This window comes from Colius striatus, chromosome 8 (assembly GCF_028858725.1).
Source record: "Colius striatus isolate bColStr4 chromosome 8, bColStr4.1.hap1, whole genome shotgun sequence".
NCBI lineage: Eukaryota > Metazoa > Chordata > Aves > Coliiformes > Coliidae > Colius > Colius striatus.
The window spans coordinates 11,372,211-11,660,568 of NC_084766.1; the positions used below are offsets into that span (position 1 = coordinate 11,372,211).

The 288,358-nt window shown below is 42.3% G+C and overlaps 3 protein-coding genes across 5 annotated transcripts in view; 2 read left to right on the forward strand and 1 right to left on the reverse strand.

Moving 5' to 3' along the window:
- Positions 1 to 76,624: 76,624 nt before the first annotated feature.
- On the forward strand, positions 76,625 to 196,590 carry ARID5B (AT-rich interaction domain 5B). Of its 3 annotated transcripts, none has more exons than XM_062001575.1 (10): positions 76,625 to 76,692; positions 76,901 to 77,164; positions 90,311 to 90,536; positions 125,027 to 125,257; positions 159,625 to 159,737; positions 165,763 to 165,967; positions 168,330 to 168,382; positions 176,032 to 176,129; positions 188,850 to 189,048; positions 193,358 to 196,590. In XM_062001575.1, exons 1-10 carry the CDS (start codon positions 76,672 to 76,674, stop codon positions 195,482 to 195,484), a joined length of 3,537 nt encoding a protein of 1,178 aa, XP_061857559.1. In that variant the 5' UTR covers positions 76,625 to 76,671; the 3' UTR covers positions 195,485 to 196,590. The 3 variants fall into 3 exon arrangements, with proteins under 3 accessions (XP_061857559.1, XP_061857560.1, XP_061857558.1); XM_062001576.1 differs by having other exon boundaries at positions 76,901 to 77,161; XM_062001574.1 differs by lacking the exon at positions 76,625 to 76,692 and having other exon boundaries at positions 76,871 to 77,161.
- A 25,084-nt stretch (positions 196,591 to 221,674) lies between these two features.
- Positions 221,675 to 249,396, reverse strand: RTKN2 (rhotekin 2). Its single transcript, XM_010210436.2, has 11 exons — positions 249,206 to 249,396; positions 247,091 to 247,149; positions 242,940 to 242,993; positions 241,927 to 242,044; positions 240,177 to 240,377; positions 235,120 to 235,214; positions 233,479 to 233,585; positions 232,317 to 232,448; positions 225,715 to 225,880; positions 223,697 to 223,804; positions 221,675 to 222,228 (listed from the first exon to the last, which is right to left on the reverse strand). Exons 1-11 carry the CDS (start codon positions 249,361 to 249,363, stop codon positions 221,675 to 221,677), a joined length of 1,752 nt encoding a protein of 583 aa, XP_010208738.1. The 5' UTR covers positions 249,364 to 249,396.
- A 20,843-nt stretch (positions 249,397 to 270,239) lies between these two features.
- ZNF365 (zinc finger protein 365) overlaps positions 270,240 to 288,358 on the forward strand; it is an 18,979-nt gene continuing 860 nt past the window's right edge. Inside the window, exons 1-4 of the mRNA XM_010201490.2 lie at positions 270,240 to 271,364; positions 281,291 to 281,471; positions 283,464 to 283,501; positions 286,793 to 288,358. The exon at positions 286,793 to 288,358 is cut by the window's right edge and continues 860 nt beyond it. Of these exons, the coding sequence (XP_010199792.2) occupies positions 270,643 to 271,364; positions 281,291 to 281,471; positions 283,464 to 283,501; positions 286,793 to 287,039 (1,188 nt within the window). The 5' untranslated portion in view covers positions 270,240 to 270,642 and the 3' untranslated portion in view covers positions 287,040 to 288,358. The remainder of the gene's footprint in view (positions 271,365 to 281,290; positions 281,472 to 283,463; positions 283,502 to 286,792) is intronic.

Here is a 288,358-nt window from a genome sequence, read left to right on the forward strand (position 1 = left end):
ACTTGCGATGAAATCACAGAGCTGGCTTTTAAATCTTATGTCAAAATGACATGACAGAAAGCCAGGAGTTCTGTATCATGATTTTAACAGAACAAATGATTGTAACAGATGGACTGTGACAAACCAAACCTTTGATTAAACAAATGCCATTCATCATGAGGAAAGGGGACAAGGAAAATTATTTAAAATGTGAAAAAGAAAGCCATATATGTTTTAAGGAAGATGAGTATTTTAGGTGATTGAGAAAGTCTGCTTAAAGTTGCTTTTGTTCCAATGCTCAAAACTCCAGTGTGTCATTCTATATTTTTGTTGGTTTTTTTAGTTTTTCTTTGAGGAAATACTGTGCTGATTTTGCAACATGACCTTGAGAGAATAAATGTTTCTATTCTTTATTGTTCTGGTGTTCCAAGATCAAACTTGTTCCCTGGACTGGCAGCTCATCCCAGAATCTGAAAGTTGATTTGACTTTGTTTCCTTCTTTTCCACTATTGCTGATATTAAAGGCATAAGTATCCTGGTGATAAGTGTTTCAGGAATTACGTTTTTCAGAGTAGAACTTTGAAATTGAACTCTGAGAAGACATAATGACAAAGTGGATGTATTTTTAAGTATCATATTTTACTCTCTATGGCCATCTGATAGTAAATACAGTAATTGAAATATTCTGCAGATTGTACCTGGAATTAAACAACCTTTTTAAAATTCAGGGTGTTACCATGCTGGAGAGTAACTCTTAGTTTAACAGAAATTTTAGTATTGTTACCTTTCCAAAGACTTTCAGCTGTAATAGTTTTTTCTTGTTTTCCAGCTTATTTAAACACTATAAACTATATGAATACCTCTTCCACAATCCGAGAGAAGAATTTGTGATAAGTGATGAGGTAAGTCATTTATATAGCTGGAACTCATTATGCAGAGTTATTTAATGAATGCACCATGGCATATGTTTTATATCGCTCAAAGCAACTTCACGTCAACATTATTGCATTACTAACGTAAAATGTCTGATTAAAGAATACAAGTTAGATGTTTTGATCCTCGTGTTCAAAATTAATTTTGGATTTCAAAAAAGTGTAAATGCACTGCCTGGTTGAGAGGTTAGTTGCATTAAATCAGGAATACTTTTGCGTGTGTCTTTGGAAATTGATGCATGTAATTTGAATTAGCAATGCATGAGGCTGACTCTATTTTAAAATCAGCAATCAAAATCAGAAAAAGTTGCATACCAATCTTAGCCTGACCACAGTCCTGATATTTATGTATCTGTATGTATTTACTGTAGCCACCAACAGTTAATTACACTGGCTGCTTAGAAACAAGCCACCTAGAAATTCAGTGTTTTGAAAGTATTCAGTTAATAATAGTGAACAGTGAAACTTTGCCATCCATTCTAGCTTCCATGTGAAAAAAATACATAGGAAAATGCATTGATGCAGGATATGGCCTTTAATCAAGTGGACAGATTCAATTTATCAAATAGACCTTCCTTTAGCCTGACTGTGCATTTTGAGGATATATGTTACAATACAGTGGGAAGAATTTACATTTATAATTTACATTGGGAGACAACTGATTACTCAGAGAAGCACAGTGGAATTTTTTTGATGGCACTTACATTTTTGTTGGTATACAGTGAAGTTAAAACTAACACACTGGAGGATTTTCTGTGTGCTTCAAACTGGTGGTTTGACTCTGTAAATGATAAGGAATAATTTCTTTCCATGTTACTTTTAAATAGCCACATTATTAAAAAGGACTTTACATGGTTGCCAATATTTGGAAACAATTCTCAACATTTTTAAGGTGGGTTAAAGTTCCAACTATGATGCGATCAATGACAAAATAAGTAGAGCAAGACTTCAGCTTTACTGTGTTAGGACTGGTTTTTTATGTTAGCTAATCAGATCAATGGTTGATTATTACTTTCTAATTGGTAAAATTATTTTTAATGAGGATTTGATTAAGTAGATCCTTGTGGACATTTGGGTATTATATCTTATCAGTTGTAGACTAGCTTAAAAGGAGTACCTGTATTTTCTTAAAACCCGTTTTGGGATGGCTGAGGTCAGTGTACCCTGTCTCAGCCATGGAAGAGTGGTTGATTTTCACAGTCTGTCTGCTGGGGAGTACCACATCTGTTGAAGGTACCACCTCCACTAGGGAGTGGCAGAAATGTGTTTCTGTGAATTACTTTGGCAACGATCCATCAAAGGAGCAAATACAATCTACAATTATAACTGTCACAAAAATCTTCATGACAATTTTTACCCATAACTTTTACCTGCGTGCCGGCTCAGCTTAAACCATCTGCTTTGTATTCTGAGTTCCATGGCAGAGTCCTTAATTTGTGTAACCACAATGAAATGGCAAAAAAAAAAAAAATCAATATTTATACTCCTGTAGAGTTTATTGTGATAAGGTGATACATTGTTCTTCAATAGGTAACAGTTTAAAGCATCAAAGCTACACATAAGAATTTATGGCATTATTTGCGTTTGCTTGGTGTGTTAAAATGTGAGGAGAGGTCAGCCGAACACAGACATTTTAGTTCTTTTGCTACAACTTTGTTACACTTATAAATGCTTATCTATTAAGGAGAGTTTTTACTTCTATGTCCATAGTTCCTTAGATGAACAGTTCAGACCTTGACAAGGTATTGGGGTTGGTGTGGTTTGGTATATATGGCTATGGCAGGAGCACCCCTGGAGTCATATGCTCTGCAGTGCAGCTGTTCGGGGAACAGAATAGGGTGGGAGATCGACTGTGAAATCTGTGTGCTGAAGGTAGGTAATAAATCTGTGCTGAAAGGCTGACTGCTATCTTGCCATGTAGATCAATCTCTTACCAAAAACAAACAAACAAAAAGCCTGCGCAGACACACCACAGCCCACAGCTGGATGCGATCCTGACCCTAAGCTGAGTGTTGCTAATATCTAAAAAGTTTTCTTTTAGCCTCCGTGGTAAAAATCAGTTCTTTGGGAATGGGGAACTGTAAACTGTAATGGCCAGATTTGCCCAAATAACAAGAACCCTGGTGTTTCAAGAGCTTAAATATAGTATTATCTCCTTTTGCAAATGAAAACTGAGACCAGTCCATGAAAGAACTTGCTTCAAGTGAAATTATTTGCTTTGACTGAAATAGCTTGAATGACTTTAGCTCACTGAGTAAATTTGTGCCCCACATTTGCCCAAACTCCAATAGCCTAATGAGAAGACCTGCTTCTTTAAAAGAGATGCAGCTACAACAAATGAAAGCAGTGCAGAGTGTTGTAATGGATATCCTGTTAGAGAAACCGCAGGATGTGTTTTCCAGAGAAATCTTATAGCAGTGGATTGTAAACTCATTGGATTTTATTTTTTTCTCTAGCACAGGCAATTATACAGCATTTTCAATCAGGTTTCCTTTTTGATCTTTCACTGCAGTTATTTCCAAATAACCCTGTCATTTCCTGTGTAGAATAAAATCAGACAAGAAAAGGGAAATGACTCAAAACTCAGTTAGATTATGCAGACAATATCTTTGGCCATGCCACTTACCAAAATTTAAGATATTTAACTGAGGCAGATAATGAGTGGAGCTTCATAGTCTGCTTAATATTCTGCATTTCATGCAGCTAGCATAATAGAACCACCTTTGTAACATACAGACAGTGTTTACATCTTAAAAAAAAAAAAAGAGTAACAAATGCCTGGCTAATATAAATATATTTTTATGTCGGCTAAAGCCTTTAAACTAAACTGCCTGAGGTGATCATATTGCCTAGGAAAAAAACAAGGTTAAAACTGAAAGACATGAATGCTTGGTTAGATGATAAAACACACATCACACATCTAACCTACTTTGGCAGCATTTAAAATTTAAAACTTGCCTTTCCAGCTATCAAGTTCCTTACTTCTCCTTCATTCCAGATCTACAAAGACCTATATATTATGTATGCATGAATACCTGTTAGAAAACATGACGCTACAAGGAGTTACTGAGAAGTGCTAAGATTGCCAAGTAAATTCATTGCTTTTTTTCTGTTACTATTACAAGCAGTTCTGCACATTTAGAATGATTACAGAAGAAGCAGTGCTTTAGCTATTCTGTGGCTCTGATCCAAAATAAAATGCATGTAGCACTAACGTACCAGAGTTCTTCAGGAGTATTGTTGTTAAAGATGCCGTTTTTGCCTTTGCTTGTTCCTGAGGCTTTGCTCTCTAGCTGTGATTTAGTACACCTATATTAGCCTGCTATTTCAAAGAAAGCAAAAGGAGTACAGACTAAATCTTGATGTGCAAGGATTCAGTGGAGCAATTGCTATTAACACGTCAGATCTTATAACAAAGGTTTAGATTGTTAATACATGAATTGTGTAGAATTTTTTATTCTTTTCTATGTTCACTTCATTTATTTTGCTTTGATAGAGTGATGTATTACAGCATATCTGGCAATTTTTTTTCTCACATTTACAAATTGTACCTTATACTGCAGTTCATGTTTTTGCTGCTCTCTGTTGTGTATTTTTGGATGGAATGAGGCTAAGGTCTTTTGGGATTATGTCTGCTTTGAAACATTTCCTAATAAAAATAATGTGGTTGGTAAATCTAGTTTTATTCCTAGTTGCTTTAGCCAGCCTGATGGAGTAATCTGCTATTTTATGGCCCAGATGACTAGCTAAGTTTGACTTCTTGAAATAGTAGCGTACAATGTAATTTTCTTTAGAGATGTCAGAGTGGGTCAGGTTGCAATAAAAATATCGAAGATTAAGTTTAATGGCAGTGCAGATTCAGTATTATAGCAGTCACTAGATATCATCCTCTGTAGTTAGAGTTCCAAAACAGTTTCCATTAGTGCCTTCTTTCCATGTACTCTTTACTTGCTGAAACATCAGGCTTTCGGACTATGTCTGGTCTTTATCCAATTGTGAGCTGGGTTTTTTTTGTTTTAAACTTTGAACAAAATTCTTTCTGTGTTTGAAGTTAAGGGGGTGGATAGGAAGAATATATTATTCAAAAGCTAATAAAGCTTTTTTTCTTATGGCAAAAGACCTGAAGTCTGGGACTTGACCTTCATATGTAATCCTCATTAGGTGTTGCATATTTAGATTGGTTTATTTAAACAAATTTGCTCAATGATTCCTTGAGAACTGCATTTTAAAGATGTATGAAACCAGAACATTTCCATAAGCATATCAGTTCACACTAGAGAGACTCATTCCCTGGGTAATGGAGTGCATGCTTTTCAAAGCTCGGAGATTTCAGATTTTTGTAATGTTTAAAAACCACTGAGTTGATTTTCTGTGGCTTTGTTTTGTAACTATCACCATGGTAAAGATGTCAAGACTACTTTGAAGGAATAGAGAGCATAGGACTGGAAGGGACCTCTTCAATTTTCAGCTCCAACGCCACTTTCTCATAGGAAAACACACATAATCCTCTTCAGAAACTTGTCAAGCTCTGGCTTAAAGATTAATTTTTTTTGTCTTCCAGTTAGAAAGCTGCCCTGGTGCGTGGTTTGTGTAATGGTTATAAAGCTTCAATTTCCAGTCTAAGTGTATTCATGGCAAGCTTACCTGCTTTTGTCCTTGTGCCAATTTGTGCCAGTATTGACCTTTAGTTTTTTGTTCCATCCCCAGTGTTTATTTTTCTCGCGTATAAAGAGACAGCAATCTTATTGTCAGCCTTCATTTGGCTAAACTAGAAAAGCCAGCCCTCTCTAATCTTTGCTTTTGAGGTAGTTTTTTGATGCATGAATTCTCACACACGTACCAGCCTCTAGTCATCCTGTTGGCCTTTTTCTATAATTGTTTTACTTTAAATCAGTTTTGTTTGAACTTAAGTGACTAAAAACTGACACAATACTGTTGCTGAGATGAAAGCAAGGCCTTGTACAATATCAATAGTGCTCTCCTCTGCTGAGAATAGCCTACATGATAGGTCCTGGAATCACATTTTAGACCTATATCATGTGGCTATCTCATCGTAGGTCTGCTATTTTGGTTCTCCTTTATTACTGTATTTTCCAGCTGAGGTACTCCCAGTGCACAGAAGGTTTTTAAAAAATTATGTCCCTACAATGTCACCTCACAATTTGTCATTGAATACAAGAGTGAATTTCAAGGTCATTCAGTCCCATCTGTATGATATTCCTGCCATCTCATGAATTGATCATGTACCTCTGATTTCTCTTGTCTAGAAAATGAGTTATCTGATTAAACAAACTATGAAATTAGTCTGGTATCATGTATCTTTCATAAATTGATATTGTATGATATCCCATTTTTCTTTAATTTCCATGTCCTTATTTATTTCTTTCTTCAAAACATGTTCCTCAACCTTTACAGCTATGAAGATCAAACCTACAGCTTCAGGAGTAGGTTCATTATTTTACGATTCTGAATGTTTGTAACTAGCAAACTGGTACTTGGTCTTTTGATGTCTGAGGGGAAATTTTTGATGTCTGTTACAGAAATGTGTAGTACCCAAGACCAGATTACTGCAGTGAGCAGCTGGAGAGCCAGTGGGTTTTGTGACAAAAAAATCACTGGTATTCAGTCCTTTGATCTTGAAGCTTGCTGTAGCTATAACCAGAGAGATCTTGAAGGGCTTGTGATTAATCTGAATGAAAAGTGGAGTCTATTGGAATTGTATTACTCAGAATATTTCAAGCATATCTTGCACAGTAGAAACCACCTGTGTTTTTCTGAGATTGTCTTTGATATATTCAGTTGACAATAGTGGACATATAGGTTTTCCATAACCTTCAGTTATGGAAACAGTTATGTTTCCATGTAGGTCTCATGCTGCTGGTCTTCTACAGCAATTTTAACATTCTTGAGTTTTGGTAGCTGAACTGGACTTCTCTGAAAGCCAGTGAGAGCTCCAGAGAGTTAGTGGGAATCGTAAGCTGGGGCTGACTACTTTTCCAAATTTCACTTTAGAGGATGATTGACCAAAATTTTTTTAAACAAAATTTTCTTAGAAAACATCAAATACAAAACAAACCTGCTTTTGAATTCAGTAACATGTGTGAAGTCATGAAAGTAAAAGTTCAGTTGGGAAAAAAGCCAAAGAGCTGACATAGGGTGTGCCTTCAGTATGCTAAGCACCATGGTTCTGACCATAGCATTTATATAAGTGCCTCTTTTTAAGCACTTGGGAACTTTTATTTCAATGAAACTATTCACATACATAGAGTTAAACAAGGAGTGAGTAGAGTCACACTGCTCTGCACCCTGGAGGACAAAAAGCTAAAGACACTAAAGCAAAAAAAAAAATTGAAGCTCATGATAACTTTTAATTTCAGTTGTGCAGTTCACAAAGCACCACGTTTTTTGACTCTTTGATGTTAAATAATAAAGAAAAGGAAAAAAATCCTTGAATGGCTGGCAGTAAAACATCTCTGAAACTGTGCAGGAGTTAATGTATATACAGATGTGGTCTCTAAGGTTTTTTTCATTATTTAATTAGAAAGCAGCTTGATTTTTGTATGATATATGTAAATATACATAGTTCTGATAACAGCAGGAATGGGTTATTGATTTGCTGGAATGCAGGTCAACTAGGAATTGTAGGCTTTGACTGGAAGAACAGACAGTATATTAATGACAGCCTGTTTCTGCTATTAATCAGGGTGCTGTAAGATCCAAATGACTGAGTGCCATATTAGAAGACTCTAGCACACATTTTAAAGTATTTATCAGTCGATATGTAAATTTTCATGGAAGACAATGTGATTGGCAGAAATGTATTGACTTGGGGAAATTTTGAAGCCATTCAGCAAAGTACCTGAAGGTACTATTAGGATATGAATTTAGTTTTATTTTTCTAGTATTCCTGACTGGCTTAAACTGTTAATGACCTTTGGGAGTTCTTGTTTTACTTGACCAGCATAAAACAAAATAATTGGAGCTGAGTAAAGATCAATAATTTTGTTTCACAGAAGATTCAGAGATTTTTGCAGTTTGATTTCGTTCCAGCTAAAACCAAAAATAACCATTTTCAACAGAATCGCTGTTCTTGCGTGTTTCTCTTCAGACTTCTCACACCAAAGCAGTGCTCCTGAAGACCATTACAGAGCCCAGGCTCCATCCTAGCATATACAGCATAGCTGGCTCTGCTGGAGCAAGGTCCACATGATTCTAGGCTCTGCAGTGTGCCCTCAGCTGTCCCCAAGGCATGTTGTTGGGGAGCCAGGAATCTAGGAAGTAGGTTGGTAGGTCAGCCAAGGGAGCAAACTGTGTCGAAGGAGCTTCGTACATAAGCTGGTGAAAGCCAAGTAGGCTGCTTGCTGCTAAGTTGGTAGTAAGTAATTTGCAAAAACTCCATCTTAATGTTTTAGGTAGTTAAAATGACAACATTTATAAGGAATCTTCACAAAAACCCCCACCAACCACATATTATTTGAATTAACCCAGTGCATTAAGTCTGCTGCAGAACAATACTATTTTCAGTGTTAAACTCTTGCATGTAACATTGCATGGATGAAGAAGTTATTCAAGAAGATGCTGTGTTTTATGTACATTTTACTGTTCTAATTCAGCTGCTTTTGTTTGTTTTTTTGTTTTCATTGTTTGCAAGCACATACCATTTTGGAATTTGCTGGTCCACTGGGACTTACTGGAGGCTGGTTTGCAAAATTTCCAGCATCATTTTTATTAATTGGCAGGCAGAAATCTGTGAACTTATAGTACGGTGGACAACTATTTTTGTACCCCCTACCTTTATCTGCAGTCTTTCATCATCTTGAAGGTTAAATTGTATTCATAAAAGTATTTGTGGAATGGACAAGCGAGGTGATATTTCATGGGAATGTATCCCCATGGGTGAATATTTATGTATCAAATTCATACATCTTGTGACCTTATGTTATGAATAACATGTTGACCTTATTCATATAAATAGACAGCATGGCATTTCTTTGCCCTGATAATTTATAATCAATATACATTTTAATACGTATTTATCCTTTTAGTTGGTGTTATGAGGACAAATGTATTCAAAGTCTAGATAACAGACAAGTTTTGCAGTCCTTTCAAGTTTCTTTTTAAAATGCACGAGAAAGTTTGTGTGTTTTCTACTTTCACCTTGAATTTTACGACTTGTCATAAGATACAACGTAAAGTACTTTTACTGAACATTGAATCTGATGTATTTGAATATTTAATTCATAAAACGTTATTTTGATTTCCTATGAATATGCTAAGCTCAGCAAAATGTCATGTTACTAATTAGAAAGCTGAGTTATATGGAATGTCTGCTTGGTATCTGAGGTATTATATTGCTACTTAGGCTTACATTTAGTAAACCTTAGCTAGGAAAATTGTTTAAATTTCAAAGAAAGGATAATAAATAAAATGAGGGCATAGAATATTAATGTGAACTGTGTCTTTATTTTGTTAAAGCACTCAAAGTTAAATAGTGGTGGTCTGTTAACAATCTAGGGCGATTTGGCAAGTCTTTAAACTTACTCAATAATCAAAACATAAAAGGACAATGGAAACTTTTCACAATAAAAGAAAAAGGAGTTGAGTACAGAAACCAAACAAATTATTCTCTGCTTTTTCTTGGTAAGGAGGTGAACTTTATAGGAAGGGCAGCAAGCTCTGAGTTAGGGTTGCCTTTTCCTGTCTTTGTTATAAATTACATCTGTCTGTGAAGAATCTTCTCCAGTTACTTCGTGGTTCATGGCTACGGGGGAGGTGTGCATGTCTAGCTGGAATGGAGTGCAGAAAGACAAATTAGGGGGGAGCCTTCTTATAATGTTACTGTTTGTTGTTTTTTTAACTTAGGAAATGGCAACTATTCGCATGAATTTACCTTGTTTCCTAAATAGACGGATAAAATTCCAGAGATCCCAGCTGTGTAAATAGAATATTAACAAAACAACTGTTTTCTTCAGCATTTCTATTATTTGTTCTTTGTAGCTTGCTAGACTTTTGGAAGACTTTGACACCATTTAGGTTCAGTGTAATCATCCAAAATGTTTTCATTACAGCTTGAATGGGGAAAATATTTGGCAAAGGGGTGAACTTTATCCAGAGCATAATGCTTGATTCATTCACGAATGTCCAAATGCACTGCAACAGTATTATGAGGCAGCAGAAATGTGGGAAGAAGCTGCCACATGTTACTGGAAAGAGAGCCATGTACTTGGGCTTAGTGTGTAATTCATGTCCTCCTTTCCCTATACTAGTAAGCACCTGAAGAAAACAAGCTGACGTAGGCCATGTGCAGCTACGCAGACAGGAGAGAAAGGGGCCATGACCAAATTCCTGTACTGTTTCTTTCACCATTTGATCCTGAAGCAGGGGTCATTTACAGGTTGGTAGCGACAGAGCAGAGGGGGAAATTTTATCCCTCCAATCCTCTTCCTCAATGGGAGCTCATGGCCAGCTCCCACCATCTCCAGTCAAATGGGCTTGACTCTCTCTTGTTGCTCTGTTTTGGGAAATAGGTTCCTATCTGCAATGTTTTCATCAGCCTTAACTGACCTCACACGTTGTGAGTCTTGTTCAAATCCAATTTGCTGCTTATAGAAGCTAAGACTTCATTACGTATTTCCAGCTATTGCACTCAAATAGGAAGACTATATCTCTTCAGGGAGGGCTTGAAAAGATGTCAGCTTGAGTTTAGACTGTTTTGTGATTAAGACTATTGTCTGAAGTATTTTATGGTTTGGTTTCCATTGCACTGTTGAAAATTTGTAGAGGAGTCATCCAAAGTCGCCTCTTGACCAACTGAAAACAGCTGAGGAGAACTACTTGATGTTTTATATCTAATGTTTGCTTTTTCTTAGTTGTAAGATAATCTTTGGCTGACTTTAACATGCTAAGGTGGTGAGTATTGGTATGAACTTTATTTGCCTTTTTTTTTTTATCTCAGGCTGATTTCACCCTCAAATTTTGTCAGATTTTGTCTCAGATTGCAAAGGATATGCCAGAACCTCCACAGGTTCTGCAGTTACACTGCGAATGCCGCTGTCTCCAGGATAAAAGCCAAACAAACAAGAATGTTTTCAGCTGAAATACGTTAATGTTGTACCAATTCTTATGATGAGTGGTCCTTCTGATCCTTTTGGTTTGTCTACAAGAATCCAAGAAAATAATAGAAAATATTGTTACTGCTCTTACAGCACAGAACATTTTTTGCATGAATTACATGCTAATATGTGTATTACTCTATTTTCTTAGTGTTAGAATTGATGTTTTCTCTGTTCAAATAATGCTATGCATGGAACAATATCTTCTGTGCAGTTGTCCTTTAGTTTATTTTGTCTGTGCATATCAAATGTGACTTGTGAATACAGTCTAAGGAAATGGCGTAGATTCTGAGTGATAAAGATGAATGTTGCATGCTTCATTTATAGCAAGGCCATCCAAATATGGTCTCAGTGTTTTGAAAACATCCCATGCTTGAGAAATTTTGAATTTTGGATTGTTCAAGGCTGTGGGCAATTTGGAGGCACTAACAGGCTGGAATTCAGGCCTACGTTTTTAGATTCACTGAATGTTGTGCGTTGTGAATAGATTTGCTGTACATTGCAGCCGTCGACAATGCGTGTTGTACTCGTGTTCAATAAAATGGAGGAGTGATAGGAATGTTCGTTAGAGCTTATTCTACTTGGAATATCTGCCTAATATTCTCTCAGCGTTTTTCTTAGCATTCATTTTATATTCATGACATCCATTTATCATTTTCATCTCTGTCTGTTATACATTTAGGATTCTTGATGATTTTCTTTTGTTCTAAGGAAGATACTTTGCCAGATTTTTTTATTCTTCAGGAGTTAGGATGTCGTTGAAGATTTACATTTGGAGAAAAGTTAAATTACCTGTAATGATTATATTTCAAATGAAGTATTTAAAGGTTTTACCCTCAGACTTGTAGTGGGAGACTATTTTCAATTTTTAGCATTACAATTGTCCCTGCAGGCCTAGATGAAAGAAAGTGAGGACTAGAGGCTAGATTGATGATTTTTTTATTCTTTTTCTTTAAAGTCCTACCAGTGGTGCCCTCCGGTGGGATTTCTAAGATCATTACATTTCTGTCCATTTTGAGATTGACCCCTTGAGTCTATTCATAGGTACATGCATGCTGGTATGTAACTCACTACCGAACCATTCATTTCTGTTTAACAATCCCATCTTGTTTGAGAAATCAAGAAGCTGCCAAGGCGGAAGTAAGGAGCCAAACATTATTCATTTTGCCATGACAGATTTTATCTTTTGTCCCTCCCTCCTTGCTGTGCTTGCAAATACACATCTCTGAATTACTGACTGTGAAAATAATATCATTTTCTTTGCAACCCTGGCACAGCAAAACACAATAGCAGAACTTAAAGACAGGATTTCAGTCTTATCTCTGTGTTTCCTAACTACTGCTGGTTTAACTTCAGTTCCTACTCTTTTTATTCATGCTGTTTTTATTGCAACGTATGTAATTGTCTCTCTGTTCTGATCAATCCCCGGTTAAATAGGTAAATACTAAAAGAAAGAGGGTATGTAATGGAATTATCAGAAGTAATTGGTCAGTCCAAGCATTACTGGAACTTTGTAATGTGCAGAAAGAACAGGGCTTTGGAATCAGAATCATAAAGGCCAAGCCTTTAAAACCGACAATATTAACACATTGCTACATTGGCACGTTTTTTGTGAATTTAAATTACAAATTATTGTGTGTGTAATCAGAATCGGAGCAACTGAAAAATCATACAGCATGGATAGACTATTAATTTTGGATACAAATGACAGACATTAGACAAGCTTAGAAGTCTGACAGACTAGGAGAATCTTAATATTTGACAAGTGCAAGATAAAATAAGAACTTATCATGTGGAATTTTTTTTTTGTTCATAAAGGCAGGAATATTGCACAAACTCATAAGCAGAAAACTATGCATTAGAAGAAAATGTAAGAGAACTTATTTAGGAAAGTTTCAAGACTGTATATTAAACGTCCAACAGGACGTGGTATATTAAGGTTTAATTAAATATATTAATTACATATTTAATTAAATATCAAACTGTGAGTTGCTCTGGGAATTGAGAATAAGATACTAAAGTTTTGCAGTGCTTGATTGCCATTTTAATACATTTACCACTTTGCAGGCTACAACATGAGTTGTTCGTGTTCCACTTTGTAGTGAACAAATACGATTAAAAAGACAACCTGCTTTCTTCCTGAGCACTCCTCTGTTAATGCACTATGTATTTTAGAAGTACAGTCAATTCTTTGATCAGATAGATGTCAATAACTCTTAACTCTAGAGAAATAAATAATTTGGAGGTTTAATTTTTATTTTTCATTTTTGCTTTCTGCCAAATCGACTGGGGAAGAATGGATGAAGAGTGAAGAGAAGATAGCATGACTGTTAATAAACTATGTTGCGTGGAATTCAGTTATATAAAAGGCAATTTTTATAGCTTTGTGCCACTTCCAAAATTCTGTGTTTCAAGTCCATTAAGACCAATGTGGCAGGGGGAATAAATAAAGGTTTTCTTTAAAAAAAGTACTCTAAACTTCCCAATGCTGCAATAAATAGTAGTGATGTGGTGGGGTAGTACAGCTTCATTTTCACCTGGCGGTCAGCTTGACTCTGTCAACTAGTTCCCTGTTAGGATCTAATTTACTTGGGCTGCATAAAAACTTCAATGGGATACTAATATTCCATTGAATTGTGTCTTCAGGGAACATGAATTTGTACTCATCAATGACATCTTGAGCTTGAAAATTAAATAAATTGTTGAGATTGAGACTCTAGAACAAATTCACTGTGGAGTAACTCACGAGAGGCTTTTAATGTTAGTGTTTCTTTTACTGCAATTGGGTATAAATTTGGCATGTGCAGTTAGGTTTTACAATCCAATTCAGGTATCCTCAATCCACTGTACCCCAAGTAATTTCAGAGGATCTACTAGGATTATATCTAAAATAGACAGTACATAACTGTGGTATGTAAGAGTAGCAAAATTGAGCCATGAACTGAAACTATCCAAAAATACTCTTGCAGAAATGCAAACATCCCATATTTACAGCTGTATAAAATACTGCTATAGCTTTATGATGTGTTTGTGTGTATGTAAGCAGAGTAGAAAGTGCTGTATTAGTTCATCCTGCAGATCATCCCCAAGTAAGACTTCATATTCAAAATGTTATAACCAACTTTGCTTTGTATTTTCTGTAGTAAATTAAGAACCCTAGTTAGTTTTCATCATTAAGAGAAAGTGGTGCAGTGTTTCTGCAATATAACAGGAATTATATTTCTTAATATAGTTTAGGATCATTTAAATTCTAATCACACAGACTAAAGGAAATTTCAAGTAATGGCAAGTAAATTTAAATTACACAACAGTAAAGACTTTCATACCTTTGAAAATATTTCAGCACTGGCTTTTTTTTCAATTGCTTTGATTATCCATGATCACAGCAGCAGAATTCTATTGCTGTTGCCATAATTTCTAAAGCATAACTGTGCTAACATGAAATATGTATATATAGGTCCATTTGCCAACTTATTTTAATTTTATCATTCTCTTTCCACCTCATGTACTGGGAGGGGCTGCTGTTGAGCACACTGGATGAAGGAAAATTGCAGAATTGTTGCAGTAGAAAATGGAGATATGCAAGCAGCATTTGCAGGAAAAGTCGGCTTTTTTTCCTGTGGTTTCAGAGTGAAGAAAATTAGGTTTCTGTCCCATAAAACCTGCCTCTTAGACCCCTGGGATCCGTTACTATGCTAGCCAGCATTTGCTGGCCATGTGCTTGCAAGTGAGGGCATTTTTATGCCACATAAACTTGCCAGCTTTGCACCCATTGAACATTACTGTGGATGAGGCCTCACCAGCCGTGTATATCTAGTTATCTAATTCCTATAACCTGTCTATTCCTGCAAGCAGAGTCTTGGCTAAAACAGCAAGAATGCAATACAAGACACTTAGTGACTGTGGAAGAGGGAAAGATTCTGTCCAAGGAAGCATTTTCCTACCCTTCTCCAGCTTGATGCCCTCCTGCCATGAGACTTTCCACCTCTTCAGCAGCGCCTGCCTCTTGTAAAAATGAGAAGGGAAAACTAAGCACTACTGTGACCAAAAATAAAATTCCCCAATTTTTTTATTGCTCTGTTTAACCTCTGCTCTTCTAATCATATGCACAGCAGGAGAAAGAGGATGTACTTTAACAACTTGTCAGGTATTAAGCAGTGCAAATTTTTAGCTAGAAATCATGCTGTCAGTTCGAAGTAAACAATAAGGCCACATATATTTAATTTTTAATACATTTTTGAGTTATGCTATTCTTTTAATTACATTAATCAGGCAGGCTCCAACACTGCAAGCCTTAGGGCTTGAAGTGCAATTTCAGTGCTTTGTAATAAATTTGGAAACTTTGGAAAAAGATGAAATGGCTTAATATTAAACATTTGCTTGATTTAAATTTTACTAACCTATGCACTTTATAATTCATATTTTTTCAGTGCAATCTACTGCCACAGCAGAACGATCATAATAGTGCTTGTGAGTAAGCGTTCCTTTTGCACACAGGTTTTGCTTATAAACTAGATGAATAAAGGGGCCTGGAGTATCGAGGGAATGCTAAAGATCTACAGAGCCTTTCACTTCAAGGTCATTGGTTCAAGCACACATCATTAAAGACAGAAAGTTAACATCTGACTGCTGCTGCATTATACGTGTGAAATGAGTTAGTGGTGTCAGTGGAGACAAGGAAAGGATACAACCAGTTTAATAACAAGAAGTAAGACTAAGGCATAAGTCCAAAAAAAAAAAGGAGGAGGAATCTTCTTCTTCATCCATTCCTAAGGGCCGTATTCATTCTTCAGTCTGGAAAGGTGAGAAAGGTTGTAGCAACCCTACTTGGTCTCATTTGATGTCCTAAGTTTAACTGAGTTGAGCTGGGTAAATGCTAGGTTGGAAAAGATCCAAGGAAAACTCAGGTAAAGGTGGTTTGATGATGAAGTAATAGTCAGCCTGGTTTGATGCTTGCTAGGGCACTGCACAACAGGCTCTTTGAAGGAAGCTGCAAAACTGTTATCTTGACCACCTGTCTATTCCTCAAGCATATAAATCACCAGCAGAAAACTGTTGGTCATGTATCCTCATGACTGCCTTCCAAGTGAGTAATTACAGCCTGCCAATGTTAATTCCCCAGTAAAGTTAATTGAATGAGGTACTCTCTCTTTTGATCAGTTGAGTGGTGTCATTGTTGCTTAAAGCTTTTTAAAGAAGTAGTTGTTTTTCAGTGATGTGATCCCTTTATGTGAGACCTCTAAGAAGATTAGGTGTGCTCAGAAGGAGTGTGTGTAATGTGGCAGTGGTTTTTATTAGCCATTTCATATTTGGTTGTCAAAATGAAGTAAATTGCTTCTGCCTGTTGTTGTAAAAAGTGTATTATTTTTTTCCCTTTTGTTCTGTGAACACTGAGATTTTAAAAGGTACTGTTCTGCAGCTATCTTTTCTCTTCCTTTGGTTTTGTTGTTGTCATTGTTTGTTTTGAAATCTGAGCTGAGGTGGGACCCAGGGTGCCTTTGCTCAATGTACATGGTTTTTAGTGAAGGAAATTATTTCAACCATTGTAAAAGAGCCCTGTGACTTCTCCTCCTTTCCATAGTGGCTTTAGTTATGAACATACACAAAAGCTTAAAAAAAGAAAAGAAAAAGTTTCATGGAAGTAGTTACTTTTAAATAAGCTCTTTTGAAAACTTATATGAAGAGAAATAAGGTGAGAAAGACCAGAGAAGGAAAAACTCAGCCTTCGAGACAAGGGGAGACACAAAGGAGTTTGCGGGGGAAAAAATATAGAGATGTGCAACCCTGGCTTGGCTTGGCTTGTTTCTATTGCCCTTTAGCTATTTTTGTTCATATACTTGAAGTTTTTTTACCTTTAGAAGAAGTTTTAATCACAAGGGTTTTTTAATAGTTTTAGTATGTATGTATGTTGAAAATACTTAGTCATAAATTATATTTAATGTGGGATTTTCTATTTATTCTTAACACTTGCCTGGAACAGAAAGCATTTTTTTTAAGAACTCCTTCCCTTCTGAGCCATTGAATTAGTGTAATGTAGCAGTAGTTAATTTATAGGTGGTGTTTCACTTAACTGTAATGGGGAAACACCACTGGAAGATTTTTGTAAGGAAATGAATGAAATTGTGGTTTACTTGTAAATAAGTGTATGATGCTCAATGAAAGGCTTTTTGGAACTCTCCTGAATTTTTAATTCAATAACCTTAGCCCGTGTTTGTTTGTATGAGGAAAGTGAAGTTCCATGTATTTCATTGAAGAGGTTAGATGTCTTTTTGAGTTAGTCTGTCAAAAGCTTTTGTATAAAAAATACTAACCTCCAGGTATTTACACATTAGAAGAGTATTATTTCATTTGGTGAAAGATTCCATATAAATTCACATCACAACTTTATTTTTGGCAATGACAGTTTAAAACCATGTCAGGGTCAAAAAAAAAAAGGAGGCAAAGGTCGAAAATTAGATATTTTAGCAGTAGTCTTGGGGGAAACGTGCATATGTCAGTCCTCTTCCTGAAAGAAAACATCATATCCCTCACTTTGCACCCTGGGGGTTTTGCCTCCAAATCTGAATATAAAACTTTTTTGACATAAAAATCAATTACGATTTTAAATTGTTGTCATCTCTGTAAGAAAATGGCACAGACTTACTCTTCAATCACAATTTATGGCAACCTGTGATATTTGGTTGGAGGATATTTAGAGTTTGAAGAGAAAAAATGGAACTTCTACATTTCATAATATTAGTGCATCAGCTTTATTGGAAAAAGCTGAAATTGTTTAAATGACCTCAGTAAAACAATTTGGACTACGATTCCCGGAATGCTCGTGAAGCTGACATGTCTACATGTTCTTAAAAAGTCATAATCCATCATTCTGATGCTAGATCGATGGATTATGACTTTCTGATGTCAGATCCGTGAATTAAGGCTTTTTTGAGTACAGCCTGCTATCCAATTATTGCCCCTATTCATATATTATAAATCATTATTCCTTCACCAGGTAGTCAGCAGTTTCTATTTCCTAAAGTTTCAGAGCCTTCTTTTTTTAGCCATTGTGGCACTTCCATTGAGCAATCAAAAACAAAGAGTGCTGACCTGAAAAATAAAGCTTCTATCACAGCAGATTGTTGAGGGAACAACATTTGTTTCTAATTCTTGTAGTTTCTCTTGAAATAAGGGGAATTAGATTGAAACAAATCTCATCCCCTTCCTGCACAAACAAGCAATATAATAAATTAGCACAAAAGTTGTTGGTGTCTATTGACTTCATCCTTAAACACTCATGCCTGGGTTTCTTAAAAGTGCATTTTTTCTGAAAGTTGCTTTTTTTATGTATATAAAGACTGATTGGCTTCTGATTTAAACTTGAAATTTGCCAGCGTGCTGCCTTAAGTGACTGTGTCTATTAGGTGCTGTTAAACTGAAGTTCCTTTGAATGGATTGTTTAGAGAGTAATAAACTTGCTTCTAATTCAATGGAGTATAAGATGCAAGTACAAAGTGCTTTATTATAACCACTTGAGGTGTGTCAAATCAAAATGCATCTTAAACAACTTTATTAAAAGATGTTCAGAAAAAAAAGAAGAGCTATTTTAGGACATGTCATGTATCCAGAGAAGTCATTAAATGAAATGCAATCATGCTATGTTGGAGAGCTATCTCGACAGATTTCTGAAGCTAAAGGAATTTAGATCTAGTCCACGTGTGGACAGAAAAAATCAATAGTATGATCTTGTTGGTTTTTATTTCATTTTGCTGTACTAATACTTCTTCATTAGGATGCAGTTTTCACTCTAGACGGCTCTGTATAAAATATGTCCAGTCAGTACATTGCCAGCGGAGCCGCTGTCAAAAAGGATGGCAATCGATGAAAGGGAGGTCGGCATAATGAATGTGGTAGAGTTTGTCTTTTATTAACTGTTTGTTCTAGTGTCTGTCTGTCATGAGAGAACTGTCACAGCGCTGGCTTTCTCCTTTGGGTGGCCACGTGGATTCTAAAATTTGTGTCCCGAGGACAGTTTCTGTGGCACTTTCCTGAAAAAACAGATTTATATATCATGTTACCCCCGTTGCTATTCAGTCAAGGACGTCATCTGAAACCACGTGAGAAAGTTAACGTAGTATTTTGCATGTCCTATCAACCTGGGGGTAATATGCTGTAGTTTAATTCTTCTTAAAGGAAGACATTGTTTTGGCATATTCATCTAATTCCTTATTATTTCAGGCACTCTGGACATTAATAGCACTGTTGCTCTCACTTTCCTTTTCCCATTTTCTCTTTCATGTTTTCAAATTTTGTCCATTGAGACTTCCAGGATGCTGCAGAGTGTTAGAGCTAGTTTGTTGGGAGAGCACAGAAGTGAGTATTCCATGAATGCTTCTGGAGAAGACATGATTTCAAGGGCAAGTGCCAGCACGGGGATGGAAGTGCCGGCAGGGCTTCAAAGCCTCTCATGTTTTAGATAAGCTTGCCAATGTGATACAGCATCAGAGCCCAGTTCTGCTGAGGGGAGTCTAGCAAAGCTCTTTCTGCCATCCACGGAAGTAGGCTCCAGCCCATTTTCAAATTTCCTGTTAAATGTGGTTGCCCACTAGATGGAGGCACTCTTATTTTCTAGAAGAGTGGATATACAGATGGTAATCAAACCCACCAGCTGCTGCCTCCTCTTCCTGGGCACCTTGCCAATTTACTGGCAGTATGTTGACTAGGAAGCAGACAGTGACACACTTTGATCGAAAAGCTTGTATGATGATTTTTTTTTGTTGTAATATTATTGTTTAAAAAAAAAATGATAAAAGAGATCAAGATGTGTATCTTGATCAAAGGGTACTGCTGTCTGCTTCCCCATCAGCAACTTCTAATTTATAGAAATCAGATTGCGTGGAAAGCAATCAGCAAAGGTTTGAGATCTTTCTTGTTCTCACTGCCAAGACATGCTGACAAGTGAGAAAATTAAAATCAGAGAAGGTAGAGAGAGAACTAGTAAAACACTGGTTGAAATATAATTATTTAAAGTTCACAATTTTAATAATCTTAAGACTGTAAAAAAAAAAAGTAAAAAGAGTTGAAATGCTCAAATTGACTATCACTTGTATTATAGAAGTACCTTAAGATCTTTCTCTGATGGAAGATGTTGCTTTGAGACTAATTTACCATTAAGAGACAAATATATCTGTTAAGTTACTTGTCACGGAGAAATAACCTGTCTCTGGTTTCAGGGCCAGGTTTCTCAAAGGTGTCTCCTATCAGCTCTATGTCTTCCGCACAGAGCTATACATCCAGTATGATTTATTAGGGTGTACATTTGATATAATGAACACCTGCAAAGAACACTTAAACCTATAAATGGAAGGATAATGTGTGCAGAGGGACTATACTGAAAACTTTGAAAATAGCCTGATGTAGACAAGGAAGAGAGTAGGGCCCACTTCCAGAAGTCTTTAGAGTGCCATCTTTGAGGTGATCATTGGGTTGTGAACCTCACGTAAAAGGAAGTTAAGATGTTGGTTCATTGACGAGAGATCTGTTGACGCCGGACGTTCAGCTACTCCATGCAGTCTGGCATACTTGGCATTTGGGGCCAAAGGAGAGTTTGAAACTAGAATAATAAGTGTGCAGTTCAGCACTGCCCTCTGCTACTGGAGTGGTGAAGGTGAATCTGTTCAGCCTCACTGTCTCCCCTCCATGTGTGAGACATTCAGCTCTGTTGTTAGCTACTTACCATCGCTCCTGCTCTCTTCATCTGCATATTGACCCATGCTTTTCGCTGAGCTGATGAATAACTCTTTCCTCCTCCAGGACCAATTTCATTCCTGTGGCCCCATCCACCCTGCCTTTCTATTGCCAGCTGAGTTTTCCAGCCATTAGTTTTTCTACCCTCTCCTCAAAGTCTCTGCTTGGCAATCTAGACACATCGATGTTCCACATAGGTGTTTACTTCTGAGGGTTAGATTGAAAGACAGCAGCCTCAGAGTAGGCAATGTCATGTTTCTGAGTATAGCTGTGCATTCTAGAAGAAGGTGCTGCTGTTTGGCGTTTACTATCTCTACGTACTTAAGATGTTGCTATTCACAAAAGCTGTCAGGGAAAGATGCTGCTAAAAGGAATAAATCAAATCAAAACCCTTTGACATCATTGCCTCATTTTATTCAATCAAAAGCTGACACGTTGTCTTTATCTCATCAGGCAAACTTTATGACCACATTGTCTTTGCCTGTTCTTGTAGATGAGAGTTTCTCAAAAAGACAAAACACAAGGGGAGGAGAGGGAAGCCTATAGTGTACAATTTAACCTTCACATTCACTTCTTCTACGGCCGACTCAAGATTTTCACTTCAAAATTTAAAACATTTGCTGATTTTTGTTAAAATTCTGTATGATTGTGGAAACCTTTGAGCAAGAGTCAGATTTTTGATGGTTTTGTTGCTTGTGTGTCGTAATTTTCTAAAAGATTAAGTTAACTTAAGAGTTTCTAAGGGATAAAGAGTTATGTGAGTGATGGTTTGTTGGGTATGGAATTTTTTTCTTTTTATTTGGGGAAAAGTTATTTGGTAGAAATGCTTGTTTCTTCTCATGCTTTTTTTTAAACAAATTTTGAAATATCCACATTGGATTATGTGATTTGTCATGAGCTTCCTAGCAAGTCAAAGCAGAATGAGATTTATGCACTTGTTCACTAGAAACCATTTCATGCCCCAACAGAAATGGGAATGACTTTTCTCAGAAACCTTCCAAGTCAAAGTGGGAGGAGATAATCTGTAAGGAGATGTTACCTTCTCAAAAACAACCTCACATCATCCAAGGTGTGGTTGGCTTTGGCAATTTACCAAGAGGAAGCTTACTTGTTTTGAAGTCACCCACCAAGCCAAGCTATGCTGAAACAAAGCTTTGTTTAACTTTCGCATTCACCAGACTAGTCCTGCCCCATCCACAACTGCATTTTTATTTAATGTGAATGACAGTATTTATAAGACAGAGTTAAAACTAACCCCAGCAGTCAAGCTGAGATCCAGTATAAACAGATTTATGAACATGTACTGTAATAAGGAGAGCCTGTTTACAGTGGGGTATGAAATTCAAGTGTCATATAAGGAAGCGGTGGTTTCTTTTTTGACTAACAGGCTATGGTTAGAGTACTGCAGATGTGAGTTATATAGAAATGCAGTTGTAAAGAAGTACTGGTATCTTAGACTTACGTGGGTTTTTGTGTGTACTGATCAAATATTCTGCTGTTAAAATAGACTAGTTTCACATAGAGAGGTGGTTGAATGCTGTAAGTTTGAAATTTGAGAGAAAAATTGGCTTACTTCTGCTTTCCCAAATTGGGAAATGGATGTTAATAACCTAATTTCGATGATAAAAACATGAAAAATAAGTCCCTGGAATAGTGGCGAGTCAATTTTCTGATAAAATAAATTTGTTTTCCTATTTGTGATTAAAATGACCTACAGTAAGATGACTTTTTTTTTAACTAGGTGTTAATTAAAAATATGGAAATGGATTTAAAAGACATTGCAGTTCACAGTGGAAGAATTACCATAACTGATTTGTTCTCAGAGCCATGCCTGTTTTGAGATGTTTTTCAGATGTCTAAGTTACCCGTTGTTTTTCTGCATGGTTGTTTCCAAAGCAAAATGTGATTCCAATAAAAACAGTAATTGAATTTACAGTCCACAGGACAAATTGTTGTTTTAACAGAAACTTACACACTCGGGCAAAGACTTTATGCTTTAGGTCTAATAACAAAGAACACAAGCTCCTCATTTTTATGTGACCATATATCCTGAAAAGTTTTCTTATGTAGCATATCTTTGTAAAAAATCTATATTGTCGTTTTTAAATTGTGTAAGTAATTTTTTTTCCCTCTTAGTTCAGAATCAATATTCTTTAGGTTGTTTTGAGTTGAGTTTTTTTTACTGCAACCTTTTAAATGTTACAGCAGCTTTTTTTCTGTAGCATCAGCTAGGAATGAATCAATATAGACAAGCCTAGTCCCATCTAATGCACCTGGTGACTGAGAAGGTTGTTGCTCTGTCATTTGGTGGTGCAAGAGTGTACAGAGTGTGGGGCAGTTTTGTGAGGGGTTTGTGCATAACCAATCATAAATGGAGAAAATGCTGTTTTTGGAGAAAATGCTGGTTTCAGAGGAAGTGGATGAGAAGGGAAGGCTCTTCAAGAGCGGTGGCAGATAAAGGCAGGAGATGGGGCCTCTATCCATCTTGAGGCAGTGATTACACAGTACTGTATCAACAGCAAACGATGATTTTTCAGCTATCAGACTTTCTCAGCAGGAGCTCCCAATCACTTCTTGAACCCTTTCTGTTTTGACAATTTCAAGTTTTCCCAGTTTTGAGGGAAACTTCTTGGTGCTTGTCTTTCATGTACATTGTACTCCTAGTTAGACAAAGCCTGAAGACTCTGCTTACTGAACTAAGAGAAATCTGGTAGGGTGAGACGCAGCTCCTTAGCCATGTGCCTGCTCTAGCTGGTGTGTACACAGCATGAGCCGTACCAGAGATAGACACACATGCTGCAGACAGGCATTTCTGCACCAGAAGGGATTTTTGCAGTCTTAGGGCTAACCTAAAGCCCTGTGGAACAGTAACAGTCAGAGAGACATTGCTGCATCTCAATGTAACACCTGGAAGAAACAGCCCGGGATAGTGCCAAAGGCCATCTGACTTGTACTATACACAGGCAGGGCTGCAGGAGGAGCGTGTAGCGCCCTTAGTCCCCACAGTGTTTCTAATGTGGTCCACTGAATAAAAAAAAAGGATTGTTTCATATTCCCCAGCATCAAATCAGGGAGCTCAAGTGAGGAACGCAGCTTTCCTATGTTCCCTGTGTAGTCAATGGGAGAGGTAACAGGCTGTGGGCCAGGGCAGGCGCATTAAACATTTGTTAGGTTCTTAGTTTATCTTAGTTGTGCTGACTGTCTCTCAGGAGATGCAGTCTTCTTTGTGCTTACTACAAGGAGGGGTTTAGGGGGTTGACAAAGCCCCTAAAGCAGGTGTGATGAATACCATCCCCCTAAGCAATTTACTTCGTATAGGCCATTTTGTTGCCAAAGGCACCGGCTCTCATGCAAATTGACTTTCTGAGAGTATGAAGCCTCCTCCCAGAAAGAGGTACCAAAATGCACCTGGCCAAGTGTGCTTTCACATTTTTATCATAATGTTTTCAGCATTCATGTCAGATCTTTCCTGATTAAATGACTTGGAAAAAGAGATGTACAACCAGGAAATGTAAAGCTCTGGCCTGATAAAGTGGTTTGCCACCAAAATATTACACTGCTGGTCACGCATTAGGTTCATCAGAATATACTTTTATGGTTTTCTAATGTGATTGCATAACTAATTAAAAAAGCCTTATTTTTTTAATATGCATAGATCTAGCTAGGTGGTTACTGTGGAAAAGGTTATTGTGTTTTGAGTTTGGTATTTTTTTAATGTCTTGAGATCCCTGTTCAGTATAACTGTACAGCCAGAACAGGAGCTGCCTGCTGTTTGCTTGTTTCATGGGTGCCCTTGAAGTGGAGGGGTAGAGGGGTGGCACTGTGAAGAGTCCTGATATGCCAGAGCTGCGCTTTCAAATACTAAATACCTTCAACCCTCTTAAAATCTGTATGCATTGTTTTTGAAGGGGTTTCATTAACTTCAGGCCTTTAAGATGGTGAGACAGATCTCCAAAAATCATGAGAGCTGCTTAAAAAGAATTGTTTGGTCCCTTTTGCTTGCAGTCTACTTTTTGAGCTTTCAAGATTTATGTTTTCAATCTTTCCCCTGCAACCATAAGAGCTAGACACTAACTTTATTTTTAAATGAAAGCCGAGATTCTCTTGTAATCCCATAACTCTAGGAGATTTGGCAATGCTAAATACAATGAGAATTTCGAGTGACCATTCCAAGGTGAATCATTTCATGATGTGTCCTCAGCATGAAAGCCAACTGGGGAAATTTTTTTGGATGTCTCCTATTTTGCCTTTCTAAATAATCTGTGAATTGGCAGTAATAATTGGAAGCTTGGTAAAGCAGAAATAGACGACTGCAGCCCAGTAAAATCAGTTGGGGTTTCTTTGTTGGTTTGGGGTTTTTTTTTCTGGTATATTTGGGTATTCTTACAGAATCAAGGTATTAAGGGCATTCTGCATTAAGATGTCTCTAGAGAGGAAGGCTTTGATTGTTTTTGTAGAAGCACCCTTTTCTACTCAGTCGAGCATTAAAATTGGCAGTTATTCCTGGAGTAGCGAGAAAATCCTAGTTGTTGTACTCATATAGTTACTGAAAACAGTAAGAGGATATGTAAAAGCTTTAACTCCAAGGAAAAATATTTATAACTGTGACAGTGTGTTTCCTTAAAATAATTTATGGGAAAATGTAGGAAAGGAGGAACACAAGCTATAAATAATATTCCGTATGTAAACATAATGGCAGTAGCAAATTCTTTTTATTTAAAAATTAATATTGATGTTCATTAATATAAATTACCACATTTCAGATGACTCTGATGTCCTTGAGGCCAGATGTCACTGACTGATTTACAGCTTCCTGGGGGGAGGAGCAGATCCTGTTTTGTCAATGTAGGCACCAAATTGCTTCAGATAGCTATTTTGGACTAGATTAATTACTGATGTATTGTCAAGAAAGTTGGTTCACATCTCAGCTCAGAAACATGGAAAAGTCTCTTTAAAACGTATTAGCTTCAGTTCTGAAATGCAGCAAAAAAAAAAGCATTGAGTACACTGTTGACTTACCAAACTTTGTCTCATTTAAGGAATAGCAGTTTGAAAACTCCTGCCCAGGAACATGCACACAGAATTTCCATGTGCATCATTTAGCAACTGGGCAACATACTTCTGAGGCCAAGTTTAGTCCCTCATTGATCTTAATTCTATTTTAAATATTAACACAAACGTGTACAGGGAAGGCGTTCAGAAGGAAGCTCTGCCATCTTAGTCACACTGAACAGATCATGTGTCTGGATTAAGTTTTTGAGTACTTCATAACATCCTTCAGTCCTTTGGACTTTGTGTATAACATTGCTGCAAAATAGAATGGCAATTGTATTTGTAGAGCTATCAGCAGCCTCGCAGAAATGTCCTGTGGGAATGCTGGTGGGCGATGCCTCAGAAGACAGGTAGGGTGGATTTGTTGTGTTTGCATATGCTGGCAGGTTAAAGAGGGGAGTTTAAAAAAAAGGCAGACTGGTGTGAGACGCTGCATCTCTTGTCCATTAGTTATTCATTCAAATTCAACCACATGAAATACAGGCAGTTAACGAACCATATCTTGTAAATGCCTTTTATTCCAGCAACTGAAATGCAGCACATTTGTGGGTGTGCAGCTGGGTGTGCTTAGCATGAATGGCAAACTAATGTAAATCCTGTATTACATATTTTGCTTCATAGTAAATCTCATATATATGAGAAGGAAGTCTGTGCAGGTCCTACAGCATACACTTAGAAACTACATCGATGATACAGATACAGAGAATAACACAGAAAGAACACCCTTGTTAAATGCATCTGTCTTTCATACCAAATCAAATCCATATCCATTGAAAGGCTTTGAAAGATATTACAAGGCTTTAGGAGTGGCCCATGCTGACTGTGGGATATTTCTTCCAATCCGTATAAATAATTATTTTCCTGTGTTTGGTAAGATTAGCTACAGAGTTTATGTTAAGACTCTGTGGAGAGGAGTACAGAATTTCAGATAATATTAAGCTGAAAAGGTGATTTTTAAAATGTTTCTATGATACAAAATCCTTGTATCAAAGAGGAGAATACATCACCCCCTTAGTGTCTTTTCTCATTTATGAAATAAGTAAGCATAAACTATAAATTCTACTTTTCAGCAGATGTGTTAGTAAATCCAAACTGATCTTGACCTTATCTTTGCTAATTTCCAAACTCTGATATTTATTCTGGGAGTGCATTGTTTCCCTTCATGCCACGTACATAAATACTGCAAACCTTTCCAATGCCTTGAATTAGGGTGTAAGTAAATAGCTGGTTTTAATCTACATAATATTTTGAGAGCAGACATTCTGTGCTATGACTATTAAGATATCCCCAGCAGCCATTTGTATAATACTAAAACCTCTTACATATATTATTAAAAATAATGCTATCAGCCAGGGCTTATTTTATGCCACAGAAACTTAAATAATAAAATAGAGTGTGGATAAAATCTGCGATAATAGTAACTTCAGCAAAATTAATTTAAGTAACAGATAACATCTGGGGGAAAATGTAATGGTATATTGGTAAGTTATGCAAAGCTAATTTCGTAATAACTACCACATCTGTGGAACTCGTTTATTAGAATGCTTTACCAATCTTCTTTCCTGCCATTATTCTGTTTTAGAAATGTTCCTGTGTACTATTTTATTGTCTTTGCTCTGCCTACGTTTGTAGAAAGGTCATTTGCTAACCTTTTAACAAGAAAAGTATGTATGTTTACATACAGAACAATATGGCACTTTTTGTACTTACCTCTCTTTGTGCACACTTTTGCTGGAATGAATTCCAGAGAAAAACTGTGGCATGGGGCTATACCTTGAGAACAATGGTTGAACACTGGCTACAGTTCTCAGCTGTGACTACACTGAGACTTGATGCAACTAGGGTGGGAATGTAAAGGTGACGCTGAACTTCATTTCCCATATAAACCTCTGCTGAATGTTCGAGCAGCCTCTAGCCTGCTCTAACTTGCTCAGATTCAAGTGGCCTTTTGGCACTCCACCACACCTAGGAATTAGTAAGAATATTACATTTAACTTCTGCTCCCTCCAGTCTCTTTCTGAGCATCCTTTCATCTGCAGCTGACACTGATATGCCCTCTACATCTGCCTTATGATTTCTTTATGTGTGAATTCTCATGGACCCATTGGACTGCAATGTGCAGGAAAATATTGCCAATTAATTTTAAGGCATTATCATCATGCCAAGCTGTTTCTCACATTTCAATAGTTATATTGATTCAAGAGGACACTTTGAGTAATACATCTTTGTCGTAGTGAATAATGCTCACATAATGATAAATCTTGAGAAATTAAGAAAGGGAGGATGAATTTTTTAATGTAGGTCAGTGGAAGTAATTCACCATAAATTTACTCAGACTTCAGAAACTAGCAACATTTTTTAAAGCCAATGTAACTGTATAAAACTTACTGTGTCTCCTTCTCTATTTTTAAATAGATTTTACTACAGAGCCATTGGTGCTATTAAACATGAGTTTTTGTTCAAAGGAAATAGAAAGACTTAATTGTATTTTTTCAAGGAAAGTATTGCATCAGAAGGATTCATTTAAATACGTTTGTTGGCTTCAGGCTCTCCCCACAATTCATTCGTTCTAATTTTCCCGTGGACTTGTTAAGGACACAATGTATAGGAAAGAGCAATGCAGAATGGCATTTTTAGGTCACTATATTTTGGCTGTAAACTGTAGTACTGCTCATAAACTTATTATTACTAAACAAAATACTTCATATTCTACACTGAAGTTTCACAGTCCTTAAAAAACCACTTTTGGCTAAATGTTGAGACTATTATGACTCATTAAAGAGACCAGTTTTGCTGTAATTTAGTTATTTCTAAATGATCCAAGGGTTATTATTAGACATGGAACAGATGAGTAAAGAATGGCTCTCTTTAAAAGGATGCAGTGAAGTAAAAATATTATTCTAAAATAGAACCTCTGAGAATCTTATCCATGCTAAAAAAAATTGTATTTGATCAGCCAGGAACTGATTTTAAAAACCCAGACTAGATTTTTACATTATTTCATTGGTTGCAATTTAGACTGGAGTGAAAAAATGCAATAATGATTTAATCTAAATAAAGAAAATATTTCAAAGGAACAGTTAACTAACTAACAAAAACAGTGTTATTTTAAGGAAGCAAAAAGTAGTTGTGAGTTCTCATCTACTTCAGGTAATATTTTTAAAGAAGAAAATACAAGGTAATAAATCAGAGAAAATGGAAATATTTTCTAAATCACAAGATCTCTAGCTTTAAAACAAATCAGAATTTTAAAACAAAGATTCTTTTTGCTTTAGAAAGAATAACGTTTATATCAACTTCAGGCTTTTTCCTTTTGATACAAAACCTAAACTTTCTGACTTCTTTTGTGAGTCTGTAGGCACTAGCACAGTGCTGTAAAAGTTGAGTCAAGTGACACAGGAAAATGATTCTGTAAAATGAGTTTATTCTCACTTAAATTCTGGAAATCTTTCTGTCAGCCTTCTGGATTCTTATAAACATGGGTTAATGTAAAGAACTTTTAACATTTTCAGCATGTTTAGCAAGAAACTGAATAAACCTAATATCAACCTTGTGATGATTTCAAAGATATGAGGAAATTAATTTATGGGAGTTGCAATTACCCTGATGTGAATTAATGTAGTTGACTTACACCAGCCAAGCAAAATCGTGTTTGTAATAGCTGACTCAGAACTGGAACATCTGCCTGGTATTCTCGGTGGGCACTTCCCGTTGTGTAGGCCCCAAACATACCATTTTAGTATTATACCCTGTTTCTTGCAGAAATACTATTTGCCACCCTATTTGACATGTATGTTTTGTAATCTGTGTTTCAAGAAAACAAAACACAACCTTCTCCCTTCAGAAGACACAGGGCTGCCTTCTGCATCACTTGCAAGAGCCTGAACAGGGCCTAAGTGCTGCGTCCAGCTATTCAGTTTGGAAGGGGGGTGGTGTGTACCATTTCCTTATCAGAGCATTCCCAGAGCCCCAGTTCCCACAGTGAAATGAATACCAGTGAGGTTCCTATGTTCACAGGAAAGAGAAATAGGAGCAAGATGATGAAGCAGCAAAATTTGGACCGTTAATGACTCTGAAATTATAGTCACCCATTAAATGTTTTTCTTAGGGCCTTATTTGATGCAATGTCACTACAACTTTACTCCGTCTGACTCCTTTGACTGAATACCCTAGTGGGTATAGCTGAGCCCTTTAATTCCAAAATGCAACCAAATTCCTATTCAGAAGTGACAAATTTGCATTGGGAAGACTGCATATTACCTAAGCACTGTGTTTTCTAAACTTAATTACCCACATGAGTAAGAAGCTGTAGTGTTACGAAATTATGAAAATCATTTGCTCTTTCCAAGTATTATGAAGAGGGCCCCTTGAGATGCAGCTAGAAATTAAAGCTGATCTATAATCATTTTCAGTATGCTTTCCAGTTCTCAGCACCTGGATAGTAACAAAAAAGGTATAGTTTTTTTGTTGCTTGCCAGTCATTTAATTTCTATTTAAAAATACTTGCAATAAACCTCTGAGCAATAATTAAACTTGGATTATATTTTTCTGGTTTTCTTTTTTCTTTTTTTCTGTTTTTTTCATTCTTTTTTTCTATTTTTCTTTTTTCTTCTGTTTTTCTCTTTTTTTCCTCTTTTTTCCTCTTTTTCTTTTTTCTTCTGTTTTTCTCTTTTTTTCCTCTTTTTTCCTCTTTTTTTCTCTCTTCTCTCTCTTTTTTTCTCCCTCTTTCTCTTTTTTTTTCCTCTTTCTCTCTCTTTCAATACTGACAGCATGTGACTGAACTTGCCCAGCCTGAAGTTCTCCCCTTACCTGCTCTGCTGGAAGAAGGCATAGCTTTGGATATCTATTCATCATTCATAACATCACCAACAGCTGCAGAGACTGAATCCAAGGTATTGAGTTTTGTTCCTTTTTTAAAAAAAAGGGTATTTTTCTAGGAGTCTCTTACTTCATTTATTCCCATTGGAGCCCAGACACTAATGACATTTATTCTCCAATATAGCATGCATTCTCTTCTAAGATCGAATTAAAGCACTTTTAATGCATTATTCGAGTGCACCTCTGGGCTCTCACCCCATGCAATTTCATAAACTCAGAATCTGCCTGGCCTGTGCAGTGAAAGAGACATTGACGGTCTGTGTCAGAGCAGTTCTAAAAGCAGGCTTCATGTATTGTTGCATGTCTGTGGGCCAATGCTGTTTGGTCTTTAGAGAGCCAGAGGATGTTCAACTCACACATTTTTTTTGGTTGCTTGCTGCTAGGGGTCTGATCAAGAGGGTTACCTGGAAGAGCCCTTTCCAGAGGCAGAGTCCTTTGAGCCAGACACTGTGGCTGATGTCACTGCTGATGATCAGAAGTCCGCAGTGGGTGAAATCCCAAATGAAATTATTGGCAACCTTGAGGTACTGTTACTAAAAAGCTATTCACTAATTCTGTCTATGGTTAATTAGCTAGCTCAGCCATAATGAATATAAACTGTATTCATGCTAAAGCTGGCAAAAAGCACATCCATATGCTGTAAAAATGTGAATTAGCCTCTATAAATAACTCCCGTTTAGTCAGCTTATATGTGATAAGATAAAAAATATTCAGTAACATAACAACATACATCTTCAGCATTACTATGTGTTAAGAAACATGGGCCAAATCCTGCTCTCAGTGCTGTTAGTGGTTTAAAATTCCTTTTCAAGGGTCCAGGATCAGCTGCTGTGTTATGGAGCATATGCAATCTGTGCTTAATATAGATTGTTAGATGCATCTATATTACACATCCCTCAATCTATGTAAGAAATAACACATTTATATCAATTCTAAACTTTGTTTGGTAGGTGCACCATACAAAAGCTGCCTTAATGGAACAGATCAGGTTCCAGTACGTGGTCTGCAAACTCTGAGGAGTCCATGAGTTCTTTCTATGGGGTTCATGAAAGGGAAGGAAGCTATTGTCAGTGGACACTTCAATTTGTCATAGGGTGATCTGCGTCTCTACAGGGAGGTCTGTAAATTGAAACATGTGGAAACCCATCACAGTAGATCATTGTTATTTTGTAAACTGCTCCCTCAAGCATAAGAAATTATTGAAAGCGAATCAGCTAGAACTCAGTTCCACCGAGGAACTCGTGGAACTTGATCTTGTTTGCAACAACCAGGTGGCCTTAGGCACTTTAAACTTTAGATACAGCTCATTGGACACTGTTGATGAAGCAGTCATTCATTAAATATCTAATACTATCTGAAAATGATATGAATAAATTTCTTTACTTGGATTATGTATGAATGGGGAATATAAATTAGAATAATAATGCCATCATTAGATCTACCTATTTGATTTCATGCTCCTTTTCAACACATCTTCAGAAACAGGAGGAAACCTGGACTCTGTTGTATTATTCCTGTCCCTAGCTTCCAACAAAACGAAATGCTTGTCACTTGACCCTGATTTCATTAGCATCAGTGCTAAGAGCTTTTTCTTTTTAAAAAACTGTGCAGATGAGAAAAAAGTGTGTTTTTTTCCTTCTTTTGCAAGGCAGGTTATATATACAGAAAACAATTCCCTCTTAGTTTTAAAAAGTCTTCCACCAGTGTATATTTCTCACTTAATTTCTCAGTTTCTTGACCTCTGATGTGATCTTATCATTAGACTTTTATCTGATACATGGTCAGACTCATACCATTTTGTTTTTATGTATGTACTATGATTTCACAATCTGCATTATGGCTCCAGGGAACATAAGGCAGCTGTTGCTCTAGTTGAGTCTGGAAAATAACGTTTAGTCTGAAATCAGGGCGCTGACACACAGTGATCACGATGGCAGCCATCGTGATGTATGATGGCAGCTGATTTTCACTGAAGGTGGAATTGGAGACAGGGGGATATAAAAATCGGAGAGGAAAAGGCAGCTGGGGTGGCTGGGAGAGGATTAGCCTGGAGGATCAGCGTCCCACAGCAAAGCAACTATCTATACATATAACGTAAAGGGATAGGGACATGTTTGTTGATAATTGGGGATGGATTGAATATGGTGAAGGCCATCTCCAAGGATACAAAGTTGAACTAGAAATCCCATCTTTTTTATGCTAATCTGAGATACTGAGAACTTTGTAGAATTTTGGAAACATTTTAGCTGTGGTTACCCATTGATAGTTGCTGTGTAGCACTAGTAGGGATTCTAGGACCAGCAAGCTAAAAAGTTCCTAAAAGGGCAAGTTATTGCAAGCTTTACTGAACCAAATCATTTTATCAAAATTACATGAAGTCCATTAAGAATGTAACTCTAAGTTTTTTAACAGTTTTTGTGGTGTCGTTCGAGCCTGTTCTGTTGTTTGAACAAAACTTTGTTAGTCTTGAAAAGAATGTCATTGTAGTCCTTCCATTTCTCATGTATTTTTGCAGTAATGGATGCTGATATTGAGAAATATACATAAATTCCCCTTAAAACCCCAGTAATTGTGGCCTTTTAACCAGTGATCCCACATTTCCAAATGCTATAGATTTGACATTATCAGTTTCAAAGATTTCCCTAAAACATGTCACAACCCTTTTCCCTCCACCACAACAAATGTTACATTGTAAATGAAACACTCAACCTCTACAGCAGTCTGGATTTCCAGAATGAGATACACATTCATAATTGTGTTCGTAATTAAGAAAGACGAGCAACATCAGAAATATGAGGTTTTATTGTTCATTTTCAGTAATGCTTTCTAATTCCAGCAGTGTTTCAATAACACGTATTACGCTAGAGAACAAACATCTGCAGCAAAGGAAAGCAGTGGCAACAACCAAATCCCAAAGCAATTTTTCTGATTTGGTGTTTATTGGTAAAGGCTGTCTGAGAATACAGGCAAATTAGCCTATCTCCCAGGACAAGGCAACGTGAGAAATGGCTGCCCAAGATCACTTCCTGTTCGTGGCAGTCATACCATCCATCGGGATCGTGCACAGTAACATGATAAAGTGTTATCATGTAAGTACAGGCTGAAACACCGTTATGTCTGCAAAACAGGAAGGTGTGTAGGATAATGTCTGTCTTGCTGCACTACAGTGTGTCAAAACCACAAAGACAATGTGCAGCCTCAGATAGCTCCGTCATAACTACTTTTTTCTTATTATTTTCTTTACAGGCAGAGATAAACGAAAATCTACAAATGTAGGAAGAAGCTTATACTATGAAGACAGAAAATGAACAAGTCCTAAATAGCCAGATAAGAAAGGTGATGCTGAATTTTACAGAAATTGGTCAGTAGGGGATGGTGCACTCAGAAGACTGGCTTCCTGCCTGAACATAGTTCTTTTTGTATAAAGGAAAATGGTTCTGTTAACATTTACCTAGAAGCAGTTCATCCCAGTTCCTCAAATTTACTGTGTTCTGCCAGTTGTTGTTTAGTTTAGACTTAAGTAGAAGATTATAAACAGGATATGTAATTAAAACATGTCAAAGTTCAGTTTATTTCTGAACAGAAAACCTAATTAAAAAAAAATAAAGACTGTAGTTTCATTTTCTTTCCTTTTTCAGTTGTGAAATATTTAACAATTTCTGCTTTACACCTGTGGGGTTTTTTTCAGGAACTTTTGCCAGGAGGAAAATATGTAGAGAAAAAACATCATTTTGAGGCACTGCAGATATAATGAGAGAATTTAATTGACGTGTAATTACACATTTTTCACTGTAGTTATTAATAATATGTATGCTATTTCATTTTAAATTGCTTCCTAAGCTTTAAAAAATATTAATATCTTACACTTCTTTATTTCCACCATATTAAAATCACATCAGTGAAGAGTTTGCCCTTCTACTGTATTCCCAAGTGAGTTCCTTTTGATTACAGTGGAAATTTTTCTGGAATGCAGGCGACCTTTCCTCTGAGAATCTTTCCATATTCTGACATGCATTATAGACATGTTTCAGACTCAAAAGGAATAAGAACAAATACATTACCTCAAAAGAACAGGTTTAACATCTATGTTTCAAAATCGTGGCCTGTGTTAATTGTGGTGCCACAGAAGGCCGTGCCCTAGAGAGCACGTGAACAACAGGTGATGCGTTCAAACACAAAGGCTGCATGTGACTGCGTGTTTAGTGGAGTAGTGGAGACATAGAACGTCTTCTTCATTACAATTCCATATTTTGTCCCCACTAAGTTAAAAATTTGTATTTATTTCGTTTCATCCCCACTTTTCATGGTGATAATGGAGAAAGTTTGCAAGCCTGTGTCAGCTCAGCCAACAAAGAAAATGGCCGCAGGGGGCGCTGCCCGCCCGCTGCAGGGCGCGGAGGCGGGTTCCCCTGCCAGCAGGGGGCGCTGGCGGCAGGCCGACGAGCGGGACGCTGAGCCGGGGGCTGCGGCCGCGGGTCGGGCGGGTGGAAGACCGGGGCTGGGCGCCTCTGAGCCCGGGGGTGCTTGCCTCAGAGCCCCAGAGCACTCGCCTCAGGCCTGGGGTGCTCGCCCCAGAGCCCCGGGGTGCTCGCCTCAGAGCCTCGGGGTGCTTGCCCCAGAGCCCCGGGGTGCTCGCCTCAGAGCCTCGGGATGCTCGCCCCAGAGCCCCAGGGGACTCACCTCAGGCCTGGGGTGCTCGCCCCAGAGCCCCAGGGGACTCACCTCAGGCCTGGGGTGCTCACCCCAGAGCCCCGGGGTGCTCGCCTCAGAGCCTCGGGGTGCTCTCCCCAGAGCCCTGGGGTGCTCGCCTCAGAGCCTCGGGGTGCTCTCCCCAGAGCCCCGGGGTGCTCGCCTCAGAGCCTCGGGGTGCTCGCCTCAGAGCCTCAGGGTGCTTGCCTCAGAGCCCCAGGAGACTCACCTCAGAGCCTCGGGGTGCTCTCCCCAGAGCCTTGGGGTGCTTGCCTCAGAGCCCCGGGGGTGCTCGTCTCAGGTGTGGGTGCAGGGCTTGTGGAAAGCAGCGGGTTGAGAGCTTCAATAGACAATGTGTTTTAGAAGAAGAAATGTTTAGAAGCAGAAGTTCTCCCTCCGGTCTGTGATGAGAAGTAAGCTCCATAAGGATTCACCTCCAAGTTTTCTTCATTGCTGCCACTGGCCAGCACGTTAGTGAGAGCTTGCTTTCAGCTGTTAAAAGCTAGTCGTTCTCCTTTGAACGCTGAAGAGGTACTAGTTTTACCTTTTAAAAATTCTTTGAAAACATTTTACTCTTTTAAAATCTCTTAAAAATTAAGATTCCTAGTTACGTTATTTGTTGTTTTCTTGCTCTGAAATGGGATTTTGTTGTTGTTATAGAACTTTCTGAAATCAAAATGCCCTTCAATTTGATAGATAAATTCCTCTCCCAACACATTATGCTAATGTCACAAGTTTCCCAGGTTTTGAACTCAAAGGTGAGAACAGAACTTCGGAAGAGAGCTGTCCGTATGGAAAAAACAAAAAAGACTATTTAAAATACTTTTTAGTGAAAATGTGTTCTTGGCAATTTAGCATTGTTTAGCACTTCAGACTTAAATCTGAAGACTACAACATTCCTGCTACAGTGCTAAGCAGAAAGGGACTGATTTATGTTAAGACCAGTGCTAAACAAAGGCTCTTGCCCGTATCTCTTCCTCTCTCTCCCGGATTTTGTAGAACCTCTGGGAAATTTTAAAGTGCTTTGAAGATGAGAAATTGTATACGAATATGAAGTATTACTGCAGTGATTTGTTAGCATTCAGGTTTAGTGCATATGTATAACAGCTGAGGTATTGCAGAAATCCAAAGCGAAGTTCAAATCGCACAAACCACGTTTGTAACGTATCTTCCTCCTGAACTCAACACTGCTACCAATAAAAATACCCCCAGGTTTTTTTGGTGAGTGGGAGGGAGGATAGTTACGAGGCTGAAGGGGGAAGATGAGTAAAAGGTAGACATAACATCTCTCTAAGCAGTCGGAGTGCGTGTTCTGACACAGCATATGAACATCAAATTGAAAAATCCTTTAATGTCTTCAGAATGTTAATATGAAATGCAAAACGTCATGCTTTGGATAGATGGGTAGGAACAAAATGTTCAGATGCAATATGGTGCATTAAGAACAGTCTCCATTCTGCATTCCTGGCTTTTCCATTGGTTTAAATCAGACTTGCTGTTTCTCAGGTCTCTCGTGTCATGTTGAGTTACTGCTATAGTCATTTCTAAAAATAATTATACTGTCATTCCTGGAACTTACAGTTGAGGCTTTGGTATAACAATCTTGGATTTTGGGTTTTTTTCAACATTGTTGATTTAATTTAGTTCTTTACAATACACATACTTAACATAGTTCCTAACAGGTTCCCACCCTACAGAGCTTTCAATTTAAATCAGATCTTGTAAAAGGGAATGAAAGAGGTGTTCTACCTTCCCTGCCAGAGAGGTTTTGGATTTCCAGGGGACAGAAGACAGAAGAAACAGTATAGTTTTTCCTAAATAAGGTATATTATCAATGATTATTATCATCTTCATGTGAAACCCTGGTCTTCACTAGGACTTTGTAATGAGATAGTGAACAACTAGTAATTATCCTCCAGTAAAAGAAAAGCTCTATTTTCAGGCAGTGCTTTCCTGCATTATACTGACAGTGATGGAAGTTTAGAAGAGATGGAAAGCAGCTTTTCTAGTAAGAAGCTGTCTTGAAAAATATGGGAAAGAAGACAAACTCTCCCAAATTTTTTACCTGTTTTATAGTCTTCTGCCATGACCTTTTCTTCTCAAGCCTTGCTTCTCTTCATCTGCACCAAAACTAGATTTGAATTTGAAAGCTACCACATTGTTTCCTTCCTAAAATTGTAACTGGCATTCCTAGAAAATTTGCTTTCCCAGAAAAGCCACTGTGCGTGGGCTTCAAATTCAGCTTCTCACAAGTGAGAAAAAGACATTTTTCTTCTATAACCTACACTGCCAACCTGTCCACAAAATGTATGCAGTGTCAGCGCTGGTCCATTTACAGCAGACTTCTAACACGTGATTCAGTTGACCACCAAAACACATTCATCCAGGATGTATGTACTGTACTCCCCTGAGAAGCCTCCGGAGCATGAGTTTGATCCTGGGCTAGCTTAGGAGTGTGTAGAAGGGAGCTGCTGTGAGGAGAGGATGCTAACATGGGCTGGACTCTCTCATCCACAGCTTGCACCTGTTTATGGCAGAGCATGGGTGTGACGGGTGAGCTTTAACATGGAGTGCATTGGTAGCAAGGCTGATAAAGACCTCATAGCTAGCACTTATAGATTTGCTGAGGTGTGAGGCATGTTTGTAATCTCAGCAGCACCAGCTGGTCATGCAGCAGCAAGAGATAATGCAGGTAACTGGACAATTGATCCTCTTTCCCTCCCCTTTAGGATGGTGTTAAACCTGCCCATGCTATGATGTGCAGCCACATAGTTCTCCTGTGCACTGACAGTCTAGGGAGGGCTTATGTCCAAGGTGAAATCACCTCTGCATCTCTGGCATGGTTCACAAGCAAGTGGCAGCAGTGACAAAACATGCAGGCAGCATTACTTTCCTTGAGCAACTTCAAGCTGAATGGAACATTTCCGCCTGTTTCAGTGTGGCACTTGGAGCGTGGAGAGCAAACTTCAGGCTGCAGCAGTTGTGGATTCAGGTTACACCTACGTGACGAAAAGAAAAGAGAATAAAAATCAAAGGATAGTTGCAGTGACTCATGTAATTGAGAGTCCCATTCAGATGCAGAGCATTAAACAGAGCTTGGAATTAGTAATACTGCAGAAAGAACAGAATGTAAAATATTTCCAGAGTAGAAAGAGCCTGACTTTTTGCTTTGTAGACTGCTTTAAAGCATAGTAGCACTGCTTCAAAGCCTGCCCTGTCACTGACGCCGCAAAGCCTGCGTTAAACGTCAGGTTGGTGTTTGTGCAGGATTCTGCACGCACAGGGTTGCCAAGGCCTGCAGGTAGCTGTAGGTATTTTGCATGTTTGTGCAGCTGATTCAAAGAACAGAAAAGGAGAAGGTGAGTTGCTACAAGCACCTCGGCCAGACAGGGTCAGGGGAGCAAGAAGGGGCCTGACAGGACACCATTTAGAGGCTATGAGGAAGAATGATCCATAAAAGTCATTCACCTAAAATGAGTACAGTACTTTTGTGTTCCTGGAAGAAGGCTACTGGAGCTGTATTGCACACACACGTGGTCCTGCCTGAACAGAAAGATACAAACGGAGCAAAAATGACCATCTTTGGTCTGTCAGGCAGACAGTGAATATTTTGCTATCCTAATCATCGGAGTAGCGAGATTTTTTGGAGCATATAAGTCATGAATTACCATGTAACTCCAAAAGGAAAACTTTGCCCTTTGATTGTTTTCCAAAGAAATGTTCTCAATTTCTTTTCTGCCAAATTCATATTACAGATCATGCTAACAAATTTTCCCAAGCCTACTTGACCTTCTCCCTTCTTCACAGCGGTAAAAGAAATTGTGTTCATTGCAGAGAGATGTTGAAGATTGCAAAATTTTGCTGATTTAGGAACTGAGTGAATGAAACAAGCTCACAAAAATGTAGATACCACAGGCAGAATGCAGCTAGCTCCACTAGTAAGAAAAACGGAGCTTGGGCTGTTCCTGCTAATTGGCAGCACATTGGTGAATTGCCTGCTAATGCATTATTAGGTTGGGGGTCTGCAGGCATTCCCTTGTGCCAAGGCTAGAAGTGTATATGTGCTGATGGGGAGCCCTGGTTTGGAAGGATTCTTTTTCCCTCCCCCTTTCCCCCAGCAGATCTGTGCCTGATCTTAACCAAAGCAAGACCAGGGAGCAGCAACGGTCTCTGCATTGGTTTGTAGGATGTTTTATTTTGATTGCAATTTGGAGTTCTCAGTGTTTCATAGCACCAGTTCCTCCGCTACTGAGTCATTTCTGGACAGCAGAGTGAGCCTGCCAAGCTCTCAGCCTGAGTAAGAACTTTGAGGTGGGTTTTCTGAATGAGTAAGATGAGGGAAAGCCACCTCTTTACTTCCCTGCTATCCACAATTACAGTCAAGGGCAGTTGTTACAGGAGAATTTTGCCACTATCACTGATTTTTCACTGGAGTTTTTTTACCAGGTGGCTGTTGGGGTAAAAGCAGTATTCAGATTTTGTGTTGGTTTTGCTCTGAGATCATTCCAGCCTTTGTTTTGAAAAGTCACATTTCAACTTAACAAATTGCTAGTTCATGTAACTCTGATGCCCCAGAAACCGTTTCCAATGGCATACTATAAAAGCAGGACTGACACAGATCTCTTGCCTACATTTCAAAGACATACTTTTGGATTAGAGGGTTGCAGAGGAGACTTTAATTCTGCAGAACTCAGTGGAGAGATGTTCCTTTGCTACCAAAGACTCTCACTTGATTTTTTTATTCTTTCTGTGAGTAACATAGATATGGGGGCTGATCTTCTATTGAAGTAGTTGAATTAATTATTCCATTGAATTCAGTTGCTATTAATGCCAATATTTCTGTGAAATTATTATTGTGTAGGGCCACATGAAGGTATGTCTTTGTTATATGTGACAGGTTTCGATATCGTCTCCCAAAGAGAAATTATGGGTCTGATTTTTAAGCCCTCAATCTCAGTCAGACTAACTCCCTACTCAGGAAAAATGCTTCTTGATCTCAGTAGGCATATTTACCTCAGCGTGACCTAGAGGCATGCTTGGGCTACTAGGGGCTGTCAGCCTTGGACAGTAGTAGCAGCAGCAGCCTGAGATGAGCCAGGAGTAGCTCAGCAGGAGCCAGCCCCAGGCTGAGCCCTGGGCTCCCCCTGTACACCATCACCTGCACCCACCATGCATTGTGAGGCAGGAGCAGGTGCTCCCACGCCATAGGGGAGTCTCGCATCCACTGGGGGCTTTGTCTGAGTAAATACAGACCTTTAAGCACAACTCCATCAGGCTCAAAGCAGGAGTTAGAATCTATCTGCACATCTCTGCACCGTGCTCCTAACAGGTTAAACATGTATGTGTGTGAGGTTGTTGAGAAACAGTGATTTAGATGGATGCACATTATTCCTCGGCTCTATGTCAACAATCAAAAATGAGCTTTTGGATTTATTAGTTCCCAATCTTGCACCTATCTTAAATCATTACCCTATAATAAGGACTCTATATGGTGCATTGTCAATAAAACCTAATATTGAGAAGATTACTGATCGTCTAGTGCAAATGGAGAGCACTGTAAATGATTTAGAGAATACGTGTCAAACGTTAAAGCTATCTAATACCTTCTAAAGTAGGATGATGCTCATAAATCTAAGATAAACGACCTGTAAAACCACTTAAGAAGAAATAATACTCATTTAATCAGGCTTCTAGTGGAAAGACTAGGTAGGAGAGAAATTCATAAGGAATTATGCAATCTCTTCTAATTCAATACTTTGTTGATAGAGAATGCAAACCTACGTTTGATAAGCCATTTTAGTTACCTACAACTGTTGTTGTAATAGCACTGAATTACGACCTCACGGGAAAAAAGAAAACACCAAAAGGCATCTCTGTTATAGTTTATTGAGCTCTGATTTATCAAGATTCAGCACTATGTGTATCAGATGGAGATGCAAAGAGTATTTATTGGAATGAGTGTTTTGGGGGATCCAGGGATGGAGTGTTGGATTTGGCTTCTGTCAGTGAGACTGTTCCTGTTCATGTAGGTTTGTTTAGTGCATTCCCCTGGGAGGAGCAAGGCATCATTACTGGGGCTAAACCTGGTTAAAATTATAGTGAAACAAACAAACTTGGTCTATTGAGTTTAGTGGCATTTTCTGAACTTTGATCCAGAAGAAAATTCCATTTCCTTTTCTCTTCCCCAGGCTCACGTGAGAGATGCCAGAACGTGGGTGGCGGAACAATTAGGTTGTGATTTTCACTACCAAAGTTCTGATACTTCAGTTCCTGTGAAAACAAAACTTCCTTTCTCCTCAGTAGTTTTTTTAAGCCACTTGTTAATTCCTGTTCATCCTTTTGGCCTTCTGACTGCTCAGAGCTCAGCATCATTGCCAGCATTTATTAGAACTTGACGCTGAGCTTTTCTTGAAGCGACTGTAATAGTATATTTAGCCGTGGAGAAATCTTTCCGTAGAGCAGTGTGCTGTGACTCATGTGACTCCGCTGCAGCTCTGTTGACCCTAGCAGACTTATCGTCGTTTACATAGTAGCAAACAAGATCAGATTCTGGCTTGATGCCTTATTTCACTTGATCCAGAAGTGTGCAACTTGCAAATGCATTTGACTGCATTTTTAAAGATAAAGTAAGTGTCCAACTTCTTTCCTCTTGTTATGAGAAATGAGGATTCTTAAATGCTGCTCTGAGTGGAACTAGTGAATGAAATGCAAATGAGTCTGATCCATGTGTAACTCATTTATACTCGCAAAAATAACCAGGGGATGACATGGTGGTTGTAAAAATGCTTTATCACTTGTTTTATTCTTGCTTGCCCTCACAGAGGGCATAACATGCATGCAAGCATGCACATGCTTCCTGTGCAACGGCTGCAGTCACACCGAGGTGAAGCAGTGGGGTTGGAATCGGTTGGTTTTGCAACAGGGGTGCAATCTTGGTAGCAAATTCCCATTGGCTGTGAATTTTTGAGATATTCAAGTCTATAAAAAAAAAAAAAGCTTGTCGATTTTGTTGATTTACTTTCTACTTTCTCATCAGCTATCATGACACTAGAGTTATTTTACTAAAATACCAGTTAAACTGAGGATACATTAAAGAAAGGTCAGTTCAGAAATCCACCAGCCCTGGGAACATTGTTTTTCCATTTCCTGGAAATACCTGGCAGTAATCGGGTGTGCTACTCTGAGCAGCTATTGCATGGCTGTGTTGTGTGTGCATTGTGTGTGTGGTGTATTTGTTATTAGTTTTTAAAAAACCATAAAAATCAGTGGCAACAGCTTGGCTGACTTACCTGGTGGCTGGTGAATACAGGAACTGTAGTGTCTGTCTGTCTGTGGACAGAGAGCAGGGAAAAATTCGCACGTGACTGGGAACTAGAGAAGCCTCTGAGAACTGGAAGCCGAAGCCTTCAGTCATGAAAAATGGCATGTGAAGGGCAGAATTGCTTGGAGCTGACAGATTTTTATTTTGATGTCAGTGTTTGTTTAAAAAACAACCCCAAAACATCGATTTTAAAAAGCACTAAGGGATGAGGGAAAGAGGATAGTGTCAGGTAACTAGTCATTACTCATTTTATGGCAGTCAGGTAACAATTATTTTATGGTAGTCAGGTAACTAGTTCACTAGTTATTTTATGGTAGTTAATTTGTTGACAGATCTGTGAGGTGTAGGTGGTTCAGACCAGTTTGAAACGGAGGGCCGCTGGGATTTGATTAGGTATCAAGAGTAAATGTTGTTGAACCATAAAGGGCAGCTAAACAAGCAAACGGGGCTGCAGGGCAGACACATCCTCAATTTACGTCAGCTACAGAAGCAGCATCAGAGGGGCCTTAGCAAAGTTTATGCCAGCTGAGGGCCTGGCGCCTCCTCTCCCACCCTACCCATGGGAGAGACCCTCATGCCTCGCTTATAAGCAGGCAAATCACACATGCACGCACACTCGGTTATAATTACATTAAAATCTTGCTAATTTGGAAGCATACCTATCACGTTCTCTTCTAGGAGGAAACTATTATTTCTCCTTTTATTCTTTTCTGCTTGAATCCCAAACTATCAATAGCTTTCAAAGAAAAAGGAGTTTTTCTTTAGGAAAAAAAAGTCTATTCAAATTATTCATGATTTATATCAAGAAGGGACCTTTCCTCTTTCAACTAGCAAAAAAGGGGGAGTTTGATCTTCCTCGAAATCATTTGAGAACCTTGTACGCTTCTTTCCAGAACTAAAACTTTCTTACAAAGCTTCGGATATTCAGCAGAATAATGGCTAGTACATAATTGAAGCTCAATACAATACCATGGGGCTAATAAATGGTCTCCTGCTTCTATAGAAAATGTAACAAATCATAATAGCACTTACTGGGACTAGGCCAGGCACAAATGACAAAGCTGCTTTTGAAAGTGAGTTGTGGCCAGAAATACTCTTGGACCAAAATCATTCTCTTGACGGTCAGGAGGACATTTACTCCCTTTAATTTTCAGCCTAGATTTTATGTTGATCCTGCAAGACTGAATAAAATCAAGCCCGACAGAGCTGCTACTGCAGCTGTTACAGATGTAAATGGGAAAGGATCCATTTAAGGTGACTTTGTTTCCCTGAATATGTTATTTGGAAAGCGTGCAGATTATGTTAAAAAGGGCTCGATATGTCCTTATTATGTGTTTTCTAGAGCATTAAAAAGATGCTACATTATTAAGTGGTTTTTGAACATTTCTGATCACAGCTCTTTTAGCTGGAAAATAATTGTTCTATTGTGTGCTGCAAAGCTGCCTGTAAACAACTGGCAAAAGGGTATACTGCTTTGTATTCTCCATGGAGAAAATATCCAATTCAACTGATTAATCAAAAGGGATATTCTTTGACTGAAGGGAACCTTTTCAAACTTTATTAAAAATATTGAATAAACCATGAGCAATCAAAGTTCATAATCTGAACTCCTGCTCTGCTTTCTCGGATACAGTAAACCTTCAAAATAACTCATAAAGCAAGAGATGAGATGTCTGTAATAAAAAAAAAACACCCTCAGAGTGGCATATTCCGAACTCTATATCTTGATCTGGATCTCAGCTACACCACTGCAGCTCTGCTGATTTTACTGGGGTGACTCTTGTGTTTCCACTGGAGAGACTGATAATAAGACTTGAGCCTTGGACCTTTTTTCAGTGACTAATTCAGATGCATCCTTGCACCCTCTATCTTTTCATGGAGAGTTTTTCCCTTATTCCAAAAGAAGAAATGAGATTGCTATCGGCAAAGCTGCCTAGTGATTAAAGATAATCTAAGTATGACCTGCAGGCTGAATGACTGTCCCCTCTGTTGCAGGGAGGAAAGCAATCATATGACCAGATGCAGGATGGCTGGTAGGAAGGAAGACAAGTGAAATGGAAGCTGCCAGAGCTGAGGAGAAAACAGAACTCAAACAGGTGAGACTAGCACGTCAGCACTGAAATCACGGCTCTTACGTGAAATATTACGTGCAAAGCCATCATGCTGCTCAAGATCAAATTCAAGTGGATGTTAGCAAATAAAATGCTCCTATTTAGCAGCAGGGAAAAATCTATTGGAATGATTCCAGGTATTTTGATGGGAAGAAAAAACAATCAAGGAAAAGAATGATTGGAGGTATACAGACAAAGAGTGAATGAGAGGAAGTGAACAGGCTGATCACAGCTGATGCCGTTTTTAGTTAGGCCACAAGATAGAGAAAGCTCAGAGTAAGAAGCATCAAGACAGCACAGACAGAAAGGTGTCCTATGTGGCCACAGGGGCTCAAATGTACAAACCTGAGAGGGACCTCTGGCAAACAGTTAGCCAAGGTGACTATCTAAAACAGCAGCCACAAGAAATGTGGGGATTTTATGGGCATCCTCTGCAATTTTGGGGTTTTTTAGCAGTGCCTTCCTATATTGTCCGCTCCCTGCCCATATTCCAAGCAGAGGAGGAAGGGCAGAGCTGAGTGCTATGCCTCAGTCAACACACAGGCTGAAGCTCACAGGGGAGATTTTGACACCCACACTGGACAGGGAGGTAAGAGTGCGTAAGGTGCTACCTGCAGTTCAGCAAAACCTCCAGCTAGAGGGCAGGGGAGGGGAGGACATCTGATGGTGCCCATCAGAGCCTGTCAAAGAGCTTTGCTCTGAAGGGAGCGATTTGTAATTTCCTTAGAGCAGCACTCCTGACCCAATGGGGAAAACCACAAAAACGAAATAAAAACCCAACAAACAAAAACAGCAACAAAACACAAAACAGCCAAACCACTCTGAGAGCTGCTGGGCCAGCACCCTTCACTGAAAGAAGTGTTGGGAATCTGTTAGCAAAGCCTCTGTTTCCGATTGAGCCCTGCTTCACTTCAGGAATGAAAACTGTCTTTGGGAGCAGAGAGATTTGGAGTGAAGACCCTTGCCAATCCTCAGCCAGGGTAAATACAACACCTCTAAATCTCTGATTAGTTGTTTGGGTCAAAAGAGATGATAGTAAATAAAAAGCAGCTTTCCTACATGTCATCCCACCCTGTGCAGTACTGCTGTTGAAAGGGCTTATCCTAAATACTCCATTCTGATACAGCAACACATTAAAAAGAAAAAAAAAAAGTGCTTTATTAAAAAAGAAGCCCTTTCACAGAGTGACAGATGAATGCAGTGACAGATTAATATCAATTTAAAAACCTGTGCATTATTCTTCAAGGGGAAAAGGCTCCTAAATACACATGCAAAATATAAACAGCAGAGAAAAATCTGTGACTGTGTATTGCATAGAATCATTTAGTGATCATTTGTGAAACTTGCATTTAATCCAGTATTCGACCATCCTCTTTTATCTCCTGGCTGCATGTGTTTAGAGGAGACAGTGGTCCCCAATCTCCCTTTCTGTACCAGGCTGTTTTGGGGGTTTTTTTTTGGAGTATATGTGCAGGGGGTACATAGGGCAGAGAAGTGATTTTGAATACCCCAGTCTCAAACTCTTCTCTCTTTCTAAGTCTGGCTTAGACCGAAAGAGGAAAATGACCACCTCTGCTTTAGAGATGAGCAAGTTCCATCAAAAACAAAACAACTTCACTTGTCCTCTTGGCAGAACAGCCCTTTTGGATTAAAGCACAGGGAACGGTCTGTAAGCTATTATGTGGTCTAGGGTGCACAGAAATATTAGCTTTGTTGCACTGCACAGATGTACCCTTCCTGAGACGTTAGCCCAAAACATGTGGGCTAACTACAGAAATTATTTACTGAAGCACCCAAGAAAAGTATTTCCAAAGTAGCCCTGTGGATCCGTGGGTGTAACAGTCACTGGAGTTGTTGCACTGTTAGCTCAGCTTAATACCTTGGATTTCTGCTTAAAGTTGTTGCACACCTGAGTTGAGATATAAAGCCATCTCCTTGACCTGCTCTGAGGAGTATCTTGCCCATAAAAGTAGGCATGCTGTGAAACTGTCTCCCCTCTCACAGGAGCATGGCTCACTGCTTCTGTAGGCCATGTTGATGCCTCTTGACAAATGTGGATTGATGGCATGGGTATAATATGCACTGTGGAGACCTCAAAAAATCCGAAAGCTTCTTTCCATATATATCCCCTTGTGGTGCATGCCCAGCTGCCCTGCTAGTCATCTACCACTGATTTCAATGAGTGACAACCAAAGGCATTTCAAACGGAAAGGAAATATTTAAATACTGTCAGGAACAACAGATAAAATGACCTGAAACAATCTCACATAAAGGCCTTTGTTATTTTCAAAGTGCTTCCCCAGTTTGACACTTTTGATTTTTATATCCAATATAAAATTCCAAGTATTTTATTCCAATGCAGCACACGAATATAAAATTGAACTTCACACTGTCTTTTTTGTGCTACTGCTTTGAGAAGGGACTTGAAGTAAACTCAGATCAAAGATTGAGAAAATTATCAAGAAAATTTGACTTCTCGAATTTTTGTTCCCCATTGTATGTATTTAGAGCAGCTTTTCTCAAGCAAGCGTGCTTACAGCCTGGATGTGGATGTCTCTGTGGGAAACAGCTCAGGGCTGCTTGGGAATGAGCACACTAAGCTATTTCAGGTATCCCTTGCACTGGGTTCCCACACAGTCAGACTGGCAGTCTACTACCTCCCCTAAAACTCCATCCCCCCTACACCTGCTCTGCTCCTCCCCATGCCCATGGCTGCATTCCTTTACACATTTTCCTGTTGCCATACACCGGTTGTTCCCAACCTCTTAACAAAGCCAGAGGTTGCCTTTATGCAGCTCCTGAAGGAGCAGAACCTGTTTTCCTTCTCCTTTACATCCTCCTGGGTACTAGATTGCTCCAACGTGACCCTCACCCCTGCCTCTCTTCTCTCTTAGTTGTTACCGCTACCCGTGTTACTGATATTACTGGAGAATTTAGCTCTGTACCACTGCAGCCCTCATTTCTGGTGAGCGTGGCACCTTGCTGCTGCTCACTGTCTGACAAGGTTTCTTCTCTCCCACTCCATGCACAGGTGGGTGCAAGAAGCAACACAGTGACCTTCGTGCTTCACACAGTTCAGCACAAGTTGGTCCAGCTGATCAGGAGCAGGGTAGAGAGCTGAGTCGCATCTTTCGAGTGACAGTGAAGACCAACGCAAAGATGCAGAGGCTGGCAGCCCCTCCTGATTTCCTGATACCTTTTCTCTGAGATGCAAAAGGTCGGTAGAAATGGTCTGCTGTGATACTATGCCCAAAAGGTTAATATCTGGTTTCTGCTTTCTCTTCTGCTAGTTGCTGTTATTAAACAGCTTTGAAATTACCTTAGAGTAACTAGGTACAGGTTTGGCACCTGCATGTACACAGAAACTGAAGTCAGTGAGTTCAGAGATGTTTGGAATAGGCATAGCTGACAGCAGTCAGAAAAGCAAATAATTGGGTGAATTTGCATCTTATTTAGTACATTTTAAAAAGTTTTAAGCTGTGACTTGGAGAAGTCAAGCCAGGAACAATAAAGTTGTCTGGAGAATTCTGGTATTAGAAACTTAAGGATATGAAACTGTGTCCAAGGTAAATATTGACGTGACTCGAGATGAACTAGTAAAACGTTTAATGAAGCTGAAAATAAGGCATCTGGGATAGATGTTTATTGTTAAAAATGAAACATTTGAGAAAAAGTAGCATAGTGATGATGGAGGTTATTCATAGGGAAGCCAAGCTGGGGAAACAGCATCATCTGAAAGAAACTTACTCCAGCTATTTGTGAAACATGGAAAAAATTAGAATTATAACAGAGCTAAAAATGTAAGTGAGTAGCAAAGAGTCGTTATGGACATTCAGAGTGGATTTTGGACACTGAATCACACCAAGGGACAAATTACTCAGGTGTCCAGAATAACTCTATTGACTTTGATGGATTTCTCTGTATTTGGCTTTGTGTAATTGAGAGTTTACTCCCTTATGCGATATGAGGACTGAACATTAAGAAACTTTGAGGAAAAAATGTTTAATTCATTCCACTGTCATTCCCTCAATGACAGAGAAGTAGTGATGTTAACTTCACAGGGCATTTCAGCTTTTCCCTTTTGTGAGGTAGGGGAAAAATACCCAACCAAACCTTGCACAATGCTGTGAAAATAATCAGAAAGGCTCTATTAAACTGGAAATGGGAATAAATTGTGCCACTATATTCAAAGCCTTACTCACATGTATCTGTACAGTCTTATCAGAATGCTCTGTTCTAAAATCCATTGAGCCAGGCTGTGGGCAGCCAACATTACATTCACATGTTCACGAGTGGTGGAGATACTGGGGAAGATGTGCCTGCTTTCAATTGCCTGCTTAAGTGTGATCTATAAACCAGCTTTTTTCTACATCAGAAGTGCAACACTAATGCATAAGGACCAATTACGTGCAAAAAGTGCACTTGATCAGTTCCCATCTGGGATCACTGTAGTTGTAGTGGCATTGCTGTGTTCTATTTCTATATATTGCATATCACTAAACTAGCTGGTAAGCATGAACAGGCAGCTGCAGTCCCCTAGATGGCTGTAGTGCAATCCAAGGGCTCCCATTCTCCCAGCCCCAAGGCATGGGGTAATCCCTACAGCTGACCATGTAGCAGGAGAAATAGAGGCAAGGCAAGAGGAGAAGCAGGGAGGGGAACACAGTGATGAGGAGAGCTTGCCATGCTGAGCCAGTGCAGCCACCCTTGCTCCATGGCTGCTTCCGTTGGGTTTGAGAAAAGAGCAATTGTAGTGTTTGGCTCTGCTCCATCTCTCAAAGCCTTTATCTTAGGAAGAGGTGAATGCTACAATCTCTCTTTGTCCTCCAAGAAATCTTTTGGAAAGCTGGGATCCAACATAATTTAAGACTTTAAGCATAACTATCAGCTGCTTGGACTAGATTTAGAAAATTCACAGACGATTCATCCGCTTCCTTCATCTCCTATTTACTGAGAAGGTTTCCTTTGGCTAGCCTTCTTGTTAAGGCCACAATCAAATCATAGTTACCCGTAGATTTTATTACTAACATAAACAAATAGCAAGTTATTTTGTTATTGTTCTGAGCTTCAAAGCTGGAGCTGGTCTTAACATCAGTAGGTTCTACCGGTACTGACATGCAATTGGAATACAGAGGAGACGTTGATAATTCAAAACATATGTTGCTTGTGTAGATCATTGGGCATCACTTAAGTGCTCTCTGCAAAGCACCTCGATGTGTTGATCAACCAGCAACCTCAGCCAAAATAACACTAGAGCTGCAAATTCTTTGAGCCACCGCAGAGTGGCATCCCAAAGGTCACCCTTCCCAGCGCCGCTCACCCCAGAGGGGGTGGGACACAAGCGGCAGATACGTGGGATCACTGATGGCATTGCTCTCTGAAACTCATGTGCTGCAAAGGTCTTCTCTAGGCATAGCAAGAAGGATTTAGTGAATATAAAAATACATCAAAAGCAAATAAAGGCTTCCTGTTGCCATTTCCCCCCTTCACACACACTATTTTATTGGTTTTGTACTCATAAAAGCATTAACTGATTAACTCACTATCAGAAATGCAAAGCTGCTAACTAAAAGATGTGTGCAAAACCAGATACATGTAATGCTCTGACAGTGGTAGGGGAGGATTTTTCTTTTTCCCACTTCCTTGCTTTTAAGACCCAGGTAATACAACTTTTTCTCTCATTGTGACATTTGGCACTATTCTCATATGTACAGACTGCAACATCTGCAAGTTTTAAAAATTAATATAAAGCTCCGTGATTGTATAAGCCTTGCTCACTTTAATGGCTCTGAATAAGCAGCACAGCTTTGAGGTAAACCAAGACACAGTCAGTAGATGAAGCGCTCTACTTGTACAAAGCATGCTGCTCTAATGGGGCTGGTATGTTCATGCAGGTGATGTTCATGTGGATAGCGGTCACAGTATAAGATCATACTGTTCATAGAGTCATAGAACGGTAGGGGTTGGAGGAGACCTTTAGAGATCATCTAGTCCAACCCCCCTGCCAAAGCAGGTCTACCTAGATCAGGTCCCACAGGAATGTGTTAAGGCAGGTTTTGAAAACCTCCAGAGAAGGAGACTCCACACTCTCCCTGGGCAGCCTGTGCCAGGGCTCCCTCACAGTAAAATAGTTTTTCCTAACGTTTAAATGGAACTTTTTGTGTTCCAGCTTCTTTCCATTACCCCTTGTCCTGTCAGTAGATGCAATAGAAAAAAGTGATGCCCCAATCTCCTGACACCCACCATTTAGACATTTGTAAATATTAATGAGGTTCTCCCCTCAGTCTCCTCCAGGCCAAACAGCCCCAGGTCCCACAGCCTTTCCTCATATGGAAGATGTTCCAGTCCCTTGATCATCTTGGTGGCCCTGCGCTGGACTCTCTCCAGCAGTTCTCTGTCCCTCTTGAGCTGGGGAGCTCAAAACTGGACACAGGACTCCAGATGAGGCCTCACCAGGGCAGAGTAGAGGGGAAGCAGAACCTCCCTCAACCTGCTGGCCACACTCTTCTTGATGCATCCCAGGATGCCATTGGCCTTCTTGGCCAGGAGGGCACATTGCTGGCTCGTGTTTAGTTTATTATCAACCAGGATTCCCAGGTCTCTCTCTGCAGAGCTGCTCTCCAGTAGGTTACCCTTAGCCTGTCCTGGTTCCTTCCCAGATGTAGGACTCTGTTCTGTTGAGGAACAGAATGTGGGCTTCTGTTGCTGGCACGCAGAACTTGGTAGGTTATCAGTGAGCAGAATCATGGGTGATAAATTGCAAAGCAATTGCATTTACTAGAGTTCATTTCTGTCACCTGCTGTCCACAGAGATCTGACAGGAAAATGTTCACAAGTAGAGGGTGACCTGTCTTCTTCCTCACTGCTAGAGATTTTGTCGTCATTATGCCGTGATCATAAGGTGTTGCATGAGCAACAGAAGGCTTTACTGGGGAAAGAGTCACGCGGGAGGTGAAGGAGCAGGTTGCAAGTGCACTGAGCAGTGTTGTGCTGATTACAGAGGAGCCTGGCCAACACGAAGGGAGAGAAACCTCATCATCTTCCCATTTACAAGTTATCATTTATTATCTGTGCCTCTTTTTGCCATATGGCTGTCGTGTCAAAAAGTGAAAGTTTTTAACTTCTTTTGATTGTGTCTAAAAATACAGCGGCCAGAAGTTTCCACAAAAGAAATACTCCTGGAGCTGCCTGTTTATCTTTGGCTGTGGCCAGTTAGCATCCTACACTGGGCAGCTTGCTCTTACCATGATGCATGCTCTGGAAGCAAGCAGACTGCAATGTAAGACTCTGCAAGAGCACCTGCCCCTGAAATTACAGCTCTAGCATTAGTTCTTTGTACTGTAGTCCTTGTACTTTCCTCCAGGGGTATCCTGTGAAGAGGGGGTATAGCATCAATGTGACTGATGTTAGGGTCCAAATATTTAAAAAGTTAAATCTAAGAAGAGCGTAAATTGTGGGCAGGTGAGACACAGCACAAGCAATCGCTGCTGATGTGTTCCAAGGAGCAGGTCACCCATCTGTTGGCTTCTTTTCTTTTCCTTTAATTCCAGTATTTCTGGGTTTGATGTGTGAGGTTTATGGGCCTGAAAAGCACATTGTACATGGATGTGTACTTGACTCTGCATGTGTCATATTGAAAGCTGTAAAATCACCTAGTCATTACAGATTCAGAGATGTTGGAAGTATGGTTCAGTATTTCCAGGTTCATTGAAATAGTGGTCCTTTGTTTATTTTCCTAGAGGCAGGCAAAGTAGAAACATAGCTGTGAACAATAACGTAAACCTTGCCATTACCAAGCAGTTGGCAAGCAGTTTTAGGAATGCTTTTGCATTTCCTACGTGTATATAAAGCCTCAGAGAACTCTCTGACTGCATCATATTTCAGTGTAAGGGAAGCAGAAATAAAATCAGGGCCTATATTTCATGTGTTCAGTAATGGAGGACCGAAGCAGGAAGAGACAGGTGCTTTTTTGAAAAGAATGACTGAGCAGCTGATTCATGGTGAAGTAATATGCTTTTAGCTGAGAGGGTTTATCGTAGCTGAACCTCATGCCATCCCTCTAGCCGATATATTAGATGAATCAGCAGCTTGCTATTTTTATCTCAACTGTACCAATAGAGTTTATTATATTGTTCTGTCAGTGCTATTTATGCATCATCACATGCCTGACTACTCCAGGCTGTGCTTTTTTTCCACAGTCTTGGATGATGTCATCGTGAAGAAGGCAGTTGTACCGAACAAAGCCTTTCTTCAGAGCTGCAACAATTAAAGCTTATGGCAGAGTACAACACTAGATGCTGTTGAAATACAGACATTAGCTCCCTAGTTTTAAGGTAGCTCTAGATAAGGCTTTTGATGCTTCAGTAGCCACTCCCCCTGGGAAATGGTGAAGAGAAGTCCTACAGCTGTCAGTGTCACACCTGGCCTTGCAGATGTGTAGGGAGCAGAGGGCTCTGAAGCCAGGGACTGCTCTGCACAGAGGGCATGCTAACAGTGTTATGATTCAGGTAAAAAGAACTCCAGGAAGAGAGATTTTTCTACTGTGAACACGTTCCACATCTTCTCCTCAGTTATCCACAAACAGAGAGACAGGGTTTCTCTTCTGCCTGAAGATATTCATCCACCTTAAATGTTTTTGCTGTATTAGGAGGTTTTGAGGACACCTTTGCTGCCTGCCCAGCCTGGAAGCCTGCAGCCTTGCCATGTACATCTTCCCAAAGCCAAGGGACTGTAGCCCATTGTAATATGAAGTGGTGAAAGATCTACAGTTGATCTGCAATGGAAGAATTCAGCGTCCTCAGTTCATCATCTTTTCGTTTGTGATGTTCCAGCAAGCCTGAAATGCTACGCTCTGTCCCTATTCCCCCATGTATCACGTGCTTTTCCAGCTGTTCATCATTGTTCCATAAGGCCAGCAACATGTCAACATCAACAGCTGTGTTCTTCTCATCTGCTACTTGAATTTGAGCTTGGAGCTTTAACTACTGAAACTGTCAGTCAGCACTGCTCAGACATGGCTTGTCTAGCATTTGCCTAGGAACTGTTTCTCAGGAGCTCCAGATGTCCTTCAGCCATACTATGAGAAGCACGTCACTGGGTCATAAATGGAGAAAAAGAAAAGAAAGGGTTAAAGTGTTCCCCCCCCGCCTATGCTTTGCAGTATAAGCACAATAACTAAGCACTTATTTCAGAAGTACTCATCAGTTGTATGCTAGATACCCCAGAGACGGAGCTGGGACATGATTCTGCTGTAGTTTTGAACCTTTCTTGACTTGCAGACCTCTACCTCCATTTTCCAATGAAGGTTCAGACCCAGGTGTGGGAAGCACTGTCAACAAGGTTAGTTTTTCCTATTAGCCTTGATAGAGTCTCCAGTATGTTCCACATACCCTTGAGGATCTGCCTCTCTCAGGCAGGACAGCAGTGGCCTAGCCCTGAGCAAAACTGGCCCAATTGTGTTTCCACAGTTACAGTGGTCACCCCTTACCTGGGAATAGCCCTTCCCAGTGCTCTGATGTTTTTAGGCCCCCCATTAAATTACTTCTTTCCAAAGACTCCTTCCAAAGTTTGGCTCTTCACAAAACACGTTAGGATCTAATAAAGGCTCAAAACAGAAACGGAATGGTATAAATAGGAATTAAGTAGATTAGGAGGAGAAGCCAAAGCAGCAAAACCCTAGTGATAGCTGTGGCTGTGTGTGCATGTGCAGTGCAGCTTCCAGCACATGCCAGAGTGCCAGACTGCCCCACACTAGTCTTAAAAACACGTGCCTCTGCTTTGTCACTGGCACTGCCCACTCAGCCTTGGGCAGGCTCTTGCATTTTCTCACAGACTCTTTAGAAAGCTTGACTTCGTGCAGAGATTTGGTGCCAGCGTCCCAACCAAGCAGCCTCTCTGTGGCTGCAGGGTTTTTTCCACACTCGGTAAACTGTGCTTGTGCCATCTGGTCAGTGTAAATTACCTTACCCTCCTCCAGCAGATCTTGTGGAAATTGTGGTCTACCTGCGTAGTTGACTCAGCCATGATACTGTATGGTTTATTTCCCTCATGAACCAGATGAAACCTGGGGCCACATTCCCAGCTGGTAAAAATCAACATGAATAAGGTGAAGTAATTTGTACCACCTGATGGTCTTAGTATAGCTAGGGCTGAAAAGATAGAGCACATTATTTGCTACTTATTCATTATTGATGCTGTTTTTCCATTGGGCCATTGATCACAAGTGAACAGGAGATAAATGGGTGAGAGCCATTCCCTGTAAGCAGTCTGTGAGTTCTGTGTTGAGATCCTTTCAGAAATGGTAAGCAGTTTTAAAACCATGTGTGTTGTGCTGGGTCTGTTCAGGTAGCCCTGAGCCCCTTAGCTAGCCTTCTACTATTTTTTTTGCTTTCCCAGGGAGGGCAGCTTGCAGTTTGGCCTCTCCAGTGCTAAGCTGGGGGTCACACACCCCAGCCTTTTTTTTTTGTCAGCCTCATTTTTCATCCACAGTTCTCTTTATTCTGCAAAATAGGACATTATTAGTTTGAAAATGCAATTGAGGTTTCAGAACGCTTTTGGCACGAAAATATGGAGTCAGGAGAAGAGGGAGGGAGCAATGTGCTCTTGGGCTGCTTAACCTATGTGTGTATTTTCACTTTAGCATATCTTGATCTGAGGACCCATGCTTTTGAGGGAGGAAAACTAGAAAGAGAGGTTTATCAGGTCTTTATGTGATGCTGCCTGGCTTGAATTTATGCTGGTACAGGTAACTTTGTGCTGTGTCTTTCTTGCCTTTCCCCATGTCCTGATGCCCCTCCTTGCCTGCTTGGCTTGCAGGTATGTAGAGGAAGGACTCTGGGGCAAGAGAGATATTTGTTCTTCTGTGAAGAGCTGCTGGTCTCCTGAAGCTCAGGGGAAGTGCCAAGTACAAGCACAGGCAAACTGTTGGTCTTCTATGCGACAAAACAAGTGGTGAACCCCTAAAGTGGTGTCTTAGGGAAAGGTAACATTGCCTGTTAGACTAACTGATACACTCAGGAAAAAGTGGACAAGGCTTTAGGCATGTGGTTCTGTGTAATTAAAAGAAGTACACTGAATGAATGGGCCTGGAGTAATAGAGGCAAAAATAGAAACAGCCATCTGTCAATACGCTACTGGATGGCTAATTGGGAAGCCTCAGGTCTCAATTGCTAAATGTCCTGTTGCATTTCCTTACAAGACAGCAATAGCAATCCCTCCTCGGGGACTGGGCACAGCTCGGTGCAAGGGGGTGCCTGGTCCAGCTCCCTAATGCGCTTCTGCGGCAGGTAGGATGTTTCTGCATGTGTCAGGACACATTCCTGTCCAGATCACTACTGTCTTCTGGTGGCCAGGCAACAGGAGAAGCCCTTGTGGCAGAAAAGGTAGGGAAAGGACTTGAGACAAGCTCGTATCTGTTTTCTCTGCCTGCTTGGGCAGGAGCATTTCCTTCACAGCAGCCAGCCCAGCTGCAAAGCCTGAACCAGAGAGGAGGCAGCCGGGCTGGGGCTGTTAGATTTATCAAGATGAAATCCTCCCGTTACCTTGAGACGCTACTTCTACAAATGACTCTTGAACATTATAAATATATATATAATGTCTACATAATGACTGATTTCATAGTCACCACACACATTGGAAACATTGTTAATGCAATGCTATAGACAGGAGTTAGACCAAATTAAAGGCAGGAAATGCCAAGGTATTGTTCTTATGGAAACTGTGACAGATGAATTATATGGGCTTGTTAAGGAACTAAAGATAACCCCATTCAGAGTAGATAAAAACATTATGTATGAGCAAGGAAACTGAATTACAATTGCAGTGGGAGCCATAAGTCTGAATATCTTGACTGTTGTGTGCAGTAAATGGAAACTCCACTATGCTGTTATATTAATTTGATACTTTTTATTTAGGGATAAATCTTCAAAGTCTTCACCTTATAACTCCAATGGAGGTAATATGGAGTTTTAAATCCAGAAGGATTCATACATGGGGGTTCAACACCTGGTCTGTGCAGGCAGGGTGTACTTACATCTCGATTCTTTCTTTTGCCGTGGTTTGGTGGTGGGCTGTAACTGTGAAAAGCATCCTGAGTTGTCTTTAGACTGCAGAAGTCATAAACAAGCACTGGAATTCATTTCTTGCTGGTCACATCCATGGCACCCCCCAAGGGCCTGGTTCCCCTCCCCAGCACAGCACAAGTCTTCTCACAGATGGGCACTCATAGGCTGTGTTCAGCGCACCAGCAGCTCTCAGGATGGCCACTGGGATGAAGGACTCAGTATATCTGGCTGCCATCAGCCACACTGCACCTTTGCAGTTGGCTTGGCAGAGTATCTCAAGGGAGCACTGTGGGCTTTTAGAAGAATATCCTCAGTCAGGTTTACCTTTACCTTTGTTTAGGGTCCACTGAAAGAGGCCGTGGGCTTTGATACCTGCTGCCCCTGCCAAGCGCCCATCCCGAGGGAGCGTCCTGGCAGCAGCCAGCCCCTGCACCAGGCAGGCAAAGGGAAAGGATGCCTCTGCCAGCAGATTTGGGAAGGGATGCTCTCCTTTTAACATCAAGTCAGAATTTTACTGTATGAAAATCTCATTTTAAAAAAATGCATTTCAGCTGATTGTTCTTTCTCCAGTGTTTGAAACCTGGCATCCATGCACTGGCTGCACTTCTGAGACCCAGGGGAGCAGCCAGTCTGTTGGGCTTTCTCTCTGGGCTGAGGCTGGGCTTGGGCTGTGCCCCAGCTCTGGCAGAAATGATGGCTAGCCTTTCCAGGGTGGCTACAGGAGTCGTTATTCTGTGATTTTATTGCAACACCTCTACTTTGCCACTAGGTTTCCTGCTCTGAGACAGTCTTAACTTTTGTTGCCATAACGTTACACACGTGGAATTTGAGACATTTTGCTTCTGCTTTGCTTTGTTTTAATCAGGCTTGCTTGAAATGTCATATTTAAATGAGAAAACCAGCAAGGCTGGAGAAGTCTCAGCTGTAGCCTGTGAGGCAGTTACTGTACAGAACTTGGCATGGGGCACTGGGACTACCTGAGATCTCTAATTGACACCTATAAATATCAAGCATCAGTGTGTGTAGAGGTGAGTGCAGAGGACAGAAAATAGTTTTCCTCTGTGCTGTAGTATGATTCATGCTTTTAAGATCAAGATTAAAAGTCTCTGTTAGGTTCCAGACTATGATTTTATTTTCATTTACATCAAAGGATTTAAGAGCCTTCAAACCCCAGCATTTTTAAAAATAACTTAAAACATACTGTCTGGCAATGTGAGTCCCAGTTAGCGCAGAAGAAGCCAAGCTCTCCTCATACAAAGCAAATAACTGAAAAATCAAAATTAAAATGAAATACCGTGTCCTCAACTTCACTCTCACAGCTTGTATTGTATTTTTGTTTGAGGAAAGAGACTTTATGCAAAGTGGGCCGTCGTAGCCAGGACACAGCCCTGGGTGACAAACCCTACAGATGGGCAAAAGCCATGCGCTACAAAAGCTCGTGCAAAGGTTCGGAGCCTTGACTGGGATTTTTGGGCTTGTTTGTATTTCAAAAGCAAAGCTGTCGAAATGCATCCTCAAAAACTATATTCCAGTGCAGGTGTCCTCAAAACACAGCCCAGGTTTGATCAAAAGGTTCTCAAGTCTGCAAACCTTTTGACAAACCCAATGAATGTTTACCCTTTCTAAGCAAACCCCAGACCAAGTGCATTTCCACGGGCTGGCATCTTGCTCTGGGGAATTTTTTGTTATTCTTTTTTTCCCCCTAGTTCTTGCCTAAATCCCAGCCATGCACTGGAACTGGGCTTTCGAGGCTGGCACGCTAGTATTTTTATTGATAAGCACTCCAGCTGTATTCTTAAGACCTCAAATAAAAGGCAACTTTGTATTTCTGTTTAATTTAATGTCTGTTCACATGGATCGGATTGCACAGTGTTCGCTTGTCCAAACCACTAATGTAATCCTTACTGCATATAGAAATACATTTTAATTACGGAGCAATAAATATTGTGTCCTTCTTTTTTTTTGCTGTATGCAGTTTTTTTATCAGCAGACAAAAGCTGACATTTATTTTACTGATAGCCCTATATTTCCCCTCCCGCTACCACTGCAGCAGAATTTCCCTTGCCCAAGGAAATTGAGAGGATCAGAGCACATCTGATGTTCCATTAATTTAAAACGGCTGCCAGGACTTGCATATTGTAGCAGCTTTAAAGTGATTGAATTTGGATTATTTCAAACTCTGGAAAGTCCTGCCTTGCCCGACAGAGGCATATCAAGTGACAAAATAAAACACGGCCCCGGTACAAGACTATCTGTGGGCCCATCCGTTCTCTCCTTCGTGCACACAGCCTCCCAACAGGCAGATTAGAAGCAGTGGAAAGAATAACCCTAATATTTTTTTCCTTTCTTTTTTTTGGTAGCAGGCCCCTTTTTTAAGCTGTAGCCCAGCTAAGTGGAGACACCTGGTGTTTCTTGCAGCAAATTCACTAAAAACGTGCGAGGGGGAGGAGGAGAAGAGGGAGGTGGTCAGGATGCTCTGGCCGGGGTGCAGGGCTGAGCCAGGCAGCCAAAAATTTCCCCTGCCCTGGCCGGGTGTGCAGGTAGGCTGTTGCCTCCTCTGCTCCCCCCTGCGCAGCCAGCCGTGCCCCGGAACGGCCAGCAGCCGCGCTGGGTGTGTTTGTGGGGAAGCTTCACCCTCTCAGGTGCTCAACCAAAGCACTAACTTCTGGGTAATAGCCGTGTGGTAACGCTTAGCAAGGAGCTTGTGTAACGTAGTTCCAAAAGCAGAAGAAGTTTACACACGGCCAAAGGAATATTAAAGTTTCACTACGAAAGAAATATTGTGGCTGCCAAATCCTGATTACTCATAAAATCCACAGCATTATCACCATCCATCACTGCCGTTCTTTTAATGACCAGACTAAAAAGAGAGACATCAAAGTTGGGGGAGGGGGGATGTTGTTGCTTTTCGAGGGTAAGGTTCCCTAAATATAGGACGAATACTAGAGCTCGGCATATTTTTTAACCAAAAAAAAATTGAAAAATCATTTGAATGAATCACAAAACATATGTTATGTTTTGCTGTAAAAGCCATGAAGTTTATGCAGTGCTCTATTATGGTGACTGCTTGGCTTTTCATGCATTCCTAAATTACCATGTAATCTAAAACCTTGTTTTCAGCTGCTCTATATTGGAAAGTCCCTTGCAATAATCAGGATGATTACAGGCCAGTGTGGAGAACAAAACTTGTTTGTATTATTGCAAATAAAAAGGTAGTTTATCACAAATTTTACCTTTTGAGCAAAAAATAACAATAATAATAAACAACAACTTTCTCTTTTCCCTCACTGGAGATATTTTAAGCATGGAATTAATTTTGGCCACTCTATGACTTAAAAGCACATGGATACTCGGTGTAAAAATATGTTTCTTTCCTGCAGGGACTTGACTCTAATTGGTGTGCCAAAACTATCTCACAGAGATTTCATTGTCTTATCTACTTACATCATCTTAATGCGATTTTATTTTACTTTGTCAAAGTCATATTAATGTAAATGTGTTCTTGATAGCAAACAGAGTTCTTTTTTATGCTAAACAGGATTCAGCTGACTCTAATAAAACAGCTTGCAATCCATTAGGCTATAACTGTAATATAGTTATTTTGTTTCCCAAATAAAGACTGTGTCAGAAAGCTGTATAAGGATTTTTGTCTTGTTTTTCCACAATAATTGCTTGGGTGGGGTTACATTCTGATCTTTAAATGAATAGTATCGCTTGGAACAAACACTTCATATATCTTTTATCTTCCCCTTGCAATACAGTTCTGAGTTTTCTTTGAAAATGCAAAGCTACTTTTCCAGATAAGTCATCAAAATGTTTCCAAAGTATTTTAACTGCCAGATTAACTATATCTTGAATACAAAGATAGATGGCTTACATTCTTTATGCAGAAATCCTGCCAATGCATAGCAACTAGTAACAAATTAATTTCTTTTGCAACAGTGGGGAGAGGGAAAAAGAAAGAAAAAAAGAGAAAACTCTACTTTGCTATGCAAAGCTCAAAAAGGTAAATAGATATTTTAAAAGAAAATAAGATTGCTTGTTCTGAAAGGGTAATCTGTGAGCAAGGAACGGAGGATTAAACATACATTTGCTCTCTTTACAGGATCTGTGTTCTAGCCTTCTCTTAATGTATTCAGCTAATTAAGGCCTGCAGTGACCTTGTGGCAGATTTTGAAATCTAGGAATTTCTATTTTTTTATTTTTATTTCTTTTAATGCTGCCTCCCCCACAGAGCTTAATACAATCTGTTTCAGGTCAAAGTCTGTTTATGTCAGCAATGTTCGTACTACACAACTGAAATGTTTTAATGCATTTATCAACTGGAAAATATTGCAAACATTTCATTTCCTTTGATACAGACACAAAAAACCCTCTGCCTTCATTGCAAATTCTTGTTCATATGAATCACTCTGAGTAATATTTGCTTTAACTTTCGTGTGGTTCTACAAACAGCCTTTATATGGCTGGACTTCAAAGCTGGTAGAAATAAAGGTTAGAAATGTGATAGGAGTAATCTATTATTAGGCATGAAACATTAAACCACTTTAAGTTATAAGCCTTAAAACCTGAATAATCTGGGTTTTTAACTTGCTGCATATTTATTGTGTTTTCAGTTACTTAAGTCATTTAGCGTGGAGGGGCTATTTTGAACAGAAACGTTTTCCATAGGAATAAGAACCACAATTGGGTTTAATTCTCCTTAATATTTCATTTAGAAAAAACTGCAATATTATAACAGACGTCTTGTACGTCAGAGCTGAAATACTCTGCTCAGTGTTTCTTCCCGTGTAAAATTAATCTCTTAACCAGCACGCTGACCCGAAAGGCGGGTTTTAGTGAAGCAGGCACGGGGTGACGGGAGGGGGGTGGGAAGGGAAGATAAAATCTCATTCTTCAAATAGCGGGGGGGCGGGGGGGGAGGGGGCGGAAATAACACAGGAATGTCACAGCCCACCAGTGACAGCAAATGACAAAATCCGACCCAAACGTGTGTGCCTGAAAAATTCCTTTGACCAAAGGAATTGGACCCGGGCTGCCCCCGTGAAAGGGCTGGTGGTGGTTGGAGCGGCACGGGGACAGTGCTGGGGAGGGAGCACGTTGTGGCTCTTCCCTCCCCTGGGTGTACTTACAGTGCGAAGGACATGCTGGTGGTCCGAGAGGAGCCGGCTATGGTGGAATGGATTGCAGTGGGCTTGGGGGACTTCAAACTATGCAGCTGATTGAAGCATAGGAGCAACACTCTGTGTTGGTAACATCTAGTTTGTGGCTAAGTTTGTGTACTAATGCAGTCAATTAAAATAAGCCCATTGGATGAAAACACATTGTTATGTGTTCAAGCCAAACAGGTCAGCCAGAAATAAGCCATCATTTGAAGTTCAGAATGTTTAATCCTCAAGAGTCTGGGAAGGCACAGGGGTGCAGCCAGGGACCGATCCTGGCCCCACTAGCACCCGTGGGAATTTTCCCATTGGAGACACAAGCCCCATTTCCTTTTTATGTTGATTTCAAGCTTAAACATTTCTTTTTGTTTTCTTAGGTCCCATTGTGCCAAATGACTATGGCTGCTGGCTTTCTGACTGCCCTGTATAGGATGAGACAGAAGGATTTGCTTGCCTCTTCCTGCAGAGGTGCAGTGGGCTCAAGTGCTGCCACTCGCCCCTGGGGACATCAGCTGCCTCGGGTCACATTGCCAGGGCCACCTCGGCAATGTGGAAAACAGACCCAAAACATCACACAGAGCAGGTAATACTCAGATTTACAGTGTTTCCCACTGTAGGGGAAGGCAGCATCTTTGGGCTACCCTACTCTCCCTTGGATATCACAGGGGGTTGAGAAATTTGGTGGCTTCCCTCACAGCTGCCTGCAGGATGGTCCCATGGTGGGTGCAGGGGCAGAGCCCAGGGTCCCACCTGGGCCAGATCTGAAGGAGGGAGCAGTCTTGAGACCTTTAGACTGACTGAGGGAAGCCACCATGTGTGAAACCTGGAGAAGCCAAATGAGTCCCCTCCAGCATGGTGTTGGGAACAGCTCACGCAGCAGAGGTTGCCCATTGGGGAGTGGAAAACTCTGGCTATTTATATTTTGGTCGGCGGAAGAAAAGAGTCACACCCACATACCTCCTTGGTATGAAACAGGCACCTTTCCTTCTCCCAAGCTCCTCTCATGCGCCTGGTCCTGAGCCAGCTTGGTTTAATAGGTTACCCTGCAAAGGCTGGCACTGTGCAAGGGTGCACATTCACAGGAAGCGTATGTGCACAGAGCCGTAACGGTTGCAGAGTAAGGAGCAATTGCTCTGGCTGGCAGCGGCAGCCAGAGATGGGAATTTTGCTGGGGAAGGAGAAAACATAATTGAAACCGTTGATTTGGGGGAGGGCATGTGGGATTGAATGAGACGATAGCAACAAATATCTGTAATTCACTTGTCCTGGTCTTACAGACTTTTAGTTTGCTCTACAAAATTGGTTAGTTGGAGAACATGTAAACACCAAGAATGTGCAGGGAGATCCATTAAACATTAACTTACTGTAGACGTAAAAAAACCCTCACTCTTGTGATATTAAAAACATAAGGTGAAAGAGATGCCAGGCTAGTGAATGAAGCCAGCTGACTGCTGAGAAGAGGCTATGGTTTTGCTCCATAGCTTTGCCGTTTTCAGGAATCTGACTCACTGAGATATTTTTAGACACAGTAACAACTTTCATTGTTAAGTGATTTTTCATTTGAATTTTCCATGAATTTTGCTGTCCTCTTGGCCCCCAAATTCCTTTCTTCAGCAAGGCAGTGCTGCCCTCCATGCCCCAAGGAGGAAGGGGAGCTGTGGAAGACTCTGATGATTCAGACCACATGGTGGAACAAGATAGATCTCAGCATCAAGTTGGCAGGATATTTCTCTTTCTTCAAAGGTCTCTAAACCTAGCAAGCTTTTCTTTGATATCTTGCCAAATGGATTTATCAGCATTGGGGCATACATTTGTTTAGATTGTTCCTGTAGGGTGGGACTTTCAAAAGAGCTGAAGAGTGCCAAGTGCCAAATTCTCACCAAGTTCTCCCTGAAGGTTTCCCGAGCTTCCATTGAAACTCCTAGCTATGCTCCCCCTGGTGCTGCACATCCCTGCTGGAAAGGTGCCCATGGTGCCCTTACAATGTGGGCACAAGGCACACCGGAAAGACTGTGACATTTCAAAGAACAAGCGGAGGAAGAGCTGGCTCTAGACAGAGGAAATGCACGAAAATGTGGAGGCTTGGGAGGAAACAAAGAGAGAAATGGAAACCAAATTCCCTAGAGCCATCACCTTTTTTTTTAATCCTTCCTCTCTGTTTAGTATTTCTGTCAGGTTTTCCCCCATGTGTCTTAGTTGAAAAAGAGGTATTTGAAAGCACGGGCAGAACTTGGGATCCACTGGGGAGGACTTGCGCTCTGGGCTTGAGACATGTTGGAACAGACGCAGGTGACCCGATGACACCAGGTTGATCCTCCTCCAGGCCCCTAAAGAAAGAGCAGAGGCCGCTGCCCAAGGACAGAGGCCACAGGGAAGTTAGAGGTTTGACAGCTAGTCCTCTTAGGTACTTTTCATAAAGCAGTAGCTAAGACCTCCCCAGTTGTAATGCACTACCTCAGAAGTAAGCAAGAGATCTACAGGGAGTAATGTAGAAACAGCCAGGCTAGTAGCTACCGAATAACAAATGCACTGATAGCCAAGCAAGGACTGCCAGAGCTATTTGTTCTCCTGCTTGGGGAAAAGGGCCTGATGAGGGCTGTTTGGAAAGGATGTCAGGGAAGGAATTTTTATTTTATGAGTCAGGAGATACAGAGGCTATTTCTGATCTGTTATAGGTGCATTAATGATTTGTGAGCTGCAGCATGGTTTGTGCGTCCTCTGGTTCTTTCGCAGACAGGAGATCCTTACAAGTTCTCTAATACTGTCTTTGTAGCCATGTACCTGGCTGGATTTTTAAATGGCAAGTACCTAGACGTTGATGAGAACTACACATGCCTTAAACCTAATTTGTCCTTACCACCTCTTGCTTTCTAGGTAGAATTTAAGATGTCCATTTTGGCCCCAAACCCCCATGGCTTGGTCTTGGTGACAAGCTAAGTAAGCCTCAGCACATCCTTTCTTGTCCCAGGTGGATCCAATGATTAGATATGAGCTCCCTAATTCAGCACTGTCAGTCATAGACCTGCTGCAGCAGCTTCTGGTGCTTCTGAGGGTGGGCATGGGCTTTGGGGTGCTGCAGCAGGAAGGGTGCAGAGGAGCTTGGGTCTGCGTCGCTCACAGAGACCCGTGAGGGCTGAAGAGAGGCAGCTCCTGTAGACACTCCCCAGTTTGTCGCTGGGGCAATGGACAGGGCCAGCATCTGGCCTGAGAGGTCCTCGTGTCTCAGCACAGGAGCTGGTTTTTGAAAGGAGCTTGGTTACGCACTCCTGCCCGTAAGCTTGGGGAAATCAGAGTTTCCCTTTGATTTATTTCAACTGCTCAGCTACCAAGAATAAGACAGACACCTTTCTTATATGTTTTGGAAATCTAATAAAACATACAAGTCTGCAAAAGTCCTTTGCATTTGCAATCAAATCAGCATTGCAAATCTATCCGAACGTGGTGCTCCAGCATCAGCCTCCAGATGACATGTAACGCACTCGTGGTTTGATGGTCTTCACTCAGAATGCTGGCTAACATATTTCTGTCTTTAGATTTATTTTTAGGGTTTATGGATGAAAGATTTCAGCTCTGGGCAGCCCTTCCCATGGCTTTTAGCAGCAACACTTGCAGTTGTGTTTCACATAATTAAACAGCCAACAATACTTAATGAAGAAATAAATAACATCAATAACGTAGTAAATAATTATATGCAGGCAAACACCAAAGACATTATCCATCAGGCAACAGCTGTGAGCATTAGTTTTGATTAATCAATAATGTTGTACAATAGGAGCTGGAATGCTGGCCAGGCCTCTGGGGGAATCACCTACGCTTTTCTAAGCAGCAAGCTTTGTGAGTTTAAGCAGAACTTTCAGCAGAATTCATAATTAAATGTAACAGCCAGGAGCTCCTCCATCAGCAAATGCCCAGCTTCTCACAGCAGAGCAAGTGGCAGGGCTTTAACCGAGGCGGGTGGAAGGCCTCCACTGTAGCTGGGAAGGGCTGTCGGTGCACTGGTGTCAGGGGGAAGTGGAGGGGGTACTAAGGGCACCAGCCAAGGCACCATTGGCAGGGTTTAGGTAAATGTCCCGGCAAGGGGCTGGCAGGGCCTGGCAGGTGCTGCCTGGGAGATACGAGCCAGTGCTTTTTTGTCTCTGCCCATGGCCAGGCAAGAGTGGGACACGGCTGCCCAGCCGGCAGCGGGCGGTGGGAGCCTCAGCCCAGGCCGGGCAGCAGTCAGAGCAAACACCTCTTCTCCATTTTGTTTCAAAAGGTAAACACAGTTGAGACGTCACATATGTGCTGCAGCTCCTCTGGAGCCCGGTATGGCCGAGTTCCTGGCAAAGTCAGAGAGGCCTGGTTCGTCTTTAACCTCACCTCCTGGATGGAGGAGCCTTAAGGAAGCTTTCAGGAGAAATGGATCTCCTCCTGAGCTCATCCCTCTTCCTGAGCACTCCTGCCACCAGCCCATTGATTTCTGCGGCCCCGCCGCCTCCTTGGGCAGCAGCCCTGGATTGTGCTGAGAGGTTCCTCTCTCGTCGGTCACACGGACTGTGGGCTTCTTCCTTCTCGTTTCATTATTTCCCCTTCTTTAAAATAAAGAGCTTGAAAGAATGCAAACCTGTCAGAAAGACGGATCACAGCGCTAGATCCAAGCCTAGATAACAGGCACGAGGTTTTATAGACCTTGCCCCATTAAAAGAGAAAGAGAGTAGGAAGGGTTTCTGGCATGTCAGGGACAGGTTTCCAGAAACTGTGCTCACATCTCCATGGCTTGTTCCTCATGAAGCCAATTGCTGACTTCCTGAATAAACATCAGCACCACAAACTTCCACCATAAATCCAATACCAGTGGTACCTCCCCAGCAGCAGAGATGGGAGCACAAGGAGAAAGAGTAAAGCACTGTAGCTTGGCTTGAAAGGCATGAACAAAACAGACGTGCAGACCCACATCTGAAGGGATCTGAAGGGTTCTTCTAAATCTGTGTGATGGCAGATGCACACAGGAATTGTGCAAGTGTGAGGCACGTGGATTGGTTGAGCGACAAATGGTAGTGCCTCTGAGAGGTATGGACAAGGACAGCCCTCAGCTCTTGAGAAACAAAGATTTGCAGAAGGCAATGGAGGAAACATCCACACTGCTTAAAAACACAAACGCTTCCCAAGGAGCAGCCTTGGAGCCTTTTTTCCAAACCCTATCAGAGGAGAGACCAGGAACAGAAATCTTCTTGCATGATAATTGCTGATAGCACTACAAAGCCCAGAGGGTTTTCTTACCCACTTCTCAACACACAGGCACTAATAAACTTCTATGATAACATTAAGATTCCTGATAGTCTCTGTGGGCTCCTTCTCCTGAACGTGAATCTCATTAGTGTCTGTGAACCTGAAGTACATTTGTGGATGTTTACAGGTGTAGCCTGTAAATTGTGGCATTGCTGCCTGTTCACAGGCCCTCAAACAATCCATTCTCAAAGCACCTGCAGCCAGGTACACCAGTGCTGACCCCACTCCTGGACTCTGGCATGGCAAATGGGTGTTGCCAAATCTTTGTGCATCCGGTTCTGTCCCAGACAAGCAATACCAAGAGAAATCAAATGAAAAGCACTCACGGTTCCTCTTCAAGATCAGAAAATTGGATTACACGTCTCCACCTGTGAAGTTTTTTTGGCTTGCTTATCCCAGCACTGTGCAGAGCCAATGTTTGGCTCATCATCCTCCGTGATATCTGTTGTGTGTCCAGAGACACAGGGTACACACAGAGGTTCCTCTGGGGGACTGTAAGGCTGGTGAGGGTAAATCAAATCTGTTTCCTGCAAAACAAAATCTCAGTTGCATGTTTTCAAATCACAAATACAATGTAGGTAACCTGTAAAGCTCACGGCTCTTCCTTTCCCTAGAAGAGAGGAAAACATATCAATAAGCCTAAGAGCAGGGTTTGGGGGTTTTTTTTGAGTTCTTGGTCAATTTTTTTCACAGGGTACCCCCCCGGCTTCAGGGACAGTACTCAGGCAGGTCTTAATTTGTTCAATGAGAAAAATTAAGTACAGAGAAGAAACAAGCTCTTGGTAAGATATAGATCTCTCTCCAGAAAAGCAGTGTCTTAATAATAGATGACATATTGACATGACTTCAAAGTAAATCCTTATCCCAGGTCCAATTATAAATTACCTTAAATCATATTTTTCCTTAACTGGAAGAAGGTTTCTGCAGACCTTTTTTTCCCAAGCAGACAATATTTGGCATCTTGTGCACTTCATCAGATAAGAGAAGTGGATGATATTCAGGTATTTCTCTGCAGTCCTGTTATTCCTGCTTTGTTTTATTGAGATGAAGTCCCGTATTTCTAAAGCCGGGAAGGGCAGATCTCAGCAGGCTGCCTCCTTTCTCGCTCTCCTGGGCCTGCGGTTCCCATTGCCTCTGCTCAAAACAGGTTTCCCCTTAGGTTACTGCCTTCTGGTTATTTTTGTTCAGGGTGGAAGCGGTTCCCCCCAGGTGCTCAGTGCCAGGCAGCCAGCTCTCACCTCGCCCTCGGCAGTGGACCCTGGGGCTGCCACCGTGGCCCTAACTGTCCTCTGATTTCACCTGAATTCAGGGGTTGGGCCTGAGAACTTCTTGGAGGAGTGCAATTTTCAGAGCCCACATTCCTGCAAAGCTAGGTAAAGCACCTCTCGAAATCATTATTCAAATGTGGCATATGTTTTGCTGAGAATTTTCAGCAGAACGCTTTCCAGTGATTTCCAAAATAAATGAGACTTTGCATAGTACTTTTTCCGTATTTAACGTTGCCTTCCCAGCGCCGCAGCCAAGGCTTCCTTTTAAAGGCATGTGCATGAGATTATGCAATCGTAGTATTCCGGATACGCAGAGCAATTAAAATAAATCAGGCTAGGTATAATGAGGATGAGCCAAAGCATCTGCTTCTCAAGAGGACTTTTTTTTAAAACCCACCAACTCTGTCATCTCCAGAGGCTCGGATCCACGGTCGTTGGACCTCAGAGATTCTTGCACTTTGCAAAGGTGTCTATGGCACACTTGGGTAAGCAAAGGAGACACCAGACGAGTCTCATATTTATAACCTGCAGTTATTTGAGCCCAACTATAAGGCTGGTTCAGCAGGAGGCGCCGAAATGGCTGAAATGGCCGTATCCCTGACACCAGCACTAGGGACCACAGCGACTCAGGGCAGAGGGGCACTTGCTTATTGTCCTGCCAGTTGTCCTGCCAGGCAAGAAGCAGCCTTCAGGACACAAGATGATGAAGGGAGTGGAGCACCCCCCTTATGAGGAAAGGCTGAGGGAGCTGGGGCTTTTTAGCTTGGAGGAGACTAGGGGGTGTTCTCAGTAATGTTTACAAATACGTAAAGGGTGGATGTCAGGAGGATGGAGTCAGGCTGTTCTCAGTGACATCCCATGATAGGACAAGCAGCAATGGGTATAAGCTGGAACAGAAGAGGTTCCAAAGAAACATAAGGAAAAACTTCACTGTGAGGGTGAGGGAGCACTGGAACAGGCTGCCCAGATGGGTTGTGGAGTTCCTCCTCTGGAGACGTTCGAAACCCACCTGGACAAGTTCCTGTGTGACCTTCTCTAGGACGTCCTGATTTGGCAGGGGAGTTGGACTAGATGATCTCTCAAGGTCCCTTCCAGTCCTTAAGATTCTGTGATTCTGTGACACCAGGAGATATTTTGTGTTGTTTCTCCTCTACTGCCACTTGGCACCAAAAGCCTTTTTCTGGCAAAATTCAGGAGGATGCAAGTTTTAGGGCAGTGCCCAGAAGACTGATTGCTGAGCTGCCTCAAGTATGTATTAGGTAGGAACATCTGGAGGACAGCTTAGCCAAAGGTTAAATGTTGCTAAACCGTGCTAGGCGATTGACTCATCAGTTTTGTCACATTTGTAACTCAGGTAAAGGATGAAGACATGGGAATAAATGTGTGGCAGTGACTGCTCAAGATTACAGGGAAAAATTCTGCATGGGAAGGGAAGAGCGAGGTCGTGGTGGTGGACGTGCCAGCCCTGTGTCCTCTGGCCAGCAGCCCTGTGACTACTTGGAGGACTTGAGGAGCCCTTTTCCAGTGTCATGGCACCTCATCCTAGTGCTGTTAAAAAAGATCTCGATAGCTGAGAGGTCAAATGTCCATGCACAAACCAAACTGGGAAAAATGGAAAAAGTCCCAAAACAGGAGAGCAAGAGCTGCCATAAGCACTCAGCCATGAGCGAGGCACGCAAAGTCAGTGAGGAGGTGATATTCCCGGCTTTCAAATGGAGGCAGGGCAGAAAAAGGCAAATTTTGAGTTTGGCTGGTGCCAAAGATGCCAAGGCTGGGAAACCTGCCCTGCCCCCCCGGCCTGCTCCCAGCAGCACTGGCTGCTCCCTCTGAGATTAGCTGCTCACCCTCCTTGGGGCCCACCAAATTTATTACGTTAAAAAAAAAGAGTTTTCTCAGGAAAAAAAAAGCCATGCCAGCTTCGAGCTGCTAAGTGGAAAGAGGTCAGCTTGTTTACTTAAACCGATTTAAATCTGGCACACTGAGAATAGCAACTTGCTTTGACCACTGACTTGGGTAAATATGGCCTGGCATTCTTAAGACAGTATTTCCAGCTCCAGCCATCCCCATCGGGCAGGGATATATATACATACGTATATTTTCACTAAAAACAGTTGAGGTAAATTATTTGACAGGAGCTGGATGTGAAATGACTGGTGTGCGTGTTTCCTGTGCACCGTGTGCAAACTGGAGCCCACCTCAAGCCTCACCAGGTGACAACCCCTTCCCAGCTTTGGGATTAAAAAAGACACAGTTTGGTCGTGTTTAGGATCATTTGCAGTGGAGAGATTTTGTTCGGGATTTTGTGAGAAGGCAGCTATTTTTAGCCGATAAATTAGCATGTTTTCTGAAGGGATATAGGCAAGGAAGGATAGCCAGGGATAGCTCACTGGACAGTGACAGTGTCTCAGCTTTGAAATGACAATTCAGCCCTTCCGACTCGAGATGAAATGATCTCTGTGGCCTCGGCTCCCACTTTCTTTCGCAGCCGTTCGCACTACCACCACACATAACAAGGCATAATTTTACATAAGTAGAAGTCTGTGCTCTGAGCCAATGTACAAGTCATACCTGATTGAATATTGCCATTTCAGGCCCTCCATCTAATCACATTTTTCAGGCTGTGTGAACAAAATAATGTTGCTATAATTACACACACTCTTTGTGTGTGCGTGTGTGTGTGTATTATATATGTAAAATGACATTAGGATGATAATATAGCTGTTTCTATTAGCTCTGTGGTATTAATAAGGTATGACAGAAAGTTATTTGATACCATTTGAAATCCCACTTGCATTTTCATATTGCTCTCAGATGTAAGTCAGGGACTTGATTTTTATGAGTTATGGCTCTGATGTCACTTGTGTTTTTGCCTGTAATAGGTCCCACTAGAGCGAAATTCATCAGACTCAATTAACAGCATCTGAAAAGTGTGTCTTGGTTAGCAACCAATCAGGCAGAAACGGCGTGGGCTCTGTTTGAGCTGACCCACCGGCCTCTGCCACTCCTTGAAACCAGCTTCTCAGGCAGCAGGTAGCAGCCACCTCAGCCTGGCAAATATTTCTAGGGCTACCAAACCTCCGGCTCTTCCCAACACGCAGCTTTGCATCCATCCTTACGAGTCTCGTGATGCTCTGCAACAGTCTGTACACCTTCATCATTTCTTCATTTGCTGGTGTTCCGTCCCACCACAGTTACTTTTTTACCGGTCAATCGCTTGATACTCAGTGATGATTACTTTTCTTAACCATCCTGGTCTCGGAGCCCTTGAGGCAGTGAGGTGCTTGTTCCAGGCAGGCTGCTAGCAGTCCTACAGGGGAGCTTAAAAACATGATGCCAGGATGACAAAGAGAAAGACAAGTTAAATAAAAATAACTCAAAATGCACACATGAATTGAAGGCTGGGATTCGAAAGCTGATCTCACGTGGGCTTTAGGTCACTGATTGCGTCTCGTGGATTGTTTGGAGAGAAGAGAAACGCTCTGCCGCCTGGTATTTTTCATGCTTCGAGCTGGTGATTCGAATGCCTGATCTAAAGGGCTCTTGAAGCCAAAGTTTGATCTCAAAACCTGCTGAAGTGAACACGGGGCCTCCTGCAACCTCACCGGGCTTTGCATGCAGCCCCATACGCTGTGCAGGAGCAGGGGCCAGCATTGCCCTCACAGCTCCATCGGGGCTCCATCTCCCACCCCAGGTGCTCCCCGAGTCTCCTCCATGCCTTAACAGCCTGGAAGAGAACAGCTCCAGCTCCAAGCAGAAATCAGCAAGGGAAGCGAAGCTCCCTGAAGCGCCGCCGGCTCGCTCCCCCCACGCAGGCACAGCCCGCCTCGCGCACTGGGTCAGCCTGGGTTTCCTCCCAAGCATAAAACCGGGCTGCAAGACTCCAATTGCTTCCTGTCTCCCAACATGCCTGACCACAACTATTTTTAATTGTAAGGCATGAAAGTGAAGTTATTTAATAAATTAACGCTTTGAATGCTTTTTGGTTTAACTTTGGCTCTTTATTAGGACGAGTCTTATTTTGGCTTCTACGCATTCATTTCCAGCCTCCGCTCTGGCTGATCCCCATCTTATTTCCTTTGTAATCTAGTGATTTTCTGTTGTTATCATTGCTGTGTTTTATGGGTTTGCATTGCTTTATTGACTCGGCAGACTGTAGGATGCTTTTTATTTTTTTTCTCCCTCCACTGAAAATAGCCTTTATGAGAAGCTTGAGCAAAAGCCTGGAATGTCCAAAGGAAAGCACAGAAACATTACAACATTTTGCACATTTCTTTTGGCCAAAGCAAGCTACAAAATATTCCTACGAAGAAACTTACCCAGTGCCTGCAGGACAAAATCCAACTTTTGATTAGATGTGGAATTTCAATTTCTGCTATAAACAGGCTGTGTGTTTTTCTTAAATAATTACTAGTTTGAAGTATAAAGGCTTTGTGGGGGGAGAAGGCTCCCATACAACTGATGTCAGAGCAATGATGCACACGCACAGCCTTGCTGCTGGGAACATGTACTCTTCTGCACTGCCGTGGCCTCGATTGCTACCTCATTCAAAGAGAATGTAGGGAAGGAGCTCACAGGGAATGGCTGGATGGCCACATACCCCTCATCCTCTCCTGATGACTCTGTGCACCTTTGCTTTGAGTGAAACAACTCTAGACCTGCAGGAGATGAGGTGTCCCCTGCAAGAGGCCACTAGCCCTCAGAAACTGCCTTTTGCTGGGCCAGCAGCTTGCACTGGGCACCAAACCTTCGGATAACCAAAGTTCAGTGAGAAGAAACCTAACTACTCGGGGAACCTTTCAGACTGCAGAGATCTGGGGCTTGAAGTGAACATCAGATCATCCCACCATTTGAATCCTGGCTTTAAATGTCACTCTCATGGATGTAAGCTCAAGTGTGGACTGTGGAGTTGAGCTCCCCAGAATCTGGAGGTGAGACAGAGCCCTGTGGGTCATCATGCACACCTGCTGCCTTCTGCACGGAGAAGCAACTCCATGCCCTCACATGGTTATCTGTCCTCATCAACTTCTGGATAGTAGCTGTAACACCATGGCTGGGAGGGATGCTCACTTCCTGAGAAGCAAGACTGTGGCAGGTGGGAAGGATGGGGCTCTGCAACTACCAGAGCCCTGAGTGATGTCCCATGCAGAGGGCAGGAGCTCAGGGCCAGCACTGAGGCTGCCAGCAATGGCCAGGCCCTGGCTGTTGGGGCAGAAGCAGAGAGATTCAGGCACAAACAGTGATAGGGTTCTCTTTGCTGCTGGATTATATATTGTGGGAAAGGAGCAGTCCTACCTGCCTGAGATAACGAAAATGAATAAACAAATAAAACCTGTTTGTGCCCAATATATTGTAACAGTCGTTTGAGGACGGTTTTATCTGTGTGAGAATATAACCCTGATTAAACACGCCAAGGTCAGTGAAAACAAAGGTGAATTACTGAAGAAATGCGAGTTATTCCGGCCGGGAGTTTGCTGGGGGTGAAACGGAGCAGCACTTCCCGTTCTGTGGGGATATGTCGAGGTGTGGGTCTCACTTGCATCACCTCTCATACCTACCCAGCCCCTGGAAAGCATCCTCCCCCTGGGGGACTGAGCTCCTGAGCACAAACTGTCAGACTCCAGTGGCTGAAAGAGCTGCTCTCCACATGTCTCCCGAGCTGTTGCGCTGGTTTTGCTCACCCCAAATGCGCATGAGGCGCTGGTGCCAGGTGAAAGCGTGAGCACTGCTGGCTTCCAGCCTGCCCCATGCAGCATCCCAGGCTGCCGCCGTGCTCACAGCCCAGCGACAGCACACCAGCTTCCCCACAGCCCCAGCGCCAGTGTCTTCACCTCAGGCATGCCAAACACTGGAAGCTGATTCCCCTTCCCTGGCGCTGAAGACGTTTTCCATTTCACCATAATAGGAGCTGAGAGGCTGTGGGGCCACAGACTGGGCAGATTCTTAGGGTGGCTTAGAAGGATGTGGGGAGGGAAAGGTGAAATCTTTGACAAACTGGAAGGAAGAATTTGGCATTTCCTCCAGAGGAACCAAAAGAAAAGCAGCCTCCCCCTGGAGAAGCACCCAAAGGTACAAGGGAGTCTGGTGCAGCCACCCAGCCAGATGCGAGCGCCAAGGACGCCGGGTTCAAGTCCCTCACCTTCAGCCGTCATTGTGAGGGCTGCCCAAATTCCCCCGCCTGGCGCAGGGCTCGCTCCTCGTTCCCAGTCAGTGCCCAGCAGCCACCCCGCACGGCTGCCCGCACAGTGGCCCCTCACGCCCGGCGGAGCGCCCGGAGCACCGGGGCTGCCGTCACTCGTCGCATCTTTACGCTCCACTTCCTCAAAGCCGTTTTGGCCACATGCACGAGGAACGTGACGTGGAACGCGCGTGTCTTGTACCGAGGGCGCCGGAACGCGCCGCGCTCCCCGGGCCGCGGTGCCCGCGCTATAGCCGGGGCGGCGGCGGCCCCGCGGTACGGCGGGCGGCCGCCAGGGGTCGCCCGGGCAGCGGCGCCGCCGCCCGCACTTGTTGCTGCCGCGCTGTGTCGTGATGCACGCGCGCTGACGTCACCGCCGCGTCATTATTAACGAGAGTCCATCCATCCATCCATCCGTTCTGTCCCCGCCGTGTCGCGGCGGCACGGCCGGACCTGCCCCGCCGCGGAGGGAGCTTGGGGGAAATAAGCTAAAAACGGGAGGGAAAGTGCCAGTGTCGGGGAATGCGAGGTGGGGGCGCGCAGTGCCCGTGCAGCCCATTCGCACCGCTCCCCCCCGCCCCGCGGAGCCAGGCAGCGCTCGCGGAAAATGGGCGGAAAACACACGCAATCCCCCCTCAAAGTGACCCGCCCGTCACTGCCTGGTGCGGGAGGCACCTCTGCGGGTGCGGTACTGCCGCCGGTCTCAGCGGCATCTACCTGCGGGGCTGCAGCTCACGGGGCCCCGATGGAAACTTTCGGTGCCCGGCGCTGCAGGCGGCTCTTGCGCGGGTGCGGTGCGGGGAGCGGCTCCCCTGCGCGGCCGCTTGAGCCGGCGGCGGCCCGCCGCCCCTCCGCCTCCCTAGCCGGGGCTCTCCGCGGCTGCGGCTCCGCGGCCGTACCCCACGTTAGCGCGGAGGCTCCGCGGGATGCGCGTAGCCTGCGGCTCTCCCAGACGTGCGGTGCCACCGAGGGGTTTGGGGGGCGCCGGTGAGAAGTAGCACCCCTCCGCGGAGCCGCCCCTCCGCGCCCGCGGAGCCCTCCCGCCCCCGCGGCGGCGGCTCTGGTGGCTCCCGGCGGATCAGCAGTGCCGGCACGTCGCGTTGCGCGTGTGCGGAGAGAGCGCGCCCATCCTCGCCGCCACCGCGGGACGCGCCTCCCCGCGCCGCCGCTGTTTTGGTGTGGCCGAGCCGCGTCTCCCCGCGCAGCGCGGCGGCGCATGAATATTGATGTGTTTATATAATCGATAACCCACTTTCCTCCTTTCCCGAGGAAAAAAAAATAAATCGACAAAACCAAACCAAAACCTCACAATAAATAAACTGAGCACGAGTCGCCCGCGCTGCGGGGGCCGCCGGGGCGGCCGGCCGGGCCCGCCGAGTGGGGAGCGGGCGTGCGGCCCCCGGCGCTCCGCAGCACCCCGCGGTGGGACGCGCGGCGGCCCCGCCGGGCGCGCGCGGGGACGAGCAGCGCCCCTCGCGCTGCAGGAAATGGTCTTTATATTAGACATATACGGGCAGGTCCTGTCAGATCCGCAGCGCTCCCGCCCGCCCTTTCGGCCCCCCAAAAATCGCCGCGAGCCGCGGGAGCCCCGGCCGCCGCCCCGCCGGCCCCGCGCCGGCCCCCCGCGGCCCGCCGCCGCCCCCCGGCATTTTTGCCGGGCCGGGTCGGGCGTCGGGGGGCCGGCCGGCGTCGGGCGCCGGCGTCGGCGAGGCGCGGCGGGGTGGCGGCGGGGCGGCGGGGCGGGGGACGGGCTGCGAGGGGGGGCGTCGCCGCGCGCGGCGGGGCGGGGGGCGGCGGCGGCGGCGAGGCGGCGCGGGGGCGGCGGCGGCGGGGGGCGGCGGGCGGCGGGGCCGGCTTTGCCCTGCCAGGACCTGCCGGGCTCCATTCACGCCAACAAGTTTGGGAGAATGTTGAGTTCAATCACGCCGGAGCCGCGATGGAGCGCAGCGCACTGCAGGTACCGCGCCGCCCCGCGCCGCGCGCCCCGCCCCGCGCCCGCCGCCGCGGAGCCTCCGCGCCGCTGCGCGCCCTCTCCCCTCCCCACCGCCCCCCCCCCCTTGCCCGCCCGCCCGCCCCCCCCCCTCCTCCGCCCTCCTCCTGCGCGTTGCTGCGCGGCGCGGCGCGGACCGGCGCTGATGCCGCTGCCGTGTTGTTGTTCCCCGCAGTGGGTCGGCGCCCCGTGCGGCTCGCACGGCCCCTACGTCTTCTACAGGGCGTTCCGCTTCCAGCGCCGCGGCGGCGGCCGGGCGCGGGTCCTCTCCCTCGGCGACTTCTTCTTCGTGCGGTGCCGAGCGGAGGAGCCCGCCTGCATCGCGGAGCTGCAGCTGCTCTGGGAGGAGCGCACCAGCCGGCAACTTCTCTCCAGCGCCAAACTTTATTTTCTCCCCGAGGACACCCCCCAGGGCAGGACCAGTGACCATGGCGAGGTGGTAAACGCAGCGCCGGCTCCCCACTCCTTTCCCCCCCACCCCCCCCCCAGTTCCCTCCCGCGCCCGTCCCCACCTGCATGCCCGGGCTCGGCTATCCCGCTCGGCTCTCCTCCCCACCCGCGTCCCCCTCCCCACTCTGCGTGGCGGGGCAGCGCGGAGGGGCCGCGCCGTCGGGGCGCTCCGGTGCGCGCTGCCCGGGAACTTGTGCGGCCGTGGGAAAGGGGGGGCCGGGGGAGGTTGTCGGGGTGCGGGCGCCCCCGGCCCGGCGGGCAGTGGACTGTGTGCAGGGCTCGCCCTCCCTGTCCTTCTCCGGCTTCGTTAACAAAAAAACCGTTAAAACATACAGAAAAAGAGAAAAAAAAAATCCAAATCTTGGGGAGGGGGAGTCGATATTGTTCGGGGCTTTTTTTTAGTATTCGATATGTTTAAGAGGGCGGAAATTACGAAATGGAGGCTGAGGGAGATCAAAAGCTATTGAGCTGGCAGGGACGTGTTGAATAAAGTGATAAATGACAGGTACGGGAATAATACATTCAAATAACTTGCAGATACGCCTGGGCGTATTTCGGAGCTGCCGCGCAGCCGGCGCAAAACCACGCAGCGCGCCGGCAGCCGCCGCCGGCACCGCGCAGCCCCGCACCGCCCCGCACCGCCCGGGATGGGGCCGTCGGGCCGCGCAGGTTGCGTCCCGTCCCCCTTCCCGCCCCCCCCCGCCCCCTCACCACTCCCTCCCTGGATTTGCCTTTCGCGGTTATTGCTTCAGCACGGGCCGTGGGCTGGGGAGGGGGAAGGACGAGATACCCAGAGCGGGCTGCAGGGATGGAGAGGGTCCCCAGCAGGGGCTGGAAACCAGGCGAGGAGGGGGACACGAGCTGTTTTGGGGGAACTTCTGTTGGAGATGCGAGGGGGGTGCAGGTACACGGAGGGCGGCTGTCCGCAGGGGCTGTTTTCGGATGCACGGTGACCGCGGGTGCCGGCGGAGCCGTGTACTCGCGCACAGGCGTACGCAGTCAGAACGCCTTTCCGAGCCACCTTCGCTCGCTACCACCTCTTCACTTTAATTTTCTCTGCGTGCCACTGAGATAAGGGAGCCTTTTCCTAAGAATCAGGGAGATGACAGTGAGCAATGGATGCTCTGAAATTGCCCGTGGTGACTATTTAAAACTGTGCCTCTCTTGTGTCTCGTGTGTATGCATGTGTGTGTGTGTGTGTATAAAATGAAAGATATTTGGAAGGGAGGGGGGTGGGGAAAGGGACACAAATCATTTTAATACGCCTTAATGATCAGCTCATGTTACTGTGGTAGGAACATCAGAGAAAATTAATCCTACCATTACAAGTAAAACGCTGCTCCGGTACGAGAGTTCTCAGCTGCGTGTACCTTCCTAATAATATGCACAATTTTATTTATTTTTACATGCAAACACCGCTAGTAATTAGCCGTGTGATTATACTTGTGCATTTCATTGGGGCTTTAACTGATGTCATTCTGCATTATTCAACCATATGAAAACAATTTTCAATTAAGATAATGGCACGCCTTGAAATTATGCAAATGCCGGTCGTATTGTGTGGAATAATTATGACAAATGTAAAGCAGGTAAAAAGTTTCCTAATGCAGTTGTGTTTTACACCCCGGTGATGTCATTTCCCCTCTGGCCTAAGTTAGTCATTCATTAGCAGAGTAGCAGCAGCAGCAGCAGCAACAGCAACAGCTCTGAGTGATACTTCTCTGGCAGGGAGCCTACAGAAACCGGCACTGAGAGCCAGGGCCTAGAGAGGGCAACATAACACTCCCATTAAGAAATGTACTTTGTTTTCACTTACTCCATTAACTTGTTTATAGACATCGGAATGATTTTTTATTATCGATTTTTGATGGTTTGGCACGATCCGAGTTGCACGGGGGGGACGCGCCGGCAGCCGAGGGACAAAGGGCTGGGTGCTGGCTGCCGCTTGGCATGGGGCCGCGAGTGGGGGGCACCGGCTCCATGCCTCACCTTGCACCCCGCAGTTGGGGTTCCTGGCACTAATGACATCCCTGTCTGTCCCCAAAGTGGCAGCAGGGCCCCCTCTGGGGCCTTGACCCCGGACTGGGCTCCTTCTGCAGGATGAGATGCGACTTATAGCCATCAGGGGAGACCTTATGCGTGGCATGGGACTACTGTCGGGGTGCTGTGGGACTTTTTCTTGCACTCAGGGAGCGGGGATGAAGCGAGCCAGTGCTTGAACATGTCCTGCAAATCCACGGGGTCCGAGGCAAGGGGTGAGAGGAGTTCTTGCTGTCAGTGAAGTCATTGGTGAGGGGAGCGCACAGTGGGAGCACAGGCTCGCGATGGAGCCCGCCGGAGATGCCGGCACAGTCGCCAGCAGCTACCTGCACTAGCAGCATGATTAATAGAAGCAGCTTGCTGCCTGTTTTCAGTAATAGCAGCATTGACACTATGACAATATTCAGCTAGTGGCTGTGAGGAGGGAGGGGAGGGAAGGGGAGGCGAGGAGGTACGTAATGCTTCTGTTACTCAGAAATTTCTGATGGCGTATTTTATCTGATTGCCAAATGTTTGAGCTAATCAGCGATAAGTGTAAATATAAGTCTTTTTATAGCTAGCTGAATTCATCATCCAGATTTAAATATAACCCCGGCTGCTGCTAAAACCGGATGTTTCCATACGCTGGGCTCCGGCCCAGCAAAGGGTTCAAGCCCAAGCGGGCTTCTGCCGAGATACCTCTCGCTCCGCCTGAGGCTCAGCATCCCCCTTAGCATGGCAGAGAAACTCCCCTCCAGCCCCAGGAGCCAGCTGGAGGTTGCTTCGCAGGGAGGCTCAGTGGACGGCAGACGCGGGATGGGGCTGCTCACGTGCTGCAGGTACGAGCGCCTCTGACCCTGATGCTCATCGCGTCCAGGAGCGACATGTAGGGAGAGGCTGTGAGCGATGCCAGCATCACGCTTGGGCTGGGGGTCCTGCTGCGCAGGAGCAACAGACACAACTGAGTGCCTGAGAGCGATGGTGCCTTTAGGGGTGCCGTTAGGTGGACTGGAAGAGTTTCTCTCCACTGAAAACTTTGTTGATGCTTTTAAAACACAGGGGCCCAGCCCTGCTGCCTCTGACCTTGCTGTCAAGCCCAAACGCTGCAGCAGGTGCAGCGCTGGTCGGAGAGTGGGAGCAGCCTTCTCTCCCATCCCTCTAATGAGGAAGAAGTCATTGTCCTCCATTGCTGGGAAAGCCACCACCGAAATGGAGAAAGCGCCTGTTTTGCTGGAGGAAGACAGCACCTTGCCCTGGTTTTCTCAGTTGCTCCTGGGCCAGCACGTTCCCACGTGTCACCTCCTGCATGGGGTGTAGAGACCTCTGCGGGGGCAGGTGCCTTGTGCAGGGCTCAGAGCAGACCACTCAGGCGGCTGCAAAGGTCCGGAGAGAGCAGCTGTAAGATCACGCTGTTGTACTTGAAATGGTTTCGTGGGGTGTGTGTGGAAATCAGCCCCCCAGCATTTCTGGGGCCCGACCGTGAGTAGATGTCAGCCATCTGCAGGCAGAAAGCCCCTTGCCCAGTCCCCTTGCGCAGTGCCCTGGATGGAGCTGTGGCACTCAGGGTGCAAGGTGGGCTCAGCCTCTGAGCCCTCCAGCCCCTGTGGTCCCGGGCAAACCCTCCTCTGGCTCATTTACTCCTTTCTGCTGCAAGGATGAGCGTGGGGCTGTGGAACGACTGACCTTTGCAGAAGCAGTTCTAGAGCAAAATGCTTGTTAGCGCCTTGTATTTTCAGGTTTTTAAAGGTGTTGGCATTAATTAGACTGGGCTTAAAAACCCATATCAAAGCCAGTGCTTATTAAATCGAGGGATGGCATTTGATGTGACGTGTACAATTCCTAAAACTCCCCAAACAAGCAAGGAATTCATTTAGCACGGTACGACGTTGCTGCGTTGCCCCACGCCGCCGCTTCCGCTGGGGCCGGCCTGCCAGTGGGGATCTGCCTTTGGTTCATTCATCAGCGCCGGAGTTTACTACGAACTCGTGTTGATTTCATCTCTTCTCCCAAACTGGGGATCTGATGCAATGCTTTTCGCCTTGCAAATAATCCTTACTCATGCAAGTAATTTACATGAGTAAGCGTTGCTCATACAGAGCAGAGGAGAGAGCTGGTTTCCTGTAATTATTTCCCTAGAAGTATTTTGCATTTTCAGACTAATTGAGGGAGGAGATAAAAAAAAAGTCACTCCATAAATGTATGACATTTATAACTGCAGAAGAGATTCTTCCAGAAAGTTAAGGAAGGCAGTGGGTTCGTGCTCTCTTCATTTCGGGACGGATGCTCACAGGGTCCCTCCAAAGCCTGGTTAGTTTCCGAGGGGCTGTCGGAGGTCCTGCCTCGGTGTGTACAGGTAGTGTGGGGTGGCTTCAGCGCTGTGCCCGCACCACTACTGCTTGGTTGCCAACCCCCTTGAAGAACGTGCTACTCCCTTTGTACAGCCATAGATTTTTTTGAGAGACGTAGGAATCTGCACGCTCTTCTTTGAAACGAGAACGGCCCCGTTTTAGTCTCCACGGTGTGTGCCTTATGCTGCTCGTATCTGTCAACACTGGTAATGACAACACGTTTCAAACATGCAGATTATGATTATTAAAGAGTGCTTTAAAAATCATGCTAATAGCATCAATCTCCAATGTACACTTGCTCAAATTAATTCAGCTTTGGAAATCAGGCGCACTGTAATAGCAGTGTTAAAGAAATGGCATTTGTCATAAAATATCATGGTTTTGGTAATTGCATATCCACTCTGTATTTTTATCTCTCGCCACCAGTAGCATATGCTGGCAAAGGAAGGAGAGGGCAATGGTATTACTCAGAGAAGCCACATGTTGCTAGCCATTCCATTAGCCAGCAATCTGGTGGATCTGGTCACTTAAGGCAGATTCCCCTTTTTTTTTTTAAATATTTTTAATGGTTTGCCCCCCACCCCCCCACTCCCCCCGCTTCCCAGTGCATCCAGACTGTAAAATACACCCACTGCTCCCCAGAGTTGCTGTTCCCAGTCTGATCGGTGGCACTAAACATTAAACTCTTGTCTTTGGAGAATAATAGGCCTCACATGGTACACCCTCAAGCGTGTTGAGATACTGTGCAGGCTGGAAAATAAAAATGTTCTAATTGTGTCTTTTAAATAAGCATAGGAGTGAATTAATTAGACTATATTTTGTCTTTAGTTGCTTAGTTACACAATAGTATTCCTAAGCACAAGTAAGATAAATTGGCTCTTTTTGTGCTGCTTGTCCCTTAATCATAATTACTGTATTGCTCAGGAGAGTAACGCATACATAGATTTTGCATTTTTAATAATATTCAAACAATATGCGAATGATACAGAAAGTATGTTCTGATTCAAGCTCTTATATGCTTTTATTCGGGAAGAAGTTCTACTGCTGTGGGAGCAATATTTGCATTAGTTGCTCAGAGATGTAGTTCTGGGAAATACATAATTGAAATATTCTTGCAATGCTTGTTCTGGCCCTTTCATTCGCATTCAAAATAACAATGCCTTAACTCTCCCAACAGTCATCCACTTTTGATTTAAGAGCTTTTTTGCTTTGTGTGTGTGTGTGTGTGTGTGTGTGTGTGTGTGTGCAGTGTGGGTTCACACCCAGCATTAACCCTGCAGAGCCAAGATGCTCGCCTGATTCATGTTGTCGTATCAAGTTGAGCTTTTTATTTTGTAGCTAAAATGCAGTCAGAAGGTCAGATGAACATCGGCGTTTTATGGCATTAATCCAATGACCTTAATGCTTGGCAGGCATCCATGTTTCTATGCGAAGGTGCCAGGGTTATAGATAATAAAAAGAGTTTGTTTTCATTTTCTGGGTATTTTAATCTTTCTTTGCAAAGCATAGCCTTGGGTTTGGGGGGGACTTAGGGGCTGCTCCCGGGGGCCCAAACTTTTAATGTCTTCCTGGGTTGTTGAATGTTTAGCTGCTAATGATGGGCAGATTGATACAGATACTGAACAATGGAAGGTTCTGGCAAGAAACCCCCTAGACATGCTCAGTGGATGTATGTGAAAATTGGCTCCATTGTTCTGCTGTATGAAAAGCAAGTAAATTATTTACAGATATTTGCTAATTAAAGCACATATTGTTTTACCAGCACAATAGAACACAATGTAACAAAAGACAAAAGAATAAGCTTGCATAATTTAAACCTGCTAATGCAATGTATTCCTTGTTAAGAAAAATATAATTATGTAATCTACGAGGAAAGCTTTTCGTACTGTAACTGTAGTAGGCAAAATTAGGAATGAATTGCTTGTCAACTTGCCTAAACTAAAACAGCTCTTCAAGATCCGCGAGCTATCTGACGGGAAAACATTTTGACTGAAGCCTATTTTCTCTTTGGTCAGAACTTCTATCTGCAGTGACAGATAGAAATTCAATTTGAACCTCAGCTCAGGAGTGGGAGGGAGGAAAAAAAAACACCCCAGAAACTAAGGAGAAGACTCGCAGTAGAAGCGTCAAGTCAGACTGCTCACGGCCATCCCTCTGTGTTCTCCACCCCTCCACCCCACCTGGGGCCCAGAGGTACAGGCATCACACAAAGCATCCCAGAAACGCACAGCGCGGCTCCGCCCCAGGACGTTTTGCACGTCTCGCTTTGGAAATCCTGAGTCACCCAGATAGAGCCGCTGGCCAGCGTAGGGGAAAGCGAATACCGTAGGATGTCGCGTGCTTCACCTGTCTCCTTTGGCTTGCTCTCTTCTTTTGGGTTTTGGACCCCAGCAGATGGGGTGAACACGTCAGGACATCGCGTACTCTGTCAGCATTGAGTTTCAGACAGCGGTGTGTGGCTACGCTTAGGCTGTCACCCAAATTTGAGATCATTAGAGCCCTTTAAAGTAATGAGCAGAGGATTAACAGATGAAAAGTTCTGCCTTGGCCTCCTGAAAGTTCTCCCGTGTGCCAGAAAAGTTCCTGGGCTGTGCGTGTTTCTGTTCTCGAGGCTCTCCCGATAGTTTCATGGGTAGAGAGCTGCGGTCTCTGCAGCTCCCTGCCCACTGGCAGCTCTGGGAGCATTGCAAGCCCAGACCTCAGCAATCAGTCGGGCTCCACACATCCTTCGGGACACTTCTGTCTGCCCTGGGCTGGGGGATGCGTGAGGAGACAGTACCAAATGAGGCACTCAGGGCAGGGAAAGGGGAAAAGGAAGCTACCCGTTGTCTGTCCCAAGCGCAGGAGCCTCTCCTGAGGCATCTCCATCACTCAAGGATCCCATCTGTAGAACAGGAGCAGTGGTTCCTGACTGGCAGAGCTGTGCCCTGGCTTCCGAGGTCTGCAGCCTGCTTAGAAAAGTTGTACTGGAAGGGCAGCGTGTAATAAGGGAGTGGATGGCAGGAGAGTCCTTCGTGTGCCTTGTATGGAAACTAAGTAGGGCATTTCCCAGAGACAGAACTTTTCCATCACACAGGCACGGGTTTTTGGCTGGTTTGTGGTCCAGCAGTCTTAAAAAACTTCCCACGTATATACCAGGCCACAGCAGGTAGCAGCGAGACGGGACCTCCTTACTCTGGAGAAAGTCTCTGAGAGCAAAGCAGTTCTGTACAAATGTTCTCTGCCCCTTTAGGGCTGAATGTGGTCCCTGGAGAAAAGCTTGGGTGAAGTGCTGCTGGTAAGAGATGACTCTGGAGACCTGGCTTCAGAGTCCTGAGTGACTCTTGGCAAAGGGTTTAGGGCTGAACTGAGAACACCTGGTTTCCACCGCTGTCCCAAAGTCCTAGTAGCACCTGTGTGGCAGAGGAGAGCCCTGGACTCTGCTAACAGGGCATTTTGATTTGACTGTGGTCTTGGGTAAGGGTGGCAGTGCTTTCCTCAATTGCCCAGGTAAATGCTTTGCTACGGGAGAGGCACTTATTGGAAATAAGCTCCCTAATCCTTTTCTCTACCTCCACAACACGACCTTCTGCTCCTCGAAGGGATCTAGAGCAGGGAAGCGGGTTCCCAGGATGAGAACTGCGTTGTGGCACAGGGAAGGTCCTTTTCACCTAAATTGCACAAAAAATATCGATACATGGGATGTAAAAAAAAAGCCTGAAAAAATAGAGGTCTTTATGCCCAAATGAAATACGCAGTTCTATTATCCTCAGTCAATGCAGTCCATAAGAGTCACACTGTATTTTTTGCTCCCATGGATGAATGTGTTTTCATTGGTAATGTACTGGGTTGTAAAATATGCATCCCCAGCTATCTACTGTGCTAAAGGTTTCAGTAAAAAGGCTTGAAGATGTTTTCTAATGCAAATCGCACTGATCAGATAAATGACACGCGGTGTCTCCTGTAATTATCGGCAAGAGTTTTTACAGTACATCTCCTGTTCCTCTCTAGGCCACATATTTGATGTTAGGAGACAGCCAAGCAGGTGTTTGACTCACTCGTGCCCTCCAGAATTCCTTAAATGACCTCTGGAAGCACTGGAGTGAAAACAGTCTCAGCACGTCAAAATTTTGAGATATCTCAGTCGCCGTAATTCTTTTAAGGCTGCCTCGACGTCTGTGAAGTATAAATCTTCCCTAGTTATTGGCAATGAGTGAGGAGTTGTGACATACCGTATGCGGGTGCGCAATCAAGATGTACGACCTCCCGGTGCTGCCCTGTGACTCCCTGCCTTGTAAGAGTTAATATTTCTTCTAAAAAATAATTATCTGCTTTAAACTATTATAACTACCTGACCTCTTTCCCTGAATGTAAGTATTTCAACCATCTGCTGAGTCAGGCAATATAGCATTCTGTGCTTTCGGGAGGCTGTGATGGTTGCTTAGACAACAGTGACATAATATTTAAGCATAATGGCTCTCGAGAAGATGCTGTCCCCTTCTTCCCAGAGGAGTTCTCTGAAAATGCAAATCCCATACATTCTTAAAAACCCAAGAGAGGGGTGAGAAGGGTTTGCATCACCCACCGTCCTTCTTAACATTCTCCCCGTTTCCCAGTCGATAGATGAAAGTGTTGTACTTTGCTCAGGAGTCTTGTAAGATGTGCTAAAATTATAGACTGACTAGATACCCGCTTTTATAGAAACAGAAGAAAAAGTGCCTCTTTTTACAGTTAGTGCTTGTTTGGAGATTTAGATAACTTTGTGTCTGGGAAAAGTGTTGCCATTGGTCGGTCAGAGTCCAAAAAGGCCCATGCGAGATAAATCTCATTCCTGAGGTGAGCTGAAATCAGCATTGGCAGTTTCCTCCTGCAAACTTCATCTTTCTGGAGCAGAAAAAATCTACAATTAAAAGACCAAACCATGCAAAGGAGTCCTCATAAACATACCACTTCAGAGCATAACTAATACACAATGATTTGATTTTTGTGGAGAGAGAGATATATATATGTGCACTGTATGCGACGTGGGTGGTTTTTCATGTTTACACAGAGATATAATTATGAATGACATGAAGATTATACAGCAGATTTCTTTAATCTTCTAAAGGTTTGTTAGTCATGTGTCACAGTGTACCTGTTTCTTATTTATTCAACATCTGTATTGTCACTTCATTGAAAGAGTTTCTCTAGACGAGCTTCAGCAGTAGGTGTGCAGCAGTTGATGTCGAATGGCTATGAAGGACTCCTTTGGCTGGCAGAACCTTGCAGGTTGCAAAGGAACTTCTGTTGTGACACAGGGCTGCAAGACATTTTTGTGTAACAAAAAGCAGGAGAGGGATCCTTTTGTCACCTGCTGCTCAAAAGACATAATAAAAATACCCTACGACTCATAGTTTGGATCTGAGTTCTTGGAAGGGTTGCTTAAGAATGTATGAAAACTTGGCAAGGTCCATCAAGATCCCAGAGGTGATTTAATAGTTGGGTGACCTCTGTTTGGGTGGCATGGGGGAAGATGACCTCTTCTGTTAGCAAGCTGCCAAGATGTGGGGAAGACAATCTCTCTGGAAGCTGTCCTTGGCTTGGGCTCTTCAGAAAGAAGGGGCTGAGGCTACCCGTTGTGTGTTGCTGAGTGACGGTGTTTGTATGATGAGGTGCTGGTATGAAAATCTCTCTGGAGATGCGGTATCTCACTGACGAGATTGGCGCTGGCAGCAGCACCAGAAGGACGACCGTGGTCTGACCCATGACTGCTGTGGTGTGTGTGCGGTTGGGGAGAGCGTGGCCAGTTGTGTCTGAATTGGGCCCAAAATGAGCAAGACCTCAAAAAATGAGCAATGAGTGACAACATCAGTCCCACTGTGTGTAGAGTAGTGCAATTCAAGGCAGGCCTTGAAATACAGAGGGTGATTTTTCCATTTTCTGGCTAAAAATGAACTCATCCATGTGTCCCTGGCTGCAGCCGTGGTGGTTATTCACAGCACAAGGGGAGGATGCAGGGCTGGTGGTGGTGTTGAAGACAGCTGAGTGCTCCTAACCCCGCACAATCTCTCTCATGAGGGAACTCAGCCCTGCTTCCTCCCAGGAGACCCAAAAGCCCCCACAGTGTTGTCTTCAACATTAGGAACAGCTCTGGCCTTTATGGAGGTTGACAGCTACAGCAGGTGTGAGATGGGCCCTCCTGGTGCAACAGCCATGAGGTGGGTGCTGCCATTGCTTGGTGGTGGCACAAGGCCCAGCCTAAGAGCCATGAGCATGAAGCCTGCAGTCAGCTGCCCTCGTCAGGTGCTCACAGACTATTTGGGGGACAGCCTGGTGCTCTCAGGGTCAGCCCCAGCAATAGCCTATCACCTAGCACCACCTCTGAGGGGGGTTCAGCCCACCTCTGTCACGACACAGAGCCTGATTTCTTTTATAATCATGCACTCCATTTGCGTCCTCAGCCGCTCTGTGGTGCCGCTGTGGGCATCCCATTGCACCACAGCAACTGTATTTAGAGTCCCAGTGCCATTTTGTGAAGGGCTGAGGTGCATGCATGATGGTCTTTTCCTGGTGCTTCACATCGGTGTGGGGATGCCAAACACCACAGAAAGCATATGGCTGGGGTGTGCTCTCCCCTGCACCCCAAAAACTGCTTCTCCCTCTGCTCCTGCCTCTCTGGTTCCCTCTCCACGGCAGCCTGGGCAGAGATGGCAATTGTGCTGGCATTGCTTTACCCTTGTTACAGTAGAGTTTCTTTTTTTGTTTTTTTTTCCCTGTGTACACATCATGTGCGTGTGTGCGAAGGTTGTATTCTCGAAAACAAGTTTATTCATTGATGATGTAATAGTGATTGTACTTTTCTTTTGGTTAATAAATTGTCTGCTCAGCTTACTTTGTATCCCAGCCAAAATTAGTCATAGCAGTTCTTGGAAAGGATATGAAGAAACTAGTAATTGAAATCATAATCATTTGATCATGGCAGCTATTTGGAAAATAATATTTTAACCAAAAACACGTCTGATCTCCAAGTCATTTTTTTTTAAACCTGCTGCTAAATAGATTTCTCTAGTACTGAATATTAAACATTATGGAGTAGCTAGCTAGTGGTGGTATTCAACATTCTAAAAGAGGACTTCATCCAGAAATTCCTGAGACTGTCTGCAGGCAGGCTGATATTTATATATGTTTTATTTTTTTTCCGTACTGACATTTAATAATCACCATGTAATAGCTATAAAATGCATAGCAACTACAGCTTTTTTATTTCAAGTGGATGGTGTAATGAAATTGGGTGAAACCATCCATTGAAATTGTACTTTGTTGTACCCAACGCTTGTTTACAAAGTATTGACGTTTGTCATAAACAGAGATTTAAAACATCACTGTTATTGTTTGCTGTTTGGTGGAAGCTCTTATGCTGTGCAGTGATAAAGGAAAAGATTTTATTACAGGCTTGCTTAGCATATAAGCATGCTGTTTGTTTCTGACCAAATATTTGTTATTGCACTAAATGTAATGAAGGTGCCTGCTTATAAAACGATTTTGTGTTATATAAGGGAGAGTGGAATATCAGATCTGCTTTTTTACTAGAGATACTTCAGGTTTTGTATTGTGTGTAACTTATCACAATAAAGCTGCTTTTTTTTTCCTATTGAGCAGTATTTTATTTCCTGAGGAATGTGTTCAGTGGAGAAAAAAAAAACCCCACACAGAGAGACTCAATCGTGCTTTTCTCTTTGTTTAATAATGCAAAGAATTTCTCTCCCTTTTGCAAATACTTCTGTTTATTTGGGAGAAAAAATGAATTCTTGTTTGTTTATTTCCAGAACCTGTAACCTTATTTAGTGCTAGCAATGTGCGGTGTGCAAGGTGTGGTGTGCAGCCAGCTCTCATTACAACATAAATTATTTCTGCTGTTTTAACTGAAAAATCTGGAGTGTATCTTGTTGGATATGTGTGTATGTTTGTTTGTTTATTTTTTTTTTGAGGCTTTCTTGAGACCTTGTTCACTGGAGTCAGCTATAAAACATTCTGCTTATTCATCATGACTGAGAGGAGTTGATTGTTTCCTGGAAGGATAAAATTCAGCAATTAGAGCTGCTTAATTCGAGTATATGTTCTGGAGGCTAAACTAAGTTTAAGTGCTTTTCTTAGAATGTGTGTTTAAGAAGGGAAAAAAAATTACAGTTCTGATCTTGAAAAAGGTTTTAAGAAACCTGAGAATGTGCAAGTTTCTTTTGGTGGGAAGCATATAACATTTATGTAGTATTTCTTTTGGGATTACATCACGGTTTTATTCAATTTTTAGGACAAAAGTTAAATTCAATATTTGTATGTAAGCCAAGGGAAAATGTACCGTAAACACAGGAATTTTCTGGTGAGTCAGAGTTCCAAGAATCTGAGATTTACTTAGTCCATTTATTTCAGGACTAGCTATAACCATTAGTCATCCAGCCGTGAATTTTTACATTTGCAGCTAATAGCACCTAAAAACCAAACTTTTCCTTAAGGCTTTGGTTTATACCGAACGTGATTTGACATCCTGCATTTCAAATGCCCTTTAGGGTCATTGCCCCAGTCCTAGAAATTGTCTTTGGTTCATCTGTGTTTGCTTTAAGTAAACATCTGGTATCTCCGCTTAGGTGCAGGAAGAATAAGTTGAGTACTAGCTATCCTGTATTACTGAAAAATTCATTTGCCGGCTCTAGATAAGCTTTTCCAGTAGCCTGTGGGGTGTGGCGTTACAGGTTTATCAGTCATCGTGGAGCCCCATGTGACATGTCGTGTTCTCATTTGACCACTTCTTGCAGGATGAAGTTATTGCTGTTTCAGAGAAAGTTACTGTGAAGCTTGAGGACTTGGCAAAATGGGCACAGTCCGATTTCTCCAAGTGGAAGTGTGGTTTCCGGGCTGAGCCTGTCAAGCCGATGGATGTGGGGAAGAATGGGCAAAAGGAGGCCTTGACAAGATACAGACAATCCACGCTCAACAGCGGCTTGAACTTCAAAGACATCCTGAAGGAAAAGGCTGACCTTGGTGAGTATCCCTTACTTTCTCCTGTGGGGAGGGGTCCGTGGGTGAGCGTCTTTGGAAGACAGATGAGCCTAATCCTGCCAAGCCGTTGCCGATTCCCAAGGTATGTCTGCGCTTCGGGCGGAGGTGCGGTGATGAGATACTCAAGCGGGGTGGGTGGTGAGTGGTGGTGAGCTCATCGCAGGCTCCTCTGAGATTGGCGTGGGGTAACTCTGTGATACCTGTCTGCTCCGTAGACATGTCCCTGAGCGCTAAGGCTCGATCCCTGAAGATGCACACACATATAATTGTCATGGGCTCTCCCTGGGGCTCTGCAGGCTGGGGAATCAGGTCTGAGCTGTGCATTGTGGGGAGAGGAGCCTAACACATCTTCCTGAGGCCTCCACCGCCAGGCAGGCCAGAGCAAAGGCCTCTGACTGCTCACGTCCCATCTTCCAGAAGTGCAGCATTGTCACTTGCTTCTGGTGCTTGTCTTGCCTCTGTATGGTCAGCTTTGAGTCTTGTTTGGTAGGGAGATGTCCCAAGATGCCCTTTTCATAGCCTCTGTAGCATTTTCTTGTTAGCTTGATGTTGCTACACAGCATAGGCCTCTGCAAGTGACCACTGTTCTCTCCAGATAGACCCGTGCTTTCTTTTCCTGTCCATTTTTAGGGTGCGAAGCGGTAACTCTGCTATTTTGGATGGTTGCAGACAGGCTTGCAACTCTGGGGCTGCTTTGGTGTGCAGACATTCATGCCTCTAAAATCCATGGTGGAGGCTCGAGGTCTGAGGGAAACGTCTTCTCTTGGTAACTGTGCCTGCTTGTGGTATTAGGACCTTGGTTGCTTAATACTTGTCAGAGACCGTGCTTGAAAGTGCATCTTGAGGATGTTTCTTTCTCGTACCAAGCTTTTAACAAATATTCCAAGTTTGAAGAGCATCATGTTTAGGTGATGGTGGAAAGGTAAGAAATTGAAAGCCAAGGCTGATGCACTTGAGGAAGTACTTTTGTACCTACATGAACAGGAGATGCAGGGCCAAGTTCATTTTTAAAATGGCACAACTGTGTTGGCATCGAAGCCAAGTTACACTCAGCTGGAGATCTGTCTTGGAGGATTTATCTTCTCCATCTCCTATTTCTGATCTTACCAAATGGAGGAGTGATTTTATCAATCTCACATTAGATACGAAGGTTGGGAGATTAATTGAAGTACAGTTGGAAGTCCATCTTACTTTACAGTACATCTCCAGGAAAAAAAACCAAAAAACAACCAAACCCATGAAATTCTTTCTCTTTTCCTTTGCTTTTTTGTGTGGTTTCTTCTGGTTTGTAATTATATGCAGTAATTTTCTCTGCTATTCCCCTGGCATCTTCTTTAGGCACTACATTTATTTGCATTTGTTTGTTGTGTCCTAATGTTTTTCAGACAGAACTTTTGTGTGTTAATGTTTTCTTGTTTTTGTTTTTAACAAACAAAAAAGCCCTTGTGGTAAGTTACGAAATTGCTATTATCTACCCTAGGAGCCAAAGAAAATTATCTTTAAGCCTAAAGCTCATAGTTGCATGTTAAGCCTTTGAAAGTAGGGGTTATACTGAAAAAGCTTATGGAATGCAAGCTATATGGTATAATTTTGATAACCCACATTCTGATGTTGCTCATTTTCAGTTGGTGTCTCTGTCTTTATTGTTGGGTCTTTTTTTTTCCAGCAGAAAGGGGTATTTTGACTGATGTTTGATTATGATTGCCTTTTTCTTCATGATGACTGGTTGGTGGGAGTGCAACCAAAGGTTCAGAGACCTATAGCTGATTAGGCACATTACTACAAGCAACTGATCTAGCCATGAAGGGCAATTAAAGATGTTTCTTAAATCTAGAACTAGGATGATTTTTTACCCTTTGAAAGACCCAGTCACTTAAGCATCCCAGATCTGAGAAAAACTCCAAAGAACGGTGATCTTCATTGCTTGTGGAGCAGCCATATTTGGTTGTGTCCTGTAGGCAACACATAACTTCTGGTGTTTGGCTTAATGGTGGAATGGTAGTTTAACACCCACCAGGTGAAGGGGATTTGCTTGTCTCAGTCGGAGTGGTTGGTCAAGGTGATCACTGCACTCTGGGAATTGCCCCCGGCTGTACATGCAGTGTCCAAGGCATAGAGATTTGAGCTGCCCGTGTTGTATCTGCTGTCAAAACAGCAGGTTTACTGCCTCTTAACGTGTGCCCACAGACTTTTTCCAATACTCAGCATCTTGCCAACAGAGCAACGCTTAGCTGCAGCGATCAAAGATTTATTAGCAATAACTTCTGCAGTAGATCTCCAGCACAATGGGATGGGGTAGTTTTTTCTCTTAAAATAGGGTTGTAAACTGTGAGGGTGTGTGGTGCACTGTCACGCAAAGATCCCTCTGGTGAGAGCATCAGCACAGCTATATTAGCCAAGCTGATCAACCCAAATGGTGACCTCTTGCACATCCACCGCTTCCCACCACTGCAGCATGGTTGCCCTCCTACCCAGGTGCTCAGTGCTGTGCACATGGGGATGTTTCATGGAGGGCTTCCCTGCCAGGCAGAGCGGGACAGCTGTGACAGAGACAAATTGGATTTGAAGGAAACAAATCCCTTCCTGTACTAGTCTGCGTGAGTCTGCAGTGATGCCCATGTTTAACCCAGGCTAAAGACAAGAAAGTGGCTGAGCCGGGTGTTGAAAAGGCCTAGATAAACAAGGCAGTCTCCTGGATGCCTTTTTCCCTGTGAAACTCTGTTTCCATTACAGAAAAATCCCATAAAAGTGAGTAGTTTCTGAAATTTTTCCTCCTTGATGTTTTTGCACCGAGCTTTAGAAGGTAATAGGAAATTGTATCCCCACCAAAGAGCTCAAAAAAATTTTACAGAAGAAACAAAATCAGTTTTCACACACTATCCATGAGTGGTGAAGGGTGAAATAACCCGGGTGAAATGGAAACAGGGCTGATAGAGAGCCACGGCAGTTGCACTGCGCATACGTAACTAAGCATGTTGCTGCTGGGAGCGGGGCAGCTTTAAACAACAACTGGGCAAAGTGGGGACTTCTATGAGTGGTGTCTGCCCTGTGCCATACCCTCTGTGGCACTTGCCTAGCCAAAACTAAGGTGGCAGTTGGTTAATCCACATCCTGGAGAAACCATGCACCTATAGTTGAAAGTTGACCATAATTCAAAATTGATAGTTCTGTCTCCTTTTTTTCTGTTCTCTCTTCCCTCTCCCCTTCTCTCTTCGGCCTCTTGTCTCTTTTTTTCCCTTCTTTTCTGATTTTCTTTTCTCTTTGCCTTTCTTGTCTGCAGAAGCTGTTGTGGTTTTTTTTTCTCTAAAATGCCATTGTTTTTATCACTAGTGAATTATGCAGAACTTTTCCTTAGGACTATATTAAATAAAAGATCTAGCAATGGCATTTTTTGTGTGAGCTTTGAGGTTTCAGCCTGAAAAATTATTTTTAAGAATTATTTCTTTCTGCCTGTTGAGATATTTATGTTATACATTCTATCCCTTTCTACAAATATGTCAATATTGAATGCTAGCAGTTTATGTCTTGAGACTATTTATAGTTTTCTGAATATTTCTTTCAAATGTTGAGAAAAATAAAGAATAACAACAATGCAGCATATAAAAATAGAGTTGCTCAGGAATGTATTATTCATAATGAACATGAGAACCTGTTTTTCCAGAAGAATTGGTCTGATTAAATCATTCACTACTAAAGTCGCTAGTTATTTATTTTTGTCTTTAGAATTATTTAGGGGATTTTTCTGTGTAATAAATGGACTCGTATACCCATATTTGGTAAACCACTGGGAAGTCACCAAATGAGGAATTATTTCATTTCACCAAATTTTTAGCAACTAAGCAATGTAAACATTATCAGTTAAATATGGCCAAGTTTCATATTTGTATTCCTTGGGCTATAGTTCGAAAAAAAATTCAAATTATTTTATATAACACTGCTTCTTACAGACTTCCTTTAAGTGAAGTATGAAAGCTGCAGTGTAAGCTTTATTGGCCTATAAATATGTCATTATAGTTGGACTACATTTATATGCTTTGGATTGTTGTTTAAGCCAAGAAAATATGTCTCTACAGGTTGACTTTTTATTGAAACCCTTTGAGGCATACAACAGAATGTATTTTAGGCCAAGGTTATTAAAACAGCATTTTCATTTTTGCAGCAGACTCATTGTCAATTATGCTGCCACAAACTGTCTGTGGATAGGCAGTTATGAATGGTTTAATCTCTAAATGTGTCTTTAGAAAAAGAAATAAAAGATAGAGGAGTCAGAGCTGAAATTGAGAGAAGAGACTGAGGGGAAAATGACTGAATTTAGCTGTCTCTGGCTCTGTGGGTTTGGGGCAGGCTGGGCTGCAGCACTGCCTGCCTTTAGCAGGGGAACAAACGGCCCCTGTGCCTGCACCGGGCTGGGGAAGGGGAGCCACTGCTGCCCCGGCTGGGCAATCTGCACCCCCATGGCTCATGTGCCTGTCCATGACACAGCCCTGGGTTTGGTCCCCAAACTGTCATTGCTACTCTCTTTATCCATCCTTTATGAGCCTTTATCATGCCAAAATGGATGGCTGAGCTTGCTGTGCAGTGGGCACTCCCAGTCCTGCACTGGCATTGTTAGTAATAGGGATGAGCAAGTTCTGGGGGTTACTGAAGGGGGTTTTGCTGCAGTTGCTGCTTGCTTGTTTGGGTTTAGTGAGTGGCAAGCCAAAGAAAATGTAGCCATCGGTCCTGTCCTGTCTTTTATACCCCACCGTCTTGCATTTGGGGCTGTAGTATCTGGATCTTTGTTCTCTGCGAAATCCAGGAAAATCAAGTGCTACTTTCTAGATGAGGTTTATTATTTTAGCAGCCGCCCTTTCCTAGTCTATAGGTGGTTTTCCAGCATGGTCGCCTACTTCATTCTTTTGAGCCTCCCAACAGAGCTTGCTGAACAGGAGCTGGGTGCCACAGGACTGGCTCACTCTCTTCTTTACCTTTGTCATAACTGGCGTAGCTTCACTCAGGAGAGTGCAACTCTTCCTTGTGTTGCCATAGAAATTGGCCAATCTGTGGCACATTGCGGTGAATTTGGAAGAGAAAGCAGAGCAGGGATGAGCTATCTTGCAGGAAGGTGCCGACACTTCAGTGCTCTGGCAGCCACAGTACCTGGCCCCAGTGGGCACTGGGCCGTGGCACAGCCCTTGTGATTTCTCTTACCAGTGGCCTTGCAGCAGGCATGACTTCTTCAGATGAAGGTAATCAAGTTGTAATGTAGTCAAGCTGTAATATTATCAGAACTGGTAATCTGCAGGTGTAGTGTGCTCAGACACTTGTGGTGACTTCTGAACTGATGCCGACTCTCCTTTTTCATTGTTTGTCGCGTGGTGCTGAGTTCAGCCTGGCCTGGCTTAACTTGACACAATAATTTTCTGACCAACTAATTGTTAGCTATTCAGAGTACAGCTACTTTGGATGTTTTATGCCTAAGTCATGCCTCTAGCTCTCGTCCCTACCTTCCTTCCCGATTTGTCTACACTTCTTGCCTCTTCTTTATGCCTTCCTGTCCCCATTGCCCTAGCTGAATGCCATTTTGATCTTGATAAAGCTCCTGTAAGTGTCCCATTATACCATTTTCCCCTCTCTGCTCTTGTGCACTGTATGTTGTTTTTTGTCTCGTGGGTCAGAGTGACCTCTCTAACTCATTTTAACCAGCCCAATTGATACAGCTCTTTTGCCATAGATGAGGCTATTACATGACTTGTCTGTTGTGCTCCATGGAGCCTGAATGGAGGAGGATGGTTCCCTTGGGGAAAAAGACTGGCATTTTCTTCTGTGTTTGTACAGCTCCTAGCACATGCCAGCAGTGCTGCAGCTGAAGGAGAGCACCATGGGGCTCTGGGGCAGTGCTGCTGGGGTTGCTGTTTGGAGAGGCCGTGGAGCAGGAAGGCTTGCTTTGGTTGTGCGTCTTCCTCCGGTTTAATTACCACTTACCTTTAGTGTTAACGCATTTGGGATCAGAGATGACCTGAAGCGTTGAGCAGACAGACAATTTTGTCTGATCTTGCATGAAGAGGGCAAGATAAATGCTTATTTTTATTATTTGTCAACCAGTTGGTTTAAGATAACTAACACTCATTGGCTTGGCTTCAGTTGCTGGCTGACTTTAAAGGCTGAAAGGTGGTGCTGTTGTTAGGTGTGGTGTATCCCCAAGAACCCAGTGATAATGATGTGTTCTGCTGGAGGTGACCCTGTCTCCAGCAGAGCTTTGGGGCTCTCCCTCCTTTCTCTCTTGAGCCCCTGCAACTGTCCTCTACACCTTGCCCAGCCTCTCTGGGAGGAGATTGGCAGGGTCTTTGGAAGGTTGTTTGTGGCCACCTGGTCCTGCCCTGGGCCGCATGTTTGCCCGAGCGATGCTGGGATGATGTAAGTGCTGTTAATATCTTCCTTTCTCTGGGGACAGCCTACTTCATTACAGGAAAAGTCTGTCGGGGTGACACAAACATTTTTAATACGCAGCACTGGCTATGGAAGCCTTTCATTCGCCTCTGGATTGTGTTGATCTTCATCTATTTGTGGCGCTTGAAAGGATTTTTAACACCACACATCTAAAACTTCAAGCACGCCTTATCAAAGAGATAAAATTTGGATTTCTTTGCAAACTTTGACCCACCTTTGAGCTCTTCTAGAAGGGGGTGGTAGTATTGCCCCTGGGAATTAAGGAGGTGGGTATTTTGTTCTTTGAAATGCAGAGGATCTGCCAAGAAATGTAAACAAAATCCCACATAACTTCTGTCTAGGTAGCCCCTAAATCATAGTGCCTGTTCCCCACCCCCAGCAGTTCCTGCAGCAGGAGCAAGCTAACATGATTATCAGAACTGTGCTGATAGCAGTTGTCACTGTGTCAGCGTTTTCAATTATGTATTGGTATGACAGGGCACTTTGTCGTTGGTGTAGCGCACAGCCATTTGCAATTGCAGTCCTGGTCTGTTCAGAACCATCAGGGAAGGAATCACTGCTGCGAAATGAGAGGAGGAAGAGTTAATTTTTGCTGCCTTGTGAAGCCAGAGGGAACTGCCCCACATCCTCCTAAAGCCAAAGTTGCAGCAGTTTGCGCCATCAATAAGAGTTTTGTTGCAGCCTGGTTGGAACAGGAGTAGCCTACATAATTGCAAAATAAGTAGATAAAAAATAAGGACCATTCACAAACAGTGTCAAAGCAGCCAGTGTGGGACAGTGTCCCTTTAAAAATGTTTGACGGCTTTTTTTATTTTTGTCTGTTTTTAGCACCGAGATTGACCTTGCCAGGCTGTGTAATAACCCACATGTGTCTGCTCTCCAGGATTTTTTCCCTTCTAGTCACTGTTGGATCTTGCATTTAATTCTTACTGACCATGAGGTTTTGTTCCAGTAACTGGAAACGTGTGGCTCCTGGTGCAGCGCTGCTGTTCCCCGAATCTGCCTTTATCTTACTGTCTGCCTTTTTTATTTTTGGGATTTTTTTTCTTTTCTTTTTTAACTTTAGGGTTTAGAGGGTGCTGTTTTCCTCCCCAGCCTTCCCTCTAGTTCCTGTCCCTGCCCATATTGTTTCTGGGTCCCAGAGGGACCCAGTTTAGGACGTCTATTGTTTTGCCCAGTGCTGTGGAGGGAGGTGATCGGCGGTCTCCTCTGTGTGCCATGCTTGCTAGTTAGAGCTGTTGGAACCTCATGACGATCAATGCCTTTTTCCTGCATTGTATCCTTTCCACACAGACAATCCAAAACTGTCTGAATCCGGAGATCTGTAAATTGAGCACCTATATAATGTTGTGCTATAGTTGGATGGGCCCTGAGGTTGTCCTCTTTGTCCTGCCTGGCTGCTTTTGTGTGCTGTAATTCTGCACTGTTGGAGCCCTGGACTTGGAGGCCTGCAGTCGTCTTTGACTCCGAGCACTCCGTTAATCAAGTCGAAGCTGTCTTCATACCAGCTCATGAATCATTCTGGCCTGTGACCTGTGCTGCTGTGCTGAGATGCTCAGGCTCCTCTGTGGGTGCTGTTGACACTATGGCCAGATCTGGGTGTCAATTCGCTTCCACGGGGAGAGGAGAAAAGCCAGACCCAACTTATTCACCATCTCTCTTCCAAGTTGCTCTTCTGAGTGCTCTTCGTTACTCTCGTGCCCAGAAAGACGACTTGCCTTTTGTTTATAGGCACACTGCGACATGCCTGGTCTGTCATAATCTGTCTTCCTAAATATCTTAGTCCAGTTCAGACTGCCGTGTTGCAGAAAGGGGAGGCTTACTCTCTGAGATACAATATTCATCTTCTTATAGATGACTTGTCTTGTGCCATGGGAGTTTGTCAGAGAAAGCATCCTTTGTGCATCTGAAATTGAAGAAGGAGACTTGCTTTTTCTCCCCTTCCTATTCTTTTCAGAAAATCATTTGCTAGGAAAGAAGCACACAGGGGCAAAAGCTGGGCTGCTCCGCAAGCTGCCATGTCGGTATTCATGGGGACCTCAGCAACAGGAGGTGACAGTCCCTCAGCTTTCCAAGGTGGAGCTTTGCTTGGGCAGGCAAGGGAAGGTGAGAGATGAGTTGGCTAGAAAGAAGAGGAAGGTGTTGGCAAGAGTATGGGAAGGCTTCAGTGGCAGGGCGGGCAGTAACATTCCTAAATATGGGCATCTCAGAGATCTCCCACATCAGTGTGTCACCTTAGCGAGCACCAAGAGGGGCTGTGTGGGTGCACAGGAGAAGACTGTGGTTTTGGCAGCTTTGTCTGGTTATACTGTGTTTTAAGACTGTTGATAAGCTTTTTTCTGATTGCTTAATCTCTTTTAGTTCATTTTAGTTCATGCTCATCTTTGCTAGCTTGGTGATCCTTTCATGGTGAGACCATTGATAGGTAAGGGTGTTTGGGAAGGGTTAAACCTAGTATATGTAAATGTTGGAGTGCAGTTTGTAGGAGTGGGTGATAGAAAAAGATTATATTTAAAAAGATGTGAGAGCATGAATTGTAAATGACTGGCTTGGTCTGTATTGGAGAGCATTGTGGAATAAGCGTTACTTACTTCGTTTAGTAAAATCTCTACCGTGTAAAATAAGTTCCTCCTTAATTTTACTGCTAATAATAGTTTGCTTGTAAAAATGAATCCTCAGCACTGTAAACCGTCAGCTTGGGTCTCTCTGGCCCTGTTATATCGTGAAGGACAAATAGTTAATGCCATAAAGAAGCTTTTGTTAGTGATAGATAACGTGCATTATTTTAGCAGGGGTATATTTTAGCAGCTTGTGAGAAATCAAGGTGAATTTTTCCATCTGTGCACTGCTGCATAATTGATACACGTAGACGCTGAAATTCAAAATAAGCTTCTAGACGAGCACACATTTGATTTTCCTAAACATTTAAATATATGTATCACACCCTCATTTTAAGATGCCGGTTAATGACTTTATGAGCATGTTGGCAGGCAGAGCATTACATGTGGTTTGAGAAATGTGTCTGGATATGCTTGGTAAGCAGTATTGTTCTGACAGTGTACTAAAGGCCATCTTCAATTTGACTGTGCTCTACTTTGTTATGCTGTGAAAGAAAAAGATAATTCAGCAGAGCATTGTGCTGTCGGCTGGAGACGCCACACTTCAGAATACAAATATTACTAAGGATAAATGAATCATTAAAAGAACAGTAGCATAAAATATCTGATGAATGAACTCCAGGAGTCTCTGCTGGAATAAATTTAGCATTCACGGTCAGTACTATAATATGTGAAATAATAGTATCAGTTCTACATTCAGATGCCAAAAACATTTATGGACCCAGAATAATTGTGAATTACAAGGCTATAAATACATAGAGGGGATTTGGTGATATCATAATAAACCATGAGAAAGACGCTAGGCTGGTTTCTAATGTTACCAGAACCTTGAGATATATTTACAACCTTGTTTGCACTCCTCCAGTTTTAGGGGCCAATTCTCCTCTCACAACACGTTCATCACTCCCATTAGTGCCAAAGGGAGTTATGCATGTTTGTCATGAGTGGAACAGATCCCCACGTGTTCAAGGACCCTATAACAAAGCGAAAATATAATCTGAGAAGACAGTGGGAAACATTCCCTCTCATTCTCCTCGCAAGTTCCCCCATGTCCTGTTCTGCTCCTGTGAACGAGGCTACTGAATGGAAAATAGGTAAAGATGACAAGGTAGCTACTGTGTTCCTGAACATTTTACCCAGAGCTGTATCCTTTTTTTTCCACTATTCATTACTGAGAAACAAAACAACCAAAGCCCAGATGTTCTGGTCCTGGGTTTCTTTAAAGTGCAGGCTAATGCATTTTAAAAGTGTGTTGTAAATACCCAGGGAAGGCTGGGATTGTCAGCCTGTCCACCAAAAAGGAGGCTTCACTGTTGCAGTACCAGATCTGTGCCTGATAAGAACAGTGAATTAGGAGCTGGGGCTGAACCTGATGTGATATTCAAGAACATGTTCAGCTTTCAGCATGTCCCACATCACCTGTTTGTAATTAAGCCTGGTGTCCCCTGCCTTCCTGCATTGAGGCGGTGACAGAGTCTCCACAGGTACTCTGTGTCTGTTCACACATCTCAATATTAGATGGGTTACAACCCCAATGCTGCAGGACCCCTTCCCCTCCTAGCATCTTCCCCCAGCCAGCTGTATGGTGTTACTGGCCTCATCCTTCTTCTAAGTCATCAGCAAAATATGCATGTTCAGCACAGTGCAGAGCAAGTCTGCTTGGTAATTCCACATTCCGTAATGTTGCAAGAAAGTCTCTTGACTGATCAAGCTGCAGTCTTTCTGCTCATCCTTCTCGCAGATTTATGCTCCTGGTTGTACATTCAACCCTTCCAGGGCATTTGTGGTATTTGCAGTTGGAAGGGTCTATGGCTTGGTTGATGTGCCTCTATGCAGTTCCAGTTTTACTTTTTGTGTTATGGTAGACTAACCTCCTGACATCAACAAATGAATCACGTTCTTGAGACACATCTTGGACTTTCTGTCTTTGCCAGCTGATGAAGCAAAAAGAAAATAATTACAGGACAAAAAAACCCTCCCAACAGTGAAATGTTCATCAGCAAGAGGGGCTCCTTGTCAGCCTCTTAGGTGATTTCAGGCTGTAGCACGTGTCAGTGATAGGTCTTCACCCAGCTTGTCACTGAGCCTGGACTGACTTCGATCATCCCCAGTTTGGGGATTTCATTGTCTTTCTCTCTTGCATTCGTGCATGTTTTGCTATGGCAAGGTCATGAGGTTATTGATTATTTGATTTTAGTTAATTACTTGTGACTTAACTTGATATTCTTAGCAATATCTGTGCGAGCCCTTGTGGCAACTCCAGTAGACAGTGTGTAATGCAGTCTTAATGCATGTTTTTTCTCTTAAATTTTTTTAAAACCACGGTCTCCACTTTTCTTTCACACTAAGTATTTCCAGATTAAAGGCTTCGTGGGATGAAAATTAAATGATAAGGTACTATAAAAATCTATTTCAAGAATCTTAAATGTATCAGCTCCACCTTTATTTTTAGGTTTCTTACTCCCTGAATGACCCTTACTTGTGACAGCGTATTTCACTATACAGTTGTAGTTTTGTTGCACGGAGAAAATAGCTGAAAAAGTCTTTTTACGCTTGTGTTTTTGATTCTCTATTCAGATCTATAAAAATGTGGCCCCATAAGTTCTGTGGTATAGTAAAAAAAAAAAGAAAACAAACCAACCCAAATAATTTTGGCAGTTCAAATGCAGAAACTAAAAATAATTTAATCTGCAGTGTGAACATAGTTTCATATTTATACTAGCATCTGGCCTCAGGAATTGAATACTCCATTCTTTAAATAGCTTCACTCTGGCTCTTGAATGCTTTGTGACTAGAACATTACCCTACAGTCATACACCTTGTTTACATATTTCTGTTAAAAGGCAAAAGAACTTACAGTACTTCAAAACATGGGTACAAGCTCCCTCCTCCCCTCTTGCCTTGGAAAAGAAAAGTTAAAAAGAAAAAAATGAAAGAGTGGTCTGAAAGGGCGTTTTAAATTTAGCTCTCTCAGTTAGCTGCTGGGTACATATTTTACTGGCATTTGTATAAAAAAACTGGAAGAAAAATTTTCCAAAGAAACTGTGTGTCATTCCAGATGCCCAACAGTAGTCAGACACAAATTTATGTACACTTTGTTTGTATGTTTGTTTTTAATCCAGCAAATATCTTTGTCTTGAAAAACACTTTCCCCAGAGGCAGTGGATCTTTTTTCTTACCCATATGGTAGAAATAAGGAGTGGGTCCCTGCGAAGGAAAAATATCAGAACGATGTAATAAAAAGGTAAACACTATAAACGGGTGGCTAATGATTAGCTTCTTGCAATCTTTAGGGACAAAGTATCTTTTTATAGTTTTATGATCCTTGCCCAGACAGACTTCAGGAGGAATTGCATTTGCAGAATTATATATTTGAAACTTCAGCTAAGCTTTACAAATTTAGCAGATCCCTATTTAGTGTCTGTTGGTGAATGTAAGTCCAGCCTAATATTCTTACTGCTATTTTTTCATTCACATGTCTTGAGGTGAACCCAGGAGCAGAAGAGAAAATATCCCATTTTTAAGCCAGAATCCATTTGTATGAGTCACTAAAACAAAATCATAGTGGTTTGGCTAAAAAAGGCTTCGTGTCCAAAGGGAACGTTCCTTAAAATGCTGGCACACTTCCCGCAATGTTTCTCGAATGTGTTTTATATGTTGTCTTTGTGCTATTGTAAAACATCAAAGATTAGATCCTGCAGTTTTATGTGTGGGAGGCTTCTCAGTATTTCAGTGTACTGGTCAGCTTGAACAAGGGCAGGGGGCTTGCTTCCCTCAGAGATGTTGGCCCCGTCATCAGCCTGCTCTCCTCCTCCCTTGAGGGACCCTTCCAACTCAGGTAGGGAGAACTTGCTGCAGCATTTCTTTTTCACGTGGCAACTATTCAGTGTTGTACCATGGGCTTAAGCTGGCTGCTGTGACACATCGTAGTAAACCTTGATCAGTGTGAGTGGCAGGAAGATCAGGTCCTGTGTGCTTTTGTGAAAAACTTTGAGAGAGAGGGTTGTTTTGTTTGTCCTACCTGGCTATTATATCCCTCAACAGGAAGAGACCTTCTGGGATAATCATCCTACTCAGGTTTTGGGTGGTTCTACAGGCTTCAGACTAGCCTGGGACATGTGAGAAGGTCAGTACCAAGGCCATACTCTGCCATGACCTCCAGCTTTCATCCTCCTGTGGTGGACCAAGAGGGAGGTGGTACAGCATTGGAATGGGAACAGGGATGAGGATTGCTGGAGGTAGCAGTTAAGGGCTGCTTCCCTACCTTGCTGCTAGAATTCTTTGATGTGTGTAGTTGGGGTTTTTTTTTGTTAGCCTATCCTGCAGGAAAGGTTTGTCCTCAGTTTTTACTTTGTTTTTTAGACCTGGGCCCTCTGTCTTGCATATAATGAATGTGAATGGCGCAGGATTTGACCTTTGGTGATTTCAGTTACCATGATTCCAGGGCACAAAACATGTGACTTATTGGGTAGAGCCCATTTAAGACCTTAAAAGCATAGAATAGGAGATCAGATGTGAGCACAGCAGCCATAGTTCCCTGACTGCATACTTAAGAACGTTCAGGTCTATATGAAAAATACAGGGAATGAAGCCAATTTTGTCCTTGCTATTTTGATGGCAGGGTGCAAAAGAGAGATGGAGAGAGTGTGGACAGGAATTCATGTGTTTGATAACGAGAGCCCAGCATATTTGCTCAAAGAGAACAGGAGTGGTTTTCACTCTCTGCAGCAGAATATCAGTAGGTTCTCTGCCTCACTGAGAGACTTTTAACGGATCAGACATATTAGTAAACCCATATAAGTTGATATGAAAAGTCTTCCTTCATCTGTGGCTGGTTGAGTACGGTGTTTTTACAAAACAGTACCTCTTTGCCATCTCTGTTGGCTTGTGGAAGCACAGGGAGCTAATTCTTAACAACCAGAAATGAAGAAAGGTTGCTATTCTGTAGGAGACCTTTTGTCCCTTGTCACTTTGTCGATGAAGTCCATATAAGAGTAAGTAATGATTTACGTACTTTTTGCTGGGAGAATATTTGTTCAGTGTTTCTAAAACAAGAGACCTTTATGAACAGTGAAGCAGAACAGCACTTGCTAGAAGGACCTGTGATGATTTCTGACCATGCTAATGTCTGACCATTGTCTTCTATAGCACAAATGACATTTTCTTCTTTTTTTTTCCCCAAGAGTGTCAGACTATTCAGTGTATGGCTGGTTTTCTTAAGTAAGCTCTTCACTTTCTACCTTTTAGGAAAACAGTGCAATTAAGTTCTTATTGGAAGAGAAGATCGTGACAACAGTGCTTGGAAATGTTATTGCCCAGGCTCTGAAAACATTTTGAGTGCATTTGTCCTTTATACCTTGCTGGGCTTGTGGCAAATTTCTTACTTGAAGTCAGGTAACATTTCTGGAGCAGCAGGTATTTTTAGTTAGACATGTCACTAAGGTTTTGCAAATGTTTGGTTGGTTGAGTAGGAACTTGATAAATACGTTGTGGTTCAGTTTTCACTTGTTTTTGCAGTGGTTTTGTCACTTGTGTTTCTTACAGTCATAGCACCTCCAGCTGCAGCACAAGCTCTTGGGAAACAGAAGTCCTTGGGCCCAGATCCACTAATGAGTGTCACAAGTGGTGTAAGGAATGCTCTGAGCTCCATGTGGCTGATGGAGCATTTTGTCTTCATCGCTGAAGGTTGTCAAGACATGAGAGTGGGATAGTGCTCACAGGAGAAATGGGACTGCTGTTTCCATTTTCTTAGTCCTTTTCCTTCAGAGCGTGTCTGTAGATTGCGTGTAGGACTGGAGTTTTATGTGTGCCTCCTTGAGATCTTTGCCCCAACTGTCCCTCAGAATTTCCTACCATCTCTGTTTCCCAGTCAGTTCACTAGCCAGATTGCCCAAACCAAAACGGACATGAGGCTCATTGGAGGAGCAGCTACAGCAACAACTTTTTTCATCCTGTGCATTCCCTTTTGCTAGATGAAGTGACATCAGTTCCATGCCAGTGACTGCTGAATCTAAAGCTAAGAGACCCTCATAGGTGTGATAGCCTGAGCACAGAGACCAGATTTATACTGGGGGAACCTAAGTTTCATTTGGTGCAGGAACCATTCTGGTATCACAGAATCACCGAGGCATCACGGTACCAACAACAGAGCTATGGTAAATCCCTGCCATTGCTTCCCCCACACTTGTAGGGGGAACCTCATGGGTACTGTTCTCACAGCTGTTGACAGCTCCCTCAGTGGTCAGAAAATGCAGATGTTAAACACAAGAACATAACACAAGAAACAAGAATTGCTCATCTAAATAGAAACATTTCTTGACATTGGCAATGCAAAATGGCCAGGTCTAGTGAGGATAACTTCTTTATAGGTTCTTTTGCTCCTTCTCTCATGCCATCTCATCTGTTGCTTTGGCCAGAAAACAAGAGCTTCGGGTACCTATGTCTGAACTTGTCTGTACAGCTTTTTGTGCAGAGATCGTGGTGCTAAAACTTCACCCAAAATATGTCTTTAGAATGGCTTCAAGCTTTCCTTTTAAAACAAGTAGTTTACCTACTAGGCTGGCATCAGAAGAAATGTAATTGCACATAGTAGACTTGATTTTCCTTTCTGGGATCAAATTGTTGAGATGACAGTCACTGCTAGGCAGTGAAGCTCAGTAGATCCTGCCTCTGCCTCTCAAGATGAATGTCCTGCTCCATCATTATCTGTAGCTGGTTCAGTGTTGTGTAAATGCAGGAGAGCTCTGGTGACACTCTTCTAGTACCAGGGATTCACAGAGCAGCAAAGAACAGCAGCTTCTCCAGCATAATTCCTGAACTTGGCTGTGAGGTCAGAAGTTTGGGAGAGCATTTTTTTCAATCCCTGTTTAACTGACAGAGATAAAGCTGCTTTGTCCTGTCAAGTGGAAAGGTGTGGCTTGGCAGCCACAGTGAGGACCTCGCGGTGGCACACACTGGCTTGACTAAGAAAGATCAGTTACTTGCCCTTCTCCTACTATTTGTGACTCTTCCAGATTTTACTCTATGGATACTGTCCCTCCTTGTTGTTCAAAGCCTGATATTGCAGACTTTAATTGCAGGGAGGCTGTAGTGACCCCAAGCTTGTCCTGGTGTTGGTGCAGGAAGAGGCAGGCTGTGGGCCAGGAACAAAATGCTTTGTGTCTCTCAGAAATTCCCATCTCACTTGCATCTGGCATAAATGTACCGTGCAATTTATTGAGTTGCTCACCATGAACACCATGGTCACTCTGCAATAAGTAGCTATTCTTTTGCATATTTTGTTTTTCCCGGGCATTGTAGGAATTAGTGCATCAGTTGAGTACTGACAAGAATGACTAGATGAGAGTGAAATGCTATGGGTCATTAAAGAAACAAACAACCCCACCTTCGTTTTATTGACGGTACCTATAAATCTCATCAGTTTTCTTTGTTACAGCTATTTGACCCGGAGATCTGTGTGAAAGATCAGGCTGTTAGCTTAGGCAAGTTAGATTGCTTTAAGCATCTGTGAACTAGTTTTATAGTGCTACCAGCCTATTTGGTTTCCAGAAAGTGAAAGTTTGAAGTAGGTCCTGAATTTGGTTTTTCACATGCGAGATCATTTTGCTACCCGTGACCTAGAAACCAACAATGAATGTATAAATTACAGGCAAAAAAACCCCAAACCATTCTGAATTGACTGTAAGGTGAATGGAAGTTGAATAATTCCCTGAACTTCAACTGGGAAAAGAAGAAAAGATCACTGAATTCTAAACCAGACTTCAATATAGACAAAGAAAATGTTATTCTAGTATAGATTAAACTTATGACTAAGATATAGAGGGATTATTGTGTCTGTTTCAGATGTAATTTCATGCCTGAGAATTTACATTGAAGGCAAACTGGTCTGGATCACATTAGCAAGGGCCCTGTTTTTCTGTCAGTTTAATTAAATGGAAACTGCTGGCAAGGAGACGCGAGTAGGTTTATAGAAGCAATACTATTTTGTAAGTTGGAACAGGAAACTGTTAGGTCTTCTAGTTTGAAAGGGACACAAAAATCAAACCTGTGATTCATTCTTGTTTACAAACTCCCAGCTAGTATACAGTGACCTTAGTGATAAATTAACTGCAATTACACATTCTACGTAGTGGGCTTTACAATAGCTGCAGACTTCGTAGTTATGAAAACCGTGACCTTTGACAGGGAGGTTAGAACATGAAGTTTTTCCAAACAGTTCCTAGATCTTCAAAAGTATTCACATTTCCTTCCCCGTTTCATGAGAGTAGATTGACAAGATGTGCAGTGGGTGTTCTGTTTGCTCACTGCAAGATTGTTGTCAGGCAGAAACCCCCCCAAACAAAAAAGCCCGCCCTTTGGGAACATTGATTTATCTGTTAACTGTGCCTGGCATGCTGCCTTTTGGCTTTGATTTCAGAGAGAAACATATTTGGTTACTTTAATAGGCAAAAGCACTGAACCTGACTTGTAGGGGAAGAAATTGTTTTCTTTCCCTTTTTCAGTTCTGTTTATCGTATCTTGACGTTCTGTGTCGTAATTGTGCAACAGTTCCAAGTTGGAGTAAAGAAAAGTAGAACTGGATCTCAGGCTCCGTCAGCCTCATTATTCAGAGACAGCTTTTCTAGGTGACTCAGTGGGACTGAAAATGAATGTTTATGCTGGTTAATAGCCACCCTGTGACACCAGCTCTGATGATATCAGATGCTTTTTTGTTTTTAAGAATTGTTCACGCCACCTATTTATATCTCCCCTTTTTATTTATACTTGGTTTTATCTTTTAGACATTTTTGCTGAGCTTGAGTTGATTTGTCTCTTCCCCCCAAATCTGTTTGTTCACCCTTTCTTACTTCTTTTAGACATATTGAAAGAGAAGGGATTTTTCTTCCTTTTATTCTTTGACTGAGGAAATTCAGATCTTACCTATTTTCAGCTACTTCTCCAATTTGTAATGTCACAGTGCGTGAGAGTACAAGTTGAGTATCTGAAAAAGTATGGTTTTTAATTGTGTTACAGTAATTGTGTAATCTATTCTGTATGTATTCATGTCGTCATCTGTGGTGAGTCTACAAGTGTATGTGTGTGTATGTCCTCACAACTGTGAGGTCTGGATATCCAAAAGCACTTGGCCAAAAGAATATCTTTATGAAAGACTTAACATTCTTCACTGTCTCAGAAGTAATAAAATACGTTGTTTGCGACCTACAAAGATGAAAAGAGAAAGAAGGAGAAAAAGAGATTTCTTTTTTAAGTGTAATAGCAAAAAAAAAAAACAGAACAAGAAGGATCTTGGAGATCTCCATCCCTGGGAATGCAATAGTTTTTTTCAGGGAAGCTGTAGGAGGAATCCGTGTTTTAATATTAACTTCAGTCATGCTGTAGCCCAATGCCTCCAGTGAGCACGAAGTTCTGCATGGCTGGAAGGTAGGAGGAGATGAGATTTGGAGAACTGTTGTGTTAACTCTGGGTGAGGGGAGGGAAGAAATGCCTCAGCCGCCATCAGTGCTTTTGCCTCTTACAGTAACACGATGCAGTCCGTCCCAAAGCGCTCTGTGGTGTTTCCATACACGGGTGGGAGGCACTGGAAGGCACATGTGCTCGCCTCTGCTCAATCCTCTGCCTCAGATGGGCCATGGTCTCCCGAGGGCCAGCTCTTGATGGTATTTGCTTGGCAACAATTAAAAATACACCGACAGACAGCAAATTCTCTTCAAATGCAGGGACTGTCCATCAAAGCTGCCCCCCGGCTCTCATTTATATGTCCTGGGGGTAGAAAGAGAGCCAGAAAGGGTCAGTTTGTTTTGATCCTGACTGTGATGAGGTAAGGAGTGCAGAGAGGTCAGGGAGAAGTTAGTAAATTATTTTGCACAAATGAGTAGCAAAATATTTCACAAGCTGGGACAAAAAATAATCAGCTGTCTGTACTTCCATGGCAAGGAAGGACTTCAGCCATCTCCATCCTGCACTTGTAGCATGGCCAGCCGTGCCAGCAGCAGAGGCCAATCCTCAGCCCTGAACCTGTGGGCCACTCAGCGTTTGGCTGTCTGGGGGAGGCTGGGATCGCTTTGTCCCTTCCAGCCCAGGCTCCCTGTTGCCCTGGGCCCAAGCGGCTGCCACACAGATCCTTTGGACTGGGGGATTCCTCAGTGCAGCCCTGTCGGTTTTGTTGGAAAGCGGTAAGGAAGCAAAGTCTTTCTGAGGGAGGTGCCTTTCAAAGCAACCTAGAAAGGAGAAAGACTTCCCCAGTTGTAGTGGTGATGAGACTCAAAGCTGGTAAAAACTTTCTGCCTCTAGAAAGTGAAATGAGATTCTTTACCAGCTAGTTTATTTTAGTCTTTCTTTTCCTGTTCTGCTTCGTGACAGAACTTCAAATAATTATGTTGATTTATGATTACAGGTATTTTAAAGCTGTAGTTCACTATAACAAAGCAATGCCAGCTTATTGTTCCTGGCCCTATCCAATTATACAATTGAGTTTAGGCATGTAATAATGTTATAACAGAAATATCCACAATGATGGACTGAATTTCATGAAGTACAACATGAGAATATTTATAGGTCCATTCTTAATGCCACTTTTGGGTCAGAATCTGCCTCCTTTGTACAGCCTTTAAAAAGAGGAGAAAATGTGAAACTTTTCTTGGTCCAGCCCCAAACCTACCACAACCTATTTCCCACGTGGGGAGGGGCTGTGGGTTGACAGTAAGCAGAAAATGATAGAATAGAGTAATTATTTGCGCTAGAAAATGAGGATCCGGCATATTTGTACAGTAACACAAAGTCATTATTTGGCTATGCCACTGTAATGAAACAATAAAGATCGTACTTAATTTAAGTATCATCTCCCAAGAGACTTCTTGCTCTCCTTCTACCATTTTGGCTATTAAAACAAATTTAAATTGCTGGTCTAGTTTCTCACTGAGTTTTAGAGAGCGGAGTGCGCAAAGCCTCCCCTCCTCCCAGCTCTGTTTAAACGTAGACCTTTGGCATTCCCGAAATCTGACCTTGTTTGTAGGGAATGGCTCATTTTTCTATAATGTAATATGAAGCACTCTTGTGTTTTGATTCCATGAACTAGAGAGTTTAATGTTCCAGCTTGCCATGATAAGGATATGATCTGGTTGAGATAGAAACACTAAAGGAAATTAGCTATTGTACTATTCTTTAACATATTGTTTGCCTAGCAGTTTCATTTAGAATCATTTGGAATAATCTTGGAGTACTTTTTAAAAGGGGGATTTAAAAAAAAAAATTAATTATTTTTTTTCTGTTGGTCCAAATAAAAAGTGGGGCTTTAAGATCTTTCTCCTAAAATAAATGTGAGGCCGCCTCATTTATAGTCAGCATGCCTTGATTACTTGCAGACATGCTGGAAATTTACATGCGCTTTTCTCCATTATAAAACACTGATCTGTTCAGATCATTAGCTCCCTCATGACTAGAGCTTGGCAGCAAGCCAAGACAGGCTAAATCTGTAGCTGTAAATCGTGAGTTGAAATAGCAGAAAGTGGATTTGTAACTTAAAAAGTGTAAACAGTTTGGAAAATGAAGTAATTTTAGAGTATGATTGATTGCCTTGAGATTGCACTTTAAATTAGCCTCGGGTCTCCGATGCAGATATAGGCACTAACTGCTCATTATGTATTTTCACTTTTCTTTGGAACAATAGCATTGTTGGTAGGCTTCTACACAATGTATGCTTCTCCTAGAGTGACCTTTGAGGAAATGAATAGTTTTATTGTGTGTCCATTACTTTGCCTGAAACAACATTTTAAAGTTATTAATTTGCCGTGGTCTATAAAGGAATCAAAATGCAAAGCAGCTGTATTATGCTGCATATAGTTCATCCAACTTGTGCTTAAACATCATCCTTTGAGATTGATAATGCACTGCATAAATAATTTTTTTCCCTCTGAAAAATAACTACTGTTTTGTGTAGCCTGTAGTTGCTGGAGATTGGTCCTTGAATCCCATAGAAGCAAGAATTAAGATTATTTTTAGCACAAACAATTAGTGAACGTTCTGGGGGACTGGCACGCTGCATTCACTTTTTCAAGGACCCTGGTTCACTTCATTGTGTAGTTGAGAGTCAGAAATGCACTGACTCTTGTCCCAGGGAGTAAGCACTGGCATGATGAGCCATCCTCGGCAGCCACGGCCGGGAAGGAGGAGCCTGGCGGCATCGTGACAGTGTGGTCATGGGAAGCACGAGGAGTCAGTGAGACGGGGGGGCTGAATACTGAAAGGGACGATGTCCCTGAGAGGCATGTGAAAATGTATATTAGATTTGGAGTCTTAGAAGTGTAGGGCATAATCTGCCCAGCTCACTGCACACTCGTCAAGAGGAGTAAGTAGTGGGAGATGCAGCATGCAGTTGGTTCGAGGAAGCACGTGCCATTTAATATCTGATGCCTTGCAAGCCCTGGCTGTTGGCAGATGGTGGCTGAAACCATTTACTGCTCTTTCCCCCATCCATCGTCTGTATGTTCCTGCCGACAAGGATAGCACAGTGTCAAAAGTCACAAAGGTCTCTAGAGTGGAGCAACATCTCAGTGTAACTTTGTGGGTGTGGGCACATAACTTCATACTCTGCATATATACTCCCTGTGTCCAGTACTGCTACCTGTTGCCCTTGCACATTCTTTTAACACTCCTGGCCATGCACGAAATTAACAGTCTAAAGTTATTTAACTGATATTAGCAGTGGTTACAAATCACAATCAATAGCTGTGTCTGCTTGAAGAGAATATGTAACAAAGGCTCTTACAATTTGGTTTTTCATCTCGCTCCTTGTCCTAGGTTTGGTGTCTAGCATTCAGTAGATACGAGGCTCTGTTTTATCAGTCTTCTGGAAGCTGCTTTCCCAGAGAGTATTTTTTTTCCCAGTGTTATCACCCATCCTTGTTCTTCTTTCCTCTCTCCCTCTACTTTTGAAATGAAGATTTTGCAATTGTGAAAGAGGTAAGGCTGAGAGGTCTGAGCACAGGTCTGGGAGCCAGGACCTGCTGAGAGCTAAGCTCAGTGACTCATTCGGTGGCCTTAAGCAAGTCAGAACATCTCTGGTGAGGTTATTTCATATGTAAAACAGGGGAAATAATACTTACCTATCTACCTGCCTCATAGGAATGCCCTGAGGACTAATTAGCGTCCATTAAGTGCTTTGAAATAGACAGTGCTATCTATTATTAGAGCACAATCCAGACTTGTAGATAGTAGTTAGGATTGTTTTCTACTTGTCGGACCGAAGCCCATCTGGAGCCACGCAGAAGCTGCCTGGTGTTTTTGGGAAGATTGGCAGCGTTCTGCCAGGCCTTTCCTGGGCAGGTTCACTGGAGACTGACGCTCTCCCTGAAAACTTGGAAAGAGAGTTTGCCTAGAGAAAAGAGTGGGAGGATACTTGCTTGTTCTCCTCAGCTCACAGGCGTAACTTGTCCTGAAATCCTTTCTCACCCTGCCTCCACCTGGGGCCGTTTCAGATAATTCAGGTAGCACAGCTTCTTCTCTTCTCCCAGAAGGGTTTCCTGGTCTTGCGGAAGAGGAAGAGAAATCCTGTATTAGTTCTCAGGAGGAGCGTGGGGTTGGGCTGGTAGGTTCCCATCACAGGGAGTCCTTTCTTAATTCAGAAGGCCATTCCTCTTTCTTGAACAGCAAATGCTTATATTCTTGCCCTTCACATGGTAATAGACTCCTCTGCAAAGTCCTTAGAAGACAAAAGCTAATTTTGGGGATGGGATACTGAAGTTTGTAGGTGTGTGTCTGCTATAACAAGGAGGCTTTTCATCTGACTGGCAGCTCCTTTTGTTGTCTGGTGCATCTTCTCTCACCACATACTTTTGTACCTCTCTTATAGATGCCACAATAATCTAGTTCAAAGGACCCAGCCCTGTTCTTACTGAAGTCCACAACCCTGGTTTTTCTAGCGGTGAGGCTAGGACTCGGTCTAAATGGACTGGAGAGAAGCTTTATTACTCTCCATTTGCTCCTCACGTGTGTCTCAGGCCATGAGTAATGAGCAACAAGACGGGACAGCCTGTGTGAAATTTTCCAAGGGATTTCTTTACATTTTAATAACATCAAGGAAATTACTTAACACTTCATCAGATTTTTCAGTGTATGTTGCTGGGATTTTGATGCCTCCCTGTTCGGGCACTCTGTCTTCTGTACTAGAAGATGCTTCCCTTAGAAATTGGACTGGGGGCTCATATAAGCATTTGGTCCAACAATTACGCCTTAGCAATGCAGAAATCTCTTTGGCCAGGTATTGGTAGCTACCATTTTGAAGAGGCTCTCTGCACCTCCTCTTGTGCCTGCAGAAAGGAGGAGTGATCAGGAGCAACTGCCCCTCAACCTCTCACATGCCTGCGACTAATTCCTTTTCTACACAAATGAGTCTGTGCCACAGAAAGACCAAATGGTATGACCTTGGTCACACAGGAAGGCTCTGGCCTTGCTGAACTTCAGCTTTGTTACTCTTGTCCTGCTTGTTACTCAGCTTTTGGTCCTCCAGAGCCTAGACAGGGGAGTACATTAGCTCCCTTTTCCTTTACGCCTTCTTCGTAGTAGTACTCTTCAGCTTGAGTCTACTTTGTTGTGATGTAAAATTGGATTAAATGAGCAACCACAGACTTACTTATATACCTGGAACAGCTATTGAAGCTACAGATGGTTTGTTTTTCAGAGCAGCAAGTTGAGAGTTATTTGGTGCAACATGGGAGTTCAGTTGAGATTCCCTAGTTAGCTGGGGGAGTGTGAGGCAGGACTTGGTGACCTGGAGTTTGGCAGCTCCCAGTTGGCCTTTCCTCGCAGTAGTCCACATGTTTAGTTTCACTTCATCACTGGGAAGGAGATGAACCAGAGTAAGGTTGTATTGGGGGACAAGGATGTTCTACATTGTGGTGAGATAAAGGACAGCCAAATATTGGGGAAAAAAAACCCATAGCACAAGCATTTGTATAATTGCAATTATTTCTTTTTAAAGAAATGGCATCATGCTAATTCTAATTCTGTGCCACTTCTGGATTTAAGCGGTATTACACTGCAGATGATAACAGTTTATCTCTACATTTTTTTAACTGTGGTTTTTGTTTCCCAGCTTGACTTCTTTTTCTCTTCTTGTCTTTGATTGGCTTCCAAAAAAGTTATTAACATGTTGCAAAACAAATACAAGAAGCTGCTGAAGCTTATTAAAAATTGTTTCTTTTGTTCATATCTGGCAGTTGACAAATTGTCTTGTGTTGTATCTTACCTGCTCCCGTGTGAAAGGTTACATGAGAAAATGGCTGCAAATAAATTGCCATTGAATGTTGTTGAAGACTAAGCATACAGCTTCTCTATTAAGGACCTCTTTTAAAGCTCTCTATTCAGACTCCCCCCTGCATGTCTCTCTAACACTTGTCTGTTATATTATGTTTGGCACAGAAGGAAACATTAAATAGAAAAGCAACATCTGACTGTGGTGTTTCTAGACGCTATTATCCCTCTGTCAAATGTCCACACGAGAAGGGTACAATTTTTGTCCATATTGATGATGATTTCTGAAGGTTTTTACTAACCATCTTTAGAGTGAATTGCTAGAAACAAATGAAATCAAAAGGCATATTTTTGCAGCTTTGGAAATCTTACTTAAATCAGTGTAATGAGACGCACTCAGTAAAATGTAATTATTCTCACTTCTCCATGTGTCAGAGAAATCAGCAGTATGGTTAGGGAGCGGAGGGTTACAGCGAACTTGTTATTTTTATACGGATCCAGATACTGCTTGTGTGTAGTAAATTGTAAATAGTAGATAATGCAGTTTTTATGTGTCCTAAATACCCTGCAAGAATTAACGGGGTTGTTACTTCATTAAGGGTTTCAAAGAGGGCATAAATGTCAAAAGCAGAGCTTGACTGTTTAAATCACTGGACCATTTCCACCCTCCACCCTTCGTGTCGCGGCTCTGGGGCCAGCAGCTTCAGCTGTTGCTATTTCAAGGAGGGCGCAGTTCCTCCGAATTTTCAGAATGATAGTGAAAGGGCCCCGTGTGAAACACCAAGATAAGGCTTTTGACTCATACTTTTAGGGGCAATGGAAAGCAAAGGCCGTTGATTCTGCCATGTGGACGAGGTGGTGTAACAGTCCGTTATAAGTAAGGCTGCTTGTGCTTCTCTCTTATTTGTAGGAGTGGTACGCTGAGGTGAAAGAGAGAGGAGACGACAGGAGATCCGGTTATTCAGTTTAACTCTCAGTGGCTTTCCTTTTTTTTTCAGTTTTTCATGCCTAAAAATTTTCCTAAGCAAGTGGGGAGTTTGTCATGGACCTCTTCAGTACAGAGGGCAAGTAACAGACCACAAGTTTAAAAGTCCTTGGACTGGGGAATATCTTCAGGAAAATAAGATTCAGTCTTGAGCACTGGACTGGGGAGCCTGGAGCTTCCTGGAGTTTGTTGTTCCATCAGTTAATTGTCATCACTGTAAAAATTTGTGCCCCTCTCTTGCCAATGGCTCTAGTTCCATGTTTCTCTGTGAGAGCAGCTTATTATTCTCCATTTTTTCTCTATGCAGTGCTACACTTCAGAAGAAGGGGAGAGCAAGACACCTAATCATAGTAATGGTAATAAAGATGATGAGAAGGTGGTGTAGGAAAAGTCACTGGTTGTGACTCCCTTGTGAAGGCACTTTAGAGAATGTATAACGTCAGCCACAGCAGCAGTGGAAGTAACTTGTATTTGTAGCATAAGTCCCATGGCCAAGTATTTGCAGGATCAGGCTTCAGGTGTAAGAACCAAAGTATAGTTCAGTGGTATGTTGGATGGTGTTCAGAGACTGCTGAAAACGGTGCATTAAATAGCACTTTGAATTGCAAAGTGCTGGTTCAGTTTTGTCTATGAGAATGATAACACTTATTATCTGATTGTTCCCTGTGCAAATCTCACCTCGGGAAAAATTAAATTATGTTTGAATTCAGCTAAAGCAAAGTATATCATTATTTCCTTTCGTTATTAAAAGGGGTTTTTACTGTTTGTTTGTTAAAACTGAAGCAGCTGCCATGTTAGAGCCTTCGATGATTTAAAAGCAAATACAGAGGCAGAGCCATTTACAGTACAATTGGCTTGTTTAATGTGATTTAATTCCTCTTCTTGGCTTCGTCATATTACTGAATTATGTTTTCAGCCCCTCTCCCCTTTTTAAGTCTTTCTTCTTTTTGTTATCAGCAGAATTGAAGCTGCTTATCAGTAACCACGACAACCAGGATAAATACTTGTTTTAAAGCTGATGCACATTCAACCTGAATGGTCCACATGACCCAGAACATTCAAGAGGACAGGCAGCATGTGCTCCCTTCTACAATCAATCTCCCCCTTCCCCCTTTCTCCATCTGCTTTAGAAAGCTAATAGGGCAGTTTAAAAACCTTTTAAGTCAGAGTGGTTTTCTGTAGCCATCCATGGCTGTTCGGATATGAGCTGGCCCACGCCTGTGACCTGAGGAGTAAGGAGAGGAGGAAATTTTTGGAGGCAGGGAGATTATTTTACAGCCCAGCTCTGAACTTGGCCACATCCCCAGCTTTAGCTGGCTTTTCTTATGCTCCTGCAGCTCTCGGCGCGGCTGTCACCTGCCATTCGGCGCGAGGGGGAACCGCAGCTTTGGAAACCCTCTGTGAAGGGGAGAGACAGTCCCAGCCACAGCAGCTAAATACAATGAAGGAGTGGCTGGGACTGTGCGGGACAGGGAAAGCAGTTGTGGTAGGAGAGCAGCCTGCACGCAGAACACCCACCTGGTCTATCCCTGTCTCTGGTGGCGGCGGGCAGGCTGGCTGCAGCGGGCAGCGACAGACACCTGCCTTTCGAGGAAACTCAGGAAACTCTTAGTTACCCAGAAAGCCCCTTGACAAGGATTTCTGCCTGGCCTGTTTTCTCCCTCCTGTGCTGTCTAAGTTGCTTGATGCTGTGGAGTAAATCCTTTAAGCTCTCTCTGTCTCAGTTTCTCTCTCAGTGTAATGGGAATAATAATTTTTACTCATCTCCATAAAGCAATTTGAGGCCTGTGGATGGAAGGGTTATATAAAGGCTGGAAATGACGATTGTCAGTCAGTCTTCTTTTGAGTCTAGAAACACCTCATAAACCCACTTCTCTAAGGCACAGGAGGATCCTGGGAGTGCAGGGTAGGAACTGCAGTTATGAGGAGCTGAATATTGGATTAGGATCTGAAAAAGGATGTTGAATGCCTGGTTGGAAACTTTTTCAGTATTAAATTTTTTCGTCTTCTTCAAAAATTGGATTTATGATTCGAATTCAAAGTGATTTAACGAGATAAATACTATGGAAGATTTGGTTATATGGACATGCTGTCAGTCATCCATCCCCATACTTGGTTTTGTCCCCATTAAGAAAGACTAGAACAACTCAGATCCGAATCACCAACTGTAAAATGTCCTTCAACCATGTGCTTTAAGTACATATTAGATGCTACAGTCTTTTTTTTTTAATGACTGTATTGCTGTTGTGTTGTACAGTAGTTTCAATCTCCAGTAGATTTGTAAGTATTCTCTTTCTTTCAAACGTTAAACTAATCTTAGGAATTCTTTGAACGGCTGATGCTCTGCTGGCACTGTGACAGAAAACAGAGGGCTGGGGAAGTGGCACGAAATTCTGAGAATTAGCTCTGTCTCCTCCTTACAAGGGAAGAAAGATCTGACACATGCAGAAAGACTGCTCGTTTTCTTCTGTATATTGGCAGAAATGGCTCTTGCCTTTTGATCAATTTAAAAGCAAAATCAGTCAGGCAAACGTCCACATAAGAATTACAGGCAACTTGTTAACATCATCATTATCTGGTAAACATAAATGTAATCACTGTGTTCCATATCCTGCAACATGTTGCCTTTGTTCTTGATTGCATTAGCATTCAAATAGAAGGGGGTTCTCAAAGCAAGAATGAGTAGCATGGGTCCTGCCAACAAAGCGATATCCCTGTTGTGTCAATAATTTATCCAAATTTATTTAAACTCAAACCCACAGGTTTCCTGTCCCATCTCATGGGGCTAAATCATTACTATATTTGCATTTATCTATGTGAGAAAAGTGATTTTTAGATTAATATTTTTAGGTCATGTGATTAATTAGCCAGCCAAGGCACACCAAGTGGCCTTACTGGAGTGAACAAAGACCATGGAAATGAAAAGGCAGGGTGGATTGGAAGAGCTGTGTTTGATAAGCCTTCCTTAGTCACTGGAGAGAGAGTGGATGGGTGTGCTAGAGCACAGAGAAGTAGTTTCATGTCAATGATGCAGCTACCTGAACTTTTCAGCTGTTGCTTCTAGATCACAGCACCCTGGTGCAAAGCCTGGTTGTGGATTCCTGTTGGGGTTCTTAGCCTTGTGTCTGTGCAGATGTGAGAAATGGTTAAGCAACAAGCCCAATATAATTCTGCTGTGGTGGTTGTTTCATTGGAATAGCTGTCCTTTCTCTCACAGGAGTACTCAGAGAGGTAGGTGATGATTGTCATTGCTTCTTGGCCAGCTGCAGTTACCTGAGTGATGATTTCGGCATATTTGGCAGGTTATGACTGGGTGGTGATACAGGAAGGTATTCTCATTGCATGCTTCGTTTTAAAGGTTTTTAGGTCATAAAGACCCATTTTCTTCTTCCTCCTTCAGGTTACCCTTTCATTTTCCTGATGTTTCTTTTGCTTTTGGACTTTTTGAGAAGTTCAGAGGGGGTTTTAGGTAATTGTGTAGTAAGCTAGTTTCTGTCTGCTGGGAATCTGAGTTCCCTCTCTCTGCATTGAACAGGCAGCTTTGAGATATGCAGAGCCTGTCTGACCTGTGGTCATTGGTTTTGAAGGGTCAACTACACACGTCTTTGTCTCAGCAGCACCTGTGTTCTCATGCCTATACTGCAGAAAGTCCTTGCCAAAGAAGTACAATAAGAGAAAAAGAGCTGGGTCTTGTCTGAAGAGCTGGAAGAGCCAAAGTCCGCTGCCACAGAAGAGATCAACTTTTTTTTTAATCTTGATGGAAAGTGTAACAGTTGGGAGGGCATTTTTTAGCATGCATTTGGACCATCATTGTGACATAGGACAGACTGCTTTGTCACTTATGTGGAATTCATTTAACTCACTTAATTTGATCTGCAAGTTAAGCCTGTACACTAAGGTAGTTGTCATTGATGAGGGATTAGTAGCTCCAGAAAGTGAGTTGATCCATGTCTTCAAAAACAGCATGTTGGAAGGATTGCTCTCCAAGTACAGAGGGATCTGCACAACTGTTGTAGACTAGAACTGCATTATTAGATAAAATGAGTCCCATCCTGTGAGCTCTGGTGGGTTGCTGAGGGTCTGGGGAGGGCTGTGGCACGTGAATACTGCCCTGCAATGGTCAAGAGATATCACACCGTGGCAGTCGCAGACGTGTTCATTCAGCACGGCTAACCCTTGGCATTCCCAGTCCCTCCAGACATGCAGATTCATCCTCCGTTACCTCTGTGCCTGCTATGTGTTGATGGTATGGTCAAAGCCAGGCATGCAAGCAATGATAAACTAATTATGATATGTGCATCCTCTGGGAGATCCCCTTAGTAACTGAGGGTAATGAAAGAAGGCAGAGTAGCGAGAGCACCATGCAGAAGAGGAGCCTGATGGACAAAGCCTTGCAACTTCCTTCATTTTCACTCTATATTCAAAATAATTCCCTTGCTCAATTTGCTACCCACACACCAAAGCATTGTCCCATTTTATCTTGTTCCCTTGATACTTCCATTGCATATCTTATGAAGATCTGTGTTAACATTTATCAAAACAAATGGCAAGCCTGGGACCTTTTAAGTAGTTTTTTTAGTTAATAAAACCAATCTTCTACTTCTGTTATGTTAAAAGTACATTATCTTTTTATTACAAACTCTCTACAGCTCTCTCTGTTTTCCTTCTTGGCAATTTCATGACTGCTCCAGTTGATTGCTGTATGGAGAATTACAAAATCATTAAGGGTGGGGTTTTACCAGCTGACTTACAGTACAAGCCATTTCTCAAAATAACCACAACAGTGCAATACTGATGTGTAATTTACGTCACAGTATGTTTTTATGAAATAGTTTGTGGCTTATTCATTTAGATTTAGAACTGAATATCTCTTCTCTCGCTTTTTAATCAAGCTTTCTTCTTTGTGGGTTGTTGTTTGGTTGGGTTTTTTTTACTTTTTAGTATTTTCCACTCCTAGGCTTGGCTTACCTCCAATTTACCAGCTACAGCAAAAAGGGGAAAAAATGATATTTTTCTTTTCTTTCTTTTTTTTTTTTCCTTTTTCCTGCAGTTTAACTGCAAGTGTGTTTTTCTCTTTGATGTATACGTTTGTGTTAACTGCCTCAGAAGAGATGGTAGATTTGTGGTAGAATATATTGCACAAAGATAGACCAGAGAATTGATAAAAGAGATGTAAAGTTTGGAATTTCAACCCATACCAAGCGAGTGACGCTATTTAGCCTTCTGCTCTGGTACATTTCCTTTTTTAAAAATGACTTTCTGTATAATGTCTTGTAATTAGAACAGGAAATCATTGAGTAACTGTAAGAAGAATAGGAGCACTTAAACTGAAAAGAAAATTACCTTCTGAGAAATTATATTCACAATTTCTTTTTTCCCCTTTATTTTTTTTTCTTTTTCTTTCTTCCCTTCATGTTGCTGTGTTGGTAATGATAGTAACAGATGTATGTACCCTTATCTGTGTCATTGTTCTGCTTATGTTTTTTTGGGGGGGGGGTGGAAACAAAAATCATTTTCAGTAATACAGAAAACGAATGGACAGAAAATGGGAAATGCCTAATTACAAAAAATATTCTGTGTCACAACAGAGTAGCAATTAAATTGAAACTTCAATATAATTATCAATAACAGTCGAGCCTGGAAGGGTGCCAGGCGCGTAAAGTTGGTGCTCAGCCTTTATGTGGTTGCTAGGAGCACAGCAAAAAGTATAAAGCTTAGAGAAAGGAATGTCTAATGTAATAAAGTAACAGAAGGTAGCATAAATCATTGTGAGAGCAGTTCATATTGACATTATTTTACTTAAATTGGGTCGAAACTAGACATTTAGTCTTACAAGAGGCACAAATTCATATTTCTTTCACAGAAATAACTCAGTGCTTTCTGGGAAGAAGTGGAGTGTGCTTTCCTAGCACCAGCCTCGTACATATTTGGAATCTTTTAAGCAAAAAAATCTTTAAATGTTTGTTTCTGTTGGCATCCAAACGCATTTGCACTAATACGATTAAAAGAACTAAAGGGCAAAATACTTGGCAGCTTTTGCAGTTGAGGTAATTAGGTACAGGAAGGAACATGCATAGTTTTTCCATCAAGCTCTATAAAATCCTGGTGTGAAGGTCTTTTTAAAGAAAAAAAATGCTTACTGATGTTGAGAGTAGATTATGGCAGTTAGCAATAACATTATAGGCTGATGTTTCCGAAACAAGCAAACAAAAAGCGAGTTAGTTTTGTATTTCTCTGCTCTCTCTCTAAATAGTTCTGGCTCTGGATGGATTTGTTAGGAATTCGTGCTTTTAGCAGGCTTTATGTGTTTTTTTTCTTTTGGGACGTTTAATTGTCTGGCGTTACATATTAAAAATGGTTGTGCTGATTTGAAAAGTCAGTTCTTGCATAGATTCATTGTGTTTGGCATTTCATGCATCTCTTACTTACAAAGACAACTTGAAGAACATGTAATCCAACATAAATGCCAGGCTGTGCCAAATCCCAGCTCTCTTTACCCCTCACAAAGGGAACTGTTGGATTACATCTCTGCATATATAGGCAGCGCTTAGAAGGCAGGGGTGGAACCTTGTCTCCTAATTACAGTTTCTCTGTTTTCAGCCCTGAACTATATAAATAAATGAAAAATTGACTTTGTAGGGGGTTATTAAAACACACAATTATGACATAAGCATGGGATTAGAGTAATTTCAGTTGAGCCTTACAAGCGGCATACTGTAGGTATTATCTTTTACCACATTCTCTCAGTTGAAGCTAAAATGAGATTCAGAAATACAGCATCTCTGTTTTCTAAGATCTGAGCTAAATGTTTTTAGAAATTACATTGTTTTCCTTGATTTTAATGGAATGTGATCCACATTTTTCTCTCTGCTCCTCCAAGGAGTAAACTCTTTCTGATCATATTTCTGAAAAATATTCAGCGGTATACACTAAGCCCAGCATTAAATGGCACGTGTTAGATTTTGCTAGAAGGAAAAATAGTTCTTCTTTGGGCTTGCATTTTATTAGGGATTGGTCTACTTTGATTTCTGTTTTCTCATGTGGGCGTGGTTGAGAAAAAAAAAAGTCTTTGTTCCAGGAACACTCTGTTTGTCTTTCACTAAACAAATCTTCAGTTTATTCAACCTTTGTTCAGTCTTAGATTTATCTATTGAACCTGGAGTGAATAAGAAAAGGAAACAAATGCATCATAAAGTACTTAGTGGAGTTGCACAAGCATGTATAAAAGTGATCCTGTAAAAAATGAGTTGATTTTAATTTATGCCAGGAGTTTGAGTTAAATCGTCAGTTGTCAGGGGTAGAAAGTTTGTGTAATTCTGCGCAGGGACTTACAGCACATTTGTCTAGAAACTAATGGTTTTCTACAAAGGCACATGGGACATACATTTATATACACCCTGTTTAAAAAGCTGACCACATCCTGGCCTAAGAAAAGTGCTGTCAGATCAACAGATTCAGCTCACCACTATCTACACAAAGGTATAAAGTAGTAATAACTGTCAGGCAGGCGTATATGAAACTCTCGAAGGAGCTCAAGGATGGATCATGTGCTTGTTAATTCCTAGAACAGTTTTCTTGATCTGATTTTTAGAGTTTCCTAATAAAGAAGAGAGAGCCTCGTTCCCAGGAGCAATTGGCTCAGTCGTGCTGTTGTATAGGCTTATGGGATACTTACTTGTTGAAAACAAAGAAAAGAATGACCACATCCTTATTGACCAAAAGAGAGTTTAGGACCATAAATTTTATTTTCTTAGAAAAGTGTTGTCAGTGCTGTTTACAAAAATGTATTATTCTTACTTTTTTACACAAATTGTTCGGTCTCCCCACCTACATCAGGGTAGTGGGGAAAGTTCGGAGCTTTTAAAAGTGATGGCTTTCAGGAGCTGTGCTGGTAAAAACAGTATTTCCCAAGTCCATCTGCTGTCTTGATCTTTTTGCAGCATTGCATTTGTCTGCAGTGATGACATTCTAGGTGATACATCTGCTTCCAGAGACTTCTTAAAATTTAGCCTTTTATGTGTCAACATTTCCATTGCCTCACACGAATCAAGATGAGTTGTGCCATCGTATTTAGTCGGGGAGAACTGATCTGACATTTATTTCAATATCTGAAGTGATTTTTACTTTAAGGGTAAGAAAGATGATTTCAGTATTGGTAATGGGATTAAATAGTAGACCTTTGTCTCTGACAGAAGAAATAGCTGAGTTATTCAGTAATCAGAGTACAGCAGAAAATGTAAAGTGAATGCTCTTGCTTTGCCTTCATTGGCATGCATGGAAAGCCATGTTCAGTTACCCCACCTGAGGAGATAAATGAGCATAAAAAGAAGTGCTGTTAAGTACTGGCTGCATATCTGCAAATGAATAATTTCTCATGTTTGTGTCTCTGGTTGGGGTTTTTTTTGCCATTAGAATTCCTGCTGTTATCATATGATGAAACTTGATTGTGAGATTTCAAAATCGGCCACCTTTATGCCTAATACCATCAAAAAGCTGGGGAATGGAACAATCTGAGCTCTAGATTGCTTTATATTTTGAGCCCACATTTCGACAGTACAAGCTGTTGGAAAATTCATTAGCTCGTTGTGCTCTGTGGGTGTTTTATTGAGTCCTGACGCATTTGCAGTTAATGTGAGGGAAGTTATTTCCACCTGTTGGGGTAGCTTAACATCAAGGACCAGGTCAGATCAGCCTACCCCTCCCTGCCCCAGGAGCCCCTTGGTAGTTGCCAGTATCAGATACTTCAAAGGAGAATTAATAGCTATATGCTCTGGGGCTTGTATGTTATTATTTTTAAAAGACGTTTGCTGTTGTAAACATGAGTTCAGTAAGGCTGTATAGAGAGCTGAGTAAAATGACAGATAATATTTCTATCAAAGCAGCCAAGTTGGCAAAGTGTGGAGAGCACCTTGATTCGGGCTGTTGGCCAACTTCTGCAGAATGGTGTTTTCTTACTCACACAGGGTACAGTCCTTGTGGGTAAGCACCGGAGAACTTCACAGAATGCCAGAAAATAAGCTATTTCTGTATTTTTTAATTAAATCTATTTTTAACCTTTCCTTTGAAAACCAGTGTGCCGTGAAGGGTGGGTCTTGAGAAGAGACTGAGCCACGGGGCCATAGTTTCTCTGGACACTTGAATTAAAGCTCTTGGGTTTTATTCTTCTGACAGAGTATTTCTTTTTCTTTTTGCAGGTGAGGATGATGAAGATTCAAACCTGCTAATTCTCAGCTACCCACAGTACTGTCGATATCGTTCCATGTTAAAGCGCATTCAGGACAAGCCTTCTTCAATACTAACAGACCAGTTTGTATTAGCCCTGGGAGGCATTGCAGTAACAAGCAAGAACCCCCAAATCTTCTATTGTCGGGATACATTTGATCATCCTACTCTAATAGAAAATGAAAGTATATGTGATGAGTTTGGTAAGTCACGTTACAGCGATTTTCTTTTCATCACAAGTAAAGGCATTGCTCTTCATTTTAAATGTCCACCAATTTGCAAGGGAAAGATGTCATTCCTTTAAAGTGAACCAATGCTATTTATATTTGAAATATTAAGTACCAAATGTGCTCTTTCCTCTGTGATTCTGAAGGCTTGTAGCCACTGGAGATCTTGGTGTTGCCACCTGAGTTTGTCACAATCAAAGACTGTTACGCATGTAGAGTGTGTCGCACAGTCTGGGTTTGAGATTTATCTACCTCACCATTCGCCTATAGCCTGTGTCTTTCCAGAAGCTTTACAAAGCGTGTTGGGGTGGTTTTTTTTAATGTAGTTCTTGTTGCAGTATGCTAGCAAATGCAAAACGGGAGAGACTCTCTGTGCATCCCATGGCTGCTTCCGGGAACCTGAGCAAAGGTCAGCTATAGCTGGTGTGTTTCTGGCCTTCCTGGAATGTGGACTTTTTCAGCGGTGGCTTTGCAAGTGCAGAGGCACTTCTGGTTGGTGACTTCTTAATTCAAAGGGTGTAAAGAATACTCTGCATCTCCACAGGAGTATGCAGCCCCTTACAGCTGCGTGAAGGTGCTGCAAGATTTGACCTCTGATAGCTGGCAGGTGATTTCACACCTTTTAAAATTTTTAGTGTCAAATCAACCGAAGGGCAGTGGATGTGCTGCTGAATGTGTTGCAGAATGCACATTGTGTACACACCCAGGATAACTCCAGTAATGAGTCCAGTGTAATTTCTTTAGCAGTGTACCTATGTGCTGTGAGAATTAGGTTTTATTACCCATATCACCAGATGGATGAGCACTGCAGCTAATGCTGGCAAAGTTTGTTTGTACAGCAGTGGGTACACTTTTGCTGTGCAAGGCCCCTACGTCTCTGCGAGGAAGCTCTTGTGGTCTCAGGGAAAGAATTTCTTATGCGTTTAATGTATAATAACTGGAGAGAGAGGGAAGGGGTTCAATGACACCTGTGATGAGAGAATCAAAGAATCATCTCCCCTTTTTTTTTTAACTCTAGGATGCTGGTCTTGAGCTTAGCACCCAGTCCAGGCCTTGTTGGCAGAGAAACACCAAGCCAGCCAGTGGCATTGGGGCATTTTGTAACCTAGTACAGGACTGCTGCTTTGCTGTTGGCACCCATCAGCTCCTGACAGGCAGGGGAGATCTTTCCTCATGTGGTGTCATCACTGGAGCACATTACTGCTGCAAATAGTTTTAAGTTTGCAATGGCAAGCTTTTGCAGGATCAGGCCCAAACTGTCAGGCCTGCTCACACACACTGTGTTACAGTCTTTGAGTGAACGATGAATAAAAGTGTTGGTTGTTCTTAGAGAGTGGGAGTGGTGAAAAAATGAATGAAATGCCATGGGAGTTTGGTCCAATAACACAATAGTATCATGTTGATTTTTATTTACTCTAAGATCCAGCCGAGAATATAAAGTTCAGTTTTAATTGACTACCCTTTTTATATGGGAAAGGTTATTTTAGGCTTGAAGACGTTTGATGAGTGTACCATCTGCTGTCTGTGGAGTATTTTATTCAGGGTCATTCCTTGATTACAGGTTTGTTGAAATAGTTGGATCCATAATGTAAGTGTATCATGGAATATTAGTAATAGATGAATCAAAGAGATGTGGAGTGATGCAGAAACTACACTTAGTGAACCATAGCAAGTGCTTTGTTCAGTCTCTGAAAGCTAACTATGCCATTCTCTTGACCTTTGTGAGGCAATTATCTCATTATCAAACCAGAGCCACAGAAATCTTAACCATAGAAACTAATAATGTGTACTTAAAATTTAGTTTGGTTTAAGAAGCAAATTTTAGAATATAATGCCTATAAAACAAAAAAAATACTACTCTTTAAAAGTATTTCATATGAAAACAATGATGTGGTAAAATTTCCAAGCTCTGCTGTGTTAGGAAGAAAAAAATGGCCAATGTATAGTTCTGTTCCTGTATTGCAAAATATTTGCTGTCAATTACACTACCTTTGTTAAAGGCAAGAGACAAAGTGCTGTTTTACCCTTTTCTTTGCTGGCAGGACAATAAAATGTACAACATTTAGTTATGCAAACAGTTTACATTGATATCATGTAGATTGATGTCACATGTTGAAAGTGATGACTGCTAGAGCTAAACAGAGGCAGGGTGGTACAGTAGATAAATGGATTACTCTAAGGCACCGGTATTTATCAGTCAAATCTGAGGGGAGACTAGATTACAGAAATGTGACTGAAATTCTTGAAAGGTGTCTATAAGGAGATCTAGACACATTTAATTTTAAGATCTTGGCTATTTCTTACCTTGCAAATGGAAGAGGTATGCAGAAGGAACGAGATAGGAATATGTGTATTTCCCCTTCACCTGAAATTCTTCAAACTGAAAAACAAGTACAGAATTTGAGAAATATAGTCTACTAATGTCTTTATGTGGGAAGTACTGGCTTCTGATACGGATGCTAGGTCTTCTTCAGAAATGTTGCTGTTGGGGAAGGTGTTACACATTCTCTGCACTTTGGAGTACTGTGTGACAGATACAGCATGTCACAAGTGAGACACAAGAAGTACCTTTACAAAGAACTCCATTCACTGCAGCATGTAAGCTGTTGTCCTTGTTAGGCAGTTTTAATAGAGAGAAATGTTTTCCCAGGAAGTATTCTGTCTCCTTTTATTATATATTTATTTTTTAAAAAACATTTTATTCAGCTCTGCCTCCTTCTCATACTGCCCCTTTTTTTTCCCCTATTTTGTAAGATTTAGCAAAAATAAATAAAGCAGGAAATGAGGAAGAAAAATTGTCTTGTTGGCAATAAATAATGGGTTTTATTCTGGGGCTTTTCCTTTTTTTAAATAGAAAAGGTGTGTAGATGCTGTCTGTGAGACAGCAGACATGGCTGGCAGAGATGGTTTGATGCTTCAGGCAGTCTCATGTGGATGGCTCTGTAAGGGTTAGGCTGCAGTAAGCTTCCCCTCCAGCTTCTGCAGGGGCTGCCACAGCCAGTACCTGCTGCAGCTACCTGTTTCTGCTTCTGGCTTGCCTGTACACTGCTGTATGGCATGTGCCTAAGTAGTTGGGGCAGGAGTACGTTGGACCGATTTTCTTGCAGAGTCCCTTTCTGATTACCCTCTAACTTGGTTCAGTGTGCCACAGCGTCCTGTCAAGGAGACCACTGCAGAAGTGGGCTACTGAGGAATTGGCTCGGCAGCTGGAAGGCTCAAACATTTGCATCTATTTCTTTGCAGCCTGCCAGGAAAGGACTTGCAGAGGAAAGACTGCTGTGAGTGGGAAGCCTCCTGCTCCCATTCTTGTTGTTATAACTACTGATTAGTTAATCTAACTGCCTTGGAGGGTTCCCCTCCAGAATGCAAATAGGCTCAAAGCTTTCTTCTGTTCAGAAAGCAGCCGTGCTCGGATGTCTTGATAGCCAAAGTTCATGGATATGACCACAGTCAGACCCTACACCTTGATGTTGCTGAATGGGAAGAAGAAATAAAAAGATTTTGAACCTGCACAGGAGGTTGGAATGGAGTTGTCCATGGTGGAACTGAAGTACAAAGGCTTGTGCCCTGCCTAGCACTGCTGCCAGCTCATGCAGGCTTGCAGATACCACTGAGCGAGGGCCATGGGAGCCTGGGGCTGGGCTTGGGCAGCACTGTCAGCCACACGGCCTGTGTCTGCCACCTGATGGAGGGGCTGCTTGGACACAGGAGGGTGAGCAAATGGCTTCATTTCTCTTCCCGACGTCGTTCTAGTTCTCTGTGCAGGCTAGAGTTCACCTACACATTTCTTTATCTAACTGCTCCTATTAATTGGCATGTGGAAAAAACCAAACCCCTGTTTCCTCGTTCCCTGGCTCCCTAAAATAAAAATAGCATGTGCCAGCTGAACAATTCATTTCTCTTCAACTGGAGATCATTGGTAAAGACGTTTTTCAAAATCTTTGTCATTTATCAGCCTCTGGGGTTACTGTTATTGAATCTCTTGTGTAAATGCGTATAATTTACTGGCATTTGCTCTGCCGTCCTTTATGCTGCAAGAGAGGAGCAATGAGAAAATAGGAATCCGAATAGTTTTCATTGTAGACCAAAGAGATGTAGCTGAGGGCAAAGCTGCCTGTGCAGTGTCCAGAGGTATATCTAAGAGTCACTGGGCAGAAATCAGTGTGCAGTTGTTGCTAGAGCAGCACGTTTTCTGCGTTGACTTGTCCGAAGAAGATGATTTGACCTTTTATCAGTGTCATGCCTGCTGCACCGCATGGAGAGACTCCCAGGGTGCATTGATGAGTGGGGTTTCTTTCATGACCGAGTTGTGGGTAGTGTTGCCGAGTGTACGTGTGCCCCTACAGCAAGGGAGCACACAGGTGTGTGTCTGCCAGTGTGACCTCCACCTTCTCCAGGCTTGGGGAACAGCAGGGAAGCAGGGACAGATGCACAGCTTGGAAGCATAAAGGTCAGGATCTTGGGTGATGGTGGATTTCTACAGCTCTATCATCTTCAATAAGTGAAAATCTCACACAGCAGGATTTGCCACAGTGCTTTGCAAGATAAATATGATAAATCCTGCCTACTAAAGATGAACCAGAAGGGTCTCTTTCATTTTGTGAGCATGGGGTTGCTTTTTCTATAAACAGGAACATAAGAGAAAACTGAATACCTTGTTTCTTTTCAATTTAAAAAATCTATTCAGTAAATTTTAGATCATTCTGGATTATTTTTATAGCATGCCGTGTCCAATATGCTATTAAAGAACTTGTTTGGTCCCTGGAGTACTGTAAATACTTATTCACCCCAAAAGAAGTTTAAAAGTTTTTATTTTTCCATGTAAAGGCCAATTTTTCATAAAACATTTCATACAAAAAATGGGAGAGCTACATCTTGCTGTGGTATTAATATAATTCTTTGTCTGAAAAATGAACTTTCTTCATTTTACCATAACATGAGCAATGTGAACTGCTCATCGGAAAAAATAATGTGTTAAGGGCATTGTAGTCTCCACTTCCCTCCTTTCCCTTTGCCCCTCAAAAAAACCTTAACTATGTATTGCTTGCTTTGGGGAAAAAATCATCTACAGTAAAAATGAAACCAAATCCAAAACTTCCAACAACTTCTGTCTGCCTGTAAAACAATCAAAAAGCAGATTCTCTCACTTCCAGGATTGACAGGGAGTAGTTAGGAGTGAGGGATGACTTACCCATCCTCCTGGCTGCCAGTTTCAAGCCAACAATTCCAGAAGGATTTACCTTCCATCTTGCCATTGACCAGAGAAGCTGTGTCAGGACAGCCCTATGAAGAGCAAAGGACTTTTTAGGGACAGATATGTGCCAGAAAAAATGGTGTAGGATGAAAGCTGATGACTTCAGGATATAGAGTGGTATATCTGAAATTTGGTCTTTGCTTTCATTATACGTGTTGGTTTACAGAAGTTGGTGACTCACAGATAAAATCAGTTGTTTAGGGGAAAAACATAACAAAACAAAACCTTGACAGGCAGTAAGACTTAGAAAAAAAAGGAGAAATAATGTTTCTGGTCTAAAAGAAATACAGTTTTCCTGTTGGTGATTTTGTGTGAGTCAAAGTTGACTTTTCATTTTAAATCAACTCTAGGCCAAAAATGGTACTTGGGCATGAATGGGTGGGGTTTTTTGATGTTTTCTGAGCTGACATAAAGTATCAGCGTTGTTGCTATTGAGTATTTTGGCTACCCACAAGATAATTTATTTTAGTGAAATATATTAGTTTCCAGATAGATGCTTTGGGCTTCTTTGATTCAACACAAATGTAATGGTAGAGTGGGATCAGTGTTAGTGCTCCTCTGCTAAGAGTAGAGCATTTAAGCATTTAGAAATGTGATAGCAAGAGGATGGAGGCTTCTTAGTAGTGTGGATATCAAGACCTCTGTAGATGCAACTTTATGATGGCATCTCCAACAGCCTGAAAAACATGCAAATAGTTTCCAAGGTCCTGGGTAGCATGGCTTAGATAAATATTTCAAATTTTAACTCTCTCAAAAAGGAAAACGGGACATAGCTGGAGGGGAAGTAATGATTAATGCATAGTAGTGCTGTGTACAATATAGATAAATATACATTTCCTCTTCTCTCCCATCCCACCTCTGCAAACATAAGCTTTTAGTTGTGAAAAAGTGAATCTGGAAATGTTCTGGATTCTGCTCAGATTTCTTTCTTATTTTGTTAATTCAACTGTAGAGTAAGATATTAATGATCCCCAGATGTTGTTTATAATGATTGATTTTTCAGTTGTGAAAAAATACTTGCAGTTTTTTTAAGCAATTGATATTTTCTAGTGTGCTCTGCAGTGTTTGAATAAAATGGCTGAAGGCAGAGCTGTTTATGTGCCCAACATAATTGCTTCTGTTAAGTGATTTCTTCATTCTTAACATTTTTAGCTCTAATTGCTTTTTCCCCATACATCTAAAAATAAATATTTGCAAGTTTTGCATTCTGTCACTCATTGAAATGCATAAAATATTTGTATACTCAAAGCAAAAAGGCACTGATAAGGGGTCACATTCTGTCTCACTCAGTGGCGTAAATCCAAAATAACTCGATCCACTTCAGTGGCTGTTACTCAAGATTTTCACCAGTTAACCAAGGGCAGAATCTCACCCAATGTTAACAGCAAGCTGTTAAGTGAACATAAGTAATGTGCGGTAAAGTAAGATAAAATACCTTCCTGTCTGCAAGAACTTCAATGGAAACAAATGCTGTTAGCTTCTACTTTTTTTTTTTTGGTACATTTTCACTAGCAACCGTAGCAGTAACCAGGATAAATAGGAAGATAAATTGTTTTTCACTTTATGATCAAAACTCCTTAATAAAGAATGCTGATTTTACTCAGGTTGCATTTTCCTGCTGCCCTCAGGATAACAGCAGATGCTGAGTGGATGGGCAGGTGTTGCCTGGAAAGCTGCTTCTGCCCATTTGCTGTGGTCCCTTGGCATCACTCCTCAGCCAGGGCTGGTGCGGGCTGGTGATGCTACGCAGAGAAAGGGGATGGCTGCCCAAGAAGCCTGCGGCATCTGGCCGGAGCCACTGCAAGAGCACAGCTCCCGTGGCGCGAGTGCTTGGGACGTTGATGTGGCTCTTCTTCACGTGCTCTCGGGGAGCAGGCCGGGAGAGAAGAGGGTTGGTGCTGTGAGCATGTGGTGCCACATGCCTGCAGTGACCCAGCGGGGCAGACTGGGCTTTGGGGACAGGAGATAGGAGATCCTCCTGCAAGCACTTATGACAGAGCTGAGAGCTTGGGTGTGCCCACTTCCAATCTGGTGCTTTTAGCTTCTCATTTCTAAGCAAATGGTGACTATGAGATGGTATTATGATGATTACATGTTTTATCGGCAGGAGTTTGTCAGAGAACTGATGTGTAGATCCAGCAAACAAAGGGTTAGCAAGTGAGATGTTCTTCTATGCTTGATAAATGTAACTTATCACATATATTTTGTCATCTATTACACACATATCTGTTTTATTGATGTCTGTTCAGTAAATGATTGAGATATAAATAGCTAATTCCTCCTATATAAGATTTCCACTTGATGGCTGGTTTTATGATTCAGCTATCAAAATCACTCTTTGTCCTTATAGCAAAAAGTTAGCCAGGCTGTGTGTGTTCATTGTATGAGCCATGTCCATCATGCACATTCACTTTTCTGGAGCCTCTTTGTTTTTGGTAATATGCTTTCATTAGAGCATCCTAAATTGACTGGTCTGCTGGTTTTGGTGTCTCCCTTGAACCAGTGGACCTGCCCAGACTTGAGCTTTGTCTCAGCAGAGTTTTCAGTCACTGGTGTCCCAAGCCTGAGGAGTAGCATCCCCAAGGTGCCGGGACTCTGTGGTGGGCAGGAACAGGGGAGACCTCAGTGTCCAGAGCAAGACGCCCATTCCTGCACCCCGACAATGGAAAGGAGAAGTGTTTTATGTCAGAATATGGTCACATACTTCTGATTAAACTCACTCAAAAAAGACAACATTGTAATATTTTCCAATGGCTGTTTATCATGAATTACGTCAGCCTTAGTTTAAATTGCTATTATTTCTCCTTAATGCTTCTTGGTGCCTGCATAATTTACAGCATTGGCAGCTGCGGGACTATGAAATAACCTTTCACAACCACCGTACAATAGTAAAGAACATGAAGTTTTTGTTGTTAATTATTATGGGACTCCTTTAACTTTTTTACAAAGTGACATAAAATATTGTTGAGGTATTTATGGTTAAAGCTACTTTTACATGGATCTATTTTGCTTCTGGCTAGTTCTTAACTAAAGCAGTCATTTGTGGTTATTATGCCTTGGGAGATATTATGTCAGAACTGGTTTAAGAGTATTATTATGTATCACATGTCATATATTACATGTCAGCACTTGAGGCTGTCTTTCAATAAAAACAAATGTAATTTTAGTTAATGGTCTTTTAGGTATAGGCCGTTTGTAAACTTACCTGGGTTCATCTGAAGGCATACTAAAAAGCTTTGTTCTCCCAGAGTGCACTTGAGTAATTTCATTTTGGCTTTAGATGGAATTTCCAAAATATTTATCATTATTTCAGTCAGAGGGTGCTGCCTCTAAAAAGCAAATAGTTGGCCAATACCAAGGTTAATGTACACATTTTAAGGAGCTGTAACTGTTACTCATTACTTTGTTTACTTTCCCCCCCTTCGGAGCTCACGCTTCCCAGGTTCCCTACTGGTCAGGCTGATAGTAGTATCCCAGGCAACTAAGCCACCTAATGATGATACTTCACTGTGCTGCTTAAATGAATAGCTTATACCTTCCAGATAATCCCTGGGTGAAGGGGGGTATAAATTAAAAGGTTGGAGACGAGTTTTAGGTTTCCTTGAATTTTCATCTGAAATCTGGAAAATGCAAACTTACACAAAGCAAACCATGAATTAATGTCATTCCCCTTGGTTCCAAATACTGTGCATATTTTCCAGTACTTACTTATTTAAAGCAAGAAATGAAGCATATAGGGTGTGCCAGAAAGTTTACAAAGAGTGAAAACACATAAATGACTCATACGTATTTTTTCTCATTTTCTTCTTAGTGTGTAATTAGTTAATTACTGCTAGGCAAAAACAGGAAAAAAAAAGCATGATTCCTTTCCCCTCCACAATCTATGTTTGAGCACCATAAAAACGATCAAAGCCTTTATTTGTCTCTAGTTACATTTCCCTCCATGGGACTACTGGTTTTGGTGACTTTGTTGTAGGGCGCAGAAACTCTGCTGGGCAAAAAATCAAACGTGAAATTAAAAAAGCAGGCAAAGAGCAGGGTGAGCATTTTGTGTGTTGCTAAGTTGGAATTTAATAAGAGGAACCTAAAATGGAGCTAAACTTGCCTGGATGCTGCAAGATTTTTTAATATTAGGCAGCATGCTTGATTTCCCTGGAAATGAGTGAGCAATCTGAATTTAGAGTTGTTTGGCGGGGGGGGGGGAGGGGGTGTTTCGTTCTCTTTTTTAATCAAAGGCATTTCACAAGCCGATTGCAAGTGAAAGAGGAATCTATCGTTACGTAAGACTGTAGCAAACTTTTCCGTTTAATTGAATGAATATTGAGTATTTCGGGAGAAGATAAAAGATGGTAAAAGAGGGAGACAGAGCTAACGTCTTGGAGATTTTAATAAAGATTGAAGTTAGTAGTGAAAAGGTCAAAGTGCCATTTGTTGAGCCCCTGCTTCTGGCATGGTTTCAAAGCTCGCAATGCTGACTAGGGGACTGTGATGTGTGTTAATGAACAGTTGTGGCACTTAACTGAGATCATGAGTTGGTCACATGAATATATATAAAAGATATGAGTGAAGATTTCCACCCCACCCCCCACACACACTTTTTGCTGGCAGTTTGGCTGTTGGAAGGACTAAACAATTAAAAGAAATGTTTGAAATGTTTGAACACCACATTAAATCCCTTACTCTGTACAGAAAATGAGCTATGAATAATAGAATACTGCTCTAGTTAAATATAGTTATTCAAAATTGTTTTTAGCTACAGATGTTATGCCATTTTAGAAACTTAGACTAAATAATTTCAGATCTTGTTTGCTTTTTTAGTATGTTATTCATTTATTGGGAAATTCAAAATTTAAAACAGCTGGGGAAAGGTTTGGTGTTCACTCAGTAATCTTTAAAATGTGTACATTTCAGACATGCTCTTACAGAGCTGTTTAGAAATGACCCAATTGTATATTATAGTTATAAAGTTCTGTAAACATGTTCTGCCATGTAGATGACAGGCAAACACGAAATGGGAAAATGAGATAATTCTGGAGCCAAATTTTATGTATTACAGACCTGATAAAACAGCAAATGGCTTTCTCAGTTTAAATAATTTGTGACTTTCCAGGAACACGCATGGGTGTTATGAACAGTATGTCTAAAATAGCAGCAGAAAATAATGTTCCTTCTCCTTTAATTCTCCCTTTGATGTTTGTGTCAAAACGAAGGAGTTAATTTATCTAAGAGTTTCACTGCGTGAGTTGGACTGTACAAAAGCAATCATGTAGAAATAATAGACTAGCATTGGAAGTGCTGTACTATTGCAGTTTTAATAGCTCTTCAGTTCTGCTCAACAATTAGTCCATACATTTTATAGCTATGTCTTTAAGAAACTGGCACACTCAGCAAAATCACAGTAATTGGGAGATGATGCAATGTGGAGAGGAATCAGAGGAAGAAAATTAATTGAAAAATAATGTTTTGTTTGGGTTTGTTTTCTTTTAAAATTTTAAACACTGCAGTAGTAATTACTGGTGGGTTTAGACTTCTGCAGAATTTAAATTCCATGTGGCTGGGTTTTTGTGAATTTGTTTTTAAATCAAATTGCAAAAGAGGAAAAATAGGGCATTGAAATTCTTGCTGTAGTTTTCTCTCCAAAATCAAGTGAGGGCATTAAGGGTGATCCAGAAGAGGATTTTTTTTCCTCCTTTGTTGACACATAGTGCAGTTTGAGTAAGTTCTCACTACTGTCAGGAACTTTTTAAATCTGATCAGACACATCACAGATAATACGTGAATTAGTTTATCATTTATGCAAAATGCCAAAGGGACCTCAGCAATCCCTTTTTGCTTGTGTCCACTGGAGAAGGCACCAATATGTTACAGTGTGAGTATCCATCTTGCCAGTGGTAGCTGGTGGATGATGGTAGTTTTTTTCCTAGGACCTTGTTTTTATGCATAAGTGCTGAATATGAAGGCAACTTTCAAAGAAAGGAAAAAAAAAAAAAACATTGCTTTTTTTGGCAGGTTTATCATTGGCAATTAGACTTTGTAATGTTTTAAAATTGATTTATTGTCCATTACGGGCCAAAGGCCAGTGAAGCAGTGAGAGTTTACGTTTCCACTGAAGTTTAGGCCTTAGTATTATATATAGCTGTATCTAGGGCTTTTAGTGATCAGACAAGCATTTCCTCGTGCCTCAGGGCTGCTTTCTTGGTCTTAATGCCATAAATTACTTGAGAGTAATGATAGATAACCAATTGACTAGAGGAGGAGAGCAAACCTGGTTCTTAGATAGATAAGCAGGGGAATAGTGAGAAGGAACAGAGAGGTGTTACTACTGCTGCATATAACACTAGAGGAAATCATTATCAAACCTCATAAGAGCTAACATTTTTGCTAAGTCAGTCAAATGATGATGGCTTTCTGCAAAAAGGGTGATACAATTTCATGGGATGACAACTGCACTACTGATACTCAAATCTATTATTCTGAACTGTGGGCCACAGAGGAACATGGAAGAGAAAAAAGAGTTTATTAGAGATTTTTTTTCCCCACTTTTGGCTTTGTGCTTGATTCTGATGCCCTGGCTTTACACATTGGGTTGAAATAATGGTACAAACAGGGTTAAGGAAGGACCCAGGAAACAATTCATGCCACAGAAAGCTTACCTTCAGGTGAAAGAATAAAGAACGTCAGTCTGTTTAGTACGTAGAAGACTAAGGGATCCAATCAGTCTGTCAGTTAAGTCCATGAGGAGGAGACCTGTGACGGTGGAGGCCTCTCTAATTTGGCAAACAGACACGTAGCAGGACCCCGTGCTTCAAAGTGGAAGCAGATAAATTAATTCTGAAACTAAAGCACAATTATCTAGCAGTGAGGGGTGATTAACCATGGGAACGGCTTAGCTAGGAGTAACGGAGATTCTTTATTACTTGAATCTTTTAAATCACAACTGCTTTCCAAAAGACGTGATCCTTACTCAGGGAAGAGATACTGTCTTCATCCAGTGGTCACTCTGACATTGTATATGCAGCATTTGCAGAAAGTAAACAAGGTGATAATATCCTACCAGTTCCTTCTGGCCATAAAAGCTGTTACTGTATTCATATATGTGATTTGTAGCATCTGGGACAGTAAAGGCTAGATTGTGCTGGATCGTTTGTCTATTATACAATAAACCAAACCTTACTAAAATTTACTTACAGTCTTAAGTAACAAGACAGACCTTTGCATCTGCTCTAAGGACCAGAGACTGAGGAACAGGGCTACAGAGGAAGCTGCTGTAGTAGGAGCTCAATGCCAGTGTCTTCGCTGGTCTACCTTGGTGGCTATTGATACCCCATGTTCTCTTTGTTCTCCTTACCAGTCTTCATCCACTGTGGGAGCTGCCTGTCTCAGACACAGCATATTCCTCTGCTCTGCTCTGCTCTGCTCTCTGTGGGCTCATCAGTCCTGGGCTGGTTCTCTTCTGGGGAATCAGGGAAAATTGGATCTGGTCCATTTTAGGCCACTTCAGTAACTTCTACAAAGAACTTTCTCCTCAGTTTAAGTATGGAAAATGCAACTCAATAGCATCTGATTTAAATGTACAGTGACAAACTGTGAGATCATCTGCAGGCTTGCAGTAACGACTTCACGAGTCTTCCTTGATGGTCCTTCACAGACGTCTCCAGTCACCTTACCTTTTTGCGTAATAGCTTTGAAGAGCATGTTAATTAAAAAGATGCTAGCAACAAGTGAGTAATAGATGACATGGAATTTATTTGAAATCAGCAGCTTCAGTCCACAGAAAGGATAAGAGAATATATGAAAAGGCTAACGGTGATCTCCTGCTAATATGGGTGACATTCACAGACGCTGCTGCTTCAACAGAGAGGTAGTGTGCAACCTTCCAGTTCTGTCATCACCCTCCTGAGTTTCACTCTGAATTTGCAACTGTACTAGAAGTTAAACTCCCAGTGAAAACAGCTCTTTGCTGTGGGGTGGCATGTTTTCTTTAAGGAGGTGTTGATGATTCTACTTCTCACTTTGCTAATTAAATAAGTCACTTAATCTTAAAGTCTTACAAACCTCAGCTCAGCTTTGCTGAGATGAGCCTGTGTCCCATTACATGCTTTCACAGAGGTATAACATGAGTTCAAAAAATGGAAAAGATTGTTCCCAGGGTCTTTACCAGTGTTTAGCTCAGAATACCATGTTCAAAATTAGAAGTATAGTTGCCCTCATTCTTTTATAGCATCCTGATTTTGCAACGAACCATAATCATTTGACTGATTTGCCAAAAAAATGTTAGTTCTTCAGGGTTTTTTTGGTGTTGGTTATTTTGAAAGACAGCTTGTAATTAGGAGGAGTAGATGTACATTGTGAATATTTAGATATGGTAGAGATGGGTTTATTGTAAAACAAAAAAAAAAAAACCCACCGAAATTGCCTAGCTGTAAATCCTTGCAGTTGTTTAGTTTAGAAGTTAAGTCAATTTATGGAAGTCTGTGTTTACTGTCTTTAGAACTTGATCATGACATTGGAATGTATTTTGGAAAAAAAAGACCCTATAAAATGAAATCCACATTTATGAGTAAGGAGCAGAGAGCACTTAGGATCAGCAGTGAGACTACAGTATCTCTTTGAAGTATAGCGGAGTACTTGCGGGTGCCATTTTGGGTTCAGGAGGTAGCGAATGGATACACTAACAGTGCCTGTAACAACAGCTGGATCCAACACCGTTCATTTTATGAAAATGTGGACCGTGATATCCCAATGGCAGTAGTCAGAAGATAAAACTAGATTTGAAGCACTTCATTTAAAATAAAACTTGATAATAAAGTCAGGTCTCCTAAGATGCTTCTTTTGTGCTGCGCTGCATGTGAGTAATCTCGGTGACTCATCTAGCCTCTGACATACTGCAGCCATCAACATTCCCAGCCACGAGTGTTGCCCTTCATAAAGGAAATATCCTATTTTTGGTATGGCAATGTCCTCAGTTTTAAAGAATTTTCCTCTTTTAAAGTGCTCAGACAATTAATGCCTCATGCATGTATTCAACAATAGTTGCTTAGCAACCATCAGAAATATTCAGGAGAGCAAAGGAAGCCGAGATGAATGAGCAGAAACATCAGCTCCCATTTCAGGTGAGCTGGAGAAGGCATTAGAGCTGTGCTGACTGTTTGGATCTAAGCATGAACATCCATGAAAAGTGGACAATCTCAAAGCAGCACATAAAAGCTCCAACTTGCACGTCAACCAGATACAGAGATGAGATGATTCATGCAACTAGAAGCAGTGGCAAGACGTTGCAATCAATTGGACTTAGTTTCAGAATCGTAGACCAAAACAATGTAACAATGGTTAAAATAAATTCTAGAAAATGAACAAACACTCCTTAATGGCTGAGGAAGGTTTTGCCACCTTGTGCTGTATTCCACCTGCAGCTAGAGAATGTGTCAAGTTCCTGCTTCCTTTGTTGGAAGTTTTTGAGACATAGGTCTAAGCGCCCTTTCACAGGGCTTGGCTCCAGCCCTTCTCTTGCGTTGCTATTTCTTGTTTTGCATTTAAATTCTGGCATAACTTTTACCTCACCAGGAGATTTTCTCACTCTTCTGAGTCGAGTCCTTGATGCCTTTTTTAGCACTGGAAGATGCCATTTGAATGAAATGAAAATCTTTTCCACATTAACAGCCCAGAGCCACTATGTATCTATTTGGATTTTGGTCTTTTTTCTCATCAGAAAGGGTGAAATGAAATACTTGGTCTGGGGTTAGAAGGAATGAACTTTATCATCTCTTGGGGACAACTCTGCCACAAAGATGCCACATCCTGTGCCCGTCACTTTCTCTGGATGAAGTTTGCTGCTCCACAGTCTCCCCAGGGGCTGTTACCACCACAGCGGCTCAGGTCGCTTGGTGCTCAATGAGGTAGAGCATGGGAGCACAAGGCCCTGGGACCCATACTTTGGTGGGGTGCCCTTTAAAGTCAAAAGTCAAAAGAAGTTTTGTCTCTTTTCACTTAGTTTCTTTTTATTAGATATGATAAAGTTGAAAAGCCTGATAGTTGCCCATTAGTGTTGCTCAGAAGTTTTTTTCCGATTTGAAGAAAATGGTGAAATTCTGTCATTTTCCCATTGAACAGAAAAATTGGATTTATGACCATCTGTACTTCAAAGGTAAAGGTTAAGAGCAAGATTATGATCTCCTTTCCACTCATGTAAATCCACAGGAGTCAATTACTTTGGTTTGACAGTGACGTGATTTAGATCAGAGTCTGGCATTAAAGCTTTCTGGGGTTTGCTCCTACACCTTCAGTGCCACTCGACTGCCAGCTTTTTGCTTTTGGTATGCGGTGGTGATATTTGCATGTGGAAATGCCTCAGGGTCCCCACATAAAACATTGGTTCACTAGCTTTAGTGATTTTTTTTTTCATAGATTAGATGTTAAAATGTCGAAATCAAAATATGTAGGGAGCGGTCAGGAAGTAGCAGATGCACAATAGTAATGAGAATAATGTGATTTTTGAGGTCGATATGACATAGAGCTGAACAAAAACCCTTAAGTATCTTGGGGGTCTGAGGCTTATGCTTGTTCCGATTATAAAAGGCATTTATTTCTGGCCTTGATGGTAGATGAGATATCAAACTCAAAATATGCCATGATCCTATGGTCTAGTAGTGCTTTCTGGCGCTGGTCACTGACTAAATATAGCCAGTTTTCGACCACTGTGATAAACCTGGAAATAATGTTCAAGAGAGAATTCTCAGACAATTCCATAGACAAATGTGGAATATGAAATGACTTTTCTGGATCGCATCTGGTTCGTGCTGTATATGCTTTTGTGCCCTGTCTTTCTTATCCCCAACTGCTACCCTAGAAATGTTTTGTGGTACAGATAAATCTTAACTGAAGCATCTCGGTGGTTCATGTTGGTTCATGCTAAAGCAATAAATAACATAAAGGGTTTTTAAACCCCAGGTATTTCATGCATTCCTTTTGGCTTTGTAAACTGTTTTGCCTTGGTTTTACGAAAAGAAGGTGTATTAAAAAAAAAAAAAAGCACATATTTCCAAAAATCACTGATTGTCTTGAGATGAACACAGTCCATGAACATGCAGATTCTTGCATTGTATTATGGGATTAGTGGTATTCATCCGTCATGCGTAATGTGAAGATGATACTCGGAGGAGGAAAAGAGCCTTTTTTGAGTGGATTTTTTTCATAATATACTCACATTTGTTTTCTTTTTATTAGTATTTTTTTTAAGTGATATGTATTTATTGCAGGCTATGTTTAATTTCAAGATGGTGTCTTTGCTAGAAAGATAATCAAATGTAATGTCTTCCACAACCTCTTCATATGCATGACTGCCTAAAGCTTGTGTAACAGTTTATTATTATAAAATTAGTATAGCATAGCATAGAGCAAACTGGGCCCCTGGCCAGATGAACTAGACAATGAATAGTTATATAAGGTTTTGAAGCACATGTATTAGAACACAAGCGCCCTGTATTTTCTTCTCAATTGTCTGCTGTTTGTTAATGTTTCCCTTTCAATGTGATTGCATCTCAGTTTAATAGCACTTGCCATTTCAGGGTTTACTGTGCCAGCACTCTCATAGTTACATCCCCTCTGTGCTGCAGAGCCTGCATGTATATTAAAACTGAACTAGGCATGGTTAGCTAATGGGTGCTTTGAGAGATACGCGCTTATAGAATTAAGTGATGTATGTAATTGTTAATTTTGTGTTAACAAGTTTGAGAAATGTTTTTCACCAATAATTGTAATGCTCCGTCTGTGCAAAGTGTGACATTTTAATTCTTGTTGAACAGTTTCCTACCTCTGCTCTGTGTTTTCATGGCAGGTTATTATTTTGCAATCAAGATAAAAGCATTATTTATTAAAGTTCTAAAATATTACATTACTGGAAGTTTTAAGCTGCAGATCAATCTCCTGTTTCATAAAAGCATTTCATTGATTTTTTTTTTAATTGGTCTTTGAATTTAAACTTAAGTTCCACATTATGGATTGTGTGTGATTCCAGAAGCAGGGACATATTTTACTAGAGACTTGATACTGTTTTAAAGGCAGCGATGTACCTGTTGCAGAGCTGTGGGAAAGGCTCGTGTTTGGCATATGCATCTTTGGGACTGTCTGATCTCAGCCTGCTGCATGTTTTTGGCACAGGGAGCCCATTGACTTGGGCTGTGGGAAACCTACATTCAGCACTATTGGTCCTTGTGTCTTTTTCTGCGCCTCCAAAGGAACTTCTGTTAGAGACTTTGCATCTTTGGGAGTCAAATAACAACCCCTCCGTGCTTTCAGTGGTGCAGGTCAGCCTTTCCATGGCAAGAGGGTGTTCATTAGCCTCTGGCCGCAGTAGCCCAGATGTCACTAAGTGGAAGTGACACTTGCACTTGGCTTTGTGGTGCTGAATTTGCTTTCTGTGTGTAATTCAAAAAGCCCAGAGTCTAGCTTCATCCTCTCCCCATTTCTAGGTCCAACTGTTTCTCAGTTCCTCATTCCAGGCACTCACCTCTCGCCTTTTGCCCCACTTTGCAGCACTGTCCCATCGCCATCCTGGTCCCTCTTTGCTATGCCAAGACAATGCATTTCTCTCATGGCAGCCCTTGGTGGTTCATTCGTGCCATTACAGACGTGAGACCAAAGCCTACCTATTATTCCCTCTTGTGAAGAATAAACTAATTCTTCCATCCCTACTATGCCTAAGTATGAAATTGCATAGACCAACACTCACATTTTTCCTCCAGCTAAGGGGGACTTCATTTGCCCGTTCTGTGTCATCTCATCTGCAGAGTCTGACTTTGTGCAGACTTCTTGGTTGCCCACCAGCAACTGAAAAGAGTGGACCACAACCATTCCTCACTGGGTTCAGGAACGCCTATGGCTATGACTTGGGTTCCCAATAAAGTAAGACATTCTCATTTGCCAGTAAAGATTAAGGAAGGGCAGGATGGGAGAAGCATAATAGACTTCAAACACAATAAAAATAGTAAAGGAAACAAACAGATTTTGGCTAAGTTGAAATCAACTAATCTCCATGGTGATGGCAACAAATCTGTGTTGTGTTGACTGTTCAGTGAAGACAAAGGTTAGAAACTGGAGTTCACCCACGACGTTAGACTGTTTGAATGAACAGAAGAGTAGGAGACTTGGTTCCTTCCTGCTCACTGAGTGGCTGTGTGAAGGTGTTTAGGGCAGCTTGGGGAGCAGCCTCACTGAAACTCCAGAGAATTTGATTATCTTCCTTCCTCATGCATCTTCAGAAAATTCAGCCTTTATACATTTCCTGGAATTTTTGTTTTCAACAGTGCCATTCTGTGGAAAGAGCCTGTAGCACAGTGGCTGCAGACAAAAATAACATGGTAGAAGACCTTCAGAAACCAGGCGGTAAGCTTGAAACCTTAAATAAATAATAGGATTAGTATACTTGCCACAGTAAATAATGGAACTATAACTCCTCCGAAACTCTTGAGTGGCATTGTCTCAAAAGTCATTCTTTATGTGAAATAGAAGCCTGAGATAAAATTTCAGCTTAATTTACAGATATTTGAGACGGAGGGAGAAGGGAGTGCATTAATCCTTAGCAAAGAAGAAATTCCTGTTCATAGTAGTCTGAAATACTGTCATAGGATGACTCAGAAAATGTTTATTGTTCACATCCTCAGAGGTCAGAGCTACTAAGTTTTGGCACGCAGACTGGGCAGATAGCATTTGCAAATCAACACATCTCCTTTTGCTGAGGCCAGAGGCATGGAAATTTTCCTGTTTGCAGTAGATCTTTGTGAGTTGCTTTTTGAATTTCAAAGGGGAGGAGATTATATTTTTTAAATCCTCAGTTATAATGAAACGACCTCCAGAGGTAGCTGATGAAGACATTCACAGTGTACGTTACACTGCATCAAGATTTAGAGTTTCTTGAGTAAATATTGACCAATTTGACCTTTGCTTTTCCTCAGTCAATATTTATCTCTTGGGACAATAAATCTTCATATTCACCTTAGTTGAAGTCCAAGTCTACTTAATAGTGTACTTGGTAAACCAGGAGAAGTGCTGATCTGTCTTGGTGCTACTTTAATCTGTTTAAAATTAGATACACAGAAGTTTTGGCCGTTAGCATCACTTTGTCAGGTTTCCTAAACAAAGAAGCATCAGGTCAGGGCTGGTGGGGAGGCTTCTAGGAAAAACCTAGATCTCGTGGCAGGCAGAGTGGGTGAATCTGGGAGTGGAGCAATCTCTTTATTGGAAATGAGGGTGAGGAGTCTTGTACAACGTCAAAGCCTTTCCAGATGCCATCAGGAGGAGGGGACTGACCAGGATTAGTCAATAAAATTCTAACTGTTTATTTCATGAGGTAGAGAAAAGTTTTTGAGCTTTCTAAACCACCCATAGTCTTCCAGTAGCCTCGTGCCCCAGAGCCCAACATCAGGGTTTGTGCAGAACTAAAGAAAAGCATAGCCCAAGAGACCAGTCTTCTAAGGAAGATAGTGGCTTGCTGGCAGTCACCTCCTTCCCCTGAGACACAGATGTGGGAGCAGGTGAGCCCTGACGCAGCTGGATGGTGCTGGGCTCAGCAGGCAATTTCATCCCTATTGCAATGTCCTTTTACAGGTCAGCATTGAATTTATTGCCCAGGCCCCACTCTCCGCTGCGGGGCTTGTTATGTCCCCTGTCCCGGAAGCTGGGCGTGGAAACCCTACAAGCTCCCCGCGACTTCAGAGCTAGGATTTGCTCACTAGGAGTGTAGATCCAATAGTGTAGCCCTGTCAAATAACCCCTTTATCATTTCAGTATTTGGAGACCCTGGCTTAGGTTGAAGTTGAAAAGTGTGCATGCTGGGGCAGTGCGTGTGGCTGGAGCCCTGCTGGGTCAGGGTCCCTGTACACGGGGTCTTGGCACCTCCTTGACTGGCTGAGCTGTGTCTCCCCTTCATAGTGTCCCCCAGCATCATAGGGTGCTTTTGACAAAAGTCAGCCATCACCAGAAGGGCCAACACTTTGGACTAGAAAGTGCAATGGCTGGGCTTGTGAGCTGGCAGAGTGACTAGAAGTGCTTTTCAGGCCGTGGAGAGAGGCGGGACCTTACAAATATCTGCTTTTACAAATCAAATCATTTGTCTTTTCCAGTGTTCATTTTGCCTTTTCCCTGATTATATTTTGTGAATTGCCATATGTATTTCTTGCGATATTTCGGTCTTGTCGAATTAAGAAGAGAAAGCCTTGTAATTAACTTAGGATCTATACCAAATAAAGTCATGTTTGTTATTTTTACTGTGTAATCAGTCAATAATATTACAGGTGGCCTGTAAGTTTAAAAAGAAATAAGAAACAGGAAAAAGCCAAACTTGTTTTTGTAATCTCACAGCTATCAAAGGCACTTGTTTGGAGAAAAGGCATTGAGAAAGCAGAGAATTCTGAAATTGCGCAATTACAGTTGAAAACAGCAGAGCGGGCAACGTCATTTTTGTTTTCTGGCAAGCACGCTGTTTAATTTTATAGTAACAGTATTTTAAGAATGCTGATGGTACACAGGAAAGAGGTGAATAATTCTTATTGCAAAACCCTGATGGTTTTGTGTATTCAAAAGGCTTCATCAGACCTGGGTTTCTCTTAGGAAAAACAGGACATTTCGGAGAAAAAAAAGAGAGGGGGGAAAAAATTATCCACCTGAAGCAGTAGTGATTTATCAAAGCAACATTCAAATAAAATAAAGGGTTTGGCATCATTACTTAGGATAGACTGGAAAATGCATTTATGTTTTCATGTACCTTTTTTTTCCTTTTCCTGATGTGCCTGATTGACTTGTTTTAATGCCGGTGTTATTTACATTTCAGGGATGGGCCCCTATTATGCAGGAAATTGTCCAAACCCCTACAGCTGTATTTTAAATTGAAATGATTTTTTTTTTATGAAGTGATTGTGCAGACTTAATTTAGTAATCTATTATTAAATTTATAGTTTCAGGCTGTATAAAGTCTTTATATAGAACGAAAATGGGCACATATGAAGACCTAGGCTATATATACACCTGGTTCTGTATATATTAAATCTTCTACATATGTTGTCCATTTTCAGAAACAAATAAACTGCTGCTTTTGAAAACTCGGCTTCTCTTCCATATTAGGGAATTCTGCAGACTCCCTATGTTCTTTAGCTTTGGTATAATGCTAAATCAGTTTGTACATTAGTCTATTTTTAGTTATGAATGAACTTTATGGAGTGCAGCGCACAGAGTGATTTCAGAGATTCTCACTCATAAAACCCGTGTGTCATGCGCTGCAATTACACCAGTAAACATTATGCAAGCTCTGGGCTTTCAGGGACCTAAGCTTTGAGATTTCCAGGAGGGAAAAACATCCCCCCACCACCCTTTTTCTACAAAATGTTACATGTACAGTAAATCTCATCTCATGAAATTGGGTTAGATTTTGTGACCTTGGCTGCAGTGAGCGGGCTGCCTGGCATGGCAGCTGCGTGACACTAGAGGGCAACTGAGAGTTTTCTTTAAACCAACCAAGCTGGAGATGGGTTTAATATCAACTAAGTGTTTAAACTCAGTAAGGATTTATTTTCCTGTCTGCAGATTTTGCATATGTAACCTCTGAGTTTCCATTGACAGCAAATAATAATCCAACTGAAGTTGTTCTGGGGGGAAATATAGCGGGAGTGTGTCAGAAGCCTGCTTTTGCCCAAATAAGGCTTTTTTTGCAGACCCCATGTGTTAGATAATGATCAACTGACAGTCGGTCATGAGTTAATAATGCTGGATGCTGAAATATGCATACCATGTGGTATACAACAGTTCTGCGGGGAGAGACAAACACGGCTATAATTAGACATCTGAAACACAAGGAAGTGTGTAAATTGTTTAATAGTCTCTCCACTTAATTCACTCAGATAATTTCCTAAGAACCGGTATCGACTACGAAAGAATATTGCGCAACCAACTTCATATTTAGTATAAACCTTGCCCTGCGCAGAGAAATTAATGAATACAGCTTGGTTTTGTTTGAATTTTTCTGAGTGCTAGAGATCTACTGGGGCTGTAATATAGAGATGGGCTCAGTTCTGCTTTTGCTGATGTTTGGGACGATTGCGTCGAGTTCACAGGGCTTACACTCATTGAAACTGGGCACATGATCTTACTGTTATGACTTGAAACCCACCATTTTTTACATGTTTTGGTTGTGATACAGATACCATCTCTACTCATCCACACCCTGACAAAGTTGCTGGCGTCCCTCTGCTGTGTTTTACCAGTGAAAACGTGCAGGCTCTGCTCAGCAATGCCGAGCGGCATCACCTCGCACCCCAGCATTAAAACGTGGTGTCGGGTGTATGCAAGTCCCCAGGGGCATGAGGGCTTTCTTCTCAGCTCTCTGCAGAAGCAGTTATTCCTGAACCTCTTTACAGCTGTGTACTCTCCAACAGGGGTGCCTGGCAAGCCAACTGCTGCTGGTGGAGTTGGTGGTGACCCAGAGATGTGACTGGGGACAGGGCTTGGGCTACAGCTGCTGCTCCTGACTCCATCTGACTCGTGTACTCCTTATTGTGGTGGCAACTGAATGTAGGCATCAAGGAGGGACCTTACTCCCTAGTTTCTGCACATCGTGTTAGTAATATCTTCATGCAAGTCGAACAAATTTTGATTACTTCTCAGTGCAACTATCAAGTGCAAAGAAAAAAAAGGAAAGAAAATTAAAAGATTTTTTTAAAAAATAATTCTTATAGAAATCAGAAATGCTAGAGAAGTAAATATTTGTCATTTTCGTGTTGTGCACCACTGGATGACCATTGCTTCCTACCTGCTGTTGTCATTCCCAAAAGCAAGGTCTCAGGAAACCATCTATTTTATGCTTCTTGAATGAATTGCTGCCTGTTGAGATTCATTCACGGAGTCCATCCATTACCAGTCAGTTAGCCAGTCTCATCTGTCTATCTGCATGCATGTGACGGGCTACGGCTCTATTGTATTACCGAGGTATGTAGGTCACGTCTCCATTGGGTACTGCTGACTCTGATGGACAGCAATTACAAACGCTGGCTTTTACTGGAAAGAAGAGGAACTGTTGCTAGGAAAGCTGCCTTAGGATTTGCCGTGTGTTCCTATTTGCCTCTTATTTTCTAAAGCCCTCTGATGGGAAGTCTATCTTGGGTGTTCTGCAGACTTTTGATGAGATGGGCTTACTTGCATGGGTTTACTATGTGTTTTAGCTTCATGCTGCCATGGTTGTGCTGCTTTTGTCTTGGCTATTACGTAATCCATTTGTGCCTCCCCACTCTATCCTGTCTTGGCTCTTTTTCTTGCCTTTTTTTTTAACCCCAGACTATTCTGAGAAGTCAGACGTGTGCTCCTTGAGTATTGCTATGACCCTCCTCCAGAGAGCGAAGCCTCTGTCTGCTGGGTGTACCTTCCCAGGAGGTGACCTTTGGAGGTGGAGAGCTTGGGGGCTGGAGACTGCAAATTTCTGAGGGAAAGGGAAACTCAGAGAACCCATGGCTGATCCTGTGATGCTGGCCAAGCGTGTGGTGTTTCACAGTGAGATACGATGATTTCTTTGTTCAGGGCTTGAATGCTTCTTTCCCGTTAGTGACAGAGTCGTGCTGGTTTGGTCATGTTTGATGCTTAACACAGACTCTGCCTGATAGATGCTAATAGCCCCAAGTGAGGTCATCAGAGGTCTTCGCATACTCCAGGTCTTTACGAGTTAGGCACATACTTTGCTGAATCAAGGTTACAGCTCTTCATGCTCCTTGTCCTGCATAGCACAGTACTTTACTGTATGTTTGGTCCTATACTCATGCAGTTTCTCACCAGGAGAACCTCTGAGTCATCTAATCTGGTATGAACCCCAAGTAGTGGCTCATCGGCCAAAATTACCATCAAATGCTTTCATCCAGTTCACCACCTTTTTTCTGCAGGAGAAGGGAAACAGCTGTTTGAGCAAGGACCACGGCCAGACAGCTGGACGCCGGCTCTGCACAGGCAGCCAGGCTGCTGCAGCCGCCTGCCACAGCGAGGCTGTGCTGGCAGCGGCCTGGACACGGCCCTCACCGTGGCTGAGGCAGGACGCCCAGCTCCAGGCTGATCTCTTGACAAAGATCCCCAAATTGCCTGCAGCTCTTCCTGCACTCTGCACACCAGCTTGTGACTGGCTCAGGATTTTCCTGAAAGGTCTTCTGAAAGCCTCAGTGTACTGCATTCCTCCATGTATTGGCATTAGGTCACTAGCAGACTGCAGTTCCTAGGCACACCTGGTTAGGCCTCCTTTCTTCTGAATACCAGCTTGTTCTCACCTCTGAGGCACTCATATTACCTGGTGAAGTCACTACTTCAGTCATTTTTGCTCAGATTCAGCAGAACTGAAGTTATTCAACCTCCTCCTTAGAGGCAGACCTCCCTTTGGCTACAGCATCCTCCTTGTGGGATGTTGAATTTCCAGTGGGAGGTGGCCTGTGAAGTGTCACTCTTGGCTTGGTTGGTGGGACCTGTAGTCCTTGCACATGACTTTCATGTTGGAGCCGTACTGAGGAGCATTGTGTTTGCATGGTCCATTTTTCCTTCTAATTACTCATTTGTATGACTCAGTGTTAGCATTTTGCCAGTCCTTGTGTCTGTGTGCATGTTACTGTCAGGAACTTGATATTTATTTCACCGATGAAAATGTTGAATATTAGCAAGGCTAAGAGCAACCCCTGTGGAATCTCACCAGAAATATTTTCATTTGATAGAAATTCCCCACTGATGCCTGCTTTTAGCTCTATCATTTAGCCAGTTCTTAATCCATTTAATATATGCTTGTGTAAAATCATGTAGTGCTGGTTTTTAATCAAACCGTTATCTAATATTAAATCAGCTGTCTTACTGAAAGGCAGGTAAGTTCCATGTATGCAGCTAGTTTCCCTAACCAAGCTTGTAACTTCAAAGAATAAAATAAGGTGCTTTGTTTGTTTTTCTTCTCTGTTGTTTTAAGATCTGGTTTCTGTAAAACCAAGTCAATTGACTGGCTTTAATTATATTCTTTTGCAAGCATATCATCTGGCTTCTTTGCAAATATGGAACAAATATTTACCAAACACCTCTGCCTCTTTTTGAATCATTAATAACAATCCTGTCATCTGTAGCCAGTAATAGGCCTATACTGGATTTTTTAAGTTATTATTATTATTATTTTAATTTGCTCTGAGGTCTATTTGAATGTCATATATTTGTCAGGCATGGCTTTTTCTCTGAAGTCTTCTGCTTCTTTCCTTTTCAGTTTACCACACTTCATAATTTCTAACATATGTATAGTTTTTGTCCAAAAAAAAAAAACCCCACCAAAAACCTTTTCCTATTTTTTTTAAAACCCAGATTAGTCAGCAGGACATAAAGAAACCAAGATCAGGAAAGAGTCTTAACTTCCAACCATGCTAAAATGAAGAAAATGTGACTCCAGGCTTCATCCTGAGTCTTGTCCCCATCTTCCATGAAAATGAAAACCATTCCTTTTTTTTGGCGTAATTGGCCAATTTGATATTTGCAATGCCTCTAACTTTTCTATTGAAAGCAATGCTATTCTGAACTGTAATCCATGAAAAATACCACCTCTTTGCTTTTTTCAGAGATTGTCTGGTCAGGAGGGGGGTCAAAACAACAGTCTGCAGCAAGTCATATGTCTCCACATTAATCCACACAAGGAAGTGTCTGTTTCACTTATTTCCAAATGAGGAATGTTTTCTTTAGAGAGGTAGCAAATTGATTTTCCCCACATGGAGCATGAGATATCTCATTTCCAAAACAAAACTCTCAGAAATGGCTACACGAGTCCACTCTTTCTCTGCGTGTGTTAGAGAGCAGCGTGGAACCTTAGTGTTCCCTGCAAGGTTGTTCACTGCTGTGCTCCAGAGTTTCAAGGTGAGCTCTGACATGTTCAGTTACACAGAAAGGAATAAACAAGTATGTTCATTTATAAAAAAAGTCTAGTAAAAATAGTTTTAATTTAAGTTCAAATTGGTTGACATGCAGATCGAGTAAGCAAGAGACGTGTGCTTGTGGAGAAGCTGTGTCACCTCCAGAGTTCACTGAGAGCTTTAGTTGTTGATAGGTGCTCATCACTGACTTCTACAGGCATACTTAGGATCCTGTAGAGAATGTCCTCAAATTCAATTGATCCTGTTGATTCCTAAACAAAGGTCTGGAGGTTTTTTCGCATAGTGTGATCTTTTGCTTTATTTTCCATCTACTTTATTTTTTGACCCTTTAATGCAATCCCAGGTTGGTTTCAACTTGCTTCTCTTCACCAGCTCTGCTCAATGGGCCTGGGCAGTAAGTGCCCCAGGCCCTTCTGCTTGGATTGTGTTTCCAGGAGGCCGAAGCCTTTAAACAAACTTTCGGGGATGAAAGGAAAAAGAAATGAAATGTTAAGATCCTGAACTCTGGATGCAGAAAAGGGAATGAGGTGAAGGAGAGAAAACAAAGTGATAGAGGTGACAATGAAATCAAGGAAGCAGCTGGGACTCCAGAACAGTATGAGAGATTAGCTAACCTTTGAACACTTTTTGAGACCACGCTTAAAGGCAGCAATATGCTTTTCCTAACTTTCAGATATTGCAGAATGCCAGAAGCCCCCTAGAGGGGTAAGTGTTAAAACCATTAAAACTGTTAACTTTCTCTTCATTACATTTTAAAAGGTGCAACATGTAAGCACGTTTTCCAGCCAAGAGCTAACTTCTGCCAGGCTGCTTTAGAGGTGTCCTCAGCAACCAGCTATTTGCCACCTGCCAGCAGGCATAGTCGGTTCATGGGTTTTCTAGAGATCCGAGACCATTCTTCTCTCCTTGACTTTGATGGCCAGGCACTTCCATATGCTACCTCCAGCTTCTGTTTGGCACCTGAATCATTAATAGCTCTGTGATCTGACACATCCTACTGTTTCCACCTGCCTAAGAGGGAAAGCCTCCTAGTCTGTTCTGTACCTACTGATGGTCTTGCAGCTTAGGGCCAAGCATTCTGGTATCACAGCTTTCATGCATGTGTGTGAAAACTGGAAGCCATATGAAGGACTGGCACAGTGCAAAAGGATTTTGTGAGGAGATGTTCTGCAAGGTATCCTACAGGGAGGAAAGACCTGATGCATTTAGCAGGTGTGCTGCAGCTTGCCTCATGCGAGCACACTTTTCTTCTGAATCCAGCACTGTTCATTAACTTCTTGCATCTTCCAGTTGTCCACTTTAATCCCAGATTTGTGATTACCTCCCTCTGTTGCACTTGCACCTTTCATGTTTACAGTTCGCCTACTTCCTGAGCCCACCTGAAAGCCCACCCAGATCTTCTGATGGCCTTGCTGATGGCCCTTGGCATTTTCACAAGCTCACTTGGGGATTTTTGTGTTGCCATACTCCTGCAATTGGCAAAAATGCAGCTGTTTCTTCGTTTTCCTTCATCTTTACACGGGACAGAAACATGGTCACAAAAACAATAGGCAGACAGAATCTGTTTGGCAGTGTAAGATGTAAGTGCATTAGCAATGCTGAGCAGCTATCCTGCTACATTCCTCAGCAAAATACAGCAATGACTGTTCTTCCCTGTTCCTTTTTTTCTTCTACATTTGAAGTTTTTCTGAGAAACTGGAGTACTAGCAAGCCAGAACCAAAAGTCATATCAGGAAATAGTTATGCAGATCAGAGAGGCTAGGACAAGGCAAGAACTTTGATCATGGGGATTACAATTGCTTAGGTATTCTCTAGAATAAGTAACGTGGAGCAAGCAAGAAAAAGGTACATGTTTTAGGCATGAGTACAGAACTCTTTACTTACATGGTTTGTTGAGCAACCATCAAGGTCCAAGGTTATTTTGGACTTAGCATGAGTAAGTGATCCAGGTATGATAAATGAGGTAATGCATTCCAGGCTCATTAAAAACACTTGGCCACACCACTGACTTTGAAAAGTGCCAACATAGCTTGACCTCAGCTGTGTGAAGGCCATTATTTTATTAACACCCTCCCTATAACAACACATCTTTTCCGTCAGCCAAAATGTGTGTATCTAGACAACAGTGTTATGGAGAGGACTGAATTCATTGGCCTTCCAATGATAATTGGACTCCTAAAAAAGAGATCATTCTACTGTGTCCTAGCCTGCCGAAGCCATTGTCTCTTGACTTATTTGTGCATCTAGGGCTGGCCATGTGTACATAGTAAGTGGCATTTTTGGTGTAGACATGGCTCAAGCGAGGCAGACTTGGTAACAGGGAGATGGTAAGTCCAGCCATCATTTCCCTTTCCTGGGGACACAGGGTAAAGAAGGTGGCTGGTGGAGGTGCTGTCTTCTTGTGGTGGCCTGCACTTTTCCACCATATGGAATGTTTAATCATGGTTGACCTCAGCAGCTTTCATTCTTGGATACTTCTCTTTCCCCTGCGTAGGACTTACCATTCTTGGACTTAATCAGAGCTAGGAGTTTTGAGGTTTGGAAGTTCTGTTTTGTGTGTCCTGGTGAGCAGATGATGAGGGTAGTGGCAGGAGAGCAGCAGCCACAACTTTGTGAATTTTCCGAGTGTGAAGGCAGTGTAGCTGTCTCCTTTCGCACCTTCTTGCCCTCTCCCCATCACCTGCAATATCCTGATGCTTGCACAGGCTGATGAGAGTGCTGGAGGGGAAGATGTAATTTTTGAGTAATGATGCTGTTTCGTAGCTTCGTGAGCAGAAAGGACCTATAGCTTTGAGGAAATATCTGGCTGGTCTGAGCAGCATTAACCGTGAGCTTATCTCCAACACCTGATCTTTAATTCTCTGTTGCAGCTGCCACTGAATTGTCTTTGTTTGATTATGGTGGTCTGTAGGCAGCTCACAAGAACAGGCTTTGGGATCACCAGGTCAGCTTCTTACAGGGGTACATTTTAGTCAGCAAAGATTTGCCAGTGTATTTCTACAGAGCATCTGTCTCTCTGTGCCCTGCATAACCCAGGGTTTGCATTTAACCTCTCAGGTGTGACAGTTTGTAATAAAAACCCGTAGGGCATTGCTGGTGCTTTGGCAGTTAGGTACAAGTTTCCACCTAGGAAGAAAAGAGTTGTTAAATCTTACTTTCAGATTACTGAGGGCAGTTACATTACATCAGGGACTAAATGCTTTTTGTTTTTTTAAAGGCAGGTGTGCATGTGAGTTAAGATTTGTACAGAGGAGGTGATGGTGGCAGCTTCTGCACCTCACCTCTTTCACTCCCTACTAAGCAAAATCATGGCTGTGTGCTCCTCCTTTTGCTCTCCTGTAAACTAGAAACTCTTGGGAGTTTCTAGACAGCCCAAGGAGTGCTGAAAAGGAACTCAGCATGGCTGTGGGCAGCAAAAGATTTTTCCTCTATGCAAACAGCAAAAGCTGAGAAGGTTACTTCTCCTTCAGAGGGAGCCATGTGCAGGAGTGGTGGCCCAGGCAGGTGTGGGAATGATTCGAAATGAAATCTCTCCTGCCATGCAGCGCATCAGGGACAGGCAAGCAGTTGAATGGCAAGTAGCAATCTGTGTGTGATTTGTGGTGCCTACCTCTTTCTAGACAACACCCAGGGACCCTTTCAAACATAGAGGGGAAGAAAACATTCCTGTCAGTGGGCAGTTTCCTATAAATAATTTTCCCTGAGAATTCACAACTGAGATGGCAATAAGACCTATTCCAGAAGGGGGAGAGCTGTTAAGACATGGTTGTCATCATGGCTTATGTAACTGTTGATGTTCATGACATACCCATTTCACATGCTTTCACTTAATTGAGAGCACAAGACTTTTACCACCAAACAGTAGTCAGCTGAGAAACAAAGTCCACACCATACGCATGCTAGTTAATAATCACACCTTTTGTTCTTTATGGCTACAAATGCCTGCACTTACATTTGAGTCATCTTTCTTGATTCCTTATGAAATCTCATGTTCCAGCCTCAGCATCCTCTTCATCTGTAGGCAGCAGTGCAAGTGGTGATGGCTGCATTGCAGGGCCAGCTGGGTTGGTGAGCTCTGAGGGGCAGGTTGGTTTAAATGGCACCAGCTGGATCTGCCCCTCAGGGAAACAAGAAAACAGCATGCTGATGTTAAACTGGCATCCAAGGGCTGCTGAAATGGTCTCTCTGAACTCCTGATGATGGCTAAAGGTAGCAGGCAGCATGACGATGTGTATGGGGAAGCTAACCAGCCTAAGGTAGGAAGCATGCCTTCATACTCCTCCAGCTCTCAGAACATGAGGAGTGTTGACTTGCACTGTGTGTTTTGCAGCTGGCTGTGTTTTACCTGGTCATACCTAAAATTTTTGCCAGGACTCACAAGGTGAAGCAGCTTTCCCTGCTGAGCTCTAGGTTGCTATTACACGTGCAGATTTTGCAGGGAAGGAAATTTCTTGTGCATTGCCGTTCAATTCATTTTCTAAATGAAGTTGCCCTTTGTGATGACTAGCTAACTTGGGATGACCTAAGTCAGCAAGGCACAGACATGTGTGGGCTTCAAGTAGACAAATACTCTTTAGCTTCCAGAGGTCTGAGCTTGGAGGTTTGAGTTATTTGTGTTGTCAGGGCTGTGAGTCTCTGCCCTTCCATGCCTGCCTGCCATGGTCAGCAGCAGCAGCTCTGCCCTCCTGGGGCACTGACACCTGCTGATTCAAGCATAGGGATGTCCCTGTGTGCATCCCAAACCTCAAGTGTACAGGGCATCTATGCTGTACTAATATTTATCCTTTGAATCCCACCTAAGTAGGTGTAATAAAAGTTCCCAGCAGCCCATCCAGGGTTCCAATGTGAACACTTCATTGGTTGAGTTTTCCCCTCTCTCATATACATCAGGAAGCAAAAAGAAAGGAAGGAATGGGGGGAAAAATCCCCACAAATTGTCAAAAGCAAACATGTTGTCAAATGCACAAGAAAGAAAGTGTTTAAACTGATTGTGTGTCATATTTCTCCTACTCCTGTTTCAGACACTTAGACTAAAGAGGTGGCAAATAAATGCAAACTTTTTTCTGTCCTTATTTATTCAATTTTTTACTTTAGTTTGCTTCGCTTATGTTCTCACCTTCTGGGAATGTACAAGTTATCAGGTCTCACTGCCACAAATGCTTTCAGAAAATGAATTTGAAAGCCATATGCACAAACATGTGAAGAAATTGAATTGTTTCAGATATTCTCAGGTAGTCATGCCAGAAGTCCTTCTCCATTAAGAAGCAGAAAACACCATGGGATACTCAACTTAGCTGTCCAGTACATATTGAACATTCAGTGTCATCAGTAAAACTGACAGGACTAAGCCACAACATGTGTGTAAAATTGCATTAAAGTAATTAGGAATAACAAATTCAAGAAATCTGCTCATAAATTAAACAAAAAAAATGTTAAAAAAAAACCCAAACAAGTATGTGACTTGTAAATTATTTCTTCGATCCCAGTCATATTTCCTAGCTCAAAATTGATATAGCTGAAACATAAATAACCTTCAAACAATGCATTTATTTATCATGATTTAGGGAGCAAATGTTCATGGCATTGTTTCAAGTGTGACTGGAACTATTTCAGATGTTTTCTTTTACAGAGTAGAGACTAGAGGCAAGGACCTTCTCTCCTGGTATTAATTCCTACTGCTGCTTTCCTGTTGTGTGCCTGATCTGGAATGGCTTCAAGTGATTTAAAAGTTGTACCATGGGGCATGTGGGACGGTCTTCATGTGGGCTGCAGACAGATCTTCCCAGCTGCAGCTCCTGAGCCACAGAGAGAATGCAAATACCCCATTTCATAGTGGGGTCGTGCCAGTTCTGCTGCTGGAAGGCTCCAATTCAAACAGTGTTTATATGCAAGCTCAATATACCTGGAATTTGGGAACAAATGCCTTCTTGCTTTTAAAGCTTTTAGCAAAACATTGGGAGTGCTTTATAATGTGCTACAAAGTACAGTGCCAAAACTTGGGATAACAAGCATGTTTGGAAAACATTGAGCCTTGAACTAGTTTCCTTATTTATTAAAAAAAAAGAAAAGAAAAAAAAAGTAATTCACAAGTGCATTTGATCCCAGCTGAACCACATCTCTCTGGACGTTGGTGGGACCAGGTCAGGACACCCATTCACTCGGAGGTTATCATTTTAACATGTGCCAGGATGCAGTAAATTGAGGGAACGTTTCTATTTTCTTCAGTACCTTTACAAGAAGGTCCAACTGCTGGGGTAACCCATGGTCAAGGATCTGTCCATCCCATCCAGGTGGTGTGCAAAGGAAAAAAAAAAAAAGCAGGCATCAGGAAGGTCTCAAAGTTGGAGGGCTGAGCAGGGTTTATAAATAAGGCAGGGCAGCGTGGCCAGGGCTGGCAGTCTGGCAGACGGCGCTGGAGTCCTCCGAGCTCATCCCACGCTCCCGCCGAGTCGCTCATCTCTGTTTATATGAGTAATGGAGCGGCTGGGGGAGGGGATTTGTAAGCAATGAGCAAATACTCTTAGTGTTCATTTTGTGTAAGACTGACATCCACACCAAGTCGAGACTTCCAGCGACGTAGTGTGCAGTCACATGCTGTAGCATTCATGAGTACAGATATAAATCAGGCAGATGTTTGTCGACTGGAATGGGTAATAATTTCTTTCTCTCTTTGTTTGATTTTTGCATGTTAGCCTCAGATGACAATTTCAGAATTGCTTTCTGCAGTACTTTTCAATAAGCAGAATGTGCTTCACTGGAGATAGATGGAGATATTTCTATAGGGAGATAAACATATTTTTATATAGATATGAATATGGACTTACACACATATGCACATGCATATAGAGATAGATATATATATATATATATATATATATATATATATACACCGTGTGCCAGTGCTGGGGGAAGAAGGATGTGTCTTTTAGACTTTTGGTTTTAAACTCACGGCTTTTCTTTTTCTCAGAACAGACCAAATATGACACTGTTACTCAAACTATAAAATCAAATTAGCACCCTTTATTGTGTTTGCAAACTAATTAAAATGTAAAATGTCCTGAAACCACTAGCTTACTGTGTGACAAATGTAAGATTAGAAACAATTAGAAGGCACTCAAGAGGTTTGTGGTGTTTAGATTTCTGACATTGTTCTAATCATCCCTTTAAGTAATGAAAACAATGGTTACCTAGAAATTAAAGGTTTAAAGGAAATTATCTTCTTTGGTACAGTCATTAGTTAATGATTGTTTATCATTTTAACTGTTGCCATAGTAGTCGGAGGCTGATTTTTAAATCTAAAAGCAGGCAGGACACATAATAATGAGCAAACATCTGCTTCATCCATTATTTCTATATGTGATCATAATTTATACTGTAATACCACTAGTGAAAGATGAGTCTGACTTTTTAATTTTCTTCTTTTTTTTTAATGATGATCCATATCCCATTCTACATGTGGCTCAGCACAGTTAGGATTTAGTCACTGTGCTATTTCAGAGCTGTTTTATCTTAAGAATTGGACAAAACCGAAAGTGATTCATGTTAATTTATATGTGTGGTACGTAACCCTTATGAAACAATCAATCACTTATTTCAGTACTTGTCAACTCCAGAACTAGTTGTTAAGGGCTTTTTTTTGATCCATTTCGGGACTCGGGTGTAATTTTATTTTTTTTAAAACTTTTTTAGAAGAACTTTGACAAGAATGACAGGATATATAAACATTTCTTGGAGCTGTAAGGAATTTCAGTATTTCAGAACATTTCCAAAACCAGATGTTTCCCAAAGTTGGAAATAGTAGTTAGTTCTCGTACTTGAAGATTAGAAACAATAAATGCAGGAGGCTGATTAATGCAAAGTTACCTTATTAATATTCTATTTTGTTCTTTTTTGTACCGGGGAGAAATAATTGTGCTTTCTCTCTGAGTCCTTAGGAGACCAGAGTTTGACTTTATATTAATTAGTTATGTGAAAGTAGAATAGATTAGACTTGGGGGATAGTCTATAGAAACGTATAGTGTGTCAAGATGTAACCCGTGGAGGATGGGAGTCGTGTAATAAGCGTTTACTGTAGACAGATGTGTACATTTCTGTGACTGATTGTAGTGGAATTATTTATTATGCTTTCAGCTGTTAAGAATACAGCATAAGACAATGTGCTCAAATTGTTCTCCATTAATTTTCAGCGCCAAATCTTAAAGGCAGACCGCGCAAAAAGAAGCCTTGCCCACAGAGAAGAGATTCATTAAACGGCATTAAGGATTCCAACAATAATTCTGAAAGCAAAGCTGTTGCCAAGGTAAATGACTTAATAATACTCTTTTCAGTACACTCTTCTTTTTTAGGTACAGCTCTGCCTTTGTTTCCCAGCATGCTGTTTCAAATTTAGAATGTAACTTACTTTCTTGGGAAGATGAATGTGGGGGTTTTTTTCCCCAATAGTTTTACTCTTCACTTTAAATTTTGTGTGTGTGTGTGTGTGTGTGTGTGTTCAAAGTTACCAGCAGCTATAATCACCTAACAACCTAATGCTATCAGCTTGTTGGTAACTGGTAGTGCTTAAGCTTTCTTGGCATCTAGTGTTAGTTTTCACATTCTGTGACACACAAACATAGTTTGTGACAGTGTCTTCGAATTAAAAATAAACCTGGGAGCAGCTCACCCTGTTACAATGTACTTCTAAATATAAGTTTGAAGATAAACAGACTGTGAAACAAGAGCCGCTTCAGTAATGGTTTCTAGGAAGCACACACAAACGACATTACCCTAATGTTAAGATCTCAACTTTTTTTTTCATATCGGAAGAGAAAGATAAAGGCAGAAATTCAGTATGAAAGGTTAAAAAAAACCCACATAAAAAATCTGATCTGTTTCTTTAAGTGCTGAGCTGCATGTTTCAGCATTTGTTGAATAGTGCATGCTTTTACAGACTCTTCTGTGTGTGCTGCAGTGCTTAGCCCATACTGCAAGTAAAATTTGGATCATTGATTTGTGTTTATAGACTTAATCTTTTAGATATTTATGGGTTTCTGTCTTTTCCTTAAAATACTTTAAAATGGAGTTTCTGCAGTGCAATTTATATCCTATTTTCTATGTCATCTGTGTGGTTTTAAATAGGAATTTGATTTTCTCTTTAAAAAAAGAAAGGCAGCACAGATAGCTTCTTTCAAGATGATTTAATTTGAAACTGTATGATGCAAAGATGGAAAATTACTTAGAGCAATACTTGTAGATGTTTATCTGAGGCAGAACTTTGTCACTGTGATACTTTTGAGATAAACAGCTAAACAGGTTTGCGTAGACTGAGTTTTTAGGCCAACTCCTCCCAAATGCATTGCTTCAACAAATTAGATGGATATGTATCTGAAAAATGCTTCCATAGTTGTGACCATCTCTTTAGGAAATACAGTGAATCTATAGATCCATTTGCGTGGGTATTGTTGTACACAGTGAATGTCCTGGGAGATTAGGAGGTTAAAGAGGTCAAGTGGAAGTGTTCTGCTCTCAGTTTCTCATAGGAAGGCAAATTAAATTCCACCTCCTCCTCCTCCCTAGGAGTTCAGTTAAAATTGTGCCTTCTGTTGACGAATATAAAAAAGGCTGAAGTTCATGATGGAGTTCTGCCCTTAAGTCACTGTTTCTCTTCTTTTTGTGCCTCATTGTGTTCAGTTGGAGCCTGTACTATCGTATTAGACAAGCATGGTAAAAGGCCATGGATCCTGGTGTGTTGAGTTGCAGGGTCCTGCCGGATACTATAGAGTTTGCCTGAACGTTTTAGCTCCGTTGAAGAATGTGCTGAACCAACGGTGTGAAAATGTCTCAATTTGCCTCAGTTCCCCTTTCCCCAAAGCCTTTTTCCACTTAAGATGTTACCAGCAAACTGTAGCGTGGACTGTGCTATCAAAGCATCCTGGACTGTAGCATGAGTGGTTCTGCCTCTTCAGCACCTGATATGTAGGTATTAGATAATTAAAAACAACAGTTACACTTCGTACCAAATTGTTTCTCCTCTCTGTTTATATGTGGGTTCACCCTACTAGTCAAATGGGAGGATAAGAAGTAATTCTGCCTATTTATCTAGTCATACTGTGCTCATCATTGTGCAAATATTAATAGCATTAATTATCTTGGCCAGCTTAATTTCATTATAAATAATAGACGTGCTCATGATATAATGTCCTTGCATGTAGTTACACTGACTTCACTGTGTCTCTTCACATCGATCTGTGTCTCAGGGTTGTGAATACACTGCAATAAGAGGGCAGTGAATACGAAAACCTGTACAGCAGATGTATTGCATTTTATACAGACCCTGCCTATGGGTTTACGGGGAAGGGGAGGGAATGAAGATTCACCTACTGTCTTATTGTTGGGAACAATTGGAATGTTAAGTCATCATCTTAGGCTCCATGTTGGGGTGCACCATCAGTTTTCCTCCTCTGTCCATGCTCCATCTCCAACTAACAGTGACAATAGGTCCGTGGAGAGCAGGGTTCAACATTGCTGCTGTAAGCGAGACAAATCCACTTGTGTCAGATGCTGCAACATTTTAGCAGTGGTCCTGGCGATACTGTGTTGCTTTCATCCTCTGATCATGGCACCTAGTGTCTGACAGCAGCTTCTTTCTCCTTTGACCGGGCGACGGCTCTGAAAGAGATGCAGTGGCTCTACGGTTTGGGTCGGGAAATGGCAGAAATGGGATTCTGAAGACTGGTTTTAGCCTGTCGAGACTATCGTGCGCCACATGGTTGTAATGATTTCCTGGATTTCATGTTCTCAACTGCCAACAACTAGAAAGCTTTGTACCTTCTTACAACTTAGTTCTCATTAGGCATGTTTGCCGTGAATCATGAGTAGATCATTTTGCAAGCTTTTACTGTTAGCTGACACAGAAGAGCATTTGGCTGCATAGGAACAGCTCTGAGTAAATTTTAGGATAGGTGGCTTGTTAAAAATAGAGCAATAGCAGGACAGGCAATGTGGTCCTGGACCTACAGGTGCTGCCAGGGGAAGTGCATCTTCTGTGAACCACTTCTTGCTTTTAATCTCTTAGTGGTCACTCCACCGATTTTATTACATCACAAGGAATATACCAGGGGAGTTCCCTTCCAGACTGGGAATGTAAAAATCACAAGAATTACAAGGCCATCTACTAAGGCAGAGTCAGCTCTCCTGGACCAAGCATATATCAAGGGCTTCTCTCCATACTCTCCCAGGACTTTGGAGGCTTTCATACTTCACGTGTCATTGGTGCTGGACAGGCTTTTGGGACTCGGAGACGCCAGCGTGACCCTCATTGTACCTGCTTCATGCTCCTGAAATGTGTTCCCATTCAAAGTATGCAGAAATGCACCATGAGGCTTTTTAAAACTGGCCAATCTGACCATTTCAAAGAGCTGAGAGGATTAACTTGTTAAACATGGAAAATGTCCCCAAATGAGTCTACTCATTACATCTCCTAGCGCAAATGCCGAAGTAAATCTCTCACTTTGTTTGTACAGCAGGATCTGCAAAATGCATCTAAAAGTTGCCAGGATATACTTTTCCTGTGGCCACAGGTGGCCTGGCATGCTCTCAGACTTGGAGATTTATTCTCAGCGCCTCAGCCATTTTCTGATTCAAACATTAAAATGCAGGTCTGTAGTGGTCTGTGCTGTGTGTGACCTGTGGCAGGAGAAGACTATCACATGGATGTACCCATGAGTGTTCCTTCACCAGCTGTTTGATCGTGGATCATACGTCTCTGTAGGAATGCACAGGAGGAGGTGGTCAGATGTTCCCACAGCCCACCTCAGTACACCCTCAGCTTATTCACACTGTGGTGCTGGGTCAAGGCCTTAGCCCTCAGTTCCGTTTTGGAGCTGTTGCTCACATTGAGGCTACAGTCAAAGAGCTTTAACTCTTCCTCTGGAAACCAAAGTCTTCCTTTATAACCGAGCTGTTCAACTTTTCTGAGCAGACCAGAGAAGAGAGCAGAACCAAGCAAAAATCCACATTCGGGACCTTCCTCTGGATCTTTGCCTTCTAGGAAGACTTAAGATTGTATTTTGAGAGAGAAGGGTCGATCATGGTGCCTGGTGCAAATCTGGCATCACTCCTGCTGACTTTCATATGTTTCTGCTGGATTTGCACCAATGTTACCCAGAATGTCATTTGGCCCTTCTGATTCTCATTAATCATTGGTTGTGGCATTCATCTGTATCTCCTGTCAGATGGTGGGGAGGATCCAAAAGTGAGGCTTGTGCCTTGAACACTGCGCGAGTGAAACACTGCAACCTTGAACCTCATGCTCCTTGGAGTCTGTCTGTTGCATTTTGGCACCTTTGAGTCTCACAGGTGCTTTGACCTCACTTCTCTGTGCACTGGAGAGAAGGAGGTTGTGTTTAACATGGGGTTTTCTCACTCCTGATGGCTTTTTGAACATTATTTTCTTTTTTTTTCCTTTTGTCTCCTTCAGAGTAACATCCCTTGCCATTAGTTTGCTTGCATAGCAGCGAACCTTGATTTCATTTAGTATTCATGTCCAGACCATCTCTGCAAACATAGTTTTGAATTGTTCAATTTGTAAAGAAAATCCATTAAAAAGATTGATTGAGTTTACCTAGCAAGTGAGTGACAAAACTGAAAAATTGTTCCGACGCCAAGTGAATTTCTTCCAAGTTCTACTTTGCAATAAATTTACAGCTCAAATTAAAAATCCCAAACTTATTGAAGTCATGGGTTCATATTGGGAATGCTGACACAGACTCTGGTATAGGGCTGAAAACTATGACAATGTAATCTAAACTTCGTAAGGGGAAGCTGTTAAATAATTTCACAAGGAGCCAAAGTAAAGAAGTCAAGGGACTACAGCTCTGAAGTGAAAAGTGAATGAGGAAATCCAAATTCATTTAATAGGAAGAAAATCCCATTAGCTCCATGGAGTTTTGGATGAAACCCGGGATCTTTACAGAAGTTTAATCAACAAGCATATCTATTACTAAAAGGCAAAGCATGGTGTCTCGTGCCATAGGAAGACCCAGGGTTGCTTTACTGAGATAAAATAAGCATATTGTAGCCATTGCAGTGACTGCACATATGTAATGCTCTTCATAGCATGCACTTCCAAAATGTCAACGAGCATCCAGGAAGCACCCGATTTAGAGGTGAGGAAATTCAATGGCTGACTTGACCAAAAGCTCTTGTGTTCCCATCCAGTGGGAATCCTCTCCTCTTCTGTGCACCTAAAATACCAAATACTGGCCCTTACAGTCTCCCTTCTCCCTCTGGAGCACAATGGATGGGGTGTCTTGAATGGGGTATGGAGCTGCCAGAAGACTCCTCACAGCACTCAAAAGCATTGAAGAGATGGTGCAAATCCACAATACATGTAGCCATCGCCACTGAAATGTTTCAATCCTATCCTAGTCACAGAGAGCTTTTAAACATCAGTTTCCAAGGTTCTGCTCTTTTGAGTTTTGTATACATAAATTCTGGGGATGCTCAAGGTGTAATTTGCTTGATTCAATGAGAGGATTATCTTCAGGAGGGCTGCAGGATTGAGCCAGTCTCCCTCGATATTTTTCCTCGCGTTTGAATACTGATGAGAAGTAAAGTGGTTCCAATTTGTTGACTTCCTGACTGGCACACGTCTGCTGGGGAGGCCAGGGGGAGACGTGGAGCTCTGGGGCTCGTGTGCATTAGGGCTGCTGGTGTCTACCAGGAAAGGCTCCAGCTACCAGCCTTTTGCTTCTGTCTAAATGCTTAGGGCTGGGTTTAAGTTTAAGCAGATGCTCAAACCTAAGTCCCACGCTCCAGGAGAACCTCCACCCGTGTGCGGAGAGCTCTGCCTGGGTAAGGCTTGCCAGGGTTTGCATCTGTTTTGGTGGGCCAAAGGAGAGAAAAATGTGTTGTTTCAGAGCTGGCTGCTGAGCATTCCTGGAAGAGGCTGAGCACCCTCAGCTCCAAGGGGTGACTACAGGAGTTGACAATGCTCGGTGTCAATCCTGGAACAAGGGTTATTATTAGACTTGCTAATGGCAAGTGTATGTGAGAGATGGGAGCTGTCTGTGACATAGCAATGTATAGTCATAAAAATGCAGATCTGGAGAGCGTTACCAATGGGTTATAATGATTTAAAGATGTGACTATTTAAAAATGTTGTGACTAAGATTCTGAACAAGACATTTAGCTCTATAAATAGCTTCCTTTGTTTCCTCTGAAACACAGTTGCATGGTTTGGCCTTCACTTTTTCAACAAGCCATTCTGCTAGGAGAGGGTGTTTGTTCCTTAAGTGAAAATTAAAAGTTACTCAGATCTGATATGACATCTTTTCTTTTCCCAGGTAAAATGTGAGGCTAAGTCAGCTTTGCCCAAACCCAAGAATAACAACAGCAACTGTAAAAAAGGCTCAAGTGAGGATAAATCAAAGATTGCCATAGGTGAAGAATGCAGAGCTGATGAGCAGGCTTTCCTTGTGGCTCTTTATAAATATATGAAAGAAAGGAAAACACCAATTGAACGAATACCCTATTTAGGTTTTAAGCAGAGTAAGTATCCTTTTTCTCACTTTCTCGTTGACATTTTAGGATGATTTGGCTCCTCTGGAGAACACATTTGAACACGAAGCCTGTTTAAAAGCTTATGGATGGGGGAGGGAACCCTGTTTATATCTACACATTTTCCAGTCCAGGCATTTCACTGTCTTATGCCTAGATTTGCGTCTCCTTCTTCTGGGGTAGTTGCTGCCGGATATTTATAGGTTTAAATCCACTGATTATGACTAGAAATAGGCATGTTGAAAACTCTCTAGTTTTCTGTTTTGTAAATCTGCAGTGTCTGTAATGCCTTTCTTCTGAGTTAATAATATGACGTATCTTTATTGTGCCCAGATGTTCTTTATGAAAGGACAAATATTAAAGGAAGACATTTAAAGGTGGTCAAGAAAGGCACAAAAGGGATCGTGTTTTTTAAGCCCCCAAATGTGTTTGTAGTTAATGAATTACTGACTTTGGAGAATATAAAACCAGACTGTATCTGTTTAATACGAAAGGCAATGTTTAGAATTGCTTTGGCATGTACAGTTTGTAGTGCCACAATCTGTAAAGCAATTGTAGGTGGAGAAGATACAGTTGTAACTAAATTTTGCATAAATATTGCAGTGCAATGTAGATCTTACAGAGTTTCCAACAAAAGCTGTAAATGGGGATATTTTTCCTCCTTATCTGTAGATTGAATTATACTTTATTTCCTTAAAGGGAAAACTGCATGGATTGAAATATTATTTACTCTAATTTATCTCCCAGATTAAAACCATGTGTTATTTTGATGAAGAATGTCAAACCTGTATGTTTTACATAACAATTTACATACCTAATAGCAATTGGCACTGATTGCAACAGGCCTCCAGCAGCCATTATAAACTTATATAACTCTGAATGATTACAGTGTTTGTCTGAAAACTGGCTGCTTGAAATGGAAGTAAAATTAATGTACTATGAACAGCTTCGTTGCATTATGCATTGATTCAGATTAAATCAAGGCCTAAGCAAAGCTCTTGATAGCTGTGAAACAGTGCAAGGTTCAATGAGGCTTTCAGAACGTTTTGTGTTGAAGAGGGGATTTTTTTTTTTTTTACCCCATTTTCTTCTGCACTCCCTCAAGCATGAGGACAGGGTGGGTTTGAAAGGCAAGCTCCGAGATTATTTCTAAAGTTCCCCACCAGGAGTAGGGCCCTCTGCTAACATTTAGCTGAAATACACTGGAAGTTGCCTATCATTCGTTATAACTTAGGGGCCTGATCCAGCAAATACTTAAATGCCAAGTATGCTGACAAGAGCAGAAATGTTTGCAGGATGGAGCTCTCTATTTGTCCAAGATGTGTGAAAACATTGCCAATATAAATAGGTTAGTGGGAAGAAGCAGTATGTACACTACCACAAGAGCGTACCCCCACAGAAGAAGAGATCCCATCCTCTGTGCTCCGCAGCGTTATTGCTGAGTCTCTCCTGAGGTATTTGTAATATCTCTGTGGGGAATCACTGTTTGTTGGTGGAATAGTGCTTACACCTTTCATACAGCTAAGACATCAAATTAAAGCAATTAAAATCAGATATAATGAAAGTACAATAAAAATAAATAAATAAAATCAAGTAAGATGCCATCAGCAAGCAGTGGCCCCATGGGAGAGTGGGCCAGGAGGAGGAGCATGTGAGAGGGGAGGAGTTCTGCAGGAAGGAGCAGGCATCTCCCAACACGTCTTTTGAATGGAATTGCCTCTCTTCCTACGACCCCACAGCCATGGGCAAGGCACAACCACCCAGACCATAATTATTATGGTAATTCTCGTTTGTGCTCCCTCTGGGTTCATTCACACAGGACTCATTAGAATGCAACTTATTGTTTATTGATCATGGAGGCTATTATCTGAGCTGCACTAAATATTGGATATTGTTGTTTAATCAATAGGTGTTCTCTGTGTGTGTGCCTCATGCTTGCTTGCTAATGAAATCAGTATTAAACAAATAATTAAAAGCAATATCATTCCCAATAAGTAATTTTCATTATCAAAGTTATGGAAACATGCTGCAGTCGTTATACCATGCCTCTTATCAGCAAAGTCAAATGAGCCCATTACCTTTGTCTCAGTTTATTTTTCCAGTCCTGTTAAGGAATCCAAATGTGTTCACTTATATGCAATTAAAAATATATATAGTATGGGCTAATATTTACTCTTCAGGTTATGTAAATACCTCTTTGGAAAATGTTTCACAGGAGCTTTTTCAGGGGCTGTGAGCTTTTTTTTTCTCCTCTATTTTTCTTTTTTTCTTTTTTAAACTGTTTAATTTACAATTCTTTGAAATATGTTGGTTAATGCAATGCTTATCTAAATACTTATTGTCCCTCTAACAGTTAACCTTTGGACTATGTTTCAAGCTGCTCAAAAACTGGGAGGATATGAAACAGTAAGTGTTTAAGTAACTTAAATGAAATAATTGTGCAATCTAACTTTTCCCTGTTAGAAAAAATAAAAAGGTAAAAGCAAACAATCATTTGCTGCATTTTCGACTAGCTGTACACATTGTGGGTTTATTGGACCATTTTTGGAAACAGTCCCAATTAGTTCCAGGTTTGGCAAAATTGTAAACTTGTCGTAAAAACTACAAGTGGAAAACATATGTAACTCTTCCCTGTCAAGGAAATTAGTTGGGTCTGTAATTTTTTCCCATGTTGAGAAAGGGCTATTATTGTACAACAAGCCAAGATTGCATAAAAGAAATTTCACTTGGCAACATCCCTGACATCTGTTCATGTCTAATATGGGAAATGTATTAAAGGCTTTCAAAAGTAATCAGCATTGTCCATTAAGGAATAGTATGCTGCAGTATCTTCTCTTATTCCAAGTGTAAAAGATCTTTATTAGACAAGGGTCAGTACCGTATAAACAGGAAGTTATCAAAGTAATTCAGAAAAGTCTCTGACACTTTTTATCAGCTAACCGTATCTGACAAGAGCAGTTTATTTTTAGCTCATAGGAAAATTTGATGGCCGTGGATTTTACAGCATGTATTTTGAAGCAATAAAATATTAGAGCAACAAACTTAGATTAAAATCTTGAAATGAGAAGAAAGAGCTGCATTAATATGGCACATTGAGATGACATCTGTAATAAAAACCAATTGACATAGGAAGATGTCGTCATTGGAAATATTTTCTTTGCACACAATGATCAGATTAAGTTGTTCAGTTCCTGCCGCAGTTGGATGAAAGAAATTATTTTTGCTTTGTTTACGAAGTAATCTGGGACATATCTGTGCTGTAGAGAAATGACAAGAAAAAACGTGCTGTCAAGGAACTGAAAGTCATTTGAACCAAATACAAAACTCGCTGTTTTCCTTCCATACAATAGTGAGCATATTGCTCACTAAATCAGCAGCCAGGGTTGAGGAGCATGGGTGTGGCTGGGGTTTGTGAAACGTGAAATCTAACATTCTCAACAAAAATATGTGCTTGGTTTGGCTTTTATGGTTCCCCTATCTTTCATTAATCAGCACATACCATGCTTATGTGTGCGTAGGTGTGCTCATAGGTATATATGAATGAATAGCTACCGTAGACAGATAGTTACAGCAATTGTGAGCCAACAGTAATTGCTGTGAGTTGTAAAGTGCAATGGAAATGAGGGCCAAAAATCTTAAACTTAATCCAGAGCACAAGGGAAGAGCCGGGAGAGAGACTGAGAGTGGCACGTTCAGAGTGGTCAGAGAGGTGGGTGATTTTCACACCAGGTGACTTGCTGAAGAGAGCTGAGTTTTAGTGCAAAATGAGAGGGAGAGGTATGGATTTAGAGATGCTGGAGAAGGTGAGCCTCTGTGCCTGGGCCAGAGCAGGAAATAGCATGGTGAGTTTGTGAACGCAAGGCCAGAGAGCCAGGTCTGCTAGTGACAGCAGAAATGTGAGAGGATCAGAGAGGAAGAATCATATGCATGAGGATGTCGACCAGAGTAGCATCAGTCCACCCTTGTCTCAAAAAACTCTGTCCTTTTCTCAGTGATAGATGTTCTCTGTTGTTTAGGGGCATTTGTCACCTTTGATGAAAATATACCTGTGGTGCTTATTCATCATAGAGAAGCAACTAAGCAGTTGCTTGCTGATCAAGAAGAGGCAAGCATAGCTTACACCCACTGAGGTACCTGTGAGGCCAGCTTTGGTTTCAGAGTGACTCTGGCTGAAGTGATCCTGGTTTTATTATGAGAGTAGTGCCTGTGCTCTCTGCAGAAGAGCCAAATTTGGGAAGAATGTTGTGATGCATTTTAAGTTGTACATGGAGGTGATGATTTCTTTTCTGTTAACAGTCTCATCCTCCATATGGATCTGCCTTGGCTTTACATTCCCTGAATGTAAAACCAATAGCTGTTGCAACACTTTGACCTGTGCACACCCTGGGTTTTATTATTTTATAACCAGCTGATAATCATCCAAGCTGCATTTGTTAGTATGTATTTTATCATGATGAGCATTGCTGGGAGGCTTTTGTGGTTTATTTGTGTGTAATATTTCAGCAAGGCAGTGGATGACTGGGGTAACATGGACCTCAGTGTCGGTTTCAGAATCTTAGACAGGTCTGTTTAGATGTAGAAATTTCAACTGAGTGCTGTGTTTCAGTAGTGACCAGAATCCACCCCTCACATGCACAGTGCCACTGTATACTGATGATGATGTCATGTGCAGAGCAAAGGCTTTCTCAAACCTACCTTGATTAGTACACATATATCTATATGAATCCTTCCGTCTGACCTGAACAAGTGATTTGTCCATTGTAGGGACTCCATCATCTTTTTATAACTTGGTTTAAAATGTCACACAAGTTTCCAGTTTGTGCATTGAGATAGAAATGGGTCTTTTCCCTTGTATTGTAAAGTAAAGAATATTTAAAAGTAGATACTTGAGTTCAGGACAACACTCATTTTATGAACAGGAAACAAATAAATTATTTGTTAAAATACCATGTGGGAACTTAAGAATGGTCAGATGACTAATTTTTTTTAATAGTAAGTGTAGAAACCTTCCCAGTGAAAGCAGTTGCTAACTTTACATCCTTGTATTTGGCAGAACAATGATATCCTATTTTCAGTTCCATCCCCTTACTTTTCCAACTCCTCAGTGTTTAGATGCTTCAACAGGGCTGTAAAAACCTTTTTGAGAAACAAGAAGAGATTATGTACTGTGTTTTCCAGCTTCTGCCCAGATTAACAGAACAGTACCAGACCTCATGAGTCCAGCCCTGTCAGTTAAGGGTCTAAAAGTGAGTGAAAACAGCCAGGGACTGTATTTGAGATGCAGAGTAAACTTTTTTTAGCCGTCTGTTGACTTTCCTTTATTGTCATGTATTGAGGACTGGAGTGGATCCCATGAGGCTTGACAAGAAAGCATTACCTGTGCATATGGACTCTACATATGGAATATCTAGTAGTGTCAAGTCATGACTGTGTATTATTTAAGGGCTCTCCAGTTACAGTACTTGTGAGGGGTCATTTCTCATCTGTCCATTGTCAGTTTGATTACTAATGCTTAGTTAGTTGTCATCTATAACTCTGTAATACCCCATTCCCACATACTTCTTGTTGGATATAATGCAGGCTTAATAAAAATAGCAACCCGTACAAATTGGTTAAAGTCTTTAACAGATGAAGCTGTCTGTTTGGAATTGGTGGGATCGTGTTTCTTCTCAACAAAGATACATGAAAAGAGCATCTTTGTTACTAACGACAGGAGAGTGCATTGGAAAGCACTCTCTATAGCAGACCTTCACAGTATGAATGATTCAAAATGTCCCTAAATTCCTGGATGGAATACAAAACAATGTCACATAGCTGTAGTGGCATTTAATAGCCATTGCCTGGAATTTTCTCAGTCACTGTAAATCAAGTGAGTAAAAGTTGCAGAAGTTCATAGATGGGAAACTTCCAAGACTTAACTGAAGAGTTGTCCTGGGCAAGTCATGAAGTGGTGTTTTGCCTTTTAGGCCAATGGAAAAGAAGTGCATATTTGCAGAAGGCTGTGGTGCTGAGTGGCCTTTACCTGGACATGTCTTTGAAAGATAAAAAGAAAATTAAGGAGATCTTGAGCTTTAATTTGTAACAGCTTTAATTTTGCCAAATATTGGTGGGATGTAGCAACATATAGCTCCTGCCTCCTGGAAGACACAGTAAAGTGCTTTAGTTTTTAGAAATTAATGATTGACATGTACAGCAGCTTTATGTCCGTGCAGGCCTAAAGAAACTGATATATCAGTGGAATGCAAAGCCACCCAGGTTTCTTTCATACAGAGCTTATTGGCAGAGCTCTGTTTTGAAGAGTGTTGCGAGCATCTCATACCATGACCAGAAAATCCACTGTTAGATTTGCATCAGGAAATAAGCAAGGTGCCTTTTCATGAGGAAGGGAGCTGGGAGTTGGGATTGCAGTGCAGAAGACCTTAAGATTTCTGAAAGCAGAAAACACCATTCAAAAGCATATCTATAAATAGCCCTACTTTAATAGGTTGTCGCTTTTATTTGGTTATTCTTGAGTACCAGTCACTGCCTAATACTGTGCTTAGAGGAACCAGATCAGATCAGCTTTCAAGTCACTGGAGAGATCAATCTCTCAACTCCAAATCGTGGTGAAAGATGTCACGGAGATTTCCAAATTGGGAAAGATGTCATGGAGGTTTTCAAAGCTTCTGGTGGGCCCAACTCTAGTGGTTGATAGGGCTGGAACAAAGACTGGACTCGATGATCTTAAAGGTCTCTTCCAGCTGAACTGACTGTATGATTCTATAATCTGTAGGTCGGAGCAAATTGTAGGGAGAGATCTGCAAACTGGATGACTATTTGAAAAGTAAAGCCAGCATTGCATGGGAAGCTGTCAGAGATGAGGCTGTCCTGTGCAGTTGCCTTGATTAGTAGATGAGCCTGGAGCATCCTGCACTTTTAGAAATGTAGCAGGAACTGGAAGGGATGTATATACTGATAGGAGTAGGGAAAATCAAATTGGAGAACTAAAGCAGCACAGGTTCTTTGTCTTCTGCATGTTTTCTACTGGAGCAGATCAACTTACATTAGAAAGCTGAAGCTGGATTAATCAAAACTGTAAAAATGAAAGTGCTCAGGACATTTGTTAAAGTTTTTGCAAGGTCTTAGTTGTCTTAAACCACTGTAGCTCTACGCCCTTAAAAAACCCCAACACTTCCCACTTGAATGTTTATGGGAAATTTCCTGCCCAGGCGGCTGAAATGTTTTACCATTTGCATACCTTTTGTTATCCGCCTTTCTGTTCCTCATACACCCTGGTCATGCTAACTGGGAGCACATGTGAGCCCTTTCAGAGTTGGAACTGCTGTGTAAAATCATCCAAGGCAGGCATTTTTGGTGGGAACAGCAACCATAAGCAAAGACTGCCAAGCACTGCCCTTTCCTGGCTCCTAAAGATATGTTCCTAGTCCCTGAGGTGGCTGAAAGGGACTTGCATGAGAAAAGAAAGCAGCCCTCGATTTGGCTGTGGCCAACATGAATATCCAGCTTGAGCACAGCTGCCCTGTGTGAGCAACTGTGAAGTTTCCACAGTGCAGCATTTTGTTCAGATTGTTTAAGAATATAATTTATCAATTAGTTTAGTCCTTTGAAGATTATTAAGCATAAAAACTTAAACTTTCCAGAGCAGGGGAAAACTCAGCCCCAGGCTTTGTTAGAATACAATTGTTTCAGGGAGTGTCAAATTTAAACTTAGCTCTGTACATGGGAGGGCACAGCTTTGCTAATTGCCAAGGAGTTCTGGTCCATTGTAGTGGCAGAATTGGATAAAGCTGGGCAAATGTTTGTGTAAGCGCTATTATTCTAAGTAGCACAGAGGAAGGAGACACCAAAAATGGTAGAAGGATTTCAATGGGATTCTCTTTTCCCCTGAAAGCTGTTTGTGTTTACTGATATTCCAGCTTGAGTATTGACTCTTGAGTCAGCTTATGGTCAATGAGACTTGGGCTGCAACGTTAACATTTTCCTTTTGGAAATGGAGACCATGCTTCTTAGTCATGCTGGGATGTTTGAAAACAGAACTTGTAGTAGTTCTCTTGCTGACTAATCCTTTGCTTTCCCTTATTACTTCTGCACAGCATCGCTGTACTTAGCCAAAGGGCTGAGCTTGGCAAAAGACTGGAGCACAGACCTGAGACTGGCTTTGTCCATCTTTATTCCGCCAGTCTGAGGCTGACAGAGACTTCATTTCATGTAAAGCCACTTACAGCATTCCTCAGGGGACCTGTGATTTTTGTGAGCTACCGGAAAGCAAAGGCTGTCTGTCCACACCTCTGTCCTTTGCTGTCCCAAGGGCTGGTGGAATAGGTGTGGGAGGCAGGACCAGAGGTAGCTTACCATCCAGGTATTCCTCCACAGCAGGGAACTTGGTACAACTCTTTTTTGACCTTTCAGATTGCAGAAGGAGCATCTGTTCATATTCTCAGGAGGTGATGTTCTTTATGGCTCATTAGGACTCCAGTTCTTCAAGCCCTTTAATAATAATAATAGGTAGAAGTGTGAGTAGCCTGGGGAAGAGACAGAATAAGAACCTAAACAAAATAGTCTTCAAATAAACCTTATCTTCAGATGATTCTGTGAGTGGTTTGATTTCTATTTAAATATTTTGTTTATGCAGAATTTGTCTTTGAATTGCAGTCTCTCTGACTTGTGTCTGTGGCCTTTGGGTTGTTGCAGAAGACAGAAGATAAAATTAGTGAATGCAGTCGGTCCATTTTGCTTTAAATAAGGTTTAAGATAAAATACTGCCCCCTTTTTTTGCCAAGTATCTATAGGTGCAAACCGTGTACGGGTACTCGTAGTGAATAGAAGATGCTGATGTGTTCCAAAGAGAACTCTGCAAACAATGAACTGTAACAGTATCAAATGATAACTCCCCAGCCGTGCTTTTGGCTTTGGTGAATCATTTCTGCCGAGGAAGGATTTTCCTTTTAGATTAAGCGAAAAAGAAACGCCTCTCACCCTGTAATATTTAATGATGGTAGCTATCTCCTCTTGTTTAGATTAAAATTACAGGCGTCAGATTGCAAGTTGTAATATTTGTTTTCTTCTGATTGCTGCCTTTAGCTCCTCAGTAAACGCCATTGACTGCTCTGTGGGTAACTCCAAAGAAGCCTCCAGGGCTGAATATATTAAAATCCACAGCATTCCACAGAAAATGACAAAATTCTCCCCAAATTGCCCCCACAATTTTCCACTGGCCTTCTTTATGAGCTGCAGGCAAAAGAGGGTGATCTGTTGTGCTTGTCCTATTCCTGTTTTCCTTCCTGTTTTAAATACAGCAGAATATATAAAATAATGAAGTGGTATTCAGAAACAATTCTTTTGCCAGATCTTCCATCTGTTATTCTGTATAATCCTAATTTCTGTACAAAAACCCAGAGCCGTGGTATTGCAACTCAATATGTTACAAGATGTTTATTTTCATCAGCGTGGTCCAATAAAGTACATAGCTCAAATATTAACATTGGAGTATGTTAAGATTTCATTACTATTTGATCTATATATTTTACTGACACAAATGGATAAAAATAAACAGCTTGTAACATATAGAGTTACAGACTATGCTTTTGTGGATTTACAGAATTCTGTGGTGGATTTGGGTTTTGCAGCAGATTTATTTTCTCTAATTCAGTTAAAATAACTATGTAATCATTATTTGTGCTGAGTATGGTTTGAGCTTCATTTTCATAATTCACCGTGGGATTTGTCTGCATAACTTCTGATGGTTAATGACCCTGTATTGATTGAGATTCTCTTTTGTGAGGCTGTATTGCTTGTGACTTGGTAATGAATCAGTCAGATCACTCCATTTTAGAGAGAGAAAAATAGGCGTAGTGTTAACTTAAAAAAAAAAAAAGACACCCAAAGCTCCGTGCACTCTATATCACACAATCACAGAATATGTTCTGTAGGGGCTTTTATAGTGCTTGTAGTACATGCTGTTCTGAAAGTGTCACACATACATTTGTTGTTGTGAACTCAAACACTGTAGAATCTGTAAAGATGCGAGATTAAATTTTCCGTTGCCATTTTTACAGATAACAGCCCGTCGACAATGGAAACATATTTATGATGAATTAGGTGGTAACCCTGGAAGCACAAGTGCTGCTACATGTACTCGCAGACATTATGAAAGGTAAGATAACAAATCTGAAATGCTTGTTTAATAATGAAAAAATTAATTTGGAGAGCCTTCAAAGCGTTTTATAAAGAATTAGAGAGAGAGAGGCTTATTAAAGATATAGTAAATATTCCCCCAACAGTTTAGTCAGATAATCCATTGTCATTTAAACCAGAGTGTGTGCCTCCAGTGACTAAATAAATAAAACAAGCATCTGATTTTTCTTTGCTACATATCTGAATTTTTACAACAGCGTTCTGGTTAGAAAACATCAAAAATTGAGCAGAACATACTCAAGGAAAAATGAGAAACGACAGCTAATTGTTGCAAACACTTGTCTTCTGTCGTTTTTTAGGAATACCAATTAAGCAAATTGTGGTTGTGATCAAAATAATGGGGTAGCCCACAATGCAGGGTGCTGTTAATGTTGTAGGTCATGCAGAGCATTGCATTCCTCTTCTTCATTGCATTCCGTCCCTCCTCCCTGCCTGGGAGCTGCTGCCAAACACTCTTTCTCTGCAGCCATTGTTGCTGGTCAGAACTGTTGATTTCTTATTCTTCCCATGTAGATAATAACTTCCAGGGCTTGTGAAGCCGGCATGCACTGAATAAAATGCTGGAGCTTGGAATGTTGTTTTAGTTTGGTATGGGTTTCAGAAACAACTTTTTTTTTTCTTTTCCTTTTTTTTCCCTTCTTTTTTCCCTCTTTTTTTTTTCTTTTATTACCATTTGCTTATCTAAAAAAAAAAAAAAACAACTCTGCAATTTCAGGCTCCAATAAGGAAAGTCCATCCTCCTGTTCCTGGGCATAAATGAGTTACTTGGCTGAGACCAGGAGGAGGCTGTACTTGCCTGTGCACAAGTGAGCAGTTTTGCACCTACCTTTTTTACCTGAAGTGTTGGTAGCTCCAAGGGAAATGCTGGCTTCTTCGTGGAGGGGAGGGTTGATCACCCTCAGTTACTGGAGACTCTCCAGTATAGGGACTTGAGCACACAAAGAAGCTGCGTGTAATGCCACTATAAAAGTTAGAAGCTTTCTGGAGCTTGAGCCAAGCAGCAGAGAAAATTGAGTTCCTGTGTGTATCAGATGGGGGTTTTTCCCTGCCTTTGAGTTGTGGATAAATCACAGAATCTGGAGAGTTGGAAAGGACCTCAAAAGATCATCTAGTCCTACCCCTGACAGAGTAGGTCACACAATAACTCATCCAGGTAGGTTTTGAATGTCCCCAGAGAAGGAGACTCCACAACCCACCTGGGCAGCCTGTTCTAGTGCTCCCTCACTGTCACAATGAAGAAGTTTTTCTTAAGTTTCTTTGGAATCTCTTGTGTTCCAGCTTGTACCCGTTGCCACTTGTCCTATCATTGGACATCACTGAGGACAGCCTGGCTCCATCCTCCTGACACCTGCCCTTTACATATTTGTAAACATTAATGAGATTACCCCTCAGTCTGCTCTTCTTCAAGCTAAAGAGCACCAGCTCCCTCAGCCTTTCATCTATAAATGTTATAGATTGTTTTAACTGACTCATCAGATTGTCAGTATTTGGCTCTACTCCTCCATCATTACAGCCCCAAGAGTCTCAGGGCTTCCTCTTGCACCCAGGCCAGCTGATGAGTTTCGAGCTGTCAGTCTGGCTTTTCCCTTGCCAGATGTGCTTTGTAGGATGTTGTTTATTTGACCGAAGAGAACCAGGGACGCATGAGAGTTGGGTCTCTGCGGGCTTAGGTAGCAGAGGAAGCAAGTGTTGCTGGGCTCTGTGTTGAAGTCCTAGAGTAAGCAAGACAGCTTGTCTCTTGTAGTTGTGGGAAAATAAGAGGCATTAACAAATACTCCATGAACCCCACTGTCTGTCTCTCTGCCTTCATGCTCGAGGTTTTTATCTTTACATACAAAACCCTTGACCTGCATTCTTCTCATACATAGAGACCTGTCCATGGGACTTACTCAGCAGTTACTCGGGTGTATGGTATGAAGTGCCACAAACCCCATTGTGCTCACTAGAAAACCTGAACAGGCTTGTGATACCTTCAAGACTGAAAAGCCTTTCCGGGCTACCTAAAAGCAATTGCACTTGCCTTGAGCCAGTCTGAGTGCAGACTCTTTTAGTTTATGGTTACATTGGTCTCAGCACACCAAATAGGTCAAGTCTGGGTTCTTGGATGCCAGTCTATTGTGTAATTCTAGGTTAGGCCTGATAGCAGACAGTGCTTATTTTCCAGGTCTCTGGCAGGTTCTCAAAAGACGACATTGGAGAAAAAGTCTTTTAAGATTATTTTACCATACATAAAATTTTACCAAATCTGGTCTGAAAACCCAAAACACCTATACAAAAAAAACCTCAGTGACTGGTCCAGTCTCTAGATTTCTAGTGTTAGACACTTTTTTTTCTACCACAGGAAAGCTGTATTAAGCCTCAGACTTGTAAAAGAGTGAATGAAATTGTCATGGTTTGTTTCAGCTGGTAATTCTAACTACAGCACCTGTAAATGTAATGCTCATTTATAGCCAAAGTGCTCAGATGACATTTAATCTAAAACCAGAACTGCAGTGCAGAAATACACATTCATGATTCAGGACACATATACATTTTCTAACTTGAAGGTGAGCTGTAAAGCCAAACTGGAAATTGAATTAAGCTGTGAAGTAAATGCTGAATAAACCTCATGATTTTTCCTTTCTGAATCCCACTGGCCTTTCGTTGCTTACTGGAGGCAGAACAGGCAGTTCCTTGACTTCACTGATCCTACTGCTGTTTGACTTAGCCATGCCATTCATCTCTACAACTAGATCTCTAGGGCATCCTTGTTGTGTTAACTAGCTTTCCTCCAAGATGATAGAAAAGCCACGAGCTGTTTGCACTGACTTTAATGTTTCAAGGCTGCTCAGGTGGCAGCGACCTTGCAGTGACAACCTTAGGATCTGAGGAGTGGAATGGCACCTATGTCGCATTCAAGTACTGCTTCTCACCTTCATGCCTTCTCCAATTTCCCCTCTGCAAGGTGGAATTCCACAGGCAACTTCAAAGGGCAAAAAGAGGGGGGAAAAAAGAGAAATAAAAACCAAATAAACAACCCACACACAAAAAAAACCCCAAAAAGAAACAAACACACCAAGAAATGGGAGACAGCAGAATTACCTCTCTGTCTAGCAAATCCCGTGAAGAAATGATGCTTTTCTCAAAAGGTGCTTATAACCTCTAAAAAGCCAGAATGTTGCTGCAGACCCATGGTACTAAGTATGGCAAAAGCTGAAACAAAGACAGGTTCAAAGGCTGTGGGGAGTGCTTTGTTGCCCCCCTCCAAACCCCCTCTGTTTGGGGCAGGGGTTGTGTTGGTTGCTGCTGCTATGCTATAGGTAGTCAGGGTGCCTCAGTTGGTGCTTCAGCCTCGTTTCCCTGGTAAAAGGGGAAGAAAGATTTTGTGTGCATTATCAACTGATCATTTTTCATGTAGTACGGTTTGTGTTTCCAGTAACTGGTTTCATTTTAAAGCAAAGCGAGGCTGCCAGTGTTTCAGTAAGTGTTATTTGTATATTAGTTAGACAACTTTTGTTTTATTAATGAGTGTAATAATGAAAGTGCAGGTTGCTGAGTAGAAGCAATGGGTGTTTTTATTTAAAGCATAGCAGGCATCGTATAATGCCAATGAATACGTTATTGTCACTGTAGGCATAGCTGGTCTGAACCTGCCTCTGATTGGGTTATTCCAAATAGGCACAAGCACTTCATAAAAATGTCTTTGTCAGCCTAGTTTTCCTTCCAAACCTATTCATCTCTGTCAGTTTTTAATATTAGTACCAGGCTCTTGGCTATAGTCCATTAGTACTGTACTTAATTGCTCATGTTACAGATGATTACCAATATAAAAAGCATTAACGTTTTCCCATCGTGGGGCTGTTGCTCTGTGCACAACTCGGACCGTACAGAGCTTATGTGCTGCTGTTGTTTTGGTCATTACTTTCTTCATTTGCACTCCTTTAATGCACTTACCTTGGATGATCACAGAAAGCTGGAGGCCTGTGTGGTTGATATTAGCTGATTCAGCCTGAATCTTTCCTGTGAAGCTCTTGCAGTCCTTGTCAGTACCCTACATCTCTCTCTCTTATCAAGAAACCCTCAGAAACAGTTACTTTTCTGCGAAGCACTCCTCTCCATGCTGCCTTCCCCTAATAATGCAGATGTGGTTTTCGCATGCAGGGTTTGAGGTTTCTTTTGCTTTTACACAAAACATATGATCGGCAGCTTTAATTTTCCGGTGTGAACAATAGGACGTGTCTCTGCAGTGCTGATGACGTCGTTATCAGGGGCTTTTCGTAAATATTACACCACCATCACCCCCAAAAAACAAAACCAAAAAACATGAAAGAAACTGAAAACCCCAACCTGCTATTTTGCAAGCTACATAAAGTTCCCAGTAAAATACATTGAAGTAAACAGAAATACAAGCAACTACCTGTTGAGGCCTTCCTCTGCCTCCAAGTCTGGCTGTGATTCCTCAGGCTTCCTCCAAAGCCAGCCTTGTGCAGGAGCTTCACACAGACACGCACGAGCCGGGGGTCATGGTGTGCAGTGGAGTGCAGAAACGCTCCTCAACTGCTTTGGTGGACAGATGTGTCAGTGTTTGAAGGTGTCATGGCAGGCAGCTGGACAGACCCATAGAGCAGTAGCCCTCCTGGCCTTTTCAGGTGCTGCGAGGAGCTGCTTCTCTCGGGGTTCCCAGCAGGGATGGGCCCAGGGCATCTCACGGGCCATGTCTCGCACTTCAGCAGCGTGTGTCTCATCCTGGCTCTCCTAAGTCACTAGGGCCTTGAAAACCAGACTGTCCTGGGCAAACCCAGCTGGTGAGAGGTTTATTAGGTTTCCTGCTCACATTCAGCCAGCTGAGCAGAAAAGTGTTCTGCAGAGCCACAACCACCCAGGGCCTTCTGAGGAGCAGATAGATGAGATGGTTTCCCCAGAGCGGCTGGCGGTTCTTCACAGTCCGTCCAGGTGGCTGTGCCCACGCTTTGGACACAGACCTGCAGAGGGATTTATTGTGGCTGCCAGTGGGGGCCTGGGCACTTACAGAGCACCCTGCACATCTTTGCCTTACTAGGGGACTAAACCCTAGGAGATGCAGCATCTTGTACAGTTCAGAGCCAGTTCTGCCATTTCTCTGTCTAAATGGCTCACATAAATATCATATATTATGAGAAGCACAAGGCGAGTCAAAATAAGTCCCTTACATGATTTCCCTTTAAGAGCCGTAAAGTCTCTCTGCCCTAAGGGTATTATGCGGTAATTCAATATGCAAGAGAGCCCCACGTTCCATGCAAATGCTGTTTGGTTTTGTTAAAGCTTTTGGGTAACTTTGGTAATGTGTAAGCACCTCAGTGGGGACTGGAAGGAAATAGCAGCCAGTCTTTTAGAGGGAACAAAAAATAGGAGGCTAGTATGAAAATGCTTATGGTTATCTTCTAATAGACGTTGTAATTAATAGAAGGTTTTGATTTACACTGTTAAGTGTGAAAACATCCTCAGGCAAAAATTAGTCAAATGTTATGTCATGCTGTAAACTACAGCTAGCTCTTTGTTTGACCCAAAAAAAACCTTGCCAAGCAGCAGTTATTTAGTGTCGGACTAACTTGATCTTTATATTTTTGTCTTCCCTGCATTTTCCTGTCCCCTTCCCCCTTCAGCTAGTCCCAGACAACTTCACAAGTTGCAAATTGTCTCAATAGTTTTCCATCAAGCACGAATTTAAGCCTGAAGATAGATGAGGTGTCTCAGCTCTCCCTTTCTTTTCCTGGGTTTTTAGTTTGTTGGGTTTTTTTTCTCTTTTTGATAAATAACATGAGGTTTCTACTTATGATTTTCTGCCCTCAGGGCTTTATCATTAAGATTAAATAACTGTACTCTCAAGCATACCACTGAACAAACATCTTTTCAATTATGTGAGTAACAGATGCTGTAACAAAGGAACTATTGAAAATTCAGAAAGCTTCCCCCCTCCCCAAAATTTAAAAAGTATCAGATGACAGAGGAATGTAATTGTTTACCATTAAAACAGATCCTTAGCTGTCCATTCAAAACATGTGAGAACACAGGGATTTTTTCAAAATTTCTGGGTTTCCAGTCTCAGAGACTTACTGGCCAGCACTGGAGACAGTGGGAGTCTTTGGATGCAATAGTGCTGGACAGTCGGGCACTGCCTTCCAGCATGTGGAAACAGATGATCTTTCTCCTCGACAGGAATTGTTTTCCCAGCCACATCCTTCTTTCCACCCAGGAGCTTGTCCCAGCAGAACTGGGGGATGCTGTGTGCTACCCAGTGCTGCTGGGTGGACTATCACCCGAGCAGAGGGGAGCTTGCCAGGCGTGCCCACAGCACATGTGTGTTCCAACACTTACCGGGCGCTGAGGCTGTGCAGGCTGCCACGTGCTTTTGGGTTCCTGGCACTCCCAGCAGCTCAGCTGAGTGCCTGTGGCTGGTCAACATCAGGTAAAGTGTGTCTTGCATCACATCCTCATTTCTTGTCATCCAGGAGTAGGACAGGCTTGACCCATGCCCCAGGGGGTGCAGCACACTGGGAGATGTGCCGTTCTCCTTCACAGGAACGTCACTGGAGATGGAGCATAAGCTCTTTCCCTTTAGACTCCCTAGGTCTGCTCAGAATCTCCACATTGTACTTTACTACAGGACTTTGCCATCATGGCAAAGTTAAGGTTTGTGACTCAGAGCTCCCAGGGGAGGGTCAGGAGGATTTTGGAGTTCCTCCAGGAGACCCGTGTCCCACAGGTGATGGTAAATGGTATCTGTAAGCCTGCCCTGAGCATAGGGACCAAGAATTGCAGGGACTATATAGAGCTATCAAAGTGTGTGTCTGACTTTAGATGCAGAAACGGTGACTGTAGCCAAAACAGAGGCTTGTAGCAATCTCGGTAGAGTGACCTGGGGAAACTGCTCAGCCCTTGTCACCCTCCCTTTGAATCTTTGCCGTGCAATAAATCTGCACCGAAGGCAAAAGACTGAGGTTGTTCATCTCCCCCTGCTGAGCTATAGGATCAGAAGTGCCTGGGCTTCCCTCGCCTGGCTGTGTAGCGAAATCAACAGCTGTGTTTGTAATGTCACTAATTTCCAGTTTACTTAAAACAAAGTGTCTTTGAATTCTCTTAGAGCAACGCGGTTCCCACCTTTCAGCAGTGAGCCATTCTCATTACCCACCAGCACTCCCAGTGGGCTGTGAGGAAAGTTGTTGATGAAAGGATGAAAGAGCCATTTCTTTAAGGAAGGAAAGTTCTTTGGGAAGAAAATTGAACTCAAACATATTCTGTCTTTGCTGATAAAGTACATGTCAATTTTGTACTTCAGACAAATGCAAATAAACCTATTGCTGTTGTGTTCTGCACAAAAGCACGCGAGGCTTGCTTTCGTAACCCCTGCGTTGTACAATGCAGTCCGGGGGCATAAGGCTTGAGGAACACACTGCTTAATTTCCTCAGTGTATTTTCTATGCCCATTTGAGAAAACAGGCTGAGACCTTAGAGTTGGATTATTCCTCTCCTCTCTTCTCTCTCCTCTGCTGGGCATTTGTTGCTGGTGCCCAGGAGGGCTGCCTCCTGCTCCCGGCCATCCCTGCCAGCTGATTGCTGTTGAAGGTGACTTGTTTCCCGTGCTTACACTGACAGCATTGCTCTGAGATTTATCCCTTTTGAAGAGCATCAGAGTAAAAAAAGACTGAAGCTTCTCTTGGGATGAGAGCTCGGGCATTCCTGCTGGGGCCTTAAAACAGCTGACTGTTTTGCCACTGAGGGTCTAGGGAACAAGAATCAGGTTTTTGTTGCTGAGGTTATCGATAGGGGGCCTCTTTGGACTGAGCTACCCCAACTCAGTGGCTTCTTGTGCGGGCCTTGCGCTCAGCCCCTGTGGCACAGGGCCGCTGTGCCTTGCTGCTGTCAGGATCTGTCCAGTCACAGATGAGTTGCCCTGCTGAACCAGGCAGCCCTAACACCTCGTCCCCCAGCTCTGGCAGTGCCTTCAGAGTCAGGAGCTAGAGCCACTGTGGCACAGTGTGCCCAGGAGGGGGGTGTTCTCCAAACTCCTACTAGTAAAGAGGTTTATTGCCTGTCCCTTTTCAGTGTTTTTGAAACTCTAAGAGCTTAATGTTCTCATGATTTACATTAGCACCTAATCCTTGCATAATCTCCCTAATCCCTTGGCCCCAAGATATCCACTGGCAGTGAGTTCCACGGGTTAACCGGTTGCTGTATGCACTCGGTGGAGCAGATTTAAATCTTTTTCCATTCCGTTGCAATCAGTCTCCTTAACCTTGTGGCCAGGCATGGGAATGGGGCAGCATCTCCCAAGGAATGGGCTTCGGTATTTTGAGTCCTTCCAAGGTTATTCTTGTGGCTGAGAGGCTCCATTGAGTGCTGGTTTGCGTTGGGCTTGGAGCCCTTGAGAAAGCAAGATGATGTCAATGGGAGACATGCTGGAATATTTTATCCTGCCAGAAAGAAAACAAAAATAAACACTGAAAGAAGTGACATAAAAAAATATTGTTGGAGGTTGTACTCCTTCCCTCCTTCACCCTGTGTGTCCTGGGCATATGGTTCCTCTCCGGCCTGAGAGCCCCGTCATATCCATACACAGTGGGGAGAATTAAAGAGGAAACTGGCAGCCTTAACATTTAATTTCCTTCCTCTTTCTGGGCTGGTCAGATCCTTTGCATTATTGTAACTACTTTTTTTATCATGCCTATAAATAGATGTGCTCTCATGTGTCCCGTGAAGCAGAGTCGGGCCAGAAAAGTAATTCATTGTGCATAATCAATACATGAAAACATAGTGGTTACTGGCTCAGATGAGATCTTGTATTGTTAGTTCTGTAGCTGGGAAAAAAAAAATGTTGACTAATAAAGATTAAGGGCTTTTTTTTTTCTTTTTATGAAATGCTAATGATGAAGACATGTTTGATATACTGTGAAATACATTTCTCTAATGTGAAGTTTCTGCTTTTTGTTGGGAAAGAGATTCAGTCCCTGGAGGATTTTAGAATTTGTAAATATAAAATTATCTGCTTCAGTGTTTTTTAAAAAAAGGTTGGCAGAAAGCCAGATTACTTACATTACTGTAATAGATTTGCTGACCTCTGACATCTGCTGCAGAGAAGTACATTGAATTTTTCATAATATCAGATGATGCAGATCTAAACTCGGTACACTCTGTACCATTATTTAATTCAGGACTTAGTAAAGCAAAATCTTTTTTTGAGCAGCAGTTTATACGTGATTAAACTTAATATTGCCGATTGTAAGAAATCAGGATTAGTATAGTACAGATTTGTTAATCTAACTTGTATTGATTTTAAGTTGTCTTTATTTGAAAAAAAAAAGAAAAGAAAGAAAGAAAGACTGGCTTTTCACAGTGACTGAATTTAATAAGAAGCCCTGTGATAGCAAAGACTCCCCTACTGTTTCTGCTCTTGGCTGGAAAATGTTATTCTTGTATTATTCCAGGGGAAAAAAAAAAAAAACCTCATGCTGCTAAAAATCTGCTGCCTGTGGAAAGATTTTTTAATACACCAGTGCTTACATATTCTATTTATGTTAATTGACTTATAAATAATACATTTTATTAATCTTAATATTGGAATCTTGATCGTGATAAAGACCCTTTTATTTGGTCTCCTCGCAGACAGACTTTACAAGTAAATATGCTCTAGACCACAAAATATTCCCCCTCTTTTCCTTTTTTATGAATACTTTGATACTCCCCCACCATGAAATGCAGCCACAGTTCAAAGTGACTGAAAACCTGGTTGTTGTTTCCAAAGTGCGATACATTTGAGGTAGCTGGCTCCTGTCTTTTGGACATCGTCTTTACCTCTTCTTGCGCAAAGATTGATTAAATCTTACCCGCCTTGCAAATATTTGACCAGAAAAAAATCTCTCTCTCTCTCGTGCTGGTTTCAGACATGTCACATTCTGCTCAACTATTTGGCTAATAGCAGATCGCATTCTTCCGGCGTTGGGCAATATTGACCTTAAATTGGCTAAGCCGGCTGCTTTCATGGCATGTGAGCCGGCTGCGTACATGTTCCGAGAGCTGTATTAGCTTTATTACTCCTGCGCTATAAAAACTTCTAATAATCAAATGATAAGATCATATCCTGTGGGTAATTGTGTTGTACCATGAGAGGATAACTGAATAAACATTCAGTGAAAATTGCAACCGACGGAAATCTCTATGTGAAGCGGCAATCGTTGGTGTTGCTCGCCTTGGTGCTGCTCCCTGAGGTCTCGCAGCCCCCCGTCCTGCCCAGCTCCTCTCCAACTGCCCCCCAAAGTCACCTCAGTGGCAGCAGGGAAGGGCAGCCCGCCGGGTCCTGGTTTCAAACGAGGAGGGAAAATCCTAGAACAAGCCATCCTTGTGTTTTGGTTCAGTTTTACCTTAGTCATGCCGCCTCCCCAATACACGAAACGTTTAATTCCAGATTTCCTGCCGCTGGCTCCGGGCCTTTGACCGGCTATGTGAAATGTATTTTTACTGCTGTCGGCCTGCCAACTGCTGAGCTCAGTGAAAAATAACTAAAATGAAAACCTTGTACTCCCACGTGAACCCTTAAGATCAGAAAAGGAAATTTAAGCCACGGTTACTAATTAGCGCCAAAGCTAATGAGTTCTGGTGAGGTGCAGCAGGAGGAGGAGTTTGCGTCCCGCCTTACCCTACAAGGCTCGGTGGAGAGCACGCGAGCGGTGATGAATCGTCTCAGCCCGGGCCTTGCTGCCGTGCCAGTCGGAGCCGCGGGGTAAATCAGGCGGCACCTTTGAGGGAAAAGCCCGCGTGTGGGCCCGAAGCATCTCCCTCTCCCACGGGGCCCGGCGTCTGAAACCTTTGCGGATGGAATATGTAGATTTTTTTAATGGGCGATGCGTTTCCATGGAAACAAAACAAAGTCAAACACTCCCCTCGCAGTGCTAACGATTATTGTAATAAAATGTGTTTTTATTAAAAGCGATTTTAAATATTTAACACATGGCGGAGCGGCCTCGGCCTTGCCCTGTGTGAAACCCAACCTTGCCTCGAGTGAAGTCCAAAGCGCTTTGTGCAGTGCGGGGAGGAATTAGATGTTTTCACCAATATTTGCGCTTTGCGATTGAAATGTAGCAGCCTCAAGTATGAACAAGATTATTTTTTTCTTATTCTGCTTAGTTATGCTTTTTATTATATAAACATTAACTGTAATATTACAGTGGGAAGCAGGTATTTGGCAACTACGTATTATTTTGCTAAGTTTGCATAGAGGGAGCAGTTTCCAGTTTTAGCAGCTGTAACATGTTTAAACTCAGTTTGTAATGGGATCTGAAGATGAATATTCCCTGTGGGCTCTGCTTAGCTTCATTACTGGAGCCCTGCCAAATTCAGGGCTAGAAAGTATTATTCACGCCTCTTTGCACATACCATGTCAGAGCATGCTCAGTTAATGAATTTGGTTTCTAATATAGCATAAATTAGGTTTATATTTTAACATAATTTATGTTGTATTTTATTAAAATGTAAAATATTATGATCACGAGCAATCTAATTTCTGCTCTCTTAAGCCCAAACTGTGTTTGAACATCTAAGTATGTAAATCAAAATTGCATGCTTAGAAACTGATTCTAGGATAACAAACGAATATCTGAACTAAAGAGGTTTCTGCCTTGGAGTCTTAGATTAAAGATAATTAAGGATTCCTGGTATTTGAACAGATTTATGTTGTTTATAAGCAAAGTACATTTTCTTCATAGAGTCAGCTTGTCTTTAAAAAAAAAAAAAAAACAAATTATGTTTGCTGTATTAAAGTTCATATTTTTAAAGTCTGAGTCTTGTATTAATCCCACAGTGAGTCATTAATCATACCAAATGCATTATAAAAACTTTAATCAGTGAAGTTGAAACTGAGATTGTAATGCAATCCATCCCTTTTAATTATATCACTTATTTTTCCTTTCAAATCAAGAATTGCAAAGGGAAAACAGATAGATTAAAACTCGGTGTGTTTGATGCTTTTAGGGGAGGATGGTTTTTGTTTGTGTTTCTTCCTTGCTCTTTTTCTAAAATGATTTCATCTACTTTGTGGAGGACAGTTCCACAGTGAAAAATTCCTTCACTTTAAACCCTTTTCCTCTCTCCTTCTTCCTTACAAAAACCTCAGTGGGTGACGGCAGGGAGCGTAGTGACTGTAGCAGGGGCGGCTGTGGGTCAGTACCGATGGCAGCGTGCCAGACACTGTGCCCACTGCTGTAGGTTTCCTGCAGCCCTATGCTCTCCTCTTTTGCCAGGTTCCTGGCACTCACCCTTGCGCTCAGGGGAACCACCAGCTTGGAAATTGTCTAGCTGTTATCAAATTGGCTCTGGCTTTGTAGGTGTTTTCCTGAGGTTTGCTGCACGCTTGTCAGGGGAGGGAAGGAAAATAAAACTAGGTAGTGGCTCATGTCCTCACCTGGTACATACTGATGTAGCTGCACAAACCACTGCAGCATCACTGACAAATGATCCACACCAGCTCCAGCTCTACTGAATTTATGCCACATCATAATCTTGCCAAATAAATTGATTTATCATACTTGGATTTATAGATGTAGAGTTTATACCGTTGCTTTTATGGCACGGAAGAAAATGGATTTATTAAGTAAACTGCTCGTAGTAGATACATTTTGTTCTTTGCTAGAATGGCAAAGCCTGATCAATTATTTGTTCCTTAATCCCCTAGATTAATCCTGCCATATGAAAGATTTATTAAAGGAGAAGAAGATAAGCCACTGCCTCCAGTGAAACCTCGAAAACAGGATAACAGTTCCCAGGAGGGTGAAGCGAAAACAAAAGTGTCTGGAACAAAACGCATCAAAAATGAAAACCAAAAGAGCAAGAAGGAAAAAGATAATGCACAGAAACCCCAAGATGCATCTGAGGTTGGTTGCTTTCCTGCTTTTCAACTTTTCAATTAAAAATGTACAGCTTCAATCATGTGAAACCCAATGATGAAATACATAATTTAAACTGGAGAATTCCAGCCAGTTGGCCTTTGAGTTTGCTGGGCAATGGAAATCCAGTCGTTGTGGCACTGTCTGTGTTGGGATGTTGCTGGGGAGCAGCTGGGTAGCTCCACCTCACATAGCAGTGATGGCAGAAGACCAAGCGTTGGATGTAACTAGTGCCATTTCTGCTTATTGTATTATACAGTGGTCACCACTAAAAGATCAGCAGCTGCCAAAAGGAAACCACACAACTACCACAGTTATTTCCTAATCTAAGTGTAGGGTGTGGGAACCTCTAACACTGTTGATAATACTGTGGTAACTGTTGGACACAAATGATTTTCATAATGGTAACCTCTGGATCAGCCCTTCTGTGCTTGCAGATGTATGCATGTCTGTCAAGGAAAACATATCACTCCCCAGGACTGTCATCATGTTGTACTAAATGCCTCTTTGGACTAAAAGGTCAGATTTTGAGGGAAGCACCTTCCAAGCCCTCACTGAGATCAACTTCCCTCTCACATGCCACGATAGTTTTCAGCTGAGACAGGTTCCTGTTCTGTCACCTGCTTCATGGGCAGGCCCCAGTTTCCACATAGAGCCATGTTACCTGTAGGCGTAGGACAGCCCTCGTGGAAGAGATTTTACGTTCACAGCCTGGGATAAGACAGATCAGGAGATTTCGTATTTGTCTGCAAATTTCACGTGTTGCTCAGTGATACAAAAGCAATGGGGTTTTTGCTCCGCTGTTACTTAAACACTTTCTTTTGCACATCCTGCCCACTCTCTCCTGTGCTCTGCTTGTGTGAAGGAGGCGGTGGAGCTCCTCACACACAACCCCTACACAAGAAGTTGCTTTTCCTGTCTCAGTCTGCCAGATCACAGCAGCCTTCAAGGCGTTGCAGTGAAAGTAAGTATTTAAAGAATGTGGAAACACATGACGTGCCCAGCAGACTATGGCTGCTCCTTTGACTTCATTGCTGTCTGGCAGGTACAGAAGACCCATTTCTAAACCAGTTTGGAAGTTCATATTGAGTCTGCTACCACCAGTCCTCTGCATTGTTTGAGAAAAACAGTGCAGGACCAATAAACATGGATGCCCATGAGACTTTGAGTACCCAGTTTTGAGAGCAGAAAATGTTGATATTTGTGTTTCATTTCCTCTTCAATTTGTGCCCACAAGGACAATGTCATCTTCCATCCAACCCAGAACTTATGTTTTAAATCTCCTTGATCAACAGTACCTTTAATGTGCAACGTAAGAGCACTCCACAGTGAGGGGAGGCTTTTTTGTTTTCTCTTGCAAGGCAGGGAACCCCGTTAGGGGAAAACCCATCCACTTCTCATCAAAAATATGTAGAGAAGGAAGCGTGTGCAAACCTGATTCAGTCACTGGAAGGCTGCAACATAAATTGCCCAAAGCAAGGAGGCTTGTGCTCCCTTCCCCTGTCGTTCTTTCATGCCTGGTTATTTATTGAGGGGTCTTGGATCAGCAAGATAGTTACCCACTATCCATACCGCCACTGCAAAGCACAACAGAACAAGCCGGCGTCAGCGTCAGCCTTAACTTTGAATTTCCTTGCTTTTGTTGTTCCCTATCTCAAACTTCCTGCTGCTTAAACTGCAGTTATTTTTGTGTGGTTTGCAGGAAGAGTTCTTAAGCTGTGCTTATCGGAAATGTAGGGAGCCTAGACGAGACAATAAAAATGTGTAATTACAGCCATTTTCTGTTGAAAATCATAGAATGGTACCTTTTATAGTAGAATTAACATCTCCTCCCTGATGGAGATAAAAGATGTGTCCTGCCCCTCTTTAATCAGGGTGGGCAATTAAGGACCTCAGCCTTCAGGCAGATCACTCTGCAGGCAGGTGGTCACAGGAAGCCCCAGAAGAGAAGGGGCCTGTGGGGGAGGCTGCTTCCACCCAGTGTGGATGCAGAGTTTATCTGTGCTCAGCCATAGCGAGGGCTTCAGGCCCAGGATGTGGCCCTTACAGGGCCAGCAGAAAGGAGACGCCCAGCTCCTTTGGGTGGAGAGAAATCCAAGTCTGCTGGAGCATGGCAGTACATTGCACATCCCTCTCACCCCAGCCATCCCCCAGCAGTGGTACCCTGTGCCAGGCTCCATGTTTAGGTGCCATCCTCATCCTGCACAGCACTGGTGGTGTGTTCCTCAGCACTGGTAAGGCTGCACATCAAGCTTCGTGTTCAGTTCTGAGCCCCTCACTACAATAAAGATACTGAGGTGTTGGAGCATGTCCAGAGATTGGTAGCTGGGCTGGTGAAGGGTCTGGAGCACAAGTCTGATGAGGAGCAGCTGAGGGAACTGAGACTGTTTAGTGTGGAGAAGAGGAGGCTGAGAGGAGACATGAACACTCTTTACAGCTACCTCAGAGGGGGTTGTAGTGAGGTGGGGGTTGGTCTCTTCTCTGCAGTATGAATGATAGGACAAGAGGAAATGGCCTCAAGTGGCACCAGGGGGAGTTTAGATGGGACATTAGGAAGAACTTTTTCACTGAGAGGGTTATTAAGCATTGGAATGGGCTGCCCAGGGAGGTGGTGGACTCACCATCCCAGGAGATATTTAAAAGATGCATAGATGAGGTGCTGAGGGACATGGTTTAGTTTGGTGATGACCTTGGCAGTGCGAGGTTAGTGGTTGGACTCAATGATCTTAAAGGACTTTTCCAACTGTAACCATTCTATGGTTCTGTGAAATGTGCAGTCCTCTCAATTCCATGTTCAACTCGCTATAAGAAGTATGCAGAGAGAGAATATAACTTTAATTTATTAGATCTGCATTTGCTTTTGTGCTCTTCGCTGTTTTTCTGCTGTCACAATGATGTTGTCAATGTAACAAGATACCAGACCAAATGCTATTAGCCTTAGACTGCACATTTCCTCACAATAGCTGAAACTTCAATCAAAGTGTTGCTTAACAGAAACAAAGAGGAGAATGTACAGTTATTAAATATGATTTCTTTCTTTTTTTTTTCCTCCTCCTTGCTTTACTCATCTGTCTGGTATTTTCCTGTAATTTTATAAGCTCAAGAGACTAGCGATGTTACTTTGTAAAGGACCTAATGATGGTATTTGGCTGCAAAAGGCAGCTACAAGCTTAAAAAGAAGAAGTTAGGATGACTAACAGACACTGTAACTAATAGGCCAACTAAACAGACAGGAATATTTAAAAGCAGCTGTGAAGAAATAAATCTCTGAGAGGGTTAGATTCGTTAGAGCTTCTCCGATCCCCCGCTCCTACGACAGGCCATAAAGCAGCTTTTAGATAATAACTTTCTCGGTGCATCTTATCTTTACAACGAAGAAAGAAAACAATAATAATAAAGGACTCACACAATGCTGCCGTTTTATGACTGTCTTCCACTACGACATGTCAGAGGAGAGTGACAGCGGTTTTGAAAAGGGCTGTCAGTCAGCTGGATCGCAGATGGGACGCTCTGGTGACCTCTGCGGGTCACAGTTCAGCCGGCGACAGAATGGGATGAATAGTGTGAATTGTGCACACAAGCTTTATTAATGGGGGAGCAGAAAGAGCTGCAGTCCCATTGACGATAAGGCATAAAAGCCATGTTTGTAATAGCGGGCACACACACTTACTGAATGTTGACAACTTCATTTTAATCTGTTAATAAAAAAATGTGTGTCCCAGTTAAGCTCTGGCAGCGATTTGCTGCCTACAATAGGGATTCCTAGTATGCTGTTTCTAGCATTTTCACACTTTAATGCAGAACTGGGTGTGAATGATCTCCTCTGTGATTGCTGAATTTTTAAGATAGCTATGCTGGAAAGACTTTATCTAAGAAAAAACATGGGAATTGTGTCGTTTTTGTAGGTGAAGTTGGCCAGCAGGAGAGATCTCTGTAGCCTCACCGTTCGTGTTACGCAGTGTGCTCTCCTGCGTTTCCCTAATTAACTTTCAAAGTGTGTAACCTCAGCATTTAGCTGTCTGGTCAAGCCACCAGTGCCTCTCGTCAGGTTACAGACATCTGCTGGTTTGAAATGCCTTGTCGTGACCCTGGCAGGGGCAGTTTTATTTCTTAATATTTCCAGGAGGTCCATCTCTTTGTTTGAGTCTGATACCTGGCGTTAGAGACTTGGCATTCCAGCGGGGGGACTGACAGGTGCTTCTCTAAGAGCAGCCAAGAGTGTACTGTGTATCATCTTACCAACAGCCTGCCCAAATGCACTACATTCTCATTACTGTCTGTTGAATCGTTTTATTAGGTTTCATCTGAACAAGAGAAGGATCAAGACTCATCAGACCAGAAAAATTTCCTTGAACATCCTACAGTGGGAGAGACAAAACAACCCATGCAAGGACCACCATCTCTTTTATCAGAGACAGCTCGGCCACTGCCTCTGGAAAAGACAGACCTGACAGAAAACAGCACCAACGGCGAAAAGGCCAAGGAGGAGGTTCAGCACTCGTCCTCTTTCTCGAGTACATCTGTACCCCAAGAAGAAGACACCGTGCTGGATGCCACCGTCATGAAACGGTTACACCCCCCGTCAGATGCTGCAGAAGACACAAAGCCTGAACAAAGGCTGCACAAAGCTTTCGCTGACAGCTTAGAGAGTGAACCTCCAGAGATGCCCTTCACAGCTTTCCCCGTCCAGAGCGACGTGGAAGATGACAAATTGCCAGAGATGGCCGATTACATCGCCAACTGCACGGTGAAAGTGGACCAGCTGGGAAATGAAGATATCCACAACGCTCTAAAGCAGACACCCAAAGTGCTGGTGGTCCAGAACTTCGACATGTTCAAGGAGAAGGAGCTGCCCGGGTCCATGAACGATGACTCCACTTTCGGTTACACGCCGCTGCTCTACTCCAAGGGTAATCCGGGCATCATGTCACCGCTGGCAAAGAAGAAGCTGCTGTCGCAGGTCAGTGGGACGACCCTGTCGTGCAGCTATCCTTATGGCTCCCCTCCACCTTTGATCAGCAAAAAGAAGCTGAGCGGCAGAGACGAGCTTTCCTCAAGCATGTCGCAAGGACCCCACGGCCCTCATTCCGATCCCGTAGCAATTAATAGGCCCTCAGTCATACAGCATGTACAGAGTTTTAAAAGCAAGGAAGAAAGGAAGTCGATTAATGACGTTTTCAAACACGACATGCTAAGTAAACCGGATCCTCAGCGCTGTGATTTTTCTAAACATCACCTCAGTTCTCTCTCCGAGTCGTACGTACCCAAGACGGATATCCAGGACTGCAAAGACAAAATGAGTGAGAAAAGGGCACTGCAGCACTCCCATGTGCCCGCTTTCTTGGCAGATTTTTACTCGTCACCTCATCTGCACAGCCTTTATAGGCACACAGAACACCACCTTAATAATGAGCAGACATCAAAGTACCTCCCCCGGGACATGTTCAGAGAGTCTGAAAATATTTCTACTTTTACTCCACACAAACACCACGAAAAGCTACATTTAAATTACCGCCCGTCTTTGCATCAGCAAGAAAAAAAAGCGGCAGTGGAGGCCTCTTCAGATGATCAGCCAACAGATTTGAGTCTTCCAAAGAGCGTACACAAACAGACTGCAAAGGCTCCGGGCTCCAGCCTCCCTCATGCATCCATGGCCCAGCAGGAGGGCAAAGGCATCTCCCCGTTCCAGGCTGCCAGCAGCCTAGATTGCAACCCCAAAGCCTGCCGCGTGTCGCCCATGGCCATGGCGGCCCCGAGGAAGCACGGAGAGTTGCTCCACCGGCCTGGGAAGCAGCAGGCCCAGAGGCTGGAGAATCTGAGGAAGATGGAGGGGATGGTGCATCCTATCATCAGCCGCAGAACGAGCCCTCAAAACGTGGGGGCTGCCCGGCCCTTGAAACGGAGCCTGGAGGATTTGGACAAAGTCATTTCTGAAAAAAAGATCCGAGCCGTCTCTCCTCTGCACTTACCAAAGGAGACCCCGGCAAAAGACAAGGTTCCTGACCCAGAGGGGGAAGGCAGCAAGCCGGTGCACGGCCTCCATTCTGGCAGCATGCTGGAAAGCCACAAATTTCCCCTCTCGGCCCCCATCTTCCCAGGCTTGTACCCGGGGAGCCTGTGCACGGGGCTGAGCAATCGTCTCCCACCCGGGTATTCTCATCCCCTGCAGTACTTGAAAAATCAGACCGTGCTGTCCCCACTAATGCAGCCTTTGGCTCTTCACTCCTTCATGGTGCAGAGACAGTTCCTCACGTCCCCTGCAAACTCTCAGCAACTGTACAGACACTTAGCTGCAGCAACACCTGTAGGAAGTTCCTACGGTGACCTTTTGCATAACAGCATTTATCCTTTAGCTGCTATAAACCCTCAAGCCGCGTTCCCACCTTCCCAGCTGTCCTCTGTACATCCCAGCACAAAACTGTAAAACCCCCTCGCTCACAGAAAGCAAAAGGTCTGAGGAGAAAGGTTGAGTCAGCGACATTCCTCCCCCTGTGACGATGTCTCGCGGATTGAGCCACCTGCATCTGTGTCGACCAGGCTGCAGTCGGATCTCGCCTCGAGGAGCGCTTCAGAGCGTGGTGGAGACAGGACTGCTGCTTTAATTCTGGCTCCCACATCGGCCCCCTCACCCCTTATCCCCTCCCCTGCGAAAAAGAAAACCAAACACCAAAAAAAAAAAAAGAAAAAGGAAAAAAAAAGAAAGAAAAAACCCCATTGGATGTTGCATATGTGTTTTCTTAAAGGACTTGTATATGGTAAGAGTCAATGTTCAAAGGGAGCCATGGAAATGCAGGCCCAGTCCTGAGCTGGCTGAAACCCCAGGTGAGGGCTGCGTTGGCCTCTCACTGAGCCGAGGAGCAGAGGCCGTGCGTGGTTGCAGACGAGTCGAGGGCTCGAGGTGAACTCGGGACGGAGGAGTGGGCCGAGAGTCGTACAATCAGTGGATGTGCTCTTTTTGGTTTTTTTGGGGTAGCTTTTCCTGACTTTTAAAGATTCAATCAATGCAATGTATAGTACAACGGCAATAGATTTTTTTCATTGTAACACTATTAGAACAGAAGGGTAAACACTGTTTAATTTGACTGTACATATCCACTTCGTAACCTACCGGTGTCACATTTGGTCACAGTAATTTATATAGTTTTGTTTGTCCAGTATATTCTGTGCTCTTTATGTTTGGTCTTTTTTTTTGTTTGTTTTGGGTTTCTTTCCTTTTTTTTTTAAATTAAACAGTATCATTTTATCTGCAACTTTTTTTAAGGCTGTGGCTGTCCTAATTTGGGGGTTGGGTTTTTTTTCTTTTTAAAAAACGTGTTTGTAATTTTTTCCAGTTTCTTCATATTTTTGAGCAGCGTTTTTGTTTCTTTTTTTGTGGTAACGTTTACTGTTTACAAACTGAAGCAACTGGTTCAGATTAATCTTAATGGTTATAAACATACTGTAGGTGATGTTACAGTGCAAGGATGCAAACAAGGTTCCTTTCCCCGCAGTTCTCCCCACCTCCCACCCCCCGCGAGGTGCTGAGCACCTCTCGCCCTCCTCCTGTTGTTGCGATGGCCGCTGCGCCGCTTCTCCCCTCCCGCGGAGCTTTGCTTTCCCGTCTCGTGGGCCGTGAACGTGTCGAGCGTTGTACTTCCTATCCCTTACCTAGGCTGTGAAACCCTCCTGCCTACCAGAGAAGCGGTCTTGAAATCAAAACCTCCCTGGCAGAAGCTGCTGGATGACAAAGGAGTCCAGAAAACAGATTTGCCTGTGGTTTGCGAGAATGGCGAGAGTTTCAGGAGCGGGGACGGGAGCCGATGTTGCTTTGGATCAGAGGCTTCAGGGCCCGCGGCCCGCCAGCAGGACGGGCCCGGCAGAGTGGGCCGGGGTGTGCGGTGTGCAGCGGTGGGATGGGCCTTCCACACTCCCACGGGGCTCTCGGCCTTTCCCTGGGCACTCTTTTGCAGGGAGAAAGCCTGGGCGCAGAGGGGATGGGGTTTCCTGGTGCCAGAGCTTCCCTGGGGATGCATATTCACTGTGCAGGACAACACCACCACGCAGCTGAGCGTAGACGTGGAGAAAGCCAAGTGTGACTTGGAGGCTTTTTACAATGTGAAAATGGGTTGTGATTCAAACCGTCTCAGTTACTGTTCAAAGACAGCGGAATCGATACGAAAAGAAAAATGGAAACTACTAAGAAACACTTTGCATGCTAGGCATGTCCTTAAATCTTCCCGTGATATGAAGCCAAATACAATATATAATGTATCATACTTAATATCCAAAGGTGGAAACCAGAATAATATACTCGTCTACTGTTAAAAGATCCAGCTTCTTCAATTAAATACTTTATATTCCTGTGGTAAAACTATATTTAATTGATCGATAAACAGACTAGTAGAACGTAGAACATGGATGTGGCAGAGCAGAGCATCCTGCCGCTCCACAGACGGTGCAGGAGACAGAACCGCAGGCTCGTCCGGGCAGAGGCCGCAGTGTGGAGGACATCTCTAGTAAAGTTGCACTAGATCCGAATCACGTGAGAATCAGGGGTTTGGGGATGGGGGGAGGGAAGAGGGGGGGTGGGGAAGGGGAGAGAATATAAAAATCTACAGCAAACAGAAGCTTGTCGTGTGTTTGGCAAAGCAGACGCTTCCCTTCCGTGTTCGGTTGCGTTGTGTGTCCTGGAGTTGTGCGTTTGCGTGCGCCAAGTGTCCGGTTTCCCATGGGGCGACGTCCCGTTGGAGTCGGCTGGAGTTGGACGGGTGGCTTTCTGGGGCCGTGCTGAGGCAGCGCGGGGCGAAGCGGCAGGGAGAGGGCAGGAAGGCTCCTCACTCGCCCCGCTAGCAGACTGGCCGTGCTGGCTGGGGCAGCACGTTATACACTGGGCAGAACGTCAGGGCGGAGGAGAGGAACTGGTAGTGGAACACCCACCCCCGACAGAAGCGGTGCGCTGTTTGTTTAAAAAACTTGTAACAGCAACCTTGGCAGCTGTTCAAAAGGCTATTGAATTCTTCATTGGCTGAAAAAGTCTCTCTTTTTTTTTTAATGTCTTAAATGGGGCTTTGTTTGAATTGGTTGAGTTCAAGGGGCCTGATTATTGAATGAAATTGCACAAGCCTTTCTTTGTGCAATCAAACCATTGTTATCGGCAGGTTCGCAAAGGAAACTGTGGAATCTAATTGGCGATAGAGTCGTAAATCTATTTACCGGGAGCCGGTTCCAAGAAGTGTTGCAACCCAGACGCACTATGCCCAGGATGCGTTAGGGATGCTGAAGGTTGTGAGGTTGGAAGGAGAAGGCCCGGTGCGAACGGCTCGCGTGTGGCTGCTGACCGGGCCCAACAGGATGCCTGGGCAGCGGGTCAGACCCCCAGCAGGCCCCGTGCCCCGGTGAGGCCGCCGGGGCCCGGCTGCCCTTCAGCAGCGGGTGGGTGCCAGCGCTGTGCCCGCTGCCTCGGTGCTGGGCAGCGCTCGCAGCCCCCAGAGCCGCCGCGATGGGCCGGTGCGGTGCCCGGCTGCCCGCTCGTGGGGGCCTCCCCCCGCCCTCCCCACTCGGCTCTGGCCGTGGCCGTGACGCCAGCGAGCGACAGGAGTTGCGGCAGTGCTGCCCTGGCCGCCTCCCGCGCCGATTGCTGTACACGTGGTGGATGTTTCGCTCGTTCTCTTCCTCCTCCCCTCCTCCTCCCCTCTCCCCCCCAGCCCCGCAGTTTTAAATATGTTCTAATAATGGCAGCGTAATCTACTAGCTGTTTATACTTTTTTAACTTTCTTTTGTTGTAAATATTGTATACTTTTTGTGATTCAAGTTATGTAGCCTATATGCTCTGTAAGGTGATGATTTGTATATATAAAAATGGCCCAGTAATATTATATAGTTTCCCATTTAAAAGGTTATTGAGTAACCTTTGCGTTAGTTTAAACACTACCAGAAATAAAGCTGAGCCAACTATAAACACTCAATTTTTGTATGTTTTCCAAATTGTACTTATTAATGCTTTTGATACTGTATTATGTGCCAATAGTTTCCCAATCACATAGCAGGCAAAAAGATATTTTGTACTTTTTGATCCACTGTAATATTTAATAAAAAATGTTACTATCTGTTCCCTTTGGTGTTTGATGAATAATTCTGTAAACAGCCCTTATCGCAGCGGATTACATATTATCCCGTCCGACCTTTCAGCCCTCTTAGATTGGCTTTTCTGCGGAAAGCGTCTCCTCCTGCACATGATTAAAGAAATGGAAGTTTGCAGTTTCCTAAAGGACGAAGAGACAAGATCTTCTGTCAGGGCCCCTCTGTTTTTGCCGTCTCCTCGCATTACAGCGTGGCTGTGGCCGGGCTGCCTGCAGGAATGGCTCTTGAGGGGCGGGCAGCCGTGCCTAGCTGGTGGCTCCAGTAGCGAATTTGCGCCGTTTGTAGCTCAGAGCAGGATTTTTTTTTCACAGCAGCACTGCAGGCTCAAGCTGGGATCTGAAAATCTCCCCGTTCTTCCCAGCCCAGTCACGAGTAAGGTTTTGGAGTTGGATGCTAACTAGTACTTTTGCTGATAGGAAACAACACCCAGTAAAAAATCTGCACCATTTCCTTGAGGGGTCCCTAAAGCCCCCCTGACCCTGGCAGCCCTTTGAGCAGCCGTTATCCCAGCAGGAGCAGTGGAGTGCTGTCTGGAGACAAGATGATGGGAGTAGGGCCCTTGCTCTGCACCTCTTGGTGATGGGGGCCACATGGGGACCCCACGGCACTGCTTAACTCTCCAGCCCTCATGGATATTGGTGTACAGGGAAGCCTTCCCCAAGCCTGGGGGTCCCCAGGCCTGGAGTCATGAATGGTCCCCGAGGCAGCTGGTGCCGCTGGGGCGTGAGCTCTGCCCTGGAGCGCAGCAGGGCCGTTCCATCCTGGGCCTTGGCCAGGTTTTAACCTGTGGGCAGATCATTTCCTGTGATGCATGTGCTCTTGGCAGAGGGATCTGCAGCAAAGCAGGGAAGCAAAAGGTGGTGGTGCTGACTAGTTCAGTCGTCCTGGCTGAGGGCTGGTGGTTCATTCTTGCTGGCTTGTGTTTCTGCAGTTACACAGCAGTGCTTCTTGCAGTCACAACCAACGTGTGAGACACAACGGAAGCCCTGCTTCTGGTTTGCCCCAGCAGCCTGCACGCCCGATGCTCACACTTCTGAGTTCCTTACGGGGCCTTCACGTGCCCTCCATCAGTAGGCAGGGCACAGGAGGATGGAGGTCCTGGAGCAGGATCCTCTGCCCTGGATGGGTCCTGGGGTGTGTGATTGGTGGCAGATGCTGCCAGCCTCCTACCAGCAGCCTCTTGGGGCCAACCCTCACCCCGTGATGATGCTGATCTGTTGGGAACATGGCCCTTCCTCTCCCCACCACCACACTGGCAGTAGCTCTGCTCCAGAAGTTTTCAGGAACATTTTCAGGGAAGTTTCTCTTGCTGAGTGGAAATCACACACATACATCACCAGCAGTCCTCACTGGCACCGTAATTGCTCTGGGAAGTGCAGCGCTCGCCCACAGGCTTTCCAGGAATAACAGTCACCTTCGGCTCTTCCTGCAGCAAGAAAACCCGAGCCTGTATCTTTGCCCTCCCCAGTTTGGGTAGGCTCACAGCTGAGGTGCTATCAGAGCACAGTGCCTCCTCAGCTGAAGAGAAACCTGCAAGGGCTGGATGGCCTCAGGGAAAGCAAAAGAAGTGGGCACCAAAGCATCCCATCTCCCTCGTGTGCACCTGTGACCAACCTGGAGGGTTGTATTTCTGCAGGAGAAAGCTGTGGCCGTGGCCAAGGCCCAGGCAGAGCCCCCTGGGCCCTGCATAGGCACCTGCCTTTGAGGCAGCCTGTGTCCAGCGAGCAGGCAGGGACGTGAGGGCTGCTGGATACAACTTAATCTGCCTTTTCATTTGGCTTTTCAATTTACCTTTTATGGGATTAAAAAGAAAAAAAAACCCAAAAAAAAGAGTATTCTGGATGTCAGATGCTCCATCTAGTGTCTCCCCTGGGAACGGGCCCCCTGCCACGTCTGACGCCTGGACAAGAGACCCCATGTGCTGGTGGTGGCTGCTCAGGGACTGGGCCAGGGCCAGCAGGCTGGGCACAGCCAAGTTCCAAACTGAGTTAGACAAAGTCATGAAGGCTTTCCTTAATGCCAGAAGCCAACAGCTCAGGTCCAAATGCCACATTCAGGACCTGAAAGTCCTGAGTGGTGACAGCTGCAAGGACCTGCCTGTGCTGAGCTGAGTGGGCAGGAGGTGCTGGGAGGGGTGGCCGTGGGGCCAGGTGTGCCTTGTTCTTGAGGGCTGCACCTGTACCTCGTTTCCCTCACTATAACACGGGCACAAAATTTCTGGAAGCTCCTTCCCCCTTGTCCTGTTGCTGCTGCAGACAGAGATGTTGAACAGCTCCTCGGTGTTTTTTAGCGATGATGTTTTTTTTAGGGCTGGCCCTAAGGTGTATGTGATGGATATGAGGGAAGATGAAACTCTCGCATATCAGACTGTGGATGGTTCGTGGATAGACCTAAATACAATTGAATTGAATTTACAGGCAGTCCAAATGAGTTTAGGCAGAGGTGAAGTTCTGCAATGAGTGATGCTGACGGGTATTGCTTGGAGCAGCCATCAGACCCTGTAACTTATACATTACATGTGCATCTCACTGGGGTGTAGCTACTGGTGGCCTGGAGTGGGAAGCCCATAGAGTGCTAAACCCCTCCACTGTCCTGCACAGGGATGTCGAAACCCCACTCTGGCTCCCACTGAGGCACCTGAGAGCTCAGTGAGAGGTGTGTGTGATTACAGGAGCAGCAATGGCGCTGCAGCTCTCCTGGGCCAGTGTCCTGCTCGGGTCCTCTCTGGTAGCAACTGGGGGAAAATACTGAGCCTCTCACAAAGTGGGCACACACAGGGTGCCTCGTGTCCCACGCACGGCTCCCCACACTGCTGCTCAAGCCCTCTGTCCTCTGCAGAGAACATAAGGCACTCTCACGAGGACTTCTTCCTTGGTTTTTTTTCTGGCAGTGTTTTTGTCTGCAAGCTCCCCAAAAGCCAGGCAAAGCAAGCTCTCCCCTCCCTGCCCCCCTAATGTCTGTGGAGCTCTCAAATGAGGAATAAAGCCATTTGTTTCTAATTATATTTGGCAGCCACTCAGAGAATTTAGGACTAAAGCACGGAAATTTTTTTGCTCCTGATTAAAGCACTTGACCTCACAAGCAAAAGGCAAAGATTTCAACACACACCCACAAGTAGGCTAGGAACAAACTGCAGAGAAAAGACCAAAAAGAACCCCCCCTTTGCTTAGATACACAAATAATTCATTATGAAACAAAAGGCAGAATATTTAGTGCGTAACTCGCGCTGGCCTGGGGCTCAGCTCAGCACCCAATTACGGCTGTTAAAGCAGAGAGCTCTTCCTGGGAGCTGTGGCTCATGTGGTGATGGCCCACGTGCTCCATCGAGCCCTCAGCACGTGCTGGAGCCCGATGTGCTGCCTGCAGGACAAACCCTCTGTCCTGGGGCTGCAGCGGCTCTCCGGCCCTGTGGTGGCACCCGCTACCTCAGTTGTCATCATCAGGGGGTTTTCCCCCCTATATTCCCAGTTTCTGCACAGAGTAAGAAGGATGCAGCATCCTGGTGCCTGATTTCAAGGGATGTCTGCCCTGCAGTGCTTTGGGGTGCCTGGGACAGCGAGGCAGACCCTCCTTCCTTCCTTCCACCTTCCTTCCACCTTCCACCGCAGTGTCCAGCTCCCTGTGTTTACTATTTTCCCCGGCTTTAACAACAGCACCAGGATGTGTTGCAACTGCAGAAGAGTCAGCTGGCTCCCGCCCAAGAGAAAGAGCACTGATCTTGATGGCACCCTTTAAAGTAGCAGGGAAACCAGCTCAAACAGAAATTAACTACCCTGCGAGGTTCTGTGGTCCGTAAAATACTTCCCCTGGCTCCATGGTTTTAAAATAACATGAAAGAAATGCTTTCCATAAAAAGTAGTTAACTGGCATACAGATAATTTTTTTTAGTCATAATTCTGAGAGTCCTACCCAAACAAAATAGTTACACAAGCATTAAATTATACATTAAAGGCGGCCGGTAGAGACAGGGAATTACAGAGCTACCATGTAAGATTTCAGATGTACAGATAGGGAGCATTATTAACATTTCTATTAAAGGTGACCTACAAAAGAGGGACAAAAATAATCTGTGCTGCTTCTGCTTCCATGCAATGCAGGAGAAAGTGAATGTGAAATGGCTCTGGCCCACCTGCCACCTTCTCTCTGGCCTCATCCCTGTCTGCTTCCCCTCCCCCTCCTCTCCCCCCAAAATTAGCAGAGGAGCGCAGAGGATTGCTTTCTGCTGGGACTGCATGTATCTAGGCAGACTTTCTCTCTTTTAGCTGGGAAGCTTCTTTGGAGGGCATAAAGTGGATGTTTCTTCCTCAGTGCTCACCTGAAACAGTGAGGTGTGAGGTGGTGAATCCTGAGCAGAGAGATGATTTTTCTTTTCACTCTGCCTGATGGATTACCAGCAGTTTGATCCTGTGAGCAAAGGCAGCAGTGGGCAGAGCTGGAGAGGCTGCTTCTGATGGGTGTCTTCTCGTGGAGGGCTTATTCTGTATCTACCCACTGGTGGTACTTCCCCTGGGGCTTCCTCGGTGCCTGTGAGGGCTGGCCCTGCCTCTGGGCACTATGAAATATGTAATTATATACATGTATCATGAAATAGGTGAAAAACAGATTTATAGAGATTCAAGTATCTATAAAAATAGATTAAAATATCCACATTCATTACATAAACAATACCTAATTACCTCTGAGACTGCTGCTTCTCCATCCCTCGGGGCTGGGATTGGATAACAGGTTATTTGGTTGCTGTTACCTTCAAAATTTATTTGGAAGAACTGGATGAAACAAATTGAAGTACGGTGGCACAGACAGAAACACACCACAGCTGCATCAGAAGTTGTCTGGGTGCTGCCTGTGGCAGCCCTGAGTGAGGCTGCTGCAGCCAACTGTCGTGCCTGAAGCTTGCCAGTGTTTCCCTGAGCCTCCCCAAAGCTGGCTACGTCCTTCCTGAGCTTCTGCCTCAGCTAGGCTGGAGATGGTCAGTTTCAGAGGTAACTGATGGGTATCTCTGTTCCTAAGAGCATAGTTTGGTTTAGCTCACCTCTAGTGCTTGTGTGTTGCTCTCATCTTACAGCATTTAATATTCAGAGCAAAGGTTAAATAGAGTACCAAAAACCCTACGTGGGTCTCATACTGCATAAGGTGCCTGCAAAGAGGGAAATAACAGGCACAAGGTGTGCCTGAAGCAGCAGTGGGTTGAGGCAACTTGTGCACAGAGCAGGAAGCAAACCCGTGGGTTCCCCAGAGGGGATGGCAAGGGCATGGGCCTCTAGGCAGCTGCCAAGGCCAGCGGGGCCACAGGGCTGCATGGCCGCTCCATCCGCTCTGGCCACAGCACCCAGCCTGGCAGGGGGTGACGTGGGGGCCGTGGGGACTAGCCAGCAGCCTGGGGCCTTCTGCACACAGACTTTGTGTGGAGTTTTGTCAAACCCCTCGTCTTTTCATACCTACAAAAAGGCCCACCTCAGCAGAACCAGAAATGCCGCGGAAGCCGCCGTGCTGTGGCTGAGCGTCCCTCTGCTTTGCCACCACAGACCCCTTGTCTCGGGAGCTGATAATCACCCAGGAAGCTCCTGGTCCCTGCTGCAGAGCAGGATGAGGGAACAAGGTAAAAACTGCTGTTATGGTCTCTTTTCACTTACAGTGCCTTTTGAATTAGGCAAAGCATCTCATGTGTAGATGAGGCGCTCAGGGCCATGGTTTAGTGGTGGGCTTGACATTGTGAGGTTAGTGGTTGAACTTGACAATTTTAATCATTTTTCCAACCAAAATGATTCTATGATTTAGTGATTCATTCAGCCAAAGTTTCATCTGATATGAAAGTGAGAAGCCAACACAGCTCCAGCAAGACACAGAGGAGAGGGCATTACATTTTCCCACTTGGCAACAGCTGATATAAAATAAACTTGAAATAAATAAAGCCTGACAACAGCCCACTATATTATGTCACTCTCTACAACTACCTGAAAGGATGCTGTAGTGAGGGGGGGGTCGGTCTCTTCTCTACAGAAACAAATGACAGGATGCAAGGAAATGGACTCAAGTTGTGCCAGGGGAGGTTTAGATTGGACATCAGGAAGAGCTTTTTCACTGAGAGGGTTGTTAGTTACTGGAACGGGCTGCCCAGGAGGTGGTGGAGTCCCCATCCCTGGAGATATTGAAAAGCCATGTAGATACGGTGCTGAGGAACATGGTTTAGTGATGGGCCTGGCAGTGTGAGGTGGGTGGTTGGACCTGATGATCTTAAAGGTCTTTTCCAACAGTGATGATTCTATAATTCTGTGAGTTTACCTGGGTGAGATCAGCCAAATCCATTTGGGTGCAGACAGGTTTTTGATGCAAACCAGCTCTTCTCCAAGGCTGCTGCTACTCCTCTGCTCCAAACTAGTACAAAACATCTAGAAAAGGTAGAGGAGAAGCTGAACTGTGATGAAGGGACTGGCCTCTGAAGCAGGAGTGGGAAAACAGGGCTGTCAGTTCACCAAGGAATTACCCATGTTAACAGGAAGGGGATTTTTCTCCCAGTAACTTAAAATGTAGCATGAAAGGCACTTGTTTCACCCCCTGCCACTTGCAGAGGCAGTCCCTGACCTCACTTCCTCTCCATCTGCCATCCCTGAGCCAATGTCCTGTGAGAGGCTTCTCTGAGAAAGAAGCCATTACACCAACAGCCCCTCTACCTTTCCCTGCATCTTCTGCTCTCACCTGCTAAAGCAGATGAACAACTCCAAGAGTGGAACAACCAGTTGTGTTTTCCACTGGCTGTAGTTGGAGTGTGTGTTGGTTTGTTTATCCCCCTTCTCTCTCCACTGGTGCCTGGTACCTCTGCTCAGAAGCAGCATCTGTTCTTCGTTTAGAACCAGCGTTAAGCTACTTTTGCGACAGGATTGATGGAGACAGAAGGAGGTCAAATGATTTATCCAGGTTCAGAGGGGGTCCCACTAAGCAGCTTTCCTGTAGCACCGATTGATTATTGGTCTTCCCCCATTCAGGGTTGATACATGGATCAAGGAATTGAAACAAGCACAGCAGAGGGTCTGGTGATTCTCAGTCCTGTCCAGCTTCAGCTTTCTGGATGGGCCCTTATAGGGCTGTATAATGAAAAATCCTAGAGAGGGCAGAAGGAGCCGTATGCTCTTAGAATTAGGCTACATCTCCATATGGATCAGATGCAAAGGAATTCCAGCTGCATAGTGGATACTTCAAGCACAGCGACAAGATTACTTGGACTAGAATCCTGGCAGCCACTCCATCACCTGCAGTGGGCTGGTGCCCTTGCTCTGGAGCCATTCCTGCCCTTCAGTGCTTCTCCTCTTCTGGTGGAGCAGAGTTTAGATATGTCAATAGTTTTCATTCCTTTTATTCTTCCCAAACCCAGCATTGTTTGAAATCCCTGTGTTGCTGGATGCGTGGCTGCTCTGCTGCCTCACTCACTCTGTTAAGCAGGGAGGGACAGCTATGCTTGTGCTCCAGAGGCAGATGGGGCAACCAAAAGCTGCCCCAGGGAGACGTGTCCTACACAGGCACAACAAACCACCAGTAGCCTCTGGATGCTGAGAGTGGGAGATCAAGAGCAGAGGCAGCAAGGTCAAAGTAATAAACTGTGGTGGAATGATTTAGCAATGGAAAATACCTTGGCTGGGTGCCAGGGGCAGCAGTGGTTTCCTGGAGCCCTCCTTGCCTTTCCCAGGCAGACATACACCCCCACAAGTCTAATGGCAGGCGACTCCTGGCAGTTTTGTACCCAAAGCCACTCTTTGCCTGGTCTTCTGTCCTGACTCATCTTTCTGTCCACAAAAAATGCATCTGCTCCAATTTTCCTCTGAGGGCTTCCTTTTTCTCTACTTTTTGTGTGCCACATCACTTCTTGCTTTAATCTCACTTCTTCTTTGCTGTCAAAGGAAGTTGTGGTATTTTCTGTGGACCCCTGTGTCTTCTTGAGCAGGCAGATGGGTACTTGTTGCTCAGACTGCCTGGAGCAGCTTTGCCCACTGGGAGCAGCCAGGACAAAGAGCTGCATGCTGCTTGCTCTGTGGGGCAGGGATGCACCCACACCAGGGCCCTGCCCTGGGGTCTGGCACACAGTCATAGAATCGTTCCAGTTGGAAAAGACCTTTGAGAACATTGAGCCCAAGCCTTCACCTCACACTACCAGGCCCATCACTAAGCCATGTCCCTCAGCACCTCAGCTATGTGGCTTTTAAATATCTCCAGGGCACCAAGTGCTCTCTGTAAGATGCTGGAGGGCAACCAGGCTGTGCAGCATAACTCTGAATCAACTGCATCAGCTAGGCAGTGCAGCTCCTGCTTGGGCTCCCTGGGCCTCCTGAGGGCAAGCTGTGTTTGCTGGAGCCACACACTGCTTGATGCCAGGATGGCCACCCCGCTGCTTCTGCTGCTCCTCAGGGCCATCGCTGTCACCAGCTGCCCAATCATCTGCTGCAGCACACAGACATCACCTCACCCTGACCAGCATGGACAATGCAGCTGCCAAAGTAGCAGCAGTGGCCCACAGCCAAGTGAGATCTCTCCATGGACATGGCTGTCCTCTCCAGGTGAGCAGCCCTCAGTTTTGACCGCTATAATCTAGATGTGATCTGGAACCATTCTGCTTGTGCCATTTGATTTTGATTTCTTCCTTATCCAATTAAAAAGCAGAGAGGGGAAACAATTAACCTGCCTTTTCTTGGATTCCTCTAGCTGAGAAGCAAGGGAAAGGCGCAGAAGTTGGGACTGTGCTGCAGGGTAGCCCATGCTCCATGAGCCCAGCTCTCCGGCTCCTGCCATGTACTTGTCAAGAGGCTGCTGGCAGCAATAGAACTTCCACATCCACCTGTATGCACAAGGACTTTGCAATTTCAAATGCAAGTTAATGGTGTGATTATTATCTGGAGTAAGTATGGAGGCACCCTCTGGTCCTCCATCCCTTCTCTGCACAGCCCCTGACTTGCATTCTCTATACTGGAGTGGCAGCTGCTTAAACACGCTGTTTTAGGTCGTACCAACCTGTAACATTTTTATCTGGCTTTCAAGTCTTTTCAGAAAAGTTTGCAATCTTGGGATAGTTGCACTGAGGAGAATGACCATGCTTTAAACCTCAGCTCTTCTGAGTTCAGGTGTGACCACAGTCTTCAAGGGCTGTGATATTTCTCCACTCAGGTATCATCTCTGCCCATCTCTATTGACTATCACCACCTCTTCTGGCAGTTATCCTTCCAGGCATCGTGGGAGAGCTGCTGTGATGCACTCTGAACAAATGTGAGCTGGTGCTGCCTGTAAAGAAAACCATGTAAGAGCTGTGCTTTTGGCTTCTCTCAGCTTGTACCATCCAAGCTGGGCCTGGTGTTAGCACCCTTATCTGCCCACAGTGACAGAGGGAGTTTTGTGAGGGAGGAACGCACAAGGGGTGCAGAGTTAAGCTGTTAGAAGAAAAATGCTCAAACACTGCTGTCACAGAGAGTGGAGGGTATTGTTCAAGTTCAGTGTTTTGTGTGAAGACAGTTCATTGCAGATGTCTCACAGCTGAGCTGGGCACTTCTGCTCTGCTGGACTTTCTCCAGAAAAGACCTGCTAAAGTATCTCTGCTCCAATGGTTTCCATTTCAAGCAGCTCAGGGGCACCCTTAATGCAGTTTGGCTTGTGCTTGCTGTTGGAGGAGCACAGGAAGACTGTGTGTCCACAGCCCTGGTGAGAAACCTGATGGGCCACATTTCACTGACTTCCATCAATGTTGTGAAGGGGACAGAAACAAAACAAGCACCTGACCGATCTCTCTGGGCTACTGCTGAATGCCAGCTTGTTATCCTTCCCAAGGACACTTGGATTTATCCAAACATGATGTTTGCTGAAGCTGTGAAAAAACCATATTTGCCAGTAGTGCCCTGCTCTGTGTCCCCGCTCCTTGGCTGTCCCCACGCTGCCAGCCTCTGCAGCCCCTCCAAGCTCCTGCCGGCAGGACACCCCGTCACAGCCAAAATCCTTCCAGCTGGTCCCAAGTTACTTGGCCTGGCTTTCTATTTTTTCCTTATGTATGTGAACAGGCCTCGTGCTTGGAGGCCCTGGGCGTGATGGCAGAGTAAAGGGAAGCCTAAACACGGCTGTTGCCGCTCACGGACGCGCAGTGCGCTGGGGCTGACGCTGTCCTGCTTTGAGCCAGCCCCAGGAATTCATACAATTCTAACACATCTCCATCATTTCACTTTCATTGAGGGCTTTTATTATTCCTTTTTAAATTTTGTTTGCTTCCCCCTCCCCTCCATTAATCATTCTCTTGTTCAGAAGTTTCCTCTCTCCAGCGAGGGAGAATTAAAAGGCTGTGCTTGGCAGAGCCGGTGAACTGCACCAGCTGCATGCTAACGAGGACAAGGACTGCTCTCGAGCAATGTGTGGGCACAGAAGGGATGCAGCCACTCGATCCAGCATGTGGCCTTCAAGGAAAAGCTGGATGCTCTTCGTGAGCAATGCAGCTATCTGAAGGAGTAACCTGGTTCTAACTTCACTCTTACTGGCTTTGGATACCCTTGTGAGCACCGTGACATTTGGCCATCTATGTCATGGTCCTGCAGTTTACCATATTCTTATGTCTATGATCTACCCTTTGGCTAACCTGTTCACTTTTAAAAGGTCCAGTACCCTGAATCACTCCTTAAGATAACCCCTATCCTCAGATACCACACAAGGAAAAGCAGAGGTGGGGGCAGGAGGAAGGGGGAGGTAGAGGATCCTGTTGTGACACTAGGAGCCAGACAAGAAGGGGAAGATGAGCAGAGCTACAGAGGAGATGAGGCTGGAGGGATGGTGGAGAAAAAATGTGGGGTAAAACTGTAAGTATAGAGCAGGTTTTACTTTAAATAGGCAACTTGTGGAGTTGTGTCTAAAAACACCATGTGCATGAGTATCAACTTTAGTTATAAAATAGCCTGGGAGGAGAAAAACCCCTGAAGTGTGACCTTACTGGGCTGAATAGCCAAGATGTCAATACAAATAACAGTGCATGACTCTCTTAAAGCCAGCTGCCTCAGTATTAGAATCGGGTTGGCAAAAAGGCATATTTTTAGCAGAGAGCTGTACTTACAAACCTGCTGTACCAGCACATACCTGGTAGCCTGCAGTTTCCATCAAAACACATGTGAAAAATATCGAGGGAGGAGCATTGAACTCCAGTCTTGCAGAAAGCCAGTGCCATCGCCTCTCGTGCTGTGGGTGCAACTCGCAAGGGTGGGAGTAAGGCTGTGAGGTCCCCACAGGCCACAGTTGGCCTTGGGGCAACAACTTTCAAAGCCTCCTCTCACTGTAGCTCTCCAGGCCAAGAGAGTGTAATCCCACTCCTGAGTTACTGCCATCAGGGCACGTGTGCCTCCGGGACGTGAGGCCTGGCAGCGTCAGGGGTCTCATCCTGGCACACATCAGGGGAGGTTGCTCACCGTTGAGTTCACAAAAGCTTTGCCTCCCCCTGTCCTTCAAAGAGCAAACAGAAAGCGATCAGGTTTGGCCTATGAGCAGCAATGACCCCACATCCTCTGACCACACAGTGCGTCACTGGTGAAGCGGCTTTGACGTGTCCGTTGCCCCAGCGTTATGTGCCCTATTGTTTCCTTTCTAATAGCACTTAGGTGGTTAATTACCTGAAGGTCGCAAGCGAAAGTCTTCGTTTTCATACATGACTTAGTAATTAAATTACTCCAGTTGCTATTACATAGTGTAAGTAACAGCTACACGATTTTAAAAGAATAGTTAAATTTGGCAGACAGTTTAGAGTAATTTCATTTTATATTGGAGCCTAATGCTAAGAGATTGCACAGAAAGCAGAAGGCAGCTGCCTGAAATAGTTTGAAATTAGCATGTGGTAACCAACAACTATTATTATTGTATTACTGCTTGTAATTCCCAAATGGAGAATTAAATTTCCATAATAGATACAGCTTTTAACAGAGGGAAAAAAGAAGTATTTTCTTTTTCTGGCAAGGAAAACTCTTAGGAAATGATGCTGTTGCATGTACCTTTCCCAAGTGAAGGGGCAAAAGAAAACCCCAACGTTGCAAGTTTCCCTCGCACAGGGCTTCGGCTTTCCACAGACACCACTGCAGGACTGGCTGAGATGTCTTCTACAGGGCTGGCAGAGAGGTACATTTGTTCTTTAGAGATGAGAACAAGTTAATTAGCTTTTTGAGCTATAGCACACATTCACTGTAACTGCATTTAGCTTGGAATTTAACATTCCCTTGCCAAAGAATGAGATGTTCCCTCTCCCCTGTGAACCGCGGAGCCCGAGTGCCGCGTTTCTGCCTCATAACACGTGCCTGGCCAAGGCCAGCCCAGCCAATTACAAGGCTGGTGACAAGGGACACAGGATCACGTTTCAGGCTCTTGGAGCTTAATATTGGCTAGTACATTTTTGCCCTTAAAATTAAGAGGCTTTTACTTCTGCATATCAGCTTACACGGGAAGGCTGGCACAGGCACGGGGACTGGGGCATTAACCCCATCTCTCAGCCAGAACCTAAAAGTAACTCAAACAATCAATACAGCTTTAATTTGAAATGCTTGATGACTAATCTGTTGTTTTCTTTAATTAATGAGCTAGAGTTAGTCATTATGAACGGTAAATAGTCTATTTCAGCATTGATAGCAAGATTGCCTATGGGAAAATCTTCCCCTATAGCTTTAATTTCAATATGCATTTTCACATCCCACTTCCCAAATCCTTACCTTTATGCTATTGCATGATTACAGGTCCATTAACTAATCACATTTGACAACTTGTTTATTGATGGGAGCAACTATTTTACATCTCTTGCCTGGGAAAGAAAAATACTCTAAGAAACAATTATTCAGCAGCTGCAATCATGCAGCATTGAATTAATGGCTTTGAAGATCTCAGTCAAGATCTTGATAAAAATCAAGGCAAACCTTGTTTGCCATGGAGCATGTGCCAGGAGGGCTGGGACCCTGCACGCCGCAGTCCTGCACAACCGGCACTCGGGGGGATCACACCTTGGAACGCTGGGCTGCAACTGAGGGGCAGCCAGGGAAAAGCTCAGTTGCTTCTTTGCTCTTTTAAGCTTTAGTTTATCAAACTCAGAATTTATAATTTGATTATAGGATCAGGATGCTGCTTAAAGGGCAAATCAACCTGAGCATGATCAGGTCTATAAAGGCTGACACGTGGATATTTCATACATGGAACCTCTGTGGCTGACTTCTGCCATGCAAATAACTAACCCAGAGGCTACCGTGAGGCTGAATGACTATAGAGCACTTGAAGACTTTCTCTTTAAGGGAGATGCTGTGATTGCACTCGAGTGGGATAAAGAGCAGAGCAAGGCATGAGAGTATCTCAGCTCTGGACCTGGCTGGGCACTGCACAGTTGGGTGCTGGGGAAAGGCATTGGCACCGGCACCAGGGCAGCAGCAGGAGAGTCTGCTCTCAAGCGTGCGTGTTGGTGCTTCACTGGGACAAGACCATTGCAGGATCACTGCTGAAGCTTGATGCAGGGACTCATCGATTAGAAAGGACTTTCTAATGTCTCTCCAGCTCCTTTGTCCGTGGGGCACTCAGCAGCATGGCTGCTGCTCCTTCACCAGCACGAGGATCAGAGCATCTTGCAGAGACAGTCGCAAAGTGCGCTCTAGGACAACTCACCACCTGCAACAGGCTGGCCAAATACAAGGCCACCATACTTCCACGTCTCAGCTGCTGTGCTGGGCATGCTTTGCAGGCCAGCTGAGACGAAACGTATTTCTGCCAAGTAAGACGTAATTCCTACAGTGACACTGAAAGGGAAGGAGAGCTTATCATCCTAATTGAGCTTCTGGGGGTCACATGAAACTCCAAACACAGTCAGTTCTTCAGAACTGCCCTGTTCTTAGATTTAAAATATCATTGTTAATGTAATCTCTCTGGAAACGGGGAGAACTTGAATTCTTTTCCCTCTCCTGCATGCCTCCAGTTGAGTCTGAGGATGGCGGTATTTATGTCACGGTCATGAAACTTTGCACTGTTTTGCCAAATCCAACACCACTAAGGACTAATACCTCAAAAAGCATGATGGAAACTATTGTCAGGACTGTCCCTACTTAGAGGTGAGGAGTTAAGCAGCTACAGCCCTCGCATAAAACAGCTGAGAGCCCAAACTGAATTGATACACTTGTAACTATGTATCCTCATTGTAATAATGGTTTCTGCAGTAACCCCTTGGCTCTCTTTAATGCTTCAATAAGAGACAGATGGAGCCTAACAAAATAATTGGCTCCATCTTTTCCTCTTCCTTTGTTTTTTTTTCAGGTATGGTTGACAGCATTTGCCTTGCCATGGGAAACATGGAGAAAAAGGTGAGTAAACAAATTGTTGCTGAAGTTTGTATTAATCATTCTAGCATACTGTAGAGTCGCAGGAGACTGAGATGTTCTGGTTTATCCCTATCAAAAATATAAAGAGTGAGTTAAACGTTCATGCTTGGAAATCACTAACCTTTCTTGACAAGGAATTATACAGTTATTTTAAATGGATAACTGGAGAAATATGCATCAGTCTGTGGGCTTTGCTGGCTAGTGCTGGGATAAACCTGAGGCAGTCCCAAGGCAGCAGACCGTTCCTTACTGAAGGATAATGATCAAGCAAATATTTAAGAAACTTTCTAATGAGGGCATGAGTAAAATGTGATGTATTATTAGACACACAAATGAACTCTTATTAAAGTAATTAAAAAAATCTGATACATTAAAGGCATAGTATAATAAATCCAATTTGTCCTGGAGCTGTGTGTAGAGTACCATTATTAGGCTCTGTCCTTAATAATAAAAAGCTTTTCATTTGCTTAATAAAATTTGTGAGAGTCTCCTAACTTTGAGCAAAGTTGCTTCCGTGTCTGAAGAGCCAGTCTGCCTCGCATGGCTTCAAACAGCCCATCATAAAGCTGCGTCAGTGAGAAGCACAGCCTCATGCTGTGCTTCATGCTCCCCTCTCAGCCTGCAAGCCTGGATCCAGGAGACAGAGAGGCAAAGTTGCCATAGGTCCGTGATTTTCCTACAAGCCAAATACACGGGCAGAGAGCCTGGCAGCTCAGTACTTCAACAACTGTGACTCTGGCTGAGACACCCCCATCATGAGGAGGTCAGTTAACTTGCTCTCAGTTTATTTTAAAAGCTCTCAGCCCTTGCCTACAGCCATGAGGGACTGCAGAGTAATGACCACTCACAATCAAAGGAAGCAAAGCAGCTGCTACCATCTGAAAAACAAACATTGTGCAGACAAAGCAGATTACTCATGCCAGCTACACATCCATAACATTTTATTTCCTGATATTGAGAAATTATTAAGTCTGATCTTAAGCACCAGGATCTTCTTTTCTTTCCTAAGGTGCATCTTTATGTAAGCCCAGACCCTTCTGGCCATAGAGCGACAGAATGAGTTTTGTTTGTCTTTGCACTAATGCAGAAGGAGTAGCTAAAATGAACGTATCATGTTCTGGGAAATGAAGAGCACCCCTGAGCTAGAACTGTGTGTTCAGCTCTCGGCACCCAGCTCAAGAAAGATATCATCAAAATACATGTGGGGTTTGGAAACAGACACTAATTAGAAGACGGAAAACATAATACAAACAAAGATGGGAAAAACTGGGATTGTTTGCCCTCAGTTTGAAAATACTTAAGCAAACAGATTTGTATTTTGGTATCACCTTTATAGCCAGCGACAGACAGAGCAACATGACGCACGGCTACTGACTCTTTCCCTCTTGGCAAAAGAAAATACACAAATTTTAAAGTCTGGAAGGAAAACCCTTCTGGTATATCATCAAACTGCAAGTTCTAAGAGGCAAGAGTGATGCCAAAATTTAAGTAAATCAAAAAATACCATTTTTCACTTTTAACTGCCACTATGAATTCATGTCCAGACACACAGTGAAACTCTGACAGAATAAAAGGCTTCCCATGTCTGCATATAAAAGAGCCTGTAATTACTAAGGATTAGGAAGAAGCTGTCTTTGTGTGAAACACAACTCCCCAACTTCCTTCTGCACCTTCCAACACAGGTGACACCGGATAACATCTGAAACCCTTCCTCAGGTGAGACAATGTACATTATAAATTATATTCTTTTGTAACTATTTTGGAAGAAGTTTATAGAAGTGTGCATAAAAGCCTTAACACAATAAAAGACACTTCACTAGTTACTATATTTTTTCTCCCTCTGGGGAGGTACAGAAAGAACATTTAGAAAGCTATTCTCATAGGTATTTTTTCCCCTTGAAAAGCAACTTGTTTCAATGTCTCACAAACTGGTTTTTCTGTGAATCTATAATACACATATGGAAAGATTACAGTATAACCATCTGCTAATGGTTATATGAAGAGATCATCATTTCGTACTTTACTGAGGTCCCTTAAAGCAAACTGCAGCAACTTTAGCTGCAGCGTGATTTTCATTAAACCACTCGGCTGCATTGGCCAGCCTTGCAATTACCAATCACTTTGGTTTTTTCATGGACCCTTAAATCAGTCAAATATTCTAAAATTGAAACGCCTAACAGTTCCCTCTCCATTTATCACAGTTCTTTTACGATAATTAGGCCAAAGAACACTTTACTTGAGTGGCACAGTTGGCTTTAAAGCAGCAGCGTGACATGTAGCTCCGGCCGGGGAGGTGAACAGGAGCTCTCCTTCAGCCTGGGAACCACAGAAAACTAATGGATGGCAGTAACAGTGTCAATGGCTCATTTATGAAGTCACCTGACAAAGCAGATGGAGTGATGGAAATCTGCTTCATGACATGTCTTCTGGCGAGACTATGACACAAGCAAGATAGCACCTACAAAGAAAATGTGTAAGCACATTTGTGGAAACAAGGTACATCTCAGATAACATTTCTAACTTTACCTATTCATGCAGAGATCTGCTGGACACGTTGGACAACCAGTTGAGCAACTGATGACAGATGCCAAGTGTTTCTTTTCCCCTTCCTCCAGTTCAGAAAGCTGAAACCAATAGCTTGTTATTGTCAGCATGAGCCTAGAGGGACACATTCTGCAGGCCCAGTGGAAAAGTAACTACTCATAAGCTTTCTGATTTTACAGCAGCCATTTCCCAGGGTTTGTCAATTAAAGCTCAACACAGTTCTAGATTGAAGAAAATGACACTAAAACTCTTTTCCTCTAGAAACGTTTTTAATGTCACTTGCATATTTTAACAGGAATACAATATGTTAGCAGCAAAAAAAATTCATTAGTGTCCAAATCTGGGTTTTTCTATTAAGGCAATCTACATTAACTACAAATCAGCTCTGAATACTAGGACGGTATTTCCAAATATGAGCTGTAAAATAACTATTAACATAATTGCCATAGGAAAAAAATCTCTCTCAATCCTAGTAAAAATGTAAACATTTTAATCTAATGTCTTTAAAACCACAAAAGGTACCGTTCACCATTCCAAGACGTCTTTGTTCAGTCGACATTTCAGAAGTTGTTCATGTCCTGTGAAATTCATATTCAAGTTTAGACTAGCAATTGCTTTCAAGTCGTACCTTCTAAGAGAAGAGTTTGGGTTGACTACTGAGGGCAATCCCACTACTTAGCCCTGCTTTTAAGCAGCAGTTAAGTCCAGCAGTGAATAGGCAGGTATCATTTTCAGAACGAGCCTGCCATATCCCTCAGAAAAGTACCTCATCAGACGGGTATTTCAGAAGGAGAAGATGCCACCAGTGTCCTCACCACGCTGCAGTCTGAGCCATCCATTCTGGGAGCAGTGCCCCTGAGCAAACACAGCCTGTGCTGCCAGGCAGCAGCACAGCCACTCACCTGCCCACATAGCAGCGTGGGGAAACAGAGTGCAAGGGCTGGGAGAAGCCAGAGGCCTTCTGCTGTCACCAAGCCTGGTTCCAGCAGGAGGCTGCCTAATGTCACCTGTGCTTTAGTGAAACAGCTCCATTTTTCGCAGATGCCAATCAAATGACTGGTGGGTTTTGATCAACTGATACTTTGGGTCACGCAATTACAGCACCCTCGCGATTGAATGCAACTGATAAGATGGCTTTATGGGTACCTTCTCTTTCAGTGCCCAGAAGCAGCAGTCAAATGGTTTCTACCATGGCCCATCAGGAACAGGCTGCCTTCTATCACACTGCCTCTAGACTCCCCCCCTCCCCTCTACTTCAAAGGCCAAAAGCAGGCAGCTCCCCAGCCCCAGGCACAGCCTAGAGGTGGGCTTCGCAGCCTGGGAAGTGAACCAGTGCAAAGTCTAAAACATCACTGTACCACACTGCGAGACAGACGGCTTCCTCCCATTAGAGGACTTGGGTGTAAGCAATTTACTGCTCTTAATTCCTGTTTTGAATATTCACCCTCATGAAATTTGAGGAAATTGAGAAAAAGAAGAACCTAAAGGAAGAGTTCTAATTTCTGAACAAGCCTATGCAATGACAAGTAATAAAGCAATAAGGTGTTACAATTTGTCATTATATGGAAAAGCCAAAAAATGTCAATTTTCCTCACAGATACACATCATAGAATCTATAATCCTAAATTTATGCTCTGTTTTTGCTTCTAATACTTATGTTCTTTTGCGTAGACAAAAGCTGAGGACAAATGTTTTTCCTACAGCTGATTTTACTGTATTAGTAAGATCAATGTTTGCTGGTAGCCTGAGGTTTTTACCAGCTCAACCAACTTGCTTAACAGAAGATGCAGAAGCAATAATAAATGGCAATACAGAAGGGAGAGAAAAAAAAGGAAGATTAAGTCATAATAAGTACTAAAATCTGAAGTCAACAGATGCTTCCTAATAGGGTTATATAGTGGTTGTTTAGAAAACAGAAACTACATTTGGTGGCAGAAGCCTTTGCAGCTGTAGGAGCCTAGACATGCAATTAGTTGAACAAGTGTCAACGCTGCCATGATGTTTCACAGGACCGTAAGAACAAGACTGCTGTCCTGAGGCAGGATGAGCAGGGTCATGAGTGGCCCAGGTTGCTAAGTGGTGGTTGGGGCAATATGGTAAACTGGCTCATATGAGTCTAATTTTAGGACAGAAATAAAATGTTGATCAATGGAGAATAGGTCTTGAACACAGGTCTATTTTACTCTGACACGGTGAGTTTGCAATGACACCTGTATGGAAGTGTTACCCATAAGGACATGAAGTCATCTACTGAAAACCAGATGAACGTGTCCTTTTCTTTAAAATACCAGTACTAGATCAAATAGATACAGACTATTACATTGAGGACAGAAAACTAACTTCAAAATGCAGTATTAACAGGGAATCTCCAAGAAGTGTAGTCATTTTCCATCTTATTCAATTTTTTTAAGGGTCTGAGGAAAAAGAAGGACCCAAACTCAATGGCCTGTCTGTTTGCTTTTCTCCACCCACCCCCCCAACCATGTCACTGATGTAATAAAAACTTATCACCTCTCTCTACAAATCTTGCCTTGCATTCAATTTTAAAAATCAATGATCTGGAAGAAACTGTAAAAATCACTTGCAATAAATTTGCGAAGGACATGCAGACTGCTGGAGTAGTAAAGAATGAGGACAGGTCACTTACACAGAGCAATCTGGATCACTTCACGGGCAGTATTTTAATGCTGGTAAAATATAGTGTGTATTTCTAAGGAAAAATAAGGTAAGATAATAAGAGGATGATGTACCGCATTCTTGAAAACGACTCCGACGAGGACTTCAGCCATAAAAGTCAGCATGGAAGGCAATGCTTGCACAACAAAAAGGATAATACAATTTTTGAGAAAAGAGAGGAGGGAGGCAGGAATCAGCGTAGGAGGAATCATGTTCCATCTCTATAGAGCCCTGATGGATCGCTATTGACATGTGGCATCTAATTCAGATGTCGCACTTAAAAATATTTCAATACATGAGAAGTACAGAGAAGAAGGTGAAGATTAATTAGTCTGGGATAACATTCATTGCCATAAGAAAGTTAAGAAATTCAGTATGCCTCATCAGAGAAAAGGTTAAAAGGGACATAATCATGGTTTATAACTGCACACAAGCAATTAGAAAAGCTGATACTACAGAGATCAATATAAGCAATCAAATGCATAAAAAGACCAAAATAACTGAAGGTGGAGCTAGAAATGCAAATAGAAAATCAAGTGAAAAATGTACCTGGGGTAATTAACTATTGCAACAGGAGGTATGAATGAATTCTCATCACTTGAAGACTTTAAATTAATATTAAATGCCTTCCTAAAATATGTATGTTCAGTTCAAAACAAAGCCACTGAATTTAACAGAGAAACTGCTCGTTGAAATTCAATGGCCTGTTGAATTTAAAAATAAATCCTCATTACGGTGCCTTCTTGCCTTATATATTTATGAGATTCATTTTGAAATATAACAACCAAATGGAAGGAGGTTACCAAAGAAAAAGGTATTCTTTTTTTTGTTCCTTTCCAGAGCACAGTAACATGTAAGGCTAGATTTAAAGCTAAATAAACTGCAGCTGCATTTTGGAAAATATGCTTTTTCTCCTCCTGTTTATTTTTCCTATTTCTCGTTCAGACTTGCACAGTCCACTTAGTCGACTGTGTCTGATTTACATAATCATGTAGTTATTCTTCAGTTTTTCTGTTCCTATTTATAAGCCATTCACAAACCATCCACTTAAGTAACAGCATGATTTATTGTAGAGAATGATTATGGTTGTTTCAGAGGGAAAATGGAATGTGATTAAATGAAGAATGAACAAGGACATTCTAGAAACGAAGGGCTCTAATCCTGCAAAAGGATTTGTAAATGAAACCTGCCTCTCAAGCCCCATCCCAAATAGCCAACGAACTACTGGGGGAATTCAGCTGGTACCTTTACAGCTGTGCAGCCCAGACCTTAGCAGAAGACCAAAAAAACCTGCAAAACCAAACAAAAACCCCAAACAAAGCAAGCATGCACACAGTATCTTCTGGGGAAACGGAGCAGCTCCCAAAGCCATCTGCACCTTAGGAAAAGTAACAATTTTAAAAAATTATATTAAGGACCTATATGTATACAGGTGCTGACCTGGTCTGAATACCAAGGCTTTAGAGGGAGACCTGCATCAGATCTTTGCTCTTGCATGACTTCCAGCATCCGAGATAAATGCATTGACAGAGGAAAGGAGTGGATATTTAAGCTGTGTGTCCAAAACAGAACCATTCCCCTATGCAAGAGATGTTCTGCAGGTGCCACAGGAAACCTAATAACCCATGTTTCTTACAAAAATCATGAACAGATTGATAGAAGAATATCAGAGTTCAATATTTCCTCCTGAAGTACTTATTCTCTGCTATTTCAGAAAGGACAAGTGTTGAAGAAACCCGATTTGTTTACCAGTACCACTGCTGTGTTTACAAACCAGCTGCCTTGAGAAGCTGTACTAGAACCTCATTCATCTGAAAAAAGCCAACCACTTAGCAAAAGGAAACCCTGCAGAGATGTTCCTGCACAGCTCTGCTTTTAAATGTTCGTGTTGGTCCAAAGTACACAGCAGTGATAGATCCCATTCTTCCCCACACACAGAGAGCTCCCAGCCCTCCGGACAGCCCCATGCACCAGCAAGAACTTAGCAGATCCCACTACCTAAACTGATAGAACAGGTATTTTAGACAGAGGACTTATTTATCCCTCCATCTCCCCCACCACCCCAAAGGCAGAGAACTTTACAAATGAAGTTATTTCATAGTATTTCTTACTAGCCTTCATGTCTTCTTCCTGAGTCCTCAGCTACCTTAAACAAATGGTACCTCTAAGACACTAACAGTATGAAAACATGATGACACATAGACACACACCCTGAACCTACAAACCAGCATTTTAAGAAGGAAGGAAAAGAGATGGGGAGTTACATTTGAAAATGCCACACTTGTGTCTTGATTGGACACAATTATGAAGAGGAGATAAAGACGATGAAAGAACAAATCCAAGAACTTCAAACAGGAGTGGAACAGAGTACATTAGGTTTGAAGTCTGGATCCCCAGAACCCCAGAGCTCTGTGGCACTTGAGTCTACATAGAATTCAGAAATTCATATGGAGTTACAGAGCCATTCAGAAGAGCACAATAACTTTTCATAGCACATCATCTTACAAGCAGCGATTCCCAAAGAGTGAGGAAGAAATAAAAATATTTTAGGTGAAGCCAAGCGTGGAGCCTAAGAAAAACAGGTTTGCAAGATCTGTGCTGAATGTGTGTGACACTCCCACTTGAACTAGACTGAGGATCTGCAGATGGGCTCAGCTGAGGGACTGGCAGAAGGCACTGGTAACACCCCTGCTGCAGGGACACTGGGTAGCAGCGTTATTTCAAGAAGAGGTAACTCCTCCTGTTATTAGCACAATTATTTAGACGTTAGCAGTAATGAGTGCAGCTGATACTGCAGGTAGTAGTAATGCCCTGGCTAAAAGGAAATAACTTTAGCCTCAACACTTACAAGCTATATGCTAAAATCTATTTTTACTCAAGAATTATAGTAGAAGGCTGAGAAAATTCTGGAGACTCTTCTGAGTTAATTATGATGACTATGGCTGCAGCCATGATCTCGGGTGTAGCATTTCTGTGATGCATTTCTGTCTAGGGGTTGGTTCTGGTTTAGTTTCAGACTGGGTCTTGTTAAACAACGAAATGGGATTCCCATGGCCAGCTACGCTGCTTTTTCTGCATGGAGCAGTTTTGCGAGGGGCAGCAATGGGCGTCTGCAACTGCTGCGTTTTCACAGGTAACTTGGACTCAAAGGAAGAGCCACTAGCACACGTGCCCTCAGACTTCTCCCAGTTTTCCTTGCCCAGCTGCTCTCTGTTCACCTGTGCTTCTGCACTGTATGGTGGCTTATCGGAGGGTGGAGGTGGAGCTCTTCTTTTCTTTCCTCTGCTATCATTAGGACTTGTAGTATCTCCTTTTGGGCCCAGATGCATGTTCTTCTGAACAACTATCTCATGAGATCCATCAAAGAGTGAAGCCCATAGGGAAGATGCAGAGTCTTTTTGCTGGCCAAGCAGGAACTCACCATCACTCTCTTCGATTTTTCTTTGTATGATATCAGCTAAGCCCTCATGTTTCACTGGAGAATCAATGCCTGTAATTTTAAGGGACAGCAATTAACTCAGATTAAAATGCTACCAATGATTTTACTGCTGCCTATTTTGTTATTACTATTCAGAATACAAGACCGTATTAACTACGTCTCATGAAGCCTACATGGACTACTATTATGAGTATTAATGGATGAACTGGAAGAGATTACATACACTTTCAAAGACAGAACTGAGGTGACAGGAGGGAACTGGTTTTGGGACAGCTGGCATTGAGCCAATAGGGCAGGCATTCCAAGCAGAAAATAAAGTACCTCTAGGAAACCTATATGTATTAGATATTAAATATATTTTTTTGCATATTGCTTTAAAGGTTTTGCTTCACAGAAGGCCTGTGAAAGTCTATGCCTAAATATTCTTGCGCTTCTACCCTACAGAAGGTGGGATATCTTTACAGACATCATTTTTCTTTATGTGCAATAAGATTGTCTTGCCCCATTTCTTATCCCTCATATGGAGTTTCCTAAGTATACTACAAGAATGCTAGCCTCAAACAGCAGCAGTACCTTTTCTATTGCAGACCATACATTAAGGATTTTCAATACTTTTTTTAAACACAGGGTTTTACCTATGAATACTACAAACAAGAAGGAGAAAACCCCTAGTATATTAAGAGTGAAACAGTTTGTGTTCTGCTCGTCACTGCTGCACTTGAGTATCAGTAGAATTATGCTACCATGTACCTTTGTAAAACTTCTGTACAGCTGATTTACTGCCTTTCTGCTCTGCATTCATGGCTTAGATAGGACTCTCTTGACTGTTCAGTGCTCTGATGCACAGTAACTCAATGACCCACATGGCATTATGAGCATCTTCACAGTTCCAATCCCAAGCAGCAAGCAGTCAGGCATTTCTAGTCGCACAGTGTTTCTCAGCCAATACTGCACCGGATCCATTAAAACCAAGTGACCTACTTTTGCTAGTCTGTAAATATTATTTCTGTAATTAAACTATTAAAATAATCCTGCTACATACCATTTTGCTCTGTAAAAGTATAAGTCTCAAATAGGTGCTAGCTAGATTTTTCCAAGCATATTTTTCAATATCATTACCAAAGACAAGGAGGTAAGCCTTTAAACAGCTTTAAGAACTCCAAATTAACTTCATGCAACTAGTTAAAGACATTGCTGGTTTGCAGACTGGACTATTTTACCCTTACACTTCCTGAGCTTTACACAAAGTGTTTATTTCTAGTGATAGCCTTTTTGATTGTGTTCAGGGCTCCCTAGCTATGGTTCAGATAGAAGACTTTTTGGTTCAAGGTACAAAAATGTAATCGTTATTTGTGTTATTACAAATTCAGATTTAATACAAACTCCTCGGTACGCAATTGTGTTGCTCTTTCATTGCCTGAATTATCCTTGAAGAACTCAAGAGATTCAACATCAACGCCATCTGAATACAGACAATGTTTCTGTTACCCTGCAACTTGAAAAGACAAATCCCACTTACTCATATCATGGTAGACGGAGGTCGCTTCTTTTGTTAAGAACAAAGGTGGTTTCCGTGGTGACATAATCTCAATTTTCATAAGTTCTTCACAACAATGTTTCCACTGGCCTGAGAGAGAAAAGAGAACAATGACTGGAACCTGAAAAAAACTGCAGTTATTAGGTTGTGTTAGGAAACTATCTCCAAAGCAATGCTAAACAGTCAGCATTTACTTTTGTTCGGTGGGAATGCTCAGGATCCATTTGTATTTTCAACTCTGTACTCATTCTCTTAGCACAAAGGTCATAAGGTTCTACCTTTAAACATCCCAGCAGTACTGTTATACTATGAAGGTTAAATTCATAATTTGCCTTCAAATCCCCAAACACAGTATAAATTCATCATTAAAATAAAAAGCAACCCACAAAAATAATAATTTAAGGTTAGGGAAGTTTCACCAAACTATCAGGGACAACCTCCAGTACATTGCAAGCTGGGTGTTACACAGCTACGTTACAGTGTTATAGTAAAGGCAAGTTCTGCCTTAATAGAGGGTAACTCGCCTTTTATCTGTTAGTAGACAAGGAAACCTCTTTCTCTATTAATAGATTTTGACCTTAAGGAAAACAAGACACAGTAAAATTACTTTGTTCATACCAATCATTCCAAGTTTTCGGAGCACATTAATTTTAAGAGAATTTTAGAACCAGGGAAGAAAAAAGGCATTTAAATGCCAAGTGACCCATTTTTTCTGAACCTAAGGAAAATGTCTCAAAAAATCCATGGGTATTCTATCTATAATGAATAAGAAGTAGTTATTTTACCTCAGTCTATGGCTAATTTAAAAAGGATGCCCTAGTTTTTGCTTGGTGTGTTTCTTTAATTGATAGTGCCTTCTCTCATTGCAAATCAAAGCTAGCAAGGACTAGAAATATGAACTACAGTATCGAGTTTCCACAGCCTCAATTAACTGATTTTATTGGTGTGGCCTCTGACTCAAGACTGATATTTCATTAATTTAACTGGTTCTGTTTTCTGACCTGATAAAAATGACTAATCAGAAACCACCTGTACCTTTTCAACGACTGCATAATAACTGGCAGTTGCTCTCTACTCTTAATAAACCTGAGAGTCAAACTACTAAAGCAGACAAACAAGACAAAGACAAATTAATCTATATGGTTCTTATAATAAATATCTGGTGTTAAATAAGCAACACCATACACTACTTCAATACCGCTTCACTGTTTTACACCAATAAATGAGTTTCTTCTCTCGTATAAGAGAGGTCAGCCAAAAGACTAAGGTACAAATTTATCTTTGACTATCTCTTATATATCACCTGTTACAAAGCTCAGGTACAGCTTTTATAATGTTCAGGTAAGCAGCATGTATTTACATGAGGAGTAAGCAGCCTTTTACATGGCCAGGTGAGCGTACTTCTCTGTGACAGAGGGTACTAAAAACTTAGAATTACCAACAGAATCAAGTAATTCCTATTGCAACAAATCTCAATTGAATTAATCCATAATACTGCTGGAGCAAGGAAATCCTACTTGCAAGGCCTAGCCAAGGCCCCAGATGAATCCAGCCTTCTCACCACTTCCTACTACATCCTCCACCTGCAAAGATTTCATACTTGCAGAACCTCACAAAACCGACACACCACTAATAGAATGGCCAGGCAGAGGTGGACTCTTCCTGCTACAGTGGAGGACAAGATCCTGAACATTTATCAGTCTTTTAAAAAGTTATCTGGGGTACTTCTAAGAGAGAAAGGTCTTTTGAGATTGACAGATGTATCCTGCTTCTGGTTTCCTGCAAAACCCCAACCTGAACAAGTGGACTTCGGTTTAATCAAATATTTGCCTTCCAACGGCTCAGACCGCGACTCAATATTATCCCAAAGAACATTTTTTTCTCATCATTGCAAACAAAGGCTTATAAGGCAATTCCAATTCAAATTGTTCAAAGATCCCTTTGATGTTACAGCGCACCCCACTTAGAGGGCATGCTGCCAGCACTGCCTGCTTACTTACTCAGATCATAAAAGTGCTGCCAGAAAGCCTCCATCCACTTATGAAGTTCATCCCTACTGTCAGTAGCAAAAAGTTGTGTCACAGCCTCTCCAGACAGGGGGTTGATGACAGAGAAGTTATTAGTTCTTCTCTTGGAGTCCTTATCCACAGCTCGAATTCTGGTTTCCTAGGAACGACAAACTGTGGTAATGAGTTGCCGCTTCAGCTCCACACTGGTAGCACCTCATGGCCAGTGACAGTGTAAGGCAGCTATTGTTTATCTTTTTTATCTCATCCAGATTCATTCCCAATTTAAAAAAGGAATCAATGTCAAAAACTGCTTATAAATATATTTTCCTCATAAAACTATTAAAATGGCATATGAAAAATAAGGAGATTATCACAATTATTGCAGTTTAGTTCTGAATTACAGAATGTATGTTCCATGTCTCCCCTCCCTCTGCCTTCTCCAGCTCATCTCATACTGCTCATTGTTCTCCACGTTAGGTTCAGGGAATAATATGAAATAACACCAAGCAGCATATTTCCTCTGAACTCTCCAGCTGGACAACCTCATTGTTACAGCTACTACTTAGGTTTCCTACTGTACTCCTGAAGGCCATTGTTTCTGCCATGTATTCTAAACTCAATTCTATTTTATGTTCATGTTAGTGAATCAGGACATTCAGGGCTAATACTACAGTGTCAGGAAAATTAAAAAGCAAGTTGTCTAGTCCACATTTAAAGAAGCATTTATTAAGCATTTAAAGAAACTCATGCAGTTCTGCTAGAACAAATTTCCATCACGAAAAAAGACATTTTACTTTAATATTAAAAATATCCTACTTGTCATTTCAAAATAGGCATTTTAGGTTTGCCTTAAGTAGGGAGAGTTACATAGAAACAATTAAAATATACGTGAGAAGTATATTGCAAGTCCATCAAATTTCTTCAGCTAATGATAAAAAAGCTCTCAGATTACACAGCAGCATTGTTACAGCTGAGGTTTCCCCTTTTGTTCAGGGACACAGTTCAATTGATTTTTATCATCTAGACTAGATCTAGTAGTATTTTCATAGTATCTAGTTTCTTTGTTATGGCATTACTGCAATAAAAACAATGCAATTACCCCTGTGGGGAAAAATAATTTCAAGTGAAAGATTGTTGTAGAAGTCTGATATAACACAACCAAAAAAGATTTCCAGAACACAATTGCTCATGACAAAATGATGAACAGATTAAAACTATTTAACATTACTTTATTTACAAAAGTAAAAGTAGAAAACCTGGTAACATCTTTGCATATACAATTCGACCTGACATTGAATAAACAATGGTCTATTACTTTGCTCTTAAAAGGAATTTTGGCATACCCAGGAGAGCAGCATAATCACCAATCCCAATGGAGATGGGACGCCTCTGACCGGACACGAGTCTGCCTCACACATGTTAACACCATGCAGCACCCCCCGGCCACACAACTGTCCCCTGGCATGGGCAGTATCCTGGGGCTTGAAGGAACCCAACCACCACGGCCAGGGTTGCTTTTGAATATCTCTGCAGATGGACAGCAAATCTGCCCACAAAGGTGGCCTCGGGGCACCCTTCTAAATACAGCAGGGACAGATTAACCGTGTTCCTTTTCACGCAAGTTCGACCAAATGTCAAACATCTGCTGAAGATGTTAAACATACACCTACAGAAGTTGGGTTTACACATGAGATCCCACGGGCATAAGCCTAGTTCCGATACTCAGGAAAACAAAAATTATTCTACAGAGCGTTCCCCAGATTTTAAATGTATTACTAAAGTAACCATTTGCAATACCAACAGCTGCTTGTAGCATATCTGATGGATATGCTCATTTAAATTCTTCTGTCTAAAAATAGGAGATGAAGTAATTCATCCATAAGTGCTCTATATCCCATTAACTCAGGTAACCATAGATACCAGCAAAAAAAATTAAATCAAATAGATTAACATTTGACAGGTAAGAACTTCAAGCATACCATACATACAAGTTTATTTAATGATGTTTGCTGCAGGTTTTATCCCCCCAACTATGGTATTATTCAAAGGAGATAAATCCTCAAGCAACAATCTATATCTGATGCTTGAATATTAAAAGAGTGCTACAAGATGCCATTACAGTAATGGGCTGGAGAATTTACCAGGCTTGGGTGAATTACACTATGTGCCCAGTTCCACTTAGGAAAAAACAAAACACAACAAAATCCCACCAAATCGAAAAACCTCACTCAAAAACAATCACAAAAAATTGTCTTAAGGTACCTTTCACAATCTTGCAGACAATTGAAGTGACTCTGCTACAGCTATTATAAAGACCAGAACAATCAGTGGTTCAGAATAGGAAAAACTGAGTCGAATCTTGAACTTAAATGACTCTTCCAGGGAAGCTGAACCCAGTCTTATGTCCCATATGCAAAAGATTATTTTTATGAAGGTAGGGAAGGACTAAAGGGGAAAATTAATTTTATTTTTAAAGGAATGTAAATAGTAACCTTTCTCTATACTTTTCCCCTCAAATAAAAAAGTCTCTTTGTCTGATAATACCATATTCTCTGGAAATCCCTATTTTTTAAGCTAAAAAGAAAACAAAAACGAGAGAGAGGTAAAAACTTTCACACTGCTGAGATGCAGCTCTTTCCTGATGAGCCAGTCCTGACACACCGAGAAGCACTGGTTTTAGGGATCATTTTAAGACATGAAACCAAATTACAGTTCTAGAAAAAAATATTGACTAACCTAAGATCCAGTTCTGTGTATTTATTTTAAGAGTGAACAAATCAAACCAGATATAACAAACTTCCTTCATGCTTTCAGTACCAAAAAAATCAACCATGAAACAACACCACAACAGTGGACATCAAATGTAACCTGTTCATGTGTTGGTTTCTGCTGGAAAGTTAGTACATTCTGCGGGATCTGTTTCAGGCAAGCAGGGAAATATGGTTAAGTTTAAAATCATGTTTTTTGAACACATTGATTCACAAGACCGAAATCACCAGATCAGCTACGAATATTTCCCCCTTTCACCTTCACTGGTCTTGTGAACTTGTATTAATGTTACATCTTTGTGGCCACTGGATGGGAAGTACAATGTGCGAGCATAATATGGAAAAGCAATATTAGGGTTTCTATCTCTTTCAAACAATTGCAGGATTAAATTGAGCAATTTGATGTGATACACCAAACATTTGGAGGTGCTTAACTACTCTGTGCTTTTCCAGTGTTTTTTCATGTGCGTGAAGGTTTGTCTATGAAATCCTTACTACAGAGAACGTATTTTCAGGGCTGCTCTCATTTCACCATTGCTGGAGTTCCCTTAACGCACACATGGAATACTGCTCATATTGTTCACATTGTTCCCTGAATGTTCACATGATCAAGAACTTATATCAATACCCTTTTGCTCCAGTCTAACAGTGAACTCCCCAGTTCCCTAAACACGCTGCCTAGTTCCCTTGAAGTTATGCTGCTGCAGTCATTGCTTCATTTTCCAACAAATTTCTCTACCTGACCTAGCCTAGAAGAGATGTTCCAGCAAGAACTGTCATTCAAGGTAACAGTCTGCAGAAGTCTCAGCTTGATTTTGTCCTCTCACTCCTCCTACATGGTTTAGCAACCAGCCTATGAACCCTGATCCTATGGCTGCAAACACTTGTTCCTCATCCTGTTTACCCTGATGACCAGCAAGAACATGGAGGTAGCTCTGTGCCTGCTGCGCCGCGTGACACCACAGCAAAGACTGCACTGGCAAAACACATCAGGACGCAAATCAGAGGCCTACGTTAACTCGAAGTGACATCCCAGAATTCCTCAAGCTTCAGGCATACATAGCACAAAAAAAAGAAGTCTTATCATCTATGACCAGGAGATACTAGAATGTGTATTTCAAATACTGAGCAACTGACCTGAACCACTGGCAAAAGCACCAAATTGCTAAACTCTCGGGTGTAGGCAAGACCTTCATTACTCATTTCAAACTAAAGAAAACTTGAAAAAAGTTCAGAAGCTGGCCCGTAAGGAATATTTCTTGTTCAAATTGGATTCCAGCAAATTTTCTTTGCTGCAGAAAATATCATTTCTCTTTTCCTACTTGGTTGTGCAATATAATATGTTATAATCACATTTTGCTGGAACAATAATAGTAGCACTTGCATAATAGGAACTGCAGAACCATTCTTGCTCAACAGCAGTAGCAGTGAAGTCATCTGAAGTTGAAGTAATGACTTTGCTGGTCTTAATGGCTTCTTCAAGTCTCGATTCAAAGGGAATGGGAAATAAGGCTATCAGTGTGAATATTTTCCAGAGTTTCTCATAAATCCAGATGATTTCATTACTTTTCAGAAAGTATCTTTCAATTACATGTAAAGGATCAGCTTCACATTACAAATGAAAATGCCATATATGCAACCAGAAGAGATTTTAGAACATCTAGGGTTGGTGTTCAGTCTCAACTTTCACTTTGAAATTGCTGTTTCTGTAACAACATGTAGCAGACAAGCCCATATGATTAGTCTGCTTTCATTTAATCCCTATGAGAAATTTCGTAACAAAGGAATAAAAAAATATCTGCAGGCATTAAGTTATTTTCAAGAGAAACTCTTTAAGTAGTAAAGTATCCAAATACTTTTTAAATTGCCTTTTTTTCCCCTGGTTTTAATTTAAATTGGAGAAGGATTCACAGTCATACTCTACAGCAGTGTGACATTTTTGTAAAATGGTACAAGATACATGATTTATGCACCTTCTACACATTAGCTTTAACTATACTTGCAAATGTATGGACAGTCTCCTAGAAAAGGCTTATTAAGCTGGATTTTAAGTTAAGTGTATTGACAACTTAGAGGAGCAGAATACCTTAGTAGAATAGGGTTATTTTAAAAGGAAAAGCAAAACTGGGATACAAGCCAAAACAGAGACCTCCAAGGAAAGATATGAGGTAGCCTGAAAGACTAAAAAAACCCAAAACATTGCTGACACATTTTAGGGTATAAATTTTGTCATTCTATAATTTACTAAAGTTTACCATTTCTTAACTGATATTGTGAATAGCTGGAAAACAGAATTATGGCAAATGCTGACTGGTGCAATTAAAAGTGAGTGAAGAAGTATGCAAGTAAACCTGCTTAAATATCTATTCCAGTCTAAACATTTATTTAATGTAAATGCACAAACAACTGGAAGAAAAAATGGCTTTGTTCAAAGATACAGCACTAGCAGAAAGGTAATTTTAATTAAGGAATCCATTTAAATATTATCACATTAAAAACAGAAGTCCTAACACAAACAGATCACATTGTTATACCTAGCTTAAATGTTCAGATTTTATATACAAGCCTCACTCTAGGTGAGAATTGCAGTCATACTTCCCAGAAACTTTATAGCCACCAAAAGCTGATCCTGCTGTTGTAAGCAGCAGTGCTTTACTACCCTGCGTCCTATGTGTTCCCAATTGTAGCCTAGCTCCGTTCCTGTACCACACAGGCATTTGTGTAGCCATGTTGTGAATTGGGTAAGATTTTTTACTGAAGCGAAGCACAGTTGAAGCCAGCTTTCTCCCTGCACCCAAAATGAGCTAATTTTAAAACACATCAGCTCCCTGGTCCAATTCATCAGTCACTTGCCCTGGCATAAAGCAGCACAGGAGCCTGAGCAGGCGACTGGAAGGCAGGAATGCTCCTTTCAGAATTAGTGTTGTATCAAGCATTCACAGCAGTACAGAGCAGAATCCAGAGCCATCTGTACTTCACACAGTTTCCAAATGCATCAATATAATTGTGTAAGATGAATCCAGTTGTCATTTACAAATGTGATATTAACTTTTGATGACTGAACCAACCAGTTTTTTCAAAAGTCTGTTCAGCATAATGCTCATCATTCTAGAAGGTTCTTCCAAAACCATTCCTAAATCCAACACTTAATATTGCTTCAAGTGAAATACTTAACGTTTCTTTAGTCAAATAGTAAGTAACACTTCAATTTTATGCTTTAAACTCAACCTTTCCAATGAGGGTATGAAAAGCAGCAAAAATGTCACCCTAGAGAACAGACCTTCCAAAGCTATTGTGCCTCATACAAAACCAGTATTAAGAAAAGCAGCTTATTTTGAGGCACTAAAATATTTTGAACAATTTTCCAGCTCTCCTTCTAATTGAGACTGTGGCCAAATAACACACAACACCACAAAGCTTTTGTTAAAATTCCACCTTGCTGAGGACAAGTCTACTTGAGCATTTCTAAGGGAATGTAAGCAATACATTTCCAAGGGCTGCCTTATAGAACTGTCACATAATAAGTTATCACATTTCCTAAAGAAAAACATCCTCCTCTTTATCTCTGTGTTAACCAGTCTAATGCAATAGAAGGAAACTACATCAGCAGCTAAGAAATGTAATGTCCTTGCTAAAAAATGCAGTGAGTGCTAATTTCACTGAAGCATATCCCACCCACATGCTACCTATAAAGCATTCTGCATACCAGCACCTTAGGGCCCAAATTACTGTAGGGATATCTTAAAACAAAAAAAAATAACCTCCTTGAAAATGAATAAAAAACCCAAACAAACAAAAAGAACCCCTCCATACAACCACTTATACCTTGTTGATGGTAACTGTCAATGCTGGCTCCAGTTTAGCCTCAATTTCTTCTGGCGAGTAGTAACAAAAGAGTTTGCCACCTCTTAGCACACAATACAGCCTCCTCCAGTTAGTCTGACTTCCTATTATTTGCTAAAGGGAAGAAATAGTCAGAAATTGCCAAACACTACGACAAATTATGAGCATATTACAAGGTATACACAGTTCAGCCCTGTGTAATCAAAACTCAGCCACATTGAACCCTTTCCTGAAACAAAGATTTTCTGTTGCAGAACAATTCAGAGTCAATGATTTTTGAAACGTTAGCAATACTTTAAATGTCTTTTGGTGTTGTATGGTTTTCACAGATTTATTGCCATGTGACACTAACAATATACAATCTGCTGGTTCACACAGGGCAAAATCTAGAACTGGTGTCTACTGCAAGAAACCACCTTTATTAGCTACAGTAACTACTCAAAAAGACAAATAAAAAGAGTATCTCACTTTGGAAACACACAATACAGTCAAGAAATGTTAAGCAAAGGCATTTGTCTAGAATTTCTGCTTTCTCAAATGAATTTTCTGAACTTACTTATGATAGTAAGTGCATTATAGTTTCACAACCAGTTTAAAGCCAGTAATTCAGCACTCCTGACAATTGACCCAGCCCCTCTGGCCCTCTGCTATCAGCTTCTTGTTTGCCTCTAGCTGTGCAATGAACCAAAGTAGCGAAGTAAACTGAGTTCACATGAATCATTTTTGAAGGGATGAGTTTAAATACGGCTTGGTTCACCAGTCAGAATCACCATGCTGTGATATGAACTCCTGTGCTAGCACAATGAGAGGTACATACAAGGATGAGATTATTAGGATTATTAGGACTGCTACCACCAAGTGACAGCCCAAACCAATTCTGAAACAACAACTATACTTGATCTTTATGTAACAGCCTAAATAGTTTTGTTGATAAGCATGTCATGGAAACATTTATTTCTTCACACTTAGGCAGCTCAGATACTGTTTGTAAACACAGCTGTGAGACAGTTTTCCCCATGCTCTAGGTAGAACAGGTGAAAAATAATAGTTCTCAAGAAAGCACTTCAGGTAACAGCAAATTTTTGAACAATTGACTCTTAGTGACAGCTATTAACAGAATATGTAAACATAAGCACAGTCTTACCTGCTGATTAAGAAATCCTGCCATCATATCCCTAGCCATGCAGGAAGGCTGAGCAACTAAACGGCAACACATGTTTCCATACAGAGGGAGCCAAAAAGAGGATTCCTCTGGGGGGAAAAGACCCAGCAAAAGACAAATTAAAAGCAAATGTTAACTAAGTGTTAATTTGCCTTAAATACATATTTTAGCTTTCCACATTAATTTTTACAGTAAGATCTTGAATATAAATAATCTTTTTTTTATATTGAAAGAAAGAGATTTTATCCTGCAGGATTGGATTAAAACTGATATTTAGTCTTCAGTCAGTTTTTTTTTAATTAAAAAAAAATCCAAAAGAATTTAAAGTAAAAATTGATCTATTGTTCTGCAAGAACACACTCTTACATAAAATAAAGCTCTAAATCTCATCTCACAGCATGAAACATTTTGAAAGATAAATACATCGGTCATTTCATCTGAGTAGGTTCCCTGAGCCCATCCCATTGTCGCACACAGCTACATTTACACATGAGCACTTTGTTTCAGATTGTTTTATTAAGGCTTAGAATTTGTATCTACTTCTGTCTCCAGCACTATAAGAGCATTAAGCATTACAAGGAGTTTCCAATGAATTACAATATCTCTCCTCGCTCAGCTCTTCTGTGTAATAATTTCTCTCTTCTGTAATTAGCAGCAGGTAATACAAGGTTCCATTGACTTGACTCTGTCCTTGGTCATGTTTTAAAAATGCTTGTAATGAATAAAAACATCCAGGTATGTCATTTCTTACCAGACTAAGTAATGTAAATTAGTGACAGAAAATGGAATCTGAAGAAGTACTAATAAAGAATGGCTTAGAAATATCAAACATACTCAGAATTATTCATCCAACACTCCAAGAAACAAATGTCCCATAAATTTTCAAATCTGTACTTATTCAGAATTAATGGAGAGTAAAAAATGAAATTCTCTTTGAGGTCAAGTATATGCAAGTAAAAAATAAAGTTCCCAGAAGCTACACTGAAATGCAGTGAAAGTCCCATGTCTCACGTCAGCAATTAGAAGGTGGTTTATGGGAGGGGCTAGCCTTTCAAAAACAGTGGATGAAGCATCAAAAACTGCACTTAAAACATGCACCTTCAGTTGCAGCATAATCACAATCCCTCTGTTAGCATCTAGGTTTACTGCTCCCAACTTTGATGTCCCAGAGCTGAAGTACAACGACCAATACAGATTGCAAGCAAACATGCTTACATCCTCTGTTAAATCTGAGCCTGAAACAACCTAGATGAACTGAAGCTATTTTCAACTTTCTTTCTGACTGCAGAGGAAAAAGCTGTTCTTCATTCTGATACCTTGGTTCATGCTGAGGAAGGGGAAATAATTTGCATATAGCTACAGCTTGTGTAAGACCAAGATGCAAATGACAGAAGAAACTCCCACAAGAATTAAATTTTCATCTGGACTTGAAATTTTACTCAACTTATAGTTTATTCAGCTGTGCACAGATGCCTACTTTAGAGCCGTTAAATATTTGATTAAAGTTGCTCTATATTAAGTATCAAGAAAAATAATCTCTTTAAGCTCTTTAGTTTACAAGAGAGAGAAATGCAAAATGTTGCTGGTTTTTTCTTTCCTTAAATTGGTACCATATGTACTTACCATTTCCTGTAATGATAAGGTTGTGGGTCCTGAAGTTGTCCTCAGCACTTTCCAGCCCCAAAGTGGTATACGCTAGCAAACTGTACTTTGCTCCGCTAAATGTGAAAGAAAAGGCACATTTAAGATATTTCTGCTTCACATTGCTCAGTCAGTAATTAAAGGGAGTCTAGACACACCTGAGGTAACACATTTCAGTACAAGGGAATGCCAAGGTGCAAGGCAGCACCTGTCAGTGACCACAGATCGCCACCCCCTAACCTCTTCCCACAGAACGCAGTTATCTGTGGTTTTCCCTGTAAGCCAACATTGTCCCACAATCTGTTCATCTGTTTACTACATCCTTATCTCTTGCCTCCACCCTGCACATAGCTCTAGTTCCCTCCTGCCCCACAACTTCCAGGCCAATGCCAGGAGGCTCCATCAGGTGGCTCTTTCCATAGCCACCTGTCTTGGACCTGCCAGCCAGGAGACGTCCAGGGGACAGGCTTGTGTGACCGCTGCCTACAAGCTGGGCTCACGTTTACTGCTGAGCCAAAGACTGCCAATTCTTTGCTCCTCAAGAATGCTCAAAGCATCTCTCTCCTCCAGTCAGACACCAGATAACTTTTAACAGTTTTACAGCTTTAGTTTCCAATGCCTAAATCAACCAGGTTTGGTAACAGGATCAAAAAGTGCTACAGTTAACAGAACAACTGACAACATAAACTTTATCTGCAAATACAGTTAAAAATGAAAGGGCTTTATACTGCTCCTCCATGTTGCTCTGCTCTTTTGCTTTCCCTATGTAGCCTACACTTAATAATACAACTGTTTATATGTGCATTTTTTAAATAGCATCTAATATCTTGATTCTTCACATAACAGAAATCTGTGCAGAAATCCTACAGCCAGTTCTGTAGCACAAAGGACTCTTTCACTTATTGTGCTTACAGGTTTCAGAATGTTATATCTTTGTTTTGAATTTTGCCTAGGGGAAAAAAAAAATTAAAAAATCACATTTACAATTCAGCACAGTGTATGTGGAATGCAGTTCTTGGAATAAACTAGTATGAATTTGGTACACGTTTAACCTTTTCCCCCAAATAATCTTCAGACCGAGTAACAGATTTACAATCCAGCAATGCAGTAAGGACTCCACCTGGCTAATGGCAGTTTAAGCAAAGTTCACATGACAACAAACCCTCCAAAAATCACTAACTACTCTCTCTAACAGGATTTAGTGTGAGATCTCTAAAATATCTGCAGTACAGCATAAGATAGCTTAGTGGTATAAAAAGTGAGAAGACACTACAGAACTAACATTCACTAAAAATAGTTTTCTATCATAATATTTTTCAAATGTTATTTTTCCTAATAGCATGGTGAGAACATACCATTCAAATTATTTTTGCTCTGCAAAGGAACAAGGCAGGTGCCCACCTAGTCCTAACAGTGATAAAAGAAGAGGAGGAAAGGTAACGAGTTTGTTAGGAAGGAGTCTGTTACACATCTATCTCAAGGAAGCTGAGAGAAAATTAAATATTATTTAACATTCTGGGCAAAAAAAAGACTGCTGTGAAACATTTCAAGAGGGCAATCTCAAAAAAAACTCATCAGCATTTCTATATATTCCCTGCTAGACTGTTCCCTAACAGAAGATTTTTCACTGACTATGTTTTGCCGTGCAGTTGAGCAATATATTACCATTCTATTTAAACCATACCAAAAAGTTCAGTTTCTTCTCACAGATAAAACTTCTGTGCTGATTTTAAAGTTACTTTTTTTCTAAAGCATGACTAATTACCACAACAACCTTGCCAAAAAAAATAGCTACTTCACTTTTAAAATATGCTTCTCAGTACCATTTTTGTTCTAAAATGCAACAGTCTTTCAGCCAGCTGCAATATCATTTCAAAAAGTTTTATCTGCAAATAGTTTTCAAATTTAACTGACTAATCAGGATTGTTGACTATGTTTTGCCTCAACATTTCACAGCATTAGGTAACTGCCTTAAATGGTAGTTTCTTTGTATAGCAAACAATAATCTGACTGCTGCATCTCATCAAGTACTTTGCATATCTAAAGTATTTTTCTATGTAACAGCTTAATTAAAAAAAAAAAAAAAATCAGCTCATCTCCACAACATGCCTGTGGCAAAGGCTCATTTTAAAATCTGTTTACTGATCAAGAGACAGAGGCATTAAAGTTGCCACACAGACACCAGTGTGGGAAAGTGTAATGATATGGCCCTTTCTATCATAGAATGGTTTGGGTTGGAGGGGACCTTAAAGATGTAGTTCCACCTCCCTGCCACGAGTAGGGACACCTTCTACTAGACCAGGTTGCTCAAAGCCCCATCCAGCATGCCCATGAACACTTCTAGGAATGGGGCAGCCACAACTTGTCTGGGTAACCTGTGCCAGTGCCTCACTACTCTCACAGCAAAGAACTTTATATACACATATATATATACACACATATATATATACACACATATATATATATACACACATATATATATACACACACATATATATGTGTGTGTGTGTATGTATATATATGCATATTAATTACTTCATCTCAGTTTCCAGAATCTGTTCCTGAATGTGAATCCCAGTGTTAGAAATCCTTCTCTTAATCCATTCATCCAGACATATAGAGTGGAGGACTTGCAAGTCAAAAAAACCCCAAATCTAATATGCTCACCTTCCAATCAGATCTTAAATAATAGGAGGTAAAAAGAAATAAAACCTTCAGGTACTAAAAAGAACCCAACCATAAAAGTGAGGCCATTAGATTAGACTATGTACTTCTAAGAAAATATCTCTATGATTTTGCTAATTGAAACACAGGACAGCAGCCTGGTGGAGGACAATATATAAAAGCCACATGTAGCTGGATGTGGTTCTGCAAGTGAATAAACATGCACTTCAGAGAGTCTCTGCAATGATTTAACCCAAAGAACAACCTAGCTATTCTGGAATTCAATAGCATAACTGCACTAAACATTTTCTTTCTCTGACAGATGGAAAAAGAAAAAAAAAATATTAAGCTAGAACAGGAAAATTAATCTGGCAAAAGGCTGTATAGGAGTGGAAAGTGAGATAATTGAGAGTAGAGAGCCTATCAGTATAATGAAGTTATCCAACCTAAGCAATCAAACTGCTTTGTCACTAAGTTCCCATAAGTCACAAGGCTGAGTTTCCTCACTAACCAGGGAGATTTCTAAGCCAAGAAGTTTGACACTGAGGGTTCACAAAGTTTTTGGAAAACAGAGAACTTTGCCCATATGTGCTCTGGAAAGAAAAACACCTCTACAAATGAACAAAGGTGTTCATATAACATAGAAAATTCCCTTTATTGTTGTAGTTTAATTTCAACTGCTGGACTGGCAAAGCTCTCTGGGGACATTTGAAAGACCTCTTATAAAGAGGCAGAGATTGCAAGATTATAAGGGCTACATCACAAGGTCTTACTAACAGAAATCCTAAAGAAAGCCCATTAACGAATTGACAAATTAATTTCTGGCTATAATAATCCATTTCTTTCAAAGAATCTTTTTTAATCACCTAGCAAAGTCATCTTTAAATACCTTATGGTTCATTTAACTCTGTTAAGAAAGTAACAGTCATTGGGAGATGATTATTTTCAGTCGAAACAACAAACTTCAAGATGGATGAAAGCAAAATGAAATTGGAATTGAGAAATCAAAAGCAAAACCCAAAGGAGTAAGAGGCTGCTTAGATTGTGCACTGGTGCTTCTTCCTTAAAAGACAGGTAATCTATATTCAAGCAAGTATGGCCAGCAAATAGACTAGCAATTATAGCTGAAGCAAACTGTATCTAATGATAGTGTGTCATTGCCCAACTGGAGCTTGTGGAAAGCATCATCACCTGAAATGATGCAGACTGAAAGACATATCATCAGGTAGAACTCACTGGAAAGTTAGTGATAACATGTGCTTTGCTGTCTGGATAATATCTCTTCCATGTGTATTTTAGATTGAAACAGTAATATCAGTATACAGTAGTATCACTTTGACAAGACTTAAATGTTTCCTTTTAAAGTACATGCAAATAGATATATGAAACTAGACTAAGACTACACTCTACACCTGGCAAGAGTTAGGCATTGATTCTTTACTGTTCAGTTGCTAAAAAAAAAAGTAATTCCTTGAAAAAAATGCTTTAAAAATATCAATATTATTAGTATTTGTAATTCAGGTACTTGGCATGCTTTAATTTCTTTAGGATCTGAGTAGCTGGGAAACACTAGTAGGCAGTTAACGTCACTGCATGAAAGACTTAAGATCATTTTTAAAGGAAACGGGTAAATTACTGGGCACAGCACTTGTTTCTATGAACACTGAAAACCAGTAAGTCATTTTAAAATATTCTGTGCTAAAGTCAATTAAGAGAACTGCTGTTAAGCAGCTTGTAGCTGTAAAATGTCTTTGACAGACCAGAGTTTTACTGAAAAGCCAGCGAGTGGAATAGCGCCCACATGCACATCATGCACCCCAGGCATAACAAATAGCTCAGTTAGCTTCATTAGGGGAGAGGGTACAAGAGAGGTTTCTCCTCTGTACATATCACAGTTTTTTATTTCACACACCTTGTAACTTTTAGACATGTCTACCTGTCTGTCAAGTTTGACCAAAATTGGCTAGGTGCAAAAATAACATGGGAGGAGTAAATGGGAAAGGGAGGAAAGACAGATGGACAGAGAAAAAGAAACAGACTGATTGTACAAACCTGATTTCCTCCAGAGATCAAACTAAAAATATTACAGAGTTTGCAAATAGTAGTGGATTTACCAGTTAGTAAGCTGCATAGCACAAAGATAAAGCTTATTCCTGTGTTTCCAAATCAGCATCAGGCCCCAAGGCTGCGTGACATGGTTAGAATTCACACCTACCTTCTCATTTCCTATTTAAATGTGCACTTTTCTCACTCAGGTAAATACAGGAATAATTACTTCCTTGGTAATTTAAAAAAAAAAAAAAAAAGAAACAATATATTTGGCTTCTTTCTATTTTTAAAACAATAAAAGCAGAATATCAATATATACGGCTTACGGGATGACCAGGTCAGCAGGCAAAAGGGATTCAGCGCTGTCTTCCTCCAGCCCAGCTTTGAGTTTCCTCCCTGTAGCTTTGCTGAGGGATGTTTTAAGCTTCTTTGCTAGTTTCTTAGGAGTGTTTGTTACATATAAAGACTCTTCTGTACAGCAGCTATACACTTCAACCTTCACCTGGAAATCTGGTCTTGCTTCATCACTGAAAGGGAGGAGGAGAAAATTTCAGAGCATTTGTTAATAAACAGAGCATGGAGCCAAGGAATGCTGCTGTTACTATATATAAAATAACATACACTTCTAATCAAGGGAAGGAATGCCATCAGATTCAGGCGAAGACATACATTAACATGGAATTTAAGACTAGAGTACACAGCGGTAACTTAGTGTTGAAGTCATGAGATGGATGTTGTAATTAAACCATAAACAATTGCAAACAGGAAATTCAATGTTTAGGTTAAAAACTGGAAAAAAACCCCTGTATGTTATGGAAGTAGACAAGACATTCAAACACACTTAAATGTGCCCTCTACTGTTACGCAAAAATCACATGACTGAAACTCTATCCGTGTCTATGATCCTAAATCAGATTGAACTGCTTTAAAGATATCCAAGTCGTACTCCATCCCCTTCACATTACTGAAAAAAATCCTATCTCACAACCAAGAAAATTTGTCATTTATAACATAACTACCTACTGCTACATTCTTCTGTTTGCAGCCTGTGCTTTCTCTGTTCTCAGTTCCACCAGTTCTCTCGTTCTCAAGTTTAGTCATCAAACCAGAAGCCTAACCTCATTTTTTCAGGTACAAATCAAGTCATTACACAAATACCCATAACAAAATCTTCCCAAAGCCTTTTACAAAAGATCTTTCTTCATCTCAGGGGATACAAGGCAAGTTAGAGTGCCTTTTCTTCTTTTGCTGCAGTATTTCACCGAAAATCATAACTTTGAAAAAGCAGATTTAAATCTTTGCTCCCGCTCTCGACTTCAACATGTGTTTTAAAAGAGTTTAAAATCTGACTTAAAGATCTACTCTCTCTCAACCAGTCCATTTTCAGAATCTTGATTTAAAGTCTCCAGTAGTTCTCACTTTCTAGTCAGTCTTTCCCGGGAGACTCAATCTAAATTGAGTAAAAAATAAAGCTGGGGGGAAAAAAGTTAAGTGCCTCTCAGGACTGTCTTAAAAATTATAAAGCAACGAAAGAGTAGATGAGAACATCTTTTTACTCCTTTCCAGATTACTTTAAAGGTAAGTGAATAATTTCCTGTCTAGCATTCTTCAACTGTAAGGACTGTGGCTGTAGCACATGCTTGTACAGGTATAACAGAACATGACGTGCAGAAAGAGGCCATAGCTTGCTGTACAGAATAAGACTTAAAACACTGGCTACAATGGTTCATGTCCATATTTTCATAATGCTTTCAGAGTTTTGTATTAATTTCATTCTGTTCTTGAAGAACAAGTTCATTTCTCTCCTTGTATAAAGAAAAACGCCTCAGCATGGTAAAAATGAAAAGGAGTATGGTTCAAATGGCCCATCTACAACCAGAGATACCAGGAACATCAAACCCAACCTTCCAGGCAGGGATCCACCATCCACCCACTGAAATTAACAGGAGCTCTTCCAGTTCCTGTGCCCACAGAAAGACTGAGTGGACCTCTGCCAATCTTGTTCATAATCATATCCACTTGCAAAAGAAAACAGCAATATTTGTGCTTCATTTAACAGAAATAAATTATACTCACAATATGGTTACATTTTCAAAACAGATATCTGTTATTGCCTTATCCACAATAGCCACCTCTGTATCAAAAACCTCAGCTCCCATTCTGAATAAACAAAAAACTGCATAGCGCTGTGATTCTGGAGAGAGCCAAAGAAATGTTTTATTAGTCATATTGCACATCACAATACTAAATGCTTCCAGTAAACAAAAGTAGAAGAAATGGTAATTCAGATCTCTAAGGAATTGCCCTCATATTTTTCCCACCGTAAATTTTCATAATAGGATTTTATGATAATTGAACTATCAAAACTGTATAGGTAGAACAACATTCATAGAGGGGAAAATGCCTTCCTCTGCTCAATTTTGTTTCCCTTGACAATCAGGGGTAGTTTGTACTAGCAACTTCATAAGTGTTAGTGAAAATGCAATTTTGTTTTAAAAAAACAAACCAACCCTAATATTTGATCCAAAGCTTGTATCATTTTATGAATGTTCTATATAGGATTATTCTATTTTGCCACGCTCAGCCCCTCTGACCCTATTGAAAATCAAAGTGAAATTGATGCCAGGTGACAGCTGGAGCAGATTTAGGGTTAATCTCCATGACACAGCAAAATGCATGTACTTGAAGACTATCCAATAATACATTCAACATCCACAGACAACTTTCACTTAAATTTCTTACTGGAAACACACTCAAATATACTCTCTCAAGTGTAGACAAGACACAGAACAATATGTTTAATCAGAAATTTCTCAGCTATTCATTTCGTAACAACACTTTTCTGGAATTTCTTCTCAGGAAGACTTTTTACAGATGAGGATTTAAAAATGCAGACCTACAGGACTTTGAACTAAATCAGCTTGCTACCATCAACAACTTCAAGTTAAGAGCAACTGAGCAACAGGGTAAAATATGGACCTACTGAAAGAGAAAAAAAGTGGTTGAAACAATTACAGACTTCCCCATGCAGTTTAAATTTAGAGACATAAGCAATTGCTTATCACAGCAGTTCATTACATGTTACATACTTTCTTTATTGCTGAAGTGATCAGAGCCTTTCCACATTAATGGTATTCGAATATCTAAGGGGAAAAAAAAAAGGCAGGGAAATTAAGTTACAGCCAATACTGTAGATCTGTGGTTGAAACAAATTACAGAAAGTTTCTTGTTTCTTTTCCTGATGTTCTGGAGGTAACAAGACCTTCTACTCAAAGAACAGCATAACTATTTCAATTTTATTATCCATGTCAAAAGAAAATTTGTCAATTAGTTCAATTTGAAGCGTCATTTTCTTTTAGAAATTATTCTGGGGTAAAGAATATTTTTTGTCTCATTTGAAAGCACTTGAAGCAACATTTCAGAGTGGCTGTGTAACATAGTTCAGAGAAGTATTCTCAGAACCCAGAGGTTCTGAGCCCATTATTATGCATAGATGTGTTTGCCTTGTGCTGGAAACCACTCATCCAACTGCAAGAAAAACTTCCTGTTTTAGTGGAAAGACTGGGATACTTAAACTGCAAACACTTAAGCCTTGTTTTGCTAACCACAGAGAAAATATTACTTGTAATCACATTCCCAGTTAGAATTGCCAGAGTTGGCAGAAAGAGTTTAGAAATCCTTTCTTTAACTCAGAAATATCCTTCTACTTCCAAACCATAGTATAGAGAGGCAATTACAGAAGCATTATTTTAAGTCATGCCTGTCATTTTAATATTAGGAAAGTATTTTCTTCAACAAATTTTCCCATTTATCCACTCAGTCCAACACAGTACTGAGTGACATTTTCCGCCAGTTTTGAGGACTCAGGTTGAGACATCGTGTTTCTCATTAGTCCCTTGTTAAGAGACAAATCCAGTGGGAGCCTTATAAATCCAAAGTTGGTTTCTTAAGTACAACACAGAGTTGTTTAAAAGTATATGCAATATATTAAGTGACACATGATGGCAGCAGTGAACAGCACTAGCTCAATTGTCTTTTGATAAAAATCTTCAATATTGCTGACTCCAGTGCTGATTTTCATATGAGGCTGATGGAAAAATCCACATATAGATGCAAAACGGTAGTGGTGTTTTAGCAACAGTTTGTCATGTATTCCTACAGGGTTTCACCCACAAAACCTCTTATTGATTTAAGTGAAACTATATATGGGCACTTTATTTCAGAAGTTAAATTTAATTTTTCCATTTAATATAAGTTAATTTTCATCATATTAGGAGACAGCTTATTATAAATGCTATTTCAATTTTGAAACTTGCAAATTCATCTATTTTTAAGTGTTCCTGAAAACTAATGCATTTTGAACCTGCCAGTATACAATTTTAGACTGCTATGACTTCCTAAAAATCAATGCTTCATCACACTCTGAAACTGCCTTTCAGGTCTAAAGATTCATTTGCACGGTAAGCATTTCTAAAATTAGGTTTTTAAAATAGGAAACAGAAACAGTTGCATTAGAACAATTACAGAAGTCTCTCTCAAGCTTTTAAAAACTATATCTTTTTATCTGTCAGAGACAAAGCAATGAATAGTTCTTTTCTAAAAGATTAAGGTCTTGAAGGTACATAAATATGTGCAAACAAAGTTACGATAAAAGTCTTTTTTTCATCTCGAATCATAACAAACTCTGAATGACAATGCTAATGAGCTCAATAGGTCTTATTAACAACTAGAATACTAGATTAAAGATTACTCCTGTATGCCACTTCCAATATCAGGCTAGCTGAAAAATTTACACCTTAGCCAGAACATCATCAGGATATAGATAGTCAATCGCTTGAACAAGTTTAACGTGATACTTGTAAATCAGTTTTCAATTCATTCTTGGATTGAAAGAGCTGTAATTTATCAGAAACAAAGATCAATTTTCACACCTTAATTTCAGCTACCATTAGCTGTAAATCTGTGTGAACTCAAATTGGATACATTCAAGCACTATAATTAATCAGATTTAAAGCCAATGATTCCTTTATAAAATTACTTTAAATTATGATTATGTTTTTTGACCAACATTTACTGTATTGCTTTCTGACAAAATAATTGATTGATAAGATAATATAAATTATATAATTTATTCACACACATGAGGGATAAGTAAGTTAAAAAGTGGAAAAATCTGTAGATTAAAGAACGCATACCCCACATAATATCTGACATACAGTTGCTTTCTGTAGGTGTACATTCCTCAGTACGCCTGCATAACTGCTCCTGAACTTTTGGTGTTGGCCACATGATTACACTTTTTTTTTTTGCTAATAGCCTAAGCTCCTGACATGCACTAAGCATATGACACGCTAATATATTTATAAGTGGATTACTTTCCCCTAAAAAATCCACTTTATATCTTCAATTCCTGAATTACATGCCTTGTCATATTACATGGACTACCCCTCACTCCTCATTTCCAACCTCTCCCAGACAATTCAGTCACAACATCTCCTGATTCACACTGCTTGCATTGGCAACCACATTCTCAACAAGGCAGGCACATGCATGTGCGTGTGCCTTCCACATAGGCAGAGCAACTCCAGTTGCATATCCCCCGGAGGCCAGCATGCAAGAGAAGAAATCCGGCATGCCCAATTTTCCACTTGAGGATTGGGAAAGATGGGGAAAAAGGAATAATGGGATGCTGCATACGTGAACGTATATGGACTGTGGAAGCAGACAGGGCCTGATTTGGCATGATAATGGACACAGGGTAATGGGTCAGAGGACAACACAAGGAGGAACCAGGGAGGCATGTATTAATGTCATCTCAGGATCTCCCAATCATGTACCTTGCCCAGAGGCTCCTACTGTTGCCAAGTTTGAACAAGCCTGTTCCCATAACTACCTCTTATGTCCTCCAGTTCTTTCCTTCTCAGGCACATATAGTGGACTATAAGGAGTTAATAACAGGTGATGAAAGTATAAATCTCTCAGCAGAGAGATTTAGGCTTTCCTGCTGTAAGCTGGGCCTGGTTAGACTTCCTGACACAGGTATCTGATAGGCAAGCACTCACAGACTTAAGTTCACAATGAGATAGTTGAAGCCTCTTTCTCGTCTTCACCTTGAGCTGTGCCATACTTCTGAGGAAGTGGTTTGAGAACCACTATGTTAGTAACAGGACAGAATCATTAACAGATGGTACATCATAAGAAGTGGTGTATTTCATCCTTCTACTCTCTTTTCCCATAAAAAAAAAATAGTTAAATGTTTCATATCCTAAACAAATTTCTGATACTAAAAATAGAGTCCTTACATGATTCTGATTTTCTAAAGATAACAAATGTGTATTATGTGATCCTAAAGTCTTCACTGCAGATAACTCTGTAAATCCAAAGAAAGGTGTAACCACAGCACAGACAGGCTAACAGATGCTTTCATCCCACTACCATAAGGAGGAAAGACAGATACACATTCTGCAAACAGCTGTGCTGGCAGAAAACATTGTTGAACCATGTGATCATCACTCTTCTTCTACTAGAGTTACCTTGCTTAAAGATATGTCAAAATATGCAGAATTAACTTAGTTTAAGTAAGGAGCCCTTCTACACTATTTTTATCTTTAATGAAGCATTTCAGGGAGCACAAACATATCTGTTAGTAAAGCCAGCAAAACAGACACAATGAACAACTACTGGAGTACTGAACATAGTGACATCCATCATTGGCACAGGGGAACAAAAAGATAAATTCATAGTGCTGAAGTTTGAGAAGAGGTTGGGAAACAATGTGCCAGCCACCTGGAAATCACTGTTAAATATTCTCATTACAAGTTTGCACTGAAGCCATACTACTACACCTTTGCTGTGGTAATGTAATCAGCATTGACTAAATAACATTTGCATACTAGTTGTAATTCTACCCTCAATTTGTAGACATACTCATCACATCAATGTTTGTCTTTGTGGAGAGGGAAAAAGGTTATCACCACATTTACAGTTCTTTAGCTTTCAAATGTAGTCAGCATTTAGTGACAAACAGAAAAAAAACTATTTCCCACCTGCAAGTAAAATGGAAATACTAGGTAGGATCTTCAAAAGTACACCTGGCTTAAAAGCACAAGCTCCTTTGAAACATGAGGATTTGTGACCTGAATCACATACACACTTGTACCATCTTGTTTGTATAATTTTCACTACAAGTTACTGTCCACCTAACTAGCTCCTATAATGAAGTGACTACCCAGCTGCTTACCTGATATAGCCACCTTTGCTCTGCATACCACCCGCTCTTTTGTCCCATGTCCTGAACTCCTGCCAAAAAGAAGAAAAGAAAAACAAAGTTTGAGATCTGTGCATTTAGTCTTCTAAAACTCAATCCTTTAAGCACTAAAAAAATGCCAGAGTTTTGATATTATAGCTCATTTCAAGCATTTTTCTTTAAAGTTAAATTTAGCGTCTCTGGTTGAAGATGAGTCATTAGATTCTTGAGAGTAATCTGCAAAGAAGGTACACCATCGATTTTCTTAATTCCCTAGATTTTCCTCCAAAGCTTATTTAACCTGATTATTAAACGACAAGGAGATTAATCTTCCCTGTCTTTTCCAGCTCCAACAGAATCAAATTGTTATCAACTTCTCTCCTCCTGTACGCACCAGTGAATAAACAACTTAATTTACTGGTTCTAGTATTGGTTAGAGGATTGCCGCCTCCTCTATTAACAGAGACCAATTATAAAATGTTGCATTGTTAATACTGTGATTTCACAGGAAGGCAGATAGTTTGCTAAGTAGTCAGAATACAGATCTCATCTCAAGGTCAGCCTTAAATTGAATCAAAACAGATAACAAGTACCAAAAAGGAGTGCTCTCCTTATATCTGCCACTGCACCTAACTTGTAGCCAAATGAAAAGAAAATTTCTAACTCCTACCAATACACTGACTTCCAGAGGCTGTTACAATATCTTCAGAGGTCACAGGTTACTGACCCACGTAACAAGAAACAGGGATGAAATTGGCCTAAAAACCCTGGCATTTTCTCTCACGGTTATCATCTCCTTATGTGGATTAAGCTTTAACCAAATTCCATTCTTGAGCAAATACTGGAAAAAAAACCCCTGCAAATGTACTGTCACCTCTCAAAGATATGATCTAAATGGTAGAGAAATAACCCTTCTAGTGCTTGCCATCCCTTCTAATGACCTCCACTGACAATTCAAAGGACCCCCCTGAGACAGGACTCTCAGCAATGCATTAGAGACAGGGATGAAGTGAACACTACAGCTAACTATGACTGTAAGAAAACAAAACAGCTGTTCAGATAGATCTTCAGGTATCTGTCTCTGCCCTGTTTGGGATATGTGCCACCGCCATTCTGTGGTCTCTGACACCAAAGACCAGGAGTTGAGCAAATCAGCATATTTACATACTTGATTTTATTTCATCATTAAAAACATAAATAAAAGATTAATTGCTCTAAAGATTTTCATCTTAGCATGGAAAAATGAATACAGCTGCAATAATTACAGAATACCACAAGTTCTAAGTGCCAGCTTTCCGAATCAGCTTTCATGATAATAGTTGATACAATCAGAAGATACAGTTCTTTCCTTCAATAAACTTCTCCTATAAGACCACATTTCTGAAAGCAAGAAGTAGTAAGGCCAATCCTATGGATACAATTAACTGGCATGTACTCAAAGAGCTTCTATCCTAAATTGCAATATAATATTTTATAGAAGTAATAACATGAGAGCAATAGTGTCTTACAATGATTGTCATTCCATCAGGCAAAAAACCTCATTATTCAAACAAACCATGTATATTTTAGCTCATTCAAGAGTTATAGCATGAAAATATTTTCAATTAAGCTGACTCTTCTTCATATTTCTTACTGTATTTATTACTTTGCTGTAGTTAACAAAAGTGGCCAGCAGAGGGTATCAATTAACCACGATGATTCCATCATTAAAGGGACTTTAACAACAGAAAGACTGAAAAGTAGAAACAGCAGAAATATTCTGACTTGCATAGTTTTGTATTGTTCCTTCAGACTTGGTTAGGTACCTATTTGTATTTTCTTGATTACCTTTAATACACATTTTATTACATTACCTGATATTCAGATGATGAATTATAGTTCAATGTCATTAATAAAACCTACCCAGAAAAATATGACTGGTATTTCACTTTCTAAAGTAAAAAGAAGATATTGGAATGGTCTTATAAATAAATGTTTTAAGGCAGCAGTAATGTATGTTTGTATGAGGGAAGACAGAAGGAAGAGTTTAAATCCACTTTCCTACACAGGCTGCCAAGAATTACCCTAAGCAAAAGCCTGCTTCATAACGGAATTTGGGCTGTTACTCACCGTTCTTGGGTTCTACATGAAGTGGTCTCTTTTTGGTTCTGTAGCTCTGTCTTGTATGCAAGTAGACGAGCATTGCAAACCATCAGGTTTTTAACTGCTTGCAAGAGTTGGTCTTTCTGTGTGCTCACTGCAAGTAGTTTACAGATGCCTTCTCGCATGCGGATTTCAAAGTTAATCTTCTCTTGAATGTCACATTCCTAGATATGCAAAAAAAAAAAAGGCTAAACAAAAACCCAACTCACAATATCCTGCTTTTTTAACAAGCTCCCTTTATTTCACTGTTGGGATAGAAAACCCTAGGTTTTAACTACAGCCATTAAGATGGTTACTAAATGTAAAATGATGGTTCTCCCTTCAAGAACAAAAGAGTAAAACACAGGACATAACAGATTCACTATATTTGTTATACATGCAAATTCCAAAACTGCTATTAACATTAACTCATCCTAGCATCTGAAAGTTACTAAAACTTTCTGTGCCTCAACATACCGTTCACAGGATAACAACATACAGATCCCTCATACAGTTAGCAAGAGGACTCATTGAACAGAGATTATACATAAACATCACATTTTTTACAGTGATTCCTACTAAAATAAAGTCTAAACTGAGGAGAATATTTGAAATATTTTAAATCATTAATTCAATCATGTTGGTTCTTTGGCCACCTTAAAAAAAGTTAAAAAACTGAGGGTTTTCTCACTTTTTATTGACATAAAATTCAGGTAACACCAGAAGCAGTAAAAGGAGAATATCCCAATACTTATGGTGAAGTAAAGTCAGACACCTGTGGTAGCTTCAACACTACACAAGTGCTGGCACAGCCATGCACATTTTTTCATTCAAAAGAGTGAAAGAAGACAGACTTGCCTGTCAAGCCACTTGAACTCTGCATCATTGTTTTTTTGAAGGAGTGGGGTTTTTCTAAGGTATAAAAACTTCCAGGAAGTCAATTTTTTCCTACCTATTTTCAGAGAAAACATTTACAAATGTGCATTATTCCTCTCCTACCACTTCAAAGAAGATATTCTACACCAAGCCAGAGATAATTAAGGTAAAAGATTAGAGTTTGCTGTCTCCCAAAGGTGTGCCACTGATGACTGATACGCATCTCCTTATCATGTGGACATTCCCTGGCCAAATCAAACACTTTTGACACACAAAAACTGGGCGTTATCCCTGTATCTCAGAGTTGCATTGCAAATACATTGCAGGCTAATGAGAGTGAAGCTTTTTCAGCACTGAGCAAGAGTGTCCCAACTACCTCTGGAACTAAAAGTGTCAGTTTTTAGTTTTATGGTTCATTTGAACTCAAAACAAGTGCTTTGGAGATGGATCTACAAGCAATTGACTGAAACTCATAGTACCATAATTTGAACCTCTAAGTTCGGTATTTCAGCTGGTAGAAAAGCACAGACAACTGCTCTCTCTCTAGCCTCTAAACAGGACAGAAACAAGAGCAAGCTAATTGCGCCACAACTCAAGTATCTGAGAAATTCAGAACCCATTAAATGGGTAAGGCAGAGTATTTTCTTCTTTACTTGGGACTCAGTCTGTCATTAGCTACCTTTGACATGAGAAAGTGACCCTTCACAGCAGTCTCAGGAGGCACGTGGAGGCTCACTACATAGTCACCACTCATTCCCTCTCAACTTTGCAGGAGTGAGTTTTATCATTTTTCAAGACCTGATGCCCTAATGTAAAGATATATAAAGTTCCAGCTGCTGTTGCATCTGCTCACAGTGTGTCTCATTCCAAACTACCTTCCTTTGTTACTCTAAAGGAAAACTAGCTCTGGTCTGTAATCCATGCACAGCACCAACACAGCAACATGCTTGAGTTGCAGTACTTTACTATAGGGTATCTGAAACACAGCTGCTGCCAAGTCACCTCAGAACACCATTATAAAACCCCACAGGCTATCAGATCCCTTCAGAAGTAAAAACCTCTCATTCTGTTTCCCACCTCTTCTGTTATAGATGGCAACCTCATTCTTGCTATAGTGAGACCTAAAGAACTGTTGCATAGAAGGTTCTTCTGGCCCTCATCAAGATCCAGCACCGCTGCTAAGCCCCTATACAAAAACAGGGTTTCTCATTTCCCTCAGGTAATAAAGGAGGTGGGTTCTCCCCACCTAAAATAACAGACTCCAGGCTTGTGTAATCAGGCAAAGAGGATGAATACACATTCAGCTGAATTTACCAGTGTTTAAGATGGTTTATCCCTATGGTGAGAACACAGATGACAACACCACCGTGAAGGAGTACTCCAAAAGTAGAGAAGACTACAAAAAGTAAGAACTCCCAATCTGAAACTTCACGAGAACATCCACAGGTTACCACAACACTGGCTCTCTGGCACCAGTAGGTTGTTTGGTGGTGAACAGCTCCCAAAGCTCACATTAGAGACCTTTCCCACAGAAGTTCTGCTGTCATTCCACACAGTTGACATACGAATGCCTGGGACCCGGTATGGCACTACAGACTACTCCAATTTTTCCCCTCATGGCTTTGCTTTCAATCATGACCAGTGCAGGATTAAGTGGTGCACCAACACCTCCGCATCCCCAGCACCTGCTTTGCCACCCACACTTTTTCCTCAGTCCTCATCCCACACAGAAAGAAGCAAGCAGCTTTCATCAATCTTCTTTTATTCAAATTTTACACAGCTATGAAAAGCTAAGCAAGGTCCACACCTGCCCCTAAGAAAGAATTACTTATTCTTTGAGCCTAAGCTAATACATCAGCTGTTACAAAGCTGAATTTCAGCTCAGAAGAGAGAAATAGTATTTCCCTCTAATGTTTCCCAGGGTAAGAGGCCTCTGTGCTGACCCAGCACAGCCTGTGGCTCTCCTCCAGGTCTATCATCTGGTACGAAACTATGGTGAGGAATTAAACTCCCCTACTTTGGTGCATCTGCGTGTACCCGTATTGGGGACTTTCAGAACTACACAAAGCATTTAGTTCATATTATATCTTGGCCAGGCTGACATAAAATTTTCTGGACTAGCATTAAATTGTTGTTGGGCCACAGCTTAAATAATCACACCATATAAATCTCACCTGAAGGAATGACTTAGCAGCCTGGTTTAGAACATATGAAGTACTTTGTGTCTACCAAAAAAAAATGGTCAGCATTTTTTTCCCTGTTCCTTCTAAAAATACAAGCATACCATCTGGACGTGGAGGAATGACACAGCACTGTTTTGCCATATGCTGTCTACTAATGTACCGTTTCCCTCGTGGTCCCTCCATCCTTCCTCCACCACTGTCAGCAGAACCCAGACAAGATTACTAACAGTTGGGGAGATTTTCAGCTCCATACTCAGGAGCACTGCCTGAGCAATGCTTTCAGAAAGAGCTTTGTGTTCCCCACCTAAGGACACCTAGAATATAAGAAGTTTTGAAGGACTTCTAGTTTTACATGGGTGATGAAATCACAAAAAACAAATCAAATTCAATAACAGCTAAGAAAAATTACATAGATGCTGCTGAAGGCAGGACTGACTGAAATTTTAGGTTTTTTAACTAATTTCTGAAACACAGGCTTTTCAGGACCTTATTCCAAGGTACATTCCTGGTTTGTTACCACAGTGACTTACAGCTAAACCCCGCAGATCTACTTCATTTGCTTGAAATAAGTAAAGCAGCCAAGCAGTAAGCACTGTGAAGGCCAAGGTTAGGGGCTTTTGTAGCTAGACACAGGTACAAGTATTTGTTGAAATTGACATCAATAACTTTCCAGGCACGGCTGACTTCAACTAATTCACGTTTTTAAGTGGTTCAAGGTTTTACAAAACCCCTCATTAACAGGAACGTTAACGTCTGAGAAATCAAAGAGCTATCGAGGATCAGCTTCACGCTCCGAGGGCCTGAAGAGGGCGAGCACGGCGCTCAGCCCACCGAAGCAGCATCGCCTCTGTCCGGACTGCAACAAACCGGCTGCTGGAGGCAGCTGTACCGCGTCCAGCCCGGGCCGCCACCCGGCCACGCTGAGCAGGCCGCCGCGGGGACACACGGCAGCCCGCACGGACGCGCCGAGCCCAGGGCAGCGCAGCCAGAGCAGGCGCTGGCCGGCCCGAGCCCTCCGCAGCCGGCACCTGCGCCAGGCCCCACGGCGCGCCGGGCCAGACCACGCCGGGCCGCCCCCATCCCCGCCCTCGCCGCCCCACGCCGCCGCCCCACGCCGCCGCCCCGCCGGCGGGCGGAAAGAGGCCCGCGGCTCACCGGCTCCGCGCCCGGCCCGTGCCGCCGCCGCATCCTCCTCCTGCCCCGCGCCGCCGTTCGAAACTCCCGCCCCTCGCAACGGCCGCCGCAGCCCCGCCTCCGCCCGCCCCTCTCCTCCCTCCCTCCTGCTCTCCGGCTGTTCGGGCCTTGGCAGCGTCCGTGGGCTGCGGCAGACGCGGCAGCATCGCTGTGACTCCGCAGATACCTTCGCAGAAATGCGTTGCTAACCGTCGGCTGTGATTGATCGTGATATTAACTCCACGTTATGTAGCTGGAATAGCGAGTGCTGAACAGCACAGTCCAAGGCAACACCTCTTGGCTCTGCGTTTGGTTGGTCCTGGGTAGTTTACTTTTCTGAAGCAGGGTGATGACACTTCTTTCTGATGAATGCTGTTTAAAGGAGCAGGGAGGAGAGGCCTGCAGCCGTTTCCCCAACGGCTGCTTGGTACGCAGCCACCACCCCCGAAGCAAGCCATGAATTTTTAACCACGTTCTTGGATTTCTGCAGTTCATTTAATTATGCAGCTTTAATACGATGGTACCTCCCATCACTGTGCTAAGTTGCATGTGTCGTAAAAAGTTTCTTATTATATATTAAAAGTGCATTAATTATACATTGGATTGACTGGAAAGGAATGGGAACCATCTCTCTTCTGCTGCCAGTTTTGCAGCTCAGGTTGCCTTCAGCAGATGCAACAAATAAGCCAAAACAGTGTCTCCCATCCATCCCTTGTCCTTGCTTTCTTGGCTTCTCTCTGAATTCCTCCTCAGTGGGTGATGGTCACACGCACGGATCCTCATTGCTTTGCACATTTGCGAGAAGTAAAATGTGCTGGAATGAGTGAGATGTACAGTGTTGCCAACAGCTTTCTACAGAAGACAGAAGTCTCCTGGTTAACATATGCTTCTTTAAAATACAAGAAAATGCAGTTAGAAGGGAAAATTTGAAAAGCCTGGTTGCTTCACCAGGATTTCTCCTAGGTATTGGTGGCTCTGCTTGCCCCTTGACATTTACAATCAGGGCACAAATGCAGGGGGCAAGCCTTCAAGGAAAACTTCTGGTCCGAAGGTATGTATTCCTTCGTGGAAAGGCAGAGGACAGGGAACTCTGCTTCCCTCTGAAGCCTTCAAGTCTTGCCCTCAAGGCAGAGACATCAGTGGCAGCTGTTCAGCAGTTCCTGTCTCCACATTCCTGAGGCTGAGGTGTTGTCCTGAAGTCCTCTGTGTACCATTGTCAGGGCACATGCCACAACTGGAAAGCCCTACCCTAGGTTATATATTTATAGGTAATACATTTGTTCCATTTTGACATACTCCCCTCTGTTCTTTAGCTACTGCAACTTTCTCAAAATTAATCTTTTCTGCACTGTGTCCAGTGGAGAAACCCCATCAGGGAACCAAAATGCTTTTGCTTCATCAAGGTATGATCCTTACAAGCTGTGTATGGATAGCAAAGATATCTAAAAGTGAGTTTGAGGGAGAGCAAAAGGAAAGTCTCTGCTGTAGAGTTCAGGGTTTCAAACACATGAAGAGAGACCCATCAGAAGAGGGGAGAACGTGACATGCCAAATGATGAGGCTTTGAGCCTCAAAAATCTGTAACTTCCTGGGCTAGAGAGGAAAACTAGAGACAGGAACATGTCATGGAGAGACCATTCCTGCAGTTGAAACCAAACAACTGAAATTCTCAAGTTAACTGAACTGCATTATCATTGAATCAAATGCTTGACCAAAGTAAGTGAGGAGGAGCTCCAATCTCAACAAATACCAATGGCTAAAACCCTTTGATGAGTTTTATGTAAACTGTGGGAATTTTAGCCTTACAATACTGATAAACAAATCAAGAAAGAATTGCTGTAATTCCACCTTACCAAAATTCACCCACCAACTCATGAGACAGTGTGCTACCACAGAAAACTAACACGATGTGTAAAAAAGACACACCAAAACACTTTCCCCTCAGCATCATCCCAAGCAGGTCAGCCCTCCAGGTTAGACTCTAGAATAAACCCACTGGTTCAAGTTTTCCAGAAGCATTCCCCGCAAGGCTGCCAAGAACAGCTGTCTCAGGTGTGCACCAAAAGGGTCTTGTCAAAAGCCAGAGTGGCTATGTGGATGAGATAAAAACCCCTGCAAAAGGACAAGTTATGCCCCCAACTATTTCAGGCAATCAAGCATCTCTAAAGCCAGTTTTGTTGGTGGTGTAGACAGCTCCCAGGAATCCATGGCAGCTTTCCAAGAATTTTAGATGGTAATTAGCGTGGTTTTGCAGTACAGTCTGTTCAGCAAATCCTTGTCTTAATAAGTCCCAAAATGTGACTACTAATAGTGTAAAGGAGCCTGTGCCTGCAGCCCTACGTGTTCCTACTGACATTGACTTGCATTGGAACCCTTAAGAAAGTGGGAGTTAAATGTGTAGGACTCAGTGCTAATTAACATGCTTAGTATCTTCTCAAGCTCAGTGCGTATCTGCTCTTGAGCTGGTTCAAATGTCCAGTTTTCCACTAGTTCAGAAAAACGTTATGGCAAAGTCTGGCTTTTCACATTCTTGCACCTGCTTCTGCTTTGGTTCTCTTTTGCATTCACTTCCTAGAGACATTTGGTTATTTCTTTATAAAATCAAGCTTCATAATTCAGTTGATCTGTCAGATAATTAATTAAGAAACATTTCACTGAATGTCTAGTACTTTCTCTTAAGGGAACATGAGCCAGAGGCGTTAAACAGCATTTCTGCAGGTGTTGTACAAGGACAGATGTTTTGTCCTCACTCCAAGCCCACCTCCAGCTAACACTGTCCTGCTGCTGCAGTGCACAGACTAATTTGGAATGGAGAAGACTTTATGCCATGTGTACTATTCAGAGGTTTGGGATTCAGCTAGCAACTATTCTGCTCCCCAATTTGAGTAATCCCAGCAGACAGCAACAATAAAAAAGGAAGCATTGTAACCGTGTTTTCTTCTCCAGACAAGCCTCCACTGAAGGGCAAAGAAACCCAAGGCACAATCTATAAACCAAGGAAAATCAGGTGCAGTCACTGCTGCACTAGTGCAGAGAAGCCAGAAGGTGGTAGGTGAATTAAACAGGGGATCTATCTCCTGCCTTCTGGTGATTCTTAAGTGCAAAATTTTCGCATGAATCACACCTTCACACCATCCTTTTATTTGCCACCCTATCTGCATTGCAAAGCATTTGGCTTGCTCCTAGTATTAGGAGAAACTGGATAGCAAAGATCATTGTCTATCTAAATCACTGTTCTGCTTGAGTGTTACATCAGCATATTATTTTAAATGTTAGGCCCATCATTTTGGTTTAGCAGGTACAAAATGTCTACACCTACTCTTGACAGCACTGCAATATTTTTCTTAATTTCTTAGTTCCCACAGCTTGCTACACCTACTCCTTGAATATCATCACAGTGTGCCAGTAGAAATCTATTCAATTCCTATTCAAATTTATCCTAAATGGAAATATAAGATTTGTACTGGACGCATAGGAAAGAATTTGCAAGGCTTTTTAGAACTGACTTCTGCTTCTTTAATTTTAAACAGAAAATCAAACTGTTGCCATTGACTGACACTGACTTTGATTACCATGATAAATGACCATTATAGATTGGTTAAATAGGCAGAGACTTTAGAATTTAGGGTGTTTACCTGAACACTTACTGAAGCCAGGGATAAGTTAAAAGGCAAAATTATTAGCCTTGGTAACTAATTTCTTCATTTCAGCCTGCTGAGGTCACATAAAGTCTTTCCACTGGGGAGAGGGTCAACACATAGTCCTACAAAACAAATTAAACATGGGTAGCTACCTTACTGTGATGCCATTCCACTTCAGTTTTATTGGATGAGATGAAAACCAGCAACAGTGAGCTAAAGCCCAGCCCTATCAAGGTGAAAGCAATGCCAAGAGAAAAGTTTGTATGTTCCACTTTATCTGAAGCAGTGTGACGTAGGTAAGGTAGTAGGTAAGTTCCCTGAGGTAGTCGTGGAGTCAGTCATTGAAGATGTCATTGTAATACGTGCAGGTGCCTAAATTAGCTAGGATCCATCATCCTTATCTTTCTCTGATAATTAGATACAGAGGCTAGAATAGCTTAAACTCTTATTCTTCAGGTGTTCTCATATTAATTTTACCCTGAGAGCTTGCTCATCTTCTGCTCAAGGTTTTTGAGTATTTTGCAGTCCTCCTGTAACTGCTCTAGTGCTTCAGATGGTGCTGGGGCCATGCCTCTGGGTGATGCCATCAACAAAACATTGATAATAGGTGCTTCAAAATGAACTGTCTTGTTGATCATTGTATATTCCTGTAGGATTTCTAAAAGAACCTGTAAAAGGCTGAAAAAGTGAAAGGAATTGGGCTTTGTTTTTCCAGATAAAAGTCCAGAAACTGGCTCTTCCCAGCACTCCTGATGTCAATCCCATCTTGAAATGCTTCCAGGTTCCATTACTGTAGCTTCTTTAAGTCACCATATATGAGAAAAAGGCACCCAAAATACACCTCATTACAGAAACAGTAAGTTACAAAAAATCCATCCCATCCCCATGGGAATTTGGAAACAACTTCCAAGATCAAACCTTAAAAACTTCAAAATCAAATTAAACAAAATCAAATAAAATTATGACTTTAAACTGCAGTTCAATGATCCTCTGTGCCTTCAAGTTGTTCATGCACAAGGCAAATTATCAAGCGTGGTTAACTGAGGTAGACCAGCCACATATATTCTTCTGTTTCTGCCTGGGAGACCAGAGGCATTGGTTTTGAACATAATTGGTGCTGTTTAGTCTAGAGGAGACTGAGGGGAGATCTTATTAACATTTACAAATATCTAAAGGGTGGGTGTTGGGACATTCATTTTTTCTATTGTAGCTAGCAACAGGACAAGGGGTGATGGGATGAAGCTGGAACACAAAAAGTTCCACTTAAATATAAGAAAGAACTATTTCACTGTTGAGGTGAGGGAGCCCTGGCACAGGCTGCCCAGAGGGGTTGTGGAGTCTCCTTCCTTGGAGGTCTTCAAGACCCGCCTGGATGCATTCCTATGCGACCTGATCTAGGTAGACCTGCTTCTGCAGGAGGGTTGGAGTAGGTGATCTCTAAAGGTCCCTTCCAACCCCTACCATTCTATGATTCTATGAATTCACATAAATACAGAATGAACCTCATCAACGGTATCCTGTTAGACAAGGATCCTCACAGGTGATTGATCGCTTCATTAGAAACTTTCCTTTAGCTGAGAAGACAGCTAATGTGGACAGACAGTGTCCAAACAAAACATGACTTTTGCAGCCTTTCTGTAAGTTTATATGATTTATATAATTTATATGATCTCTCTTTTCTATATGACTTCCTATCTCCACAGCAGTTGCAGGAACAAAATTGTCTTTAATTCCTTTTGATATCAAAAGTTGGTTGAAATCGGCTACTTGGATGCATTGCTGACAAGGGGAGATTTACACACGGAGAAAAAACACGGTTATACAAAAGCGATGGTGCTATGTAAACCCAAAGAGGTCCTTTCAGCAGCTCAATATTAAAGGGATGTTCAGTAACAAAAGGTTTTCATAGAGGTTCTACACTGTCACTTTCTGTATCATACCTTTATACCAGGATTTGTCTGTTGGGTATACAGTCCTGCTTTGACTTCTTGTGCATTTACTGCAAGTGGTATTTGGTGTATAAAATATCCATGAAATTTGCATCCAGATTGTTGCTGTGCAGCCTGCTGGTGAAGCCACCATTTTGTGTCATGGCAGAATCTAATTGGGCACTATATATTCCAGTTTTAGAGTCAGGTCTGTAAAGATCTTTTCCAAATTGGTCTTGCACAGGCAAGTGAAAAGTCACTGGATCATTTAAATGGATTGCCATTTTGAATTTGGAACAGGCAATAAGTGCACTAAGAATATCACAAATCTAAAGATAAACTGCTCTATGGGAAAATAATGACAGAAAATCACCTTCCTTTTGACAGCAGGAGGACTACTATCTATTGCTGAGAGAGCAGATGAAAGCCTGCTTCTGATAGCAATCGCCCAGGAAAAGGGAGGGGTTCTCCAGTTTGCTTGTGGGGTCAGCATCAGGTTTGTGGTCTGGAGGTGGATGCTGGCTTAGTATTTGCAGATGTGTTTTCTTTAATTTTCCATGGGATGTAGATTAGCTCTGCAGAATACAGTACATGGCAAATGGTCTCTGCCTGCAGTAAATCTGTAGTCTGGTCTGATTTTTTCCAAGTACTGGAGTGCAGGCATCTGGAGAGAGAAAAATAGCACAGCAACATGGTCTTGAGGCCAGGGAACATAAACTGTCTTCTGGACAGCCATGGGCATTCATGTTCCCCTGCGCTGCAGCATTGATATGGAAGTAAATAGTAACTGTCCCTTACTACGGCATGTTTTGAGATGACAGCTGTTGTCCCAAACAACTGAGGTAATAGCTCATGTCTGGTAGGACTTCTTTGCATTTCACACACCTTCAGGATTGGTTTGATCCTGTCTTGGGGAGAATATTCAGAGAGGCAGGGGTAGGAAGCTATAGTTTACTGCAAACTCATTTTGCCCTAAGAAATGTTTCTCATCAGTAAGCAGTTGGTTTGACTCAGTGGTTTTGCCAGTTACACTCAGGGCTGTAACTGTCTATAGCTCTGTAGTTCTTCCTGCTTGGTCACAAAGTTTTGGTTTTTTCTGCATTATTTTAAGTCCTGAGTTGGATACCAGCTGCAGAAACAGGCATTTTTCATGAGGATCAGGCCAAGAAAGAACAAGGATTAAGGCAAATGTTATTTCATGAAAATAACACAGTAAAAACCCAAAGAATTTCCCATTACTATCAATATACTTTTTTAAAAGCAATGTAATAACCATTTGTGGTTGGAAATGTCTATCGTCTGTTTTAAGACTCTGGGCCTTAAGGAACATCTAGCTTGCAATTATGTCCTATTTCTCACAGAAATAGATATCAAAAAACTATTGAGCAGTTCATCCACTCAAAGTGCTCAGATTAAAGAAATACATCTGTAGGCACAAAAGGATTCAGATTTTCAGAATTGCCAGTTAATTTTCTATTCTAGGCATCCCTAGTCTGTGAGTCTCCACCAAACTTCCCCCTAAATCCAAACTCAGCTCTGGTTTTCTCCTGACAGCAGTGACAAGAAGCAAGGCAGTGCTCTTCCCTCTCCCCCTCAGAGTGCAACAGCACTGTGAAATAACTTCCCTCCATGAAACCTCAAACAAGCCACAATGCAACAAGGGGAGATCTTATTAATATTTAAAAATATCTAGATGTTTGGTGTCAGGAGGTTGGGACATCCCTTTTTTCGATGGTATCTAGCAACAGGACAAGGGGTGATGGGATGAAGCTGGAACACAAAAATTTCCACTTAAACATAAGAAAAAAACTATTTCACTGTTCAGGTGAGGGAGCCCTGGCACAGGCTGCCCAGGGAGGGTGTGGAGTCTCCTTCCTTGGAGGTCTTCAAGACCTGTCTGGACATGTTCTTGTGTGACCTGATCTAGGTGAACCTGCTTCTGCAGGGGCGTTGGACTAGATGATCTCTAAAGGTCCCTTCCAACCCCTACCATTCTGTGATCCTGTGATTCTATGAAAAAGCATTGGCCAAGTTACAGTCAATTCTGGGACCCTACTCAGGGACATAAGGCTGTTCCTGGAAATAAGCCCAGTGTCAGAAACTATATCTTTTTGCAGGTGATGATCTTTTGCTGAATCTCTCCAGTGTTGGACCAAAATTGCCTATTCACATATAAGAGGGACTAAAGTATCTTTTCCCTAAGGTAGAAAGATCTAAGGGGAGAAACTTGCCCTGTGAACACCCCACAACCAAGGCAATGTCCAAAATACCTTTTTCAAGCTCACCATAGTTTCAAAGTAGGAAGTTTCATAGTAGGAAGATAGTGCTGCTATTTTTTCCTTTTACCCCAGTAAGTAAGAAGTCAGACCATGTGGAGGGGATGGCTTTGGGCTATACCTAAGTTCTCCTCATCATGAGATGGAAATATCTCTTGCTAATGATACTAATTTTTGCCTAATCAGATGACCCATATTTACTCATCATTATAAAAACGCAGGGGTTGAGTAGAAAATATGAATCACTACATTTTACCTGAGGTTGGTTTGTCAGAGATTTCTATCATCTTCCTAACCATTTCACAGCCTGTTAAATGAGCTGAGACAACACTTCATGTCACTGTTAGCATTTTAAATTATAAATAATGGTAACGATAAATAGCACCTCATGTTTTTACAGACTATTTCATCTGGAAGAGTAAAAATAACTGGTTCTGCCTGGATGCATGCATGACTTACACACATGCACATATTTACTTGCTTATTTTAAAAACCAATTTGAGTTCCAGGAAGCTATTTCCAGCACTTGATTCTAACCGGGTGTTTGTACAGTGTTGTCAAAATGTCAACAGGCTGTTTTAAGAAAAGCCCAACAAACAGCAAGTAAATTTTTCCAAACAGGTTCTCTAAGCACCTAATGCAGACCCAGAGGGGGAGTGATCCAAGTGGGATCTGGGACACACAGGATCACCTTTTTAAGAGAATTCCCAAACACATTTGTGCAAGCAATATTTGTGCACTAAGGCTGCAATAAGCAATTTTAACCAACAAGTTAAAATTTCTGTTTTCTCTTATTCTTTGCCTATTTGAGAATGTCTTCCCTGACCCTGTCTATCAACAATCTCTGCAACACTGAGTCAGCTGCTCACATATATAGGCATTAGATTTTGTGAGGGAAATGCAAGCAAAAGCAAGCCACTACTTAACATGAAGATCATTTTAACTTCATTTATTTCTTGGTGTGGATGCTCACACTACAGCCTTAATTTTTAAAAAACACCTCAAGTCTGCCATACAGTCTCATCCACACCTGTATCAACTTCCATCTTTCAAAGGCCAGCCCAGGAGGGAGCTTTGAAAGGTGTGAGTGGGTTGTTGCTCCTCAGCTTGCCCCTCAGCTGTGCCTCTCACCACGCTTTTAGTGAGGGATATGTTCTTTCACGCACATATGTGTGTTGTTACATGTGCCTGCTACACAGACAAGCACACGCTCTTGCTGAATTGATTTAAACAGGCAATTGGCACTGACAGGCACTGAAGCACCCAGAACTTTGTTGGCAGATTTCGTGCAGTCAGTACACACGTTACTAATCTCAACAGGTTTTCTTCATCACCACTCGTCACATAAATTTATAGGCACTCCTTCTAAATTATCTTACTACGTGGCACCATTGCTAACTTGGTGGAGAACAACTACATCTTTGACCACTTTAGGGATAATAACTTTCACACATAATTGGCACCATATCAGTTTACATGCCACCAACTGAATTTTACTGGCAGTAGTCAGAATAGTTGGCTAGAAAGTCATTCATAGCAAACAGGCTTCTCCAGGCTACGTCTCTGAGGGCTCAGAGTTTTGTAAGGGATGAATCATTCTCTTGTTGCTACTGGTTTCACCTCTGGGTATTTCTAAACTAAATTTACTATCTAACTGAAGAGCCTAAGTTTAGGATAAAATGTTTCAACAGAGAAAGGGAAGCTGACAACATGCCCTAACTGGAATCCTGGGCAGCACAGCAGCTTTCATGTAAGCCTTGGAGAGAGAAAGTGCATGCTAAATGTCACGTGCCAGGGAGGCTCACCTGAGTTTAACATAGGAATTAGTCAATCTGGAGATAGAAGCAAGTTGGATGGGATCGGTTTGGGCTCTGTTCCTGCTCCCTGTGGGAGGATCCTTGGCTGCCAATTATATGAAGTTAACAGCCATCTGGGGGCAAGAAATCTGAGGAACAGATAAAAAGCACCATGCCACAATACTTTATTTTCCTTTGGTGAAGACATGTTCTTCCAGTTTACAGCCTCATACAGAGCTAGAAGTGTCTAGTCATGCAGCCTTTGAGAACTATTGCCTGAAAGAGAGATGTGTATGTGAAAACATCTGTTTTCAGGAATCTTTCCACATTACCTGTTACTTATCTTTCAAGTAATAAGCATTCCTATGTTTTCACTGCAGATGCAGCAGTGGCAGGAGCACAATATTTCCCAAGGACTTTTTCCTGCTTTTTACCTATTTAATTTTTCCATGGATACTTATCTGTTAAAATAAGCTAGAGCGTGCTGTTGCCTACTTGTTTGCTACCTACAAATATACCTCTAGTTCACTGCAGTTTTTAGCCCCTGTAAATATCATTGATTTCAGAGCCTTCTTTTGCAAAGAAACTGCTTTGTGTGTACAATCAAGTAGCTGAACCTGCTCACGTGCTCAGAGTCAGAGCCTTCAAAGTGGTTAACATTAAAGATAATCCATCATCTTGCTCTGAGCCTGCAGATGTAGCAATTGCAAAGCGTAGAATTCATTATAATAATAAAAATAAAATTGTCCTTTGAAGGACAATGAACTCATGTCCCTTTTTGAACTATGCAAGACACTGTTTTAACATAGGCCATTTGGCACAAAATGCCAGATGTAAATAAAGGCCCGTCTCTGCATCAAGCTAATGCCTAACACTCCCACAGTAGCATTTAGAGAAGAGCAGGGCTGCAACAAGGGATAAATGAGGCCTTCATGCTGGCCCCATGTGCTCAGGTGAATTTCACCCTCTCTTAACAAATTTCTGTCCTTGACGGGTGCCAACTCGTTGTAGAAGAAACAAAGGGCTTCAGAAAGGCTGTGCAGTCATGTAACTTTTCTTACCCAGCTTGAGCTATTGTTTGACTGCCACATGAATACTGGACATTGCCAGCAAAGCTAAAACCCTGCAGAGAACCAGGATCTTTCATCTCACTAGCACTTAGAAGATAGTAAGTGCTCTGTGCTTTCCTTCCAAGTCCATCCCCTTATTGTAGGTCATGTCCTCCTTCTCTTTATACAGCAAGCCTGTTGGTTTAAGTGAGCCTCTCTCCAGATACTTTGAAAGCCCTGTTAATTCCCCCCATACAGTGTCCTGCCCAGTTGCAGGAACCTCCAGCCTACCAGTCATTTTCAATAACTGATACCCCAGACCTTTACATGTAATGCAAACTAAAACACAAACTGCCTGTATGAATATCAGAAAAAAGGATTAAAAAGGGGAGAGAACATGAAGGAATAGAAACAAATTGTCCCTGAACATCCAATAAAATCAATGTACTTTCAGATGGCATTAAAGACACGGGTCTGAACTGTCTTCTGTGTTCCCATGTGGTATTTGGTGTCTGTCTTAGTAGGACCAGATGGAGGCTTTGCCTGTTTGTTGGCTTGTGCTGCTTTGCTTTTAGGTTTTGTTGAGTTAGGCTGCAATTTAAAGGCAGATTCATGACAACTCTGAGATAAACTGCTATTATGTGGTCTTCAGTGGATCTTTTGTTCATAAAAGAGGTGAAACACAGGTCTGCCATACTTCCTTCTGCAGAAATGGAATTCTCGCTTCCTCAGCATGTTCCTTATAAGAAGAGCACATCTTTGATACAAATGCATCAGCATAATGTCCCACCCACCTACCAAGTAGGTGAATTGCTTGCTTGGTATTTCCAAGCAGATAAATACACTCTGATACTGTTTTCCATCACAAAAGGGATCTTTAATAGGCGTGAAAAATGATCCATCCCTGAACTTAGCCACTTGCTGTGCTTTCCTTATGCTGATACATCTATTCAAGGCCAAGCACAAACTCCAGAAGAAGGGAATACCTTTACTTTAAAGGCAACTGACTCTCACCTCCTTGGCAAAAGATACTGCTGCAAAAAGCAGAGTGCCCTCTGCTTCTGGCACAGATGTCAGGGATGCAGAAGAACAAGAGGAGGGGAAGCACAGCCCCACTGCTTCCCACAGGGTTTGGGACTGCTCTCCCACATGCTTGGGTATGGCAGAGGACTGAATTTGCCACCACATCTTAACATTGTTCTTTTTATGTCTCTGATTATGTAAATTAAAAACTTTTAAAACTCTAGTGTGTGGGATTAGGGTAATTAGTTATAGCTGCCAATTCTCAGTCCTCTTATGGCCTTTTCCAGCACTTTTTTTTTGGTTGGGAAATCAGTGTGATTTATTTCATGTGTAATTCCTCAAACATGGAAAGCATGTGTTATGAACTTTTAAAAGCAATGTTCCTCACCATCCAGTGTCCATTGCAGAAAGAGCTCTATCAGAATGAAATAGCTTGAAATTCTCCTTTGATTATGTGCTTTGCACTTTTTTTTTCCTATGGAGAAAATGTCTACATTTTAATAAGTCCCAATGAGGAAAAGGCTTTGCTGTAGGGAGAAATATTCCTTTACAGATATTCTGACATGGTTTTTGTTGTCTATCAGTCTCTTTTTTTTTTAAGTGGGGTAGCTTCCAAAAACAAATGACCCTCTTTCTGCTGCAGATTTTTATCTCATTTCAGAAGAGCTCTAGGAACAGCAATTGCCATACACCTCTCTGCTCTATTCTGTCCTCTTGTGGTGCATAAATCTGGTAGGTAATCCCACAATTAATGTCAGAATGGGAACTTAGGCGCTGCACAGAGCTGGCTTACGCCAGGCCACTTTGTTGCAGCCATATAAAACATCCTGTCCCAGTTGGAGAGCCATGCTAGATTTGTCCTTGGCTGACACCAGTGATGTCTTGACCCTGTTCATATGCTGTTACTTGTTCCAGAGCACCAGACCTCAAGGTCTCAGTGCTGTTGCCAGATGTGCTACTACACTGTGGAAGATTTCAAAAGGCCACCAGTGTGAGGAGCAGGAGCAAGACAGCTTTGCTAAAAGGCTCTAGCTCATTATCATGCACAGTACAACTCAGAGCTTAGATTTTCATCTCCCGAGGAAAGGCTTTGGAAATTTGGTATGTTCCTCTTCCCCTTCAAAATAAGCACAGTAAAGAGTAATTCAGTTGGAAGGCAAGTCTCTCCAGCTTTTCCTCGTTTCAGAGGCATTTGTTTTTGAGGAAAAACCAAGGTGGCTGAAGTGCAGGCCAGACCCACTGCTGACATTCCTTTCTACCTCCTTCTTCTCTTGTCTTTTGGAAGATATGCCCACAGCCACCTCACACCAGACAGCTCTCACCAGGTACGGGCTAAATGGTGCAAATCAGCCCAGAAAACTTTGTTCTCATTTTTTACCCAGAAGAGCATCAACAGTAGCAGTAGAGAAAGCTAAACAACTTTCTAGAGAGAGCTCCATCCAGAGGTTACCTATGGGAATGCTAATGACTTTGGAGAGTGCAGAAAGGCTGGAAGCCAGTGCAAACTGGGCAGGACAAGCTGCCGCAGGACCAAGAGCACTCTCACAGCACGCTGCCTCTCTTGTTGCTGTAAAAGCTCATTTGAAAACAGAGATTTTACTTTCTTTTTATTTCAAAAGATGGTAAATTGACTTTCAGCGATCAGCTTGAAGTCCTCCCAAAAGAGAAGGCCACGACTAACCATCACCAAACAGTCACACAAACCCAATTCATACATCATACATTCATGTTCTCATTCCTTCCCTTTGCAAGGAGAGTGCTGCTCAATCAGTATGCTAGAAAAGCACCACAGAAAGTCTTTTTCCTCCTGGGTGGGTATGAGTGCCTGTGGCAATACACTTTGTTGTATGTTTGATGTATCCTGAATATATCTGCATGCAAAGCTAATATGAATCCCAGTCTAAGGCATCACTGCTGTAAAAGTCACTAAAATACTTCTTTCAAGTTTCTAAGGTCTTTCCTCAGATCTTACTACTCACTTGTTACTTTCCATCAATAAACAAAGAGAGGAGATGGTAAAAACTAAATGCAGATAAATTTCAGCAACTCAAATTATCATGTGATTTTGTGGTTCACACTTAAACACCAGGAAAGACACGGCACTTCCCAGCATACAAAGGAACTGAGCTGCACAGGCGTACCTATTTCAGGCACAGCTTTTACAGCAGAGCTGGGGAACTGTGCTACTTGCCAGAGCCAAGCTCACCATCCCATCTGTATACAGTGGTAACGGATGTGCAGTTGTGTGCATCTATCTTTTACATATATATATATATATATATATACACACACTCATATATATAATTCAGTAAAACTTGCCCAACAGAAACTGTATGCAGATTCACATCTCCTGTAAACCAGCTAGATCACACAATGAAGACCTGGGTGGGGAGGGTGCACATGAAGGGCAGAGGCAAAAATCTCTGACACTCCTTTTCAAAGAAAACCAGTAAACACACACGGGAAATCAGAGGCTGCTAAATGCACTAAAGAAATCGTAGTGAATAAGGTTCTACTCCACATGAAAAAGGCCCCCACAAACGTGTCACGTCATGAGCCAGCCTGAAGAGGAATGTGGCTGCAAGTAAAACCAAAACTGACTCACCTATTTTCCTTGTCTAGGATGAGGGGGAAAGAAAAATCAGAAGATAAACAACTAAGGTAACTCTTGAAAAACAAACTGGTTTTATAAAACTCCCTTTTCTAGAAACCTTCCATAAAGTGGAATTATCAGCCAAACAACATTTACTTCACTTTGGAAATACACTTTTTAAGCTTGAGAAACCTTCAAAATAGGAAGAAGTCAGATAAATCAGTAACTACGGGACCCAATATGGCAGACACAGATTCACTAGCTGAAAAAAAGATGAATATTCTGAATAGCCCACCTTCCTTGCAGCACCAAGCAGGTTGGTACATGCTGGTTTCATTAAAATAACTTCTATCCTGGAAATCTTATTACAAAGCGTTTAAAGAGATCTTGAAAGATGGATACAAATAAACTGGATAATGCCTCCCTAGCACTTGGCAAAATTTCAGAGATGAGTCATACATTACGGCTGTGTAAATTTGGGCTTTGTGTTAAGTGATAGTGTTAGATTCTACCCACTCTATATTTAAATTACAGGAGATGAAGCTCAGGCATGTAATGGTTGATATATGTCCTCTACTGCAAGTGTACGTTTACTGACACATCAAAAGGAGACTGTTCCTCTCTGAATGCTGAGAGAATAACTGAACTGCACATCCAAATTGGAGCATCATGAGTAGATAATTGAAGAGATGAGGAGTTAGATCCCAGTCCAGCAAAACAAATATTCACAATACAAGTAAACTGTGAGAAATCTTGAAAGAATTGCTAGGGCTAGATTGTTGGTGGATTCCAGCTCTAACTGATCAAAAGCTTAGGCTGCAAGATCAATAGGCTCCTTCAAAGCCATCAATGTCTTCTGTTCCCAAAACCAAGAGGGATCTTGTTACCATCAGCTGGAGGGGGTGGATGGGTCTCAGTTCTCCTAAATGTGGATGGAGCCTCAGGTAGAATCTCACAAGGCTAAATTCACCTTACTTGTACAGCATTCATTTGCACCTTTGAGCATGGACACCAAATACCTTCCCCTGATGTAGAGAAGGTAGGAAGGCAATGGGCACAACAGAGAGAGATAGCAGATGTCAGAGAACAACCACCGAGAAAGTGGGGACCAAAACAGGGTCACATCCATACATGTGGTCCTGCCAATGTTGGCCTTTTTGAAAGAAATAATGAGGAGACACAATTTTGGAGGCAAGCACGGTTCAAAGCTGTTCCCTCCTGACCTCCATCCTGATGTTTGGTACTGCTTGATGACAAAAGAGGAGAAAATTAACACATTTAGACAAGGTAATACAGGACGACCAACTCATGCAAAACGGTTCAGCCTGGCTGGTAGCCCACACACTTTAGAGATTAGCTGAAGCTCTGAAATGCAATTTGAGCAACTTCCTTTGATGTGCCATCTGGTGAATCATTTACTGGGAATGTCTTAATCACATCAAAGGCATCTATCAATGCATGCGGATTTTCTCAGTGTTTAGGACTCTGCCTGTATATTGCACTCAAGGAACAGATGTATTAGCACTGAATTAAACTCTTCTGCTGTGCTTTCTCCACCAGTAATAAAAGAATTCTGCAGCATATTACCACTATGGCTTCAAGCACTAGATTTTAGAAGAGCAATATTTCACTGTCACCTCAAAAAAGGCTGCTACTCTAGCCTTGCTTGTGTTTCTGAAAATCTGTAAAAACAGACACTTATGGTATTTTAAAAAACAGCTTAGAAGCCTACCATTCTATGATATTCCCTTACTCAGGAGGTCCACTGGCCGCATTTCAGATATCAGCTACTTTGCTGTAGATCTAGGGTAGACTTAGACCAGATGTAAAGAAGACATGTTTTACGGTGAGGGCGATGAGGCACTAGCAACAGTTCTTCCACAGAAGCTGTAGATGCCCCATCTCTGGAAACATTCAAGGTCAGGTGGGACAAGGCTCTGAGCAAGCTGATGTAGTTGAAGATGTTCCTGTGCACTGCAGGGGGTGTTGGATGACATTTAAAGGTCCTTTCCAACCAAAATCATTCTATGATTCTATGATACCCATTCCTCATACCGAAAATGTAAATCCCATTACTACTATCTCCCTCTCCTTAAGTTCTACAGGGTATTTACAGTTTCAAAAATCCTTCTGGTTATTAAACACAGTTTTAAAAATCCCACTCACAATCATATTCCCAGAAAGCCAAGGCCGGCTGATGCCTATTTGCACGCGTCAGTCTTGCCGCTTAAAGGCTTTTACTCGTCTTACCCTTCAGCATCTTCCCAACACCCCCCACAGAGCTACCGGAATCCCCCCAAACTCCCACAAAACACAACTACCGGGTGCCCAAAGCAAGCGGGGGCACGAGACGGCATTCCGCAAGGGGAAGGGGAACGGTGTCGGCCCTTGGTTGGGTCTCCCGCGCCAGCCGCGCACCCGCCCGCAGCCGCCGGCCGCAGCCCGCCCCCGGCCCGGCCCGCCCCGCCCCGCGCCGGCCGGGCGGCGAGAGCGCGTGGCGGCGGCGACGCGCTCGGCCTGATTTACGGCTGTGCTGCAAACGGCTCCCCCGCCGCCGCCGCCCCGCCGCCCCCGGCACCGCCGCCAGCAACAAGTCGGGTGAGTGAGGCCCCGCGGGGGCCGCGACCTTGCGGCCGGCTGAGGTCCTGCGCCGAGCCGGGGCCCGGCCCCGCTCCGCCCCGGCCAAGGCCCGAGCGGAGCCGCGTCGCGTCGCCGAGGCCCTGCGGCTGGCCGTGCCGGGCGGGCGCCTCCCCGGGCGGAGATGGCGCGGTACCCCTGAATAAACACCCGGAAAGTTTCCTAAGTTCGCCGGCGGGCCTGCCGGGCTGCCCCGGCCCCGGGCGGGCGCGGACGCGGGCTGCTTCCTCCTGCCCAGGGCCCGGCGAGGAATGCAACAGACGGCCCGGGATGAAGGCAGGCAGCCCTGGCAGGAGCCGCTCGGCAGCGGCAGCGTCTGCCTCCCGTTCCGCTGCCCGCGATGCGGCGACCACACCAGGTTCAGGAGCCTCTCCTCTCTGCGGGTGCACCTGGAGTACAGCCACAGCTACGAGGAGAGAAGCCTCCTGAGCAAGAGCAGCCCATTCTCGCCCCTGAAAGACGCGGAGCTGCTGTCCCCGCCGGAGCCCGCCGGCCAGGGCAGCCTGGGCAGCCCCGTACAGCAAAAACGGTCCTACCTGAATTTCTGCGATGCGTCCTGCGAGAGCGCAAAGCGCGGGCAGGCTCTGGAGGTGGAAGCCGAGCGGCCCGTTTCCTACGTTGCAAACTATGTGTCGGCTGACTCTCCCGGCGAGCAGGTTTCTAAACTCGGCCTCCCGGCCACTGACTCCAAAGCCTCCTTCGAGGCACACGTCCGAGAAAAGTTTAACAGGATGGTAGAGGCCGTGGACAAAACGATCGAGAAGCGGATCGACAAGCTTACCAAAGAGCTGGCGCAGAAGACGGCGGAGCTGCTGGAGGTGCGGGCGGCGTTTGTGCAGCTGTCCCAGAAGAAGCAGGAGGTGCAGCGGCGGGAGCGGGCCCTGAGCAGGCAGGTGGACGTGGCGGTGGAGATGATCGCAGCCTTGAAGCAGCGCCTCACCGAGTCCGAGGAGGAGCTTCACCGCAAAGAGGAGTAAGTGGGGAGGCGAGAGGTGATGGCTCTGCGAGTCAGAGGGAGCCTGTGGGGGAGAAGAGAGGGGATGCTTAGGTGGCTTGCTGAGCATGAAAGGGCCTGTGCTTACCAGCTTCTCATCACTGTATTTTTAGAGGTGTAGACCGTGTGAACAGGGTGGCTTTCGAGCTTGACTCCCCACTGACTAACTCTCTAATATCTGTTCTGTCTCTGGTTTAATGGGGGTAGGGACAATTAGAAGATGTCATCAGCATGTAATCTGATTTGCACTGACACCTCTAATCCTTTATCTTTTTAAGAAGGGAGGGGTGGACAAGTGATAGAGGAAGTATGTAAAAATACTGAATAGCATCTTTTCCCTGAGGTCATCCCACCAGTGCTCAGCTTAGCAGGCTGGCTCTGGAGCGGGATCAGCTTAGCAGGCAGCCTGTGGAGTGGGACCATCTCCTGTGCAGCAGCAAAACTGTACTGGAGTCCATGCTGGAAAGTCCACATCCAAGTATGTGCTTTGGATGGGCACAGAACTGTGAAACTGGAATCACTTACATGGGAAGGGGAAGCAAAAGCCAGAGTCCTTCTAGCCCAGATCATCTAAGAATATGTTCATATGCATCCATTAAAAATGTAGCGATAGCTGATGTATTATTTATACATGAACTACTTAGTTTATTCAGCACTTGCTGAAACCTTTCAGGCTTTTCAGAGCGACACAACTTATTTTAGAGGAATGCAAATAAAGAGCCTTGGTAGTGGAGTGCAGCTAAACCAATTCACCAGCTTACAAAGAGATGATGAGAAGTGTTAGTTGCCATGACACTGATCTTAGAAGAAGCAAGGAAGGTGGTGTAGGAGTTCAGTGTAGGAAGTTTGGAGGGCTTTCATCGTTCCTTCCTGTAGTCTGTGAACTAGAAATAAAAGATGATGATGGCTCCTGTATCAGTAGCAGTGCTATAGATTTCCCAGAGAGGATGGGATAGTACAGGTGGTGGGTTTTGAGCCTCTGGGGCCCAGATTTATTCCTTGAACGGACATCCAGCAGAACCTCTGGTTTTTGAACTACCAATCTTCTCAGTTAGAAGCAGTTTTGATATTCCAGTCTGGCCAAGCACCCCTTATAGGCTTTTTTTTCACATCCTAGTTGTTCTAGAAAAGTATCTTAAAGGGGGAGGGATTGCGAATGGGAGTGCTATAGCAAGGATGGAAAAGGACAGTGGATCTTGTGAAAGATTTCCTCTTGTGAAAGAGCAAGACAGCAAAAGTTGCAATTTTTAACTGTATTGGGACAAAGTTTGAGGACAAGGCCATTTGCCCCCTTGTCGGACTGCTTTCTAGCAGCAGTGGTAGTCTGTGGTTCTGAGGCCAGAAAAGACTAAACACTGAATGAGAGAAGAAATGGAGAAACGCCATCCCTCACACTAGGACGTTGCCAGGCTTGGGAAAGGGGCAGGAGCTCAGATGATTACTGTTATGATTCTAGCCATCTCTAAAGGAAGAAGGTAAATGTGTTAGAAGATGAGGAGGTAGCTCCTAAGTTGGTATTACAGGGTAGACTGAAGGTTCACTAGTAAGAAACACTTCAGCAAAGAAGGCAGTTGCACAAAAAAGCGAGTACCCAGGGTATTGCTCTCCTAGGATTACTGGTAGCTTGCTGCAGCTTTCAACAAAGAAGATTAAAACTACTTGGAAACAAAAAGCAGTGATAGGAATAAGTGAATAGACGTTGAACAGTTGTGTAAAGGTAAATGGGCCTAATGCATGCTAGTTGATGGGATGAAAGAATATCAGCTTGGAGTACCAAGGGGGGGGAAGAAGGGAGTCAATATGTCCTTGCATGTGCCCATGCCTAGCCCCATAGCATTGCCTCTCAGAGTTACAGTATTCTGAGGACAGTGGCAGGGTAGATAGGTCACCCAGGAAAAACTGAAAATGCATTATTCCTTTTTCTTGTTCAGATAGTTCCTGCATTTCCCATCTTGAGGGATAACAAGGGATACTGCCATAGAAAAACACACCACAATTCAAAGGTCATTGTATAATTAGCGGATTGGGAAGGAAGTTAGATATAAACAGTACTTTGTAAAAGCAGAACTAGTACTTCTAAGGGCAGCTTTTCAGATTTGAACCTCTAAAAATGCCTGAGACACTAAGCTTTTTGCCAGCAGCAGGGAGGCACTGGGGGATATGCTGTAGTAGAGGGGAGAAGAAAGGATTTTCATGACTTTGGTATCAACAGTGTCTGGTTTTCTCATGGACTATTGGTAAATTCTGAGACCTGTCTACATATTTAGTCCTTTCTGTGTTCCAAACTTGTACTTGGTGTGCTGAAAAGTCTTTCTCCTTCAAAAAAGGAGGATCGGAACTTTGGCTTTTATTTCTGGATGAAGTCCAAATGATTAGAAAGCCAAACAAGACTGCTTAATGGAAATTGCAGAAGCAGGAGTTCTCACTGCAGATTGTAGAAAGTCAAAGGCAGTCCTTAGGGACTGCTTTGATACTTGCTGACCTTCAGAAATAAATGCTTTCATCAGTTTCTTTGGATTTTTTTTCATTAGCAGTGTTGTGAATATGAATGACTTTCCCAAACTAGCATTGATATTTAGCCATCGTAGTTGAAGACTTTTTCCTCTTTGTAGGAGAAAAAAGAAAACACCTTCTTCCCCAAAACATCATCTCATCCTATTTCTAAGGAAGTAAAGGAAACCACTCTTTGCTTGATCTCTGAATGGTTGTCCCTCTTACCAGAGATCATGGAATACGGTGCATGGGCCAGAAAGAGTTTGTAGTCAATGTGCATTTCTAGACCACAAAGGGACTGAGACATAGCTACTCTAGATCAGTCTGAGGGTATAAAAACCTCCAACTTCACAAACTAGCCAGAAGAGGAAAAAGAAATTCTAGGCCACATCTTTGATAGGGTCACAAAAACTCTCTTTTGGAGGCTTTTCTACAGAAGCAGCTGAAAGCTTCTGTGGGGAATCCCTCCAAGTAGTAAAACAACCATGTTCTGATAAAGAATTTACAGATGATTATACTGGCCCCATATTTGTGTATTCCTTCATATGCACCTACTCTGTCAGTATCTTATATGAATGGACAATCACTATCAGTGATGAAATTGCTTCACAATAGTGAATTTTAGTGAATTGTTTCAATGCAGTTTATTTTCATCTTTATAAAATGTGCCCAGATAAGCCAGGGACCTATCTAGGCTGTTAGGCTAGACCTTCTTCTACATGCAAGAATGAAAGAATGAAGCAGATATGCAAGGTAGAAGATCTATTTTTAGGTTTAACCATCACTCCTCAGCTATAAATTTGCTATGAGTTAAAAAAAAAAAGTTGAAATTTAAGAAACTTCTTCTTCTAGAAGGGTACACGAGAAGATGACAGGAAATAACAGTACAATTGAACTTTGGGTAATGACTCTTGTTTTGATCTGATTGTGAAGTCACATAGGAAAGTTAAAGGAAAGGGAAAATGTGCATTAGCAAGAAGTATGTAGTTGGGAAGCTCCAAGAAGGAGAGATCTAAATTCTCTGTTTAAACATCTGGGTTTCCTGAACAAGGAGATACAGCTCTTCTAGGCCTGACATCTTTCCTTTGTGCCTAGAACTAGAAAAGGCAAATATCGCACTGTTATGACTCTGGCCAGCCTCGGCAGAGCCAGGAGACCACTTAAAAGTGACTGAGGTCACTTTGACTTGATGGAATTGAATTTCTACCTCTCTGTTCTACCTGTAAAAGTCCTGAGCCTTTACCTGGACCCAGCACATGACATAGACACGTAAAAACTGTGACCCACTGAGCGGCCACATTGTCAGAAGCTGCTTTCTCTGATTTGTTCTCCAAAGCAAGCAGCAAGTCTGTAAAATTAACTCTCCAGGGAGTAAATTTTTCTCAGTTACATTGTTGTTACTAACCAAAGCAATAATTTCAAATGACAGCACTATGAGGTTTTACTGCTGACCTCTCATTCCGAAGAGAAGGAGGAGTCGGTTTGTGCCACCAGCAGGTACGAGGCTGCCCGTTTGAAGAGTTTGTAGGGTCAGTAAGGTCGTTTCTTTAGGCTTGTCAGTTGATTGTTTGTTTGTTTTGTTTTAAATAAATCTTATAGCAGTCCAATAAAGGCAGCAATAAATATGCACACGGGTACATGCTGTTGTGGTGCCCTTGTGGAGATGAACTGTGGTGAGGGGTAGGACAGCTAGAGGTACTACACTAATATGTAGTTAAAGTAATATGCTAAGCACAGAAAAGTCTTACAGCAGTCACTCCCGTGTCACATATATTTAGAAAGGCCAGAGCTTTTATTTTTATTTGTAAGAAAAAACAACCAACCAATCTGGATGTTTTAGAGAAGCAGGCACAGCCACCAAAGACAGGTCTCAGTTCACCAACCTGCCTCAGTCAGGTCCTGAACAGTTTTGATGACTACAAGATCAAGCTTTCAGCAGAACTACTGAGCAAAGGCACGATTTAATTTGAATAATCCCTTCCAGGGCACATTTTCTATGTCTTATGAAGACCAACGCAACTCTGACTGTGATCTTAAAGATAACACAGAAGCCTGCCCAAAGGGAATAAGACTGTATTGAATAACATACCAAGAGAACCATTGAAACTAAAACCAGCTCTGAACTTATTTTCTGAAGAACAGAGGGGCTTGTGTCTGGAAATTACATAAGAAAGCAAAACTGGTAGAATTTGATTTTTTTTGAACAGTCTGAACAGGGTAAGTGTTTAAAGTTATAGTCCTCAACTGTGAGCTACCTTCAATGGTGACTTAAACAATTTCACTTTGTTTCCTAATTACAGGGTAGGAGCATTCATGTAGTATGTTACCCTATCTCTGACAGTAATTTCTTTAAGCACTCCATGACATTTGTTTTGAGACTGTCTAGTCACGCCTCTGCGAAGGCTCTTTCAGAATAGCTGTGCTGGGGAGTAGTTATCTTTACCAGTAGCAGTTAATGGAATTATCTGTGCAAGTAATGTCTTGACAGTGGGATCAAGAGTTGGCCACTGGAAATCACTGCAATTTATGTTTTAAAACAACAAGTTTTCTTAAAATACAAATTTCAGTTGTACAACAAATCAATTTTGCTTTTGCTCTAAGTAGAATACGGCCACAACTACACATTGTTCTTCCATCCTGTTTCAGGTGGTCCCACTCCCTCTTCCCCACTTCCTTTCATCTTCCCACCCAAGAGATTATTCCCCCCTTCAGCTGTATTGGTTCAAGTGTAGCATGACTATCCCACAGAATAGCTCTGTAAAATAAGGCATGTTAATCTTCACGGTGTCACCTCAGTAAGTTCTGGGCTCAGATCTAGAGCACAGCCCACTGAATGGATGCAACTGGTAGTCCAATAACTTTCTGAGGGGAGGAGGTGTGAACCTCAAATTGAATGTGCTGATAGTGCTGTAGGAATGTGAAACCACAACCTAATGAATAACAGCAGCCTTTGGGCAGTAACACCAATGGGATGATAGATGAGGTCAGTGGTGTTAATAATGAGTGTATGTATTTAAAGTACTTTCACAAGGAAATAATTAGTGAAAAATTCACAAGTACATCACGTTACTGCTTTCTGTCATAGCATTTTCTCATCTTCATGTAAAAGAGTATGTTTGCCTTTCCATTCCTTTTAGGCAGAGTTATTCCAATTGCAATTCTTTAAAGGGATTTGATGCCTGGGTGCAGAAACTGCATAGAGCCTCATGTTTGTCTCCACCTACAGAGCAGTTGCAGGTGTCAAAGTTGCTGTAAATAGTCCTGGGACCAGTATTAGGCATTCGTAGGAGGGCTTGGGCACGATATGAGAAATCATTAGCCCTTCTTGTCAGTTGTTAAGGAGCTGGAGCTCTCCGAGCATCTGTGTGTACTCTGTGTATCACTTGCTTAACTGCTGAAAGCTGTACAGACACCAAAGGTATCTGCAGGGTCCTCAGGCCAGCAACTGCTCCAGTAAACAAGAACTGTAGCTCACTAGTGCTGTCAGGAGCACTGTGTGATCATAGTGGTAAAAGGAGAATAAACGTCACCTAGTCAGTCTATGATTTGTAACTTTATTTACCACATCTCGTGCTGTTTCATGACAACAGCCTACATAAAGAAGGTTTCAGGATAAATTTTAAGACAGGTTGTCTGCAGATTTCCTGTGAAGGCAGCTGGGCTGCAGTTGGAATGCAAAGCACTAAACTAGTTAAATCTGGTTAATTCTAACAGGTTAACTCCCTGGCAGAGTCAGATTGAAGTAAAACCTTTGGCAGCAAATATTTCTCACCTACAGTGAATCCTTCCCTCTGCACTCGTTTTTCTTTTCGGCTGACATCCCTGCTGCACTGCAATAGATTTGCCCTGGACTCCTCTGGTTCTAGGAAGAGCTCTTCTCTGGCAGTGCAGGGACCTCTGGCTCCTCTTGGACACTTCCCATGTTGAATCCCCTGTGTCTTTCCCTCTTGCTTGCCTCACCCCATCACCACAAGCTGCTGGCAATTCACTCTGCTCTCTGGACAGCAGCAGCAATCCCTCCTCCTGACAGGTTTTGTCTAACTAGAGCACTCAAGACAAAGCAAGAAACCCACCTATCTCCCGGTTACCTAGTCACAGCCCTTTAACAAAATATTTTGCTGTATGACATACCTTAATATGAGCAAACAGATGAGATAATTTTGCTATCGATTACAGAAATTTCCAGAGATCTGAGCTGCACTGACCATCTACCCATCTAAATCCAGGTACTAGTCAGAAAATGTAGTGGCATTATCTAGAGCTTGAATGGCAAAAAGAGGTGGAAGGCTGTGTGCTGACAGGCAGAGAACAAATGGAGGAACAGAGCAGAGCTGGAAAGATATGATGCTGAGAGTAGAGGAGTTCACAAGGGGAGTTAATAACTCTACGTAACCTTTTCTCAGTATAGCAGTAGTGCTCCAGATGTAGAATAGTCAGCGCAGGGTGGCAGAGACCTCTCGTTAGAAAGGGCAGCGCTTCAGATCTGAGCCAGGCTTTAACAAATGATTCCTGTCTCAGGTGAGCACTGATGACAAGGCTGTTCTGTGAAGGCACAGAGCCCAGAGAGCCTGTGCTGCTGTGCTCTGGTTTAAGCCTCTACCAAATGGGCCCCACAACATTCACAGGCTCAGCTTCTTCCTGACTTCATGAGGAGCAGCATCTGACCTCTAAGAACATCCAGCCTTCCCCAAGCATAAGAGCAGAGAGTAAAAGATAGAAATCATATTGCACAATCCCAAGAAGCTTGGCAGAGGCTTGGAGAAATAAATTGTAATTAAAATAAAGAACATAAACAAAACATCATCACAGCTATCTAGGAGTAGAATTGAAGGTCATCGGAAGAACTCTGGGCAGACTACAAGAGACAGGAAAGGTAACTAAACAGAGAAACAGCATCTGCAGGAAACTACACACATTCTTTGAACCATTTCCATGTTCATGGTGGGAGAAGGGTAAAAATTCTTCTGAGAACTCTCTTCAGGTAACCAAGACATAGCTGTGGCCCAGAACAAGCTCTCTGAGGGGGAGATGTTGGAACAAGTAGAGAGACTTATTAGCAGTCAGTCTTCAGGGCTTCATGTTATTGTTCTGAGAGATAAAAATGAAGTGGAAACAAAGAAAGTAGCTGAACTGACAGAAGTGCTTCTTATCAGACCAAGGCACATGACCAAGACCTAGTGGGCGGGTATATTCTGGCTCTTGTCTCTCTAAGGGAATATACGGTGCTGGCATCATTTCATCTTAAAGGAAAATCTTAGATAAAAGTTAATAAAGGCAGGTTCATACTCTGCACAGAGGCTGCTGAACAGAGGAAAGTGATGGAAATGCTACTACTGCTGCTAAAAACAGTTCTTAAAAATAATGGCATGTAGGATGCCAAGTTGTCCTGAGTAGTCTGGAAAGCAAGAGAAATACAAGGAAATTTATTGACACTACATATTTGTTCTATTCCCAGTAGTCATCTAAGTCTTCCAGAAAAAAACACTTGTTCTCCCTATCCACTGTAAAAAAGGAGCCTGATGGGGTACTAAGGGCTGCAGGTTGCTTGTGTGCTAACACAAAACCATAGTGGCATCATGAAGTTACAATGCTGTAAGCGTGGTGAGAATAAAGCCCTAAAATTGCCCTTAATGAGTTCAGATTGGCTTCTTCCTAAGCATTCCTCAGTCACTTATTACCAGGTTGCTCTGGGCAAACTAATAATCATAGAAACTGTACAGAGCCTTGAAATGGAATGGATTAGCTGATCTTAACAAACAAGGAACCTCTCTGTTTCTTAAGCCCAGTTTTGTGGGTGAGTTGATATCAACTAATATTCGTCATTATTCTTTGTCTAAACAACACATGCTGTTTTCATCTCATTCGTGCCATTAGATAGGTGTGCAGAGAGCCTCTTGCTGCACTCTGCTGTGGTACAGAGCAGACAGACACAATCCTAGATGGCGAATTTCCATACCTGGCCATTTGTGCCTAACTCTTCTTAGCACAAAGCAGCTCACTCATAAAACAACTATACTGAGTTAAATCAATGAAATGCAGAGAAACGTTTGGATTTGTTATCAACAAGCTGAGCACTGAAAGGTTCTTCCTACTACAAAAACTGTTTCCTGGTTTCTGCTTAAAATGCTTTTTCCTCAAGTGATGTCCAAGCAGTTGGACCTTTTCTCATTGGTTCCCCTGGCTCCTGCCCCCTCAGTTTTGTACAAAGCAAAACTTAACATCATTTCATTGGCAACACCAGAACTCTTTATCCAGGCATTTATTAACTGGGGAATCATAGAATGGTAGGGGTTGGAAGGGACCTTTAGAGATCATCCAGTCCAACCCCCCTGCAGAAGCACAGGGACATGTCCAGGCAGGTCTTGAAGACCTCCAAGGAAGGAGCCTCCACAACCTCTCTGGGCAGCCTGTGCCAGGGCTCCATCACCTTCACAGTGAAATAGATTTTTCTTATATTTAAGTGGAGCTTTTTGTTTTCCAGCTTCTTTCCGTTACCCCTTGTCCTGTTGCTAGCTACTATAGAAGTCTTACATCCTCAGATGGCATCCTCAGATTTGCCATTTTACAGAACACATACTTTACTCTGCAACCAAACTTCTGCCAGACAGAAGCTGCTCCAATATCAGACATCCAAATGGTGGCCTGATAACTGAAGGTAAACTGTTAGCATGCAGAGCACCTTGAAGAGAGCTCAGTACAGAGCTGGGACCATTCACAGTCAGTGGTGCTATCTGTTTCTTCCAGTTATGTTACCAGACAAGAAACATTTCTAAACTCCTAACTCAAAACTTGCTCCTCCCACACACACGCTCCTCGGTCTACAATCTGTAGATTATCTGTTAATCTCCCATGCTCCCACTAGCTCCAATTTATAACACTGCACTTTGATGTACTTGCAGGATTGCAGCCACAATGAATTTTGATGGTCCCAGTAGCTCTTTTAAGTTAGGAACCACTCCGGTAGCAATGCTAAACTACCACTGTAAGATTATGATGAACGGGGAAGATTAATTTGAAGGTTCATCCATTTCTCCTCATGTTTCAGAGCTGTTATTCACATTAGTAAGTAAAAAAAAAAAACAATAGAGAAAGTTGCTGCAGCTGTCTCCAGATACCTGAGACGTGATGCTTAATGACATTTCTGCCCTGTGGACCACTGAGGACTATTTCCAAGAGACTTAATAATGTGATTAAAAAACCCAAACCCACTGCCCATAAACTTAAATTCAGCATTCAGGTTTCAAGATCTTGACTTATGTCCACAAAAAGGTTGAAATCTTTTAATGCAGGTGAAAGACCGTGGGCTATCACTGTGAAAAACAGGAGAAGCGTCAGTAATTTCTGGAGAGCAGTGAGACTAGGGTTCTTCCCATTATTAAATGTGGCCTCTTTGCAATGTTTGTGTCTTACAGAGAAGTTGTTACTTTCAACCACTTCCTGGAAGAAGCAGCAGAAAAAGAAGTGCGGGGGAAAGCCAGGCTCCAGCACTTCATTGAGAACTTGTTGCAGCGCGTGGATCTGGCAGAAAGGCAGCTAGAGTATTACCAAAATCAGCAGATGGTGTGCAACCACACCGACGTCAGTGAGCACATGGTAAGCCAGCAAAGTCCGTCCCTTCCTTGTCACCCACCATCGGAGGGAAAGGACTTGAGTTTGAATATGGGTGGGCTCTGGGGGTCTACTCCAGATAGATCTGGATTTGTAAAATCTGTCTTTGGATGGGTTTTTCATTCATGTTTTAAAGTACCCCTTCACACGAGTGAAAGGAGCAGAGAGCCTGTAAGAGCAGCAATAGCCAAAGATGGCAAAGGGAGAGCAGAGAATATTGAAATGTCTGCCAGATGTTTTGGCTATTGCTGCTGTTATCTTTGCAACAAACACTTTTCTTTATGTCACTTAGTGACTTGGCAGTTTTTTGAGGATGTCTGAAGATTTTCAGGGAAGTTGTGGATCCTTACAGAGGACACATCAGCCTGCTGGCAAATCAGCTTGCTTTCTGTCGGTACCTCTCATGGGACTCTAAGAAACAGTGAATGGATCCCCACAGATCATCAACCAAAGCTGTCTGGAACATTGCTTTTTAAAATACATTATTTATTTGTAAGCCCCCATTAATACTTCACTCAGTGCTTTTCTCTAGTATGCATTAGATTGATATGGCAAGTTTTAGCCACATGACTTCCAAAGAACGGTTCGGTTTAAATGAATAGCCTGTGCTGCCTGTGCTAAGTAATTGCTCATCCTGGGATGCGAGAGGAAAGGCATTGATCATGCACAGCACTGAACAGGTATGCAGTAGCGGAAAGCAAAGGCTTCCATAGCCACTTTGAGGACAAAGAGCTTTAGGAAAGACCTGAGTAGACATGTGTGAGCTGAAACATAGCGCGTGACATCTCAGTGTCTGTGAGAACATTGAGAGGAACTGTAAGGTGACCCTCAGTATTAAATCGTCTCCCCTGCTTTTGATGCATTTACTGGGATCCCTGGCTCAGCAGTGTCCTTTGGGCAAGGCACTAATTTTTGAGGCAGCTGCCCTGCTTTCTGAGTGACTTCAGCATTCCTCTAAGGTCATCCATCCAAATATTGACCATCCTGACCTTCAGGAGGTAATTACAGAAAAGTACACCATGAGATGGCTGCAGACTCCATCCAAGACAGATGACAAGCAAAGTTAGCTGGGCAAAAATCCATCTGCAAAGTGTGGACAGTACCAGGGACAGTGGGAACGTTTACAGGAACATAATCATTTTCAGATGCCAGATCTGACTTGCTTGGCTCAGTAACTTCATGAAAGGATATTCAAAGGCTGTCTAGTAGCACTGATGGGAGATCAGTGCAAAGAACTAACTTAGTACACAGACTGACTTGAGCTGAGCTGGCATTAAACACCTCCTTTCCTGACCCCCACTACAAGGGGGACTAGAGAAAGTGTTTCCACACTGTGAACCAAACTGTTGTAAAAAAATGAAGTCATGCAAAGTTGTGCTGGCACTGAGGCTGTGCTGTCCCTAGCTGGTCTCAGGATTTGGGGTGGGAAGAGAGAGAAACGCTTACGTTCTCACTCTCTACCCTTCAGAGCTGCTGTAGGCAGAGCCAAGGGCTCATAGCTGGAGTTCCCTAGCTGCTTGTGTAGGAAATGTAGCACTGCAAAATTAAAGGCTCTGAGAGAAAGTTAATTTAACATAGCTTACTCAGGCACTGTCCCTTGTTAACTATCTTGAACACAATAACTATTTATCATTGTATCCACATTGTTTAATCCAAGGTGAAGGATCTCTGTCCATCCCACACTGCTTTAGCAATTTACTCCGATTATAGTTACGATAAAAATAATGCCGAAAAATCCAACCACTAACAACTCACATGTCATGACTTTTAAAGCCAGATATAATAAGTTAGATGAGTAATAAACTGTTAAAGTTGGGGGAAAGTTCATTGGTTTGTTTTTGTTTTTTCTATGACTGTTCTCATAGCTTTAACAGCAGATGAGAATGGAAATGATTTTGAAGGCTGCATATCTTTTACCTCTGTACTTTAATTACCTCATAATTTAATATTAATAACCTGTTTCTGTTTGCTTTGCAGTTTACAGACATTTCATTAAATAAGAAACCCAGATGCCTGTAAGTATATCTATTATTCTCTTACTTAAATATACCAATGTCACTTTCTGCTTTTGCACCTTAACCAAAAGCCTGAATCAGATTTGGTGTGGATCAGGTTCTACACCTCAGTATGATCTATATCTGTGTCAAATACTGGAGGACAAACAGATTTCTACAAAAAGAAAAAAAAGAAGAGCATAGTTTTCTGGTAAATGAATGACTCCTTCCTGCTGACTCTAATGGCATATTACAAAGCTACAGGAGTTGAATCTCTTTAACAAACACAGGCCAAGATTTGGCTGAAAATATCTTTTAACATTCTGTAGGTAGGAGAGAGACAGTTGTCGTTTCCTAACTGACAGTAACACTGTCGACTTAAAAAAGCACGTGCAAGCCAGCAACGGACAAAGCATGAGCACTAATGGTGTCTCAGGTTACTCAGGCAGCTGTCCTGGGGGCAGCAGAACTCATTGAGGCTGGTTTCCCATGTCTTTGTGACTTGGTCAGGAGTCTCAGAGCTGGTTCGGAACATCATGCGTGCTGCTTGGCCAAGAGACAGGCAGGCATCATATGCTTTCTCAGAGCAACCTTCCTTAGTGGGGACATGAGTTTGGGTCATTTTCCCATTGCCATGAAACTTCTTACAGCACCACAGATCTGGGACTTCTGTATCCCTGCCAGATTTGTTTGTGCGTGACCAATGAGTTCAAGAATTGCTGGAAGAGTGACACGCACATGAGCAAATGGATGCGCTGGAAGATAAAGTAAAAATAGGATGTTTTTGTCTTGCTTTTGTCTTTCCATATACCTTAGTCCTTGCAGTCAACTGTCCAAGTACCCTTTTGCTTAACAGCATCATGGGGCTTTAGCTTTTTTTTACTTTTTATGGCTTTTATAGCTTTCCTCCCCCTCCACTAATTAGAGATCCTGGAAAAACTTGATTGTCCAAAGCAGACTTTGAGTTGCCTATGTATACACCAGCCAGGCTTCTGGATGTCTTAATATCATGGCAATCAAGAAAAATAGAATCAAAAAATAACAAATGAATTCAATGACTCGGTGAGATGAGTCCTTCCACTGGCAAGTCTTTGGTCTAAGTGTAATGCAGTTTGGCAAAACCCATTAATTGGTGACAAATGGTGGGAGATCAAAGGCATATCTAAAATTGGTTAGAGGTTTCTGTTTATCTACTGGTGTACTTCTTGTTTGTAAAGATGCTGTCAAAACTAGAACTTAGTAGTAGCCTTTATCTGCAGTTACAGATTAAAAATATCCCAGCTTGTTATGGGGAGCAGAGAATAGAGGAGAGGATTCTCAGAGCAGAACATGCCTGTTCTGTGCATGAACCCAGCGTTTGCATTTTACCACACCAGCTGTTTTTAAGAGCTCTAATTCAGCTCAGTACACAAACCAAGGTTTAATGATTTGTGCCAGTTAAAAACATTGGGAAATGTTATTACACATCCAGAAAAATCATTGTAGTCTCAGGGGATTTGGAGACACTGTTTACTTCTGTTGTTTTGGGATCAATGGCTGGATTTGCAATCCCTCTCGCTTCAAGGCCTCTATCTTGCTTCCCAATTCCTTTTCTCCTCCTTCTCCTGTGTTTTTTTACACTGCCCCACTGAGGGTATGGCAGACCTTTGCTGATGCTCACTAGCCATTTCTCAAAGGCACTGACACTTGCTGTCATGCCTGTGCCTAAATCCACTCTAAATGCCAGGTCCAATTCTGAAGAAGCTAAGAATTAGGTCTCTTCAAATCATGAGACCTGTCTTGAAAAATACCTGATGTTTGTCGAATGCAGCAAGAACAGGATTGTTCTTAAGTGCCTGAAGCAGTGGGGTGCATTTAATCACATCGTTTCAGTCTCTCTCTTTAATGCAACAGATTGGGAATACGTTTGAGTAGAAGTTCAGACCCTCACAGTCACTTGTATGGAAGAGCTGCCACTTTTAATAAAAACCCATGTCCCGTGTGTGGAGCTGGCAGCACATCTGAGATACCTTCTTACCCTGACTGTGAATTAGGGACAGACACCTGTCTTCTCTACCATAAACTCGTTCAACATAAATACAGTTCAGCCCATTCAGGCAAGCCTCTCTAATCATATTAACCTTGACCTTCTCCTGGTTTTAATAGCATCATTCAGTAGAGCAGAGGAGTGACTAACATCACCTGCAGTCACCCCTGCACGTGCTTTGGGAATACATGTTGTAACTTCTTCACCATAACAACATCTGAGAAAAACAGAGCATCTTTTAACAAAAACTAAGTAACAGACTGTAACAAGCAGTGACCAAGAAGTGATCCTAAACTGAAGCAGCCAACATTTATGTATTTACACAAGTCATTTCTAAGCCCCAGCAAGTGGTCAGGTCCAAGCCCAGGCCAGTAAGCTCCAGCTTGGACCTGCACAGCATCTCCTCCAAAAAAACTTCCCCGTAGTGAAGTCTGGTTGATAAAACTGCCAACTCGGTAAAAATTCTGTAGGTAAGGCTCAGTTCCTGTGCTGTCAGCTGGCCCTCACTGCCTTCCACCAACAAATACAGAGGCTTTTGTGACACCCTTTTGGGCTTTTAAAGAGCAGGAGAGAGTTTGCACTGGACACTTGAACAACTAGAGCTTTTTTCAAAACTGGCTTTGTCAAGCATGCAATATTGTTTAACTCCCAGAAGAAGTAATACCACCAGATACAAAGCTTCCAGAAATAACAAGCTATGGAAAATAGCCCCGTGGGACCCCTTAAGAGATCAACCTGTACATCAGCACATCTGTTCTTCAGTCACAGTAGCTGTGCAGACATGAACTGGTACTTTAGGTTCATAATGCTACTGTTACACTGCATCTACCCTCTGTAAAACATTTCATGATGATGTGAAAAGGGATGGTAATGATCTTACTTAGCTAGACTGTGGAACTGCAGTGTCAGTGTACATTTTCCAAGCAGAGGACATGGTTCAGCCCTTGCAACACCAGGCACTGTGCTGTCAGGTGTACCTGAGCTCACCTTTTTCAGCAAATCTCTCTGTCTTGAACCATCACAGAACAAAGAATTCAGCTGACTTTGTCCTTTAAGCTGTCTAGCTAAGTCCATCGGTAACACATGTAAGGGTTCTTACAGCGAGAGATATTTCTGACTATTGGGAAATGTAATTAATCTTGCAACTCTGTTTTTAACTTTCATACCCAGTCTTTAAAACAAGGCTATTTCTGTTTTCAAAAATGTATAGGTCTGGGACATTTTGGAGACTTACCACTACACAAGATTGAAAAATAATTATAAATAATCACTATTATTAATTTCAGGAGCCGAGGAAGTCAGCACGCTTCGTATCATATCCCTGACACAAAGCCTCATTCCTTTCAAAAAGGAAGAATCTTGTTGAAAAAGGCAAAGGATGAAAGAACCAGCTTGCAGCCAGTGAAATGCCTCTACGAACCTGTTGATTACCCAAGAGAAATATGGAGAGCACAAAAGAAAGGTGAACCAGTCTGCTCTGGCAGGAAAGTGAGCGCAAAATCAAAGACGGGTAAAAAGAGCAAACAGCTATAGGAATGGTCAGCAATACATAGTCATGCAGGAGCTTGGCTTCAACAGAACAAATATTGAATGAAATTAGTCATCCTACTTTTCCCTATCCATCTGGCTGTGCCAAAACATCAGATATAATATATATAAATATATACAGTATGGAAGACTTATATTATTTAGTAGCGCCTTTCCCTCTTTGGGCGCTATAAGAGAAGTGACATTTTATTCAGTTTACATGGAAGTTTTTCTATTTATTTATTTATAGAGCTTCTTTTCAATGACTGCAGTTATCTTGCTGGGCAGTACTGTGGCTGTAAGTTCAATTATTTTAGTGGCAGCATGTGGCTTGGTAATTTATTTTCCATCTGTGCTGTTGCTAAAGTTCAGAAGAATCCATTTAATGGGCACCTAAATATTCAGTCTTTCATCTTAGGTAAGGATAAGATCAATGACTGTTACCTGCACAGACATTCTTAGAGGCAAAAGGTCTACTGGACCTGCTCTAAGCTGTTGAGCACGTTTCCCTATTTTACTACATCCATTAGACCGCTCGATCCTGGCAGCAGCCACGTGGTCATTTGGTCCAAGTTTGGGCTGCTCCAGTGTCTCAAGCCCAGCTTTCAAATCCCAGAAGCTTTCTGGCTTTGCCATACATACCAGCTTCTGGTGTCACTTAGTGAGGAGACCAGAAGCTGGTATCACAGCCCTGACAAGCATGGAGTGCACTGAGCCCAAGGAGGAATTTCAGTACCAAATGCCAGCATCAGGTTGTCAGCTGTGGCACAGAAGTGAAAGGCTAAAGTGACACGTTACATTGCATGGCACCACGCTGCATGCCTGTGCTTGGTTTTAGGCATGAGAGGCCTAAAATGGCTATGATCTTAACTGGGAACCTTCATGTTTCAGTCTCTGAAGAATCTTTACAGGGCTGAGAGATCCCCAAACTTCAACTAAAAACCCAAGAGCAAGGAAGTTAGAAACAAATACAGGACAGAAATCTGTGTGTTTACGTTGGTTTGTGCCAATTAAAAGGATCCTTATTTCTCAGAGTATTTATCAAGATTTTCTGTGTGTACAGCTTTTTGGTAACATGAATCCTCATGCCATGTTTACAGATAAAAACATCTTGTCAATGTTACTGATGAAATGTGTTTTCTCAAGAAAAAGAAAAGATAGGTGAGACAAGTCTGTATCATTTATTTTTTAAATGCTCATAACTGATGTAAATTGTTTATGTGGAAAGTGATTTTTACAGTATGTGTACAAAGATTTGTGACAAATGTTTTTCATTTTTTGTAACTCTTGACTGTAAGAAGAACTGAGCATTAAAAGACAGTGTA

Coding starts and splice junctions, on each gene's coding strand:
- ARID5B (XM_062001574.1), top strand. CDS start 76,871: ATGCCGCTGCCGTGTTGTTGTTCCCCGCAGTGGGTCGGCGCCCCGTGC. Junction 176,130..188,849: donor ACTCGCAGACATTATGAAAG/GTAAGATAACAA, acceptor TTAATCCCCTAG/ATTAATCCTGCCATATGAAA. Junction 189,049..193,357: donor AACCCCAAGATGCATCTGAG/GTTGGTTGCTTT, acceptor TCGTTTTATTAG/GTTTCATCTGAACAAGAGAA.
- RTKN2 (XM_010210436.2), bottom strand. CDS start 249,363: ATGCGAGAAGGCATCTGTAAACTACTTGCAGTGAGCACACAGAAAGAC. Junction 242,045..242,939: donor TCACTTCAGCAATAAAGAAA/GTATGTAACATG, acceptor GGCTCTCTCCAG/AATCACAGCGCTATGCAGTT. Junction 233,586..235,119: donor CCTTATCATTACAGGAAATG/GTAAGTACATAT, acceptor TTTTCCCCCCAG/AGGAATCCTCTTTTTGGCTC.